Below are 288,358 nucleotides of genomic sequence, written 5' to 3'. Positions count from 1 at the left end.
CATCGCCAACTTGGCGCAATCACGCAAATTAGGCGAGATAGCCATTTACCTCAATGTTAAATTGAGTCATTGCGGTTTTTTATGGGAGAAACGTGAAAAATGAGCATTGCGCGGCCGGCACTCGAACCTGGGCCTCTCGAATACGCGACGAGTATGCTTTCAATTAGACCACGAAGGCATGTGGAAAGGAGGGAGAAAAATACCTTGTAAATTGTACCATGTATTGGTATCCAGTAACACCGTTCGTCGTAAATATGGCCCCCCACAATACCGAGACATTGCAGCTAACTATTTCACATCAACGGTTTCATCAACAGCGACACTAAAGGAAGAAACTTTTGTAAACACTTTATTTATTTTTCAGCAACATTTTCTGGCATTTCATTTCTGATTGGTATTTCCGGAATACGAGACAAGATTTTTTGTTTGGTATTTTATTAAACAAATGTTCACCTACAGCTTGTCAGAGTTTTTTTTAACAAATTCCACTTATGTAAACCGTTTCCCCTTTAATGCCAAGCAGTAAGTAGTTTTATTGCTACATTCAGTGGCTTTGTTTTTCGTACCAGCTCCTCGAATAAATGCATTAATCTGTTTCTGATGCCCAGATATAACACTGTTGAGCTTCATTTGTTTCCTCGCAATTGTATATGACGTTTCATGTTTGTTTTGGAAGTGTCTTTGTATGCTTAATGTTCGAATCAACACACTTTCATAACTAAGACCACAAACAAGGCGATCTTTTAGTTCCATAAATCTGTACTTTACTCGTCCAGAAAGCTTTAAAAAAACGACCGTCTAATTTGAGGATTTTAGACGACATTTGGGGCACACTTAAATCGATACAAGGACAAAGCATATGGAAATAGACGACTGAATGTTCACTAGGCGACTGAAAATTAGACCTCCCACCGTCATTGTTACCAAGGAATGATTCGTTTTGTTTGCGGAGTACATTTGTAATAAAATTACAATTACTTCCACCTCATCCAAATATAATTGAAACAATTAAGACAAAGCATTAGCTCAAGAGTATGTAAAACACCTTTATGGCATGCGTGAAACTCTGCGATTCCTTAAAAACAACCGCATCCAAATAAGAGCCTGTGTAATAACTTGCGTCGTTTGAAATTTAAAGCTGTGTAGTCATTAATCTCACACATTTCGCCTTGGAAAGATGTATTTATCACTCTATGATGTATTTCCTACATTATTTATCACTCTATGATGTATACTCTAGATGTATTTCCACATTTCTTCAAATTAATAAACATTCTATATTCTTTGAAGATTTTGTTTTCTTTTTTAAATTGTTCTACGTGCTACTAAAGATCGTCACTAGTGCCACGTTTGGTACGCATGCTTGAGTTTGCCGACCTCTGGTGTAAACTATCAAATAAAAAAAGGATGCCTCTAAGCAAAAGCATTACTACCAAGTTAACTAGTTTATTCGTGAGGCAATCTGTATCTTAGTCGTTTGACCATATATATATTAGATCTTTAATCCAAGTTCTCAGTCAACGTAGGCTGTAAGTTTTAGGCTGAAGAAGCATAATAAAGGGAGAAAACACTAAAGTTCAGTTGATTAAATTTATTATGAAGATAAAGAAGAAATGTTTGCAGCTCAGATTTCATTTCCAGTTCGCAGCTTATTAGATTCTTACCCCATCCATAACAAATCACGCATCTTTTTCGATTAAAACATCACGAAAGCCATTATAATCCTATTCTAAACTAAAATCGCTGAAAAAAACTAGTGCCTCTAATTGTTTACTTAGGATCTTTTAATACGCTTTGATGTCTTTTTCGTATTTAATTGCATTTTAGCTGCGCCATTAAACAATTAGTGCCACGGCGACGTTGTGGGGTTTAGATGTTAGAATAAATGGAATACTTCTCTTATACTACCTCTCAAAAACTGAAAAAAATTCCCTAAATATTCCGAAAAAAATGTACAGAGCTTACTGTTTTAGAAACTACCATAAAAGTGTTATATACAATAAAAATCGTTTAAATATCATTTTGAGAAAAAATGTTTTAAAAAATCTGTTGTGGACATCAGACTTCCTTGTCTGGCTTATTAAATTATTCACATTTTTGGCTGCACTTCTTTTAACTTAATTAACCGATTCCTCTAGGAGAATTGAGAGTTGAAAAGGACATCAAGAACTGCAGATTTTTCAAATTAAATATCCCGGTAAGTTTTTGTCGTACGGGAGTTTAAATTCTTCTAATTTTATTGCTTCATAACGAGTATAAAACTTTGCCAGATATAAGTATAGGAACAGGAAGATGATATTAAAATTTAGATTTCGTTATTTGTCTTGTCCTGAGTAGCATTAATATTTTCGTCATTTAAAAGACTTCTGTAACTGGAAGTATATTCGTACGAACAACAACTGCGAAAATAAAGAGGGCGGGTGAGGACTTTTAGGACGCGTAAAGTGATGGATATATATATATATATAAAGGAGTAGGGTTATGTATAAATATATATATATACCTCCATTCCTTTATGTGAAACGTATGTATATGTATATATATATATATATGTATATACATATATACCCCCACTCCTTTATGTGAAACGTATGTATATGTATATATATATATATGTATTATACATATATATATATATATGTATGTATATATAATATTATAAGCTAGTTTGTAATATATATATGTATATATATATATATATATATGTATTAAATTATATTTTTATGTTCATTATATATATATCTCCACTCCTGTATGCGAAACATATGTATATATATATATATATACATATATATATATATATATATAAGTTTAGTTCTGGCGATTGCAATAAAAAAGGGACGTGCCCAACTATATATTATAACAGTTCCACATAGAAAATGTCAATGTCCTACGGCTAATCGCTTTTGAGCTATGCGAGATACATTCATACATAAGTATATACATACAGGTATTACGAAAAAAATCCCCTTCGAATCCATTTTAAAATACCTTTTGTAAAAAACAGTCCTTTATTCTGGTCGTATGTACAGACGTCAAGCATCAAGCAAAAAAAAAAAAAAAAAAAAAATCCGAATTTATTCGAAAATGGTTGAAATGCATATTTCTGTTGAACCCAAAATAATTCCCGAAATATTGCGTGCTTACAGTATTTCTTTTACTTAGTACAAGGAAGTAAAAACATGTTACTATTACAAGGAAAAGAAGAAATACTTATTTCCACATAAAATTTGGTTTCTTAAAACTTTGATAAAGAAAGTCCGATGCTTCATTTAATTTAAAATAATTAATTAATTAATATGGCACAAAAAATCGTATATTTTGTGATAATATTGTAGAATTACTGTCTAGGAATATGATGTTTGTAAACTTACTTCCGATGTGGCTGTCTAGGGGCTAATAAACTAGTCCGATTTATGTAAAACTTGAATATTTAATGAAACATGAATAGTTGCTACAAACTACAAAGTAATTACATACGTAGAAGGAAATAGGTGAGATTATTTACAAATGAAGAGAAGGAATCGTCTTTTTAGATGCAAACATCTTTCAGTCGCGTCATCTCTTAATGGCGGAATCGTCTGATTCTATCATCGGAAAAGGTAAAAGATTTATTTTCACAGCTTGTGCGTCATCCGATTATAATGAACGATGCCATCCCACAACTGCTCGTCCATCCTGATGGAATGTGGCCTCGCATTCTCGTAACACCACCATCTACATCTAGGGATCTGAAAAATAAAATTTAAAAAAAAAAAAAAAAAAAGTTTTTAGTTACTATTGAGGGAAAAGTCGTCTTAAAAGGTTTATTTCAGCCATCTTCCCTTATCATCTTAACATCCTCAGAAATAACGGCTTTATCTCTTCTTCAATGCTCTTTCAGTGTTCGTTCATCTTTAACTTGGAGAGTCAGCGATACGCCGACGTTCAGTGATCACAGGCTGATTCTCTTTGAACTGAAATTGCCGAGCATATATTACACACAGTATCGCTTAAAGACGAAATATGGAGGACATTCCAAGTTCATGCAACAGTGCAGGCTGATTTTGCCCCAGTACCTCAAAGGACTAGACAACTGTACATCTGGTATCGATTTGGACAGGATCTACGATAAATTAATACATGATCTAATGGCAGTTGCTCGGATGTCATACAAAAGGAAGAGATTGAAAATATCTGACTCTTTATCCTGGTGGAACGGCAAACTTACGGAGCAGAGGAGTAGAGTTAGGGCTTTACGCAGAAGAGCGCAGGCGGAAATAGACCCTGCCGCCAGGCAAAGCAGAATGCAACTTTACAGAATGGAACACGCCAGTTACAAAAAACTAATCATTAATAGCAAACTGGAAGCGTGGCAAAACCATTGCAGCAGAGTCATAGAGCATTATGGCAAGGTACAGAAAGTAGCCTGTGCGAAAGTATTTCGTCCACTACAGTTAGCAGCTTCGCAACTTGGCACTACTAGCGAAGAAATTTTGGGCAACATACTTGAAGATATCTTTCGCAATGACACACAGGATACAGACACAGCACGACAGGCGGACATCAGAAAACACTATGATAACTGTAACTGGACTACCACTGAAAGTGACTCGAAGCTGCCAGCGCCAAAAGAATTGCACAGAATAGTCAAGGCCCTAGTCAATAACAAGGCACCGGGTCCAGACGGCCTTGACAACATCTTAATCAAGGTTGTGCATCAAGCATGCCCAAAGCTCTTGGTTAAATTATGCGGCACATGTTGGAGACTGGGTCATTTCCCAACAACTATGAAAATAGCCGAGATAGTTCTCTTTCTGAAGGTCGGGAGGGGCCCCGATGATCCAAGATCCTACAGGCCTGTCAGTCTGCTACCAGCCATTAGTAAAGTAGTTGAACGAGTAATACTGAGCAGACTCAATCATTTCTTAAGCAAAAGAAATATAATACACCAAGCTCAGTTTGGTTTTAAACAGGGTACTTCAACAGAGCATGCTCTGACCAGTCTGTTGGACACAATCAAGGATAACCGAAATAACGATCTGCACACAGCAGTCGTGTCAGTCGACATCCAAGGGGCATTCGATTCACTCTGGTGGCCAGATGTGATCGAATGTCTAGACCGAATTCAGTGCCCGATTGAAATCCTCAGGATTATTCGCAGCTATTTGTCTGATCGGCAAATACAGATAACAATGCCAAATGGCCAACTTCAACGACGACTGGTGCGTGGCTGTCCCCAGGGTTCATGCCTGGGCCCAGTCTTATGGAACCTGGTTGCCAACACGATATTTGATTATTACAATGGTGATGAGACTGTCAAAGTCCAGGCATTTGCCGACGACTTTCTGCTTTTGGTCACTGGAAGACACAGACTGCAGGAGAATGTACAGCGAGCACTGAACCTCTTTGCACAATGGGCAGCCGATCACAAACTGGAAATTTCAGCGTCCAAAACTAACATTTTACTCATAGGGCGTAAAGGTCCACTGAGGCGGAATCCAACTATAAGATTATTAGGTCATCCAGTTAGGACTGTTTCCCAGTTGAAATATCTAGGAGTCATCATAGACAACCGCCTCAACTGGATTCCCCATTTGCATCATATACACCAGAAAGTAGTATCTCTTACCAATAACATGAGACGAACTACTGGCATGTATTGGGGCATTAGACCAGACATGTTGAAGATCTGGTATCGTACAATAACAGCGAGGGTGATTTTGTACGGGTCTTCAGCATGGGGTATTCATCTCAATGGAAACCTGAGAAGGAAACTCAATTCTATTCAGCGTCTCCAACTCCTCATGATTACTAAAGCTTATAGGACCACTTCTACAGATTCATTGCAGGTGCTCGCTGGGTTACCACCATTGGATCTTGTCGTGGAGAGGGAGGCTGGACAAGCACGGATCCTACGCATAAAGGAAGATTTTATCTTGTGGGGTACCAATTACCGCGCTCATGATTACGAGGATCATTCCCCTCGTTCTCTAGGACATCCGGCGGACATAAATTATGATGACAAAGTCACCATAGAGCCCTTAATTCCGGCTAAGCACGAAATTTGTCTTTATACGGATGGTTCCAAAACGGAGCTTGGCACAGGTAGCGGCTTCTGCGTCATGCGAGGCAATACTATCTGCTACACTTGGTCACAGAGACTGTCAGATTACAATAGTGTATATCAGGCGGAACTTGTAGCAATAAAGGCAGCATTAGATTATATTAAGTAAAATCTAACAGGACCAGTCAGAATACTGAGTGATTCAGCATCGAGCCTACTGGCCATTAAAGAACTCAACAGCAAAGCGGATTCTGTCCACATTATTAGGGATGCTCTACTTCAGATTCCCGAGTCCCAACGACCGTACTTGAGCTGGGTTCCAGCGCATGTAGGCATTGCTGGAAACGAAGAGGCCGATAGGCTTGCTAAGCTAGCAGCTAACGACTTGAATATGCCTGTAACACCCCTAAAAGCACCAGTTTCCTATTTAAAAAAGATTACCGAACTTAAAATGTTAGAAATTTGGCAACAGAGATGGAACAACTCCACCACAGGCCGCAGAACCTTTCGTTTCTTCCCCAAAGTCGGTCTGAATCTGGTCACTAGTAGTGCTCATCTTACACATTTCTTTACTGGACACGGACCATTTCCAAGCTATTTACGGCGCTTCAGATTAGCTACTTCAGACAGTTGTAGATGTGGAACACTAGGTGATCCGGATCACTTCGCTTTCGAATGCTCTCTCACGAAACCATTTCATTTAAAAAAACCCTCTGAAGCACACTGGTCCGGGTGGTCAGACACCCTCAAGAGAAGTAAGCTCGCATTTAATCGGATTCATCGAGTAATGGACATTTGTGCTCGTGAATTCTGTTGAACAGAAGCGGTGTCAACAGCAGCTACAGCAGGCAATTCTATACCAACAACTTTCATAATTCTTACCTTACAAATTTGGTATCTTATTATATACGATAATATTCAACTACTGAATTTAGGACATTTTCAGAGACTAATGGCATGCCATTGTACTTATGTTACGTACATGCATGACAGCGATGTTTAGTGCAGTACATGAATAACTTTGCTGGAACATGTTACCTCCTAGATGCAGATTACCACAATCAATGTCTGTCTATTTGTACTTCAGTGTCGCTTCTATCCATTATTAATCTTTAAATTTTATTGTGTTTACTTAATTTTTGTATTGTATTCTGTGTATTTCAATTTACATATTGTCTTAGTGTATTGATGTATTGACCTGTTAAGTAGTAAGTGCGTTGTGTTATGTTTTCAATTAAGTTTGCGGTATAATAGTAAATACATATATAGAGCTCTCGGCTAGTACCATGAAATATTGTGTGCAAATGTTTTGTAACAGTTTCTAGTACTGTGCAAAATGCAACAGTTTATAACAAATATTCGTGGCCGCAGAACCAACTTTCTGATAAGCACATTGTATATTGATTGTTATTTTGTAGTATTCGCCATTTTATTTCAATGTATGTACAGTATTCCATTAAGTATCCTGAATAATTTTTCTATTAATGTGGAATATAATAGTTTAGGGTCGTATAATGATAAGTAAGTGTGATGTATAATAGTAGTATTGAATCAGACTTTCTTGGTTGTAGAACTTTGTAAATATGTATTGAAATATTTTGCTGGATTTTATGTTTTGAAATGACTCGTATTCTAACTCTGCTAGAAAATATTATATTCCTAATTTCACTGTGACTGTTTCCAAAGGTTATTGTCTAGTGTTCTTTAGTTTTAGCGTTACAGTACAACATGTACAGAATTGTCTACTTTTCTGATACGAGCAGTGTATATGTTGTGTTTTATTTGTAGTATCAGCTTTACTATGTCAGTGTGTACTTTTCTGATACGAACAGTGTATATAGTGTGTTTTATTTGTAGTATCAGTTTTACTATGTTAGTGTGTTTTTCAGTATTATAGTAATATATTGCATAATATGTTGTAATGTGCGGAATTATAGTAAGTGTATAATAGTAAGTCAGTGTGATGTATAACTGCAGGCTTGAAATTCCAATGTTAGTCTTAAATTTTACTGTTTTTGTTTTACCTTTACCAGTTTTGTATCAATGCAGCTTTGTACTTCTAAGTTTTTTTTTTTTTTTTTTTTTTTGTAACCTATACTATCAGGAATGTCATATGTATTCAAGGTAGTCCTTTGTATTCCCTATCTAGATGTGACTCTGTACTCTTTTTTTTTTTTTTTTTTTTTTTTAAATTTAGACTTAATAAATGTCTGCAGGGCGGATATCATACTGCAAGGGCTTGTTCCCGGTCAGTAGTCCTCCTTAGCAGTGTAAAAGTAAAAAAAGTCTATCTGAATACATACATTTCACAAACACGTCTTTCTTTGATGTTGTCTGGAACAATTCGTCTGGATTCGTCTTCGTATTTACGTCTTCTTAAACATCGTCTGAATACGTCTTCTTAGATACCGTCTGGTCTTCTGAATGCGTCTTCTTAGATACCGTCTGGATAAGTCTTCTGAATGCGTCTTAGGTATCTTCAAGATCCGTCATTCGAATGCGTCTTCTCAAAATCATCTTCCTTAAGCCGTCTTCCTTCACACATTTCATCCTTAGACATCATCTTCAGTTATCTTAAATTAGTTCACGTCTTTAAAATAATAGTCCATTAGTCAAATCGTGAGAAATTTGTCAACTTGGGAAAAAGTCTATAATCAGAAATCATCAAAATCGGTATTTCATTGTCAAAGCCTTTCGGGTTTCTTCCTATATCTTCTGAATCTGTTTTTTCGCTTCTTTTTTCTCACCTTCTTTAATTTCTTTTGTTCCGTCTTTGCTTTCCGTATCAGCGTCGTTGTGATCAGGTTTTCTGACAGACTTTTGCTTTTCAATCTTTTCTTCTTCGGTGGTCTCTGTAGTTTCCTTGTCTCCAGTGCTTTCTTTTGCTTGTCTGTTATCAGATATGTTGCTGAAGTTTTTTTTAGTAGAATTAGCAATTAATTCATCATAAACTCTAACAGGAGACTCTTCTTTAGGAACATGCTTCTTTTGAGAATCTCCTTTTTCAGTGGCGTTTCTCTGCTTTGACATCAAAGCTAATTGTATTGTGCTTGAGTTTCCTTTTTGCACTAATTCATCTTTAATAGCATCATTTTCATTTACAGCAGGATCTGCATCACTCGGGACGTCATCAGAATTCAAAATCAAGGAAGCATTGCCACTTGCTTTGATTGTGGGTGAGATATCCAGTTTGATCACATTCTGTACTGTAACAGGAACTATACTAACAGGATCAGTTTCTGGCTTTGGAAGTAAAAAGTCATAATTAACATTTTCAAATCCTTCTTCAGAAGCATTTCCACTGCAATAAGCATTTCTTTGCTCTTCAGAATCATTCTCAGATTTCTTGTTTTCTGCGATAAAACAAATATTTGATCTAAATGAAGAACCATCAATTTCGAATTCACCTTCAAATCTCTCTATAGGTTTGTTGCCAAATTCCGTTAACTGTAGATCTGCCGACTTAAGTTCAGGAGAACCTATCTTCTTATGTATATCTTCTCGGATTAGCGTTACTTGACTACCAGTATCTATTAAAGCATCAATTTGCAAATTACACAAATTAACAGTTTTATGCATTTCTTTCTGACAAGTCTGAGTTATTGGAGTAACAGCTTTGGCCTCTTGGATATTTTTAGATGATGCTTTGGAACAATCTGCGGCTTTGTGTCCAAACAAATCGCATTTAAAACACTTAAATCCTTTACTCTTATTGTTACAAAAATTAGATTTATGACCTAAACTTCCACAATTATAACACCTCTGTTCTTTACTCTTATTGGGTATAGAGCGTGCTTTATTTTGTGTGTTATTACTTGAATAACCTTTATTCTTCGTATCTGGAACGCGAATTTTCTCATAAATTTTTAATTTCTCTTTGAATTCAGAAATAGTTTTACAACCGTACAAAACAATTTTGTTACTACTCTGATCTGGTATCCCATTGATTACGTAATCAAGAATTGATGAATCATCAACAGAACCGCGACTGGCTATTTCACGCATGGCAATTAAATATTCGGAGAGTGATTCACCAGGTTTTAAGTGTCGTTTCTGTAACAAATTATGAAGTTGTGCACTGTTTATTTTAGAACCAAATTCAGATAAAAGATTTTCTTTTAATTTGTCCCATGATATTATACGCTTCAAAGACCTAATAAATACTTTAGCAGAACCAGTAAGCAATTTTTTAGCAAACACAATTTTCTGTAATTCCGATAACTTAAATAATTTAAAAGATTCTTCTAAATCACCAATGAAGGATTCAACTGGATATGTATCAGTGCCATTAAATTCAGAAACAGTTTCTAGGATATCACGTGTAGGGAAATATTGCTAGGCATTATAATGTTTTCATTCACTGAGTTATTTATGGGAGATGATTCTGACCGAACAGAATTAATATCATCATTTTTATCAGAATCATAAACACTTTCGTTTTCAGATAACTCGTCTTCGTCATCACTTTCGGATTTTAAAATCTTAAAATCACAAAGACTATTTAATATTAAATCACAGTTTTTATCAGGATTTGAATCATAATTAAGATGTAACAAATTACACACAGAAATAAAATCATTTGCAGTTTTAATTAATTTCTGTTTTGTTTCTTCAATATTAAAATCAGATGGAAAACCACAAAAGTTACGTAATCTAGCTCTATTTTTTCGATCACCCAAAGTGCCAAACACAAGTTGATGTAAAAGTTTAATTGATTTAGTAGGCCCAGTCTTTAAAGAATTTGAAATTCTAGGAATAGAATTTAAGGGAGTCATCTTAATTCACAGTATCATAGAACACTATTCTTAGAAGTAACAATGTGAAAATAATCGAAACAAAACTTACTTCTCTTATTTTGTAATATTCATAATGCTTCTTCCTAGGCTCATACCGGCCTGAGCGCCCAAATCTGTAGAATCGGTACTTACTGTCTAGGGATGTTTGTAAACTTACTTCCGATGTGGCTGTCTAGGGGCTAATAAACTAGTCCAATTTATGTAATACTTGAATATTTAATGAAACATGAATAGTTGCTACAAACTACAAAGTAATTACATACGTAGAAGGAAATAGATGAGATTATTTACAAATGAAGAGAAGGAATCGTCTTTTTAGATGCAAACATCTTTCAGTCGCGTCATCGTCTCAATGGCGGAATCGTCTGCCTTCTATCATCGGAAAAGGTAAAAGATTTATTTTCACAGCTTGTCGCGCCATCCGATTATAATGAACGATGCCATCCCACAATATATAATGCTTTATAATAAGTAATACAAAATTACTTAATGATAATAAGTAATACAAAAACTTACGAATTTTCGCTTATTTTCAGTAAACTCTTTTAGTTTTAAATTCCAGAGAATAATTTCTGATGAGGTAAAATGTCTCATAGCTATCAAAATATCGACTGATAACGCGTAGTTATTACCGATCAAAACTGGAATATTAGATTAATTAGAATATTTCTACTTAAAACAGTTAGACTTCGTAATGATAAAAATGCCTATAAAGTTTTAAATTATCGTGATTTAATTCTATACATAATTACAAAATATCAGTTTTGAAACAATATTCAGAAAATTTATTCATTCATTTTACGGCATTCTCAAATATATCTCCCGCCAAGTTATATATACATAGGTTCGGGAGGTAATGTTTTTGGTCCAAAATTTCGATAGTGAGCTCTCAGTCAATAAACACGAATCAGGGTGCTCATAACACGTTTTTGCTATTTTTATAATGATGTCTTTGTGTGTGTGTGTGTGTGTATGACAATTTTTTGGTTCACGATAATTTTTATATTTAGTTTCATAAATTTTTATTTTCCGTATTTAAGCTTTCTGCGTTTTTCGTACTCAAGCAAGTCAAAATCTATAACTGTGTTAAACTATATTCCAGTTTTAGTACATAAGGCTTTTATATCAATAAGTACAACAAATTAAATTTTCGGTAAATTTGATAAAAGGGAAGTGATATTTTACATGAAGTGCTGAACAGATTTTTCTTGAAAAATATATTATGATGTAATTCAAAACTTATTAGAATTAGAATTAGAAGCTCGTATATGCTTGAGAACAACATATTAGATTTTCACTAAATATAATAAACCCAAAGTGATATTTTACTTGTAACACTCAACAGATTTTCGCAGAAAAATACAGAACCATTACAATAAGAATTTAGCTGACAGTTTTTCCAAATTATACCGCCAGGTAATTGGTTCATTTATTTCTTACACTGTGTCATTTTTTTTTAAAATTAAATTACTCTTATTACCCCACTAGCGGAAGTACCCGATGAAGCAGACTGAGAGTAATGCATCTAACAACAGAGAGAACGGTACCGTTGTAATCTTTTTCTAATAACGATGCAAAAAAAAAAAAAAAAAAAAAAATACGATTCATAATCATACGTTTTTCAGTCTGATGCGATATAGAACCCACATAAAAAATTTCAATAGAAAAATAAGCAAATATTCTCTCTCATTATATCAGCAACAATTGTACTCAGTTTTTAATGATTTTCGTCTCTTTAATCAAATGATCGTAAAAGCTCAGGTTACATCCAGTATTCGACCTATACTCAATTTTAGTCGATTAAATATGTCAAAACATTTATCACAATTGATCAGAAATCAATAACGCGAACGAGCAAACAAACACACATTCAAACAGACAAAACAAACATACATTCTTCTTTATATGTATAGATTTTGTAAAACTTACAAATTTTTAATTAATAAACTCTACGATTTGAAAGCTAGCAGTAGCAACACTTTTCGAAATAAGGCATTTTTATCTCCAACGCGCGAGACTGTTGCAACTCGGAAAAAGGAGTTCGAAAATTGTGCTTTCAGAGTTTTTAATTAATATTTAGGTTGATTAAAGTCGTAGTAGGATGGGAATAGTCGAAATGGCTTCCCACGAATTTTTGGAATCGGGAATAAGGTATTTAATGTTTGGCAATGCTATATTATTTCATCGCAAAACTTTATTAACATTCTCTAGTACTTGAAAGCGAGCAGTGGCAACAACTTTCGAAATACAGCAGATTTTCATCTCCAGTTTGCGAGACTGTTGCCACTCGGAAAAATGAGGGCGAAAAGTATCGTTTTTCCGAGTTTTTAATTAATATCTTTGATTTTAGATAACCTTGTTTGGAAAAACGTGAACGTCGACCATTTCCAAGACCCAGAAAAGAGACGATATCTATAGTAGTAGTGAGTGAGTTATCAGAGGACAAACACACAGACTTTCTTCTATATATCTATATATAAGCGGCGTAAGTGTTTGTCGCCGATAGTTTATTGGTTGCTTGCGTAACTGTAAATTCTTTTATTCCCTGTGCAGTGCAGCGCGTGACGAATATTATGAGAAAGCTAGACCGGAAAAAATAAAAATACAAGAGCACGTGCATTTATCATTTAATAAATAAATTTAACATCTATATATAATATAAATCAGAAATATGCAACCGGCAACGGTGAAAAAACAAATAAAATGAAATAAATTAATATTTTCATTTTATGCGGCTTAAGTGTCTGTTTGTCGCCGATAGTTTATTGGTTGCTTACGTAACTATACTAGCCAATGGGGTGAAGTTGCCACGGTACAGAGTTGCCGTTTCAGTTGAGACGTAGACAATTTCCTGTAAAACCTGCCTTTGCTATGACCATCAGTAAGTCTGAGTGCCAAATGCTTAAGAGTGTTGGCATTTTTTTACCTGAGCCTGCATTTAGACACGGTCAACTTTATGTTGCCTGTTCGAGAGCTCGTGAAAGAACGGAAGTAAAATTAAAAATAATGGATAGTCCTCTGCAAGGCGAGCTTAAAAATTATGGAAAGATCTACACAAGAAATATTGTGTACAAAGAGATCTTTGACATGTGAATTAAAATTTTATTATTTAAATCACTTTTATTTATTGAACTAGCGGTGGCTCTTAAGAAATGCACCGCCAGTGGTTTTCTTCATTGCACTCTATTTTAAGCAATTAAGCAAGTAGAAGGGGGAAACCCCGTGGGGCAGTAAACAAAGGGGCGTCCTCGCCGCCTGCTCTGTGTAATTTCAGTTTGAATTGGTAGACACTTTTGCACAAATCATTTTAATTACAATTTATAATATCTAGAACATCGGTCATGTCGTATGACTGCCGGGCTTTCTAGTATATATATATAGATAGATAACGGCTATAAATCTCCGAAACACGATTTTGCATTGTTTCATTTTTCTGTTGCCAATCGGAGAAACATGAGGTATTAAACTTTCAAATTTAATCTATTTGTTATTGATCAATAAACTATTTAACAGCAATAGATGCAGTTCTTAAGGTTATTATTTTTTTACTTTTTAGTTTGATTGGTTTAAATAAAAATGCACTTAATTCGGGATGAATCTAATTAAAAACATTTAATATTTTGTAGAATTGCACTACATATTTTTTCACTTTTTAAATATACAGAAGATATATAACTTTACTATATTGCATAACTTTATCATAAATGCATATTCATGTAATATCCTATAAAATGTTTCGCTTTTCCTCTTGGGCTATCTGTATCGATAATTTCTATATTAAACTTTAAAATAGCCCTTTTCGGCGATCGTAAAAATCTGAAACCTTTCAGACATTTTAGATTTTTGTAGTAATTTTTAATTTTTTAATAAAATTACTTTTATAGTATTTTATTTTAATCATTTATATTTGATACTACCAGGAAATTTTTATTTTACATTTTATAATATAAGACTTGATTTTCTTTAATTAAAGAATTAAATTACGTTATTAAATTGCTACGTTATTAAATTGCCCAATAAAATGCAGTTTTATATAAAAAGAAATAAGGAAACAAACATTTGATTCTATTAGTATAAATTTAGAATTTTTTAAATTTTTTACACGAGCCCAAATATGCCTAATATAATATAATGGATTCTTTTGGGTTACAGACCTTTCTATTTATTGGAGTAACAAATTAGATTTTGTTTCTAGATGATCAACCAGGAGTAATTACTTAGTTAAAGCTCGTTGTTGTTAGTTAAAACATGAAAATAGCGGGATAACATGCGGTGACCACAACAGAATTTTTTCCCCATCAGATTAGGTATTACTGCGTTTAGGCGCCTGTGAAATTCAGGACTGTTTATAATTCCATGGCATTTACTCAGTTTCATACAATTTCTGATTGAATAATCCGTGTTTCGGATATTTATAAGCAGCTCTTAGCATATCGAAACTCTACGCAATCCTCAAGTGTTTCAAAATAGAGAGGGATAGGATTGCGTTGCATTACGAGAATTATGCAAAGTCTCATTATTATGAGAACGGTGTTTCTGTCCCAGTTTTAAAACAATTTTGAAACTGCTAATATTTTCGAGTTTTTTGATTAGTAAGACACTGAAATCTATTTTTACACGAAAGGTAGGTAGGCTGTCGAAAATTTGAAAAAACCGCAAAAATTCCGTTTAAAAATATATAGAAAGTTAAATGTATCAAGTAAAAGTAAGGTGTATTCTCAAATGTTTGAGCCACTGTACAATAACACTGACAACTTGTGGTAGAACTTAAGAATCGTTTCGCAATAAATTCAAAGATACAGGTTAGTTCTGGACTAACAATTAAAGTTAAGGCTAACTAGGCTGACTCAACAACTTACCCGACGTTATACTTATTAAATGGCCGAAACGGTGTATTAGCAACTCCGCGTAACAGTGAAAGTAGATTCACCTGTATAAATACTCACTTAACTTTAAATTTTCATCCTGGCGTGGAAATGAGGGGTTCAGGAAAGGTATCAAACTTAAAATAATTAGTTACGCAAAATTAAGCGAAACCCTACAAACTTTATATATAAATCCGTAACTTGCAACTAGAAAATAAGAAAAAGTCAGAAAAATCTCTGAAACTGATAGCTTAAAGCATTTAACAGCTTTTGATATAATAGAACTTTTTCAAATCGCAACAGAATTCAAAGTGATGAAAACCTGGGAGACAACCAATAACAAAATATCAACTCTATTCTATATTAAATAATGAAGAATATGTGTATATGTATGATTTTGAGTTTCTTGTGTTGGGTAAAACATCTTTATTTATATCATATTTTGTACGAATTTAATCAATATTTGATTAACTATTTCTGGGCTTTAAAAATCAGCTGTGGCAACACTATTCGATATAAAATGTTTTTATCTCCGCTGCTGTCATTCCGCAAAATATAGGATGGTTTCAAATGTAAGAAAATGTAAGACCTTTCACTTTTAATCGACAAGCACGGCTATTTAAAAGCAGTGTGTTGCCAGTACTTGAACGAAAATACTTACAAGCGCCACCTTGTGGTCATTCATTAGAGAGTAAGATATTTAAAGTAATAAATTAAACTGTCTAAAACAACAACAAATTTTAGAGAGTAATAAATTTATGTTATTGTTTAATAAACGAAGGGATTTAAAAGCAATTAAACGCATACTTAATAATATTTTTTCTGCTAGTTTTTCCGCTTTTTAATCTGATTGAGTTAAATAGAAATGCATTTAATTCCATAAGATTTTTAATTTTAAAAATTAAATATATTTATGAAATTGCATTATTTGTATTCGTTAAAGTCATTGCCTACCGTTTTCTTTTTTATTTTTATGATACCTATTTTAGGTAACAGGTCGCACAAGTGACTAATGAATACTGAAATAAATGGAAACTGGTTTTTCCAAATTTTCGTAATCTCACTTCTACTCGATATAATAGTTGGTAGGCAAGGAGCAAAGAATAAAAATTGACGTTCGACGGAAGAATAAAAAAAGTCAGATTTCTCTTTCAAAATCTATGAGAAATAAGAATTTTAATACTAAAATGTGGTAATATTTACTAATAGGAATTAATTGATTAGAATTGGTTAATAGAGCATGCATGTTATGCAGAAAAGTTCCAAAGAAGAATTTCGCAAGCTGCGTTTACAGTATCGAAAGAAGGATTGAATTTATCGACGATTTGAAATTAAACCGTTGAAATCGAAAGTTTAAACTTATTGAAAGTGGATGTTTTGAGTATAAACGTAATTCTATTTCAAAATAGAATTTGAAGTCATCATCACAAAATGTAACTTACAAAATAATTCGGAAATCTACTAAAATATTAATTCTAAGCATTTGGCTTTAAATGTAAGATTCGTATTTAATAGCCTTGAAATAATTTAAACACACATAAAGTATTCAAATTTAAACCCTAACTTACAGGTTTGGATAAAAAAAAAGAGTACAAAATTTAAATATTTCTTTAAAGGAACAATTGAAATTAGTAATATTAGATGAGTGAAGTAAAATACCTTGCCAGAAATAATAAAACGTCTAGTTTAATTCGTATCAAAATGATGAATATACATTTTAAAAATCAATAACAATACTAAATTAGAAGAATACATCTTTACTTATTTTTATTTAAAAAATAGTAAATTACTTATTTCCATTGTAACGTGAATTTCTTGTTCAAAAGATAAGATGTTAAATTTTAAGTTCAGTATTTTATTTTTGGAAAGATTCTCGGCGTAAGAAAATTCTTAATGGCTTATTGCATTTTACCCTGGGTGTTATCGTGTTGCTAGTTGATTAGTATGTCAAGAGCTTATTCACAAAGCCTACAGACCGTTTCTTCTGATGTTTGCTCCGATTGGTTAAAAGAGGTAGGGTTACAGAATCTACTGCTTAGCGACTTTTGGTTCATCGCCTTTACAATTTGTATCTGAGCGTCGTGTACCAAAAAGTGAGCATAACCCACCGGAGAAACCGCAGCCCAGTGGTAACGAGCGTGAGAGTAATTATCAGACTTCTAGGTTGTCGGTTCTATCCCCGCTCGTAACTTTCATAAATTCTACTTTATACGGATTTATTTTTATTTTAACTTTATTCAATGACTTTGCCATTATTTGTCTTTTCGCCTTCGGGTACGGTGTTAAAAATTAAACGCCTTTATTTTCTCTATTTTTTGTTAATGTTAATTTTTCTTATTTTTATTTACTGGTTTGTACTCTTTGTAGTAGGTACCAGTAAGCAAGATTACGATCCAAGATCCCGAAAAGCGTTTCAATAGATATAGCGCATAATGGAATAAAATATAATTTTAGTTATACTTACTCGTAAAAAGAATAGGTATCCGACACCCTTAAATGTTTACTGAATGTTTTCATTAGGTTAATTTTTTAATATTCCTTTATTTGTATAAATTAATGCGCTATGAAAATTTACACAATAGACTCTTCCTAAGTGAAATAACGAAAAAGTGCATATGCTGTCTCGATATAAACACCTTTTCTTGTAAAACAATTACGTACTTTTAAAAGTTTAAATTCAAATACAAATAAACTATTAATAAGATCAGTAGGTTATTTAAGATATATTCCCCACAATTCCTCTAAGCTTTCATTCATAAACTAAAAAAATATTGAATGAAATAAACGCTGTTTCCGTTTGTTTGCTGTTAATTACCACTCCTACAGGGCGATAACTCGCCATTCCAAATATGACCGCCAAGCAGATGTTTCCTCCAATGAGAGCAGCCCGTAGCGAAATTGTCTGTAGGCTTTGTGAATATGCATGTCAAGACAGCATTGGAAAATCCGTGGTTCGAATCCAGACCAGGGAACAGCTGATTTTCATGCATTCCGGTCCGAAACGTCTTTTATATGTTAATTTGATGCATCATGTTTCAGAATGAAGCACGATTTGTTGATTGAGCGTAATGCACTTATTAAATGTTTTGACGTTATTTTCGAAAATTAAATCAGATCGATCAGTTTTGCTACACATTGAAAAGAATTTCTTACCTTTTTCGAATTCAGTACTTTATCACCCGTTTCGATTCTTATATGAATGACCATTCTGATAATTTTCTTTGTATTGCTCCTTGCCACCACCTAAGGAAATATCGTGAGAGATATAAAATGCAATTATGAAAATTATTGATCCTAACTCTCTTTCATTCTATCAATATTTTCCAGTGACTAGAAATGAACACGATATATATAGGCTCAGTTCCTAAGCTCTACGGAGAAGTACTGGAGTAAATCATAGTATTATCATTTTCTATAATACTCCATTTTTTATATTTATCCTTCGTTTTCACCGTCACTTTAAATTTCTAAACGCTATCCCAAATATTTGTTATGCAACTTCTAATTTATATTACATTCTGTAATTCCAATTCCAATTCGTTATATATATAATAGTTTAAAATCCCCTCCCCTTCGCAGCAAGACGTAGAACAAAGGTTTTTTTCCCCCTTTGATTCTGTTATGATAATTTTTCTTACGAGACTGGACTGCCAGTGGTCAAGAGATAAAGCCCCTCTGCTCTAGTTGTTTGATCTCGGTTAAAATCCGGGCTTACGTGCTTGTGTGTATGAGAGCTTTCGTGATTTTCTCCATGCAGTAACGTTGTTTTCTTAAGCAGATAGTCCTGTAGTATTTTACTACACCTGAATAATCCAGCCCAGCCCAATGCGTTTCCTTCTTGGGCTCACCAACGGTGAATCGCTGATAATTGACAGCTCCGACATGAGTTCGATTCTAGGAGAACTGCGTGAGCGTTTACGTATTTTTCCCATGTGTAACGTGTATAGGAACAAGTTTCCCTTAGAACGTCCTCCATGAAAGCATCCTTCCCCTTAGGCAGATAGTGTTCTGCCATAATAAACTTAAACTAGGGTTCACCAGTAGCCGGATAGTAAAGTAGCTCAATACTATTTTCTACACATTATTAAATACTATAGCTCAATACTATTCTCTATACTATTTCTACGTATGTTCCGCCCAGTTGGTATAGTGTTTAGGGAAGCTGACTGTGATACCTAACGGCCTGGGTTCGAATCCCGGAGTAGGCATGGTTGTAACTGTCCGTCCTTTCTTAGGAGGCGATGGTGGCCCACCTATTAGGTGTCTCCATAATAAAGAGATCACCACATCTGGCCTTGTATAGGTTAATGGACTGGGTTACACTGTAACTGTTCTCAATTTGCCATTGGAAAAAAAATTCTACGTTTGTCGACCTGAGCTCGATTTTAGGCGAAAGGGCTGGCTGCATGGATGTTTTCGTGGTTTTCCCGGTGTGCAGCGTGGATAGTTTCCCCTAAAACATCTTCCACGAAGACTCCTATTTTCTTAGGCAGATAGCTCTCGCGTTCTTTGCCATGATCAAATAAACCAAACCATTTTCTCCCAGGTTTCGTATCCTTATCCCTTCCATAAAAGCTTGAAGGTGCACTATACGACATAATTTTCCATTATAGGCTACAATATGTCTTGAATTATTCCAGATTTTTCACGGGAAACGCAGTATTTTATAAAGAAGAAAGGAAACATAGTCTTCTCCAGCTTGTGTTCGTTAAAAATTAATTATGAAAGCAAACTTCATTCATTTTCCTTGAAAAGAATGTAACAGCAGGCACCGGCAATCCGCTGGCTACGCCTCTGCATCAGTGCTTAAGACATAAATATTTTTATTTAAAACTTGAATCATAACGCAAAATGTTCGTTCTTTGTAAACAGTCTCTATATAGCCTGGAAAATTTCTTATAAGTGATGAAGGATTTCTCTTTCTGTTGTTGTGGACTGAGTCGATAGCATTGGACTCCTCATTAACGAAATCGCTTCGTCCCCAGACGGCTTATCTTTTCTTCTTCTTATCTTCGTCACGTGGTAAACACTCACAAAAGAATGGGAAAAGATCGTGCCCTCGAAGGTGAGAGGCATCTGGAAAGGAGATTTAGAGAAGAAGTATAGTACATCTCAAAGTACCTGTATGAAATTTCAAGCTTCACTTAACTTTAAGTATATCGAAGATTTCCAAATTACATCAGCAGAAATTAATTTTCGATACAAAATTTTTTGATGCATTTTAAAATACATTGTTACTTAAATTGTCAAAAGTATTGTAGTTTATTATCTTAGGGTCAGGTAAATTTTGGCCACAAATGTGAATTGGATTAAAAATGAATACTGAATCTTGCTCGGCTGCCAATCTCCTGGTCATTACGGATTTCACATTTCAGCATTCTAAAGTCAGAATTCTTCCTCTTCAGTATGGATTTACGTTTTCAACATCAACATTGCTACGTCTGTTTCTCTTTTTTATTCGTACTGACATTTGTGACTAAAAGTTGCTTGGCACTCTAATCGTGCCAATTCGGGAACATTTACATTTTTGATACTGTTACGATAGGAAGAGAGCATAGTATATAACGTCCAAATATAACAGAGGTTGAAGCTAAAGTGCACAATTTATCCAATATGGAAGCTTACCAAGAGAAGGTTTTGGTTGAAAGGTTTCAGTTATCAAAACTTTTAGTTCAAGTTTCGAAGGAGCTATGTCATCAGCGTTACGCAAGTCAGGACACACAGATTAATCTATAAATGACGCAGTCTAGAATTACCCAAATTAAAAATGAGGAAATAAGAGGCTTTTACTAAATTAAATTATACAGCTGATTTATATATTTTTTATCTTACACATACATTGTATACATATCCGGATTTAAAGAAAGTTTTCCGCCATCGCAAATATCGTCTGCGCAAACAGTTCGCGTTGGCATGTTTAATCATATTTTGTTAAATGATTTTTGGCATTTGAAAAAATGAGACTCAATATGTGAGATTTATAAAAACATATTGTTATCATTAAGTGAACTGAAATGTCTGAAATGAACTATCACGCTACCAGATTAGAACCATCATTTACTTCCAGTTCTGTTGCAAAATGTCAGCTACAGAATATCAACAGATTATGTATACAGCTTTAGGAACTGATTTTGTATCATACGACACTGTAAAGATTTAATACCGAAAGTTCGAAAACAAGAGCTATGCCATTCAAGAAGCAGAGCGCTCTGGCCGCCCTACTGATGTCGATGAGGCCCGCCTGCGAGAACTTGTGGAAGAAGATCAGTGTGCAACCACCCGAGAGCCTGCTAAGAAGTTAGACGTTAGTGCCATATCCATTAGTCGCGCTATGCATGGCATAAACGTGACGTAACAAGTTCCATCGCTGGGTGCCGCATGAGCTAACTCAAGCAGTTTAGGACAGACGGGTTCGGCCTGCACTAATCTGCTCGAATGTCAACGAAAGGACAAAATTCTGGTCCAGATTGTCACTTGCGATGAAACGTGATTCAACAACACTTGAAAAGGGGGTTGGTCTGCGAACGGTGTGTCGTCGGCAGCCTCTGAAAGTGCAATTTTACTAATAAAACGATCATGCTTTGTATCTGGTGGGATTGCCGTGGTATTATCCATAAAGAGTATTTGGAAAAAGGTAAAGCCCTCTATAGTAAGGTTTACAGCTAATCCGTGTTGACGCTGCTATCAAGGAAAAAAGTCGAATTGTGTTTTGACGCAAAAGGTTAATATTACATCAAGATAATGCAAGACTGCATGTGCTTGCATTCACCGTCTGGACTCTGTGCGGACCCGAATAGGATCTTTTGACACACCCACCATATAGCCTTTACATCGCTCTTTCAGAGTTCTACATTTTTTTCATACCTACAGCTACATCTTGCTGGTGGTATCTTCCATTCTTCATGGAACATCCGAAATGAGATTGATCTGTTTTTGGACTCGCGGCCACCAAGTTTCTGGGGCTTTGAAAATCTACCAAAACGGTGGCATAAAGTCATATATTTGGGTTGTGATTACTACCCGCACTAAAAGACTGCTTTCATGTTTTTTTCCTAACTTTATTAAAAACGTTTTTTGACTGAACATCTTTCGTTACAAGCAGATGTGTACCAGCTCCCCTTACCCGGCTTAAAGGTCCTTACTCGACCTTTATTTTCACAATCCTTGGTCTTAGGCAACAGCTCCCTACACACGAGCACTTTGTTTTCCTAGGCCACTTGCTAAGGCTTGAAGAGCAGAACTTAAGTCCAATAAAATTGTAGCCTTGTCAAGAGGAGAGAGACGGGCAGAAAGCTGTTGAAGAGCTAAATGAGAAGCCACTCACCAGAAGGATAGCAAGTATATTAATGTTTTCCAAAGCGATGACACGAAGAGTAATTGCCTATAAGTCGTTTTTCCTCACATTCAAAGTCCAATCTGACATCGAGATCCATAAAATCCTGTGGATTTACATGATTTAACATTTTATAGGCCTTGTCGTTAATGGCATTATATTGAGCGTTCTCCTGTACCCGTTGAATAAAGCCCTTCTGAGTCTTTAGATTACGTACTCTGTTACAATCGTAATTACGCCAAATAGAAATATTTGGGAGTCTAGTAAGTCTATTATAAATGATATTTGCATTCCTTCCACTTTACTCAAATGAACCATTTATGATATTTGCGTTTTGATCATATGTAACACTTGTATCATAGCAGAGACTAGTGTTCTTAACAGACACCGTATCACGAGTGCACTTGCTCACTAATGGTAAACTGTTGGTGTCAGGTGCTTAATCATGCCCTATCCAATCTCTCCTCTCTTCATTTGAGAAACATGACATTATACGGTCGACTACACTTAGCCGACAGGATGTCCAGCCGACAGCTGATTCCGACAGTTAGCTGAAAAAGAATCTAACGTACATGAGACTTAGTTCACATGGCGAATATTTAGCTATCAGGATATTTAGATGACAGTACACTGAGCCAATAAGACATTTAGGCAACAGGACATTTAGCTGACAGTACACTTAGCCAATAAAGCATTTAGGCAACAGGACATTTAACGGACAGAACGTTCAATTGACAATATGATTAGGCGACAGCATGTTCCGCAATGCGTTCATGTATACAAAAACATGCGACAATGTTTTAGAAAAATTTTGCAATTTCAGTAGTCCGTGTCGACTAAATACCCAATATTATATGCTTTTTTATATAACTTTTATAAAAACATATATAGTATATGAATATATTTAGTATATGAAACATATATTTAGTATATGAATGTTAAAGGCCTTGAAACCGAAAAAGATTCGATATTGGAAAATTCTAATTTTTGTCCATCTTTCGAATCCTAGCTAAATTAGAATCCTTAACCATTTTAACTCAGCTTTGTAAATCATTAGTTTATATTCAGTAGAAATATTTATTAAAAAAGAAATAATCTTTACTTATTTTACACTTGGTTTAATTTTTAAACAGTTCTTAAAAGTATAAAAAAAAGTCACATTCCGCCAATTCCATGTTTTAAATAGCAACAGGTTTGAAGCTAAGTATCACTTGTGGTTGATCTTTCTAAACAGAACCTTATTTATTATTCCAATAAACAGAACAGCCAATAATATGAAATTTTAAATAGCATTTCAATAGATATAATTGGTCAAATGTAAAAACTAGTTTTTCTTTGTTTATATCAGCATTATAAAACATTTCCATAATTATTCTATTTTAGTTAATAATTATATTTTATTGGGAGTTGAATAATATATACTGTGTGCTCTCATTTATCTGGCTCTCGGTTACCCAGGTATGGCGGTGCCCACGCATGCACGCTCAACGCTATGCTCAGCCTTTCAATGATGCTTTAATGATGCGTTTATTATTTCAAACGTCACAAAGAGCAGAACAGGCAGAGAGTGATAGTGAAAATACAAACGAAGAAGATGCTGACAATTACATTAGCCACCTCACTCACAAAGGGGATTTAAATACAATGATAAAATAGCCCTTCGATAAATGCGCAGCGAAATTCTACAAATATTTAAAGGTTCTCAAAAACACTGCAAAATTACTGATTTTTGTAAAGAAATAAACTCGTACAATAGGCATGAAAATTGATTCTTTGGATTATCCGTGTTTTTCAATTTTCAGTGTCCTACATTCCTGCCATTAGCAGGTACAATCGAGAGTACACAGTAATTTAATTTCGTTAATTAAACAAAATTATGTGTTTACAGTATATTTTAAATTAATACTTCGAAACAAATACCGTTACTTAATTTTCTTCTGTCTTATTTCTATGGTATCCACGTATGCATTTTTCTGCGATATTTAGGTATCAGATAATAATTCTCTTTCAACATTAATAATATGTTATTGATTATATATGTAACAATGTGTTATGTTGATTGCTGCAAACCTCTTGTAGACTTGAAGTAAGTACCACTTCCGCTTGTTCACTACAAACTGTTACGGGTCTCAAGTACCAATCCGATTGCACACATTCACCCAAAATCTAATCAACTCTTCAGATGAATGCAGAAAGCTTAAATAAGGAAAACAAAAATTTTTGAAAGTTTGATATAAAAGTTATCTTGGACGAAAAAATCGTCACACACACAAATCACACGCACATTATTGTAAAATAATAGAAATATGTTATGGAAACCCTAATTCGTACTTATTCACTGAAAACTTCCAGTGCTTTTTGATAATGGATTATATTAAAAAAAAAGTGGAGTTATAAGGAATTAAGTCATTTCTCCTATAATCTTTATGATGTAACAGTTAGCATATCCAGTTTATTATTTGTAAATCCTATGTTTGATTCGGGGGGGGGGGACAAGGAAATAGTTGATTTTTAAGGATTTGTTTTCTCTCTGGTTTTTAACGTTTCAGTATCTGATACCCGAACTAAAAATACTTTGTAAGAACATTCATCGCATACTTAATTAAGACAACTCGGCTGCGTCTGATCTCTTCCTAGTGGATATTAGGTTAAAAAAGGAGGAGAATATAAAGAATTAAAGAATGAAAGATTTTTCTTTTTTTGTTGTTGTTATGTTTCTACAGTTAGCACGACTCTAGAGTCATTTGGGTATTCGTCGGCGCAGAACGCATGAAAAATCAGCAATGACGTTGCCGGGATTCAAATTCCAGCCCTCTCGAATGCTAGCCTGACGTGCTTGCATCTACATTATTATTATTTTTTTTTGGGGGAATTTTGCTTCTTCTATGAAGGCATAGAAGAAGCAAAATTCCCTACACACTAAGCCATTTATTAAGTCCCAGATTCAAGTCTAAAGGAAGATGCAGTTCATTTTCAAGAATTTCTTGTTTTCTGATGCCCAGCGTTCTCTTAATGTTATTACGTTCTATGTTAACGCGTTGAGCCCGGCGCCGAATTTGCTGTCCTTTCCGTTCAGCCGGTAACCGGCTGCCGCCTGGTTTCTGTTCAGCCGGTTATCTTGGTAACAAAATCGGCTTAATCCAGATCAGTAACAAAATGTTACCAAAAAAGTTGTTATGTATTGTAATATGTGTAAAGCTAAGCCGTATTTTTGTTTAGAATGTTTCAATAAATTTCATTGAAGTTACATTTAATCACATTTCATTGACCATATTTATTTTTTAACACCGTTGTTTTATCACAATGCGAGAAACATAACATACATTTACGCAGATTCTTCATTATTTAATTTCTTTAAATATAAGCAGGGCGATAATATATGGTGGCAACCATTCGAAAAGTGATACAGCCTTTTAAAGTTTTCAACGCAAAATGCCAAAACGAAATTAATAGTCCTTCAGGGCAAATTGCCCCTTTGGAAAGCCAGTTTCCCTTAGAAAAGTTTCCAAGTAGGTATTGCTCACCTTAGGCAGATAGCTGTCGCACACTTCGTAGTTATCAAGTAAAGCAAACCAAATCAGCCATCGAACCTTGTGTAGTTAACAGCAAAATAAACAGCGACAGAATTCCTTTTTTAGCATTAGAAAAACATAATCATATTCATATCTGCAAATGACATAGATTATCACTGTTTCGCAGACTTTTTAAGAGACCGGAACAATAAAGAATGCAAATCATTTTTCCGATACTATAATTACCCCATCACTAGACAAACAAATTCATTGTGAAGTTCACGCATACTGAGACTGTATTTTTTTCAAGTGTTTGTCTAATTACAAACTTAGTTACCTCTCTGAGTAATTCTGAGCATTCTAAACTCCTCGTCGCATGTCTTATTTCTGACTTCTCGAGGAATAAAAATGCGGTGCATCGGAAACTAGAAAAATCCAGTTTCAGATCTAGTGCAAAAGAAGAAATACTTCACGAATTATCCAAAATGAAATTTCTGTTAGACTTTGAAACAGCGTTATAGAATTTCTTTATTTTCTCAAGTGGAGACTGATTAGCCTCGAAAAACAAAATTATTCATTAACTGAGATTAGGAGCGTTACTTTTTACTTGGTTTCAAATATTAATATTCAAAAACCTAAACTATTAACTTCATTCGCATATAGAATTTAAATTAGTTAATTACTACAATATAAAAAATTATTTTATAGAGTTTATAAATTTGTGAAGAGTGAAAATTACTTCTAGAGTTCTACGTAAACATATATGCGTCATCTAATTCACTATTTTGGAGTAGCAGATGTTTCAATCATAATCATACTGGAGTTTCAATCAGTACTGGAGTTCAATAAATCATGACAACATATTGTTGTTCATTTATTTACCAAATTTTTGTTTGATGCATATAGGTAAAATACTGTATGTAAATAATATAAACTTCTTCATTTCATACTAATACAACTTTACATCAAAAATCATTCTCTGAATTTTTATATATCTGTTCACTTCAGCATTCATCGTTTTACTACTGTATTTGATTTTATAAGTTGGCTGTTTTTTAAACTTATGTTTAGCAACAACTTGTGTTAATATGTAAATTTTTAGACATATCTAACATCTTATCTGGTGTATATAGTCTTTCAGGTTATACACCAAGAAATCCACTGCCACCACGATCTTAATACAACTTTCAGCTACAACATGGCGTTTCGATTTTGGTGAAGTTTGTAACCTTGGAAAAAAATTGCTAGAAACTATCGTTATCACTAATCATAAATGCTAATCGATCAGTCTGGTTTTTTTATTAGACTTATCGATTTTCAACTGAGGAAAAATCCCAAATAAAGCGATTATTCTTTTGAAAAAATTCATAACTTGGGAGAAGGGAGGTGTAATTTATTTACGACAAGTAGGAAAAAATGAATCAAATCTGTATCTTCAAATCTTTGAATGAGATTTATATCACAGTCTATAAATTAATTACTTCCATTTGCAGATATTCTAGGGCGTTCTTCACGCTCGTTCCTAACGTAATGTAAAGTTGGACTAAAAATTATTCAAATCTTAAACCTTTCTTCAAATTTTGGCCATGATAATTAATGTCATAATAACGCTGATTAATTTATTTGAAGGCTCGAAGAATGACTACAAAGACAGCATGTGGCCCTTGGACCGTTAATTTGCGATCATTGATTCGAACGAAGAAAAGGAAAGTAATTATTCTAACACAGTTTGTTGAACAAAATAATTTGTTTTGTAATTCAATTCATTGGTTACTTTTCCTTTTACGTTTATCTTAGATTAATTTTCCTTTTACGTTTTCCTTTTTACGATATGTTTGTCGCTTCCCACATACTGTTTGGCTTTTAATGCTTGCAGGTTTTTGAAATAAAATATAATAAACTCCAGTAAGAGATTGAATGCAATATACTGAAAAGACAAATCATTATACATACTGTTCAGTACTGCGTCGCTCCACATTTTGCACTGATAACAACAGCGTTACACCATGGAAGGGATTCCAGTAAGTCCTGAAAGAGGCGTAGTGCTTTTCTCTCCCGTTGTTGCGCAATGAAGTAAATCGAAGCTGAAGTACAGTGACGTCAACTTCTAAATGGCATCAAAATAAGAGTTAGTCTTTAGTTTGAAACGTGGGTAAGCGTGGTTGGAAAGGTTGGTTCTCATCGTATAAGATTTGTTAAAACGTACTTTAGGTAAATCTGAATTAATTCAAGAGAAATCTCAGATATCCTCTGGATTTAAGACTAGTTTGTTTCCTGATGGTGTAATAATGGAAAAATATACCTCTTTGTTAAATAATAATATAGCTCTCTGTTATAAGAATATACCTCTGTGTTATAGGTTTGAAACTCTCCCCAAGTCTCTATGGGGATGGGAAAGAAAGTTAAAAATTGAAGTGACTTGAAGGTAAAGTGACGTCAGAATTAGTCTTTAATTTGAAATATTAAATAACGTTTTGGTTTTGTGCCTATCCTTATATGAGTTACAAGTGCTCCAATAAAGTGTTTCCATGCTTTTCAAAATGACTGTTTTTTTTTTTTTTTTTTTTTTTTGTTGTTGTTGTTGTTTTTGTTGTTCCTGGACTTTACGAAGCAACGCCGTGCATCGAGTAGATGCGAGTGCATGAACTTTCGGTCCATGAAGTCGAATTTTGGGTTTTCAATACACATAATACTGCAATTTCCGTTGTAAATCCTTCACAGAGCATGATGGTGAGTCTAGAAAGAGAACACACCGTTACAATTCCATTCTACAGATGCTCGAGAGAATTCATAACTAGGGACCTTAAGCCAGATGAATAGGTCAACCTCACTGCTATGTTCATTCAACCAGTTATCTGCAACGACCAATCGGATTGTCTACATGGGTGTTTTCGTGGTTTCCCCAATTGTAACGTGTATGCGAGTCAATTTCCGTTAGAAAAATCCTCCACGGAAGCATCGCTTCCGGCAGATAGCTCTCCAGTGCTTTGCCATAATCAAATTGTAGAGATATTAGGTATTTAAAGCAGGAGAGATGAAAAATGAGGAATGTCCTCGCCGGTACTCGAACCACAGACCTCTCGAGATCGCGTCGTTTATACTGACCACTACACCACGAAGGCATGCTAAGAAGGCTGGATAAATACCTTATATACACCCCCTTTTTAAAAAGCTACTGGAGTTTTAGGGGTTCCCATCGCCAAATCCTAGTGGTCGAATTACAAAGAAATAATTTGTAGTTGTAACTTGTGATCGTAAATAACAATTAGTATTAGACGCCCAAACTAAAAGGTGGTGAAGAATCATCATTCACCACCTTTTAATTAGGGCGCCACTGCAGAGACATTAGGTACTTTTTTGGAAGCAGGAGAGATATGGTCACTTTACTTAACCTGTTTCGCCAAACTAAGTTAATGGCACTAAATGGTTAGGAAGTCATCCTAGTCATTGCTAGCAATCTGACGGTTAGGCCGCCTTTCTACGTTTTACATTAATCTGTAGTTTCTTGGATATAATTATTTTCATTCACTTGCTTCATTATCCCTAAGATGCCCTTGTTGCAGTAACAGTCCGTGAACAGTCTATTCACAGGATATGTGATGTAGTCGGAAGGAAAGAACTGCTGTCGAAGGGGCTCTGTCAGAGGGCAGGAGAGCAGGTAATGAAGTGCGTCCACGTCTTCCCCGCGAAAACCGCAAGAACAGTTGACGTCCCGTCTGAGGAATCGTCTGTAATACGCTGGAAATTTCCCGTGTTTGGTACAGGCTTGGAGGAAGAGTCGGTTGCATTTCAGCCTCTTGAGAGAAGGATGATGTTGTAAGAAGGAAGATGTAAGTAAATCTTCCTGTCTCTTCTTCCTGCCATCACGATGACCATGTCTCTTGAAATGCTGTCTTGAAAAGCCTTTTTGCAACTTCTGCGGAAAGCGGAACTTCCTTGTCAATTTCTGGTTTGAGAGCTGCAGTCTTAGCTTGTTCTCCGCTCGTTCGTTGCTTTTCAGCTCGGTATGTCCTTTTATCCAGTTGATCTTTAAAGGTATGGAAGAGCCTAACGTCAAGAAGATCTCTCTAAGTGCTGCCGTGTGCGGATGTTTTGGAGGAAAGGAATTCAGCGCATTCAGAACGCTCATGCTATATGTGAAGAATGAAGTGTGAGCTGCTGGTTGCGTATCTAACCATAGTGATGCTTCTTTGAGTGCTAGGGACTCGTCTTGGAAGACTGAAGCATGATTGCTTAGACGGAATTGTGCTTGATAAATTTCTTCATTGTTCGAAAAGACCGCGAACGCTGCCCCTACTCGTCCTGAAATTTTTGAACCGTCAGAAAATATCTCTCTTTGTTGTCCTGAGGGTGGCGATTTGCACCAGAGAAGGATGGGTAGATCTCCTGGGTGTAAGTCAAACCTGGCACGCTCCCACTCGACCTAAAAGCAGAATTAGAAAGATCAATCTATCGACTTCTACATTACAAAGAGGACCTTCACACTAAAGCAGATTTACATCTATCCTATGTCAGCATAGAAAGCTTCCAAGATCCCCCTGACTTACACCCAAGAGATCTACCCATCCTTTCCTGGTGCAAATCGCCACCCTCAGGACAACAAGCAGGAGAGATGAAAAATGAGCAATGCCCTCGCCGGGACTCAAACCACGGACTTCTGGAATTCGCGCCGAGCGTGCTGATTACTATACCACGAAGGCATGCTAAGAAGGCGGGAGAAATACCTTATAAAATAAACCAAAGCAAATCGTAAAAGTCCAACAAAGAGATGTGATCAAATTTTTTCTTAAGTTGAATGTCAGATTGCAATTTTATGCATTCTATTTGAAAATTTCCTAACATATCTATAATAGATATGTCTTGGTTATGTAGATATCTAATATCTACATACTTATGACAACAAATCTAAAATAACTGTAATTGGAGTTGCAATACTAAAATTTTGGTTATTTTTCCAAAATCTTAAAATCTATTTTAAAATTCCTGTATGAAATCGAAAATAAGGCTGCCTATTTTTAGGGTAATTTGTCCAACATGTTGAAATGCAAATAATTGTTTGCCTTCATTTGAGCTTGCCATAATTTCAATTTCATTTGGAACGTGCTTATGGTTTGAAGCATTGTACTAATAACTTTGTTTTTACTCTGAGGACAAAGTCATTTTAAGTGAGCAGCCAAATCTACCGAAATGCTAAATTTGCTTCCCTTCCCGTCAGCAGATAGTCCTCTTATGCTTTGCCATAATTAAATAAGCCAAACCAAATCTCTGCAACGTATAACCGGTGGGATGGCACCTTACCTGTTTGAAACAGCGCAGCTTTCGGTAGAAACAAAAGTATATGAAGGGGCTTAGACAATCAGCTAGCAGTTCAATATAACCGGAGCTCGTCAGGGTTCCATTCGGCATGATGAAAGGACCCACTGAGGACTATATAATAATGCTCTAGGCAAATGGTTGTCAACCTTTTTACCCTATGCACCCCTTTCACCCTTACTAGATGAACATTCCTCCCCTCCTTTCCAAAGACTCGAAAAATAAATATACATTTATTTAAAATTACATTATTTAATGTGTTTTATAAATTAAAAAAGAAAAATTACATAACATGTTCATAAATATTAAAATGTGAATAAAAGTATTTTTTAATGTTCGTAAGCTAAATTTAAGTACGTAAAAGTTAAATGAAAGGCCGATCGCATTCCCCTGGAACTATGACATTTTCCCCCAGCGGGGTGTAATTCCTCCTGATTGAGAACCCCTGCTTTAGATAGTTACACTGCCATCATCGGCCTGCACAGCCCCTGTCTGATACAGTGCTTCGCACGATTTACACCACACGCGATCTCTGCCATCCATCTGCAAGAGATGGAATCTCGATTCATTGTACCAAACAATATTTTCCGGTCTTTCTATCGTCCAGCAGCTGTGCAGTTTGGTAAATTTCACCAGCAGCAATCGATAACTTCCCATTAAGTGTGAAACCAGTTTCCGACAGTCTTTGTGCAAATGCTAGATAAAGCACCTGCATTAAAATTTGTGCAATCTAACATAAGGTTACGCTTCTTGCCGTCAATACAATATATGGCTGAATCTCCGAGCATCCTGCGCATCAGTCGCTGGTTTACGATCACATTTTGTGTGATTGACACCGATTTTGTCTCTTTTGAGCAAGTGTTAGTACAATGCCGCACAGTACTGTGCAAAATGCCCAACAATCCCTGATAACTAACATCGGATACTTGCGATAGCCAAAAAATTTGTCTACGATCAAATTCTCATAGATCGCTACATTTATCTCAGTAATGAAAATCTTTGACTTGCCTATCGAAGCACAGATATATGTAGCCACAATGCTGGAAAGAATGTCTCCACACCATCAGTGACAAATATTCCATCCTAGCTGAATTTCAGCAAAGAAGTGGCAAACTTCGTTCCTTCATATCATTGTGAAATGACAGTCCGTCAGAATTACTCAATGTGCATGTGTTTCATGAATATTATTTCGTAACATTTGATTATTTCATGTATTTTTTTGCTTAGAAGTTATGCTACCGACAAGATAAGAAGTTATTTTTGTATTACCTCTTCTTTGCATTATTTGTTTTAACATTTCTTGCCAAATATTGCTTCATATTTAGCGCTCCCTACGTTTCTTGAGTTACTGCATTTCGATTTATCTCTAATTTTAAAAAAATCTCGTTTTTAAAATCCCATATCTGAACAGTAACGATCTCCAATTTCTTTGTAATTATCCAGCGAAAAACTCAAAATTCTAGCGAATTCGCCTCGTCTTCGATAACTAGCCAAAGGAGGGCTAGCTGCCCTTCGGGTTCATTCTTATGCCAGTATGTAACGTCAATGTCAACCAAGTCATTTATTTCAATAACCTAGTCGAGGGTTTCTTGTACAAAAGGATGCATTGATGCAGGAATTCTTGAAGCAAAGTCATGTAAGGTGCACATGCTTGGAAGAAAGATTTAGGTAGTTAAAATAACCTATTCTTAACAGTACTTTTTTACGAATTATTTAGCGAACACTGCAGATATGAATTATGGAATGGTTCACTGCTCAGTTTTAGTTTTAAAATCAGTTTTATAATATTTAGACGCAAAGACTGTGCCTCAATTCTTATAATTCCAGGATAGGATATCCCTTAGGATGAAACCACCACAACAGCAATAAAATGCCAACTATCAGTAGCTTTGTTTACCTTCGATGTTGTGTCATTATGGGAACCCTTCAGCATGATACTATTGTATTACGAGAGGTGAGTTAAATTTGAAATTTTTTTTTACGAGAGTGTTCGAGTATTAGACGTGGATTCTGGTGAATTAGAAAATAATTTTTTTTCTTGTATTATTTAGTAAAACAAAATGATCACGAATTTTGAATTAATATATACTTTTTTGGATTCTTTTCTTTGAAGTTGGGTTTGAAGAAGCCAACCTCAAACCTTTTTTCTGTGTTATCGGATAAAATAAAATCGCGAGAAATTTGGAATGAAAATTTAATTTTTTAGCAATTTTGTTGTTGTAGTAGTTGTGACGTTTGAAGAAGGTGGAATTTGCATTAAGCTGAATTTGAGAATATTTTATGTAGTTTTCTTTTGCTTTGATTTCTACTTCAACGAATTTATGTAATGTCAGAAATATAAAGATAACCCAGAAAATCCTTTTCCTGCACATATATCTAAAGTATAAATGTATCTAAATTATATGCAAATCGTGGATTGTTGATTCAGAAAAATGAATAATAAATAATTGTAAGATATTACTTACGTTTTTTTATTCTTTTTTATGTTTCCTGCTTTTTAAGTTTTATTTTGATTGATTGTTTTCATGGAATTCATAGTGCGCTGCCATTTTGAAAACGGCTTTTTTCTTAATGCGTACGCTTGGCAAAAAGTTCTGAAAATCTAGTATACCTCCGCCCTCGCCTATGAGGCTTGTAAAATTAAAAGTACTTCTGCCACTTGAAAGTCTTTAATATAAACGTTTTTCCATTAATTGTATTGAATGCTAAAAATGGTAAAAAAACTTATGTTGAAAGAAAAAACATGGTACTTTCTGATTATCCGCGTCTGCAGGAATAATTGCCAAGTAAATAGTGTCTCTGTGAATTGGTAAGAAATATTTGTTTGGCTGTCTTTACGGATCACGAGTATTGTTTTGATCGTAAATAACAATTAGTAGAAGCATTTTATGAGAAAGAAGAATATTACAAGGAAGCGAAAAATCTGTATAATCGATATTTATTTTACAGCAGTTGGGTACTGATCAACCAATGACAGTTAAAAATAAAGCGTGTAAATCCACATGCAATGAACCATATGTGTTATACGTACGTGCATAAATTAGCCATTGTCCCTATTGTGTCATAATAAGTTAGGTATTATGATACCCGTATCCATAAGCTAATACAAAAATATACCCAAAAGACAGTAGTTTTACTCACTGTTGGAAAGAAGATGCGGATATTCAGAAGGAACCAAAAAATTATCGATTACTTAAAGTTTAGCAGTAATTAGACTCCATCATATAGTATTCCCCGAACCTTACGTAATCAGCTTGATCGGCCATTGAGTAGCAGTGATGAAATGCCGGTATTTAGCTACCTCATCCATAATCTTCTTTTTCTGAAGGACAATAATTATTAAAACTTGTATCAATTTATTCTAAAGTGTGCCTCAGTTTAAAAGCAGGAATTAAGAATTTCATATAAAGAATTAAAGAAAAGTTCATATTTACTTTTTATTCTTAAATTCCGCTTCACCGACAACTGAGTGGTAAAATTCTTGAGTACTGGTCGTTCATCTCAAGTTCAGATTTTGGCGAATAAGCTAGATGCATGATTTTCCACACGTATGATGCGGACATGAGTTAGTTTTTCTTAAAAATTCCTCTGCCTCAAGATCTCCTCTTCCCTTAGATAGGCAGTCCTCACAACTTATATAATTGTAACCCCAATAATCAAAATCTTAAATTACATATACCGTATATACCCGCGTATAAGTCGAGATATTTTGGGCAAAAAAAAAAAAGACTTCAAAGTGGGGGGGGGTCGACTTATACGCGGGGCCATAAAAAATTAAAAGAATCGGAAGTTCAAAAATTTCTTTGTATAATGCAGTTGTTTTCTTCCCGCACTCGAATTGGACGACTTATCAAATAAGTCACTTACTTGAAGAAATTTCATGACTTAAATTATGTTACGAACTACAGTGGTGGCCAAAATTGTGGACACTTTTGGAAATTTTTATGTTTTTGCCCCTGAAAAATGCGAATGCCTGCGAAATACCGTTTGAATGATTATAAAATCATTTAAAAATGTTGTATTAGCAACGAACTAGACGGCACGGAAGATGATGCTGTTTTTGAAAGTGAAAATGACGACGAAGGCTGTAGTAGTGATTGTAACAATGCAGAGTTCGAGACTGAAAATATGTATGATGACGAGCCAATGACGACAGAAGAGTTCTATGAAATGTTTGGCGAATCTGACCATGAATCGGACGTTGAAGGATTTTGATTTTGTTTATTTACCAAGGTATTTTTTATCGTTTATTTACTTTTTTTCTCAGATGATTTTTGAATAAATGTAGTACTTAAAAAATTTTTTTCGAAGTTTCTCGATCGATTTTGGAAGTGGAGGGTCGACTTATACGCGGGTTTCTTATTTTCTACGAATTTTTTATATCGAAGTAGGGAGGTCGACTTATACGCGGTATTGACTTATACGCGAGTATATACGCGAGTAAATGAAAATTTTAGACCCTGGTAATGTTCTAAGGGATGGAAAACGATGAGTTGATTTTCATCTTCCATTCTTCAAAGTTCCAAAATTTCGCTCTTTATATCCTCGTAAAATATTTTCTTAGTAAAAGTAAAACTCATTGTTTATGCATCTTGATACCCACCCCACAACGCCAGCAATTATGTAAAAAAAAATTTAACCCAAAATAAGCAGTATTTACACTGACTTACGTCAACAGCTTTGTTACTGGAATAGGTCCGACAACTGCAATGGCCTTAAGCTTTGTTCTTAATGGCATCTCATGAACGTAAAACAAAGTTTAACATTACGATATTGAGGTCCATTTGGGAATACTTCAAGCAGATGTTTAGCACGTATATGCCAGTGCCCTAAAAAAACCATTAAATTCATGGTTTGAGTGAACATATTTAGGTACTAGCTTGTAATGATTAATTGTAATAAAATATTTTTTAAATGCAAACTATACCGTTTTTATTTATTTGAAAAATAAGTTAATGAGAATTATTTACTCGATTAACAATTGTTGGCGCTTGTGTGCATGATATCGTCTGCAACACTAAAAAAGGTGTAATTCTAAAGATGTAACAGAAGTTCTTTTGGAGTTTTCTGTATGTTGATATTACGTCTTTTACAACTAACTTATAATTCTATATACTCCAAATGATTTTGAATATTTAAAAAAGAATAAAAGGCTGCTATAGAAAGAACCACAGCTTTAAAAAGTCCACTGCCCATATCGTACAATACCAATTATATTAATAGGTGCACAGAAGGTCTCGTGATATCACTCAGCAAGAATAAACCTCATCTGAAGCATAGAATACTTCATGGTTAAACAAAATCAAAGCAGTTCAAATGTCTAGTAGATTGAAGAAAGCGGATCTCATTGCATTTTGCAGTATTTTCATTGCATTGTACGTTTCTTGGAATCTTCAGAAAGAGTTTGGTATAAATTGCGACACAAAATGGATCTTCATCTTCCAAAAGAGCTTCAAAGATTAACCAAAACTTTAGATTCGTTCAGATATCTGATTTGTGAGAAACTGAAAACCCAAAATATATCTATAAACCGAGGAAAACCCAAAATATATCTATGAACCTCTATGAACCGAGGAGGAAAATGGTGAAATGTAACTGATGTCGAGAAAAATTTGAAGTCGTTGTAAAATATTCAGCTTTAGTCAAATCTAAATCATCCTTCCTCAATGACGGACGATGGCATTTTCGCATCACTGACCAAGAATATTTCTGTTGCTCTTTTATACAGTGTGATTCCAGATTTCTCAAACTCTCGTTATAAAACACTATTATTAAATTTAAACAAGGAGAATCATTTATGATTACTCTAATTGGAGTAGAAGTGTTTTATCTTCGATGAAGTATTCATAATAGGAAAGAATACCGCAGTGATAGAAAAGACAGTGCAATGAGGCTTGTGCAAGAACAGACATTTACTCTGTTATAAACACCTTAGAAACGTGCTTCTAACAGAAGTAAGCAGTTAATTAGTGAAAACTTTACATTCAACTCAGCACTTCGAACAAAAATGCAAAAACATATGATGTCGCGTGAGCATCCGCTGAAAATATAAGTAGGGAGTTAACAAGTTTTGATTGTTTGAATGGATTACGGGAAGAATGCAAGAGATGTCTTCGAAAAAATGCCTTCGTAAAATTAATTTCAAAAGGGAAAGTGGCTGATATTCACGGTGTGCGTGGAAAAAAGGAAGATTCAATGCATTCACTTCATTAGGTGGTAACGAACTCGGGAGGCCTAACCAGTGTTCAGAAGTCTTAATTACTTACCTACTGGTGGGCTTATAATATTCTGAAACTTTATTTGGATGCTAAATATGGTCATCAAAATTTTCAGTCGCTGTCTTCCAATTTAATTAGCATTTCTAATGCTATAAAAAGCTCCTTCTCACAAAACTGGACAATACGAAAGAAGAAATAAGAATTTAAGATCTTTTACTCCAATTAAAAGAGAAATTAATATAATTAAGTATAAGTTACAAGAACGAACTTTTCTCATTCTGTTACCACAGCAGTTTTGATTACATATACTTTCGCAAATCTTCAGAATTATAATTAATGAACATGTTTTACTATTCTCTTAGATTTTACCACACCAGAATTAGTAAATTTTGCACTTATTTCTTATATGTTACTTTCGACTGTTATTCAAAATAATTCAGAATCTATTTTTAAGAACGCCTTGTGTCTTTTATCTACTTTTAGCTGAAATTCAGCAACGCTTCGAATAAAATTGATTCCAAATCGAGCGTGAAATAGAAACAACAAACACAGCTCCTTTCGAGAAGCCACACATTCTGGGAAATACTCGAGAGCAAAGAGGCACAGGTCGTTCGAAGCATGTAATCAAATTGTGGAACACTCCCGTCGTTTCCTTATATATAGGTCGAATTTATTAAGTAACCTTTTCGGGAAGTTTGATGTGGGAGGAATTGTTTAAAAAAAAGTAGATAAATAATACCTCAAATTCTTTTCTGTGGAAGTCCTTTTATACTGTCGAAGGAGTTTTACCATTGCTTAAACCAGACTCTCAAATACTCAAAAGATATAGTTTCTTCTTACAGAAAATGTGTGTTTTATAACAGTACCAAATACATAACCAGAGAAAGATTTTAAATATTGAAAAACTGTGATGTATTTCATTCCATTTATAACGGCTCAGTTTTCTTGAGATTTGCTTGTCTATAAGAATTAACTCACATCCTGTTTAAGAGACGCATATTTATATGGCCTTAACTAAAACTCTAAGTAAGTTATTATTCTTTTAATCAGCAATTATTTATTATAGGTGTAATATCGTTCACTCGCTGAAGTACTGGCACAACTCGAAAAATATGACACTTTGAATTAGCCATTCCTAGCATTGTAACATAGTCTTCTCTGCTGCAGCAGCAATAGCAGATATTTTAATATAGTACCGAATTAATGAATTCCAATAGAATCTTTGTTGCATTCTTTGGTTTCTCACATACATAGGCTGCAATACTGACATATCTCATTTCGCTCCAGTTTCCTTATTACTTGCATATTCTGCATACTTACGGTTTAAGGCCGTAACACATATGAAGGATGTTTTTCAAAATTTTAAAACGATTTCAAAGCTATTCGACCAATGTTTAAAATGTAAAGAATATTTTCGATAGTTTCGACATCTTAGCTATGTTTCTGGCCTACGTTTGCATCGTGATATGCATGCTAGAAGACTTTTTGCAAAGTACTCTAGGCTATTGATTTCCATTGCGTTTCCACTACATTCCAGACTCCATCAAGAGTGGCGGTTTTGCGTTTAGAAAGAGCTTTTACCAAGAAACCAAAGAAGCAGTAGTCAATAGAAGAAACGTCAGGGAAATTTACAGGAATACTTTTAAAAGGTATATATGCAATACCTATATCAGTCTTCATTTTTTCAAGGAAAACTGTCTTATTTTTCAAAGTATGACTTCTTGCTTTGTCTTAATGAAGTTTCACTTTTTGAATGTCATCAGTATAAAGAAATGGAGCTTCTTTTCTTGATAGTACGTTGAGTTGATTTTAACATTTTTTCTAGACTTCTTGTGCTTAATTTCCCATTATAATCCTGTGACAGTTACAAAACCCTTACTAAAATTTTTTTGCAATGTCGGAATCAGGTGAGAGCATTTCTTCTTCTTCGTTTTCGATAATAAATAGATCTTTTCTTGAAGTCATTTAGGTAAACTCATGTTTCATCAAGAGTCACAATGTGTTTCTACTTATCTTCTAAATGATTTTCATAAATATTGTTTTGCGTTGAGCCACACGCCTCAACAAAAGCTGGTGAGTATTTACTATGTCTTTTAGCTTTTCTAAAATTTTAAATCTTGGTTTATTATTTTATTTATTGTTGTTGCAGATGGATTTAATGACTTTGCAATTGATTTCCTCATCGGAGGATTTCTTTATGTTAACAACGATTTAACTTGCAAACACACTTTAGGAACATTGCAAAAAATACGGAATAAATAAAAATCATATTCGAAGTTTAAAATTCGAGTTTCGAGATGCACAGGTTTGGGTGGAGGGCTCTGTTCAAATTTTGGTGGTTCTAGGTGTCGTTGTTTTTCCACAGTGTGAGGAACATGCATACATGCAGATTCTTCGTTATTTAATAAACAGCTATAATTATTTTAGGCTGGTCACGCGTGCGAGTATTAATCAGGAAAACAAACTTAATATGCAGAGAGTACAGAGTTTATTCTTCAATCAGGAAGAAATAATATCAATTATTTTTAAATGGTGTCACAATTAGTACATGTTTGTATGAATTTAAAGTTCATTTCTGAATTACAATCGTTAAAACCTAACGAATTTGGTTAGTATAGAAAATGCATCGCTTTCATTTCGACTAGCAGCTTCCCCCAGAACCAATTTTCAGATTCGACTCTGTATTTCAAAAGTGAGATACCAATAGACCTTCATCTTAAATTTGCCAAAGAATTTTTAATTTGCTGTTTGTGATCTAGAAACAAATTTTAAATTCTGAAAAGTGTTAGTTTTGTGAGAATTATTTTTTTTTAGTTCCAAACTTCTAAACTTTTCAAGTGGATACATAAATACCATTATAAGCGTTGCCGTTTTCATAGAAACATTTCTCACATGGGTATCCATCATTCCTGCTTACGCCTCATCTATTCCGTACACTTCTCCTAAATATTACCTCTTCAGAGGTAAAGTGTATTTAGTCGTTTTTATACATTTCGCTAAAATCTGTAACACTTACGGGATATCAAATACAACTTGTTGATACGAGTGCATTTTAAACGTCGTGTGCGCTATTTAAGCCACAGCAGACGGGTTATTTAGCTGATCGATAGATGGCGCTGTCTGTCCTTTTACTACGCAGTAGCCTCAATGCGTTTTGCCGTGGTAAAATTAAATAATTTTTTACTACTCCCCCCTCGTCAATACATAACAGCGACATGCCAGAATTTTTATTGAAAGATTTAAATATTTTTAGTAAACGTTTACTAATTATTTTTCATTTACAACAATGAAAATAAATTAATTAATTAATTAATAAAAAAAAGACTCGCAAGCAAACCAAGTAGGCATCAAAAATAAAAAACTTTTTTAATTAGATTTCGCAGGGTCTAAAAGAAATCTATAACTAGGGGCCTATAACTGTTCAAATCCAGCTGTGATCGTATAACCTAAAATCCTCGTGTAAAATTTATAACCAAAAAAACAGACATTCGGTAAATTTTGAGAGCTATAACGTATAAACTTTATAAAAATAAGCAATATACCGCAAAAGCGTAAATGATTTATAAGTGTTACTTGAAAAATGATTTGATGCAAAAAAAGAGGACAAGTTATAAGCGTTGTATACGTTATAAGCAATATACGTTATTGTCTAAAAATCTAACGTTCGACGTTATTGAATTTTTAAGCTTATGAAGGTTTTAAAAATAAGTTAGAAGATTGATAAGGTATTTTCTTCCTCTTTCCAGCTTGAGTTCCAGGTGTAACGGTAGAACACTCGACGCATATTCAAGAGGTCCAGGTTCGAGTCCCAAAGAGAGCACTGCACATTTTTCACATCTCCTGAGTTAAAAATAACCTAATGACTCTACTGTGGCGCTGGAACAAAAAGATGGTGGACAATAATTCCTCAACACCAAGATTTAGTTATTGCGTCCCTTAATCCCCAATCTTCTTTTAAAAGGAGTAGTATATAAGGTATTTTCTCTCTCCTTCCAGCATGCCTGCGTGGTGTAACTGTAGCACACTCGACGCGTATTTGAAAAGTCCAGGTTCGAGTCCCGGTGAAGGCATTGCATCTTCCGCCAACTTATATACACTGACGAAAAAAAAAAAATCCTTACATCAAGAAAAATTGCTGTAGGTATGAAATTTCGGCAATACATTTGTCTAGGTAACATATTTAATTGATTAAATTTTCAAGATCACAGGTTAATATAAACGCGAGAAGAGGCATTTCAAATCTGAAAAGCTGGTGTATTAATAATCGATGTAACCACCTGAGAATTTTGATTGCAAGCATACAACGTGCATGTACTGTGTCGTACAGGTGCCAGAGTATATAGACATCTTTCTATTTATTGGAACAACAAATTAGATAAACTTCTGGTTCGAACTATTCGAACTTCTGGTTCATTGTTTGCAAACAATGAACCAGAAGTTATACTTCACTAAAAGTTTGTTGCTGTTTAAAATATAAGACTGGCGGGAGGTCATGTTATAAGGTATTTCTCCCACTTCCACTTCGTCCTTCGTAGCGTCCTTCGTGGTGTAGTGGTTCTGCACGCGGGGCCGGTATCCAGAGGTACGTGGTTCGATTCCCAGCGAAGACGTTTGCTATTTTTCATCTTGCCTGCTTCTAAAAAATACCTTATATCTCTACAGTGGCGCCCGAACTAAAAGGGTTGTGGATGAGGATTCTCCGCACCCAGGATTTGGCTACGAGGTCCCCTAAAACCCTAGTCGCCCTTTAAAAAGGGGAGTATATAAGGTATTCCTCCCACTTTCCTAGCGTCCTTCGTGGTATAGTGGTTCTGCACGCTGGGCCGGTATCCAGAGGTCCGTGTTCGATTCCCGGGAAAGGCGTTTGCTATTTTTCATCTTGCCTGCTTCTAAAAAATACCTAATATCTCTACAATGTTCTGGTCACTTCAGATTTATTTTTATTATTTTATTATGTGTGTGCTTTAGAGCACCTGAGTTATTTAATTATTTAGGGGTTTTTTTTAAATCGTCAGCTATATACACGTAAGTCGCAAAGCTGGAAAGTCTGAATACCAATGATTCACTGTATTTCGAATAAACCCGATTTGAATTCGAAAACGAGAGAAAAAGAAATAAGTAAATTCTGCCGCTTTAAAGCTATACGAAATATTGTTCTTTTAGAGAAATAAGGTACGTAAAGAAGCATTTTGTTGAAATTGCGTTTATATTTTCTTGAATATTTTGTACTTTTGATACATACTTTCGACAAAATAGAGTTCAAACTTATACCATGTTACCTTTTACAATCTTTTATATGTGGAAGAAAAGTGTTCTCTCTGGGTTACGGAACATTTTATCTGCTTGCTTGTATCTTTCGAAAAAGTATCATCGATAAGACCACAATTGAACGTAGGTAGCATTTTGAAAATAAATAAACAAAAATTCGCGATGTACATTTAGTTGTCATTCAAAACTCCATTTGATGAATCGGTCGCTACTGTTAAGTAACGGATCTCTTTCAAAAAATTCTCTTGAAGCTTTAGTACAAGGTTGAATTTGGAAGTGATACAAATTCCAGCTACCGATGAAGGCTCAAAAGCTTTACGGAATGGGAAGGGGTCTTCACGTGGAACATTATTGCGAAATATTGTTTGGAAAAAAGGAAATCAATGTATAATTTTTAAATCTGTAGTCTTTAATAATATATATTTTTGCGGCCGTCCGCCTAAAATGGTTCTTATGAAAAGAATATATATATATATATAGTGATTTTAAATGAATGCAGATAATGCAATTTCACGGTTTCAGCTAGTAAATAATAATAATTGCAACAAATTTGCGTTTATTTCTTTTAAATCTAGTTTGCTACTTGATAACAGAATAAATCTGAAAGGAAAATTAAATATCTTACGCTTTTTGAACGACCAAATTCCACACCGCCGCTTGGATGATGAAAATATTTTAATCTGGACAGTGGTTAACACATTTCTTTTATATCCCCGAGTTTATTGATTAAATTCGAAAGACTATTACGTTTTATCCAGTGGCAACACACTTATTTTATATCAAAATTTTCTGATTCCGTTTGAAACACTTATTCTTTGCCAAATGGTGACACAAAACTTTCATATCGCAGAATTTTTAATCAAAAGTTCCAAAAAGAGGCACCAAATGTGTTTGGGCTTCAATGTGAGCATGTTCGGGTGGAAAACTATATGTGTTCAAAATGTAGTGACTTTAGTAGTTCAAAATGTAGTGTCGCCGTTTTTTCACAGTACGACTAAGTTTGAAAATGAAATATATTGCTCTTTGCAGAGTGGCAGCACAGTTCTTTTACTTCGTGGAGTTCCCTGAATTAAATTTGAAACATAAATATCTTACGCTTCGCAATGTGGCAACACTGGACTTTTAAACTGCTGAGTATTTACTCAAAAGTTCATTAAATTCGTACAAAATACGAAATAAATCAAAATAGAAATCAGAAATTCAAAATTCGTGCACTGCTATGCATTTGCTTTACGTTACTATACTGTATATTCTACTCATTTTCAATGCTTACATTTCCATCTTGCTTTTTCAGTAAAAATTTATTAATTCATTCCAAAATATAGAGGTAAAAATATTTCTTATTTCTCCCTGTACTCTCAAATCATTATGGGAATATGCATTTACAACTATGCCTGCAATGCTATTAGTGATGATTTTTAGGTGCTTTATTTTTTACCACGATATTTTGTACGACGTTATTCTAAAACTGAAAAGTTACTTAACAACTTCAATTTCAACAACGATGTTTTAGAACTGAGATGTTTTCTCCTTGTTTTCTTTTCTTCCATTATGCCTTTGTGAATGATATTCTTGTTCTTTTCTTCCACAATACCACGTAACTTCACCAAAGTTTTCGTTGGCGATATTTCCGCCTGTACCCTTCGACTGGACACTAAAGTGGTTTGATATTACTATGTTCAATGCTAAATACTGAAAACTATTTTTGTAACTCGTCTTATACCTCTGCTCGTTGAAGAGTTGAATGAAAACTTTTTTTTTTTGCAGAACGATGATTTCCAATTGTTTAGAGACTATTTTTACTTGATGTTGAGGCATTTACAGTTTTTGATCAAAGGCTTGTTTCGTAACATTTCAAATGAAATTACTGATCTTTCTATTATGATTGGCTTATTTTCATCGCAGTTCAGCAGAAAATTCTCAAGAGGCTTGTCAGAAACGTTATTTATTCGCTGTATCTTCTTGACCAGTCTTCAGGTACTAAAGGATAGTTGAGGTTGTCGGCAAGGAAACAGCTGAAGATGCGTCTCGCTGAAACGTATAGGGCATAAGAGCAAAATTAATCTTTCTCAACTTCGCTTCACTGGATGATGAGGAGTTTAGATGGATAAATTAATGATACAAGTGGATTATTTTAGATAAAAAACGAAATTCATAACTAATCTATTCTCGTTCATATGCACATGACAAAAATTTCATATACAAAATAAAAGCTTTTGCTATTGACGGGCTACTTGCCATGAATACACTGAGTTCATAAAAAACATTACCTAGCCTTTATTTTCACCTCGCTCTGTCCTAGACATAAATTTGCAGCTACAAAAATACTTTAAATAACGTAAAGATTCATGTTTTTAAATTTTTGAATTGAAATAAGTCAATTTTTAATAAATTATGAAATCTAACTTTTTACGCGTTCTTCCGGTCCCTGTTCCGACATTTTAGGAACACTTTATACTCTTTAAAAGAAACTAAAACACAAAGAGTTTGCCACAAAAGCTAACCCAGATATTTGATATGAAATCTGAACATCCTATTCAACTACCGTACACTAATTGAAGAGCGAAATACAAGTATCAGTTTAGAAAAAGGTTTCTGACGTTAAGATATCAAGTGACGAGAATTTTGTGCAGATTCTGTACATTATTGTGAAACATTGCGTGAAATATTAATCTATATATAATAAAATAAGGCTTTGCAATATTGATAATGTAGAACATAGAAGATTGAAACCGTAATGAAGAGCAAAAATTTTGAATGACGCAGAATGCTGAAATGCCTATCAGTGATGAATAGCAAATTGGCAGCCAAAGTAGATTAAATCTTCATTTTATTTCAGTAAACATGTTGCGGCCACAAACAACTTGGCACATTATTTGTGCCTATTTCAAAATGTTTACATTTTTGATAACTTTGGAATAAGAAGGAAGCAGTAGACTGCAATCTAGCTAGGCCCGAACAGTAGTAAGCGAGTGCGTCATGTACAGGATGAAATCGTAATTCAGACTGAGTTAGTTCTGATTCTCAATGCATTTTGATTGGATAATTAACACTGCTGTAAAATTATTATTGGCTGTTTTAGGTCCACTTACATCATCTGAATTATGTAAGAGTCATATGACAGGGATTATCTCGAAATGACGCAGTGCAACAAGAGATTACCATTTTTAGAATGGAGAAGGGAAACTAATTTAAGATGCCAATTTAAATTATAATTCATCTTTTACGTATTCTTTATTTTTCTCATATATATTTCAAAATGTCGATTTTCTTCACAGAATCTTATAGAATTCGTATTCCAGAAAACACTGATAGGCTTCAACACTGGCACGTGGCCAACTCGTAACATTATTTACAGCAATTAAAAATATCTGCAACTTGACGAATTTTTGTATATGTTTGTACATGTTTTGTTAGATTACGATTTTAAAGTAACAAAACTTCATGAGAATATTAACAAAATATTTTTAAACTTTGAAAACTAATTAATTAATTGTGTAAAAAATTCTTTCGACGTATCCTATTCAACAAAACTGCAAATTAAGAACACTAGTAAATCACAAACTAATATCATTGAATTGAGTTTAAGGGGAAAATAATTTCGAATTATTCTAATTTATTAATTAACCACACTGTCAGTGGGAAAATGACGTCAGAAAATGCAAATTCAAAATTAAATAGTAGTAGTACTATTTGCCCCCACCCATACAGTTCCTTTCTAAATAAAAATTTTAATTCCTAAACAGTCAGTATCATACCGTCTACAATTAATAATAATTTACGCTTTTCACTTAAGAATGCAATGATCGCATCTTATTGTTCAAATGATCGGGAATGTGATAACATTTTTAATTCACTTTATGCCCTGCACTTAAGTTAATAATTTTTCTGTTAGTTTCATTGTACCTTTCATAGTTTTACGACGTATAAATTTTAATGTTTCTAAAATATTTGTGTCATTATGACAGCTTAGGTTGTGGTTAACTTTCTTTATATTAATTATTTCAGTTCGCTGCAAAGATTTTATTCTTTTCACTCAAGATTTGCTTTTCTTTGAAGAATTACTTTGCTTATTTATTTATACAAGTTCAAAAATGCCTTCTCATGTTTATTTTTTATCATATTTGAATATACAAGGTGTCCCAATTAAAAAAGATTAATTTTGTGGAAAATACAAAATCTAACTTTTTACGCATTTTTCCATATTTATATATAGGAAATTTTACTTATTATAAAAAATTAAACACACGACAAAAATGGACCGATATATTTTACTTCAAAATTTGTGATATTCGACGTCATTTTGAATTAGCATTGAGAGTTCTATTAATAAATAAATTAGAATAATTCTAGGTTGAATTTTCCCCTTAAATGCTGTTCTTTCAAGGTTTGCTAGTGGCTTTTCTTTATAATTCTTTTACACTTGGAACGCGGAAAGAATTTTCACAAAAGTAACTCAAAGTTTATAAATACTTTTATATTTCATCTATTATATAATTCTCATGAAGTATTATTATTTTAAAATCATAATCTGGTAATCGTAAAAAATTCATCAAAATACAAATATCTTTTACTTTCAACTAATCCAAACAACATTACGAGTTAGCTGTGCATCAATACTAAGTTCTACCAATGTTTTCTAGAATAGAAATTCTATAACATTCTGTGAATAAGATCTTCTTTTTGAAAAATGGATAAGAAATATATAAAGCAAAAATTTTTTAAAAAAATCTAAAAGCTTTCAGATTTTATATTACGCCCAAAAGGACGTTTTGCTCAAAAGTACTTTTCCAGAATATAACTAATCCAATCTCATCCATTAAATATCTTTTTTATATTTGAGTAACATTCCCAACTATTTGCGCAAAAATTTCATATTGTTAGGCCATGTAATATAATTGTTACTTTTGATAGAAGTTTGAGAAATGTTTAGCTGAATATTTTTAATCCTTTGGCAGTCGTGAGATTAAGCAATTGTTTCTTTCCAAATACGCGTGTTGTCTATCAGTCGTAAATTTGTAATGTGAGCATTGCTGGTGCAAACGGTTTTGGTAGTTTTATTTTAATAACTTTTAATTTTTCGTTATTTTAATAAATCAATACTTGAATTAATCTTAAACGTTATACTCCATAGTTTAATTATTTATTCGTTCGTGTTTTATCCCACATATATTATCTGATACATACAATGTTATGTATATAATCGTATATAATCTGTTATATTCATTTCTTGTATTAATTCACATATATATTCTACTTTTAATATCAGTAGAAAAAAACTAAAAATATAAATTTGTATTACAAAACAAAGGCAACACACAAAATATTTAAAAAAATTAAAAAAAAAAAAAAAAAACGCCTTCTTGGGCGGTTTTTTTTTTTTTTTAACTGTTTTTTTTTTTTTTTTTTTTTTTTTTTTTTTTTTTTTTTTACTGAAAAGATTTTTGTCAACATGAAAAATCAGCAAAATCAAGAACAATAAGCACATTAAAAACAAAAATGCACCCTTAAAAAAAGTCATTAAAATTCCCTCAAATAAATTTAATTAAAGATTATTTTATATAAATCATTTATGTTTCAGAATCAGTTTCCTAATAATTCAGTGATTTTAATAAGCATGATTTCCTTTCCGAATTAAGGTTATTTGTCTCTATTTATAACTATTCAGTAAGCATAGAACTTTTAACTGATTTAAAATAATCATGATAAGTAGGTTCCTCCTTTAATTTCATTAAAAGGTACGCCTTGTTTTTCTCCATGTTTAAGATAAATACAAGGCAGTTTCCCTCTGAGGTGTTGCCTGAATGGCAATTTCTCTTTGCCATTCAGGCAGGTATCACTTATGTGCTGGTATTAACTATTTAAATATGCGTTATATAATATACAAATTTTGTTTGGGCTAATTACTTTAAGAAAATATAGAAAATAAATGTTTAATTAAAAACACTGAACGAAATTCGAAGATAATTTAACGAAGATTTAAAAACTTTTAAAAACTTTAAATTTATTACTTTTGCCATCTTCCCTTTTAATTTCTATTATTTTATCACGTATGTCTCGTATTTCTTAACAAACTTGTTATAAGGACTGTACATAGTTTTCAATAGCTGTTTTCGTTTCGTTTAAAATTAGAATCCTATTCTTCCGTGGCGGATAAATTACCTATTCAGGAGTACTAAAAGGCAAAATGCAAATTTTGAGGGGTCATTTATGGGGAGTGGGAACATATAATCATGTTTGGGGAATCAGTTTCCTTTATTCCCACTAGATGGCAGCACTTACTACGAATTATTCATTTAATTCAGAGTTGGAAAAAAGGTGTATTTCTGGGATTTTGAGTGTTTTGTTGTCACGAAATCGCTTTTTTTCATTACGCTTTTGTAGACCAGCATGTAATCTAGTTTACTATAGCTACAACGAACAATAGTTAATTAAAGTTTTGTAGATGTTGGTGATTTTATTTTTTATGATGTTAGTAACGTGTAACTTTTATTAGTTACACCAGAACCGCGTGTAACCCACCTAAATTCAAAAAATATATTAAACTTCTAACCACCCAATGGTTCCACATTTCTTTTTAACGCAATTCATCTGTCAGCTTTTTAGTGATTTTCATGTTTCCAAGATATAAACTACTTGTCATTAAATACATTAAACAAGATCATACAGAATTTAATGAATACAATAAAAGTTGATCCATTAAAATTATAGATCTCTACAATTTCATATCAACCTCACTCATTAAAAAGATTTAGTCCATAAGCATTAGTGAAAAAAACAGTTCAATGCGGTTTCTGAATGATGGTTTCTCAAAAGGTATGTTTTCTACATGTTCTGCCTAATAAGAAGCACTACACGGATTGAACCCTGCTCTCCTTAGCAGGCGGAAGGTGGGTTGCTGGAAGTGATTCTAATTGAATAGTTCCCACAACCTTTCATGAACACTTCCAAATGATAATTTTCAAAAATATATAGTTTGTAATTTAGACTTTCATAAGTAAGAGCAGAATCATAATAGGAATTCCTTTATGAAGGATATAACAAAACTATGTCACAATTGTAAGGGGTGATAGAACTTTCCAAAACAAACAACTTTTACTATACAATGTAGGATCGGAAAGCAAACAGTGAGCCGTGAGGTGCGCTTTCTCTGGAATGGATGAAACCCGTTATTCAGCAGCTATTTGTAACCAGAGATGCAACAATATTCCAATGTGGAGAAGGCTCATATGCACTTTATACAAGGGGCTGAAAACGGCAGTACTACAGAAGAACTAAGACTTTATCAGGAGCTATTTCTAGCTCCGCGAAATAGCGCTGCCCGATCGCACAACATTTCGACGATTGCACATTAAACTCTTGATACGATCGTTCCGCAGCCAAAGACATGATGTAGGTGGATCAAAGAATGAGAATGATAAATCAAATTGACTCGTTGTCAAATTATACTGTGACGTTGTGCCAGCGTTACAGAAAGAAGACTAAAAATCGGAACTTCACATATGATACTTTTCCAAGCATATCTACTGCAAAAAAGGAAATAATTTCAATAACAAAAATTCAAGAATATGTTACATACGATCTATACATTCCGATGATTATATGCCCGATATACTGGTGAGAAGACATGAGATGTAACAGCCGAATTATTTGGATTAACTTTAAAACGGCATTGAAAGCTAACTCTGTTTCCACTTTACATTTTCCATCACCATTCTCTTAAAGTAATTTCCAAAAGGGATAGTTAAAACACCAAAAAACAGAAGGCAATAATATAGACAGAAACATTTTCAGCAATTTTGGTGATTTATCAAACTCTATGCTGAAGAGGAAGCAGGTGTCACGTTCGGGAAATAAACAGATGAGCTTTGCTAAATTTAGCTTCACTTTTCAAAAAAAAAAAAAAAAAAAAAAAAAAGCTTCATGATCCAGATAAGATAGACTGTACAAATTTGTATATGTCCAATGATATACGCATCCAATGACACATAGGAATTAGCTCAACATGTCCAATGACACGTATGAAAACAAAGTATGCATCCATTGACACATGAATTAACTCATCATGACCAATGATACACGTGAAAACAAAGTATATGTCCAATGACACATATGAATTAGCTTAACATGTCCAATGGCACACATGAACAGAAAGTGTACTACTAACGACACATATAAATTAGCTCAACATGCCCAATGACACATATGAAAACAAAATATATGTCCAATGAGACATATTAATCAGCTTAACATATGAAAGTTATAAAAGAAAATAAGAAGTTAAATATGTTGTACTGTCAACTAAAAATGAATATATATATTATACTGAACTTCATGCTTTTTAAAAAATTACATAATTTTCAGAAATGAGCAGAAAAATAGCAAAGAAATAAGTGCATAATGAAGTTAAAAAATTTGAGGAACAATTTTTACAGAAATTCAAATGCGTTAACTGAGAGAAGATGTTACAACTCCGATAGACAAAAATTATTGAAAACAAGTATTTAAACACTGAACACTCTTTCAAGGTTCAACAAAAGTATTTTTACGAAGCAAATTTCGAATTAATTAATTAATCGATTTGTGTTGTATACATAGCTAATGTGAGAGTTCAATTTTTCGTATAAATAAAGAAGAACAGGGTCTAAACATTGAAGGTCTAAACATTTTTTACTGTAATAAATAATCATGCTGGGGATAAACATTTATATAAAAATTCTAGCAGTATCAGGGATTATAAGAGTACTCTCAATAATAATATAAACTTATGCACTTTTGCTAAAGTCTGAAGTGAATAAATAACTGTAGCACATCAAAAATAATGCATCATAAATAAATTCATGCATTTAAAAATAATGCATAAAATGTCTAACATAATCTGTAAAAAAAAAAAGAAAAAAGAGTATTAAAGTGTATGGAGTATCACCGTTAACACGCCATTAACGATTTGGTAGAATTTTATATTAATTAAATATAAATTTGATAATTCAAATCTTTTGATGTATATTTTCCTTGAACTGCTTAATTTAAAATGGAAGTTATGATCGTGTATTTCTCACGAAATGTCAAAATTCGTTTATTAAAACAATGCATTTGCAATGAAAAAAATGGAAAATACTTTTTAATTATGTTATTACCACAGTTTTACAGTTCTGTTTCCCAGCAATTTGTTGTTACGAATTTTGTATTTACTAGTTAGATATTTTTAACAGAAAATTAATTAAAACTGTTTTATTTCCCCGTACAATGCAGCGAGTAACAGATTTTAAGAGAAAGTTACGCCGGAAAAGTAAAATTACAAGAGCACGTGCATTTAACATTGAATAAAAGTTTATCTCGGTAATTTATATTTAATTCCAATAAAGGTAATTGGCTACTATGTTAGCCGTAACCGTAATTCTGTTCTTTTTGCTGGCCAGAAATTGCTAGAACTACTTCGGACGGTAGATTTAAAAAGCTATCAAAGTCAGAGAGAGAACATCTCAACTCAACCAGTTGTTTAGTGAGTTTTTGTTTACTTATTTGCTGTAATTTTGTTGATCGGATTAGCTTTTCCTGCGCTTTGGATTGCGTTCTATTCCAACGTTTTTAGTACTCTAAAGGCGGGCAACTGTTTATTTTGCGTGATATTGTGATACTCTACTAATATCTCTGAGGAAAAATTCCAGGACTTTGTTATATTTCTTGCGATAAGAATAAATTTTACTAACCTTTTATCGCACTTGTGCATTCAATCTATTACGAACCCGTAAGAACGCAACATTTTTTGGTATCAGAAGTGGAATTTGAATGCCAATAACAAGAGCGATGGAAGAACAATTAAGGCAGTTGATAGCAGCCTTTGCAGCGTTTAAAGCACAGATGAAAGACAGCCAAGAATCCGTTAAAGAGGTGATGAAGCGGTTCAAGCAAAAATGAAAGCTGCTCAAGGAAAGATAAAAGATGATCAATAAAAGATTGAAGCAGGGCACGAAGAAATGAAAAGAGAAATTATCTGCAAAAAAAAAAAAAAAGGGAAAAAATTGAGGTTATGGAAGGCAGAATAGACGCGGTTGAAAATAAAGTTGGACAAATTGAAGGAAAATTTTCTTCTGTCAAAGAACATATAGAAGAGAGAGTTTCGGCCGTAGAACAACAAATCGATTACAGAGTTTCTTCTGTCAAATATAAGAGACTTCTGTTGTGGAACAACGAACCGAAGGAAGAGTTCCTGTCGTCCAACAACAAATCGAACAACAAACTGATGACAGAGTTTCTGCGGTCGCAAAGATATTGATACCTTGAAGAAATTCGTAGCGACCGCTGGAAGCAATACAGATGGCTTTAAATTTTTACCCATGCCTGCCTGCCCCTCTCTGAAACTACTCACATATGATGGGAAGACCTCCTAGCAAGTGTATAAGACGCAATTTTCTATAGTAGCGGATGCGAATGGATGGGTTTCAAAAGCTAAAGCATGTCATCTCGCCGCTTCACTGAGAGCAGACGCTGCGGTTATCCTTAAGGCTGCGTTCAGACGGGGGCATAAACGGCATAAGGGGTTAAAGCCGAGTTCCGTTGCCAAGCAACCAGTCTCTGCTACCTCACAAAATGAGGTTTAGGGCTCGCGGCATAAGGTTCCAAGTTTTTAACTGTACGCCGAGTTTAGAATAGGCGTTGACCAATCAGAGGGAAGTTAAAACGAAGCGGCTTTCTGAGGACGATTTCGCTGTCACGTCGAAGGCGATTTTTTTTTAATATGGAGCACATTGTAACCGAACGACTTGTAATTGTATCAGAACGAAATAATGAGTTGATCTCGCAAGAAATCTACGATGGTGACATGCATTTTATTAATAAGTTTGCACAATAAATTGAAAAATATGGATGAAATTCGTAAAGCGAGTCAAGCTCAGGATCATGCACGCTGTGTATGATCTTATAGATGATTGATCCCATCCATTATTTTTCATTTTATTATGAAAATTCTTTAAAAAATGCATGCTTGCAAAATATTTTCATTTCTTCTGTGTAAATTATTATTATTATTACTTTCTTTCTGTTTATTATTTTTGTATAAATTATTACTATCATTTTCTTCCTGTTAATTATTTTTGTATTTAAGTATTTATTTATTTACTTTAATTTATTGAAAATATTGTATTGCTATTTGCTTCAAATGCTCATTTTCTTTCCAAACAAACTTCATGAATTAATTTTACTAAAACATCAAATCAATGTCAAGAATCTGCTGTTTTTTTAACAGTAAAAATATTACTTTAAAAAAAAGAAAAAATTATTTTCACTTATTTAAGAATAGTCACAATAATCAAGTGAATGGTATAAGCTTTGTAATAAAAAAATAATCTTTTGATAAAATGCTCTTATGAAGGCTAAAAAGGAAAAAATGTAGTGAAATATTCTAAAACCAACAGTCAACAGTCTAGACAGTTTTGTCTCCTGTTGATCTCTGTTTTTTAATCACGTTCTCCATGAAAGGAATTTACTTTTAATGAAACTGAATAGCACACATAATTCATAACATGGATTATAATTTGATGAATAGTATTTGTTATTATTGTCGACACTTCACCAATATCATTTGAATGGAAATTTGATCATTAAATTCATGCTATTTCTCTGGTAGAAATTCTTGGATAAGATATGAATGTTTATAATTTTGTTGTATTTGAAGACTTGGGTACCTAAAATTTGTCAACGGGAAATTACTTTTGAGATATTGGTCGTAAAAAGAAATAACAGAATATGTTAAAATTAAACTCTTTTTGGTGGTTTAATACGCATGTCCGCCAGTGAGTGAAGAATTGTCATAATCTGTCAGCAAATGAAAAATAATTAAAAGTAATTACTTCTGACACTAGAACTTACATCTATGACATGTCAAAGCAGAGCAAAGTTTAATTTGAATTACTCACGTGATATAAACATATCAGTTTGCAGAATTATCCACGAAAATTCCTGAAAGTAGTGTTTACTTTGCACTGTATTCTGTCGAGTGGAAACCCCTTTTTTTCATAAAAAGCATACGAAATTCGGGGGTGCGGCTTCGGGGGGCAAATGATTAGAAAGATGCATACGAATAGCTGGCAACACAGCAAAATGTATTTAATGATTGATCATAAAATACATTGTTAGGTGAACGTTTCATAATATTATACAGGTTTAGTTGCTGGTCATGGTAACCAGTTGTAGGATGCTAGTACCAATAATAATTGTTACTGGTAGTGCAGCCAACTACTGTAGTGATCGACAGTGACAATGAGTAAGGAGTGCTAAGCACAGAAACATGCTCCTTTTGATTAAAAATTTTTTTTTAATTAATATATGGTAATTACTGCTTTCCGCTTAACTGCTTTCACACCTGCAAAATGGAAAAATGTTATATACAGGCTATCTGTCTCTTATCCTCAAGATTTTTTTTAATTAGACATATTTAGAATATCGTAGTTCTCCTAAGAGAAATTACATATAAAAATTGAAGAAGGTTTTATTTCTTTATTATATGCGGCTTAAATGTCTGTTTGTCGCCGATAGTTTATTGGTTGCTTGCGTAACTGTACCAGCCAATGGGGTGAAGTTGCCACGGCATTCAAATAGTCCCATATACACTGATACCATACATGCAATTATCATTGTTTTAATTGAATTATCATGGCATTTAAGAACATTTAAATATTTTTAATTCATACAATTGTTGCTTATTATGCATTTAACTATATTTACACACGAATTACACAGAAACTTGCAAACGTTGTAAGGATCTTAAGTTTTACTAACGTTTATTTTATTTTAAATCTTTACTATCACTTCTTATTTTCTACTTCCGGCCAGAATTATAAGCGTTAACGTATTTATGCAAAATTTGTCTGGCGAACGCCAAGTACTTAAGTTGTGGCTTTTTGCCAAGCGAGAGAGAGGAAGGAGTAGCCGAAGCAGGCCGCTTACCTTATAAGTTTTACTCAGTTGCTGGTTGCCTTCCAGGCCAGAGGTTTAATCCTCTTGATAATTTTAAACGTATTGTAGTGTTCACAGTTCTCTGTACTACATATGGCTTCCTGTTAATATAAGGCCAATCTTCCACGTTTTTATTTTAAAGTTAAAGTAGAGTTTAGTTATATTTTTATATTCTTACGTTTAGACCACGAGTAGTGGGTCTTTGTATTCCGAAGTACGGAAATTATTGTAAATAGAGAAAAATAAAGGGTTTTGTATACCTTTCTTGTGTATCCTGTCTACTTCCCACAGTTATTGAACATAGCTTTAGTAAGCTCTCTGTTCCGAGTCAGGTCCTTGCATGTTCCCGAAGAAAGTAAGACGGAACATTGAACCTGATAGTGGCGCCCGACGAAGAAGAATAACCATGGCCGAGTTTCAAGAAGAACCTGTGCTGCCTGCAGAAGCGGCTCAGAATCCAGAAATGCCAGCTGCCGCCCTGGAAGGATTTGGTTACATCGTCCAGACCATGCGCGCTTCGATGAAACCAGAAGCAACATTTAATGGAAACTCACCGGTAACCAGTTTTTTGGAAAAATTGGATGACCACTTCATGCTCTACCCCGTGCACGAATTTCAAAAAGTAAACTTAGCTACCAGCGCTTTGAGGGGCCAAGCGCTTAACTGGTTCAAATGTATAGGCAGAAGTCTCTTGGGTCAAGCAGGAAGTCCCACCTATACTTACGAGAATTTCAAGACTGCCCTAGTAAAAGCCTTCCTTGTCGTAAGGGATCGTGCGAAATTAGAAACGGAACTTTTCAGCATATATCAACAAAGAATCGAAAATCTCTCAAGCTTTATTTTAAGAAAAATTCACGTCTTCAAACTCTTGTATGGAAACCGTCCGGATCCTGAGATAATTCAAGTGATTTTGCCGAGGTTACTGCCCAAGTGCAAGACTTTATTGAATTAAGAAATCCGACTACACTGGAAAAGTTATTTGAGCTAGCAATCCAGTTTGAAAGTAGAAGAACGGCGGACATTGAAAGAAGACGCCAATATCAACAGCGAAACCAATTTGGTGCGCCAAGACTACACCAAACTCAAGCACACGGCTACGGAAGCAAAGCGAATCAGTGGGCAAGGAAACCCGAGCATTCAAAAACAGCCGGCGACCGTCGACAGTTCAATAGCAATCCAGGAAAAAAGTCTCAAGGCCAGTGGAAAAAGAAGGAAAGCACGGAAATGAAAAATAATTTAAACTAAAACGGATTTCTGCTGACGGGAGGGTGCGGAAATCCGAAGGCCAAGAAAACCCCTCTTCCTTCAAGTTAAATACAGTAATGGTGAAAAATTTGACTCTTCCGAAGATTGAAGTGTTGGTGAATAATATCCCAGCCACCGCACTCCTGGATACAGGCGCGCAGTGTTCCTGTGTGGCAGAAGATTTTTTTAGGAAGTATTTTCGGAAATACCGCATATATAATTCGGATAATACGACAGTGTTAGCGGCGCAAGGAGAAAAATGTAAGTGTATAGGTAAATTACCGCTGTATGTCCGTATCAAGGACGAACAAGTAAAGGTTATGTTTTTTATAGTAAAGAATCTGCAAGCACATATAATCTTAGGAATAGATTTTCTTTCAGAGGCACAAGCAACGCTGGATTTTAATGAAACGTACCTTAAGCTGACAATGAAACTAGTTCGTGAAGAAAAGGCTGAACCGCCGATGTTAAACCTTGACCACCTGCCTAATGAAGAGCAACGAAAAATCCGACAAGTGGTAAGTGAATTTGCTTCGTTATTTAGTGATATTCCAGGATTTACTCAGGTTACTAACCATAGTATTGACACCGGAGATTCAATGCCAGTTCGCCACAAAGCATACCGGTATGATAAGAATAAGGAAAAAATTATAGAATGGCATATCACCGATATGCTATGTAAAAAGATCATAACGCCCATCTCAAGTAGTTATGCTAGCCCGGTGGTTTTATGTAAGAAAAATAATGACTATCCTTTGACACATCCAAAAAGGTGGAGATTCGCAATTGACTACCGTAAATTAAACTCCATAACTAAATATCCGGCATATCCGTTACCTATTATTGAAGAAATTCTAAGGAACATAACATCCACCAAATATATGACGACTTTAGCTTTAACGACTGGTTATTTTCAAATAGGGGTTAGGCCTGAGGACGTGGCTAAGACTGCTTTTATAACCAAGTCTGGCACTTATGCATTTCTACGTATGCCGTTTGGCCTTTCAGGGGCCCGGCAACATTTCAGCCATGTATGGACATTGTGTTAAGGCCTGTTCTTGGAAAGTCCACATTTATCTATTTAGACGATATCATTATTACTAGTGATAATCTCGACCAACATGTACAGGATTTAAGACAGGTGTTTTCTTTATTAAATGAGGCCGGTCTAAAAGTTAATGTCGAAAAGTGCAAATTTGCAGCCCCTGAATTAAAATATTTAGGTTACAAAATATCTCAGAAAGGAATCGAGACAGACGAATCAAAAATAATCGCTGTACAAAAGTATCCGTCTCCAAACACGGCGAAGAAGCTCTCTTCTTTTCTAGGACTTTGTTAATATTATAGGTCCTTTATAAAAGATTTTGCAGCTATTGCTGAACCATTGTTAAAATTAAAAAGGAAAAAGGCAAGATTCTCGTGGACGGCCGAAGCCAATAGTGCTTTCGAAAAATTAAAACAAGCATTAACGCAAGCCCCTGTGTTGAAATTTCCTGAAAAGGATGAGAATTTAGAAATTTCAGCAGATGCTTCGGATTATGCGGTAGGAGCGGTACTTTCGCAAAATCAGCAGCCCGTGGCATATTTTAGCCGAACTTTAAATCAAACACAAAGAAACTATTCCGCGACCGAGAGAGAGGCACTTGCAGTTCTGTTAGCAGTGCAAAAGTTCCGATTCTATTTTGGAAAGGCGCCAATAACAGTGTACTCTGATCACGCGGCGGTAACTAGATTGTACTCAGGGAAAAACTTATACCCAAGGTTAATAAGACGGGCACTCAAGCTACAAGAATATAATCTGGTAATCAAGCATACCCCCGGAAAGGAAAATATCGTAGCAGATGCCCTATCCAAAATTAAAATAGATGAAGAAGGTAATACTGTAAAGGTGGCAATGCTCACAGCATGTACAATAAATTCCCGAGAAACTGTAATAACCGAACTGGGTAAGGATCCTGAGTTTGGAAGCATTTATGAGTATTTAAAGGATCCTGAAAATTTTAGCCACCAAGATATTGTGGCGATAAGATATAGGGCGGCCCATTACGAACTAATAGATGGTCTATTATTTTATACAAAAACTACGAATTCCAACAACGAATTTCGACCTGTTATCCCAGCTAGTCTTAGATTAAATATCCTGCAGGAGCTCCATGGTATTCGAAAAACTATCCAACGCGTACGCGAGGCAGTCTATTTTCCTGAACTGCAAAAGTTAACAAGGGCGTATGTCCAGTCCTGCCCAACATGTCAAGCAGTTAATTATATTAATTTCCGCCCGGCCGGGTTTCTAAATAGTATTAAATCCGAATTTCCAAATGAAATAATTGGCATCGATTTATTGGGCCCTTTCCCAAAAAGTCAGTTAAATAAAAGTCGCTATCTCCTTGTTATGGTTGATCATTTTAGTAAGTGGACCGAAATTGTTCCCTTAAAACGAGCCTCCGCGAAATTAGTTACTGATTCTATTTTAAATAAATATATTTTAAAATACGGGGCGCCCCTAAAAGTTATATCGGATAATGGTCCTCAATTTGTAAGTAATGTATTTGTAGACATGTGCCAAAAACTGGGCATACGTCATTTAAAAATGGTCCCGTATCGGCCGCAATCAAATATAGCGGAACGGGTCAATAGAAATATAGTGAAAATTATCCGTAGTTATGTTAACAATTTTCATAAAAGCTGGGATAACTATGTCAATGAATTTGCTTTCGCCCTTAGGACCGCAAAATATGATAGAACGGGCAAAACTCCTGCTGAGTTATTTTTAGGCAGAAAGATTATAACGCCGTTAGATAAATTATTTTATGTGCAACAAAGAGCCCCAGAATTTAAAATGGGTGATATAGAAAAACTAATTAAAGAAGCAAAAAAGAATACTGAAGTAGCACAGAGAAAACAAAAGCTGTATTATGACTTGAAACGACGGGGAGTAACTTATAAAGTAGGGGATGAAGTATTAAAAATTAAGCATTCACTTTCTTCAGCACCAGAAGATAAAACTGCCAAATTTTTTCCACGATTTGAAGGACCATATGTCATAGAAAAAATAACTCACGCTGTAGTAGTGTTAAAAGCCAAGAATGGTGAAACCTGCTCCGCAAACATTGATCAAATCTAACCCTACTATGATCGTAATAAAATGCAAATATTTACAGATCTTTTGCAGGATCCGGCACGGCAAACACGGCAGGAACAAGCTCCAGAGGTGGAACAACGACAAGTACAAGGGCAAGCCATTAAGAGGCAGGAGCAAGTGAAAAGAAAGTTTTCCCGCGGGAAAATTAAAGGTAACAAGAAAAAGAAGCCGTTCCACCGTCCAGAAAAGAGAGCTCACGAACACCCCAGAATGAAGAAGGGAGAAGGACGACGAATGCAAAGAGAGCCAGGAGAAATGACGGCAACTATAACCCGGCTGTAAAACGGAAGATCTACTCATCCGACAGGACTCTCCGCAGCAAATGTCGCCGAACTGCGGAAGGGCCACCAGCGGCGGAGGAAAAGTTACAAGGAAAATTTGAACGGCCAGCAACGAGGTCCAAGCAGGAACGCAAAAGAAGTTTCCCGGTTCCGCCAAGACCAGCTGCCAGCAAACGGCCAAGACCACAGGCAGAGGCGAAAAGAAGGTATTCAAGGGTGACCGAACTGGAAAAAAAAAGAAAGCCTCTAGAGGAAGGCACTGAAGGGCGAGCCCGTACACGAAGGAGGATAAATCAAACAAGAATCTACGCTACCTTCCAGGACTGGGCTCAGAAAAGAATGTCCGAATATCACAAAGATAAGTAAAATTTTATGTTACTTTGCAAACTTAATCTTTCATTCTTACTGCAAGTGGCAGATTTCAAGAAGTTTTACCTCATGCGAGGTCTACCGTTATCGCCAAAAGGGCGAGAAATGAGTTGTTACCGATTTTGGTATTATGTTTTTCAATTACTCGCGCGTAAAACTAAAGTTGATGTATAATAGCGATGTGTAAATACTTAAATATTGTAAAAGTTATTGTATAAATTTTATTTAAAACATTCTGGCAAGAAAGAAGTTTTAGTCTGAAAGACTTTTTGAAATGTAGTATTTCAATGTAGAAAAATTGGCACTTGTTTTGAAAAGAATAGAAGTTAACAATGTACTACAAATGTATGTTGTGAAATGCGTAAAATTAACGGCATGTTAATATGTTCTTATATACAATGTGAACTGTTATTTCAAACGTTAAGAAATACCGTGATATGGTAAAAGTGAAAGTAATGTTAAAATTTTTTTTTATTCGTGTGACTGTAAAAAGACTAAATCATGGTGAATATGTGTTAGAGGTTGAATAAATGTAATTAGGCTCTCTGACGCTACACTTCAGAGTTAGCCACTTTCATCAGAATAGTACCTCAGGGTTTAGAGTTGAAGTTAGGGTATGTTACGAGGTCTTGGTATGTTGAATTTTTAACACGTTAGTGTTTTGATTGTAGGAGGAAGTGTTGAACACGTATACATAAACACATTCGTGTTTGATGTTCTTTTACAACACATGTCAGAGAGCACGGGGAGAGATAATTAAAATAGTCATGAATGAAATAAGAATGTTAAGAGAAATATAAATATGCATGTTACTTGCCATTTCATTGTGTAACATTTCATTAAACTAGTTTTCCTTCCAGATCTGTGGAAGGAACCAGATTTCAACTAAAAGCTCCTGTTTAGATGCAGTACAGATGAAAAGTAATTGTCCATGGAGCTGATAATGTAAAAACAAATTTTTTTTTTTTCAAATTTCTAGTTTCTAGTGAGAAATGTTTGTAAAAGATTGGCCTCGCGTTAGATTCTAGAGCTAAAAGTTTTCAACAAGGTCGTTTTAGACCTCAGTTTCAAACTAATTAACTCTGGCGGGAAGTATGTAAGGATGTTAAGTTTTACTAACGTTTATTTTATTTTAAATCTTTACTATCACTTCTTATTTTCTACTTCCGGCCAGAATTATAAGCGTTAACGTATTTATGCAAAATTTGTCTGGCGAACGCCAAGTACTTAAGTTGTGGCTTTTTGCCAAGCGAGAGAGAGGAAGGAGTAGCCGAAGCAGGCCGCTTACCTTATAAGTTTTACTCAGTTGCTGGTTGCCTTCCAGGCCAGAGGTTTAATCCTATTGATAATTTCAAACGTATTGTAGTGTTCACAATTCTCTGTACTACATACGGCTTCCTGTTAATATAAGGCCAATCTTCCACGTTTATTATTTTAAAGTTAAAAGTAGAGTTTAGTTATATTTTTATATTCTTACGTTTAGACCACGAGTAGTGGGTCTTTGTATTCCGAAGTACGGAAATTATTGTAAATAGAGAAAAATAAAGGGTTTTGTATACCCTTCTTGTGTATCCTGTCTACTTCCCACAGTTATTGAACATATCTTTAGTAAGCTCTCTGTTCCGAGTCAGGTCCTTGCATGTTCCCGAAGAAAGTAAGACGGAACATTGAACCTGATAACGTTAGGAAATTAAAGGAGACGAAACCAACTAACGAGTTGTGCGTAGTACATCTCATCAGGTAGGTTTATCCAAACTCTTATGCGAAATATCCTTTCGCGTAAAGAGTTTAAAATTTTAGCCCGATTTTATTCCGACATTGTATTTTAAACTGAATTTTCAGCTGAACGCAAACTGAGCGTGTCAGGAGGAACGTGAACATTTGTTTGCATTAGCAATCATCTGCTTTTGAAATGGTTTACAACTGAACTGTAATTTACAAAAATACTTCAACTTACCTGTAGTTTTATTTGATTTTCAGTTACTTCACACAGCTTAGGAACATGAGAGGGAGTAGTTGAGAGGGAAATCCTTCAACAACTGGCCACGCCTCTAAAAGGTGTTCACAGACTTCTTTGCGTCCAAGACTCCTGCGTTTTACCACGATCCCAACACACAGCTGTGACTTTAGACAATGTCTATCAGTATTGTCTCATGGTCCACAAGCCGCAATAATACAAAATAGCATAAAATTTGCAAATCATGGGATTTATTTAAGAAACACCCACTGACAATGAACATAAGGACAAATGACCCCGAATATAGTGAATGGCTTTTAAAATTTGGAAATGGAACTCTTTCTGATGATAATGGATTGAATGAAGACGTTTTCGAGATTCCTTTGTCAATTATATGCAAATATAGTTTAGTAGATTGAGTTTTTGGTAATAAAATCCAGCCTGGAAACATCAGTGAAATTAGTGAAAGGGCAATATTGTGTGTTAAAATTTTTGATGTAGACAAACTAAATTATGATGTCTTAAATATCATAGAAGGGAACGCGACACGACATATTTAAGTGTTGATTCCGTTGTAGCTGATAATAAAGCGAGTGCCAACAACTTTCCAACGGAATTTTTAAATAGCCTGTCGCCTTCTGGCCTGCCACCTCACAAACTGAGGTTAAAGAATGGAGCAATTATTATGCTAAGAAATCTGAACACCGGAAGGGGTCTTTGTAATGGTACAAGACTAGAGGTTCTCCAATTGAAAAATTATGCCATAATAGCCAAGTCTTTGACTGGCTCCTCTAAAGGTGAAATACATGTCATTCCAAGAATTGATTTGGCTCCATCTCAAACAGGATTGCCGTTTCAATTGAGACGTAGACAATTTCCTGTAAAACTTGCCTTTGATCATCAATAAATCTCAGGGCCAAACGCTTAAGCGTGTTGGCATTTTTTTACCTGAGCCTACATTTGGACACGGTCAATTTTATGTTGCCTGTTCAAGAGTTCGTGAAAGAACTGACGTAAAATTAAAAATAATGGATGGTCCTCTGCAAGTCGAGCTTAAAATGATGGAAAGATCTAGACAAGAAATGTTGTGTACAAAGAGATCTTTACATGTGAATTAACATTTTATTACTTAAATCCCCTTTATTTATTGAGATAGCGGTGGCTCTTAAGAAATGTACCGCCAGTGGTTTCCTTCACTGCACTCTACTTTAAGCAATTAAGCAAGTAGAAGGGGGAAACTCCGTGGGGCAGTAAGCAAAGGGGCCTCCTCGCCGCCTGCTCTGGGTAATTCAGTTTGAATTAGCAGCCACGTTTGCACAAATCATTTTAACTACAATTTATAATATGTAGAACAGCGGCCATTTCGTATGACCGCCAGGCTTTCTGGTATATAAATCTGCATGTGCATGTTTATAGTATAGAGAGTACTACAGTGCAATGCAGAAATATTCCATACGGTTTTTGCACATAAATGTATGCCAAGCAAGTATTGGTCTTTCAAAAAAAAAAATATCTCTAGACCATTTCGTTCTTTTTCTTTTCTTACCTTCTTCCGTTGCCTCTTGGCTAGTAAGAAGTGCAGATAAAGCAGCATTCTGTTGAGCCCGTAAAACTTTGTGTTGAGCCGAAAAAGCCATGACACAAAATAACGAAAATAAGCAGCGCGAACGCGGGAAATCAATCGAGCGGGAAAAGAGCACCCGAAAGGTGTAGACACATCCACGCATGCGCAAATTCAGCTTCTCTCATTGGCCACAGCTTAGACCCGTCTCGCAGGTGTGAACGGAACTCCCGTATTTTATAACTTTATGACTATGCCTCTGTGCCCTTTGTGCCGCCATCTGAACGCAGCCTAAAACTCTTCCGAAAACCCAAAGGCTAGATTTCGAAGCTACTCTTTGGCGAGAAACGTGTGAAAGATTCCAGCATGCTACAATTTAAATCCCCTCAACAGAAGCCCACAGAAACACTCCAGAAATTTGTCTCGGAAGTTCAAAAGCTATCTCATCTCGCCTTTTCGGAGTGACCGACAGAAACAAGGGAAATTCTGTTCCTGCAATACTTCATCGAAGGCATCCGAGATCCTGAAATACAGAAAGCTCTGCGAATGGTGGATGTTAAGGACCTAAAAAGCGCTCTAGTGCACACCATGAAATTCGAAGCAGCCCAGCAAGCAACTCGTAGAGACCGCCACCCAATCAAAGCTGCTCTAGTCCAAATGCCAGAAGATCAAATGATCAAAATAAGATTTAACCAGACAACTCAATGCCTTGAGACGAAATAGTGACAAGAAACTGACCCTAAAATTTTGGAACTGTGGAGCTGAAGGAAACATACGATATAACTACACAACATCTCAGGGCACGGAAAATAAGACCGCTGCCACCAAGAAGTAAGAAAACTAATTAGTGGTCATCTCAAACGGCGCGGAGGTTGCCATATAATGAAAAGCCCAGTTTAAGGCTCTTCAGATTTCTGCTGTGACTGGCGGCAGGTAAGGACTTTTCATCAGGGGACATATCAATGGCGTTCCTTGCAATATGACCACCGATACAGGAGCCAATGTTACTATCATTCGAAAAGATGTGGCTCAACAATTGAAAGGCAAACTCATCTGTATGCCGTCCTGCGTTACGTTCCAGACTGTATCCGTCGAAAAAATCGACATTGATTGAAAATTAAACGTTAACATCTCGTCTGGAACCGCCGCCTACCATCATACGGCATATGTGGCAGAGATTACAGATCCTTGCATACTCGGATTGGACCTTCTAAGAAAATACTATTTTTTCTTGTACTTGAAAAATAACGAACTGCATTCCGCCTCTGAGGACGTAGCCCTATTCGGAATTAATGATGAACGGGTTAAATCTGTCCACAAAATCATAGCTCAAGACGATCACAGTACCAGCAAGAATAGAATTTTTAATTCCTGGACCCATAGCCGAAAACAGAAATTCCCGAGACGGCATCATAGAAAATCACAAGAACTGTAACAGCTCGAAAGGAGTATTAGCAGCCGCAGCACTTGTTGACCTATCCTGACTGTTATTCTTGTGAGAGTTGTAAATGTAACTGATAATGCAAGAGTTATTAAGAAAGGTGCATTAGTTCGAGGCATGTACTCCTGTAACCAGCGTTGAAAGAAACAGCAATATTCCAAAAATCTGTCCTCGGAGAGTGTCATTCCGGAGTTATTGCAGAATGCGGTATTAAACGATGAAGCGAGGAATCCTTCCGAACGTGTCATTCAAGATCTTTAAGATGTTTTCTTCCGCTCGTCTTCTGATGTGGGTCGAACCAGTTTGACGCAATATAGAATCGATACTGGCGATCATCCGCCAATCAAGCAACATCCAAAACGTCTACGATTGCTAAACAGGAAGAAAGAAGAACACTTTAAAAGGACATGCAAGAAAGCGATGTTGTCGAGCAAATCTTTGGGCATCTCCCATCGTCCTCATCAGGAAGAAAGATTGTTTAACTCGATTTTGCGTTGACTATCGCCGGCTGAAAGAGGTTACGAAGAAAGACAGTTACCCTTTTCCTAGAATTGACGACATTCTGGACACTCTTTCTGGAAGCAAATGGTTTCCGACCCTTGATTTAAAGAGTGGATATTAGCAAGTAGGGATACATCATGATGATCGAGAAAAGACGGCATTTACTACGGGTGAAGGACTTTCATAGTTCAAGGTGATGCCCCTTAGACTCTGCAATGCGCTCAGATACATTCAAATGCCTAAGGGAAACTGTTTTGAAGGTCTTTCCTACGAAGTCTGTCTGATATACGTGGATGGCATCATCATGGTTGGAAAGAGTGAATGAACAAACATCCAGAAAAACATCCAGAAAATTCGAATCGGATGATGGAACGACATTCCGATGGCATCTGATACTCCCAAGATCTCGGATCGCGGATGTTCTTAAAAAACTACATAGCAGCCTTACAGGAAGCCACTTAGGAATGATGAAGACATTGCAAAGAGGTAGTAAGCACTTCTACTGGAGTAATGCAAAGGAAGACGTGCATAAGTGGTGCCGATCTTGCGATGCCTGGTGCGGGTCGGAAAGGATCGAAGAAACGCAGCCGAGGCAAGCTGCAACGTTACCACGTAGGAGCGCCTTTTAAACGTATTGCCTTTGACATCTTGAGACCTCTGCCACGAAGTTACGATATTGCAATAACTTAAAGGGATTTTCATAACTTCTTGTTGTTTCTGCAGTTTCAAGTTGCATAACTTGTTTTCATAACTTATTGTCATTTTTGTTTTACTCTTCTATATTATCAAATAAATTTAAAAGGTGGACTTCTAATCAAATATTCTTGGTTTCATAGCAATGTTATATACCATGATAGGATGCATGTTGGCATTTATTATATAGTTATGATCATTATTTATTATAGAGATTTATATTTAATTTGTATCATCATGTACCATATAGTTTTGCTTTTAGAATATATCACAATATATATATTTTAAGTTGCTAATGGAACTACAGTGAACATTTTTCTTTTGCTTTAAAACATCTTTTGAATCACTTTTTTCCCCAGTATGGTTATGAAACTTACCTGAGCTATATTTTTCACATGTTAATGTGATTTATGTGTCTTTTAGGTTAATTATTTTCATAAAGGAATTAAAATAAAATGATACTATTTGAAAACTTTTCATAGATAAAACTTTGAAATACTTGATAAGTAGAAAATAAACAGTGTAATGTAGTTCACATTTTACCATAAAAAAAAAAGAATTTTTGCAAGTTACATTTTGATAACAATATAAAAAATGCGGAGAGAAACTTTAAAATTATTCTTATTTTATTGGCAAGTATTAAATATTCTTCATAAAAGTCCATTTCTCAGCACACCATCACAATTAATTTATTCAATTTCCAAATACAAATAAAATTCAGTATGTCACAGAATAAATACCAAAAATGGACACATGAAACACAAAAGAACATATCCATATTTAACCAATCACTATTTGCTTTTAACCGTTACTAATTTAATAAAAGAAAATACAAATATAATTTCCTATGGGGAAAAGAGCAATTACATTAAAAAAAATTAAATATACAGTACATCTTGATTCTATATAATTATTATTTTGTTTCCAATAAAAAATGGAAGCATATAAGCGAAATAAACATCTGTCAGCTTTTTAGACATATCAGTTACAAATTTTAAATCGAATAGGATCAAAAGACTGATATATGATTGATCAAATGTGGCAAATAAATTAGTTCACATTGAGTAGCTCCAAGCACTACTACATTTAAGTGCACTTGTTCAAAAGATTTATGCTTTGGCCACAGCTTTAATTGCCATTTTCGTCAGTATATATAAAATTTTAATTTTTACAATATCTCTTACTGGTGCAAACTGTCCATATACAGGGCATTTTATCTCTAAATGGTGGGTTTTGCCATTTATCATGATAATCCCGTCAGGGCTGAATCCAACCCAAGGAGCTGCTGGATTCACTATCAACCCCTGATTGCAAAACAATATACCCTGTCTTATCTTTGATACACATTTCTAGCAAAGCCATCTGCATTTGCCCCATGCTCAGTTGCTTTATTGCCATGAAATGTGCTGTTGTAGATATTATCTATTTTTTTCTCCCAGAAGGGTAATTTGTTCTTAGAGTATGTGAATAAGTCATAACAGATGCTTCATGTGAATTGTTTTCTCTTCTCTCTCATCCATAATATTGTTCTTCTGACAAAGTGTTTCTTGGGCCAGTGATATAGCTTTATCTATATCAGTTTTAATTTCAGCCATGTAATACGCTGCTAAATCATTTTCAAGCTCCAGTGATAAACAAATAGCATTTGAAAATTTTTTCCAACAAAGGAGCTCTTCAGCAAATCATCCAAAGATATGAAATTTTTAAGAATCTTCTTTGGTGGCCTGGCGGGGATAAAGAATAGTTTATACATATTAAAAGGTATCCAACAGTATATATAGCAATTAATTATGCAGCAGATTATGCACACATTTATTTTGATTTATGATACTGTGGAGTAAAACATATCCTGCTAATTCAGATTTCATTTTCAATACATAATTTTAAGGTATTTTTTCAGATTTTTAGTCTGTTCAAGACATTTTAAGCAATGTTTATTTCATTTAGAATTACCATAATGTATTTTAAGAAGAAAATGAGTAAATTACTTACTAAATGTTGTATACATTAAAAAATAAAAAATATCTGCAGTTTTTTAAAAACCCAGTTTTTCCCCTTTTGCACAAACTTTACAAGTGTATACATATTCATACTTACACAACAGTATCATTTGTTTTCCTCTTATTACATCGAAGCACCTGATAATTAGGAGCTGCTCCTGGACAGACTACAAGAAGTTCTTCGCGATACAGTTTAATTTTTGTATCAGGAACATGAGAGTAAGCGTAATCGTCATCACGTAAACTTTACATGACAAAAGTCTTGTGGAGGGAACCACCTGATATTCCAACTGTGACACACTTCTGCTTTTCCATTGGCACATCAGTTGAAGACAATTATTGATTCAAGTCAGAAATATTGTTCCTTATAAAAAAAATACACACATAAATTTTGTTTTATACAGAGAAAAATTCTGCCACAATTATTAAATGAATAGTTTAAGGTAGAATGTGTTTGGTTTATTTGATAATAGCAAAGCCCTTTAAAGGCTATCTACCTAACAGCAGATACTGATGATGCCTTTTTATAGCACTTTCGATTGAAAACCATCACATATTCATATTACATATGCATAATAAGTTATGAAATGTGCATCAAGAAACTAAATTGTCAACAGTAATTCAATGCACTTTATTCTGGTGTTACATACGAATAGCACATTGTTTTTGGATAAAACTGTATGAAGCATACACAATCAACCTCATTCAAATACTAAATATTTAAGTATTTTCTGATTATCCAACCCCTAGTTTCAACATTTTATAAAAGTGTTAGGTTTTTCTGGTGCATTTTCTGGTACATATGTGACAAAAGACTGCCCACACAAATGAATTAATATTTTATAGTTAATCGTCATTTCAGTGAAAAATACATTTTTCTTTTTTTGTCATAACGAATTGCAATAGAATTCTGAACTCTATATGATGATAAGAAAAAAAGCATTGGATTTCTTTAGAAATGCAGTGCTTTTCCTAAGAGAAAATTTGCGTTCTATGATGTTGTACCTTTTAAATGACAAAATTTTAAAATCTATAATCGGAATATTAGTATATAATTGGAAAACGGGCCATAAAATTTTTTATTTCTACCAAAATGCTTTTAGTAATCTGAGATGGAACGGGGTAACTCTTTTGAAAATTGTATTGTTTGCAATGGCTTCTTGTTTGCTTAAAAATTTATAACCAGATAACTAAGCTCTTATGACGAACTTTATCTGATTAATATAATTTACGGCTTTTTTTAATGAAGTGGCTGTTATATATAATGATTGTAGTTGTTGATCTGAGAAGCGTGTTACATTTTCCCATGAATCCATTATGGCATAATAAAATTCATTTTATAATTTATTTTTGGTTGCTGGGTGTTATGCTTCCGAAGCAAAGATATTATGTTATATTGGTGATGATCTTCCAACTCCTAATATTTTTATTCTCATTTTAATCATTTTTCGCAAACAAAAACTGACAGCAATGTACATTATCCCCAATAATGGATGAGCATGACATCAAAAGACACTCATAAATTCTCCTTGGTTTCATATAACACTGAGAAATCTTTAATAAACCACTTTTATCTGATGATTGTCTATTTTATCTGATGAACTCCATCAATCAAGGCTACCATACATCTTTCAGATAATGGATATAATTATTGATTCTAGTAAGATGTTCCTCCTACTCAACTATATTTAGTACAATCTGCCACCACCTACATAGCGACTCTTCAATATCGTTGAACACTCACTTTCTGTTCACTTACTCTTTCTTTACCAGACTCTGCTTTCTTCTACCAGACTTACTCTCATCCATCTAAATAGTCATACCAAGAATATTAAGTTGCATTTATCATATCCTTTATCAGATACCCACAAATAAGTAAAAAATAAAATCTCAGTCCTACTCATATAACTTTCGTAAAACTACGTACTCTCCTTCTACAGACATTTGGACATGAACAAGGGACATGATAAACGAAATATCGAAGGTTTAACTTCGGAAAGTTAAGGCTACAGGTATAAGTGTTCTTGCCGTGCAGGAAAAAATGTCATTGCCTAGCAGAAAACTAAACTGCAATCCTCGCTCATCTTCACCTTATTATATCACGAAAAATAAGAAGATTGATAAGCCTACTGCTAGTACATTTATTAGACACACATCGAATGTAAATGAATCATCAACATGAATCTTTATTTTTAAATAAATGTATATTTGCAGAAAAAAAACTTAAATGCACCTACTAAACACACACTAGATAGCAATCATACTTGATGCAATTTTGTAAAGACTAAACTTGATGACAGGAAAAACAACGGATAGACATTTAGTTGGGATATCGCGAACGTAAACACATCATCACACTGGACACCTAATTGCAATTATTTCGGGCTTTCAGCTCAAAAGAAAAAAAAAACGAACGCATGCGGATACTTGATCTAATAATCAGTCATACTTGAAGGCATTTTGTAAAGCGTCAACTTAATGATAGAAAAGATAATAGACACATATACTTAAGGAAAACTTCGGATTTTTTCCTTATACAACGTACAAATAAATTTCAGCATTGCGTCTTCTTGCAGCCGCCAAGTCTTTTTGCCTGCAAATTGAGGTATTTTTCATGCTGCGATAGAAAGGAAAGCTAGAAAAAAGCAATATTTTGCTGAGAGGACGAAACCTTAACACTCAGGTGTAAAACGAAAAACCCAAGCGAAGAAAATAGGGAAAAAATTACAGGTAGAAAGGCTCAAGTTTGAAAAATATCATTTTGACTTACATAGAGAAAAGGAAATGTAAAAAGAAAAATACAAATACTTACTAATGTGCTTTAGGATTGGTCAGTATGGTGCAGCTATGGAGTTCGTGTTGTCTGGGAAACGATCTCTGTCAAAGACTTGTAAGTTTAAGTGCATTAATCACCAAGTGGAGGATATTTCGTCAGAGATATGTGTTGTCTTTCGAATAACTATACGGTATTCTTTACAAACAACTGCGCAAAAACCAAAATGCAATAAAAGCCAAGTTCTTAAACTACGAGTAGTAAACAAATCATGGATGTTCGCAGGCATTATAAACTGATTAGAGATTAAGGTAAGCATGAAGGCACAAAAAAGAATTATACAAAAGAATGAAAAACTACGAAAAATAAAACATTTCAATAGAAATATACAAAAAGCATCAAATATTGCACATACAAAAGGCATCAAATATATATCAAGTAGGGAAAAAATAATCTAAAAATTAGAAGAACGGACATGAACAAAAATATATATAAATTACACAGAATGAATTATTATGATGAACGCTGCTGTTTCTACTGAAGCTTCTTTGAGCGTAACATATTCCAAAACCTTATCAAGAGGTGTCTTAGCGTCCCTAACCAAAGGCATTCTGCCACCCATAATACATAAAATATCAAAGATTGAAAATCAATAAATGTACCGTTTATTTTAAAAAATAATTTTAAAGAAAATAGCACAGGTCTCTGAAATGTTTCCATAATTTTTAGTTTGAGATCTAGCAATCTCTGAATTTCGTTTCAGGGATTTTATGATATGAGTTGCTCTTTCAATTAACATTAAACAAGTAGCATTAAGATAACATTTCCAGTAAGAAATATACTATCATACAATATTAATACTCTTAGCATTCTAACTTAACGAATAATTGTAAAGGTCTCTTTATAATGCCTTTTTCAGTCTTTATTTCACAACTGCGAAGTAGTCCATCTCTATCACTAAATATTTTGAGAACCTATTAATTTTATCAGAAAAATGTTCATATTGAACTTCTTTTATCAAATATAATTCTGCGGTAAAGAGGAGTTCTGCTGTCAAGGGTCCTGTTTTCTTGTCAGTTTTATTTTTCAGATTGTGAATAAATCTAAATATCCATGCAGTCACTCTAATAGCTCTAATTAATTTACTATAATTTTCAAAATTCAACAGGGAATTAGAGTTTTCTGCAATAGACGGTAGTATTGTGGTATCATTTATACACTTTTTCAGCTCTAATTCAGCATCAGAAAACTCCGTTGTCGCAATAAATTTACTAGGTCAAGCACTCACTGATTCAACTAACCAGTCTGGCCCAGACTGCCATAATCTTGAAGACAACAAATATTCGGCTGAACATCCTCGAGATAAAATGTCTGCTGGATGGGACTTCCCATTACAATGTCTCCTGTTATTTGGGCAAGTTAATGATTGTATTTCAGATACTCGATTTTTTACAAACATTTTCCATCGCTCAGGAGTACTGTGAATCCAGTGAACCACTATCATACTGTCAGTCCATAGATAAATATTTTCTTCATGAACTGAAAACAGCTCTTTTAAATTTTTAGCAAGTCTTGCCGATATTAATGCTCCTAGCAGCTCTAACCTTGGAAGTGTGAGCTTTATTTTATTGGTGCAATTCTAGAATGACTGCTATCTGCTCTTCTTCAACCGATCTAAAATATGCAATTGAACCGTACGCTTTAATAGATGCATCATAAAATAAATGCAGTTCGATGTCTTTATTTTGATTCAATTTGCCGTGGAAATATTCTCGAGAAATTTCAAATTTCCTTAATTTTTCGATTTCACCGCTCTACTCGGACCACAACTGCTTACAATCAGTTGGAACTTAGTCATCAAATTCTAAACCCAACTGCCAAAGGTTTTGCATTATCAATTTTGCACGTAATACAAATGGCGCCAAGAAACTTACTGGATCGAAAGTAGTAGCAATCGCCTTTAATATATTTCTTTTTGTAATGTTTCTACAACTATTTAATGTTTCGCACAAGTTATCTATGTTCAAGGAAGTTACATGTTTACTCGCACATTAGTTAAGCCCAAATATTTTTAAGGAGCTATTTAGTTCATTTTCTGATTTAATTATTCCACAATCATCCCAAATTTTTTTGAGTTTCTCTGAATTTGTATTAAACTGACGCAAATTCATTCCGGCATCTTTAAGCACGCAATATGCTCCAGTACTTAACTTAAAGGCCTGTTCTACGCAATCTGCCCCATAGAAAACATCATCCACTTAGATCGAACAGTTCAAAATCTCAAAAATATCTGGATTTTCTAATTCCATTTTCTTTATATGCTTTTTTATAGTGCACGCCAGAATGAAAGGGTTCCATGACACACCGAAAGGAACACGAGTCATTCTATAATGTTTCAAACTGTAATTATTAACAAAGTATAAAAACCGTAATACATCTCTATCAATTTCAGAGATTCCAATCTGGAAAAAGGTCTTTTCAATGTCTTCTGAGAACGCATGTTTGTATTATCTGAACCGCAACACTAAATCCAAAACACAATGATTTAAATTTGGAATAGGCATCAAACAATTGTTTAGAGATACCCCATTACACTTCGAGGATGCGTCAAACACGATACGGACTTTAGTTTTTGATACATGTTTTCTTACCACTGGAGAATGTGGCATATAATACATTTTACTACTGTCACAACTTTCAGTTTCGCACTTTTCAATTATTTCATTTTTTAACTGTTCGTTTATTATGCTATCATCATTCGCTCTAAGCCATTCATCATTTTTTAATTCATTAACCAGAGATACTAGACATCGCTTGGCATTTTCTAAATTATTACCAAAGTTTTCATGATGTGATTTCCATAACAAGCGAGCTACATATCTACCATTAGTAAAATGCAATTTTTTTTTTCAAATTTCTCAATGACTGATCTATCATCAGGATCCTCCTTCTCCTCTAAACCCAAGTGGTCCAAAGTCCAAAACCTTCGCAAACAGTCATTAACTGAATTATTATCTTCCTTCAAATAGTGAGAAGCACCAGTTATAAAAGTACAGGCACTAGACTGATCACTTCCAAAGATCCAACAAAGGACCAACCAAATCTAGAAGACACCGCAAATAATTTATTACTTACTCTTTTCTTTTCTCCTGTTTGCACTTCCCAACATGAATCAAATCCTAACAATATTTTTATTTCAGATGCTTCACTATTATCGGCTAATTTTAGATTTCCTGATTTTAATATTTCTAAAATGTTTTGAGGAAATTTTTATGATCGTCCAGAATTTGTATCTGTAACAAGAGCTTCAACAGTGATTGAGTCATTAGGGCAATGTATACTTTTCAGGGTAATTTGAACAACATTATATTCCATTAGTCTAACTTGAATATACCCAAATGAATAAATATATAACCTTTCTTTCCTTAAAGTCCTTAATTTTAATTCTTTAGCCAAATCAGATCTAATAAATGACCTTTGTGATCCACCATCAATTACACTATTTGGCTTCTAGTATTTTCTGTATCTGAAGCGTAAAGAATGCAAGTTTGTAAATATATACCTTTATCACCAGTTTCAGAAACATCTTAGAGTTAAACGACAAGGATGCAACTACATTCTGCTTAAAATCTGATACTGTTACTACTTTCTGTTTAAGATCTGAAACTGCTTCCACTTCAGGATCAATATTTTTACAAAATAGCTTATTATGATTTAAACCATTACACAACTCACAAGGCTGAAGTTTCATTTTACATCTGGAGGATACATGACCTTAAAACATCTGTAACAACGTCCATGGTTTCTTAATATCGCTCTTTTTTTCTCATTTGTTTTCTCACATTTTCCTACTTCATGTGCATTTTGATTGCAATAGAAACAATATGGCTTAGTCACTGTGGCTAACGCCGAAGCAGTAGGAACGCTTGCCCCTTTTAAGTAATTATTTTTATTCTGCTTAACTCCATAATTTGTGTCCCGTTTCTTTGAGTTTATTATTAAATTAGAAGCTTTCCGACTCTCAACTTCCAATCTTATTAATTCGAGAAGTTCTGTTAGGTTATATTGCTGTTTAGAGTTTCTTTTTCTATTAAACTCCAGATTCATACAGTCTGATAAAAGCTTTAAAATAACAGGTCCTAAAAGGGTCCTGTAAGCTTCCGACACAATACCTAATGAATTTAAACTTCTTATATTGATTTCACAGGAATCGTAAAGTGTTCTTAGTACTTTCACATTGGACGAACTTCTAACCGGTTCAAGATTCAAGAGTTTATTCATGTGCGAAGATATTACCAAATCTGTTCGTCCAAATCTTTCTTTAATTCAACTTATAGAAGCGACATAATTTTCATTAGATAGTGCAAACCCAGATACTGCAATTAAAGCAGGTCCTGCGAGTAAGGATTTAAGATAGGTAAACTTCTCGACCTTTGTTAACTCATTATTATTACCAATAGCATTTTCAAAAGAATTATAAAATTCCAAAAATAAACTAGGATCACCATAATATTTAGGAATTGAAATTTTAGGTAACCGAATGTTAGTTTTGTTTTCGACCTTTAAAGCAGTAGTATGGTTACCAGGCGATTCATTTTCAAAGTTCACTATCTGAGAATTTAAATTAAGTTTCTTTTTAGCCCTAAAAATACATAAACTCATTTTTTCATCATACTCTAACACAGTATTACATTCTTTCGCAATTTCAGCCTCATCCCCTTCAAAACAATCCAGTATTTTTTCAATAATTTCTTTCAACGCAGATTGTTTAGAAGTAAGTAAAAACACATTTTCTTCTACCATATTCTTATCCAAAATGTCTTTTTTAATTTCAGGTTCTACAAAATTTATTATTTTAGAAATAGCTTGTCTCATAGTTTTTCTAGTAGCTTTCAATTTAACAATATCATCTGCCATAATAACTACAAAAATATTTTTTTCGCTTACTGTGCAATCTTCAAATGGTTTAATCCTAATTTAGCAACTCACTTTACTGGTGAAAGGCATTCACAAGTATTCTGAAAGTTTATCCTGCCACGTTCAGTGCCGAGGAATAATTTTTCAATAACACGAAAAAACACTGCATTCTAAATCAAAAAACTGTTCGTGCGCAGCAGTTGGGCGCCAAAAGTATAAAATATTATATTAACCGTCAAGATTTCAAGATATCCTGGTTCAAGAAACATTAATTCTATTCAAATAACACAAATCACTAAGGTAAATGAACATTACGAATCAGGTTTCAAAAGTCATCTCACACAAAAATTTCGCTGTTTCAACGATTTCATCTTCAACCTTGTAGCATTCTATAATCAAGATTTATTGCTAAAAGTAGAATTAGCTTTTATAGTTGTAAAACTTATTTTAGCAGCTCTTTTGACATAATGATTGGGGATCTGGCTGTCGTAGCCTTGAGCCGGCATTCAAATCTTCAAGAAGGAACGGATTTCTGTTAGAGTGTTAACAACATTTGAGTATTATCGAGCAGAATAACAAGTGAAATAAACCAAAATACCACCCAACTTATTTTAGACTTCTCCTTTTCAGACTATACACTGGAAAGAAATTTCATAACAGAAAATATGGTTTCAGTAGAATAATTCGTTTTGGACGGCAAAGGAATCTAATAATAATAATAAAATTTACAATAAAGTTCCTGAACGACCAGTCGTCTTTCGCTTACTTCAGAAAAAAATACATATCGATCTATCCAACACAGGAATGTGCGTTTTATTAAACGCATTAAATTACTCCTCATTTGAGACTTCTTGAGGGTCCAATGATCGAACGTTTGAGTTTTTTCTTTCCGGCAAATGTAATTAGTCCTCAGTCAAAATGTACAGCACTTGTTTCCATTCCACTATAACATTCAGTCACTACAAACACTCTTGAATGAACTACTCGTTGTTTCTTAAAAATATAAGGTAATATATTTTAAGCTTTTTTTCATCTAAATCATCACCTACTCTATAAAAATTATCTTCATTCATCTCTGCTGAATCGACTACATTTATAGTTGTTTCTGACAACAGTAGCAACAAACATTTCACTTTTTCTGGTCTCTAAATTCTTAAGTTCACTTCTGTAGCTGAAAGATTGTTCTTTCGCATTAAGAAAATATATTTTAAAAGTGGACATTTCATCTTTTGCAAATGACAGCCACGGTTTCTAGCAAAAGTTACTATAGTTTTTCATAACTTAGCAGGGCATTCGTTCTTTGAGACCCGGTAAAGTCGAAACGTAAAACAACCGAAGCCCATCAAACACGTTTCTGATGGCTGTTTATGATGATGATTTTGAAGAATAATTTATAACTAACTAATAAACAAGCATATTTATCGTTAAACTGATACAAAACTGGTCTATTTATCAAAATAATGAAACGGCCAGAAAGTTTGTTTTAAGTACATATAGTCAGTCAGCTTCCTGGCTTACCTGGCTTTGTCACAATAAAATGCTTTTTGTCCACAAGTAGTTTTGACATACTACGGACTTGCCCATGGATAGTTCTTTCCGTCTTATTCTTGTGGATGTCTACTGCACTATTTTGAAATAAAAAGGACTAAAGACAGAAGACTAAATTTCCCATTTTGTATTCGTTATATCAATGACACTGGCAATGAAAAAAATATTCTTATAAGTTCGATCAATTATGAATTCTATAGATTCTGTAGTTCAATTCGCTTCTTAACTTGAAACTCCCAATGCTTTATATTTTCTTTATATTTTAGACTCACGAGACAATTCTAATTTTCATACCTCAGTGTATTAAAAACCTTTTTTAGTTTGTTTCCCGTCAAATGCTTGATCCTGCGAGATTCTACTAAATAAAAATTAGCCTCTTTCTACACATTTGTTTCCCATGTTTTAAAGTTAGTTCTCTAATTTCTCCCTTGCAGGGCCGGATTTAGACTTGATAAGGGCCTAAGCTATTTGAGATATGGGGCCCTTTATGAATCCAGATATTATATGTTAGTGCCAAATATGATTTTTGGATATCTTGAGGGTTTATTTGGGGGCCTCCAAGAAATTAGGGACCCTAAGCTATATTACATAAATTTTGCATTGCTCTCTTGATCAGAAAATGAACTGTTTGAGAGCCGTTGGAATAGATAGTCTTTTCGTTTCATCAGATGAATGAATTCCATTTCTGATAATAAAAACAGTTTTCTACCTCCAATGAATAATAATAATAATTTACATGACAGAGCCATATCGGCTATCATAACCAGACTTAGGACAAATCACTTAAAAGTGATGAGGATTTCTGCAGATGGACAGCGTAGGTACACCAACGTTTGTCCTTATTGCCCAGATGACATCCCACTGTCTCGCCATCACATCTTCAGCTGCCCAGCAATCCAGGCCAGACTTTTTAACAACGGCATTGAAGACCCAGTGGACCTACTTTATACTGTTAGAGCTGCCGAGGTTGCAAAAGCTGTCTTTGACAGCTTCGGAGATATATAATTGCACTTTGTCATAGACACGACATCATCGTCAATAATTTAGATGTTGGGCTTTCTATGCCGTATCAGTTGCAAAATTAAGCTTATTTTATTAATTCAACCTTCGTGTTATATTTCTCCTGTTAAACAAGTACTTAAATCTCACGTGAATTTCTTCTGTAATTCTGTTTTTAAACATCCTATGTCTAACATTCTTCTGGCGGACTTCGGACTCTAATCCTGGCATTCCTGGGTATTTCAGTAAGCATATATTTCAAAATTTGTAATTTTATGATGCAAGGTTATTAAAATTTTGAATAATCAGTTATTTTAGGATTTAATCCTTTACTTTCAATTCCCTTTTCGTTTCCCTACCAGAATGCAAATTAGTTCGAGAGTATATAAGGTGATATTTTCGGATGTAAGACTGAATATGTTTCAGCATCTCGAAGCTACGTTACTAGGTTTAGTAGGCCCAGATAAGATTGTATTCTTTGGCTTTGTGTTACAAGTATGACATTTAAATTGTTACGCCGGTGAGAGATTTGAGAGAACTTCGCGTTAAATCATTTATGCAGCCCTTGGCGACTAAGATTTTAAATATGAATTTGACTCTTACTTTAAGCTACATCGTCACAAACAGTTGGCAGACTTGTAAGCACGAGTCGTGCATTTATGCTCTAGTTCTGATTTAAAAAAAAAGGTTTGTTTTAAAACCTTTTTAAGACTTTGTAGTTGTTTCGAGAAGAAGCAACATTTTGCTCCAAGTCTGTTAGAAGTTTGGACTTTATGCTAGCAAAGAAGACTAAATTCTATAATGTTATTTTTAATGTATGATGTGATCAATTTATAAGGTATCTCTCCCGCCTTCTTAGCATGCCTTCGTGGGGAAATGGTCAGCACACTCGGCGCGTATTCGAGAGGTCCGAGGTTCGAGTCTCGGCGAGGTCATTGTTCATTTTTCATGTCTCCTACTTCGAAATAACCTAATGTCTCTAAAAATTGTCCATTAAACTGCGTTGAAATGTATAAGTAAATAAAATAAAACCTTGGAATTTTTCAACAGTTACACTTCTTAAAGTAATTTGTTTAATTTTTTTTAAATGCTGAAAAATGAACATTGAGATTTTATTGTAAAGTCTGGAACCTTCTTCCCCTTTTATTGCGTGAAGTTGAGAAAAGGAGACATATACGTATGTTTAGTTGCAGTCATAGGTAAAGACAAACATTGCTGTATCTACTCCAGTAAAAGTGCATGGTATTATTTTTGTTAAAGAACTTTAAAGGAAACAGTTGGAAAATTTTGCTTTATTTACACAGCATGTAATTGACATATTAAACAGACATAGCTTAGAAAACGGTTAAAAAATTTAATGAAATACTTTAAAACATAGTAGGCAGTAAGAAGTTGTTAAAGACATTAAGCAACATTCTAGGATGAAAAGAAAAGTATTTGAAGTAGTTGTTTTAGGAGAGAATAAATAGCATTTAAGTTAGATAATAGAAAAAGTATGTATAAACATAAGATAATAGTTTTTAAATAACTTGCAGAACAGGGACTGAAAATAACGAAAATAAGCTAAATGTATTGACAGACACGTGCACATGATCCTCAACCGCTCCATGACTCAGGTAAGAATAACACTAACTAAAAGTCACCCCTCAGTAATTCTCTGCCCAACCTCCTCACGCATTTTTGAAAGGGAACGGAATGGAAAGAAAGTTGCAAAAGGCTTACATATATCTGAGCGCATAGTGGATTCCAAGACGTAAATATGCAAAACATCCATGACAATCCAAACAAGGTACTCACAATTACTCAAAAACAAAACATTTAAGCCCCGAAATTGTTTCTCAGTTATGCAATGATTTCTTAACTCGGTTTTCTGCAATTTATTTTCCTAAAATAAATTAATTTAGGAGAAAAAAAACAAACTATATCATAATATTTATGACTGCTCCAGAAATAATATCAGAAATTTTTTATCAACTTACCAAGATACATTAGTAATGTTTTAGCTAATTTTTTTCTCCAACTTTTGTCAAGAGTTTTAATCAATCACTCAATTGGAATCGGCATAAATATTTTCAGTGTTAGTTCATATAGTGCTTTTAATTTAAGTGTCACTTTTTTGTTCCACTGTAAGAGGCTGACCTTTTTATAGGACTCCATAAATGAACTTTTTTTTTCATTTAATTCTTTTCATCTACACGCAAATGCAACTACTTATGCCATTTCCCTTCGTCGGGAATTCTTGCTTTTTGATTATGCTGAAAAATAATAGAAAGTTCATATAATGCTATCAGGGAATATTTTAATTAATATTTACCGTGAGAATATTTTAATTTCTGGGAATAAAAAGACGTATGACAATTCTAGTTAGTAAAAAATCATGCTAGTAAGTATGTATGCTTGAATTCGACTGAAGCTGGACAAAAATATTTTTTGAGAATAAAATAGACTATTTTATGTATTATTCCTCTAGTAATTGCATATACGTGTCTCCATGAAAAGAAAAAGATATATGTTAGCGTAATACCAAAGTATTCGTAAAACATTTGTGGTTTGGAAATGACAAATATTTGTATATGATGCCACTACCTCACTAGCTCGACGCAGTCTCCGTCTGCATGCTTAGTGGCGAGTACAAATTGTCTACTCTAATCATATATAAAATACAGAACAGTCAACAAGACATATGTCATGAAGATGAGTTGGCAATTATTCACAACCCATTAGAAATCTAAAAAAGGAAAACAACCATATGGCAAGGAAAGACCAGAACGAGATCTTTCTCATCGAGGGTCATTCTCCGTCTTTTTCCATCGGCGACCTAGTAAAGCTCAGATATCACATTCACTTTGTTCCTTGTGTCAGTAATAATATGCCTAGCAATTATCCAGAGGTACCATTGGCAATATATTGCAAAGTCATCTGGTCCAACAAGGACTGCATGATTCTTCCGAAATCTAAGATACACGACAGCAGAAGCACACTGAAGAACAAGTACTTAAAACAAGGAAACAAAGAAATTATTTTCACTTTCGTTCTAAGTACATTTTGTTGCTAACCTATCGCTGTTGGTAAAAACTTTAGCACCGTAGTTTAACTAACTTAGTAAATCTATAGTCGCCAGTTTAACATATTTTATAAATTTCTTTTACTTAACGCCCTGTTGACTGACATTACACACCAAATCGTCGGATTATCGATGGGTAAGTCTATCAAGTACAACACAGTTTAACAGGAAACAGAGTAATATCATTTTACCACAACCTGGAAATTTATTAAAGCTTAATAGGAAAGATGAAATGATCAACTCAAAAGTTTTAGTTCAACCGAATGAACTTATTAAAAGAAGCGATTGGATTAAAGCTACACTTGCCTGATAGGTAAAACTACTAAAATTTCACTAAATAAAATCTCTCCTACAAACTACTAAAATTTCACTAACTACTAAAAGTACTGCTTGTCATTCGAAGACTTCATTGAAATCTCTAGTTATAAGTAATTAGCGTCAGGTAGTACCTACGATAATGGATGGAGAAAAATTTATATCAATGAAAATCAATTTAATCAGTTATCAAATATAATAAATATCCATTATATTACCCTTTTTCTTCCATTTAACTAATTCAAATCACATTCTGTAATGAGTTTTCAAATGGAATGTATATAGAAATAAAGAAAAAAAAGACGAGAAGAATTATTATCTCTGTTTAAGAATTCTGAACGAGAGAGATATGAACAAATGATATAAGAAACAAACCTTCAAGACCTCGATATGTACGTAAAAGAAATATTTATTCCATGAAACTTAAAGCTCATTTACATGATTTAAAAATTTAAATTGAATGATAAAATTAAGTTTATATTTAAGCCATGGAATGGTTGTACTAGAAATGCGAATTTGGACTAAAGTACATAACGAAAATTTCTGTCGTACTTATTTATTTGTTCGCAAGTTATATGGCATATTTTTAAAACTTTTCTTTCCTAAATAATGCACACATTATTCGTACATTTACGTTTAGTTGAGAAATCTCAATTAAATATTGCTCTAAAGTATCTTAAAATAAAAATTATCCTTAAAGAAGAAACCTAAAATGCTTTTTATTTTGGGTTTGGAAATTCAAAATAAAAAGCATATGAAAAAGAACAGAAATAAAACTTTCATTATAAATTAAAACAGCAGTCCCTGCTGCATACATCAATCTAAAAAAGAATAATTTTAATATTTTAAGAGAGAAATCCAGCTTAAATTTCTGATAAATATACTGTATTAGCCCGAATTTGAGGCGGTATAACCTAAGAAAAAGACGATGAAGTTTTGATGGTTTTAAAAGGAAAGCACTTAGTTTGCATATAATATAACTTCACGTATATCATGTTTATAGAGTTATATTAAGTATTCCGTTATACGAAAATGTCTTCATAATGATTCCCGTCATAAGGATGGCGCGGGGGAAAGTTTATGAAATTCCAATGGCGTGCCGTGGTTTTTATCAAAGGGACTAGCAGATATGAAGAATCATTATAATCCTGTCTAAGACGACCGCTCACGGAAAATGGAAGTGATCATCTTTTTATAGGGATAAAATTCAATACTAGTATTTATTCAAGTTCTCAGAAATATTGGTCACTTTCAGAAGCGATCATCTTAGGGAGTGATCTTCATAACAATGTTTAGTATACCTAGAATGCGAAGATAATAAGTACAGTAATGGTTAATATGCTTTAATAAATTTATGAAAAATCTGGTAAAGAGAGGAGATCAAAGCGAACCTACCACATTATAATAAATAACTTTTTTAATTCAGTAGATGCCACAAAAAATAAATAATAAATTAAAAACATTTTATCTCAAAAAGAACATGAGGCCAGCTTTTGTGGCTTTTGCAAACATACTACTCTCAAAGGAATCTTGGTAGTCAAGTGCTCAAGACCATAGGATTATGATACTGAGATCTGATCAGCACATTATCATAAAACGTATTTGGAAGCTGTTCGCGCATTGCTTTGTAATGGTATCTTGTGTAGGACTAGTTCTTCGTATGGCTTTTCTCATCATAGCTTAAACATGGAATTATTACTTAATACATTTTATTTCGGAACTTCTATGGGCCACAAGAGCGCTTTTATGAAAAAGAACAAATAACACTAAATTTTAAATCAATTTCTCTTATAGAGATAACGAGAAAATAAAATTTCTTACAAAGTTACAGTCAATAATTCACTGCATGACTACGGTGGCTACAGAAACACGTGAATAGCTAGACTTTCTTGGAGTAAAGCCGACATAGCTCCAGCTCATCCCGTTAGCTCAAAGGCCAATTATACTCAATGACATTCGGTTTCAAAAGAGGCAATATGGAGTTCTTTTTACTCCTTTTGAATGTTGCTTAAAAATAAATTTGAAAGTGTTAATGTAATAAATATTAGGGAAGTAGCCCAGTACCTCTAGTCTATTGACAGCATGACACTGGACAAATTGACCATTATTAACCCAAACAGAGACTTTCACAAGAGTGCGCTGCCGCTTCTTTCCTGTAAAGATCAGATTTCAGCTTAAATAAACTAATTTTCATAGTTTTTCAAAGTTTCGCCACTATATTGCGCGGGTGCAGCCGTTCAATTATGATTTTCCTCTGCTGTACTAATTAAAGTAGCATAATAAAAGCTTATTTGGGTAATAACAGTGTCTAGGATAAAAGTTGCGGGCACATTTAGGAAGCTTTTGTCAAATTAAAAGCAGGTTGTACTGAAGGTTCTACCACTTTTAAGCTTGGCATCATTGTAAAGGATTTTGTCTTAGCGAAACATGATCAACTGATATCTGTATGCAGATGCATCTTGGTCCGTTGGGTCTCATAAATACAACACTTTAAGTTAAAATTAAGAAAATGTATTTTTAACGTAACAAATGATTGGATAATTAGATAATTAATGCTAAATTATCTTAAATAGTTTTGAATGTTATTTTACTAAAATACAGAGAGAATTTCAGAGGCACTCTGAGGATAAAGCATCGTCTTTTATCCGGGGCAATACAGAAATATTAACAAATAAATACAGGAAAACATAACTGCATGTTTGGAAATGATGGGAATGGGAATTGTAAATATAAGTAATATAGTTACCTTTAAAATTTAAACCTTGAGCTGATTTTGTGTAACAATGCAAAATGAAGACAGTGACACAGTCACATGCTTCAACAGGGCTGATAACAATTGAAAGTTTAAAACCAAATGTCTGTACATTGAGTAATGAATACAAACATGCATATATACAATGACAATGAGAAAAAGCTTCAATGGAAGTCAGATTTATAATAAAAAAGAGGCACTTCTGGTGTCATTTGATGGAATGGAAGCTAAAGGAATTTGGCTGCCAGATGGACACTTTGAACCGTTCAAAACACAGTTCTCTCGTTGAAACAACGGAACAAAGGAATCACAGTTCAATGCAAATCATCAGAGTAATGAATTAAAAAGCGAAGCGACTGATTTCAAGGTCTTAGCTTCATTCAAAGTTCTCTGTTGGAGGTAAAAAATTTAGAACGGAGCTAACGTAAACGGCAATATTTTCATCAATTTTAAATCTATCTAAACAATTTAAAATTATGGCTTTTTTCTTCAAAGTAATGTGCTCAACGCTTCAGTAATTTATATAGGAATCTATTTATAAAGAAATTCAGTATATCTGAAATAATTTAGTTTCAGATTTGCGTTTCTCAGTCCAGTATTTGCATGAAAGAATGTGAATGAAAAAGAATTTGATGAACCTATCTATAAAAATAACTTAAAAATTCTTAAAGCAAGTTAAAAGGATGTATAAAGCAAATTTCGCATGGCATTCAAAATTACGGAAAAGAGGAATTATTTCCAGATAGGTGAGATAAGCCTTATTATGTTACTTTCTTCAACGAAGTTTTCAGTGGTACCGATTTCAGTCTTTAAATACTGTAAGGGGGCATTCCTTACTTCATAAGAGTCAAATGTGATTACAATCTTTCTTAACGCTTTTGAAACTATTCAGATAAGGTACAAAAACACAGGAGAATTTTTTAAGGACACATATTGATGTTTTATGTGTGGACATCACTCACTTGAATTTAGAAAATTTAGCATCCTATCCTCTGACAAAATACAGGTGTTCTGTCTAAATATAACATTGAAAATTATTTTTGGATTGCTAAATCTTTGACACAACTAAACAAATGCAGTTGTAATAATTTTATGTAGGGATTAATTAAGAGCTGGAAATAATTTTAAAGATTCATCAGCTGCAAAAATGTTGAGAAACGCTGTTTAAATTAAATTGAAAAAAATTATTTTGGACAAAATTATGCTTAATGAAAAATTTTATACGAGAAACAAGCTTTAAAAAAAGATATCTGAAATCCTTTCATTTTCAGCATTATGTAAAATGGACTTTAAAAGCATGAATATTCGACTGCTTCGCTTTTTAAGTTCAAAGCTCTGGCAACATGTATGTTATGTATTTGAGCATGGAAGGTATTTTGAGTCCAGAAAGTCACTGATCTGAACTCTAAAAACTACACTTGTTTTGAGCAGAGTCTCCTACAATCATGTCATACAATTTGTCTATGAATATCATGACTTGTCCTGCAGTTCCCTGTCGTAGTTTGTTCCACTCCATTCCAACGGGCCTGAGTGTCCCTTGGATTCCTAGAGCTTGATGTGTGAGCGAGGCCACAAGACGCCGCAAGAGATCAGTTCTGATGGCTGTAGATTTGGGCTGCAGTTTAGCTATGAATCGAACAAGGTATTCTGTTGTGTACCGTGTGCCCTAGAAAAATATTTTGTGAGAGTCAATAAATATACATCAAACCAGACAATTATGGAGCTTTAAAGGTAAAAAATTAAATTTATTATGCTTTAATAATAAATAGAAAATTAGCATGCTGTCTTATTATGGAGGTCTGTTTTGTTTATAGAGTGCGTACTGTCTTGCTTTACAAAATTAATCAAACACATCATAAAATGTTTTATAATAGAATCAGAAACATGTTATCAACATATGCTGTAATACAAGGTACATGAAACAATAATTTTATATATAGATCAAATTTGGTTGATATGTTCTATTGAACACAGTGGTGCATGTGATATTCTGATTATCGGAGAGTAATTCACTGAAACATATTTAATAAAACATGAGTTTCAACATTTTCATCGATTTCTTTGGCAAATCACAGTTTATGGGTTTATGAATTTCTTTTATGTTTCTCAAATACCCTTGTTTATCAAGTACATTTTCTTAAACAGAAAATAATGGGCTTTGTGACGAATGTGCTTGTTCTACATACTTTTGTCGCTGTAAGGAGGGTATAGAGAATATTAATTTTGAAAACGCAAAAGGTTCCGCGAGATATAATAGGTAAAAAGGTCAGTCAAAATGAGACTCACATTATCAAGTTTTTGCAAGATCTCCATAGGCTTATCAGCACGGATAACGATAATTGATAAATCGTTCTTATTTAGAACTGGCTCCTAAAAGAAAGTACAGTTTTAAAATTATTATTAGTTTATAAAAAATTATGAAACTCAAGGCAATGATACAAACATAAGAGGAAAATGATAGCTGCAATAAAAGGTATTAATAATGAAGGCTAACAGATTAAAAATTAGTTTGAAACTTCTCAAAATCCAAGATATAAACCTACCATGTACTTTATTTTTACCTGAAAACTTCTTTAATACAATACAAATATTTTTCATGTTAAAAATAAATGCGACTGAAAATTTCACTTTCAACCCAAGCTGCAACTAGAAGTTGTCTGCCGAGAAGGGAGGTAGTAATTCTTTACAGCTTTTGTCCTAATCGCTATACATATTTGCCCTAATTAAAAATACTCGAAAAGGTTTAAAAGATAATTTAATTTTTCTGAAAGAATTTAGATACCCATACCATTCTTTTTCCTTAGTTTAATTATTAACATAATATCTGGTAATCTGGACATGCTTTTTCAAATGATGTAGCCACTACCTGCAACACATTTTTTGCAGGTATCTGATTAAGATGAGATCATCTGTATTCAACTTTAAAAAGTTTGATATTTCGGGAAAAGTCAGAAATCAGTTAGTTTCAGATGAGGTGTTAACTTGTAGAATGGAGTTTCAATTTAACTGAAGACTTCCATTGCCGAAGATCTCAGAGTCTTAAGAAAGAATCTACGTCACAAATTGTCATGTTGAACAATTTTTGAATAATTGAGATTTTTATCACTTGGACATACACATAATATGACAACAGTGTAATTAACAAAACAAACTATTTAAATGATTTCACCTTAACAACTGAATAAATTAAGGATATAAAATAACTTTATTTTCATTATTATTATAATTATTATTATTTGCCTTTTACAAATACTAAACTTGTAAAAAGATCATTCTCAACTTAAGGTGAAATGTGTATTAAAAAATAAGAAAATGTTTACCCGTAATTGATCTAACCAGCTCCAGAGCAGACCGGACAGCATTATTGGATCAGTTTCTTTCGCCACTTTCTCCCATGTTGATGAACGGTTATTCAGAGCTCTCTGCAAAGAATGCTTTCAATGTTATTACATTACGATGTTATTACAATGTTATTAAAATAACAACCTAAGACAATAAACTAAAAATAATTATTCAGTACGTATTTAATGAAAACTTTCATATCTGATATATTTTACACATAGATTTAGAAGTCTCTTACAACAACGATGGTTTAGCTTATCATTTCCTACATTACGGTAACTTTCCTAAAGAATTCTTAAACATTTAATTCACAAATTTATAGTTTAATTCGAAAACACTATAAAGCGGCGTTCTGTAATGAATTTAAAAACTGTGACTCAGGTCTTTTCATATTAAAACCTGAATTAAGTCTTATTAGTTAATTAAGTGTGGTAATAAAAGAAAACTATGTTCATGAGTTGATTCAAAAATCCAATTGGATTCGTTTTTCCATATTTTAAGTTATTTCTTGAATCCCTAAAAACAGTTCACAAAAATAACATGCGTTGCATTTGTCAAATTTTTTGATCAAATTAATAAGCAAATGGAAAAGGGTAAGCAATAGTTAACATGAACTTTGAAAGCTTATTTAGAAAAATTCATAATTTAAGAGTTTTTTATTGTTATATTAAAAATTAGAGAACTTTATTCTGCTTCTGCTTGTCTCATTTAAGACATTTAAGAAAATACACTGAAAAATATCTCTTTACATTGCTTATTTCTCAAAAAACTTCATTAGTATTTCCTTTTAGAACTTTAATTTTTAATTGCTAATTTCTAAAAGTACCACTTTATTGGCATTTCTTTTTGGACATTCTTCACTCTTTACTTTTGGTTTTGACTTTTACCCTTGCCTGCATGAATGATGAAACACTAATTGACTGATTGAAGAGTTAGGATTGGAGGCAACTTCCCCTTGATAAGTCTGTCTCCTGTCTGCTCAACAGTCACTCACTTATGTATTTTTTTTAAAAAAAAATTTTAAAAAAAAATTTAGATTAATTTTAATTTGCTAAATTGGTGAATTTATTTTCATGGTTTGGTTTTGCACTTGATTTACTTATGCTACCTGAATTTAAATGATATTCTAGATTAGTTCGAAAATTAAATCTTTTATGTTTGCACAATTTGTAATTATTTTAACTTTAAATTTTACTTTTTTACTTATATACATGTTTGTTAAAATTTAAGTTTGCTTAAATTTAAATTTCATTCCTTGCAGCAATGGTGCAAAGAATTAATTAAATTTGTATTTAAATTAAATTTATTTTTAAGTTCAATTTATTCTTTTGAAACAATCAAGTAAAGAAAGCATATTTAAAATAAAATCTGGACATAAGATCAACTTTAACCTTAAAAGGTAAGTAAAACTCAATTTTAGAATGATGTTAGTGTTTAAAAAATGTTTTATTAATTTCGAAGGAAAATGGATTAAGATCGGATTATTTAAATTATGGCAAAGGCCGCGAAAGCTGCATGTCTAAGGGAAGAAATCGTTTGTGAACAAATGTCTAAGAGAAAAGCACACGTAGCTATATTACAGGCGAGGAAAATCGTGAAAATTCCCATGCAGGAAGCTCATTCTCGTGATTTGAGTGTCCGGATCAAATTACGAGTCTTCACAGACTTTATGGTTTGTCTGACGGTCGGTTATTTGATTATGACAAAGTATTATTACTTAAGTGAAGGACTGCCCCTGTGGAAGATTTTCTAAGAGAAACTAGCTCTTATTCATGTTACACTTTGGAAAAACCCAAACAGACCGTCATTCACAAAACTTCGAACCGACCAGCGTACTGTCTTGATAGGTGTGATATTTAGCGGTATCGGCCGCTCCATCATTGGAACCAGATTCTAATTATGGAGAAGATACGATGTCTAAAAGCTTACAATGTTATTCTGGTACAGGAGCACCTAAAATATCTTCTAAACAAAACTCTGGAGAGGTTAGTGGTTAGGAAAGAGAGATAGGATATCTTTGAATCTATCTTCTGTTGATGTTTTCCATTAAAACTAGGCAGACCTACGATTAGGATTTTTCATCACATTTGGGAATTCTACTGCTTTGTATAAGTATGCAAATCTGGACTTTAGGACTTTAGGACAGGAGCACCTAAAATATCTTCTAAACAAAACTCTTCTGGAGATGTTAGTGGTTAGGAAAGAGAGATAGGATATCTTTGAATCTATCTTCTGTTGATGTTTTCCATTAAAACTAGGCAGACCTATGATTAGGATTTTTCATCACATTTGGGAATTCTACTGCTTTGTTTAAGTATGCAAATCTTTAGTTAATACCAGGTGTTTCCTTCTTCTTCACCATGATACATTCATGAACTTTTTTTTGAGTTTTAGAGGGATTACTAGGATAAGTAACAAAAACCAGCGTTCAGCGATTATTATCTAATCGGTCATTTATAGGCTTCAATGAAATTGACTCAAATCATTCATGTTTGAAAAAAAAATGAAACAACAGGGTTAATGTCATAGTATCTTTAAATGAAAGCAACTTTCATATCAACATACCACAAGTATGGTTAAGAACTGTTTACGTTTACGAATCTAGAGATATAAATAAGCAAGGAGAAGTATTTTGAACAGAAATAAATAGCAATTATTTCAGTTCTTCTCAATTATGATAATAATGCATAAATTATTTGCATGCATTAAAAATCAGGAATGAATTGCATCAGTACCTGGTACTTTCTAAGTTTTCCAGCAAATTCCGAGTCAAGAGTGTAGTGGTCGGCTAATAAGGCATCGATAATATTTGTATTTGTTAGCGGTTTTTTGAAGTCTTCCTCGAAAGATAAGGATGGGCAGCCTAGGAGGAGAAAAAAAATTAAACACGTTTTTTAAAGTAGTATTAGTATAAATTTATTTGGAATAGATAAAGCTTTCCCGAAAAAATAACTTTTTGAAATACTGGTAAACAAGATAAATGCGTAAAATTAAATTATTACCGCAGCAAGAATCTGCTTAATTTACGAATGTAGTCAATATCTGCTTTATGCAAATGACACTTTTTTAAAAAATTTTAGTATGGAAGTATTGGATTAATCAGCAATAACGCTCAAATAATTGATCGAATTTTCTAAGTACTTATGCTGCTTTAAAAGATAAAAATGTTCCTTTCTTTTAATTTAATATTAAGCAAGATGAAATTTCACAAAAGACATAAGAAATGGCATCACTCATTTTGGAAGCAGAGATTACAAATTTCATATAAACAGATATATTTTTTCGATCTTTTATTGCAGCAAGACAAATATTCAAACTAAAAATCAGTAGAATAAGTCATACAATTGAATACAGAATGTTAGTTATCTGAAACATACTCTGGTAGAGCACATGAAGTCTACTTACTTAAGTGAAACATGATTTCAAGTATGGCATTCTAAGGGAAATTGGATCATATTCTTGTTACACATACGAAAAAAATTACGATAACCCTATACAGAAAGTCTGTTTCGATTAGAAAACAGGTCAAATTACAAGCGTCTAATAAGGCTTCTACAGAAACGAGGATTTTAAGTTATTCGATCGGAATTTTCCTTACTAAAACCTAAATTTCATTTGATCGCCAGTTACCATCAATGCAGTAAGGATGTTTGTGAAGGTAGTATCTGTTTGAATCTAGCATTGTGCATGGTTCGGCACGTTTCTAATTTGCTACCCTTAGGTTGCGGATCTGCCAGTGCGTGTTAGTGGCACTCGACTCAAAATGCTCTTAAAACCACAGTCGTATTAATTCCTTATGTTAATTGTATTAAAAACTTCAGAATGTATATTAACAAACAAAAATGATTCAAAATAGTCTGCTAATACTAATAAGTATAAATCATTATCTATGCTTGACAAGTTGGAGCTTCCATATAAATTTGATAAATGCGCGTCTGTTGTAATGTATTTTGTAGTAATTTACAAAACAGACAATCTTCTTAGTAGAACATAAAATTTATTTCTAGTTCACGGTGATAGACAAATTTTATACAATTCTTAAGTGGAAAAATGTTCATCCTACTCCTAGCTGTAAAATCTTCAGAATACTCAATCTTTTTAAAAACAATATCTCTCGTTGCTGAGTAAAGGTTTGATATAAATATGGCGTTGCCACTTCAACAATAATTATATTTATTTATTAAATAACAAGATATTACAACCTCTCCCCGCTCCAGATAAACTTTAATTTATATTTATAAACTTTAATTTATATTTTTATAAATTAAAGTTTACAGTTTTTAAAACAATAATATCAGCACAACACAGAATTAAAATACAAGCATTTAAAGGAGAATTAAACAAGAAATGACATAATAACATACAGTGAAGAAGAGAGTAAGGAACAAAATACTTTTTTTTATCTATATAGAGAAACAAATTATTTAATCAGGCCAGGGAGTACGACTTAACGTGTCTACATTTTTATGGTTTTTACCACTTCGATGAACGATCGTGTAATTGTATCTATATAGATCGTGTAATTTTATCTATATAGAGAAACAAATTATTTAATCAGGCCAGGGAGTACGACTTAACGTGTCTACATTTTTATGGTTTTTACCACTTCGATGAACGATCGTGTATTTGTATCTATATAGATCGTGTAATTTTATCTATATAGAGAAACAAATTATTTAATCAGGCCAGGGAGTACGACTTAACGTGTCTACATTTTTATGGTTTTTACCACTTCGATGAACGATCGTGTAATTGTAAGGTTGTAGTACTAGTGCCCATCTCATAAGTCGTGGATTTAGACTCACATTATTTTTGAGCCAAACTAAGGGATTATGATCGGTCATGATGAGGAATTTAGTATGCCCGTCTAAATAACATTGAAGTTTCTTTACAGCAAATATTATGGCGGCGCATTCCTTTTCTGTGGTAGAGTACTTTTTTTCAGTTTCTGTAAACTTCTTACTAAGGTATAATATTGGATGTTCATTGTCTCGTTCACCTTTTTGAGCTACAATGACACCCATACCAGAGTCTGAAACATCAGTTTGCAAAATAAACTCCTTATTGAAATCAGGTGAGCGTGACAGAGGCTTTTGTGGCAGTTTTTCTTCTTCAACAACTTGCTCTTGTCTGTTTAGTTTCTTTAAAAACTTCTCCTTGACTTGCATCTCAACTCCAGAACTTGACAATTCATCTGGATCGTTTAACTGAGATTTTAACTGAGAATCGTTTAATTTTGTCAGTTCTTTCTTTTCAGATAGTTTTTGCTTGTTGCGAGATGAACTTTTGTTCTTATCTGTTACTTGCATTCTCATTGAATGTGGCAACTTTGAGTATCCTCTATCATGTTTATGCCTCTTTGCTAAGTTTTCTGACGCGTGCATAGATCCTGATCGTATTTTTAATTTCTTAGCCTTAGAAGGACCTTCATGAGTTCTTTTATAAGAATTTCTTTGATCTGCTGCTAACGAACTGTCAAACACATCTTTCCTTTTTGGAGAAGAAGGAACTGGGGAACTTGTAGAGGAATAATCATACACAGGATCCATAGAAGATGAATCACCAGGTAAATAAGGTGAGTCAACTTCCATATAAATAAACTTCCGTTTTCTCATCAAGAGATGAACGCTTAGATTGTTTGTCAGATTTCTGTGAAGCATTGACAGTAGCTTGACTTTTAGGAGGGTGAGTATTGACCAAATTACCCTGAGTCTTAGCACTATTATTTGTTTGGTTCTGAATCAAAGTTGTGTAGTTTTGCATTTGATCTCTATATTTTTCAAGAATAACAATTAATTCCCTTTCATTTCCATTTTTATCTAATTTCTTTTTCTCCTTTATTTTGAAATAATTTCTGAAATTTTCACTTTTAGCTTCGCTAAGCATTGAGATTAGATCTCTGCTTTGATGCTGAGATTCAATTAATTCCTTTGAATTAGCATTAATTATTTTCTTAATTTCCTTGTCTTTCTCATCAGCTTGCGGTAAAATATCTTCGTCAGACTCAATAACAGACAGTTCTTCTTTTTTCCCCATTTCGGTGTCTCTACTTCGATCTCCTTCTCGAGATCGTTTTACTTGAGATCGTGTCAAAACTGCATTTATCCTTTCTAAATTTAAGAACTGTTTATCTTTGAACAACTGAGCAGTTTTGTTACCCAATACATATCTGCCTGGATCATTTGTAACAACAGCTGCCTTTGTCTTTATATGACCAAGTTCGCAATTAATTTCAACTTCCGCTAACGGTAGACACACTAAATGGTCATTTAAAAGATATTGTACCCAGACATGTTCTCCAGTCATTTTTGCGTTATCTATGTATTTCCGAGAAATAACATCAACAGTGGCTCCTGTGTCTCGAAGAATAGGCATTTCATACCCATTAACTAAACCGTTAATTGTATACGTCTTTAATAAATCATCATTCGAAAATACGCAATTTATCTTTTCATTTGGTTTTAAGCGAGGACACTGAGGCTTAAAACGTTTTCTCGGACGCAAGTTATAGAAGCACAGAAGATAACCTTAATGATCCGCTTCAAATCTGGCTTTAAAACAGCAGACTTCTTACATCCATTTCTCCTTGAAATAAACAAACTCGGCAATTGGTATTAGCAAACTTGTTCTAAAAAAATTCAGCAAATTTCTGGGATTAGGAGACCAGCACCATCAAAATTGATAATTGCACTCCTAATTTCCAGTATCTCGGTGGAACCTCCAATTTATTAAGACTGTAATGTATTTTGTAGTAATTTACAAAACAGACAATCTTCTTAGTAGAACATAAAATTTATTTCTAGTTCACGGTGATAGACAAATTTTATACAATTCTTAAGTGGCAAAATGTTCATCCTACTCCTAGCTGTAAAATCTTCAGAATACTCAATCTTTTTAAAAACAATATCTCTCTTTGCTGAGTAACGGTTTGATATAAATATGGCGTTGCCACTTCAACAATAATTATATTTATTTATTAAATAACAAGATATTACACTGTAAACACATTATGTCGGTATTAGAGTACCGATTCATCAAACATATATGGCTTACAGAAAAACAAATTGGAGAATTTTAAAATATTCCTCTGCAAATTAAAGCCAAAAATATTTATGGAATGTATTTAGAAGCTTTATGTAAAGCGTAAATAGTGTCAAGCAACATGTATCAGAATAAGCCTCAGGCTTAGGTGTCAGATATATGCTGACTGATATATATTTCTAGTGTTGGTTTCGTCTTTTCGTCTATTTCTGTGGTTCGAATATTGGCAGGTCTTGTGGCTGCTGGATTTAATATAATCTGTATTTACTAAATTTATAGGTACTTATGTATTTATGTATTTTTCCTTTGACTATTCTTGATAAACGAAACCCTGTCACCAAAGAGTGCAATTTAGCTCCAAAAGCGGGATATAGCAACACATTCATAAGATGTTTACTTTGGTTTTATGTAACCGCAATCCTCGCGATCCCTCAGTTTAGTTTTTGCAAGGAGGGATACATTAAAACTTTAGATTGCTAGTATTTTGAAAGACGAACGAAACTTCGCATTACATTTTAACTTGGTTCTTGAGAAATGCCTTGCAATATAAGTAGTATGCATACTCTTTGCTTATTCAGCGTCAATAAACTTGTCAGTTTTTTCAAAACTGTGTCTTTGCAGGACGTCTATGGGAATGAAGTTGAATGAGGAAGCCATTCAACAGCTGATGATGGAATACGACCAGGGCCTAACCAAAAATGAATTAATGAATCTGCATAGGAAGCAACAGCAACAGGGTTCACTTGAGAAATGAGAGAAAGATGGGGGAATCTTTCACATCAAACGAGATCAGGGAGATGTGTAAAATGTAGAAAATAATGCAAACTTTTTAAGAACAGTACATGTATAAGTGTTTATTAATGTTAGCATTAAATCTGTGTAAGAAGAATGGAAGAACAATCTGTTCCGTCAAACCTTCGCCGGAATGGTTGACTTAAATGTAGCGTTCTCTCCACCAACTTTTGCGGCAGATGGCAAAATGTTCAAACAGCAATTTATGTTAAATGCACCTGTCTTTATGACAGCAAAGTTAAATAAAACGCTTCTGTTTTACCTTTGTTGGCTTTGTTGGCAAATATGTCTCTTCTGTTCTGCACTCCGTTGATGAAAGGCGTATTTTGTTCAGAAGGACTTTCTTCCAGGACAGAATCAATAATAGCATTGCATTCCTCCGAATTCAGATCCTCTAAAGGATCGTCGTCTTCTTCGTTGCCTTCTCCTTCCTCTTCCTGCAGAATATCTTCTTCGTTACCAACTTTATTGGGAGAATCTAATATTGAAGAAATAAATAAATTAGGCTGTGAAAAGCTATCCAATACTTGAACATAAATTACATTTACAGAGCTATTAACCATTTTGATAATACAATTCAACGCTACAAGGGAAATCTCAGGTCATAGGAACAAATTTTACAATTATTCTATTTGAAAAATTTTAATTTTGATTGCAATCTCAATAACATTAAGTAATTTTTTTCATTGTTGCACATCACTGGTATTATCACATTTTATTTCTTACACAATTGTTTTTGAACGTACACGTTTCATCTCGGCCGCATCCTATTTGAATCAAAACATAATAGGAATTGTTTCGAATTCATATTGAAGATGGTCGTATCTACCAATTATGGAATATTTCAAAGCCAGAATAATGGTCTATATAATATATTTTATCGTTAAGCAAAAGGACAAATATACGATTCTCTAGGAATTCTTAGAAATATCCTTTAACATAAAGAATAGAACAAAGCTTATTTTTTTATAAATTAAAAAAATGACTTCTTATACTATTATTAGTATTATGAAGACTCGAATCCGATCAAATCAATCTGAGACTCGAGACACAATGTTCCTTCAGGGTTTTCACACTCCTATCTGCCTATGAGGTAAAAACATAGAAATAGGAGGATTGGAATCACGTATCTAAACGGCGCAATTCTAGGCTTTTTCTGCGAATATCAGGACCTATCAGGCGGTATGAACCTTGATGGGTTTCTGAGCGCAATGTTATAAAGTAAGCGCCCTGATTATAGACCGCGAGAGCGGAGGGAGTGTTCAAAATATTACGTAGATGGTGACTTTCCTCTTCTTTTGAAGGATAGACCGGAATAAAACTGCAGATCTATATGAATTAGACACAAACGGACATTTTTTTTATATATGTAGAGGTTAATAAACACAGGTAATGTAATTTCACATGTGCAGCTAGTAATTGATAATAACTAAAATGAATCTGCGTTTATTGCTTTTAAATCGCGTAGTTTGTTAATTAATAACATAAAAATTTGAAAGAAAAATTAAATATCATACGCTTTGAAAGTGACAACACGCTGTCGCTGAGAATGCAAAAACATTTTAATTCGGGCAATAGCAATAATTTTTTTTTTAATTACTGAGCTTGTTTATTAAATTCGAAAGACAAATATATACGGAGTTTTGCTTAGTGGCAACATACTTCTTCTACATCGTTGAGTTTTCTGATTAAATCTCAAACATAAATATCATAAACTTTGAAAAGAGTCAACACAAAGCTTTCAAATTGCTGAGTTTTTATTCAAAGGTACCTTAAATTCGCACAAAATTATTATAAATAAAAGGTGTGAACTCTGTTAAGTAATTTTCTGAAATCTTCTGTAGACAGTGATTTTCCTCGTTTTGAATGTCAAGTGTATAAGTTTTCATCAAAATCGGAATAAAAGTGTAAATTTGTATGAATTACACACAAACAAAAGAACACTCTTCTTTATATACATTATTAGTTATTATATCCTTCCTTTCCGCATGCATTCGCAGTGTAATTGGAAGCGTGCTCCAGGTGTATTCGAGAGTTCCAGCGTTCGAGTCCCGGCAAGGCGATTGCACATTTTTTAGGTCTCCGGTTTTAAAATAACATAATGACTCTACAAGTGGCGCCCGAACTAAAAGATGGTAGACGATTACTCGTCACCGCCAGAATTTGGAATTTGGCAAATGGGTCCTTAAATCCCTTGTCGCTTTTAAAAGGAGGAGTATATAATGTATTTTATCCCTCCTTTGCGCATGCTTTCGTAGTGTAATCGGAAGCATGCTCGACGCGTATTCGAGAGGTACAGTGTTTAAGTCCCGGCGAGGCCATTGAACATTTTTTGCATCTCCACTTTCAAACAAACTTAATGACTCTACAACATACATAGATGTACGGATATCTAACGACAGGAAATTAATTATTATTATTAATACTTGCGACAAAGACAATATTTCTGTTTCTACATTATTATTCAATTCAAAACGAAACAAATCAAAACGTATTGCAGTGATTTCAGCTGAAAAATTTCGTGCCTTACCTTCTTGGATTATATCTTCTTCATTCATTGGAGCAGTGGGGCTGGTGACCCCTTTGGCAGTTTCTTCCTTTTCACCGCTGTCTTTGGAAGACTCCGTATTGCTGAGAGATTTGTTGTTGTATTCGAGTACCGGTTCTCGCCCCGTCTCTTCATCTTCCGATAGCTGGTAATCTAAAATACCATCATCTGGTGGCCTACAGCCACCAATGAGATTGAAATATGGATGCTCTCCATTTTCTTCGGGAGATGACAAACTATAGAGGAAAGCTCTAATAATTGAATGTATAAGTATTAGAATACTCGACCTCTTTTAATTGCATGAGTACAAGAAAAATAGTTATCCATCATGTCAAAAACCCAAAAATTCTAGACAATGATATCCTTATTAGAAAATTATTATTCAAGCTTGATTATCTGGGTATGCTTAATATTAGATCTCTGCTTTGCTCTGATATGATGTTTACAGTGTGGTATAAATCTTAAACAAGGATTTTATTAATTTCTATTCATATTTGCCAAAAAATAAATAAGCTCCGTTACAAATTTTGGTAATAACAATAATCACCTCGTTTGGGGTTACGCTTACATAAGAAAAGCGTTTTTTCTCAAATCGAAATTAATAAAAAAAGAACCCGATTGACCGATGAGCATCTACAATCCGTATTGAAGATTTTAGGAGTTTCACTTCAAGACTAAATACCATCAAGTATCAAGATATAGTAAGAAATAAAGGAGTTAACATTTATTTACATACAAATAAATGCATTTTTATCTATGAATCGAAAAAAAGTTAAGTAAATAAGAGAAGGAGACTTTTGGTTGTTATTTATTATACAGTATTGTTCTACTTGGTAAATTTTTCGTAATTGTTTTATTTTTAGTTTAAATTAAAATAAATTATTTAATTAATACTAAACACGTTAAAATTGTTTGAAAGAAATACCAGCCTAAGAAAATTAATATTTAGATAGCAATATAGTATTCGGTAACCAGTAAAAATGTCTCTATATTTGGTAACCAGTAAACGTGTAACCAGTAAAAATGTCTTACTGGAACCAAACTTTAGATCTCAGATTATAAAATTCAATATAAATTTGAACATTCTTCCTTTGCGATATCATTAGTATTATAACTTTTGTATGCTTTTATAAATATTTGGTATACGAATTCAAAAGATTTTTATTTTGTTAATAAAATTTTTGATTTTAATATAAATAAATAAATAAGTAAATAAATTCTGGCCCATCAGATCATGCCTTTGGCCAGCATAAAATTTGAAATTGACCACTGTCATATGAGATGATGCAGTTTATTTGGCTGTTCAACTCGTTATCCCATTTTGAGCAGCAGCCCTTAAGCAAAGAACTTTGAATTTCTTTAAGCGAAAGAAAATTCCTTTCATGCCACAACCGCCTTCCAAATTCCTTACACTTTGCCTTATTCTCTCTAAGCTCTATGGGTTTAATGTTTTCAGAGAGCTTAAGCTAATAACGCAACGGCCAGTCCAAGGCAGATACCAAAAGAGATATTCTACGCATGTTTAGAAGAACGTTAAAGGTACTGACGCAATTAAATTGGAAGGGTGAAAAGTTTTGATCCTCACAGGGTAGAAATCGTGTTAGATAGTTCAAATTTTGCAGGATCATAGGTTGTAGTTTTGTGACATAGTGTGCGAAATATCAAAAAATCGACATTCTTCCTTCACTGCTTTGTTCAAGTGAAAAAAGAGTAAAGTGTCGGAGAAGAGAGTGGATGGCAGGGCCACGATTCAATGTCTCTGCCGGAGAGACGCACAGCATCATTCACTCAGAAATTCTCCAAAGCTCACTGTAGATGCTACCGTGTGTCGTTAACTTGATACGTGGACGTGAAAGCATTTGGATGAACCACGTGACGTCCGATCACGGCAACAACGCAGAGATACATCAGCCTTGTACTAGATATGATTAAGAAGACTCGTCAAATGACTGTGAAAAGAATGTTTGAATGTTTTGAGATCTCTACCAACACGCGGAACGCATTCATCAAGAAGTGACCATGAAAAAAATATCGGCTCGACAGGTCCCTGAAGCTTTACCCTTGAATAAAAAGGAAGGTGAAAAGAATAATCAATTTTAGCTGATTTTGCGGCTCTATTATAAACGCTATCAACAAGGAATATCATACGAATCTGATACATACACTGCGAGGTGGCAAGAAGTAGAAGATCTGAAAAAAGAATCATCCTGCATCAAGACAATGAACCTTATCAACATGCCGCGATTACACATGTCGCTTCGCACTGCAGCTTTGTACCATTTACCTTATTCCACTTACCTGGTTCCGTCGTATTTTCATGCGTTCAGTCATCCTTCATTTTCATAAAGGTTCATTTTCATGCTTTACAGTCATCTTCTAGGAAGAACTAAGTTCGAGGACATCAATTCACCATGAACAATAATGTCATTGAATGGTTCGTTTATTAGTGTGAGGCTCAAAATAAATAATTCTATAAGATGACTGTAAAGCAATTGCTGCACAGAATGTTTAAGTGCAGAATGTCTAATGCATTCTTATAGAGGGGTGATTAACAAAGAGATCATACCAAGGTACTGCATCTCAAATTACCACTTCACTATAAGGCTCAAACCTTTACACCCTTCCCTCGTACGTATGTCTCGAACGAGTTCTGAGTGTGTAATAAATATAGAAAACCGTGTAATAAATATAGAAAACCGTGTAAGTGATATAATAAATATAATATGCAATCAGTCACGGATTTATAAAGTGGCAGGAGCACTTTACCTGGAAGTTCCTCATCTTAAAATACAGCGTACTTTTCCTATTTTTAAGCTATTTGTTGTGAACACCACGACTTGTTTGTACTTCCCATTAAATTACACACGTTTCTTGCTACACTTTATTTAAATTTATTTTTCTCGGATTTCATTAGAGATATATTTCTAACTCAATTAATTCAGTTTCCATTCCGCGGCAAGGCCAAACTACATAAAAACTCTATCTTCATTAAAAATTGTAAAATACGGAAAAACCATTAAGATTAAATACTGTTAAAAAACAGTTTTAACAATCAAAATTAGAGTTTCTAAGCAGAAACAAGCAATTTGTCCAGAAAGCAGGAAGACAAAATTTTCGGTGCACATAACTGAAAGTTAACTTTCTTTCACACTGGGCAAACAGACACTGAAATTGGAACTCCAACTGACTTAATTCACTATGCTACTAAGAGTGTCAAATATAAACAAATGGCTGCCTCGTTAGGTGTAGCGGCACTTAAAATTTTAAATGTTGATAACTCTACAACTATTGCATGAAGATTAACAAAAGGCATAAAAACCTTAACCGCTTCATAATAACAAGACAATTCAATTATTTTTTAAGCAAAAAATTCACAATTTACCAACAGGAACAGTAATATCGAGAATGAAGAAACTGGTCTCACCGAGCCGGATAAGAGAATGACAGTATATTTTTATATATATTTGGCTCGGATGATTGCAACGAAAATCGAAGGTGCATAGCTAGATGTTATAGCAGTCTCATATACCAAATTTCAACTTTCTACGTCTACTCGTTTTTGAGTTATGCGAGATAAATATGCACGATAGAACACCAGTTTTATAGAAGAAACACCAATTTACATAAGCATGAAGTTTTTATTTCCTTGTTTGCTATTGTTGCTCACATATCTAGCATAAATCTAAAATAGCAGGGTCGAGATGGTTAAAAACTTTGTTTTTAAGCTAAAACCATTCGATTTGTTATCACACGATAAAGGTCTAATTATTAATTGTTTTTAAATTTTAAATACTTCCATTTTAGGTAAGCAGAAAGAGTAAACTGCGGATTTTTTCTCATATTAAGCTTAAATTAAAATGCATTAATATCGTGTGAAGAAATAGGTAATATATTTTGTGGAAAGAAGTTTAGAATGATATATAACACTTATTTAAATCCGGTACACCAAAACGGAAATATTTAATTTAAAACTAATCGAATTTTATTAAAAAATATTGTTTACTTGTGTATTAAATTGCTTGAAAATCGAGGGATTCAAAAGGTAAGAAACAAACAAAGAACTCATGCGTTTTTCCTACGAAATATTAGTTACAAACAATATAATACACATTCTAAGTCTGCAGAATAGTAAAAATTCTGTTTAAAATATTTGATAGCTTTAGAAAATACTTCTGATCGAAGAAAAAAAAAGACTAGAATTTTAAAGAGGATCTTGAAATAAAAGTGCAGCAAACCACAATTACACGCAGCTGCAGCCTGAGTGGTAAAATCCACTCACTGCTCCGTGGTTTCTACTACTTGATTGATGTAGTATTTAATAAGGCAGAATTAAAGTGTATCAACCTATGAGAAAAAGAGAAACTACAGAGATCCTGTATCATAAAATCTGTAAGATATATAATTAAAAGCTAGTGTGGTTATAAGGTTATAAAACCGAAATGAATATTTTGGTGTGGACATATTTCATACATCTATTCTGAAGAGGCATAATTAAAAGCTCTTTGAATTAATAAATTTCTTTCTTGAAAATGAAATACAGAATAAGTACAGTTCCAGTTACACAAAATTTCTGCAAACCTACTGGGTGTCACGAGAAAAAAATTAAACGTATCTGAGCTTTTCATTTTTGATTAATTTTGCAATATTAATTATAGCCAGTTATCTTAAATTTCACTTCGTTCGCTTCACATCTGTTTTCTTCTGATTTATGGGTCATCCAAAAGAAGATATAAATAAGTTGACGGGAAGGAAAAAATTAAGGATTAATACAAATAAGAGAGCATATAAATACTGACTCAGTTTCAGTAAAGCAGTGCTATGTCTTTCATCTACGTGGACCTAACTGATTTCTGAATATGACAAACTGGAATTCTAGACTTATTACAAAAATTCGTAGCTGGGCATATATACGTTCCGAATGCATACGATAACTTAAGTTGTATTTGGAAGGACTAGCAACTTTATGTTCAGTTATTTATAACATACCATCAAAACTTACTGTGTCTTTTCGCTGAGCTGGAGAGACCGGATCTGACCGAATTCTTCACTTGACAAGTAAAATTCTGAACTTACTGTGATAAATAACAACTAGACGTACATGAGATTGAGTCAATTTGCATTACTCAAACGATATTACTAGAATTTAAAATATTATTATGTAATTCAAGTTGTATCTGCGTATGTTAAAAATCTTATATTCAGTTTTCTGTAATCTACCAGAAGTAACTGCTATACTTTATTATCCTGCAAAGCAAAGCTGTGTACAAATAAATTTCAATTTGCTGACTATTCATTCGCTTATTCAATTATTTTACTCAGAAGATAATAACTCGCCACTTTATGATTTAGCCTTCATAATAGAGTTACTAAACATCGGTAGTATTACTTAAAAATATATAATTTAAAATTAAATGCATTGTTTAGAAACAACAAATAATATACACTAATTCATACTGCATTGAAAGTTTTATATCAAAAACAAAAGTTAACAAATTAAAAGTTTTTATGCATGTTAATTTATCCTCTTCTTAATTATTCCATCGCATTTTACATAAATTTACAAAACGCGCTTCGCTCTTGTATAAGAATGCATCATTCTTCGTTTTCTAAGAAAACAGTCTCATTAGAATTACCAATATGAATAATTTTAAGTTGATAGAACTCTGTAGAAATTCCTATAGAACTTTATATATAACTTCTATAGAAATGCTTCTCTATATAGTTCTGAAGAAATTTTATGAAGCTTTCAAAACAAAATTTCCTTGAAATGGTCTTTGCAAAATTATACAGAAATACTATAAAATTTTACAGAATGGTGTCCTACAGAAATCTGAAAGTTTTCTGAGCTTAATCAAAGGAAATATTGGATCCTGATGTACTATATCGGATATAGCAAAGGAAAAATAAACACGTCAAAAAATAATAAAGTATAAATATAACAAAAATCTATATAAAATAATTAACTAAATGGAAATTTTTGCTTTCTTTCCTCCCCCTTAACATTTAGCTTTTAAAGTTATATAACATTTTGTGCAAAGTTTTATAAAATATTGCTTATAGAATACAAAAATTAATTCATGCGAAAGCATAAGGTCAATTTAAATCACATAGTTAAAAGATTAAATTTAAATTCTCGAGAAATGGTTTCTTAATTTTAATTAAATATAAATATTATTTAAAAAATATGTATTTTTGTTTAAATGTCTTTTGAAATAAAACAATACTAAAATTTTTATTAAGAAAACAAAATTCACACCTATTACGAATATTTTCATCTTCTCACTCTCCATACCATAGACCACTTCTAAATTTAGTTAAAAAAATTTCCTTCAAAAATGAAAAATGAATACATTCTTTTTAATAACATTTTTAATTAATTTCTTTTTACATTTTGATGATTTTTATGATGCTATTAAAACTCTTGAAATCTTCTATAAAATGTTTTGTAGGAAATTTGTCTAGAATGCTTTAGAATTATATCCCCATTCTCTATAAACTGCATATAATACTTTCAATAGAATTTTATCAGTTGAACTACGTAGGATTCTATTTGTGGGACTTGTAGAAAATGTACGAAATTTTATAAAATTTCTGCACGACTCTCTACAGAATACCTCCACATATCTTTATAAAATCTGTATATATATGTCAACTGCAGCCATACCTAAGACGTTTTATAGAACTGTAAAGAATTCTAAAAAGGTTTAATACCGAATTTTCTTACAGAATTCCATACGACATTTCGCAAGACGTTTTCCCTAGTTTATCTAATTTACAATTATTATTTGAAAAGCAGAGCAACATTTTACCTATCTGGGGAGTCCCAGAAGGCTCGATCTTCGTCTCCGCGTTCCATATCGCCCGTTATACCATTAGGTGGAGACGGTGGAGCGCAGTGTCTCGGCTCTTCCAAGATTCCATTCATATAAGCCGTCTTGGGCAATTGCAGAGTCCACTTAGTGCTTTCCGCTAGTTTCTGAGATGGAAATTGGATTTTCAGCAACCGGCAGCGGGAAGAAAAAAAGCCAAGGAATCTGTTGGGATCATTGAAGAGTGCATCCATGTCGAGCGGCTTGGGCTGTGTTTCGTCCATCAAAGACAACAGACGCTCACAAAACAGGAATACGGGCTGGAGAGAAATCAGTAAGATGGGTAATGCATTTATTAATTATAATTATCTGACATTATTCATTTAAATATCACTGTAAATCTCGTAGTCGCTGTGGCTTCATTTACTAAGATAAAATACAGAGCAACCTAAGTTCATGAACTTAATTCGTTTCTGAAGGCCATCCCTCATCGGAAATATTTATGAACTGAAACTAGTTTCCTCATTCGAGTTAATGCAAAATGGATTAATCCGTTACTGGACAGTTGATGATTACGTATTTAAACTTTACAACAATACGTGGTGTCAAAACGAAAAATAACGGAAGCTGTTCAATTCAAAACAGAAATAAAGATAAAAATAATATTAAACAGATAAAATAGGAAAATATTTTATCGTATCTGTATGAAAAAGAGCGAAATGCACAAATGAAAAGGGCCAAGGAAGAGAGAAAAGAGATATGTTATTGTTTGGATGAGAAGTTCCTTTCCTTAAAAAAAACATCAAGTAACTGTCATTTTAGATCACGTATTCTGTGTTGTCTTCACTTTAAAATATTTAGAAAGTGGTACATGGGTCTGTCATTTAAAATATTTTTCTGCAGTTTGCTAGCTGATTTATCTAGGTGAATTCATTTAATGTAACTTGTACTGTATTTCAATGTGCACAGGTTTTGTGGATCGAAGAACTCGGTTAGCTTTCTTTTCGTTCCTTTTCCTCCAATGAAATTCCCTCGACATGTCTTAAGTACTTTGTTGTTGTTTCTGACGGTGTTTTGGTCCTATACTGTTGAACTGATTTTTTATTTTGGTTTTCTAGTATCTCCTCCACGTCTTCATTGTTAATTTCCAAGCGAATTGTTTTGCCTAGAAACACAATATCATGGATAATCTAAAACTTCTCTGTATAAAAGACCTCAAGATCTCTGTCTGTAACACAATCGGGTCATAATTTCCCCCAGGGAGAATTCTTAGACTTGTAAATGCCATGTTCTGTTAATGAAACTTAAGCACGCGAGCAAAATTAAGAAAATCTGCATATTATGTCGACTTTCTAAAGCAATGAACAATACTGAAATTTGGTATGAATATGCATTTATAACAGAGAAACAGACGTTCCATTCAGACGTTCCATTCTCAAGTCATTTTATGTATCCATGATTATTAGTAAAGCTTATATTGCAAGGATTTCCGAAATTCACATCGTGATATCGAATTGGAAAAAATCGTAATATAGAGTATGCTCCCCTCTCACAGTCAGAGAGGTCGCGCAGAGTGATGGCATATAGGATAGAAAAGAATTGAGGAGTCCATGTAGCAGTAGATTCCACTTCTGCAGCAAGGTAGTTTTCAATTCTGGAATGGTTCTCGGAGAGGGACAGCGAGATGAAATTGCCGTTCCAAAATCGTCTCTAACATGATATATAGGGTTAAGGTTAAAAGATCCGTCTTGTCAATACATGCGGAAAATATCCTCACTTTCCAGTTAATACGCCACCAGCTGTGCTCTATGTGAATTGGCGTTATCGTCCATTAATAGGAATCTTGGACCCTTGAAAAGCGGAAAAACAGGACTCAAACACCTCCTTTTTACACCTCATAGCAATCAAGGAGCTTTTCTCAAACACATGAAGGGTTGTGCAGCCGTCCATATAATCAAACTATTACACCTCTATCACCGTAATGATCCTTTTACCTGATGAGGGAGGAATGGTATCGTGTTCCAGGCACTCTCCAGATACAGATACACACAGAATCAGTGCCCAAACTGAATTTTGACTCATCTGGTAAAATGCACGGAGTTCCACTGAAGTCTGGTCTAGCACGGATGTTGTCTGCACGTGCAAAACTTGTTCTCTTGTGTGCTTCAGGGAGCGAGACGCAAACAGTAGGTCTGTTGGCATACGCCCTAATTAATAAAGCCTACGAGCAACTCTATACCGTGACATTCGGGTTCCAGTAGCGGAATACAGCTTATCTGAGAGCTGTGAAGCTATAGCAGTCGTGCGACGCCGCTCTGAAAGTTCCAAATAATTATCCTCATTTGAAGTAGTGGATCTTGTTCGACCTTGCCCAGGTCTTCTCGATATGGATCCAGTGTCCTGAAAATGTTTTCATAAATTTCAGACGACAATGGGCATTGCATTCAGCTTGTAGCCGCATGCGCTTGTGATTGGCCTGCCTTCAGCCTACCAACAATTCACCGTTTCATTCCGCAATTCATACGTTCGTGTCTACTCATTTTACCTGACACCTAAAACATTTACCCAACTTTTGTGAGAAATGGGGCCAATGCCGTGAAGGAATATGAACTTATAAATTACCAAACGCCCTACTGCGCTTATATCCCATCCACAGTTATGGCTCTGCAGGCACCCAAGTCTAAGCTTACGTATTTGACTCTGAATATCTGCTTAATTCTTCTGCAGCATAATTAATGCCTTTGCTTCAATATTTTTCATGAAAGTAAACATAAGCTGCAAATTCTCTTAATTTTGCACACGAGTGTTTTAAGGTAATATGTTTTAAGGTGATATATGAAGTTCTTAGGGGTTACTTCTGTAGAGGTTACACTAAAACACATCTGAAAATCATTTGTTGTCGACTTGAGTGTTCATAACTCGAGACACAATTTGTCATCTCAGACGTATTTTGTTCAGATAATTTATTCGTAATACGAGGCGTTCGTGAACCGAGGTTTTACTGTATAAATAGATTCAGTTTTGAATTATATTATACATCAATTTGTGGATTCAGTTTGCTAACATAACATAAAGCAGTGCACGACATCAAGAGGTACAAAACTCAAATCATAAAATGATATCGAACAGAAGCGAATTTTAATGTCAAAAGGCAAAAGACTACTTTTCTTCGCTCAAAAGAAGGCTCAAAATCATTTTTGAATTATTACTGCTACTCGAGTGGCGGTAATAAAATTTCTTTCCCTGTTTTTTCATTACTGGACCGTGGATCATGGTTTGACAGTTCATTATAATCCAAGAAATAGATAAATTCCATTCGCAGTAAAACCTTGCTATGAATAAATCGCTTTTGGTTGCTGGATTTTGAGAAAAAATAGTACAATTCGATTAAGACAGTCCCAAAAGACAGAACTTTTTCAGGATCCCCCCCAATGACCAGTTTCCTTGCTTTATTAGTGAAAACTGGATTTTGTGAAAAAATACTACAATTTTGAAGCTCCCTAAAATCTGGTACCTTACGTATGAGCGTTGGTTTCTTGCTTTATCGACAATTTACATACACTTTTTTCTGTTTTAGCAATGTAATCAGCTTTTATCTGACTAAAAAAACTTGAACGTATGAGGTAGAATGATAATTTTTACTTTGTGGTTTTTTTAACTGTAATAATAAAACAGAATTGGCTATTAAACATATTCCTGCAGGTTGTCTTAACATTTTAAGACAGCCTCCAAATGTTTAGCCATAACTAACGAACGTTGGCTACAAAATAGTGACAACATGTTCATTTGTAACATAATATGCATTCATAGAAGATAATAATTTACAATTCCTTCAAAGTATAGAATTATCATTTCAAAAATAAGTTACTGTTTCTTCTCCCATACTTGTATACTACTATGATACTTCCATCGCACAGTTAGAATATGCTTAATACAAACAGCAAAGTTTTTTCTAATGACGTCGGTAAATGGGCTTTCTCAATCCAACGGGTTGCCTTTCTTGAGTAAAAAATACTTTCTGTTTATTGATTGTTTTCAATTTTTCAAAGAGGATAAAGTATTTTTCGGAATTCTTTTTGTGAATGGAAGCACATTCGTGGCCAAAAATACCATGCAAGTACACTAGAATCCAAAAGAATATTGAAGAAAAGTCAGTTCTTCATGTTGTGAGATCTAAGGAATATTTTATGGTACCGCAGACTATTATTTTCTGCATGTTCATGATCTTCCTGCTTTTGGAGGAAAAAAGTAAAGAACACATCATAATGTATGATGCTGACTGTTCCCACCTGTTACCATCCTTCACGAAAATTTTTAACACAATGGGAATTATTCGGGCGTTGATTTCCCAAGGCATGGGACTTTAAGCTCTTCCTGAAACCAACTAATTATCCAGAAGGAAGCGTTTTCAAGAGACAGAAAATACCTTGCCAGGCAATACGATGCTTACATGTTGACATGTTGACATCACTCGAAACAGCTCTAATGATGGCATCCCATATATCTTGAACAAGTGACAGAAGGTTACAATTACAGGAGAAAATTGCACTGAAGGGATAAACTCTTATTTATACTCTGTAAAAGAATATTTTCTTGAGTAGGAAAATATTCCTGCTTTAGATTATTTTGCTTTGCCTAAATTCGGTATTTTAAAACCTTCCATATGGGCCCCGATCAGCAATGAAAGAGGTCCTTCGATATGGAGGCAAACTAACCGTAAAAGTTTAGATATTTGTGAATTTCTGCCTGACACCTTTAGACAAGATCAAGACGATCCTTCATCCTTCTCACATACGCCAGATTTGCAACACCTTCTAAAAACGCAGATTCCCTGGGGTTCAGCAAAACATACCATGCATGTACACGAGAATCCAAAAGAATATTGAAGAAAAGTCAGTTCTTCATGTTGTGAGATCTAAGGAATATTTTATGGTACCGCAGACTATTATTTTCTGCATGTTCATGATCTTCCTGCTTTTGGAGGAAAAAAGTAAAGAACACATCATAATGTATGATGCTGACTGTTCCCACCTGTTACCATCCTTCACGAAAATTTTTAACACAATGGGAATTATTCGGGTGTTGATTTCCCAAGGCATGGGACTTTAAGCTCTTCCTGAAACCAACTAATTATCCAGAAGGAAGCGTTTTCAAGAGACAGAAAATACCTTGCCAGGCAATACGATGCTTACATGTTGACATCACTCAAAACAGCTCTAATGATGGCATCCCATATATCTTGAACAAGTGACAGAAGGTTACAGTTACAGGAGAAAATTGCACTGAAGGGATAAACTCTTATTTATACTCTGTAAAAGAATATTTTCTTGAGTAGGAAAATATTCCTGCTTTAGATTATTTTGCTTTGCCTAAATTCGGTATTTTAAAACCTTCCATATGGGCCCCGATCAGCAATGAAAGAGGTCCTTCGATATGGAGGCAAACTAACCGTAAAAGTTTAGATATTTGTGAATTTCTGCCTGACACCTTTAGACAAGATCAAGACGATCCTTCATCCTTCTCACATACGCCAGATTTGCAACACCTTCTAAAAACGCAGATTCCCTGGGGTTCAGCAAAACATACCATGCATGTACACGAGAATCCAAAAGAATATTGAAGAAAAGTCAGTTCTTCATGTTGTGAGATCTAAGGAATATTTTATGGTACCGCAGACTATTATTTTCTGCATGTTCATGATCTTCCTGCTTTTGGAGGAAAAAAGTAAAGAACACATCATAATGTATGATGCTGACTGTTCCCACCTGTTACCATCCTTCACGAAAATTTTTAACACAATGGGAATTATTCGGGCGTTGATTTCCCAAGGCATGGGACTTTAAGCTCTTCCTGAAACCAACTAATTATCCAGAAGGAAGCGTTTTCAAGAGACAGAAAATACCTTGCCAGGCAATACGATGCTTACATGTTGACATCACTCAAAACAGCTCTAATGATGGCATCCCATATATCTTGAACAAATGACAGAAGGTTACAGTTACAGGAGAAAATTGCACTGAAGGGATAAACTCTTATTTATACTCTGTAAAAGAATATTTTCTTGAGTAGGAAAATATTCCTGCTTTAGATTATTTTGCTTTGCCTAAATTCGGTATTTTAAAACCTTCCATATGGGCCCCGATGAGCAATGAAAGAGGTCCTTCGATATGGAGGCAAACTAACCGTAAAAGTTTAGATATTTGTGAATTTCTGCCTGACACCTTTAGACAAGATCAAGACGATCCTTCATCCTTCTCACATACGCCAGATCTGCAACACCTTCTAAAAACGCAGATTCCCTGGGATTCAGCAAAACATACTGTTGTCATCAACAAGCATCCCGAAGTTTTCTAACGAGTCTAGTAATTTTTTAGCTTTGATTAAGATAAACTTTATACATCCTATTCACAAAAGTCTTTACTCATAAAAGCCTTTGGTTTTGTAACCGTTGGTCCTAGACATATACTACCAATGATAAATAGTTTCAAATGACACAAATATTCAAGTTTGGACATTCTGAAATTAAAAAAATTAATTTTGTAAAAATTACAAAATTTAACTTAATTAATTAATAATCACCTGGCTCTGATAGTTCTATTTAGGAAAATTTTATATTTATTATAAAAAGTAAAATACTAAATTTATCTCTCTAGTCTCACTTCTATTAAACAAAAAGTGATCGAAATATTTAAAGCTTAAGATCACAAGCAGAGGCCGTACACATAATAAAGAGCGAAATATTTGGAATTGTTTTCAGTTAAAAATAAAATATCAATTTCGACGAAAGGTTTGTGATATTGATAGATTAAACGCAGAAATGATAATTTCTGCGCAGAATTTCACGACATTTCACGACGTACATTTCACGACAGTTTCACGTACATTTCACGACAGTTTGCGCAGAAATTATCATTTCTGCGCAAACTGTCGTGAAATGTACTGACTAATATTCAAAAACATTTATTAAAAATAAATAAATCTTAGTCACAGAATCTTATAGAATTCATAGCAATTTTCTATATACTTCGTAGCAGTTTGGCGCATAGACAACACGTACGATTATTTACATAAATTAAAAATGAATGATATTTATTAATTTAATGGAGTTTTTACATGATTTTTACGTTATAATTCTAAAATAAAGAAACCTCAAGCGAGCGTTAATAATGTATTTTTAGCGTTTGAAAATTTGCAAATTCTTTCGGTGTACAACAACTTTTGTAACCAAGTTATAAATTAAATGTTATTTATTAGTAAATTATAAACGGATATCACTGAATTGTATTTAAGGAAAAAACAATCACCCTCGAATTATTGTGATTTATGTATTAACCGACTCCTCAAGGCAAGTCGAAAATGGTGTAAGAAAGGGCATATTCTGAAGATCTTGGACATTTTTTGTCATATATTTTCGTCAATATTTTTCGTGTTTATATATTTACTATATATAATGAGGGTAAAAAAAGTCTTTAAATATAAGGATCATAAGTCAATTGGATTTCGTAATTTTTACAAAATTATATTTTGTAAATAAAAAATTGCCAAAACATGAGTGTTTGCGTCATTTAAGAAATTTTTATGATTTGAAGTACAGGTCTACGACCAACGATGTCGTAAATAAAGGCCAAACAAAGGCTCCTTTACCCGGTGTACAAGCTGCTTATTTATCGTACTGATCCCGCTTTTGCTACATTATTTTTGAATATATTTTTTTCAATATTAGCCGCCTAAAATAGTTATCATGAAAAAGAAAAAAAAATTATATAATGATTTTAATGTATCCAGCTAGTGTCATTTCATAAAATATTTAATATTTCTAATTAGGCACCTCGCGATTTAAATGCATTCTTACTTAAATCAATCAGGTTAAAAAGTTTTAAAAAATGCATTAAGAATTACATTTATAGCTTTAAGTTTACCTGATTTGTTAATCAAAAAGAGACGGATTAAATTCAAAAGTTAAATATCTTACATTTTGCTGAATGGTGGTACACTCACGCATGGAAGATAAAAGTATTTTATTTGAGGCAGTGGCAACCGTTCAGTTGGTTAATTAAAAATTCATTCAATTTCCACCAAAAATGCAAAATAAATTTTAAAAAGCAAATTAAAAAATCTGATTTCTAGGTGTACATGTAAGGGTAAAGGATTACGGGTGGTAACTCTAGATACTAAAACGGTTTCTCCACAGCACCCCCCCCGAGGAACATGCCTACATACATACACACAGATTCCTCATATTTATTAATACAGATAGCAGGTAAAATATATTTTGTGAGTCTTAGAACACTCAAAATACTTTATAAACACGTTAATGATTCTTAATATGTTCTTCTTGCTCGAAATGTCTCTCAGGAAAGCTCCACTTTCGGAAACGTGGGAAGAACTTTTATTCTATGCGTACTCTTATATAAAACAGAAATTTGACTCTCATAATAACTTCATTGAAGAAGCCTGAGAGTGTTTCGTATGTTAGTCACTCGCATTTCGTTTTCTTCTGAACGTTCACGCATTTTGCTTATAATTTTAAAAGCTAAAAAACATATTTTTTAATTTTGGAGAATAGTAAGAAATTCTAACTATATAATTCAAGAAGAATAGACTTTAATGCGTATTTTTAACACTAAATATTCTCTGTTATACCTTAGGCACGTGTTTCAGAAGTCTTCCTTCAAATCCATGCAACATATACCTTTGTCGTCTCAAGTAGACATTCAAACTCATTCTGTAATTATCCCTTGTGATACTAGAAAAAAATAATGAATAACATGAATGCTTCGGAGGTAATACTAAATGAACAAATGATTTAGCAATCGAAGCTATAAATCAGCCTTACACATTAGCAAATACGATGAACATGGGAACAACGAACTGAGCAAATCCTTGGACACTTTCTACTTGACTTTTGGTCTGTACCGAACCTGGCCTGAAAAACAAAGAAATTTTTGTCATTATCGTGCACAGTTCAACGGAAGAGTCTCGGTATTGTTTTCACATTAAAATTTAATTTAATCCAAGATTATTTTCAACTTCAAGAAGTCATTGTTATTAATGAAATACGAAAAAAAAACTTGATTTTTATCCGGGTTAACACAGAATAAGAAAAGGAAAATCTGGATATATGATTCACAGATTCATGGTCAGTAATCTTTTAACTATTCTATAATAAAATTACCAGTAGTTCGGGGATTATTTAGCTTATAAACTGCAGGCTTTAAGCATTATCCTGATTATCTGCTTTAAATTCTGATCATTTAAAAGATAAATATTACTACTTACACATTGGGCTACTACTTACACTATGAGAGCACGTAAGGGGAAAGGCAATAATTCCTTTCAGTTAAATATATTGATTTTCTTAATGAATATTTGAATTGCAACATATTAACTTCTTTTATAATTCCATGAGCTGTTTTAAAATTTATAACCTAAATAAGGTTGTACTGGACGAAGCAATTTGTACTCTTGTCCCTCTGTAAAAATAATTTTTTGTATTAATCAAAAGCGTGATTAATAACCTGAAAAGGAATGATTGCGTTAAGACTCTTGAATTACCCAACCAAGTTTTAACTCTCAGATTTCAGTATTTTCTAACGGTAAGGGATGCATATTGATACCATCGTATCCGCAGTTCGTAACCGAGAAAAAGATCTTTTGAAATTTCAAAACGTTCGCCAGGTAATACTTACATAGCCAATGGGTAAATGTAAAAGACGGACTCTGAAACAAAATATTCAGTATTATGGAAGTATTTTCTCTTTTCTTACCATTTGCCTTCATGGTGTAACTGAAAGCACTTTCGATGAGCAATCCGAACGTCAAGAATGGATATCTTATTCGAATGCATAGCATTCAAAGGCAATCGAAGACATAGCTTATTTTTCTTCTTTCAGCTTCAAACAAACCTATGACTCAAACTCAATTCGCGCCGAAACTAAAGTGTGACGTATGTGTTTCGTTACCAGCAGGATATGATGGTTGGATCCCCCACTTCAATCGCTCTTTAAGTGGAGGACATTGCAATGAAATTTCTCACTACTTACAGCATGCCTTCGCGTTGTAACTGGAAGCATGTCCGGATAGCAGTCGGGAGGTCCGGAGTTCAAGTCTTGGTGACGTTATCACTGATATTTTCTGTTTCAAAAAACCTAACAGGTTCTGCAAAGAAAGCTCAGATTCTGTCAAAGTCTCCATTTACAAGGATTAAATTCAGATGGAATATTTCGACATACTAATATGTTTACACAACTGCTATTGTAACTGGAATCTAGAGTTAAATTTCTGCAGACCTAACAGACAAATAGCGAATTATCGCTACGTCTTAAACAACTTCCAAATACAGAAGAAGGTTTAAATGACCTTCTTTATTTCAGTCTGAAAGTGAACTTAAAGGCACAACTTGTGCTACAGATGAAATTTCCACCACTTGTGGACATTTTAAATTAACAGAAGAGATAATAAAATTCAAACGTCTATAACGTATTCTAAAATTACTAAAATTACACATTAAATAGAATAAGCTGGCTCAGATATTTTAATGGCGCGTGTTTAAAGCATCGGCTACCGAGAATGTCAAAGCCAGAATATAACTTTTAAACAGTGCTGTCGAAAATACTAACAGCAAGAAGTGATTGCCAGAAGCTCTTTGACCTTAAGATTCAGAATACTCACCTTAAATATACGCAAAGCTAATTTGTATTCTAGTGACGAATACGAAAAAGCGAATTTATAGTGAAAACTTAAATCATAATAATTGGTTAATTAACATAAGATGCTTTACATGGTTTCGTTACAATAGTTACCATAGTCTATTTTAAATATGATAATTAAGCTTCTTTTGACCATGATATATCTCATTGTAGTTTTTAAATCAGAAAAATATTTTTAAATTATCTATCTTCCATCGAATTAGTGTAAAATATCAAAAATAGCCAACCCAGCAGGGTATTTCTTCTAGAAATTCCCTTTCGATTCTGTTCCTATTTTTTCCAGGCCTCCTTACCAAATTCTGATTCGCTCCTTATGAACATCGGGAACATTTTTCTCTACTGGGATTCAAAGAGAGTGATCTCTGCCGGAACGAAACCAGAATTCATCATGAAGACCAGAGAAGAAAAACCTCCCAAGCTGAGTTCATATGGTTCTAAAGTTCAACATGCGAACTCAGCAACGAATGGGATAACCACTGTAATCCTAAAACTTTCAAATGTCATACACATCACTCGTAATGTAGACTATGTCAACCGCCCTTGTATGGCCATGTAACTTTTAAGATTCAAATATACTCCCGAGGCAGCCTGATGAGGCTCCAGGGAGTTATTACCACTAGATAGTGGAGGACGCGGGGCATATGCCTGTTTACCTATGTTAAACATCAGGCGCCCTCGTCCTCCGTCACCTGTATCAGCTTGGCGACAAAGATTTTAAACTCATAAGAAAGAATACAAATACAATTTTATCCTTTTCTGTTATCCTGTTTTTTATGTCTGGTTACTATTAATTCACTGACCTTTCACTTGCTTTATGATTTCATTTAATATTTATGATGCATTATTTTAAGTTAATAGATAATTCATCTATTTTCATTAATTTAACTTGATATGTTAATTTTACTATTTGTAGTATTGCATTTCGCCTAATTTTAACCACTCATTATTTATTATTTTACTTATTTACTTTGGATCACCGTTTCTGACATCGGCCTTCCATTTGGTTTAAGATCGTCTGATTTAAAAAATTAAGCTCTGGACGTATCTAGTAAAATTAGTTAAGTCCTGCGTTTCTAATATTTATTACTTTCTAGTTTTAACTGGGTTCCGACAAGATGCAGATTAATCTCGTTAATGGAGAACCGCCTGTAAATTCAATGTTTTCTTAGATATTGTATAATATTTTAATAAGTTTTATAAAAATAACATATAGTAAAATTTTACGAATTTGTACTAGAAAATGAACAACAAATAAACATTTTACAAATTTATTCAACAAACAAACACAACATTTGAACAAAATTTCTCACCTTTTACTCCTGACATAGGCAACCGCATCGGTGGGTTTGCATCGCATCGTGTAAACCAAGTAACAAGCCACGAGGACCCCTGCTCGGCCAAGACCCGCATGGCTGTGAATGGCGACTTTGCCTTCGGTTAAAGCAAAAGTCAATACTTTAACCATGTCCAGTAAGACTGTTTTTGGCACTGATCCGTAATCCTTCCTGGTAGAAGAAGAATTTTTTTAAAGATACTAATTTAAAAAGTATGTAGTTTAGAATTATTCGTTCTTGCTGTAGGCTTGCATATTTATTTCTAAAGAGTATGCATTAAGGTCCTATGAAGTAGTTTTTCAAGAGCTAGAAGGTTAAGTACTTCTTAAGATTGTGAAAGACAGATTATTAAAAGCAATAGGAAACTATCAAGAACATCAAAAAGGATAATTCATACATTTTAAAATGTTCTTTAACAGACCTATTTAAGTGTCTCTTTTGGTACAAGTAAATTACTGAAAACCTAAAACTTTTCTGGGATGCAGTGCTTGGAAATCGGCAGATACATCGGCATATTGTATCCAGATTAATGCTTATTACTTGATTCATTATTTTGGTTAATTAGCTTAGATGATCAGTTCATTATTGTCTAGGACAATGGTTTCAGTTCAGACTGCTTGTGAGACGAATGTAGGAATCGAAAACAAATGAAACATAACGGGCCCTATTTTGTTTTAACAAAGTAAAAAGTTTTTTTAACAGAATAAATTATAAATTTTATTTACTAAATATTTATCAAAACGTACATAATTAGTAATAATACTGATGCAAAGGACAAAATTCAAATTTACATGTTTTTTCTATCTAAAATTTAAAGGTTGGTTTCTACAAAAATTTCTGTTGGTTTTACTTTGCAATTCCCAGCTAAATTTTCAATCTGACATTTATTTCAAATCATTCTAAAAATTTACCCTAATTTATTTACTTTTAACTTAAAGTAAAATATTACGAAACCTTTTTACATGAAACAAAATATGAGAATAAACAGCGAGATCTTAGTGTTTTTCTTTTATTAAATATTTCTTCAACACATGCAGAAAAATACTTATATTTTGTAAGTAAATAATTATTAACTTCTTACTTCAAGTTTCACTTACAGCATCTAACAGCGTCTCAATTTTTACGAAGTGCGTAACCTTGCAGAAAAATTAGTCGCACATGAATGTACTATCAACAAGGCGCTTATTTTTATTGAAAACAAAAATCGTTTCTTAGAATATTTATTTTTAAACAGGTGAGAATAAAATCAATCAAATTTGTATCTTCAAATCTGTGAATAAGATTTACATCAGAGTGTAAATTAATACGCTCCATTTGTAATTTTTCTGGGACGATATTCATTAATGATAATGAAAATGATGTAAGATTGGAGTCCATATCATTGAAAGCTTAAACACTTTCTTCAAATCCTGATAATAATGTTGATTCATTTACAGGAAATTCATTTACGGCTGTGTAAAATTGCTTTGGTGACCAGATGCGGTGTTCAAAATTATCATAAATTATATCTCAGATTCTCAACTGAAGGATTTTCTCCGCATCACCAAGAAGAGTAGAATGTCAAAAATCTCAGTTTCAGAGATAATTTCAAAACTCTGAAACTGAAACCATTCAGATTAGTAATTTCAAACTTTAAAAAAAGGAATTTCAAACTTCACAGGAAGTTCTGTTTATTAATTAAAGTACACTGGGCTATCTGCCCAAGGGGAAGGATGCATTTGTGGAGGTTTGTTTTAAGGGAAACTGTTTCGTTTACACGTTGCACATGGGGAAAACGCCCATGCAGCTAGCCCGCTAGCCGGGATTCGAACCCTGGTCCGAAGTACCAGTGTTTAGCGGCTTTACAGCTCGATCGTTAGTGGATAGGCATCATAGGTAAAGCTGGCTAATGAGTGCTGTACTCGCCGATCAAAAATCGCTGAAAACTTTATTATAGCTTTCACGTAAAATGCATCGAAACCACTGGAAAATTTATTTATTAAATGTAATAATGCATATTTTTTACATTAATTAATTTATAAAAATATATATAGTTTTTAATAAACACTTAATTTATATCTACATTTATAATACCATTAGTCAGCATATTTTTCAACTATTCAGTATATAATATTTTCAACTGTTGAGTGTAAAATATTTTAAGCTATTAGCATACTACAATTTTAAGCTATTAGAGTACTACGTTTTAAACTATTAGCGGACCCTCAACAGTCTACCTGGCCTTTACTTTTGCAACACAAGCTGTGGATATATACTTCCAAATACAAAAAATGTTTTAAATCACACAAATATTCATGTTTTGCATTTTTAAATTTAAAATAATTAATTTTATAAAATTTCAGACTGTCTTTTGATTTTACTTGCATTTAGAAACATTTTATGCTCCTTATAGAAAATAAAATGCAAAAAAGTGAGACTCCAGTATAAGATTAGATTCATTGGCATAATTTTTAACATAAATTTAATTTTTATTCGCATAAATTTAAAATGAAAAATACTTCAAATTTAATTATTTTTATATAGCTAGATTGATAATATAACTAAATTATGATTCTTAAGTAATAAAAATTCGTGCAAATATTAATAACGCCTTTTTAACGTTCGAAAACTTATAGTTTTAATTTAGAAGTCAAACAACAAAAATCAGCGTTATATTTTCAAATTTTCAAAAAATAAAAAAAAAAAAAAAAAATTACGCTCTTGTAGCTGAGGATGATGGTTTGGTAAAACCATCAAAACTAGCCCTGTGAAAATTTGAAAATATAACGCTGATTTTTGTTGTTTGATTTCTAATTTAATATTCGTTCGGCGCGTTACTATATTTTAACTTATAGCTTAATTGTGCGAAAATTCTTTTGGTATATTAATTGCAACAAAACTACAAATTTAAGAAATGTTACACACTAGTGTATCACAAAAGAATATCATCGAATGGCATTTAAGGGAAAAAATGAACTTCCCATTTTTCTAGTTATTTTATTAACTGATTCCTCAAAGCAAATTTGAAACAACGTCAAATATCTCGAATTTTTAATTTTAAATTAAATATCGCAGTGAGGGTAATTAAATATCTCGGTAAATCTTGCCGTGCAACAGTCAAATATTTTGTGTTTTAACTTCTAGAATGAGTAAAAGTTTTTTTAAATATGAGAAAGGAGAGAATGTTTAAATAATTATTTTCGTAATTTTTATAAAACGGACATTTTCGAATTTAAAAATACCAAATCATGAATATTTGCATCTTTTAAAACAATATTGTATCTGGATGCATCTTTCTATTGTCAATGGTTGCAACAATAACGGCGGGTTTTAACTTAACACAAAGTATATTTTTCAATTATTTAGTGTAAAGTATTTTCAGTTTTTCTGCTTCAAAAAATATAACTTACTTTGAATGTCTAATGCCCATAACTTTATTTGATTTGAATTTATTGATTTCTAAAAAGTCATAGTTATTGTTTAAATTTTGTGTATGGATGGATAAAAATAAACTCTCATAGACTAAAACGGCTAAATCTTTCTAAGTTTTATCTACAGTGGATGTATGGATCACTGCATATATGCTTTCTCGAATTGCGTTAAAAATCTGTCTGCTCATTAAATTACGTCACATGATCATTTTCTGCTCTTACTAGAATAAAAAATCTGATGTATACACCACATGACTTCCTTGTACGGAATATTAAATTATACGCAATTTTTCTTGCATTTCCTTTAAACATATTGGATTTAATTAAATATACTTCGCCCACAGCGCATAAACCACAAGAGAATAAACACATTAATTAAAATTCACTCTATTTGTTTACCATAGCGACACTCTGGCGCTAGGTTCACTTAATAGTATTATATTTCGTTCGTATTATAACTCAGAATGCACAAAATTTATATCATTTCAATAATTATCTAATCGTTGCTACATGTTCTATTCAAATACTATAATAAAGCTAGAACGATGTATAAAAGAAATTAAGAAAACAAAACAAAAAAGAAAGTTTTTCACAGACGATTCAGTATTTCTCATTCAATTAATTCAGTTCTCACTTCGCCACAAGATAAAAATACATAAAAACTCAAAATATCCGTATTAAAAATTAAATTACTAATTATTAAAAATTAAAGTATTAAAATTTAAGTAAATCTTAAACATTTATTTCCTCGAAAAAATTCCAGAAAGGTTTAAGCATGATTTAATTCGCAATAATAAATGAAGGCGTTATTTTTGTTGTTGCGTAAGCTTAGTCTCTCTAGATTGACAACAAATCTACTATTATGCTGTTTCAAATGTAAACATGTTATTTAAAACTTAACCGCACTTAAACAGCTTTTAAATTGTTGATAATTGTACAAATATTGTTTGCAGATTTACTAAAGGCATAAAAACCTTAACCGGAAGATAAGAACAACATAATTCAATCATTTTTAAAGCAAAAAATGCACAATTCACAATTTATCTGTAAGCATATAAGAGTAAAGAAACTGAGATCACTGAGCCGGATAGGAGAATGAATATATATATAAATATATTTATATACGTTTGGTGCGGCCGATTGCAACCAAATACGAGGTGCACATCTACATATTATAGCAGTTCTATATACAAAAGTCCAACGTTCTGAGGCTAATCGTTTTTGAGTTATGTGAGATACGTACATACGTTCGTACAGACGCCACGAAAATTTCTCTTCAGAATTCATTTTAAAGCAGTTTTATAATTTTTTTGGAGGAAAAGTCTTCTATTCTGTCCTTACGTACAGATATCACGCAAAAACATCGTTAAATTGCATTCGATAGCAATTAAAATGGATATTTTCGTTAAAATATGCTGCCTGAAACTTTTCGAGATTACAATACTTCCTTTTTACTTCGTACAAGGAAGTAAAAATCTGATGTGGATACCACTTGACTTCCTTGTAGGGCCTATTAAATAATAAACATTTTTGCTTCACTTGATTCAAACTTATTTCCTCTAATTACTCTTAACACATCTCTCGAGGCAAGTTGAAATGACACAAAAAGTTCAAAGTTTGAAATTAAATATCCCAGTAAATTTTTGTCGTACGGGAGTCAAACTTCTAATGATTTTATTTATTCATAACAAGGATAAAACTTTCCCAAATGTGAGTATAGGAATCGGAAACTTCATTAAAAGTTAGATTTCATTATTTGTCCAACACTAATTTTTGTTTTTTAAGTTTGACAGTGCCCAAACGTGAATATCGTCTCCATTTAAAAGACTTCTGTAACTGAATATATGACTACAACGAACCATTGCGAAAATAAAGGCCGGATAAAAACTTTTAAGCCGGGTAAAGAGAGTGGGTATATTACGTATATAACTTTTGGTACTGCGGGATTGCGCAACTACATGTTATAGCAGTTATATATACAAAGTTTCAACGTTCATGAAAAACATTGATCTTGAACTTATTTTAAATCCATTTCACAATCCTTTTAAAAAGAATGCTTACATTCTTCCGTATGTGCAGACGTCACACAAGAAGATATTTAAGCTGAATTCAGGAACTTTCAAAATGGATATTTTTGTTGAAATATGATATCTGAATGTTTTCGCGTTTACTATACTTCATGCAAGGAAGTATGAAAAATACTGTTTAGTTTTAGCCCATTGTCGTCATGGGCAGGAGAACATGCCACGTAGAGTATAATACAGAGAAGCTCAATATTGATAACGGGTAGGTACAGAATATATTTTACAGAACTGAATTACTCCGTGGTATAATCTAAAGGGAGGGAAGAACGCAACGTGTACTGTCACAGGAATGGCTTCGGAGGGTGTAATGACTGTAGAAACTTTTATGTATTTCAGACAGATTTCTGGCTACATTAGCTTATCAGGATGAAGACCCTAATAAGTATATAACAACAAGGACTAATATTCAGCGGGTAACAGTCAATGATTGACAGTCATTCATTAGTAACCACTGCATCATTAGTGTCTGATAATATAACGTCAGAGTGGAGAAGAAGCTTAAAGATGTTTTCATATTAAAATTTACTCTCGCAGTTATTTTCAACAACTTTTTGTTGTAAACTGTATAGCTTTTCAGAAAGAGTTTAATTTTTCAAAAATACAAAATGCACAAAATAACGTAAAATACGATAAATTATTGCATTTTTTATTCCAGGCTGAATTTCAAGATGCAGTCTTCCTTAGAAACAAAAAACTTAATTTTATTAAATTTTTTATGAGTGATACTATTACGATTACATTAAATTAATTAATAGCGATTCTCTTTTTTTTTCTAAATTTTAAACTGAAAACTAAAATTTGATTAACAGCTATCTTGACATTCATTTCTAATCTTGATAAGTGGTTATTTCGTAGATAAGTAGTTACTGCAATGTATATATAATCGGTAAATACTGAAAAATGAAAAAGTATAATTCTATAAGCATATTTTATTATGTTCTACACTTATACAATGTAATATAGAAACCATAAACTTACCAATCAAAATTATAGTAAAAGACTGCATGTAAAATAAAAAAGAAATATACTATAAAAATTATTAAAGCGGCTTTATTTATAACAACAACACAAGCACTGAATAGAATGATTAACACGATTAATAAAGAAAAAAGCTCGTACTTTTATTTTCCATGAAAACTTGAGGATCATACGTGAACCCCGATCGATCGAGCGGCACACCACAAGAATTGTGCTCCCCTCGTTGCTGTAAGTTGATCAGGGACTTGATACCGATGCTATAAAATTCATTTATCTCGTTAGAATGCAAAGAAGTGTATTCTAGTTTCATTATAAGCTAAACAAAAAGGAATATAATTCATTACATTTATATTATTTCATGCCCAGAATGTTAAAAATATACTTATAGGATATGTTCAATGAAATATTGATCTTAAACTAGAAGTTTTATTTTAATTAATATTTCTTATACTAAATCTCTCATGCTTTTCTACATTCTTATAACTCCCTCAAAAATGAAAATTAATAAAGTTTAATTAACGAAGGAGAAGTATGACTCGCCAAGTACTATTATAATGAGCGAGGATGTGGTCAAACGAGTTATATTTATATATTGGCAACTGAACTAGTGATTCTGTAGCTTTCATATTTCACCTACCGTTCTAGCTATCCTGGCTTTCGGTAAGTTCTGATTTTTGCTACAGTTTGTATTTTTTAAATAAGCACTTCAAGGCCGTTGCCATCCTCCACCATTTGAGATCATAATGCATGTCGCCATTACCTCACAGCATTTATTTCTCCATCTCATGTGAGGCTATGGTTCAAGTCAATCTTCATTCATACTCTTTTCATGAAGCGAAACACGTTAAATTCAAATGGACTGCAGCATAAAATTCAACGTCATTCAGACCATCTGCCACAGTTGTCGTTCCCATGGGTACGAGACAAGTCGGGAGATGAAAATGACAATGAAGTTTTTATTTAAAAGTACCAGACCATAGTACGGTAGATGAGTTTGAAATATCCAGCACGTAAGTGAAAACATAAAATTGGGTTGTTTTTATCTTCAGACAGTGCAATATAACAAAAAGTGTTTCTAACATAGATATTTCCAAATGCTTTAGCCTGAGGGCCGCAGTAACTCCTCCACTAAGTCTAAAGGGCCGCTCCCACTGGAGTTTATCTGAGCTAACGAACACCATTGTCGTATCCGACTTATCTCCTATCGCACACATGCATTTTTGAAATCCCATACTGACATATTATGTAACTGACTTTCATCATAACTAGCAGATAGACATCCAAAAAATTGATTGCACGCTATACATGAAAATGTTAACAACTGTTTAAGAATAAATGGAAGCAATACAATATATAATTTTCACTAAAACAATATCAGACTAACAAATGTGAAAAAAAGTAATTTGATCATTAACTAAGTAGTTTTTATAGAGGTAACCTCATGCAGTTAACTTATCTTTCTTTTTCTAAGCATTTGTAGACTGTATTATTCCTAAAGAATTATATGTAAAATATTATAAAAATGGTTAGCTTATTAACGGCCTTTGTTAATTAACTACGCAAATTTAAAATTATATTTACTCCTATAAGCATTAATTTTCTACTCATTTTCGATTTTTAAATGCTTAAATTTAGAAGTAAAGGAATTCCTCTTTCCTTCTTGCTCTCCCAATCATTGTATGAACATGCATTTACAACTTTTAAAACCTGAAAATTCACGTGTGCGATGTTATCGTCATGCGATGATTTCTAGGTACTTTATTTTTTACCAAGATATTTTCGAAGATGATGCTTTTAAACTGCTAAGATTTTGAACCGCTGTTTTTTCGACCACGATATTTTGTACCACGATGTTTTAGAGCTACGATGTTTCCCCCCATGATGTTTTATACCATGAAGCTTTCGCCTTGCGTTGTTTTCTTTGCGACGTTTTCTTCCGCAGTGTTTTTGCCGCGCTGTTTTCGGCGAACAATGAATTATTAGCTTTACATTTCTAAGCGGCCAAACCGTATATATAGGTTCAAAAATATTGTCATGATATCGTTAAGTACGCAGACATTCACCTCGAAATTTGCCCTCACAGTTAAGGTAGTATGCATATAATATATATAGGGAAAACAAAGAACCAAGAGGAAGCTTTATTTTGGAATATTTCGGCCAAGAATACTTCGGTTAAGGAAATGCCGTATACACACGTTGCTTTTTGGGGGGAAGGAGAGTGAGTTCAGGATTTCGAGGTCAAACCCCAAGATGCTTAGAGGGTTTTAAGAGGCTTTAGTTACTCATCAGTTAACGAATCTACATATTGCATGAATGTGAGTCCAAATACCATACTTAAAATATTTAGAGCAAGAATTATCACTTTGTCACACCTTAAAGTACTTTAATATAAATAAACATAAAAAATACTATTTATGATAAAACAAATATTAACAAGACATAATGTAAAATAGATTTATTTTACTTACTCACGAAACTGTTTGATGATTTTGTACTTCTCGATGATTTCAGTGGAAGGTCGAGCCATCGTCACAATATCGTCTGTGATCCTGCATAAAGGAATGTTCAATAAAGAGTTATTAGATGTTAACTACCATATCTGCTGAAGAAACTGAAACGTAAATAGCAATTGCATTTACCTCTTTGCATTCATTTTCATTTGAAGAAAAGGAAGCTAATATCAATGACGGTGTTCTAATCCGTGTACTGATACGTACACAAGAGTGTGTGGTTATTTTTAATACGCTCTTATATATTTTAGATAGAGAGATAGGTATGCAATATTCTAAGGATGATTCTCAACTGGGATCTGGCATTTTATATGAAGTACCTGTTGCTTATTAAAATCACTTCCGTTTCAAATCTATTTTGAGTTAATTAATTGGCTGAGTTTAATAGACGGCGATTTTTGTACTGCAAACAGTGATATTAGTTTTAAACTTTTCAAGTAAAATAATAATTAACAATAAATTCTAAAATTAAATTATATACCTAATTTGAAATTAATTTTTTTAATTTTTATAAAAATATTTTTATAGTTAGGTTCTTAATAAAATTTTATCTTTTACGAATAACTATTCTATTTTGTTTTTCATGCTGCTTGTAAGGTATTTCCTCCTTCCTTTCTGCATGCCTTCGTGGTGTAACGGTGACACACTCGACACGTATTCGACGGGTCTAGTTTCGAGTCCCGGCGAGAATATTGCTTATTTTTCAGGGATCCTGCTTCGAAACATCCTAATGATTCTACATGCTCGCCAACAGTTCTTCAGTTGTATTCCCAGTTTCGTAAAGCAGCTTATTGCTCTTTTCATCAGCACTCTTCAGTTCAATAATTTTTCTCAGATTTTGTAGTGCTTTTCTAGATTCACTTGATGATGACATGTTATCACTTTCGCTGTCAATTTTTGCAGTTCTTTTAATACTTTGTGCACCTTGTCTCAATATTGCTGTCAAGTCACGAATATTCCAAAACTGAACCCCCGAAACTTCCATCATTGATAACAAGAAACATTAACTATAGGTTGAAAATACTATGAGGTTTCTTTCATGTAAAAGACACATTTTCGAAAACAGTTTTTAAACAATTTTCAGTTATTGCACTGACTGTTGACTGTAATGCGAATAGCCTCTAGCAGAGATATCGACTTACTTACCTAATTCGAAGTACTTGCATTTTCAGAAAATTAAATTCTATTCATCACTTATTAAACATCTTTTTTGGAATCACATTTGGAAACTTTTAGAGTAGTGTAAAACTAATGGCTGAATATTAGATGTTGCAGGAAGAGACACTAAGGTTTTTTAGAAAGAGATGTGTGTGTTGCATAGCTGCTTTTTTTTTTTTTTTTTTTTTTCGTTTTTCATTTCGCTGTTCCATTTAAAAAGAAAATCATTAAAAATACTAATTTTGATTCATGAGCTCTTGTTGTCATGGAAAGTTAGAAGAAAATTTCATACTCCTTTCAAACATAGAGGTTTCCTGTTTTTGCCAGTAACTAGAGTTGTCTTCTTAATTGTTCAGTCATACTTCACGTTAATAAAACTTATCCTTCAATTTCTTCATATACCAAACTGGAAGTATACCAAAGGAACTTTTCTAGTAGGAAATAAAGGGGGAATAATTGATCTGTTTTTATAATAAAAATTGCATTTTTATTTCTATAACACTGTTTATGACTAAAATACAAATGGGGTGGGTAAAATATACACTTTACATAAATCAAGAACTGCATAAAATAATGTACATAAATGATTTTCAGCTATCCATATCGAAATCAATTTTTCATCCTACTCTCTGATCTCTCTGATGTCTCTGATCTGTTTTTTGGAATCGATTTCACCTTTTTCCTTTTTTACAGCATTAGCTGATTTAATTTTGGTTTTCATAATTGTAGAATACATCTATGCCCTCGAGTACAGAGGTACCACAGCATTGTATTTCTGAATAATAATCATTCTTTCCAAATAAAGAAATTAGGAAACTGCATGGAAAAGAAGAGCTAATTGTGGACACTGTCATAGAACGGTTTACTGCAGTACTGTTGGTTTTGAACTGTTCCGTATATAATAAATTTGTGCGGTAAGCGTGAGTATAACTACATTTCAATGCTTAGCTGTGACTTCAAATGAAATTTTTTAAGTTTTTCTTAGGATGAACGCATATTGCGGGATTTAATGAAGACAAATGTAATGATGTATTTTTTACTTAAACAGATACTTTCTGTTTTTTCCGCAATGTTCAAGTAAAAATCTCTGTTTAATTAATATTTTACCCCATATCACCAAATACAAGATTACAAAAATGCCCTTTGCTTTGCTTTCTTACACATTTATTTATCATCGAAATGTATAGTTAACTCTCAGAGCATGAAAAAGGAGTTTAGCGTAAAATGTGTTCACTGTATCCAGAATTTTGTTTCACAACCTTTTGCAAACGAACCTTTGCTTCTGTCACAACTCTCCGGCATATGTTTTCCGAAATTACACTGTACAACTGCACGATAAGAGCCTTGACCTACGTTTGGAGACTTTGTTGCAAGTACCTTAAAAAGAAATCACATGGTTTAATATCTGGGCTCTATTAAGGCCATTGTCTCCCACTTCCACAACGTTTAGCAAAGCGATGTGATATCACATGCATATTAAACGTTTCATGTACGAAATCAAGAACAACATTTGCAGTGCGTGGGTAGGCTCCATCTTGTATGAACATCTGAGTGTGTAAAGCAATTGTTAACTTTTTCATTGTGTGCGGACAATTGATGGGCACCGTCGATTCTTATCCAGCACAAAGCCATTGGCTTCCCGTTGCTGGCACAATTTGTGAATGGTATTGTTACAAGTATATTGTGTGCAAGAAGTCCTTTTTGTGTCACCACCGCTTCGTTTCTTCAAAAAATATAATAACTTTCACTACTGTTCAACGCTCAGCCGCCATGATTCGCCATCTTGCAAGCTGCTATTTCGCAGCAAATTAAGCGTCCGATACGGAATTCTCTTAACATTCACTGGATGTTGCATGATCAAAAGTCCCTAAAACAAGCTGGACATTCAATATATAATTCGAAAATTTTATGGAAGTAACAATGATATGTCATTTCGTACTTATAAAATCACCGCGTACTTACAAAATTCAAGTTTGTCTGAAAGATTGAATCAAATTAGTACGAATCAATTGCCCACGAGCTTTCTTCACATGCAAATAAGAATTATTTCCTTTCATATAACTTGGGAAAACTGTCTTCCCCCACGACTTAACTATGCAAGTGAATATATGTGAATATATGTGAAATAAATATATGTGAATAGTTCAACAATTAAAACAAAATTGAAAATAATGAGTCAGATCAATATTGAAGATTTTCGGAACGAAATCTGAACTTTGACATTAAAACTCAAAAGTCTCTTGTATTATAAATTTGGTTAGATATTTATTGAACGAAATTATAGCAAGTGCTACTAATAATTAATTTTAAAGAGCTAGATTTTAATCGAATTTTAATCATATGTGATCTACGCACTTTCAGAGCGAAGTGTGAAAAACACAATGTGGAAGAATGAAACGAAATTTTTCACACCTGCCAATTTTCGGATTATGTGGCTACTGTTATTGATTTATGCACTTCTAGAAATAACGTGATGATTACCCTGTATCTCTTTGCGGTCAGCAATCAGCTTCCTCCTCATTGTCAGGGAAGAGCAAACAGGTGAAACGGATAGTTAATTAAAGATTTGGTGTGATTATGGTGTTCCCACTTGTGTTTAGTTTTCAGCCGATATGACTGGTTAATTTTGTAATTGAGTTAATACTCGAGTTACGAAACGTATAAATCTACAGCTGTGTCTTTAAATTATATTGGAATAAACAAAAGAATATTATAACAAAAGAAACAATTATAACAAAAGAATAAATGCACTCTTTAAAATTCACTATATTTGTTTACCATAGCGACACTCTGACGCCAGGTTCACTTAACAGCGTTACCTTTCGTTCATATTATAACTTAGAATGCACAAAATTTATATATATTGTATTAATCTTTGTAAATATTCCTTTACGTATAAGTCATGCAAACAGGCAATAAAGTGTTAAAATGGATCTATCAAGAGTGTTCTATCCCTTGTTATCCAGCCATACAATGACAAAGAAACCAAACAGTATTTTTTATGTTTTAATATCGGAAAGAAACAGTAAATCGTGTTCGTTGTTGCGGCTCTAAAGGTTATCAGAAACTAAATTTCTTATGGAATATGAAATTGAAGACCTACACGTTACATATTTCAAAAAATTATTAAGATATCTGCAAATTCTCCAGAATAAATGTAGACTTCAAAACTTATTGCAAGATAACATTTAAAGATATATTTTATAACTTCAGCGTCATACTTTGAATTATTTGTGTACGGCCTAAAGATTGGGTTATGCCGTATTCAAGTCATTTTAATTATTTGAACTCGGCAAAACTAAGAAGATGGATACCTTTGATGAGTATTTTCTAATTGAAAGTGATTCATATGCACACGAGAAGAACTAGAAAAACCAACCACACTATCAGCCCTTTCGCCTGGAATCGAGCCCAGATAATTAGCAGTCGCAACCACTCCAGTGGTTCTTTGAGTATAAAATAATCTTTCCTTAATTCAATTTTCTGAGCTCCTTTTTAGCTGATATGAGGATACAAATTTATACTTTACTGCACAATGTGTATAAAATCCTCTCTATTGCAATGTTTTCCACTTTAATGAATAATCTCGATTTAACGGATTTTAACGATTTTTCGCCAATTCAGGACAGATCTTGAAATTTCAATTTGGCTATGGGCACTGTGATATTGAAAATCATAACTTGATTTCGCTAGCTTTCTGTTTATAATAATAAGCCGCTTACTACTTTAAGTGGGCTAAAAATCTAAAACTGACATTTTAAATCCCTTTACATAACTTCAAAATCAACACACATTAACTGAGAATGTAAAAAGACAGTATCAGTTCAATCATTATATATTAAAGAAAATGATGAAAGTTGGAAAGATTTTGAATTCACTCACCATGTGGAGAAAATGCCCATGATCGGCATGTCCTCCTTCTGCCAGTAACCAGCGCCCTCGTAGCGACATTTCTTCCCGGGGCAGAACACGGTACACTGGAAGTTCTTCGAAGAACTCTGTCGCAGCTTCTCGGAGATGATTCCATATCTGTAAAAGGTATTCGATTGATTTTAATAGCTTATTTCTTTACAGAACAAAACGCTAAACAATATTTTTTTTTCTTTTGAAAAAGCCAACTTCGAAATTCTAAGAAAAAAACTTTTATATTAAAGAAAAGAACAAGTTTTAGTGAGAGTTATTTTTACGTTCCTCTAACAGTTAAGTCGCAACTTTTCTTGGTGTTTGTCATAATTCACTCAGTCCAGAAGGTTGAAGTTGTTTAAAAGCGAGATAAGTGCTGGCAGTTCTTAAATGCAACTCAGACTTCTGTAGAATTAGATCAATGCTATTCGTAGCCAGAGACTTCAGTTACGAAGATGGAAATACAAAGAATTAAATGGAGCGGCCACCTGAAGCCCTTGTGTAGGGAAACTGCTTCATAACAGTGCCCCGGCATAACGGCACAAGCTGGCCTTATGCAAGCTGACCGATCTTCTAAAAGACAAGAAATCTTCACAAAGCTGTCGCCGTCTTAAAGGAATGTTCACAAATTGAAAATTATATTCTCATTTCAAACAGATCGTTGGCTCCTCATGTCCATCCCGCGTTTTTCATAAAGGTGCATATCTACGTTCCTTGATAGAAATAGCTGACCCTTTTCCATGGAAAGGCATATTTTAAACACTGCTTAAATTTGAACAGTGGTTTGACATATATGGGCTGTGCCGTGAAACAATTTTTGCTGACGAGTGAAACAATAAGCGGACATTTTTTTGTTTTGTTTTACAATTATGCATATTTATTTGAATTGAAAATTAATTTGCAACTTTAAATTTTCTGGAGAGCTCGTAGATGTCAATGCTAAAAAATGAGAAAACACTAGAAAAAAGAAAACATTAAATGAAGGGAGTGGAATCGAAACAATTCATTACCAACTGTAAAAATTCTGTTTTATATTTGAAATCGATATGCTATTTGATAGCCAAAAGAATGTTGAATAGGATATTTAAAGTATTAAACAAAACATATTAAAAATATAGTTGACAGAATACTGAAGATTTAATGATTAAAGATAAAATAATTTACTTATGGTGCATATTCATTCAAAATAAAAAAATCTGATATGTACATGACATAACTTCCTTGTACGGAATATTAAATTATATGCATTTTTTCTTGCATTTCATTTAAACATATTGGATACTTCGTCGACAACGCATAAACAACAAAAGAATAAATGCACTCTTTAAAATTCACTATATTTGTTTACCATAGCGACACTCTGACGCCAGGTTCACTTAACAGCGTTACATTTCGTTCATATTATAATTCTGAATGCACAAAATTTATATCATCTGAAGAATTATCTAATCGTTATCACATGTTCTATTCAAATATTATAATAAATCTAAAACGATGTATAAAAGAAATTAAGAAAACAAAGCAAAAATGAAACAGTTTTTCACAGATGATTCAGTATTTTTCATTCAATTAGTTTAGTTCTCACTTCCCGACAAGGCAAAAATAGATAAAAACTCAAAATATCTATTTTAAAAATCTTAAACACTTATTCCCTCGAATAAATTCCAGAATGGATTAAGCATGATTTAATTCGCAATAATAAAAGAAGGCGTTATCTTTGTTGTTGGGAAGCTCAGTTTCTCTGGATAGGCAACAAATCCGTTATTAGTTTCAAATGTAAGTAAACATGGCCGCCATCGCAAAAATAATTAAGCTTAGCCGCACTTAAACAACTTTTAAATTGTTGATAACTCTAAAAATATTGCATGCAGATTTACTAAAGACATAAAAACCTTAACCGGAAGATAAGAACAACATAATTCAATCATTTTTAAAGCAAAAAATGTACAATTTACAAACATATAAGAGTAAAGAAATTGAGATCACAGAGCCGGGTAACAGAGTGGATAGATATATACGTACATTTATATACATTTCATGCGGCCAATAGCAACCAAATACGAGGTGCACATCTACATGTTATAGCGGTCCTATATACAAAATTTCAACCTTCTGAGGCTACTCGGTTTTGAGTTATGCGAGATACGTACGTACAGAGGCCACGAAAAATTCTCTTCAGAATTCATTTTAAATCAGTTTTATAATTTTTTTGGAGAAGAAGAATCTTTTATTCTGTCCTTACGTACAGATATCACGCAAAAACATCGTTAAATTGCATTCGATAGCAATCAAAATGGATATTTTCGTTGAGATATGATGCCTGAAACTTTTCGCGATTGCCATGCTTCCTTTTTACTTCATACAAGGAAGTACAAAGGATTAGGTTAATATATATATTCTTTTTACTCCTTATCTATATAGCTGTTTGTCTTTTCGGTGAAAATAAATTTTGTTTATAAAATTGCGGACAGCTTTATAAAAATTGAGCATTTTTCATTAACATGCTGAAGATTTACTTCATTGCCTACTCAAATAATTAATCAGTAACGGAAACGAAAATCGGAGCTGTATAAAGTAACGCGCAACTTTTTGAAAAATGCCGGATTGGCATAAGGGTGCCGACGATCTATTTCAGGCAAGAAACTGGTGTCCAGCTTGTGACGTTCGCTAACGATGCGGCACCGAAATAAAGATTTCTGTTCTTTTTTCTTTTTTTTAAATAGCGGTTGATTTGTACAAAGATAAGGGACCATTATGAAAATGTCCCCTGTATAGTCTATTTGAAGCCTCTTCGCTGAAAATCTTTCCTGTTTTTTTGCTTCTGTTTTTATCGGCCCAGCCAGACTGCCATTTGCATGTAACTCGGCGTGTTCACGTGGTTTTAAACAAGTTAATAGAAACACAGCTTTATTAAAATTTCTTGTTACTCGGTTAAAATGCTTTTTAAACTTATTATTGCGAAATTTGTGAAGAATTAGCATTTGCAATGAATATTAAATACGCTATTAATAAATGCGTTTATATAAACAATACGAGGCATGGGAATGTAATTTCAAAACAATTTGCTCCTCAGTGCTATTTAAATTTGGATAGATAATTTAAGAGATAATAGTAAAACCGCAATCGTAAGCAGATAAAACATCGATAAATAATATTTTTATATTAAAAAATAATATGTAATGTGAATTTATTTTCAATTTAAAAATTCTACAGCTGTTAAATAACATGAAACAAAAATCGTAGAAAATAATAGATAAACTTCCGGATAAAATAGTAAGACTTAAAAAGTTATTATCTTATTAAAAAAAACCTATAAATTATTCCACGAAACATTAATAAGGTTAATATAAAACGGGAAGAGAAATTTATTCGAAAATTCAAAATTTATATTTCATGAAAACAATTTCAGTTACATAGTATATTAATCCTCTTGTATTTAAATACCTACCTCGCAACACCTCAGTGATATTATCAAAAACGTGAGAAGAATTATGGAGTACATTAAGCAAATAATACATTTTTTCTATCAATGGCATTTCTATCAATGTTTTTCTATCAATGGCAGAATTTTTTAAGTTATATCCTAGAACTTTATATTGGAAATAAACCTCTATGGAAGTCATATCTCTACTATTAAATAATAAAGAATAGTTATGTAGATATGTACTTTCCTCCACTGCGGAGAAACGACGGCGCCTAAAGCCACCAAATTTTGAATACACTTGCCCACCCCAACCTGTGCACCTAAATTTGAATATCCAGTTAGTTTTTGTTTTTAACGAATTTATTTTATCTTTTTTTCTAAGACTACCGAATTTTTGTTTTATTCAATATTCTGTACGAATTTAATGCATTTTTATTAATAATTTTGAAATCGTGATTTCAAAGCGAACAGTGTCAACACTGTTCGATATAAAGCATTTTTATGTTCAGTACGCAGGTTATTGCCATTCAGCAAAGTATAAGATAATCAATCAATCAATCAATCTTAATCAACAAAGTCGGTTGGTTAAATGCAGTGTGTGGCCAGTGCCTGAAATAAAATACTTTTATCTTCCACGCGCCAACATATTGCCATTCATTTGAGCGTAAGATATTTAATTTTCAAAAACAAACTAAGCAATTGAAAAGCTGTTAACGCACTTCTTAAGAATATTTTTCTGCTTTTTATTTTAATTGATTTAAATAAAAATGCATTTAAATCGTAAAATATCTAATTAAAAGTACTAAATATGCTTTTGAAATTGCAGAAGCTGACATTAAAATCATTGTATACGCTTTCTTTTTTATGATAACTATTTTATGTGGTTGGCCGCTCGAGCAGCTAAAACAACAAATACAGTGGATGGACAAAAATATGGAAACACCTTGTGAAATGCATGTTTGAAAAGAAAGATTGATTTTAATGAAATATGTAGGTGGCGCTGGCGTTTTTAACTACTGACGCCACCTATACAACTTCGTAAATGTGCTAAACAGTTCAGTTGTTGTCGGAGTACTGTTATGTGAGGTTGTCATTGCATTATGTCAGAGTTAACAGACTTCGAACGTGGGCAAATTGTTGGAGCACGTATGGTAGGTGCTTCCGTAAGCAAGGTAGCCGAGGTTTTTAGTGTTTCAAGAGGTACTGTATCGAAGATTTATTCCGCATATTTGAAAAGCGGAAAAACATCATCTGCTAAATCACAGCGCGGACGAAAGTGTGTCCTGAGTGATCGTGACAGACGATCATTAAGGGCAATTGTGACGAAAAATAAGAAGACCACAGCTGCAAAAGTTATTGCCGAAATGAATGTTGTGTTACCGAACCCTGTGAATACCAAAACAATTAGAAGGGAGCTTCATAAACAGGGAATTGCTGGCCGTGCTGAAATTGAGAAGCCACTCATCAGTGATGCTAATGCCCGTAACAGGAAAAGGTAGTGTTTAAGTCATAAAGCCTGGACTATAGAGCAGTGGAAGCGAGTAATATGGTCTGACGAGTCTTCTTTCACATTGTTTCCCACTTCTGGCCGAGTTTACGTCTGGAGAACGCCATCTCATGCCTATAATACAGACTGCTTGTTGCCAAGAGTGAAACATGGCGGGGGTTCTGTTATGGTTTGGGCAGCCATATCGTGGTTCTCTGCTAGCCCCATAATAACTGTGTCAGGGCACATGACTGCCAAGACTTATGTGAACAAGTTCATCCCATGGTACAAACTTTGTTCCCCGATAATGATGGTGTCTTCCAAGACGACAAAGCCTCTGTTCACACAGCTCACATTGTCCAGGACTGGTTTTCTGAGCACGAGGAGGAGTTGTCCCATCTCCCCTGGCCACCACAGTCACCAGACCTGAATATTATCGAACCTTTGTGGTCTACATTAGAACGGAAAGTGCGTTCTCGTTATCCACCGCCAACATCGTTATCTGAACTTGCCACCGTTTTGCAGAAAGAATGGTATAATATTCCCTTGGCAAACATACAGGAACTGTATTTATCCATTCCGAGAAGACTGCAAGCTGTTTTGGATGCCAATGGGTTTTCTACACCATATTAAGCAAAGAAACATGTTTTTTTAAAGGTGTTTCCATATTTTTGTCCAACCCCTGTAAATACAACAATACAAATAACTTCTTTTGTTATCTTCTTTGTGATATGCACAATTTTTACCATAATTATCAGGATGAAAGTATCTTTCCTATTGCTGCATTTAAGCTTTCAAATAACTATGTTGCACCATCAATCACATTAAAGTGTTCAAAATTAATATTAACAATTCAAAGTTATATTTTGGCTTTGGGGATATCTGCGTTATAATAATTTAAAACAGCGGCATTGAGTAGAATCCCTCAGAGAAATTTATGACTTTAAATTGTGTTATTTTGAATTATACATGATTTCCTACAGAAACATGACGTTTTACATACGGTTTAGTATCTTCATTAGAAACAGAAATGTAAAAATGAAATTTAAAAAAAATTCTTTATAGTTGCTTTATTTTTTACCATGATATTTTCTAGGAGGATGTTTCAAAGTTGCGAAGTTTTTTTAATCGCTTTGTTACCACGATGTTTTAAAACTGCGATATTTTCTAATTGTTTCTGTTTCTCTCACAGTGTTTTGTATGACTTTATTTTCTCCTTGCATTGTTTTCCTTGCATTGTTTTCCTTGCGTCGTTTCCCCCTGTAATGAAATTTACAACAATATCTAATGTTATCTATATTGAGTGTATTGTTACAAACGGTATAAATAACATTAGATATTGATTATAATGACACTCTGAGTACAAGGCCAAGAACTAAGGTAAGCTATTAAGATATCGTATTAAGGTAATAATCCCTAATAAGGGTGCTGTTGTTATTGTATTCAATTAGAAATTATGCTGAAATGATGTCATGCAAGCAAACAGAAGAAATGCATTTGGGCGTTAATAGAACGAAACCATTGGGTGATATACACGAAAACTGATTTTTGGAGACTTTTAAGATAATATTAAGCTTCTAACTAAGAGGCTCTGTTTGTTTCATGCTTGCAGATGTGTCAAAAAGGTAAGTGCCAATGAATGCGTCGAAAGTCGAATACGTTTAATAGGAGCCAAATACTTACTGGACAGGTGGCAAAGTACCTAGAGCTAATGTCTGCGATCCGGAGAACTTTACTGGTTTCAAATCCGGCAAGTTACACTTTGAATCGGAGCTCATACTTCATCCTGAAATAGAAAACAACAGTTTTTAATTTCCATGTATAACATTTGAATAAAAGTCTATTTCCTGAAATTCTTTGATTATGCCATGAATGAGAATGCTTTTAGATGTAATTCTTATGTTCCAAATGTATACCATTTACGCTATAATGCCTGGAAGTTCTGACTTATGGATACAAATATCTCATACTTAATTCAAAAATAATAAAATTTAGCAACAGAAATGGTGCAGTGCTATTAAAATATGAAATAGTCCGAGTTTCCATTTGGGCTATATGAAGCCACTCACAGTCCATTTTACTTGTATTGCACCAAGTTCTGTCTCTAAATTTTAGTTTTGTATCTAAAATAATATTCCCTCTGTATCGAAATTATAGTACTCTTTGAATAACTTGTATCGAAATGACTGTTCTATTTTTAAAAAAATAAAATATTTCCCCTATTCTATCACTAATTTCTATCACTATTAAATATGTATAATTTATTAAGTATGATAGAATTATATGAGTATAATTAATATTTATTTGACTTTTATTTTGCATTTATTACGTGTTATTTAATTTTTAAAGTTGTTTATTGCTTCATGAGTGGCATTAATGATTCTCTGGCACAATTCATGAATTTTTGGATAGTAATTTGAGATCTTTTTCACAATCATTTCAGCTTCTAATTTTTCCTCCACTGCATACTGCATTTTATCGCTTTCTGCAAAGTAAAAAAAAAAAAAGTTGTTTAATGTTTCGATATTTAATGTATTGAATGAAGTATAAACAACCTGAAAATGTTGGTAGGCGCAATTTTTTATTGTACTGCTTGTATGGCATTAAAGAGTTCTAAAACAAGATGGTAAAATCAAGGCTGAAGTTGACAACACAACTGGATAATACATCCATCTTCATTTCAGTCATAGTGGCTTGTTATTATATTCCACTAACAGTTTTTCACGACACACCGTGTTTTTTACCAGTAGTCACTATAATACAACGCTTATGTTTGCTTAAGTTACAATGCTTTCATTTTTAAAGTTTCTCAATAGCTCTTGTAGTTTCGAATTTCTTTTTTCAGACCTTAAAATGCGTTTCTCCCCCCATAACTCCATACATGCATATAAATCGACGTACATAGTACCAAAATCTTATTTTATAAAAATAGAAGGCAATATATTCAAAACCACTTTTCATGCCTCTACCTCCTTAATTCGCTATTAATTTATCAATCGGGCAGTTATTTCGATATAAAGGGAGTAAATTTTTAATGGGTCAAGGACAACATGAATTAAATTAAACGTATCTAAATTATTATCTAATTAAACGGATCTTTATTTAACTAAACGGACGTAAATTATTGGCATAGTCGACCTTTCATATTCATATCAATTTATTGACTCATAAAAAAATCTATTCTGACAAACTTCTTTTTAATTTGATTGGATTAATTATATAATTATATACAACGGAGTTTCTTTAGATGAGGCAGGACAAGAATAAGCATATGAAACACTAGGACTTTATCTTGTGATCCCCTACAAAAATGTCTTACAGAATTTTGTAAAAGAATCAAGTTTTAAGGGCTGTTGGAACCCTAAAATCTTCAAAAAATTGTGATTTCGGATTTTTGCATTTTCAAATTCTCTACGCTTTTATCTTTCTAAAAATACCATTCTTTAATCTCTATGAAAATTAGAACTGTAAAAAATCTAGTTTTAATTTGTCATCTACTGCTTTAATCAATGAGGAATGTTACATAAAAACGCGTTTTTCTCCAAATGTGATGTTTTTATACTCGATGTACCTTTTCTCAGGAACCACTGCTCACAGGTATCTAAACTTTTTATGGCTTATTTATTAGGTTCCCTAATATTTACTGAAATGAGCGTTTCGTAATAAAGTTATAAAAAAAATTATTTAATTTTTTTGTGTGAGAAAAGTGCTAAATTTTACTATGCCTAACAAAATATTCTGTAATTTGCTCTAAAATTCAAAATGTTTCAAAAGCTTACTTCAGTATAATCAGATAGGTATACTTTAATTACACAAATTTAAAGCTTGTATCTACAGCAGGTTCTGAGAAAAGGTACATCGAAAATGGCAAATTTAACATTGTCGGTATAGGGGTTTCTGATACCCCTTTTAAACTTCTTTAAAATTATGACCCAATTTTCTATAACCTAGGTTAGAGATCATCTACAGAATTTTACAAACATTTAGATACACTGTTTACAGAGTTTTGTAAAGAGATTCTATAAAGATAATGTGTAGATATTCAATACAGATTTGTGAAGAGATTGCATGAAACGTTATACAGTTTCCATAAATCCCACGTGCAGAATCTTATGATTGTCTCAACTAATATAATTATACGGAAAATGTAGATCCATTTTATTGAAAACTAAATTCTAAAGGATTCTAAAAAATCCCGTTTTTAATTTTCCATAAGGGATCCTAAAAGGCTTTTGAGTATTTGAAAGCTTTATAAAATCCCCAAAGTTTTCATTACGGATTACTAAGAATGAGATATTTTTTCATTTTCTAATAGCATTTCTTAAACTAAAATTTGAAATGTACTGTAATATAGAAAAAGTGAGAGAATAAAATCTTTCGGAAGAGATAGAGACCTTTTTCTGATAAAAAATTTGAATAGCATTATCATTAGAAAACATTTTAAATAAAATAAATATATTTTAAATCATAGCTGCTTAAATTTAAGAGACCACTTCTCTTATCTGGAAAACATATACAGTAATTAAAAGCATTCATTCCAGGAATTAAAACTATCCTGTCGAAAATTCTGAAGATTTTTAACGAATACGATTCTATAAAGGCTTTATAAAATTTCTATATAATTTTGCAAAGCAAAATTCCTATAGCTCTGTCAAAGTTTTATCAAATGTCCTTAAAATATTATAGAGAAACATTTTGATAGAAAATTACCTATGAAGTTCCATAAGAACTTCTAGAGAGTTCTACTAGCCAGTACTAAAAATTTTCATAAGAGTTGATAGAGGAGTCAAATACGAGCTTTAGATCATAGAATCTCACGATGCCACTGATCTGGTAAAGCATCCTGCTGGGTTTTCATACTATCTCTTCAAAACATTTCACGAATTATTATTTAATACACTAAACTAAAGACTTATGTCTTAACAGATATCGTTCACAATACCTTGGTTTTATCCTGAAAGGTACTTCACAATATTTCTGATTTTACTGTTTGGAGTGTTTATAAAATATCTTTGAAATTAAAGTTCTCTCGCAGCTGGTCTAACACTGTGATGTGTTCGTGTTGTATTTTCTCCCTCCTTCCAGTGTGCCTTCGTAGTGTAACGGGTAGCATACTCGGCGCGTATTCAAGAGCTCCAGGTTCGAGTCCCAGCGAGGGCATTACATATTTTTCACGTCTTCTGCCTCAAAAATCCTAATGACTCTACAGTGACACCCGAACTAAAAGGCGGTGGATGATGATTCTTCACTACCAAGATTTGACGATTGGGTCCCCTAATCCCTAGTCACCCTTTAAAAGGGTGACTATATAAGGTATTTTAACCCTCATTCCAGCATGCCTTCGTGGTGTGACGGTTAACATCTCGGCGATCAAAGGTCGAGTCCCGGCAAAGGCAGTTCTCATTTTTCATGTACTTTTGTTTCAAAATAACCTAATGGTTCTAAAGTGTTAATGGTTTGGGTCTGATTTATTTGATTATGGCATAACATTAATATGGCATAAAAACAGCATAAAATTAATTTAATATAAAAATAATTTTAAAATTATAATATAAATTTTAAAAAAATTCAAAATTTACAGTTTCAAACGACATTTGCATATTTGTTAAATCATATAAAATCTCTTAAAATTTGCTAAAACAATCCAAAATTCCCGTCGTGTTTATGTTAGTGCCCGAGTTATGGTAAGCCTTAGCTTCGTAACCAAGTAATTTTAAGAAAATTGTTTTCAGAATTTAAACGAAAACTACATAGCAAATTAAACCTACTCCAAAAATCTAAACAAGAAGTCTTGAAAATTGATCAGCTACTTCTGAAATTTCTCTTTTGTATTCACTCAGCGCAAAAATGCACATGCGAGCTTCCTCAGAAGTTTACTGTTCTCGCTCTAGGATTGTTCATTAATTTTGAAAATAAGCCGAGTGAGGATAGTTTATTTGATTATGGCAAAGCATTTGATGGATCTCTGACTAAGGAAAGGGATGGAAGAGGACTTTCTAAGGAAAACTCTCTCGTATTCGCGTTACATATCGAGCAAATCACGAAAACGCCCATGCAGTCACCCGTTTCCCTAGAATCGAGCCTAGGTCAAACTACTAGTATTCAGCGACTCCGCTCAACCGCTGTTGCGTGCTTGTGTTAATGACATGAGAAAGGTACAGCTGTGATGTGTCTGCTTTGCCGCAAACACACCTGTCTTAGAAAGAAATTTTTCTCTCAGAGGTAGGGTAGGTTACATGAATTGATTTCGAAAGACATCTTTTCCCGTTTATAACATTAATGAATTCTCTTGCCTTTAATGCAACCCTTTATAAATAGTGCCAATATTTTTGAAAATATATAATGTTAGAGAGTTTTAAAGATTTCAGATCTATTGAATGCGTGTAGCTCTCTCTAGGAAAGCTTACTGGAATTCAAACTTCCACTCCAGAAGATGAGCAGGATTTGAAATTAAATTTTCAAGCAGAATAATGTTGCCCTAAAATTCCTAAATGAATATGCGTTAAATCAACAACCCCCTCCCGAATATTATCAAAGCTATATCGCGAATTAGAATAAATTAAGGAATTAAGTTTGAATGAAAAGCAGCAAAAATTATGTATAATTTATTAGGTGGTCCAAAGAAACCATGCGGTGTCCACATCAAGATTTTCTTTAATTTGAAAATGGCAAAAGTAGTTGCGTCATTTGAATTCCTGATTTTGTACAAACTACGGTTGCAAAAATAAATGTCGGGTAAACACTTTTGTTGGGAGGGTTGTTTTATTATTTACGATAGAATAAAAATACTGGTATTTCCAGATATGGCTTCGTTCAGTGAACTGTTTGTCCACATACATGCATGACTATTTTAGTGCTTATCTTCAGATATTTTGAAGACCAGTGGGATTCAAGAAGTGAAATATAAATTTAAGTAATTAAGTTTCATTTTTCCTCCTCGACCTTTTAATATCAGCGTTTTTCTTGAATCTTTTATTCACATTAAATCCCCCCCCCCAAAAAAAAGCCAAAACACTTGCTATGAATTTTTATTTGTACATTTTTCATCTGTCCTCTTTACCTTTTACTTTTTTTTTATTTTCAAGTTCCAGATACCTTATCAGAGAATTTTAACTCCAATTATCTTCAGAGGCAAAATTTGGAGACTCAGAGAAAGAAGCCGTACGTGTGCTGATTTGTTCGCAAAATGGATATGTGGCAGATAATAACTGTTGTAAGGAAGTATTATCGGAGCTGAAGGTTCTTTAGCTGAGAATGTTTTGACGCATATATTTAAGGTTTCCCAAGAAGCCTTAGTTAATAATTCCTCAATCAGCTTAGTTATAAATATTCCTCCACCCCCCCTATCAAAAAAAATTACTGAACATTCCTTCATTCCAGTAAGCATTATCCTGTTATCTTTCACGGTAATAATATTGTAATTGCATAATTGTAATAATTATCTATGTTTCAAATAGCTTTGTGAATACCTTTTCTCGGACTGTCTTTATACTAAAATTAATGTTTTAATATAACTTTTTGTTTAAAGACATGCAAATATTCTAATCAACTGTTTACGTCATTGAATTCCACAAAACATTTCACTCTTGTATTATTATAAGAGATTAAAATGCTTAAAATTGTTTTAGGTATCGTGAAACATTCGATGAACAATCATGTCAAGTAAACCACGGTGATGTTGAAACATATCGCAAAATATCTTCATTGGCCACCCTTTCAAGTGAATGTCTCTTAACCAGAATTCAATCAAGTAAAAGGTAAAGAAAATTAGGTAAAATCAAACTATCTCTCAAAGAAAAATCCTTGTCCAATTGGGACCCATCCATGGAATCAACAGGGCGTTCTGCGACTTGCTCGGTCGACTCCTTTATTGATTCCATTAACCTAATGGAAATCCTGCAAATATTCTGCACTCAAAAGTTTCGAGAGCAGCGGTTATTCCCAGCGGGGTTCGTAACTGTCTAATAGTTAGGAAATTGAACAGAGACGAGACACCGAATCAACAGCCGGACCTTGGAAGATGCATGTCGGTTTTAAAACCAAGAAATGAAGTTTTTAAATCGTAAATGTGGAAGAAAGTAAGAAGTGCAAGAAGACAATTAATTTATTCTCTACATGTAAGTATAATACTGTAGAGTTTTATTTAAATTCAACACAGATTTTGATATCAATTAATCAGAATTTAATTGCTCTCAGAAGTTTTGGCATCAACCCTTACAGTAACGCCAGTGAATAAATAAAAGAAAAATAAAAAAATCTGAAGAGATTCAGGTTTCAATCTAGCAATAAATGATTTTTTCATGCTCTCGTTGACCTTGAAATTGTTGACACTACTTTTTTGTCTTTTTACTTTATTATTAAACATAATTTTCTTAGCACTTACGCTACATAAAATTCAACATCAAACTCATACAATTTTTAGAAATGGCATATATTTAGAGTTCCCGATACAGTGCTAAGCGATATCACACTTTTACAGCCCAAGCACAAGGGCTACTATTCACGAACCTCACTTTTGAGTCCAATCACTTCTGTTGTACGGTTCACTTTTCAAATAACTAGCCTCTCGCACAACAAGCTGCTTAAAATAATTAATATAAAGCTTTTAATAAAGTCGGCTAGTGTCATTTTACAGGCCCAGTCGGTAATTAGTAAAAGAAATGGAGAGCACAGCTAGAGTGATTTCATAAAAATATTTAATATTTCTAGTTAAATATCCCCTGATTTAAATGCATTTTTATTTCTACCACTCAGATTAAAAAATATAAAAAATATTAAAAACCACGTTTGTTCCTTGTAAATCTCTTAGTTAGTGAATTTACAGTAGACAGATTATATTTGAAAGTTAAATATGTTAATAAATAATTCTTTACTAAATGGCATTTGGAAGATAAAAGTATGTTGTTTCGGGCACTGGCAATACATTGCTTTTAAATAGCAATAGCCGAGTTTGTTGATTACAACTTAATATTTTGTCGAATGGCAACAGTCTAGCGTATTGCAAAAAAAAAATTAATTTTTTCGAGCAATATCACCACTGCTCGCTTTTAATTCTTTGAGTTTCTTAATCAATATCGTCGAATTTGTACGAAATATGGAATGAATAAAAAGTAAATTTGAAATTCAAAGTTCTGGCTTCGAGGTGCACATATTCTTTTGGAGAACTACATGCATGCAAAATTTGGTAGATCTAGACGTCGCCACGTTTTCGTATTGCGAGGAACATACATACATACTTGCAGATTTTTCATTATTTAATAGTAGATATTATCAAAAATATCAAGAATAAGATATGTCTCTGACTTACGTCTGAAATAATTTAGGTTGGGGCTTCTGGAACGGCAATTCGTTGTAAGTGGAGGACTTTATATAAATGTTTTAATTAAACTTGAAAAGTAAAACAGAAGGGGCTACTTTCAGGATCCTAAAAATACTATATATTCTTATAAAGTAAAACTTACGGGGGATACATAAACATTTCAAATGAACTAGAAGTAATTGTATTCAGAAAAAAAATATAAAACTCTCGTCTCGATAAAATAAGTGAATGAGTTAGACTAAACAAATTAGTTTTATAGAGACATTTTAAGTATGTCGCTTCGATGAAATGCGTTTTGCTCATAACCAACTTTTTTGATAAAAACGTAAGTTGTTTTTTGTTAACAAACTAAAAGTTCCAGATTAGAAGATAGTGCATAATAATCTAAATTTGGTCGAAAATTATAATTAAATGTTTATTTAATTTTTAAGACTATTGCTTAGATTTAATACCAAAATGAGTTATGTGAAACACTAACTACTGGAATTTCAGCTTGAAAATTAAGTTTACAGTTAATAGCAAAATTTCAAAATTATCCTTTTAAAATTCTGATGCATTCTTTCCGCAAATTAAAATATTGCGTAACAAAATGCATAAATCTCAGCTGGTACAGCATGAAAATAAAGCAGCTCAGAAGAAGTTTTGATTTTATTTAAATTTTAAATTTTCTTGCATAATCCCTCTATTATTATTATGATAACCTCTATAAAAATAGCTATATGAAATTCATATTAAATGTGTAATGACTGCAAAATTTGTTTGATACTCTACAGAAGAAAAATGTTTATTTGATTTTGCACAATGTTATATAAAATCTATATTAATAGGGAATGGGAAAATATTCATAGATATACCAAAACGTAAATTTAACAGACTCGTTCTTTATCTACACTATTGATATATATGGTTGTAACGAACATTTTCCGCCACAAAATCTACTTCATAAAGTTAAAAAAAAACGTAATTGAAGTACCTTTAGTGGGGGATAGTAATCACTACCCAAATCTATGATTTCCTGCCAATATTTTGGTAGTTTGGTTTCAAAGCCTTCGGCCCAGAAACGTGGTGGCCGCGTGCCCCAAAACATATTAACCTCATTTTGAATCAAAGAATCGAAATTCAAATGAAAATGCATTCAAGAGAAAAATACATTGAGGAGAAGGACAGAAAGAAGAATCTCCTGATTGTTGGGGATTGTCTTCCAATAGTTGAAAAATCAAGACGACGCTGAGCTCGCTGTACACAAATGAACATAGAGAAAAGGACGAATTTGAGTTGCCCAATGTGTAAGGTTGGGTTATACAAAGAGGGCCCTGTACTATACGATGTAAATCTATTTCATATAATAACGTTTTCCAGAATAATAAGTGTGCTCTTAGTAAGTCGATCGCTACGTGTAGGACATATGTATTACACCATTACTACGGCTCGGACACATGTGTCCCGGCCTTTGTCTTGAAACCGTTTCTCGAAAAAATCCCAAAGGCTAAACTTAACTTATTTATGACAGATTTTGTTCACTTGGATAGAAAACGGGTAATTTTTTAAATTCCTTGTCAAAGGGTTAATTATTAGAGAAAATTTGCAGATGAGAAGTGTTTGCGTCTGAGAAATTGCACTTCTCTCGAAGAGACAAGTGGATTAGCATCAGACGTAAGTGAATAATTCTAAGATACAAGTAATGTTTAGCTGTCTGTGAAGTCTAAGTGCTTGTGGACTTTTGTTCGTGTGGTCTTTATAGATCTTCCAGGCGCAATTTTGGGAACTTCTGAAAGAAATGTACCCTGATTGGGAATTTTGTGTCGCAAGAAGACTTTTTTTATTTAAGTTTTAATTCTTGTATTAAGCTATGATTTAATAAATTTTGCATTGATTTAAATTTGTGTATTTAAACTTGCAAACATTTAAATTTCAAATATACATATATTTAAAGTCATTTAGTCGTTAAGTATTAGAACCTAACGACTAAATGAAAAATAATTATAGAATAAGTTCAGTGTAGATTAGTTTTCCTTCTGAAGATAAAGAAACATTTAAAACTAAGAGTAAATTTTAAAATACTCAAATGTAAGAAAGAAAACAACAAGCATGTAGAAAACGAAATTAGCATATGGAAAAATTATCTCTAATGAAGATCTCTTTTGCTAAGGTAACAGGAATCCAAAATGGTTCCCTTTAAAGACACTCCTCTTGCTAAAGATAATACCTAAATTAAACGAAAATGAAATAGAGAAAAAATTCATGCATAAAAATTACTATGAATTTAATGCATTATCGACATATTTGTTTAAACAAGGAACAATAAAATATATTCCAATTTTGAGAATCGTCTAAATGTAACCCAAAATTAAACAGATAGTTACTTTAAATTAAAATAAAAAGTTAAAAAAAAAGAAAAGTAAATCTTCAAAACTTTTTTATTTTAACGGTCACCGAAAAGAGTTTGTTAATATTTTTTACGTCTCACTGAGACCAGACGGCACTCACTCCTGCCGCCAAACCCCCCTTCTTTTGTCTTTTAAGCTTTTTTATAAAGCATCGTTTACTTCGCATTTTTATGCCATAGGCAGTTTAACAACAAAATCACGAAAATTTTAGAAGTTGCATAGCACCAAATGTGTAGAATTCTTGATGCAGTGTTAAGTGTTAGCGTAATATATGCATATGTGTTAGCATTTACATTTTTCTAGTCTTTTCTCATTTCATCATATCAATACTCAATGTTTTCAGTAAGATATCTAACAAAAAATTTTTTACCTTTTTATTATGGACTTTTATGAGTTAATTTTATTTATTAAATATCCCGTTCTTGGCACTAAACGCTACATAAAATTCAATTCAACGGCAAAATCACAAAATGTTTAAAAACACTATATCTCTAAAATTTCCAATACAGCATTAAAGGTTTCCATGCATATTTTTGTATTCACTACATTATTTCTTTAAAACCAAGCTCAGGCGGCCAGGTGCCTGAAGTAGATTTCATAAAAAAGAAAAAAGTATGCAATGATCTTAATAAATCCAACTAGTGTAACTTCATAAAAACATTAAATGCTTCTAATTAAGCTAAAAATACTCTTAAGATGTGTGTTTATTGCTTTTAAATCGCTTAGTTTGTTTGCTCAATAAAATTTCATATTAAATTTGAAAGGATCTTAGGCTTTACCTAGTAGCAACACGCTGGCGAGTGGAAGATAAAGGTATTTTATTTCCGGCCACGGGAACACATTGCTTTTCATTGAGTCGAGTTCTTTAATTCAAACTGAAATATAAATATCTTACATTCCGAATGGTAACAGTTTCGCACCCTTGAGATCAAAATCTTTTATTTAGAAGAGTTCAGTCAATTTTCAACGATTCGAAAGCTTCGCTCGCTTTCAAATCGTTGAGTTGTTAATCAAATATTCATTAAATTTTGAAAAATATGAAAACATAATGAAACAGATTAAAAACTAAAAATTCGGGCTTCTATGAGCACATGCTTCGGTGGAAGACTACCTTATTCAAAACTTAATGGCTCCAGATATCGTCGTGTTTTTCACAATGCGAGGAACATAAATACATACATGCAGATACTTCATCGCTTAATTTCTGTAAAAATAATGCAAAGTGATAAAGTTTGTTGACGGCAGTTTGAAAAGTGATACGCCGTCTATAGTGAACCAAAGCAAAATCCAATTTCGAGACTAATAGCCCCCCTTTTTTTTCCTATTAAATGCTGTATCAAGCACTTACTGTAGGTTTAAGAAAAATCTTTAACTATAGGGACAAATATTCTTAATTATAATTAGGGTTATGAATCAGAAGTGCTTTTAATTTTAGCATTTAGATGCATCATTGAGAAATGAAGTAATGGTTTAAATCACTAAGAAGGGTATTTAGTAACTTTAAATCGTCTAGCTGGTAAACAGTTAAAATGTGAAAAAGGAATTACAGTTTTTTTTTTGCAAGGACGAGTGGCAGCACTTTAGGATCCCACTGCTTGCGAGACTAAGAGGAGGCTCCTTCCACTTTATTACCGGCTACTGAAATTTCTACACCAGGAAGAAAAGCAAACAACAAAAATTTTATTTACTGCATACCTTTGGTTTCGCAGTAGAGGAGCCGACTGCGAAACCAAAGGGCTAGAGTTCGAATCCCAGAGAAGGCTTGATTTTATTTGTCGTTCCCCTAATAGGAGCCAAAGGTGGTCCAGATATTAGGTGCCTACATAATAAAGAGACCACCCCTTCTGGCCTTAGTAGTGGCCAATGTATGTGGATGAATTGGGTCCGCAATTTGAATTAAAAATATTTATGTGTATATAATATAATAGGAGGAAGACATGACTGAATTTTCTTAGAAGGGTCGTATCTCTGACAGTAAAAGTACTGTATAGATCGAACCTAGGCAGCGTCTGAATTTTTTGTCAAATTTAAAAAAAAAACATTTTAAATTTATACCTAAAAACTTTACATCTTTGCGTGACAACAGTGACATTCTTTTACTATTTAATCAGCGGACAAATAATTTTGTTGTTACACCTGGAATTTACTTAGGAAGACACTATTTTATACTTGTTTATCTTTTATTTATAACTAATCTCACCTTGCAGATTTAACCAGTATGATTTTTCAAATGCTTTAAACATCGCAATGCAAAATGCAAACGGCATACACGGCGTTTGGAAAGGGTACAATAGCGGAATGGCAAAAAGTTTAATGCAGATATGCAAACTCTTTGCGCCACGCCCTTATTTTAAAATTCATGAGACTCAACGATAATAGAACGCCATCCTTTCCTTTTCAAGCCTAGAAATGCAAATGATAGGATTTAAATAAGGTCTTTATTCATAGCCCTTAACTCATTTCAACTTCTGGAAATATGCAGTTTCAAAACGACCTTGTAGACTTCAAGCAGTGTGGAATGGTAATTATATAACCAATTTTTAAAACATCTATCATTGAGGGCTTTAGTTATTAATACAGTCGAATCCTACTATTACGATATGTAAGGAAATGTAAGTTTGGTTCTCTAATATCCCATTCCATAAGAAAAGTAGATTATCTTACAAAAAGAGAAAAACAATGATTCTATAGCTGTATGAAAAAGAATAACTTATAATACTGACAAATTTACCTTACTTTAATTTACCTTACTAGTTAGCTTTTACTTAAAATATGTATGGTTACAAAAGGAAAGTTTAAGAACACTATGTCTTTCAAAAGACCTAAAGAATCCAAAACAACCATTCGAAGACAGAACTTGGATAGCATTTATACTCAAGCAAAACAAAAAATAACGACATAAATTTTCTCTCCTTAAACGATAAATGAACTGTATAACTCAAACTCATAAAATCCATTAATTCCTCTTTCCTCGAATAGCGAAAATTTCAAAATTTCTGTCATAGCATCAGCCTTGAAAGTAGTTCTGTCTGGCAACTCAGGCAAAGAATTTGAGTTTTACAGAAACCCAATTACGTTTTTTTTAATGATCACATACAAAATTAACAAAGAACGTCACATGGCGTCCTAAAATATGCTTATTGTGTTCTCATTCTCCTAGACTGGACGTTACACCTGTTTCGTACAGTCGTTGTTAAGAACTCTGAGAACAGAGGGGTTGAACATAAAGGAAAAGCAACTTTTTTTTTTCTTAATTAACTTAATTTCTTGAACCCTACACCCTTGTCAAACGAGTTATTTCCCCCCGTGAAAAGAAGTACAAATTCAAAAGAAGGTTTAAAAAATTTAATTAAAAACAAATTGTTTATTTAACCTTTTTAAAGTTAACAGATTACCAGTTTGTGCTTACAATTTAAATCTAGGCAGCTACCGGAATTTCAACTGATATAAAATGTGAATCAAAGTAATTTGATAGTGGATTTTTAGTTCAAGAGACTAACAAGCCTTGGCTCAGATTTAACTAAATGCAAAAATATTAATGCTGAATTATCAGAGCTAGACTAGAAAATAGTACTGCAGTCAGCGTTGCTGCCAAAGCTCTCTCTCTTTGTCTAGCTTCCAAGAACTCTATTCTGAAATACATGTATCTGAATTTCACCCTGATGAGCTAACGAAAAGTAGAATATTAATAGTACAATGTTTGTAAGGAATCTAGTTCAGTTAACCCATTACATCCTGATTCCATCTATACTTTTGTTACCACTTTTCGTTAGCTCTCACCAAGATGTAAATGAGATAGGTGTACATAAGAAAAGTATTCTTGTGAAACAAAGAGAACTTCGGCAGCGACACTGACTTTAGTGTTTTTCCGTCACCATCTCTGAAATCTTAAGTTAACAAGCGTTAAATTTTCGTCAACCGAGTTACTGGCGCATTCAGTTTGAATTGAGTTACCGCTTGCTAGGCTTTTGCTGTGTGAGTCTACAACATTAAATCGCTTTGAATTATTAATTTACACTTTATGTTAGCTAAATTACGGAAGCTATGGAAATAACTTCTGTACTGCATTGTTAAGCTTAAAAAAAAGATTTGTTTAAATCTCATTCCGATTCAGTTGTTATTTACATAGACAGAACGATAAGTGCTCTAGAAATCTCAGTTCAAGGTTTAAGTTATCTAAGGGACAGCCTCTGTAACTAGCTGTTTAAAGATTTCCACAGAAGGCACACTTAATTCTTCCACTTAAACCTTAAAACAAGTGTAATGATAGTAGATGCCAAGTTATCCAAGGATTGGAACCCTACACCTTTAAGCGCTATACTGACAGCCTTAGGGGAAAAGACTGACAAAAACAGGAACAAGACTACGTATGCAAATATTTAGGCTTATGATTTTATTCTAAAAGTGCTTGAGCTACCCCTAGCCTTTTTTCAGGGTAACTAAGTATTAAAATAAAGAATTAATCTTTTCTGGTTAATTTATTTTGTAAACTTTAAAAGCAAGTTTTTTTAATATAAATTTGATTGCTTTATTAAAATATGTGTCTTTGCAGACATGTTTTTTGAAGTTGCTTGACGTGTAAAAAGGCGAAACGAAGTGGAAATCAGGTATGGTGTAAGGGACATGATTTGAAATTTATTTTTCTCACACTTTGTGTACAGTATGCAATAAAGACCGTAGATAAGAAAGGTAACAGTGAAAGCTTTCTTAGAGCACACCGAGGATGTTGCAGAAAGATTGAAGTAACCAAATTCACTTTAAAAGGTATGCAAATATTATCCCCTTCTTTCAGAATCAGTTTCAAAGCTTTTTATGTGTGTGTATATGGAAAGGATAGAAAACGATGACGATAAACGTATGGAAAGGGTACAAAACCTCTCCACATTGGTAATCAGAAGCTCATACTATCTTTCTTGCGACGTCGGAAGAAATTTCGTTTTGAAAATAGTTTCAGAGAGTTCCCCTCACTGTCAGTAGATGGTTACATCAAAATACACTTGACGGTCGGAATTTTTTTTATTACTATACTCGTAAACACACTCTATCCCAGTCTGTGATGAAAACTCATTCAAACGATGATGAATTTTTAAATTTTTCAGTTGATTTTTGAATTTTTATTTCACACACTTCTTCAGTTGCGGCGAATCAAAAGGCAACCATTTTCAATTTATAAAATGTTTCCACTGCCGAAAAAAATGAGAATATTTCTACTAGCAGAATGATTTTGCCATCTCCCTCTTTCGAACTATACGAATTTTCACTTTTTAAACCAGCTCTTGCATTTCTACATGATTCCGTATCCGAGAAAATTTAGAAGGCCTTATAACTTTAATGTGCTTCGTACCTTTGGGATGCAATGATGAACATCAAAATCTCCTTATGTACTTTAACAGAACAAGCGTGTTCTAGCTCTTCGCATTTTGGAGGAAAAAATTAGTGAAAGTTCAGTGAACTATTGGACGCGTTTCCGTTAACAAATAACATGCCATGCTGAAACAAGCAGCCAAGTCATCACCACTTACCCCTTCAGTTAATATCAACAAATACTTCTATACCAATCTGCACACATTTATATTTAAACCAAAAATCACCAGCTAAGGAAAATATAACACAGCTAGAGTACTCAAACATTTGCATGAAAGCTTAAAATTCAAATTATGAGCTGACCTCTTTGCTTGAAATTTAGCATTTTTAACGGAATAAAAGAACGCACAGGAAAATAAAATTTCGGCATTTGTCTTTTTTCTTTTTCTGCTGGTTGCAACTGCTGTTTTTCCTGTTGCCATGGGAGTCAGTTTATCACGCAACAACACAATAGGTGGAGTCTAGGGCATTTTACAGCAACCAGTTGTCGGTCGCCTTTACACATATATTGATTAAATCTACTTTGAAAGAGTCTGAATTCGAGCAGATGCTGCGGAATTTCACCATGATGGGTCATTTCGCAGCAGACCTCAATACATTTGTGTGTCTCTTTTCAAAAAAATGGAACACATAATACTTCCAGTCCTTAAAATGAGATGACAGACTCGCAAAAAACCATCTAGCTGTTTTTGAAAGATAAGCCTCATTAGATTGAAGAAGTCAAGGTCCAACTTACAATACATACATTCATTTAGGTGTACTATTTATTGTTAAATATGCATGCACTGAAAACGTTTCCATTCGGTATTTAAGTGAATATTAAACAATTCACTTCATACTTCCCTCGCTTGATTTATTTTCCTATAATGGAAACTGAAGAAGTTTGGTTGATTGATTAGGATAAAATACGGGGTGGATATCTGAGTGAAACGTAGGATGCTTTCGTGTAAACTTTGTGTAGGAAACTGGCTGGTTTCCGTTACACCGGAGGGAAATTGGTAACTAAAGGTGTAAGTAAAGACTTTTAAACATTTGCGTTCACGTGAAAGCGTTAGTTAAAAGTGTAGATTTGATTAGAAAAGATTTTTTCACTATGGTAACACATATTAGGACTATTTGCTTACACAGATATATGTTCGTTGAAGACTTTCTAATAGTCCTTTTCCCACTTTTCACATTGAACACGAAAACAATACAGCCAGCTAAATCAAATTCCGGGAATACAGGAAAAATTGGAAATACAGGATGACAGGGGGGGATATTACTCTTTTTAAACGAATGTCACGCATTTAACATAGCATCGAACTGCACTGTTATTATTGTTAAACGTGTGCGAATTAATGTCACTTATTTTATATCCATTAAAGTTAGAACGGAGTCGTGATAGGTGGAACAGCGTGTGTTCACATACGATGACTATGCTAGAAATTGCAAGTCAATAACTGCAAATCAGAGGTTATTCCGCCAAAATTTGTACGTAGAATGGCGTGGAATAGTTTCAGCGCATAAAAACCATCTTAAAATTTCTCGAACATTTTCGAGCCACATTCTTTGTAACTCCAGAAACACCACCAAGTACTGATTGTACGGTGAGAACACTACAGAATGTAGTGAGAGAGAGAGCAGCATTTCTTCGTAGAAACCAACATTCATTTCGGTGCCACGTATGTTGTGAGCCGAAAGCGTCGCGGCAAAGATATCACGGAAAAAAACATCGCGAAAATAATAACGCAAGGGGAAAACATCATCGCAGAATCGTAGGAGAAAAGAAAGCAAGAAGAAACATCGCAATTCTAAAACATCATCGTAGAAAATAAAGTGTTTCAAAAGTCATAGAAAATATCGTGGTAAAAAAAATAAAGCTCCTATATTTGCAGGATTACAACGTCGTAGACACGTGTTTTCAGACTTTAAAAATTTTAAATGCATATTTGCATTAGTAATCTAACTTTATTAAAGAGATTATTAAAACCCTAACTTTATAAGGTATATTAACTAAACAATGGCTTTTACTAGTAGACTGCGTAAGTTTAAATTAACTGCTATACGTTGCATTAATTGTCTATTCATTTTTAATTTTTGACTGCTTAAGTTTTCTTCTTGATTTCTCAATAAAAATGTATTAGTTATTTCAAAAATATGGAATAGAGCGATAAAAATATTCGTCATTCCACCTTGCACTCGGAAATCATCATGCGAACATACGTATAATTTTTACCACTATATTTTCTACAAGAGGAGGTTGCTTTTGTGTCAGGTGAACTTTAAGTCCTAAAACATATAATTTCGTAAGTCCTAAAGCATATGTCTGCGATGTTATCATTATTCAATAATTTGTAGATACTTTATTTTTTACAATGACATTTTAAAACCGAGAAAGTTTTCAACCGGGTTCGTTTTCTACAACTATGTTTTATAGCATGATAATTTAGAGCTGGGATGTTTTCACCTAGCTTTTTCTCCCACGATGTTTAGAAGCGGTATTTTTCCTAAGTCTATATTCTATTTTCGTCTGAGTTTCTATTTTCCTCTGTGACTCATTGGGATTAAGTTAATAGATGAAAATATCTTAATTTTCAATAATTCTAGGCAATCAAAGTTTGCATAATCTTTATCTTATCAGCTGAAAGCTAAATAAATGTCACATTAATGAGGCAGATGGGCCTGCCTATTCTTGCTTAGCTGTTCTAAGTTTGCATGTATACCGGCAAGAAACACCACAGTCATAGTGCTTTAAAATTCCTATTTTGTTGCTAGGACCAGAAAAGGAAATCAATGGATAGGATAATCGGTTATAAATTTCACGAAATACCAATTTTAGAAGGAAAAGTTATAGACGATTGTCATGTATAATTTCCAAACTTTTAAATTTTTCAGCTATAGTGTTAGTAATTATGTAGTTAATTTAACTAACATGTAGTCAATCTGAATTTTATTTTATGTATTGTTTTGAAATTTAGGAAAACCGCAAAGGCAGACTTCGAGGACCACAGATTGAGAAACGATGGATTGAGAGAATTTTTAAAAGCAGTCTTAAACATGTTCACTCTAGCGCGTCAAAATGCCGCCACCAGTATTAAATTTCCTTACCTTTGTTAACTTCTGACGATGTTAATCAAATTGTATGTCAATAACGTTGTCAAATATATCTAAATAACAATATTATTGAATTTCATAACTGATTAAACGTAAATACCACAGTGATATTTTTGCTGAGGTAATAAATTTAATGTTTATAAGGAAAAATATATGTTACTAAATTATAAAATTTTAAGAGTGCTTTCAACAATGAAAATGTACTGTCATACGTATCTTAAGTACAAAAATATCTTAATCTGATTTGTAATTCTTTTTACATAAGAAAAGTTTTTAATAAAATAATAAAAATTTTGAGTATTTCTAAAAGTGCAAGATAAAAAAATAATTACTATGATTCAATTCAGTAAAGAAATGAAGGAAGGAAATGAGTTACGTAAGAAGAATAAAGCAAAATTCTTATCAGTGGCAACACTGCCAGAAATAAAACATTCTTAGATCCAGCACGTCATTCGGCCAAGTGTAAAATATTTAACGTTCACTTTTAATCAACAAACTCGAATATTTAAAACAATGTGTTGCTACTGTCTAAAATATTTTTTTTATCTTTACATGCCAGTGTGTAACCATTCAGCAAAACTTAAGGTATTTCTAAGAACATACTGTTCCGGGTATCTTTTTGCTACTCCGTTGCAATGAGGTATTTAACTTTACAAATTTAATCGCTCTGTTACTAATTAACAAACAAAGCGGTTAAAAAGCAACAAATTCATACTTTTTTTATCTGATTAATTTCAAAAAAAAAAATTTATCTGGACACTAGAAATTTTCTTGTACGGCCTATCAAATTATACCCAATTATAAGTGCACTTAATTTAAACTTACCTCCTCGAATTATTTTAGCTTATCTAACCCTCCAAACAAATTAAAAATGACATAAAAATTGCAAATTTTGAAATTAAATACCAAGATCCATTTCTAAAAAACGGGAATCTAACTTCTTCTTATTGTATTGTTTCATAACGAGTATAAAACTGTCCCAAATATAAGTACAAGAATCGGGAAACAGCATTAAAAGCTAGATTTCGCTTTTTGTCCAAAATTAATTTCTTTTAAAAATTTGACATTGCCAAAGCATGAATATTTTCGTCATTTAAAACACTTCTGTTACTGGAAGTTTATGACACCAACCAAAGACTGAGAAAATAAAAGGCCGGGTAAGGAGTATACACTGGTGTGCAAAAATTAAGGACGAGACGGTTTTTTCAATATAACTTTGTACAAAAGCTTTCCAAATCAACACATTTACTACCGTAAGATCCCCAATACGTAAGGACATGAGTAATGTAAGCAACACTTACTAAAAGAGAAATCAGAAGGATAAAAAGAAGCTTTATTGAAAAAGTAGCATGGAGCGCAATGCGACTGAAGGCCGAAACATCCCTGTGATGGGTGTCCAGCAAGAAACATCCGGTCTTTAATAGGGGATATGATCTTCCCTGACTGCTAGGCAGGTTTCACAGCGTCTGCCCATGCTGAGAATGAGAGTGTCAATGAGTTGTTGAGGCATTAATGCCCATTCGTCTTGCAGCGCCAATCGAAGCTCCGGAATCGTTGGTTTAGTAACTGGTGGTAAGGTACGAGCTGCTAAGCGTCTGCCTAGAAAATCCCATACATGCTCGATGGGATTGAGATCCGGAGATCGTGCCGGAAAAATCCATACCTTCAATATCCTCACTCTCTAAGAGCTGTTCGGCAGCTACTGTGCGATGACATGGTGCATTGTCGTCCATAAAAAGGAACTGCGGACCCATAGCGCCTCTAAAAAGACGCACATATGGAAGAAGAATCTCGTTACAATAACGGGTCCCGTTGACTGAACCTGCGTCGAAGATGTGAAGGTCTGTACGACTACCAAGCATGATGGCTCCCCAAACGAGAACACCGCCACCTCCATACCTGTCTCTTTCAATGATGTTTGAGGGATGATTGCGGCTTCCCCGCTCTCTCCAGATGAGTATGCGATGAGAATCGCTACTCAGACTGAATCTGCTCTCATCTGTAAAGAGTACTCGTCCCCATTCATTGTCTCTCCAATTCCGGTGTTCCCGGCACCACAGAGAACGCCTTCTCCGATGGGCAGGCGCTAGAGGTACACACCGTACAGGGCGTCGTGCAAACAGACCACCACCGTGCAGTCTTCTGGCCAAGGTAAAACGCGATATCGGTCGTCCAGTCGCCTGTGTCGTGTGTCCTGCGATTTCTCCCGCTGTCTGCCGCCTGTTTCTTCTGGCCTGTAAGGCAATATACCGGTCATCTGCGGGTGTGGTTCCTCGTGGTCGACCACTATTAAACCCTCGGATAGCTGTTCCTGCAGTTTGAAATTGTCTCCAAAGTCGTGAAACGATGCAGTGAGCAATTCCGAACTCTGCAGCCACACTTGTCACACTGCGGCCTTCCTCCAACTTCCCAATGATTCGACCTCGGGTAAAAGCATCCAGATGTCGTCCAACAGATTGATTATTCGCCATTTCTTGCTGAGGCAGCAACTCGGTGTGATTTTAACTGCTATACGGCGTGCAATCTCTTTGCCTGAAATACTGATCTTACACCGACAACATGCTTTATACAACTCAGACACTCCCCCATTACGTCTACCTGCATATCTGCGCATGTGCTACCGTACATCACCTTACTTAATCTCCTGATTGGTCTTTCTGTCCACTCTGCCTCTTCGTTCAGCTGATATGCTAAGTTTTCGACTTCGTCCTTAATTTTTGCACACCAGTGTATATACACACTCAACTCCCTTACCCTGATATATGTACTTTTATCTCTGCCGATTAAACAGTCTCGTATATAAAATTTCAACGTTCTATACGCCTAATAGTTTTTTTAATTATGCGAGATGCATACGTATGAACTTACGTAAGACGTAATGAAAGAATCTGTTTTGAATCCGTTCTACAAAAGTTTAGGAATAAAGAATCCTTTCTCTGTCCGTACGTAAAACAAAATAGTTAAAATGGATTATTGAGCGGTCAAAATGGATATTTCCGTTGAAATCTGATACCCTAAAAGTTTCGTAATTACAAGACATCCTTTACTTAGGAAGTGAAAATACATTTAAATCATGAAATGTCTAGTTAGTAACATTAAATATTATTATGAAATAACGCAGGCTGGACTCAATAAAAATCATTATATATATTTTTTTTCCTTTTTAATAATTACTATTTCAAATGTCTAATAACTAAAATAATCAAATTTAAGAATGTTTTTAAGAATGAAAAGATCATACTAAGTTAATAAAGTTTCTAAGGTATTTTAGAAAGAATTTATTTTTTTGTTAAAATTATTCTAATACTTTATTTAAATTCAGCAGCTGTGAATTATTTTAGCAACACTAATATGATTAAATAGAGCTTCCATAATGCAATAAAGATTCCTTGTCGTATTTGCGGCTAGGACAAGTCCACTTGTATAGTTATGTATATCCAGGACTAATAAAACGGAAGATCTAGACTGTCTGTTAAATCCTATCATCATTGAGTGAATCAAACCATTTATTCTTTCTCAGCCGAACAAATCAAAAATTGTAATTAACTTTACTCACATGTTAGGTACGCTTAGTTTTTATCTCATGCATTTGTTGTTTCCATTGGTTATTCAAAAGCCCAGTAGGGCTAACTATATCATAAATTATTATACAGGGTAGTCAAAAAATACTTTCCCCGTATATGAACCCCAAGCAGGCAATCCGCTCAACCAATCAAAATGAAGTTTTAGATATTCTCATTTGAAGATGTACGCTCGAGACTTTGCTGATTTAAAACAATACAGCTCTCATGGTTACGGTTATAGCGAAAACATTTCGGAAGTTTTGAATGGCAACACCCTTCCTTTCTTGCGCATTGAAAAACCATACATGACGTTGCAACGATACACTTATGACAAAAATTGACGGCTTTAAACATTTGCAAAGAAGAGCATTGTAGAGGAACAATGGCAACACAAGAGAGGAAAGGGAAGAGAATTTTTATTGCAAGTTTTCAACGTGCCCCACCTTTCCAGACGATAACGCTCTGCATACGGGAGAGTGTTGATAATAATGACGAAGGTAACATCGCAGAAGGAATCTGCGTATTACTTCATATTCTGTAGCATCTTTCAATTCTAACGAATCTCGCGAATTTGATGTGTACGGCTTAGATTTCAGATAACCCCAGACCCAGAAAACCGATCGGAGTGAGGTCGAGGAAAGAGGGGGTACGCGGTGGCCACAAAATAGCAGAGTTACGGAAAATGATCTTTTTTGAAACGTCCCATACGTTGAAAACTTGCAATTCTAATAAAAAAAAAATTTCCGCCTTTTAACTTGTGTTGTCATTGCTGGTCCTTTACTGTGCTGTTCTTCACAAAAGTTTTATATCGGTAATTTTCTTTATACATATACCTTCCAACGCCAGTTATGGTTTTTTCAATGGGCTGGTCAATTTAAGAAGAAATAAAGTAGATGTTGCCATACGAAAATTTCGAAATTTTTTCCTGGTCACCGTAACCGTGAGAGTTCTGCTATTTTAAATCTTCACATCTCGAGTGCATACCTTCAAGGAACAATATCTCAAATTTCGTTGGTTGAGCAGATCGGCCGCTAGGGGTTCATATATCGAGAAAGCGTTTTATGACCGCCCTGTACGTCGGTTCAAAGAAAAATTCTATTTTTCCAAAGACTTTTGCACGTCTTTGTGACCAAATGAATTTACACAGCTTCATCCCGATTCTAAAGGGGAAAACTACAAGGAAGTGGAAAAGAATCTAAATGTTACATACTCATTTTCCCTGTCAATAATTTCTAGAGAGGATGTTTAACGTAAATGCCGTCATGTTTCAATACAAGACACTATGCAGTATAATTCTCCATACCTTCTCCGAGATTCGAACCCGAGCTCAATGATACGTAAACCGGCTTTGTCAACCAACAAACCGTCCATGGCTATCTTCTTTAGATATTTATGTGTAATAAGCATTTATTATTGGCACTTTTGAATGATGCAAAGATTCCTGTTTTGGCATTTTTAAATTTTAAAACTCAATTTTATAAAAATTACCTCTCTATATTGTCTTTAATATAAGTTTTTTGTATTTATTTTTTATAATGAGTATAAACGTTACTAGACATAAGACTCAGAGGACTCGTAAAAGCATTATATTTTGTAATTTTTATAAAATGGAATTTTTTCAATTTAAAATGCCGAAATATGACACTTTATGTTTTAAAACACGATTGTATTTGAAAACATATGTCAACAACTAACGGTTGGGAAAATTAAAACCGGGTATGGGCATTTGTGGACAAGGTGCATAAATTCATTTAATAAAATGTACATTCCTTTGATAAAAATGAATTTTTGAATGATATATGTTTCAATCCATTGAAATGGATAATACTGAGCTCCCATTCATCTAATTAAGTGTCGGTCATTCGGTAGAACTTCGTTGTCCAAAGAATGATCTATCGAATAGTGCAAATATCGTATGATCTTTCAATTGAATAGCCTATTTTAGGTGAAAATTTATTTTCCCAAAATACCTTTTGTAAAATTTAATATAACTCTTTACCCTGAAAAAAATATATGTTCTTTCCTTATTCCATGAGAGGTACTTAACAAGAATGTGATTCACGGTAAAAATCTGAGAATTGCTTAGTGACCGTAATGATAGTCAGAGCCGTTTCAATGTTTTTTTGCCCTAAAATAAAATTCTCAAAATTCCTAAAATGGAGAAAAAATATGTATAACTGCACTTGCATTTCTTCTTTACGCATGCAGATATACCTTTTTCAAACACAGATTGATGTATCGTTTCGATTTTGGACATCGTATTCTCCTAATAGCATGTTTATTCAACAACATAGTTGTTTTGTTTTGCTGTTTAATCGATAAGGAAAAACAACACTGCGAAAATTCAGAGGCGTACCTTTAATTTTATTATAAACTAGGAAACACAGCGGCAAGAAATACATCAAATACTTCAAGCAGGCTTGTAGCAGAAAGTACTTTTCGCTAATTGTTAATTTATAAATGATTTGCCAGCTCAAAACCGGCTGGATCTGAATTTTATATTTCGTAAACAATGTGCAGCTACTCATATGTCTTTTACTGCGCATGCGCCAAATTTTGTCGGTCAAAAACATGGAGTTCACCTTCAATCCCTTTTATTTCTCAGACTTAGCTATTAATGATTATCTTTTTTCTAAAATTAAAAAGGAAACGAAGAAGAAAACAATTTGGCACCGTAAATGGAGTCACGAAAATCGCATTACACAATTTTCTTAACGATGTGATTTATTCAAGCGTTTTTAACTTGGAAATAACATTAGATGATTAATAATTAATTTGGAAAAAATAATATTACATTTAGAAGGGAGAAAGTAATATTTGTCATTGAAGAGGATTTCCTCAACTGGGTCATCTTTAGTTTTCTTATCTGTGTAGCAGATTTCGTCTTCAGAGGGTATGACTAAATAATTATTCAAAGGAACATTTTATGTTGATTTCAGCAGTTTCAAGTAGTTTATAAAAGACTACCTGTATTTTTCCTTCAACAGAATTTTGTCACACAGCAATCAGCTATAATGATGCTGGTCCATATAGAAATGCCCAACACTTCCGATCACTTCCCAATGAGACGTTCATAAGCCATGTCGATTAGTACTTCTATTACATATACGCCTGCCGATTACTGGCTGTGCAGAACTACTGGGTGCCAGTTTGTGGACTTCTATAACATTCGTGACACTCATTCTTAAAAATAATATATGACGAAAACGTACATAAGCTAGTGCTTGAGATTTATTTCCAGATTTCCATTTCTGTTTAAACATAATACATGACGATAACATGCATAAGCTAGTGCTTGAGATTTGTTTCAATATTTCCATTTCTGTTCTTTGTTCCAAGGGTATTGGATGTAATGCAAAATATGCAAATTTTTGTTAAAATTTCAATTAATTCCGGACCGGTAGAACATACCAGCCAGGTAGAACATACTCTTAAGGTTATCGATATGTTTTGCTGCTGCAAGAATAAAATGACCAACTGGCATCTAGAAGACAAACTGAATATTTTATCTATGAGAAATCCTAGTATAATCCTAGCAGTGTATAACTATTAAAAGTAGTTAGGTTAAGTTTTTATTTGAATATGGCAAAGCTCACTAGGACTATCTGCGTAAGGGAAGAGCTATATTTAATTATGGCAAAGCACTGAAGAGTTATCTGCCTAAAGAGAGGGGTGCCTTCGTGAAAGACTTTCTAAGGGTATACTCGTTACGTATGGAGAATACCATGGAAACGATCATGCAGCCAGCCCGTTCTCTGGGATTCGAAACTCCGGCAAACTACCAGTGTTCAGTGATTTTACCGATCGGCCTTTGGTGGGGTGGGTAAAGGAAAAACGACGGACGTGTAAGACATTTTAAGGGAAAATGGTTCATATTACCGTGAGGAAAACCATGAAAAACATCCATACAAGCAGCCGTTTGCCTAGATTCCAACCCAGAAGAGCAATTCAGCGAAACGAGTATTCAGGGGTCTTAAGTATTCAGCATCTAGTGGAGCATTAGTAAAAGTGATTCTGAAAATTATAATTCACTCTTTTATTCAACAGATCCACCAGTTCATGCAAGAGTCATTTAATTTGTAAAAGTAATTTATAAGAAGAAAGTTACGCAGCTGTAACTAATCCTTCCTCGATAAAAGAAGAACTATGGATTGCAATTCCGTTGTTCAAACTTTAGGGCTATAGTGATGTCATAGTTTAAAGACTGTTGGTGATCTTTCTAATTTGCTATCTTCAGTGAGAACACAGCTGATAAATTTAAACAGCTGATTGGCTACTTACCACTGAAGATTGAATAAGACAAAAATGTTGATTTTAATCGCCATTTTCTTTAATATCATTTTTAATTTAGGAAAATGACCCCACGATAATAAAGATCTTCATTGGCAAATAGGACTTATTTATAATTCGAATCCTCACGCCGGAATCTGACAACAACTTTAAACTCTGTATCATTTATTTCTTTATTTCATACTATCCAGTGCTAGTACTTTTTCCCGAATTATTTTAATCTTTATTAAATTTTTTTAAATTTGCAAAAAGCAGTGAGAAGTTATGAATTTATAAATCGTAAATACGGTTATAGGAAGTTAATGAATATTTTGTCGGAAATCTTTAATCATGGTATTGTCTATTCTGCACTCCTGGGCAGCTCAAACTTGTGCAAATATAATGTAAATACAACCGTTTCTTTTTCAAGAGCCAATTAGGAATTTTTTCAGTAAAATATCCAAAATACTCCCTCCCATACAAATAAGGACTTTTTCCGTAAAATAATCAAAAAGTTTGAAGCTATGCCGTTATTTTAAATGAAAATGGTTGTCAGCAACAAATGCGAGCTAGTAAATAAGAAATCTTTGAAAAGTATAATGAAAATATGTATTTAATTGATTTCGGACACAATATCAGGTTTTCTAGAGAAAAATACGAATCTGCTGCATTTACGTGAACTAAATTCAAGGTTCTATAGACCAGATCATTGTCTTCAGACTTATTTTAGTGCTCAGCATGTTAAATGGTAATTTAATATAATCTGCACGCATCTAATTATGCTTTGAGTAAAAATTAAAGCCACAAATAGTCCTGAAATGCTATTATTTGATAAAAGAATAAAAGTAAGTATGTATAAATATTTGTTAATGATAAAAATAATCTGACATACTTAAAGGCATAATTTGAAAATAACGAATATAGGAAAAAAGCTCTTGGAAGTAATTTTTATGTAATAATAAATTTTGCAGAGTTTCTTTATACATTTTTAGACACCATTTCAATGAAGCATTAAGAAAGATTTTTTTTTTTAAATGTTTTCGAGTAAATTTTATCTGTGGATTGAAGGATATGATTTTCGCCTTTGAAAGAGAAATATTCCTATTTCATAATTCAAAACCATTGTGAAGTGCATAGCATTAAAATTTCTCAATGAAAATTAAGCATCATTATTAATCGGAAAAGTAAAACCCGCCTGTCATCACTTCTACATGGAAGAAAGACTCCAAACAAATAAATGAAAAAGGTATGTACTGTTTCTAATGTTTCTAAAATTAAATCTTTTGTTACAAGAGAAAAATCCCCCGACGCAGAAAACAAAGTCTTTAAACATATCTATAATAACAATAAATAAAATAATAAATCAAGATTTATAAAACGAATATTAAAACAATATAATGTTCACCAGCTTTTTCAGAGGCATGATGCTTAACGCAGAACAAAATGTAGAATCCTGTATGAAAGCAATTTAACAGGAGATAACTGAAAATACACTGGGAACCTTGGTGAAGCTTGGGTTTACCTAAATAACTGCAACAAAAAACGTTATTGTAGCAACTATTTATTACCCAAAACGAACAGAAAAAACTTCACAAGCCTGGTTCCATCAATGCAAGGAAAGTTTCGGTGTGGGGTATATGATTGCCGCAGGATTCTCCTAAGAAGGAAATTGAAAATAAGAGGAGTGGGAAAAAATGCTAAAATCAACTCAACGTACTATAACGAAAACGTTTTATGTCCAATATTTACAGAAGTTAGATTTATTTAACCTGATGACCTTCAAAGAGTGAGGCTTCATCAATACAAAGCAACAAGTCATACTTCCAGAAGTACCACTGCATTCCTCGGAACAGTGAAGACTGACACATTTATTGCATATACACCTTTTTTTTTTTTTCAACGTATTCCTACAAAGACTTTTCATGTTTTACCTAAGCATTATTGTGCTTTTTGTCTCAAAAGCATTCTAACCGCACACTCAACCACGATCGATTTAACTCTGGGAAGTGGTGGAAAAAGAATGAAAATCAATACCCCTAGAAATTTTACGAACAGCTTTTTTTTTTTTTTTTTTTTTTTTTTCATTGAAATCACGCTGCGGTCTGAGACTGGGGAAAGGCTATCAGATCGAAAATTTAGAAAAACAGTCTTTACGTTTTAAATATTAATTAAATGGTTCTGGAGTCGTTCGAAAATTTTTAACTAACTTTCAAGTAAGTCTCAGACCTGAAAGAGGGTCTGAGCACTACGGTAAGTGTAGCTGGCCAAAGTTTTTAACTAACTTTCAAGAATTCTATTCTTACTTTATTTTCTTATATTAACTTTCAAGAATTCTATACATATTTCATTTATAGCCCAGATATCTAACGAAACGCAGAAGTGATAGTACAGTTCAAATAAAAGATAATAAGTTAATTACCAAAACACCTTATTGAATACAGCTTTGAGACTGAACCTGGACGGCGTATTCCTGGACGACTCAAGAGGTACAGCGGAGATTACACAAGCTCGCATAAGGCCCTTGTACTGTGCTGGGCTAGAAGCCAAATGATCAGAGATAGGTGGATAAATCCTTATAACCCTGATGTGCTGAGATTTAATTTGGATGGCCCATACTAACCTCAGGTGGTTCAGCAATGCCTATATAAACTATCAAATGGCCTTTGTAAGATTGTAGTCCAGACAACTACAACAGGTGATCTATATATTCCAAGCTACCACTCTCAAATGCTATCATAATCTATATCCAGGTGACAATGGAGGATAAATGGAGAACCATTCTTGTTAGCAATGTGTATCGTTTCTATATCGAAAGTAATGAAGGTCAGAAAAGCAAATACTATCAACAAGCCTTCATAATAAAACATGAAAATACCATCAACAAGCCTTCATAATAAAACATCATAAGGACTTTGCTCAGGAAATAATGTATGGGGGCGGCATAACGTACGATAGGTAAACACCTCAAGTCTTCTTTGCCAATATCTGATAGTTCAGTATTTTATTTACTTTTTTAGTATAGCCAGTAGTACGATTGTTCCTAGGAGATGCCCTAGGAGCCATTTCGTAGTAAGACACTAGGCCACATATTATTTGTGCTGCAGCGAACAGTTTGCTACCGTTGCCTGCCTCATCAATGGATTTATAACCTGTAAAGCATATCAGGGCCACCATTGGACAGCTACTGAAATGAAAAATTTAGCTGCCAATTTTATTATTTTACATATTCAAATACTTTCAGAATGATGCAATATTTCCCAGATAAGGATTAATGGCATCATTGATTGAACGCTAAAGAATTTAAGTGTGTGTATTTCTGTGCTTGACCGTCAAATTCGATACCGAATAAATTGAGATGCTACAAAGATTTAATTTTTAATTATTTATAGGTTATTATTTAATTATTTATAGGTTAATATTATTTATAGGTTATCTATAGGTAATTAACATATGTATCGGATCCTTGAATTTCTTATTTCTGCTATCTTTCCTTCCTAGTTAAAGCTTCAATGTTTATATCTAAATGTATTGCATTAGTGACTACTAGTGATCATTAGTGACCGCCAACATGCAGATAATTGATGTCAATAGCCTTGATGAGCACTGATGTTCTTTGATTTAAATTTAGCATTAGAAATGTGTTTAACTTAGTTATTCTATAATTTTTGTGCTTCAGGTCTTATTTAGAGTTTCCAAAATTTCAGACTAACATGCTAAATTTCGTTGCCTTTTCAAGTGTTGCCATTGCTCGAAGCTCACGTTTGAAGGGTTTTATATTTATTATGCATTTTTTTAACATTTTAATTTTACTGTCACTTCTATTTTTATCACCTTCCACCAGCAGGCAAATTAGTTAACGTATTTAAATACAAAGATTGACAGTCTCTCTTCTATTTCTTCCATTGTTTGAATTACTTTAATAGGTTTTTATCTTTGCTATCCATAATCTCTGGAGGGGGTTGAAGGTTTGAGCCAAAACCAGTAGACACTCAGATTTAATGCTGAATTTTATTTCAACCTTTGTTTCTGTTTTCCCGCAAGCTGCGAGGATTGTGTTGTGTTATTATACAAGTTTTATAACCATCTGGTTAACAATCCAATAAAAAAGGTTCATTTTAAACTTTTTCTGAGTTCGAGTCAACTTATTTTTAAGTTCAAGACGAAGACCATAAGTCATCTGAATTCTTCACAAATTCAGGAATTAATGTTTAAAGTAGTTAGGATCCAGATAAATTGATTAATTTATATTCCACAGGCCTCGTACAAAATCAATTCTCTAAACGGTCCTATTCAACAAGCCTTAAAATCGTAAACTTTTCATTTTTTTTTAATCTTTAGTTGTTTATCACTATAAATTGTTTAATTTATATTCCACACACCTCATACAAAATTCTCCCATTGTCGCTTTTCGACAAGCCTTAGAATTTTGAGCCTGTAACTTTTTAACAAATTAAGGCCTTTAAAAGCAATAAAAGTACATTTCTTAAATAGTTTAAATTTTTGTTCTATTCTTAATAATACCGTACTTACTATAGTATTCCCCCCTTTTTTCATTATCTTTATCGTACGAAAACCGAGAGGGAAAAATTACGCGAATAATTTAATATCTGAATATCGCGGTTACAGTAAGACTGTAACAAATTAAATAAATTTATGAATAAATTACCAGTAAATATCACAGTATTATTTTTTATAAAACCTATATTCCAGTAATAATAGGTAGCAGTATTAACATTATAATGTCTAATAAGATATCTTCATTTCTACTTCCCTGTAACTTCATTCTCGCCCACTGTTATCGTTGTCCACTGCTATTCGTTAGGCCTCGAATCATTCAAATCACAGTATTGTTTTTTTTAAAAACCTATATTCCAGTAATAATATGCAGCAGTATTAACATTATAATGTCTAATAAGATATCTTCATTTCTACTTCCCTGTAACTTCATTCTCACCCACTGTTATCGTTGTCCACTGCTATTCCTTAGGCCTCCAATCATTCAATGATGCTGCAGCTGATGTCTTCATCGTCTTGCTGTAGCTTGCAAATCGCCGAAAACAAAGCTTGGTTTATGCTACTGTCACTTATGCCACTCGCTAATGCCGTTCGCAAAGCCGTCGCGTCAACGCATCATTATACTTAATATGTTGTTATTGTTAGTGAGTGGAAATAAGGAGGTTCAGGGTGATTTCACTGGCAGTTTCCGGAAAAGGGGTGTCTTTGTTGGTAAAACGAATACAGTCTATGTGGTCATTTTTAAACTTATTTTAAAATATAGTGGAGCTTGCATTCTGAACACCTTCACCTTGAAGAATGAGAAAATTACTGAATATTTTTAAAATTGTCAGAAAATTTTGCCAAAGGACTAGGGAGGTATACACGAGTAAATACCGTACATCTAAAAATTAATATAAATTAAAATACATGAAACTATGTTATTGTTGCCAATAAAAGATATTTTTAACGTCATATATTACATACTTACTTCGCACAGAATTTTCTTTATGTTCTCGATTGATACCATTCTGGAAGATCAGCTGAAATGGTGTTCTTTCATTACTAAACCCCAGAAAATTAATTTACTTTTTCAGTCACATTATTAGGCGCAAAGAATCAATAGAATAGCAGCTAGAAGAAATTCTTAGTCAGTTAATTTATAAAATAATTCCACCAGGGCGGCTAGTGAAGAATAAAATTTGTGCACTTGCCCTTCTCGCTTACACCACTTTCTTCTACAAATGACGTCACGTAGATATTCGCGTGACAGTTCAGAGATCGTTAACGTTTAGGTATTCAAAGAGCAACATTTTGAAAAAGGGAAAACAAAAGCTTGACGGTAGCATATTTATTTCCCTAAGCCGGTTAATTTACGCAAGTTACAGGGCTCCGCAGTAACGAAATGTCAAATTGGATGGAGTGGCTGTATATATTTAGACCACTTTCAAGGTCAAATGCTTATTTCCCTAAAAAAGAGGTCACAAATTAAAGCGCACATTTTAAGCAATTATAACTTACTTTACGCATTTCGCTATTCTTCGTATTCCGAGGTCGTCTAGTCATTTATAATCAAGGCTGCGAAAGTGAGAATTTACTAATTATAACAAATGGGGGAAAAACATGAAAACCTTATCTTTGATCAACATTAGCTTTGTAGAGAAGTTTTTGAGCTTTGTGAGGTTTTGACATTTGTCCTTCTTCTTCGAGAAGAAAAAAAATATTATATTTTAAAACATTCAGCCAGAGCATGCTTCTCTACAGTAGGCTCCATCAGTGGCGCAGCAGTTAAAAATGCCCCTGAATACAAGTTGTTCGACCGGTTCAACTCAGGCAAGCAGGCTGACTGCAAACTCGTTTATCGCGGTTCACCTTAGAAAGCCCTCCATAAAGGCATCCCCTTTAGACTAGTAGTCCTAGCGCTCTCAGCTGCATTTAAATAATTTAAGCTTTAGAATTTGATACTATAATGCTAATTCTATTTATATCGTGCTAATTATTAGCCCAAAGAAGCGTTAGCCGGAACGGCTATTAGTCTCAAAACGGAATTTTGCGTTGAATCACTTCATATTGCTGCCACCAAATATTATCACCCTGTATTACATTTAACGGAATTAAATAATGAAACATTTGTATGAATCAAGGCACGTTTTTCGCACTGTGAAAAAACAACGGTATCTAGATCCATCAAATTTTGAGTAACATAATCTTCCACCGAATATAAACACCTGGAATTCGAATTTTGAATTCTGAATTTTTTATATTGTGTATTTCATATTTTATAAAACTTTAATTTCTGATTAACAAACTCAATGATTTCAAAGACAGTAGTGGCAACACTGTACGGGAGAAAACATTTTTTTTTTTTTTTTCCATTACGCGAGAATTCTTAAGATAGGCTATTTTTAAATATTTTCCGTTAGGCACCACAGCCTTAGGTGGGATATCACCTTAACGATGAGAAGTAAAGGGAAGAAATTCGTCAAAAGGGTTTCTCTACTCAGTAGTTCACATTTTTATCAATGTTTTTGCTTATCTATTTGAATTTTTGTTATACGTCGTTTTCTTTTTAATTCATATAATTTACTTATTTATCTTGCGCATAATATTATTCTAAATTTCTGTTTATTCATATTGTGCGTTATTCTCTTTGTATGTTTTAACTCAATTGAATGCTTTAACAATCTGTACTATTTATGATACTGCATTACTAAATATTGAGATTATAAAAATACCTTAAGGAAAACGGGATATGTAAGACTCTGAAATCTGTTGTACCTTAACGATGAATCTTATCGCTAAGTTCGGAACATTTGCCAATTTCTCGCCAACTTGGTGATATTTTTCAAATTTCAATGTAACGCATTTCCGAAATCATAGGATAAAATTCTCAAGATTTTTCAAGTTGTGTGTTCCCCTTTTCTCTCTAGTGTATAAAACTTGTCGTCACGGGTTCAAACAGCAAGTTAGGAGAGAGTCTAACCTATCTGCAAACAGAAGATCTGTTTACACTAACGGAACTCTGAACCAAAGAAACGCTCCAAGAGCTTGACATCTCTTCGATGAAATTAGTTTCATGTACTTAGGGAATTATTTCATTCTTGAAATCTTTTAATAATACGCCATCCATACGCTAAGCTCCTATCAAATTTCAAGGTTGTACTGGTCGCTCTTACTTTGATACTTTCATCGGTCTATTGGCTTAGAGTAGAAGATAATTTTTCTGCTCTTATCAATGCCTTGGATAAGCCTGTTTAGGACCTGACCTTTCTGAAATCTGCAATAAATTTTTCCTTTAAATGAGGTACATTTGACTGGGAACACATCTGAAGCACTTTGCCTCTTGAAAGCAGACAATCAGGCTTGAAGGCTTGAGAGCTGGTCACGAGGGTTTCGTCGAAGAATCTTGAGATGTGAGAGGAGGGGGAGCTTGCTTACTAATTCACAATATAGAAACAAATATGCAATATACAGTCATAAACAGGATTAAATGAACTTATATACATTATTTACATCGAAAACTGTTCAGGTGAAGCAATATACATAAAAATATATATACTTGACCATATAACATAGCTTGTCCATTTAGCTTGCTGGTGCCAAATTCGAACGCACAGATGCAAAAATTATAATAAGATCCCAAAAGTAAAAAGATTGTTTGCAAACTATGTACAACGACCACTGAAAATGCTGACTTAACTTAGACTCTATATTATTACGAGCCATTCCAAGATGCAACGTTGCCGATTCATGAAGTGATATGCCCGAAGGCACATGACATAATGAGCACTGGACGAAGAGAGAATCTCGGAGGAGAAATCGAAGACAAGGGAAAGAAAACGGAGGATAACCTAAAAGGACCAAAGCCAAACAGAGAATCTGACAAATATCTCATAACCTGACGAGAAGTGGAAGGAAAAACCAAACGTTATGCAATGATCAAGTATAGAATACAAAGTACAAATACGAATAACAGTCAAAATACTAGATACAAAATACAATCAATAAGAATACATACAAAACACGATACTAACGATAAAAAAAGAAAATACAAACAATAGAGTTACAAATGTAGAAAGTAATTCCATACAATTTCAAGTTTACAAAGTTGAAATCAGATAATTGAAAAAGTGTAGTTAACCACCGACCGAGGAGCTACGTAACAAACTTTTGGCCGCCATCGACGATCGTGTGTGCAGCAAGAGGTCTAATATTTCTGTCTTCGTAAAGTATCTCGTAATTAAAAACTTGTGCACAATTGACGAAGTTACATTGGATGGCCTTAGTAAAGAATTTCTCAATAGTCCTTTTGATGTATTTAGAGATAGTGTTAATTTTTAAATCCCTATAAAGGAGTTAATTCCTGACTAGGTAATCAGCATCTTTAATAATACGCAGGAACTTGTTTTGAATCACTTGCAGTTGGTAAAGTTGGTTCTTCGTTGCAGTGTTCCATGCAGGAGCAGCGTAACATAAAATGGGTCTGATGCACGTAATGTAGATGTGTTTTTTTGGTGCGAAGGCTAAGATTAGAGTACTTCCCTATAAAGGGGAGAAATCTGCTTATGATACCAATGGCTTTACTTTTGATACTTTTGCCCATGTAAGTCTTTAGTTCAGAATGATGCCTAATTATTTGCCTTGTTTGACGATAGGAACTGGCTCTTGAAACAAGAGAAGCTCTTTAAATTTGTAACCTTTACGAATCTTGCTGAGAATTCGCAACTGAGATTTGCTTACATTGGATTTTGACACGCCAGTTGATACACCAATCTTCCACAGAATAAACATACTTTTGCATCTTGGTGATAGCTTGATTGGTTTTAATAGATTTGATGACTATCGCAGTATCATCGGCTTAGCAAGCAAGTAGAGAGTAATTGTCCACTCCGGGATGCGGGAAATCGGATATATAAAAAGATAGAGTATAAGACATAATATACTTCCTTGTGTCACACTTGATCTCTAATAGGCCTTGAAGCAGATGTTTCGTTGAATTGGACAACGAAAGAAGTACGACGTTGAAGGAAAGAGTAGATGAGGAGAATCAATTCTCTTTGAATGCCCAAGTTGAGGAGTTTGAAGATGAGCCCCTCATGCCAGACGCGATCGAAGGCTTTCGCCGCGTCTAGCATAAGGAGCGCTACACTTTGCTTGTTATGGAAAGCGGATCCGATAAACTCAACAATTCTCACTAATTATCTGGTGGTAACGGAAGCTATATTGATCATTCGGAAGATGATGGAAGTATGGTTCCAGTCTTTTTAGTTTAAGACGTTCGTAGATCTTTCTATAACTAGAAAGGAGTCTAATTGGACGATATTTTGGCTTTTTTCCAGAAATCCGGGAAATAGTTTAAGTTCAAGCAAACATTAAGAATGTTAGTGCATTTACTAATGACGTTCTGGGCACGTTCTTAAGCATCTTATTAGTAATTTCATCGCTTTCAGGAGCCTTTTTGGCTTTAAGATATCTAATGATATTGGTAACTTCCAAAGGAATAGTCTTTTGAAGCTCTATTTATATTCACCATGAACGCCATCTGTTGGCAGCAGTTGTGACTATTATTTGGAAACTCTTACATAACAATCTTATTGTTTTCACAACAAATATACCGCTTGTTGTATTTCTCTATCGATCTTTGTTTTTGAGGTTTTTAATTTTGAAACAAGGTATTCCTTTGCTGGAAACCCTGTATAAAACTATAGATAAATTCTTGTAAAGAAAATTATTTAATCTCTTCTTCCTGTGAAAGTAAAAATGTGATAAATTATTTTTCTCTCTTTGTTTCATTAATTACTTTATGAATCTTAAATAAAAATTTATTCAAACTTCTTAAAAATTTTATTTTCCCTTTATCAGAGCCATCAAGTTTGCAAATGTTTCTTAGGCTCAAATTTCCGACATGTCCCTTACCTGTGCTAATGAATTTCTTCAGTGAATGAATTTGTAACTGCCATATTATTCCGATGCTAAACACAAACGATATCTGCTTGTTTAGATAATTTTAACACGCCTCCCTCTTTTTACTTCTTTGCACGAAGTAAAGGAAGTATTGTAATCGCGAAAAATTTCGGGTACCATACTTCAACAAAATGTCCATTTTGACCGCTTTCGAATCAATTTAAACGATGTTTTTACGTGAAATCTATATGTACGGACAGAACAAAGGACTTGGAATCTATGTACGGACAGAACAAAACGGATTGTAAAATGGATTCAGAAGAGATTATTTTTGTAACATTTGTACGTACGAATGCATGTATCTCGCATAACTCATAAACGAGTAGCCTCAGAACGTTAAAATTTTGTATATGAGACTCCTATAATATATAGTTGATCATCTCCCTTTTTGGTTGCAACCGGCCGCACCAAAAGTATCTATATCTTTAGCTGTATTTGGTTTTTTGTGTTTTTCTGTATTTTACAATTTTTAATGAAGATGTTGCGAGTTTTCATGTATTTTTGCTTTGCCGCTACGTGAAAACTGAATATGAGAAATATATCTCTAATGAAATTCAAGGAAAGAAGTTTTAATAAAAGGCAGCAAAAAATGTGTATAATTTAATAGGCGGTACAAGGAAATCATGTGGCGTCCACATCAGATTTTTTTTTAATTTGTGAAAGTTGTTATCGCGTGGTGATTGAACAAAGTTTCAAGTGTTACTCTTCATATGGCCAGTTTACTTACAAATTCACTTTACCAATTTACTTCAGACTTAAATGAATCATTAATACTTCATAATGGTTAATTTTAGAAATCTGTTGTATTATTTCATTTTTTAGTTCATCGCTAAAGGTTTGCTTTCGTTATTGGTTGCTGATACCTTAAGGCATTTTTGTTCAGATTTTCTTTTTGCCTCCTGATTTCAGTCCTTTTCGCTAAATTTCTCGTTAGATCTCAACAACTGATCCTGAAAAGAGCTCAAGGTGAAATTTTTATGATTTATCTAATTAATATAACTTTATTCAATGAAAGGAAGTCTACGTAGCATCGATATGATGGATGCAAATTAGTTATTCCCCTGTTATACTTTAATCATATCTAATGTTGAATTTCAAAGTAGCGCCTAGCTATTGTCTTCATCTTTTTTCATTTCAAACGTAGTTTCTTATGCTAATGATCTGTAACATCATTCGCAATGTAATTTTTCAAGTGACTGATCATTTCACTGCTTTTTCGGGAGATAAAAGAGGATACTTGAAGCAAGAACACTTTCAAAAAATCTTCTCAAGAGACTTGTAAAATTATCAATGTTCTTCCGACTGCTGAATCCACAGACAGTTTAGTTTGGGTGATCACACAAAGCACGCTAGGGATATCTGCTTAAGAACAACGATGCCTTCCTGGAAGGAGTTTTAACGGAATTTCTGCAGCATCTGCATTACACATGAGAATAACCATGAAAAGACCCATGCAGTCAGCCCATTAAAGCCTGGATCAAGTATTTAGTGATGCCTAAGGGGAGCTGGCGTTAACCGTTGGCGAGCCTGTGACACAGACGCAAACGACGAGAAGTAGCAACACATTAACATGTATAAACCATGCACAGTTTAGAATAAAGTAAATATTATTTATTTTAAATGAACGCTTGCTTAGTTGTAGCTTTTGGAATTTGTTTTGCTTAGTGGTAACTTTTGCAACTGTTTGCTTGTCTTGTTAATAACCACCATACACTGTAAAAAAAAACCTCGAAGTTTACAGACAAAAGTCTTGTATAGTTACAGAAATGCGAACAATTACGAAGGAAATACCTGTAACGAACACAGAACCAAACGAAACTGTAAACTCTACAGGAGTTTTTCAAGAAGTTTTGCTTGGATTTTGTCCGTAGCGTGTGATCACGTGGCTTAAAACGGCTGAGAGAGAAGAACCAATCAGGAAGAAGGTGGAAAAACAGCGTCTTAGCGGGAGAGTTCAACGATAGTCGCCATGTTAGCCATTATTTTTGCTATGGTCGAGGTAAGTTCGAAATAGTGTTTGACGTGTATTTTACTAATTTTATGCAAAGTATTTGTTATGTTCTTTACACTATCTATAATTAAATTCTTTTAATGTTTAGCTTATAATTCTAATGCTCCTAAATAAACCTGTGTTGAATTATTGTTAGGGTTCAAATCATAGAGCTTGTGTTCCATTTAGTAAAATAACAACTTTTATTCGTTACATCTGCAGGTGTCTGCAGTTAAACTGCTCATATTTATAAACAGAAACAAATTTGTTAATATGTTAGTTTAAAAACAAATAAGCTTAATATTAATGTTCTATCTATAGTCTAATAATTCTCATGTTAACTATTTATGTATCTTTTAAAACATATCGCGTTAGAATATTTATATTTTTCATTTTGTTGACAGATGTAACATTATTATTCCATACATGTTATCATTAATCCCAGCGTGAACTGCTTTAGAATATTTTTCAGAGCATTATTACACTATGTATGTTATTATTAATCTCAACGAAAAAGAAAAAATAAATGTAATATATTTAAAAAATTCGACAAAATAACTTAACATACATTAAAAATGGAATATCATTTCATTAATACATGCGATAAGTTCGCCTTAAAAGATTATATAGTCGGATAGCAATTACATATTTGTAAAAGTATTCAATGTATATTATTTTTTGTGTTAAAGATAGTTTTAATCCAGGACAGTCTTTACCAACTTATAAAGCATCTGTTAAGTTACATTATAACCAACATTTACAAAAGGCAATCGAAATGCCGTGACTTTGACATATTTTTAACTATGATGTAACATACTAGGAACATTAAAGAAAAAAAATTCTATTTTTTCCTTTATGCTTGTTGAAAGTAAAATATTAATAAAATGGTACAACATTCATTCTAGTACTTACAATGTAAATTTACATATAAATTTACTATAAATTTTGGTGCAAAGTTCATTATAAAATGCATTTGCTAATATTTAATAGTTATAGCATTCAATATCAAATCATGGAAATATTAGTAATGATACGTCAGTTGCATATATTAATTTCAATACTCAGCTCAATGCCAAATTTCTTCTATATCTGAGATAACATGTATTTTTTGAAAATAATTATTTTGTGTCATCTTTTCATTTAAAAATCTCTTTCAGATATATTTTAATGTGAATTATTTTCAAAATTATCCTCATTAGAATGAATGTTGTTCTCTTTATTATGTTTGAAACTGCCGTTACGCTAAAAAATATGTTCAGAAAACTATTTATTGCTGAATGTTTAAAATAAGTTCTACTGCTCCTTTTTGACAAAGAGTATCCATTTGAATTGCAGTTGGTTTTAATTAATCGTTGGTTGTATTTTTAAGAACTACTTGATAAAATTCAACAAATTAGTTCAATCTATGAGTTCATCTGAAAAACCTAAAATTTTTATTCCAATTCTGTCATGTGTATATATTTCAAGAATGAAAAAGAATTACAAATTCACTATCCAACAATATTGAGTAATATGTTGTTTATATAGCCAAACTTAAAATGACCCATTTTAAAACCAGATTAAATAAATCATCGCGTATTTTCGGTCATCGAATTTCTTTGGCGTTAAAAGTGTCATAGATTTAGTAAATCCAAGGGTCAAGGTAAGCTCAAATACTTTTTTTCATAGTTCATATTTGCTAAGTTATAAATTTTGCTGATGCAAAAGTTATGTAACTTATGCAAACATATGCTTAGAGTATTTGAACTAGTGTTGAAAAATCACTGGAATTTAAAATGTAATTGACAGTATGCCTTAAAGCTTGTTTTGGTAAAAGCATATTTATGGGTGCCCCTTGGCAAAATTTGGCGATTTTTGGCAGTACATGGATACCGAGTTTGTGCAATTCTTTGACCATGTTATTTTGGCTTGTGTAGCGACGATTTGTGTGCCAAAAACCGCCCCTACACGAAGACAGATTGCACATACTCGGTATCCATGTACACATCGACCTATTTTCACTTTAAAAAAATCTGTGAATTGTACAAACTTGGCATCGCGCACTCCCCTGACTTTATCCATGTACACATCGACCTATTTTCACTTAAGAAAACATCAGAGAATTGCACAAACTTGCGCTCCCTTGATAATACAGGGAGCACCCTTCAATATATTCTAACTGCTGTTTTTCATAAATTAAAACATTTTAGGCATTTAAGATATCTTCCTGTAAGTTACAACTAAATGAATGACTCTTAAGCATAAAATTTCAAATTTTTATGCTTAAGAGTAGAAGGAGTTATACACTTTTTAAATAACAGTGTCAGAAAAATATACTTTTTAAAATATGTAAACCATTGTTTGAAGTATAGAAAAACCTTCCTTAGCAACTATACCTCTTTAAGTGATTATGTCAAGTATTCTGGTGATACAAACATTGATATTAATTATCACTGAGAATCATGCTTTGTGAAGTAACCACCTCCATTAAATATCAAAATTGTACAAAATTATGGAGAGTTATAGAGTTATAGAGTTAGAGAGTTAAATTATGGAGAGTTATAAAGTTATAGAGTGGTTTTACTGTATACTTAAAGTATATCATATCACTGTTAGATATTGATGATGTAAAAGATATTATCTAATCATAAATATTTCAAGCATTAAATAGCTTAGTGTAAGTCAATAAGTTTTCAGATTCTGACTTTGTACCCCGTCTTTCACTATGTAATATATTTCTAGCAACTGTGTTAAGTACCAGTAAATAAGTTTGTCTTAAATACCACTTAATGTAATCAGGTATCATCTGTTCTGTCTGTAAAACTTAATCGTAATAAGTGAACAAATGAATATCTGTAAAACTAAAGATGACACTCTATGTAAAAAATACAAGTATTAAAATGTCTATGAGAGGAACATTTAAAATATTAAATCCACGATCAATTTTTGCGACATCTAAGATAGAAAATACCCAAACTGACTAGTTAATTCAGAGGATGAATGCATGTAACATCATTGTTCATGTGTTTGTTAATTGTGTAAGTATTGAAGTTCATGCATTAATTGTTGATAACTATATTATTGGCCTTATATATAAATACTTGCATTTCAAAATTTTGTATATTTTGCCAGTGAGCTAAGTATTAAATGCTGTTACGTATAAGTTCATATTATGTGGAAAAGTAGTTTTTTTTTAGTAGTAACACTTTCTGAGAATTTTTTAATGTTGATCATCAAGCTTAAAGCATATGGCTGAAATTACCAGTATTAACCATAATTTAATTATTCTGCTGTTTCAGTGTTTCTTAAACTTTTTTCGAATAGAGATTATGTGAATTATCATAATTTGTGAATCACCTTGCTGCTGTTCCCTTCGAAAGCAATTTTTTAGCATATATTACTACTAGTACACTTATATTTTAATATATAATTAAAATCCGTTATATTTCATAATTAAGTCCATTGAAGAAAAGTTATATTTCTAATATTTCAAGATTATTAATGAGAAGGATGGTTTGTAATTCTTGCATGGCTCTTCTATATTTGGATATATGATGGTAAGACCACAGTCTTAGTGGATATATGATAGTATATTTGGATATATGGTGGTAAGTACCACAGTTATAGTGCTTTAAATCCATCTTTTACTGCTAAGACTGAGTGGGAAGTCTGTAAGTAGGGTAACCAATAATAAATTTCATAAAATGTCTATCTTACGAGAAAAGGTGGTAGATGATTGTCATATGTAACTTTTTAAACTCTGAGATTTTTCAACTAAATTTTTTTGTCTCCTTTGGAAACTTCGGAGGACCATGAGGGCAAGCTGTATGATCCACAGATTGAGAAGTGCTACCTTAATACATTTCAATTTCTAGAGAAATTAATCTTAAAAAAAATCTGATCATTATTAAAACTACTTTACAGATTTATTTTATATTACAAATAAATATAGTAAATATCTAATAAACCTCAAATTATTTTCTGCAAAATGAATTATTTAAATTTGTACTGTTTTTGCTTCAAAAATGGTTGATACATGCAATTTATGATTTTGTACTGTTTTTGCTTCAAAAATGGTTGATACATGCAATTTATGATTTCATGAAAGGACCAAAAGGAATCTTGTTTGCAATTTAATTATTTAATTTAAAAAAAGATTTAAATCATTTGGAATATGTGCAAGTGCATGCAATTATTATGAAGAGATTCTAAATTAAAATGTCACATAACAAATTTAGAATATGTTATGTACTTCTAACGAATGCGATTTTTTCTTTATTTAGGAGCCATGCTTTGAATCCTAAGAAGAAGAGGACTGCACCTTCACAACTAGTTAATTAAAAATAACAATAATATAAATTTTACCTATTTTTTATTTTATTTTCCTTTTGGATAGTTTTCAAATAAAAATAAACCTATTTTTGTTTCTATATTCTGTGTATTGGAATAAAGAGTCGAAATCCATTGCAATATCCAATATTTTCAAAATATGATATTTTTTGAAATAAAATATATGATTATGGAATATTACGTTAAAATGAAATGGTTCCTTATGTAACCTGTATGTTACACTAAAAGGCTTCATCGAATACTTGTAAAGTAATGAGCAAATACTAAGTTAATATCTTGTGTGAATGAATATTATCTTACAGAATTTTTTATTCCATAAAAATCTATCTAAAAATATAATTTTGTTGAATGAAGATTTAAACATTTTTCCCGAAGATTTAAAAAGTCGTTTGAAATAATGATAACAAAAACATTAATCTGAACCATTTAATAAATGAATAGAAAATTTTGAGAACAATTAAATCATCCACAGGAATTTTGAAATAATCATCGTATTTTTGACATCAGTTAAAGAAAGAAAATCTGAGTCATTTTGATTATAGTGATAAATTAGTTCCATTAATAGTAGGATAGAAAATTAAAATTTTAAGGAGCCATTATGCATTATCAATTTTTCATTAAAAAATTTTTAGTTTATTACTACTATCATATCAATTATTAATGCTGAATTCTTTATCTTCAGTTTTTACATTCTTTTCTTAATTTTCTAGGCATAGCAGAGAAAAATATAATTATAGGATCAAGGCATTTCCAAATACATTATATTTTCTTCCTTAAATTTTTAAGATCATTCTATATTCATCATGTATTATAGACACAGTATCAGGGGATTCTGTTCAATTTTTCAGTTAGAATTTGGGACGAAGTTGTGAAGTCATACCTACATTAAATGCTTGAATTGATTATTTGAAATATGACAAAGCAAGAGAGGGCCATCTGTCCAAGGAAAGGAATATTTTAAGGAAAACTTAATGTTACACAAACATTTACACAGGCAGCCCATTCTCTAGGATTTAAATCTAGAGCCAAATGCTAGTGTTCAGCTTACTGTCTGGCTGCCTGTAGGCAATAAATGTTTTAGTAGAAGGAATACTTGAAAAATTAAATTTAGGACTAACTAATTCTTCAATTTTGTATTCAATGAGAAGAATGTAATTTATTAATAAAGTTTTAAATCTGGGAAAATACCTGTACAACTGTCCGATTAATTAATCTATTATTTCAATTAATGGTCAGTAGCAGAAGAGATTAAAAAGCATTTATGCCTAAAATAATTATATGTTGTAATTAAAATGAATAATGCAATTAAGCATGAAAATAATTTTGGATAACTTGTGATAACTGAATTTAAGTTCATTGTTGAGTTACATAAGTAATTTTTTTTAGAATTTGAAAAAATATTTAGAATTGTTTATTGAAACAATTTCATTAAAATATTTTTTTACTGTAATCATATCCAATTGCAGTCTCTTTAGATTACACTGTTGGGTATAAGGAGAATGATTTGGTTTAGTTTACTTAAGTATGGCAAAACACACTAGGACTATCTGCCTAAGTGGAGAAATGCCTTTGTGGAGGACTTTCGAAGAGAAACTGACTTATATACATGTTACACATGGAGAAAACCATGAAAATACCCATACAACAAGCCCATTCGCGGGATTTGAACCTCGGACCGAACTACCAGTGTTCAGCGGGGGAATTCTAGAACATTACTAATTTATTGCCAAAAAACCATTAAGTCTAATACACAAGTATTTTTTCCAGCTATTTCGTGATGCATATGTAACTTTGAGATGTCTTAAAATTCAATAAAGGAAAGTAATGCAGATGTAAGAAAAACATAAAATTTGAGCTTCTTTTTAACATTGGAAATATTTTGAAAGAAAATGTTGTATATCTTTTAGAAAATCTAAGGTATTTTTCCTTAAAAAAAAAACTTAATATTTAAAGTTACATAACTTCCCTTTCCCCACAAATAAATAAATGCAGCATATTTTGTTACAAGCAGTAGCTGTAGACATTTCACATAAAACATATGTTCTACATGTGTAATTATTTATAGTAATATTACAATCAAAATATTTAATATTTAGGAATACATCATTTTTGTATTTTGTATAAGACAAATATGTTCTATATGCATAATTATTTGGAAGAACTTTTAAGTAAATTATCTGCAACTTTTACATATATATCCTTTAAAATTTCACATGAAAATACATGTTCTTACATAATCACTTGCAATAACCTTACAAGCAGAACACTAGTAATCTACAAATATTCCCTTTAGTAATTCACATTCAAAAATTACGATCTACTTACACTATTATTTCCTGTAATCTTTACAGATGTTTACATTGGTAAATCACATATGAAAAACATGTTATACTTACACGATAATTTCCTGTAACATTACAGATCAAAGATCTGTAACCTTTACAGGCATATGCTTCGGTAATCAACATACAAAAACTTTGTTATGCCTACAGAATAACTTCCTGTAACATTACATGTCAAACATCTGTAACCATTACAGGTATAATCTCTGTAAAGTTACTAAGAAAATTCTTGTTTTGATTACTCAAATAATCCATGGCATCCCAGTTTCCACGACTTTTCTTAGTAACTTTACAGATTTTTTTTTTTACAGTGTAAAATATTTAGTTTGTGATTAATAATATTTCATGACTGATTTCGAAAATGTCATAAGTCATCAACAATTCATCAAACATGGCTTCATCAATACACAAATATAATTTTAATTTGTAAACATAATAGATTAGTACAATAAGTTTTAAAATTTTTTATAGATTTTAATGTAAATAATTAATTTAGTAAGAAGTGTTAGCACGTTTGATAAGGGATAACACATCAATATTCCATTTAACCTGTTCTAAGCAATATAAAAAATAACTTTAAATGTACGAGCGAAATTGATTATCGAACAGATTAGCATTTTGAATATTTACGATTTTAAATACGTCAGTAGATGGTCTAATAAATTCGTTTTTTGCTATTTACTGAAAATGTTTATTTTTAGATGTCCGACCTTTCCGAAAAACAGCGATTAACTTTTATTAGACTTGTTTTGTATCTCATTATGTATAATTTGTTTTGTATTTTATTATATTTTCGTTACAATGCAACCAAGTATCGACATTTGTATTCCTGTAAATTCTATTTTTATTTAATGCAGATTATCATATAAGATTACCACATTACTAATGAAGGCAAGCTGCATCTATGATTTTGTAAATGTTTTGTTATTTTGCAACTCTAGTTTTGTAATTTGCTATTTGCATAATTTAAATTCTGATAAGCAGCATACTTAGTAAAACACATACGAGAAAAAGTTATTTATTATTCAAAGTATCTAATTTATACGAGGGTTGGAACTTTAATAGTGGCAACACAGCTGAAAAAACACTACGCAACAAAACCAAAGAATATCGCGTATACCACACGTAAACTACATACCTACCTTACCTCTCAGCAAAAAGACTCGTCCTGCCTACGTGACGCGCATGCGGAGTGACGCGAAGAACGGATCCTTGTATTATCTCGCGGTCTAAAGTAAGTGTTGTCAGGATGTTTTGAAAACAAGAACAACGATGTTGGATAAAAATTGAATGTGCCAGAGGTCGTACAGCACGACAGTGTCATCAAGGGCTTCAAGAGGCTTGCGGGGAATCTGCATTGTCTTACAGAACCGTAGCAAGATGGGTGAAAGCTTTCAATGAAGGACGCCAAAACGTCGCAGACATGCTGCGGCCAGGTCGTCCGAGTGTCAGCGATGCAGACGTGCAAGCTGTTGCCGCACTAATGGACAGTGATAGCCGCCAAACGATTTGTCAGCTGGCCGGACAAACAGGATTAGCGCATACGACTGTGCTGCACATTCTGAAGGAACGCCTGTCCATGAGAAAAATTGCTTCACGATGAGTTCCACATCAATTGACGGAAATGCAGAAATGGCTACGATACGATGCTGCCCGAACCCACCTGGAGCGCTATGAGCGCGAAGAAGATGCTCTATAACGCCGTATCATTACGCTGGATGAGACTTGGGTCCGATCGTACCAGCCAGAACTGAAACGCCAATCAAACGAATGGCGTCATCACGGGCCACCACGACGTTCGAAATTTCGTCAGAACCCCAGCAATGTGAAAGTTATGGTGATTCTCGTGTACGACTGGGATGGTGTCATACTAACGCATACCGTTCCCCCACAGCATACCGTCACTGCGCAGTATTACTGCTCATTTTTGGAGCACAATCTCCGACAAGCTTTGAGGAAAAAACGGCGACACTTTCTACAGAACGCTGCTCTCATTTTGCATGACAATGCTCGGCCGCATGCAGCGCAAGCTGTGATTGATTTGTTCAAGCGATGGGGCTAGGAAGTGCTTTACCATCCACCATACTCCCCAGATCTAAGCCCTTGTGACTATGACTTAATTCCTAAGATGTAAGAACCACTTCGTGGCACTCAATTCCAAACTGTTCCTGAGATTCTTGTGGCAGTAGACCGGTCCATTCAAACTATCAACAAAACAGGCGCTGCTGCAGGTATTCTGCGACTTCCACATCGTTGGAAACGGGTTGTACACAATGCTGGCGACTATATTGAAGGACTGTAAAACATGGTGGCATGAATCACTTTTGTATTCCTTGTAAATAAGTAGTTGCCACTATTAAAGTTCCAACCCTCGTATATATGATTTAGCCGATTTTATCTAAGATGAGTTACAATGAATTTTGTACAGTATAGATTGAAAATTCTGTTAGAATGGATGGGAAAACTCTTTTGCCCATTAAAGGATGCATTTATTCTCTGAGTTAAAAGAATCCGGTACTGTGGTATCGATAATTTTTTTTAAAGATAACATTCTAAACGTCATCTTCAACGATTTGACCTATTAACACAAATACTACTTTGACACTATTATCATAGATGCGCCTTCTCAACCTCCCCCATTCTATTTATTGTCGAATGTACTTTTGGACAACGTCAAAAACAGTATATCAAGTATTATCATTTAGAGGTTCTTATTTGAGTCGGGACAAAGTATAACAGCATGTGTTCCAACTGCATTTTGAACACATAACGTATTTGTCTTCCCCACATATGCGACACAATGGCCGAAAACTAGCTTGAATATTGTCAGATGACGAACAAAAAATTACCAGTACTTAAACGCTGTGCTTTTCCCTCAAAGATTATTAAATTAGGTTATATGAATGCAGTAATGCACGCGAGAGTTATATGCCTAACGAGAGAGATGCCTTCGTGAAAGGTTTAAGGTTCGCATTCATGTTATGCATGCGAAAAACCACGAAAGCCATCTATGCATCCAGCCTATCTACCTGGGATCAAACCTAGGTCAAATTTCTAATACTAAAAGTTCTTAAATAATCAGGTCACTGGTGAAGCGTTTTCTGCCAAAAGTAGTTTTTATTATTAATATTAAATTTTTGGGTACTTTTGTAAACTTCAATTGCTGGTAAAATTTCTGTGATCATCAACTCTGTTTTCGACCTCTGCGTTAAATATATTTATATACCTTTATAATAAATATTTTAGAAAGGTGAGGAAATTAACTTTCCTTCAAAATATTCATATTACACAACTAAACCTCTACAATACTAACAATATTTAAAACTGCTCAGCATCTACAAACTCAATGTATAGTAGCGCAATATTGCTGATAATGCACCACATTATAAATGTTCGGCTTACCATGCTAAATTGTCCTGCTAAATTACCGTGCTAAATTGTCGAAAATATGTATTTAATTCAAAGCGTTTATAATATAGTTTTTAAATTAAGCTTGCATTTGTTAGTGTGATAAACTGAATTTAGGTAATGAAATACAAAGTTAAAATTATTTAATCTCGAGTTCATTTTCTTAATATAATTTTTTTAAATATATTTGAATATCGGTTCAAAAATGTAACATTTTTGCTGAATTTTTTTTTATTAAAACATATGCATAGTAAGAGGATTATTTCAAGTGTTAATGTAGATAAACATTAACACTTGAAAAAATAGAATACAACAGAGAATAATAAATTCTTTTCAGAATATTAATAATATGATATTCATCAGGAAGACGTGAAGTCTAGTCAAAAATTGTCAGAACAGTTCACTGCAACCGAAAAAAATTGCTTTCTATTCATTCTATTTTTGATGAAAGTGTTTATTGGACATCAATTAAAACTAACCTTACAAAGTTTTGAGTGACGAACATTTAACATATTTTTATTGTGGGAATTTTAAAATTCGAAAGATGAAAAAAGCAATAAGAGTCAAGTTTTCGAATCTCGAATCGCCTCTAAAGGTTTGGATGCGTTCGAGGATTTGAATATCCCATCTCAAAAAATAACAGTTTAGTTTATGAAAGCAATCCCTTCTTTTCTTTGACATAAATTTTAAATCCACACAAAGCACACATAATGAACTCTTAAAAGAACACTCTAGAAAACTCAAAGAGCTTTATGTCCTTTGCCACTATAAAATATTTTAATCCAGTCCTTATAATCCAGTCCTTTAATCCAGTCCTAGTTCCTGCCTACCAGCGGCCGAGTGGTAAAGTTGCTGAACACTGGTAGTTTATTTCAAGGCTCAGATTCCAGATAACGAACTGGCTGCAGGGACATTTTCGTGGTCTTCCCCATAGGTAATATCTATACGAGCCAGTTCTCTTAGGATGTCATCCACGAAGGCATCCCTCCCCTTAGGCAGATAGCCCTCGAGTGCTTTGCCGTAAATGAAAATAAACCAAACCAAACCCACCAGCTCCTGCTATATACTCAGTAATAATAAAATGATATTACAATGATACTGAATGATGCTATTTTCCAGAAGTTAAAGCAGGAAGTGATAACATACAAGGTCAAGCCTCAAGTGCAAAAGGAAGTTGTAATAAATCCTAAACTGATGAAACGATTAAATGATGTCTCATATAAACTCATGATAAGATTTCTAAATTTCTAATTTTTTTTTCAGCATCTTATACATCTTAAAATCGATGTCTTTGCAGAGAATATTTTCAACTTAAAAAGCAATTCACTGTTTTAATTAGATTAGAAATTAAAGCAATTTTCAACTAATTCCTTAAAGCAAAGAATAGGGCTGATTTTTGCACATGTACAACTGGATACAAATAAAATTTATGCCTTTCAATTAATTGCACTGTATCCGATAAACTTCCAAGACCTCGCGGAGTTTTGTAAAACCCACATTCAGAAACCTTGAGCTAAAGTGATAAAATCAATCCTTCGAAAAATTTTTATAAAGCAGTTATGGAGGAAATGAAGAATTACCCCTACTTATTGAGCTACGGATTTTTTATCTAGAAACTTTGTAAAGATTTTGACTCTGATAAGGCACATTGTTACACTATCCTAAGTCAACATACCGAGATTTTTCTGGTGAAAGTTATACAACTGTTAAATCTAAAGGTTAAATCAAGCAAACTTGAATTTTAAGTACAACTCGATTATACGGTGATTTGATTTGCTCCGAAAATTTTTGAAATCGAATGCTTATTCCGGAATGTTTGTTTTGTACAAAACCAAAAGTAGATCACTGTGAAATGTAGTCACTATCTGTTTCTATGACTTTCTGAAGTCTTTCAGGCACATTTCACAGGATTGGTTTTAAAATGAAGTAATTGGCGAACTATTCAGGCGCCGCTCTGATCAGTATGCTACTTAGTGTTGCTGGCTGACCTTTCGTTGAACCTGGACTCGAATCCTCAACAATGCTTGGATGCTTGTAAGTATATAGCATCTATGCATCGTGTGAGAACTTAACATACTGGAGAGGCAAAAGTCCTCTCTCGTGGTTGGGTGATAGGACGAGACAGATGGGAAAACCCTCGGATTGGTCCCTCGGAGATATTCTCTGTCAAGCTTGGGAAAAAATATTCCCGTATAAATCGGTCGCGACGTGTGGTGCACCTTAGATAACTTTGTCGGTGATAATAAAGACTAAATGAGAGTTGGATAGCCCGCTTTCCAAATGAATGCACGTGTCCGTCCACTGAAACAACAACCAATCATTCAGTTAGCTTGGTTTGGTTGATGGAAGCTGCCCCTTACAAGCATAGCCTAGAGAATTGGGAAAAGTTCTGCAGTGTGTTCCTCAAGGTTTGAACGATGTAACGACAGGCAAAGCATCAGAATATAGTGACTGTAAATCCAGTACCAGTGAATTTTAATCAATGTTTCAAATCACATGTGAAACTGCATTCTCATAACAGGACAACATAGTGCCGGACAAATGTCAGAGACAAATATCAAAGAATTTGCCAGCAAGATGCTGTGTTGCTAACAGCGTAAACACTTTAATAATAACTTTAATAAACACTTTAATAGAGGATAAAAAGGCGGGAGTGAGAACTATTGCATTCATTGCAAACGCCACAGAGATAACTTTAAGCTTATCCTCCGCGCCTATTAAGATATTTAATAATAATGTATGTAACTTTGAATGATTTCCCGTTACATTTTATTTTAAATAATGTACGTAATACATAATTTTTATCATCACTTACATTATTAATCTGCTTAATGAAAGGAAAATGTTCCTGCCGCAATGAATTACTACAGAATAATTATTTTATGCCGCTTTGCTACAGAATAATTATTTTATGCCGCTTTGCTACAGAATAATTATTTTATTTACTTGTCAGTGTAAAATCGAGGTCGCTTCATAGTTTTTTTAATGCTGCCTTTCAGTGTTGCTTATATATACATAAGAATATTGAAATAAATGTTAACACATTTTTGTGGTATATTTTTAAAGAATGTTATTTACGGAAAATGAAAAAATGTAAAAACGTATAATAAAAAGTAAAAGATGTAGTATAGTTAGAAATAAATAGTTAGAAGTTTAAGTATAGGTTAGAAGTTAAAGTGTAATATAGTTAGAAGAGACGGTAACGTTTGCAACACAGTGCATTTGTAATTCTTTCTGAAGGTTTTAAAAACGAAAGAAAAATTTCATTTCCAAAATTATATTTTCTCAGTTAAATATCAGTATAGATTACTCACTAAATTTTGAAACTTTTAATATTAATTTCAAGGGATGAAATGCAGCGTTCAAGCAAAACCAAAGATCTTTAGTTGATATTGGAAGCAGACGTTATTTTTATATTTTTGCAGAGTTCTTTACATTCTTAATATTACTTTTTTATTCTTTATGTGACATAATTTATGTTTCTTAGAAAACAGAACATAAAAGAATTAAGGAGGGATGGAAAGCTTAACTGAAGTACTAACTATTCTTAAAGTAAAAATAACCCTACCTCTGAATTATGTCAAGAACAAACTTCTTTTTAATGTGAAAGGAAATTTCTTATTCTAACTCTTCTTAATATAGTATTCGAAGTTTACTTTATAGCCGTGCATATTTTTCATAGTGTCAAAGGTTAACCAAAACAATCTCCTTTTCAAATCTTTTTTCCAACAGTCATTTTCTTTCAAAATGCTGTATTTGGAATCATGGTCAGTAACATATTTTAGGCTATCTGAAATACATAATGAATGTGTTGAAATTATTATGTTCACGACGTTTCCATAGAGCTTCCTATATTTTGCTGTGTCGATCAATGTCATTTTTTCTCTTTACTGCACGTCTAGTGATAAAAAGAAATAAATCATTGGCAAATTTACCTTTTTCCTTTCCATTGGTAGTCGAAAATGTTATTTCATGTAGAATGTAGATTAACGCAATTATAAAGGGAATCTCTACAATGCCAGTGCAGCCAATTAAGCTATGTTATTACATTTGTCCTCCTATCCGTTGATTCTATATCCGCGGTTTTAGTTATCAACAAACAACAGATGACAAGGATAAAAAGGTATGTGGGAAAAGGGTCTGTCATTTCCACGAGCTGAGGAATTCTAATCCTCTCAATATTGGTCTCTCATAGTAGTTGTAACCATGAGCACGTCTGTCTTGTATTCGCGCTTTGGACTCATATAACCAAATATGTCTAGAGGAAAGCGGATGGGTATCAGCTAGTTTATTATAATTTTGTAGATATAAAAATTGGCATAAGAAACGTTTTTCAGTCTTTGCGTTGACAAAAATGACACATAATACTATTTAACAGAAATTAATAATATTAAACAGTTAAAACATTCTTTTTGTTTTTAATAATTTCGACGTGTTTCTGAAAACCAAAAACAATTCGAATTTTATTTTTTTAAATAATCTGTACTCATATCTGTCGAATTATCTGCCATCGTGTAAACCTTTCCAATCCAAGAATTGATCAAGCCTTGAAAATATTGTAATATTTCATTGCAAACTTTACTATCTACTTCTAAACTTCATTCGTTTAAAAAGTCATCTAAGGTGGGAAAATAGTCAAATTTTCTCTCTTATAACGAAGTATCCGAATTCAACTTTCGTTTGTTATCAGACTTCAGTGACTCAAACACAACAAAAATACTAACAGAATATCAAATTTTGTTTGATAATAAAATTGATGAATTTTCCTTTGATATCAAAATTCAATGATTGAGAGGAAATAGAAACACAAACAGAAATGTATTCTGCACTTATTTCCTTAGCAACGTATAAGCCATAAGGTATAATACTATATTACTAAATTTTTTGCGTGCGTGATTTAAATCACTTTACTTTTTGTCCGTAAATTTCCTTTTAGAGTTGTTTTAAACGATGTTAAATATATAAAAGCAAACAATGTTTCATTGTTCTCTAACCTCATGGTGTTCTCCGGAACGCAATATGAGAAACACTGCACTAAAGAAAGAAACTCCGAGAAAGCATCAAGTGACTTGTTCCAAAGAAATAAAGTTAAATTTATAGAGGAGGGGTAGTATTCTTCCATTATTGCAGAAGATTGCAAAACGAAGTGCGAAATGATGAGAAGAGAGATATACAGAAGGTGTTTACACACATTTCTAGAATTATTTCTTAAAAATCAAATGTTTTAGAATAAAACTTTCTGACAATGCTTATTATTTTAAACACTAAATATCATCTGCTACTTTTAAATTTATTCCTCAATATGTGTTACGCAATCCACTGCCCGCCGTAAGAGGGCACTGTTTAATCTTGCTAGTTTTTATGTATCATAGTATATGTTAGTAGTAGGAATAAATGTGTTGTCCAATAAGATAACTTCGATCTTTTGATGAGTGTGGAGTTCAATTTCTGCCCAGGTGAACATTTTTTGGTGTCAGGAGTGGGGTTAGGGGAGAATGTGATGGTAATAATATGTATCATCGAATTTTGTGTGAAAAAATAGTGTGGCGATATGGGAATATGTGTTGCGCGAAAATCGAAAGTGAAAGGTGTTCCATTGTGTAGATTGTGGTGAGTAATTTTGGTTTGTTGTAATAATGTTTAGTGTTAAATTCTGTTTATTAGTGTTGTGTATTGAGGTGTTCCTACTTGATAATTTGAGTTGATAGTGTCTGTGTTGAGTTTGATTGTGTTCGTTTTTGTACTTATTGTGTTCTAGTTGTCAATTCAATGTTGTATTTTTCTTTGAATTAAGATGAGTCTGAAGTCGCTTAAGTCATTAAAAAAAGACGAGTTGACGCTCGTCGCAGAGGAATTAGGATTAGTAATTCCGAGCGGGGCAAAAATTGTTACTTTGAAAACTTTAATAGAAAGTTCAGAAGTTTGTGCAAATGATACTGAATTTGTGCAAAATGTTATTGATAATATTCTAGAGGAAAAGAAAATACAAATTGAGAAACAAAAATCGGAAAACGAAATTAGATTAGAGTTAGAGAAAATAAAACTTTCTCAGTTAGAGGCGAAATTAGCTTTAGCTAACACTAGAAAAGACATGCTACAAAAATCAAATGTTGAGACGGACAACTCAAATCGAAATATGGAAAATTTAATTAAAAGTATAAAAACATTAAGAATTTCTGTACCTACTAAAGCAGAATCCTATAATCTCTTTTTTCAATCAATTGAAAGGGCTTTTAGGACAAAACAAGTACCTGAAGATTTAAAAGCAGAAATCCTATTAAATATTTTGGGGGAGAAGGTTACTAATTTAATGGTATATGTGAAGGAAGAAGATATTAATAATTACGATAAACCGAAGTCCATGATTTTAAAGGAATTTCAACCAACCCCTCAAGGGTGCTTAAATCATTTTCGTTCTACGCAAAAATTGTCATCTGAGAACTTTGTACAGTTTGCATCAAGGTTAAGTGCAAATTTTGAATATTATCAGTTGAGAAATGTAAAAGATTTTAAATCGTTATGTGATCTTATGGTTTCGGATAAAATATTCAGTGAACTTGATCGTGAATTAAAAACCCATATAGTAGTTAAACAGGGAGAGACATGGTTCGAACCCCAAAGTTTAGGTCGTGAATGCGATATTTATTTGTCATCAAAAGGTAAACAAAAACCAGAATCCCTTTTTTCAAAATCATTTATAGGGAACGATAATAAAAGAGGCGATGGAAATAATGTTAATTATAATTACAAAAATATTTCTAATGTATATGTATCTGGAGCAAAAGATCAAACATGTATTTTGTGTAAAATTAATCAAAATCATTCGTTACAAAATTGTCCTAATTTTAAAAGGCTTTCAGTAAATGAGCGTGTTGAAATTATTAAGCAAAATAATTTTTGTTTGAAATGTTTTTCTCTTCAGCGTAATGCGAAAACGTGTAGAGCCAGAAATTGTTTCTGTGGGAAAGCTCATCATTCTATGATTCATTTTTATAAACAAAATAAACCTCTTTCCAAAGTAGAGAACGGTGGCGCCGAACAAACTCAGTGCAATGCTTCAGTATCAAGGTCAAGCCGAATACATAAATCATCTGTCTCTTACTCACGTGCAGTGTATACGTTAGCTCTGTTGATTCTCAAACAAAATTGAATAAAATGACTATGCGATAATGGCTCTGAAAGAAGCTGGTGTACGAAGGCGCTTGCCAATTGCTTAAAATTAAAATCAGTTAGAAAGCAAAGGTTGTCAGTTTTTTCCTTTGGCTCAGCAAAGCCTACTGAGAAATTATACAAAGTAGTAGAATTAAAATTATCTAGTAGATACAACCCTAATCAGTGTATTCAAATTGAAGTGCTAGTGTCCGATACTATTACAGCGGCATTTGTTTCTGTTCCAAATGAAGAAGTACAAAATATCATGCAGTCCCGCGGATTAGTCTTAGCCGACTGCTGTGACAGTGATATAACCATTGAGATATTAACTGTGGCAGATGTGTTTTGGCAGATTATTGAAGCTTCAGCTTTCGAAAAAATAAACCAGGAAATTACTTGCGTGTCAAACGATTTTCGGGTTTGCTTTACAGGGAAGTCAAGATGTTTACAATCCAAATGTTAAGACTGCAGTTTCAGCGAATTTTTGTCTAACCGCTTCAGATGTTCAGATATTATGGGAGCTTGATGCTTTAGGAATTAAAGAAAAGGAAGAGTTAAATGTAGTTGATAAAGCGCCGATAGATGAATTTGAGAAAAATTTAAAATTCGTGAATGAGAGATATGAAACTGATTTATTATGGAAGTTTAGTTACGATGAATTAGGAAATAATTATTTTTTAGCTAAAAAGAGGTTTGATGAGTTAGTAAAGGATTTTTCTAAAAATGATTGGGTTGCTAATGAATATAGGGATATAATAAATGACCAAAAACAAAATGGAGTTATTGAGGAATGTGGTAGAGATGAGCATGAGTATTTTATGCCTTATAGAGCAGTTATTAAAGAAACAACTTAAGTTCGTATAGTCTTTAACTGCAGTTCAAAATCTAAAGGTAATCTTTCTTTAAACGATTGTTTTGAAACTGGTCCAAATTTAAATCCAAATATTCTTGATGTGATTCTAAAATTTCGTAATTACAAAATAGCGTTTAAGGGTGATATAGAGAAGGCTTTCTTAATGATAAAAATTTCTGAAAGAGAGAGAAAATTCTTAAAATTTCTTTGGTGTTCAGATAACCCTAGTGAAGAATATAAAATTATGAGAATGAAAAGACTACCCTTTGGATGTAAAAGTTCCCCTTTCATTTTGAGTGCTACGATAAAGCATTATATAAAAAAATATAAGGAAAGTAAACCGAAGTCATTTGAAGTGTTAAATTCATCACTTTACGTAGACGATTTATATTATGGTGGAGACAGTGTGAAAGAATCATTTGAGTTGTCGTCGGATGCTGTATCAATATTAAAGAGTGTTGGATTTAATTTAAGGAAACTGAGGTCGAACAGTAGGGTGGAATTGGCATCCTGATAAAGATGAGTTGTCATTGGAGGTGAAGGGTTTGGTGGATTCGTGGAAAACGCTGCGACGCACTAAAAGATATGTTTTACAGACAGCTGCAAAAATCTTTGATCCTATTGGTTTGATTGCGCCGTTTGTGATATGTATAAAGTTATTGTTACAGGAAATTTGGGATATTACATGTGATTGGGACGAAGAATTGCCGGAGGACTTGCAGCAAAAGTGGATAACGTGGTGTAAAGAAATTGAAAAATTGATAGACGTTACTATCCTGAGATATTGTTTTCTGGATTGTGAGAATGAGCAATCCGAAGTACATGTGTTTTGCGATGCTTCACCAAGTGCTTACGGAACTGTTGCTTATTTTAGATATTGTGAGAATAATGGGCATTACAGAGTATATTATGTAATATCGAAAAATAGAGGGTCACCGTTAAAGAAACTAACGCTGCCACGGTTGGAGCTGATGGCCTTGTAATAGGTGCTAGAGTGGGAAATAACCTTAAGAGTGTTTTTAAGGATAAAATTAGAAGAATAGTGTTTTGGAGTGATTCTTGTATTGCGTTGCATTGGGTGAAGGGAAGTGCGAAGAGATGGAAACAGTTCGTTGCAACCGGTTTGTGGAAATTCAGGAAAGATCGAGTCGAAGTGATTGGTATTATTCTCCGTCTGACGATAATCCCGCAGATTTGCTTACTAGAGGAATCTCGGCTGAGAAGTTGGTACTTAATGAAAAATGGTGGTCAGGTCCAATTTGGCTTCGAAAACGTTTTGAGAGTTGGCCCAAAACATTGGGTTAGAGGGTTACCAAATGTAGACAGTGCGGAAATACTAAGAGAGAAAAAAAAATTCTGTCAAATGTTTTGTAGTTCAGTTGGAATTAGTTGAGCAGCTTTGGAACAAATTTTCAGTTTGGAGTAAGTTGCAGAGAGTTGTTGCTTGATGTTTAAGGTTTATAAGAAATGTGAGGGGGAATAGGATTTTGGCTTCTTTTTTAGAAACAAGTGAACTAAAAGAAGCGCATGATATTCTAATCAAACTAGTCCAAAGAACTGAGTATAAAAAGGAAATAGCTACTTTAGAGAAAGCGAGAGTGTTAAAGAAAAGTTCTTTAATTTCTCTAAATCCGTTCTTAGACAACAGTGGCATACTACGTGTAGGAGGACGTTTAAGAAATGCCAGCTTACCAGACTCTGTGAAACATCAAATAATATTGCCTAAGAATCATCCTGTTACAAAATTTGTTAGTGACATTTTATCACCTCAATTATATGCACGGAGAAGTACAATTAGTTAACTCTGCGATGAAACAAAAGTATTGGATTATAGGAGCAAAAACTGCCATACGCAGAGAAATAAGAAAGTGCGTTATCTGCACCAGATTTTGCTCTGAGTTTTCGAAACAAATGATGGCTGATTTACCTTTTGCGAGAGTGAATCCCGGAAGACCATTTCTTAAATGTGGAACTGACATTTCAAGACCATTCTTGATCAGCCCTAGACGTGGTAGAGGAGTTAAACCACTGAAAATGTACGTATGTGTGTTTGTATGCTTTGCAACGAAAGCCGTCCATTTAGAACTTGCCAGTGACCTTAGTGCTCAGGCATGCATTGCAGCTCTGAAACGATTCATAGGACGACGAGGAAAGCCCGCTGAAATATTCAGTGATTGTGGAACGAACTTTATCGGTGCAAAGAATTACTTAAAAGCGTGTACGATGGAGGTACTTGGTACTTACTTGACCAACGAAGGCGTTAAATGGACAATGAATGTTCCATCAGCCCCTCATTTTTGAGGCCTATGGGAGGCTGCCGTTAAATCCATGAAGTTTCACATGAGACGTGTTATAGGATCGCAGAACGTGTCTAGTGGAGATTGAAGCCATACTTAACTCCCGTCCTTTAGTGGCTGCTTCTGAGGACCCAAATGATTTTTCAGTCATTACACTGGGTCACTTTATTATTGGTTCTGAGTTAAAAAGTGTTCCTGAGCCTGATGTAAAAAATGAGAAAATTCCCATCCGTGAACGGTGGAAATTAGTCACACAGATTTCCCAATCGCTTTGGAAATCGTGGTCAAAAGACTACTTAACTCAGTTGCAAGTGCGCAACAAGTGGAAACTTCCCAATGTCGATTTACGTGTGAATGACTTGGTGCTAATCAAGGATGAGAATTTGCCGCCGCTTAAGTGGAAGATGACAAAAATAATTTGCACTTATAAGGGAACTGACCAAAGAGTAAGGTCAGTCAACTTAAAAACTGTGTCGGGTGAAATGAAAAGACCAATACATAAACTGGTCAGACTTCCTATAAATGACTGATTGAATTATTTCTTTCCATGTTTTATAATTATATTTACAGTTTGTTTAATTTTTATGTGTTGCATTAGATTTCAGTTTATATTTCTAGCTGAGCTGATGACGGGGTCATGGGGGCCCAGTGTGTTACGCCATCCATTGCCCGCCGTAAGAGGGCGCTGTTTAACCTTGCTAGTTTTTATGTATCATAATATATGTTAGTGAGTAGGAATAAATGTGTTGTCAAAAAAGGTAGCGTCAATCTTTTGATGAGTGTGGAGTTCAATTTCTGCCCCCCTTCACATAAGAGATGAACAATATGTTTTATGTAAACAAGCTGTGGATTGAAGGATGTGTGTTTCTGCTTTCTGAAGAGAAATATTCCTATTCCATAATTTAAAAACGCTGTGAAATGCATAGTATTCAAATTTCGAAGCGAAAAATAAGCAGCATTATTAGTCACAAAAGGAAAACCCATCGACGATTACTTCTAAATAGAAAGAAGGCTCCAAGCGAATAGCCGAAAAAAAAAACGTAATTTTTTAATGTTTCGAAAGTTTAATCGTTGGTAACAAGAAAAACCCCCCCCACTGCAAAAATCAATAAATAAAACAACAAACCAAGATTTACAAATTAAAAACACCACTCTGTAGCTTTTGTCGAGACATGTGGCTCAAAGTAGAACAATTTGCAGAGCCCTGTATGAAAATTATTTAGCAGAACATAAATGGATAGAGTAAACTGTGACCCTGGATGGAACATGGATTTTCCTACATAAATGCAATATAAAAAGTCCATTTATTACCGAAAAAGAACAGAAAAAATTTAAAACCTAGTTCCATGGATGCAAAAAAAAGTTTGAATAAGGAGTTTATGATTGTCGCAGCCTTGCAGTGAGAAATTAAATTTACGAAGAGTGACAAATAATGTTAAAAATCAACTCAATACTATCGAGAAAGTTTTGCATCTCATATTTACAGACGAAATTCCATTTCTTTTTCGAAACGACATTAAAAGAATGAAATTTCATTAAGTCAAAGCAGCAAGTCATGCTTAAAAATGTACCACTATATTCCTTAAAGAATTGAAGATCGTTGTAGATATTGTATATGTACCTTTTCAACGTATTCTTCGAAGTCCTCTGATATTTCATTTACGGACTATTGTGCTTCTGGTCTTCCGAAAAGAGCTCTTTCTAAGCCACAAGCACCACGATTAAGGAATTCTGGAGAGTAGTGGATGAGGAAGGGAAATAAGTACCTTTGATAATTTTAAGAAAAGCGCTTGTGTCATGGAAATCACAATGCAAACTTATAGTGGAGAAAAACAGTTATTAGACAGAACATTTCAAACAAAATTACTCTTTGCATTTTAAACATCAATTTAATGGCCCTTAAGTCGTTCTAAAAATGTGTAAACATCCTCTGTATATCGCAGTTTACAGCGAATAATAAAAAGTTACTCCTTCTCCTTCTCAATAAATTATTTAACCTCAGATATTCAAGAGTGTTTAGAAGAGAGAGTATGATTTTTAGTTTAAACTTAATTAACAATTAGTTTTATGTTGGTTTCTTTCTTATATGCCTTGTTTCGTCACATACTCGCTATGTCTTTAGATGTGTATAATTTTCTATAGCAAGCGGCATAGGTTAAAGATAAAAGGAAATCGTGCCCGAAGGTTCTCTGAGTAGAGTTCGGTCGGTTGTACTGCTATTTGCCTAAGAATCGATCTTCAGATCAAAACTTAAGGCCGCCCAACCGGTATAGTGATTAGCATCGCTCACTGCTATGCCGAAGGGCCCGGGTTCGAATCCCAGAGAAGGTACGGCTGTTTCTAAATGTACAGTGTCCATGCGGCATGGGGGGGCACTCTAAATATGCGGCGAATCGAAAGTCCTCCCGTGTGAATTGGTGGAAGGGGAGAGGGTGGGACACCCCTTTAGCTCCCCTCCGGGGTGCTCTCCATCAAAATTGGGAGCGGAAATGAGCTAAACTGCACTGTCACATGTATGGTGTTCAAGACTGTTGCCAACGACAGGCTTAAATTTGCGCTCCTCGCCATGAGGAATCGTGGGCATTGGTTGAATATAGGTCAGTGAAGTGAGTGTTAGCAACAAGAACAACAAACTTAAAAGGCTAACATTTGGTAAGTAGTGAAAGTAAAAGTTGTAACTTCGCAGAATTTTTTTTTTTTTTTTTTTTTTTTTTAGAATTTGTAAGACTACCAGAATATTATTGATTAATAGCAATGCACTGTTAGCGAGAAGTTGAATTATTCGTTTTGTATTATTTCAATTGTAAATTCCTGAGGAATAAAGTTTTATGTTAACCTTTAGCTTTTGAGTTGCGCCTTGTGTCTATAAATGTCTTACTACTGATACTTTTCAACGTTCCTGCTCCAATGCTGCATTATTTACAACAGAACTTAATAGTATGCAAAAATATTGTATTTCTGATGATGATCTTGCTCTCATCGGCACTACGTACTAGAAACTTTTCAATATTTTTTTCTCTTCAACTTTAAGTCACATAACTGGAAACGCTTTTATTCCTCTCAGTTTATTTTCTCACTTCAATCCCATCCATTTGCAATTTTTCAATCAGTATATTATTTCTATGCTTTAAACCTAAAAAAATGAAATTCTCATTTGGAAAATATGAAACGTCTGACCTCATTTGAAGTTTATAAAATTTCGAATACACATTTAGATATATAGGATAAACATGCATATCCTTAAAATCCAGGATAAGTGAATATTTCAATACATCATACAGGATGAAGTACAAGTATTCTACATTTGGAATGAAATCACAACATGCGCGAACCAACATTTAGGTATTTATTCTTAAATTTTTATAAGTTAAAAATATTCTGCAAATAATACTTCAAGAAATACTACTACGATTTATAATACCAAACAAGAAAAGTATCTCTTGATAAAATTATGACTTTATTATTGTTGTCATCAAATACATTACCGGTATTGCAAGATCATTTAATGTTAAATAGTTTATCACCATGCTAGAAATATGCATATGTTTATGCAAATTTTTCATTATTTAATTTCTTCAAATATAATGCAGGACTCTCACATTTGGTGGGAACAGTTTGAAAAGTGAAACGGACATTTATGGTGAACCAACGCAAAATCGCAAAACGAAAACAATAGTCCTTCAGGGACAGAGCCCCTTTGGACTAATAAATCGATCTATTACTTTATATGGGCAAATCTTATAAGTAGCGGTAATTGTCCAAACTTTTGATGCATTAATCACAATCCTTCCACATGTGCACCCTTTATCACACGACATACATCTACACGTTAATCAAATTCTTCCCATACGCATGTGGCCCGTCCGCCATGACGGTCTGCAGTGGTTGCTTTATCCAACCACAAACTTCCTCAAGCGACACGGGCATTGAGGGTACATAACCTCGGTCTTTAACAAACCGTCAAGAGAAAGAAATCGAATGGTGTTAAATCCGACGAACTGGATGGCCAGAGGAGAAGGTTTTCTATTGTTGCAGCACGTTCAATCTAGCGTTGGTGAACAACATGATTAAGAAGTTCTCTTACATTCCTGTGAAAATGGAGCGGAGCCTTATCTAGTTGAAAAATGTAATCATCATAATTGGTGCTCAGTTAAGGTAACAACCAGGTTTCCAGCGTGTTTAGGAATGAGTCATCGATTACAGTTTCTTGTTCGAAGAAAAATGAGCTGTGCACTTTCTCATGGAACACCTCCCAGAAAAACGTGTTCAAAACTCACGCTGTACTGAAACCACAAATTTGGACATCTCAAAACAGAGAACACAGAAAGCCTTTTCTTTTTGCGACGCGATCTTGGAAGCTGACGCTGAGGCTGCGCAGCAAGCAAGACAAGCAAACACCAGGGAGCACGTGAGAAACTTGGATAATTGTCAATGCTTATGGTGTAGGTTTTATACGGGTAAAGTAATATAATCGATTTATTATTAGTCCAAAGGGATTTGAATCCCGAAGGACTATTAGTTTCGTTTTGGCATTTTGCGTCGGACGGATAAATGTCGGTTCACTTTTCAAACTGTTGCCACAAAATGTTAGAGTCCTGCATTATATTTGAAGAAATTAAATAATGAAAATCTGCGTAAATGTATGTATATTTCTCACATTGTCATAAAATAACGGTACATAGAGTCATCGAATTTTGAATAACGTAATCCTCCAACGAATATGAGCATGTGGAAGACCAAATTTGAAATTTGAAATTTGTTTTATGATCGATTTCCTATTTTTTAAAACTGTGACGAATTTTTGATTAACAAACTCAAGGATTTCAAAGCGAGCAATGGCAACGTTGTGCAGAAAAAACATTTTTATCTCCAGCGCGTGAGTCTCTGTATCGGAAATTCTAAAGATATGCTCGTTTTAAAACTATTTTGCGATATTGCTGTTGCACTGGATCTTATGGTTTAAGTGCGAGGAACATGATATTTAATAAAGAAAGGTAACACACAAAATGTTAAAAAACGCCCCTTTAGACGTAATTTAAAATCTGAAACATTTGAAACATTTCGTTTTTTTTTTTTTTTAAACACTTCATTTATTTATAAACATCCTGTATAAAGATATGGAATATTACCCCATTCTGGTCTCCTGTGTATTAGCTATGATATTATTGGGATCTGAGATGGACCTCCCGGTGCTCACACTTTTTTAAGGGGGCTCATACACATTAAACCCCTTAACACACTTCGAATATGTGACTGTTGCAAGATTTGGGATATTTTATTTATTTTAAAATCAATTACTTCCAACTTTTTACAGCCTATTACATAATATAGCTGCTTTGGAAACTAGTAACCAGAAAGTTTGTGTTGCCACAAATATTTTTGCAATTTAATCCGCTTTGTGACAAAATTTTTTCGTCACGTTTTCACTTTGCGTGCACGATATTTTAAAATGGCTAATGGTGCACACTTGAAAATTTGATGGAATTCTTTATACAGGCACTATCTTCTAACTAAACCAAAAATCTGATGAATATTTTAATATTAAAAACTTTTATGCACGAAACCATTACAGATTTTATTAATAAAATACATTTTATAAACTCAATTCCAAATAAAATACAAATTTAACATGAAATTCTTAGAATTTTTGGTTCACAGTAGTTTCCAAATGTTATGAAAGGCTATATATTAAATACGGAATTAAGTTATGCTACAGAATGTTTTAAACTGTACGCGCAAGGTGGAAACATGACGAAAAATTTTGTCAAAAAGTGGATTAAATTATAAAAATATTTGTGGCAACACAAACTTTCTGATTACTATTTCAGAATACAGCTATATTATGTAGTCAGCTGTAAAACGTTGTAAGTAATTGCTTTTAAAATAAATAAGGTATCCCAATTATTGCAACAGTCACATATTCGAAGATCTTATGGGTTTTAGGTGTACGAGTCCCCTTAAAAGAAGATGTAAGTGAAATAAATTCATAGTTTAAATTAAGCTCTGTTAGCGTATAAAAGAAAACCATTATTATACAAACGAGATCAAAAATGTGTGTCATGTCTAGAGTAAGGGTGAATAGCTCAGTCATTATTTTTATGTCTTCTGAACGTAGACACACGTCATCTATCACAGAAGAAAGTTAGGTTCGGCTGGTCTATTTCGATATGACAGAACACAAGAGGGCTGTTCGTCTAAAAGAATGGATACCTTACTGGAGGACGCTCTAAGGGAAACTTGTTCGTATTCTTGTTAAGCATGCATTAAACGCAGAAATCCAACCACGCAGCCAGTCCGTTCATGAATAGAACCCAAGTCAAACTTCCAATATTAAGCAGTCTCGCCTACTCGTTCACTAATGCAGCCTATCACAGAAAAAAGGAGAATGACATTTTTCCATTTTTGCGCAGAAGAGCCAGGATGAAAATGTAAGAATCGAAAGAAGTGCAGGGGATGCCCATATATTCCTTAGTTTGGTCCGTATCCTTGCAGCAATATGTGAAACTTCAAAATGCATAAGACCACAAATTTCCGAAACAGTATGAAAATACGGTAGAGTCTCAGACGTGTTATGAGATAACCGTTTTCCATAAAAATCAGAAAAATTGGTGCTAAATTTTTGGAATTAATTGAGAATAGCTTAAAGCTTTTATGGATATAGGGTAAAGGATTGTGGACCAAGGGCAAGATAGGTTTGCATCAATTTCAAGAACTCAAAACAACGTGGTTCGTAGATATGCAAGTATTTTTAGGCATTTGAATGTTTCAGAAAATCAATTGCATGCGACATTTGAGAAATTGCAATGTTTCCTACCCTCAGACACTGCACCGGTTCACACATCAATGTTTATGAGGGAATGTTTGGCTCGCAAACTGTAGCAAAACTTTATCTGCTATGTAATATGCTCTTGTTGTGCCTCCATCTTATTTCTTTTATTCTGCAAGTTCCCAAATCAGCCTCAAAGGACAGCATTTTAGAATTGGCTGATAACGTACAGGTAGCCTAGCTATGAGGAGGGATTTGAACAAAATCTCAAACGAAGGCGTCATCCAAATGTCATAAAGCGTGGCAATAATACTAAAAATTCCGTATTTGAAATCTCAAGGCTCCTGTTTTGAAAGTGATAAATTTTAATTTCATGTATATTTAACGAATCAATTTTAAAATCCTTCTCATTACTTTTATGGCAGAGCTTATAATATATGGCATACATGCGAACAAACGGCAACTATTTCATCATCTCTTATATATGACAAGAAATGGTACCCAAAATTTTTCTTAAAGGTTAAGATTTTAATCAAAAACGAAATGATTTATAAATAACTGCTTTCCGTATCGCAGCAGACCTTATCACCTCTTTATATATAGAATAGGTAGATAGAAATACTTCATGAAAAAGAAGGAGTTATCAATCACTGTAATCGCTTTGAACTGTCAATGTGTACCACACACAGGGGAACATTTTCTGATGTAGTTATGAAAAGCTTTTTGCTCAGGTTTTAACATTTCCCGTCATTCATGTTTCCTTCTACTTTCAACTTTACCTGGAATTTAATAACTTAAGTAATCAGAAATTAAGAATGAGAAACATTATTATAAACATAGATTATTGATTCGGTCGTAAAAATTAAAAATTAACACTGCTCTAAAAAATTAAACGCATATTTCAAGGACGCATGGGAATGAGTTCTTGCGATATAGTAGTCAGCAAATCATTTGGAAACTGTTCGATCAATGATATGCTCAATAAGGATACCTTTCGTTTTGTACATTTTCCGTTCTGAAACGAAGAACATGATTTGGTGACCTTAGTACAAGAACTAAACTTTCGTGAGTGGTACTTGCTACGCGTTCAAACCTACCCTCTTTAAACCGACACTACCACCTTGATTTGCCTAACCGAGTCCTTCTTTCCGTCAAGTTGCTACTTCCTCCTCCACTTAAATGAGGGAATAGTTCTTAGGAGTCAAAAGCATTATTCCATTCCTCTAGCAACAAGCAACTAGTACAATTACTCCATTATCCGTTTCTATTAACAATATTACAAATATTAATAGTACAAATATTATGTTCTTAAATGAGTGATCCGCGATGCCATTTCGGTGAAAGCACATGTGATTAGCAGTGTGCAAGGTTATTTAATTTTATGTTGATTATATTCTCTGAAACTCTATTCATTAATTTAAAAAGGTTAGTCGCAGTGAGATTGTGGCTAAATTTCAAAATATGTATTATATTGTTATGTGAGTATAGGTTCGTAACGGATTGAATGTAGGTTTCTTTCAAATAAATAATATTCTGATAGTTAGCTGTAGTTTATGCGAAAATACTTTCATTCGTTATGTTCTTACTGCAACTGCATCCTGAAGAAATTAAATTATTCGCACAATTTTCTCCTCTCAATCTTCGTACGATAAAATTAGTAGAAAAAGGGGAATACGTAAGTAAATAAATTATTTGCTTAGATTTCATGTTTTTAGCAAAATACGTACTTCAGCATAAAACAAAGAAAGAAAATCAAACTCTTATCACCAAAGAAAGACAGGATTTTAATTCTGAGAAGCATTCACGCCGATTTCCAAACATAAAAAATGGGAGACTGATATCTTTAGCAAAAAAAAATTTCACTGAAAAAAATAATAAATCAAGAATTTCTCTATCAGATCTACAAAAGGATAACAAATCCAGAGTTTATTCAAAATCTTCATTCTCATATGCGACCACATGAAAAATTTGATAAGAAATTTGGTTAACATATAGAAGGAGATAAGTAGGAAAATCAGAGTATAGACGTGAAAAAACGCATCTGTGAAAATAAATAAAAATAAATACAGTTAAAATAAAATGAAAGAAATGAAGGTATCCATGAAAACAAGACGTGATTCTACTTTCTAAAAGCATTCAATTCTTTTCACCTGACTTTTACCAAAGATTATCTCAAAAAGAAAATAAGTCCGTGTTCTTCCTTTTACTATCTATTATAGAACTTTGTCAAAACATTTACATTTCTCGCCCTAGAAAGGTTCACTAAAATTAATTTTTAAGCAGTTTTTTTAACTCCTTTATTGAATTATGTTTTATATGAAATTTTAACTCCTTTTGGCTTTGTAAAAACAAATAACGAGATAAATCGAATGAAATAAATTTCATGAATTTTGAAATTCATTTCTTTTTTTAGCTTTCTTTTTTTCCCTAAGAATTCTTATTGTAATAATCATTCACATTTTTACTCGTTTAGTTGTAACGTTTAAATACTTGCTCAATGTAATAGTCATAGCCCCTGTGCTTTTAACTAAATTAGAACTGTATCATTCAGATTGCAGTAAAACTTTACTACGGAAGGCAAAATTTCTTCTGTCAGTTTTTTAATTTTCTGAATTTCTTATAAAAGGATGAATAATATCAGTCCTTCCGCTTGTAAATGCGTCAGTCGAATTCTTGCTTTCGACATTGCTGGTCGCAATGAAGTCAAAAGTATGTATCTTTTCTGGATAACGAAACTGAAAACTACACGCTTCTGAACATACCGTTAAGAACATATGTCAAGAAGCATGACTGCATGGGTGTTTTCATGATTTACTCTTGTGTACGTGAATACAAGACAATTTCTGTTAAAAGTTTCTCCACGAAAGCACTCCTCTTCTTATGTTGATAGACATAATACTTCCTCTTATGTTGATAGACATGTTTCTTTTACTCCAAATAATCTTATTTTGAAAGAGTGGTTATGGATTTCTTCTTTGAGGAAGATTGACTTCATTTTAAGGTTTTATAGGACATTCGTATCGTATTCCTTTAAGACACAAGAAGCTTTTTGTTTTCAAAAAGTTAGCTCCAGCCAGAAGATTAATTATAGCAATTAATCAGCAGCCATATATTTTTCGTGTGTTAAATATTAAGTTTTTATTTTAAATCATTTTTCTGCTGCCAGTATTGTTTCTTTGTGAATATTTGATAGAATAATAGAATTTGACTGAAAATCTAACGTTTTATATGAGAGTATAACTGCGCAGACAAACGACATTCACAAACACACGCAGCCTTGTTACAAGATAGATTTTTCAAACTTATTTGCAAATTCTTCACAAACAAACCTGCGTGCCTCCCTCTGATTATCTGGAAAAAATAATGTTTTCTCCTTGCTGTGTCGACATCACGCGAATACCTGGAAACGTTCTTAAATGCGTGACCTCCGGTTGTTTCGACGCCGACTTCGGTATGCATCTATATGTGTACATTGATTTGTTCCAGCTCTGAGGCAATAAAGGATGGTTCAAGATCTACAAGGTCGTGCAGGCATGATCCAAATTTACTGCCAAAATGAGACGTTTAACACTCCAGGTCCCCTCCTGTATCCAGATAAAATTGTTAGCGCAGTTTTTGTGATAGGTTACTCTTCACATTAGCCCGATGGACAATGATTTCAAATAGCGCCCTTACGAAGTCCTACAAGAGAACTGAATTTGTAGACATCATCATTCATCATTACAACATTCCGCACTTTCTCTTAACATTCCACACTTGCTCGGAATCGAACATGGGATTTTTCCCTAACTGGTCATGTACAATAACTGTTGAACCTATGACAAAATTCATTTAATTTCCTGTATTCTTATCGTGCACATCTAAAAACGACTGGGAGAAGACCAGATGAAACAAGTCAACCACTACAGGTCTAGTGAAAAATTATCATGTATATTAGGAATTTAGAGGCCAATGAATAGTAAGAATAAATTAGGCCTTTCCAGTAGTGGAGCTTGGGATCACACAATAGCTAGCTTGGCGCACTGAACTTTGCTTTTAATCTTTAACTTTCCTTCCAAAACCTAAAAGTGACTGTGGGAAAGAGAAAACAAACTTATCTCGACAATTCTCCAGATCTGTTGAAAATATTTGACCTTCAGATATTGAACTATTCGTGTTCATAAGCTCAAAGTATGGAAATATTATGAATTTGGAACACTTGTGATTAAACTTTATTCTGGCTTTGAACTGGATGTCGAATTCCTTAATAACTGGCTTAACCATTATTAACCATCATATGATAAGAACGCATAGGAATTCATCCTGGCGTACATATGTAAATGTGACTCAAGAGCCAACCACTGTAAGTCTGATCACAAGTTACCATTCCATTCCATTGACGGAAGACGCGAGCACTGTACCTTTGATCACAAGTTACCACCTACCATTATAATACAAGACACAATATAAGGTATTTTCTCTCTCCTTTTTGTATGCCTTCGCGGTGTTACGGCAGCACACTCGGCGGGTATTCGAGAGCTCCAGGTTCGTGTCCCGATGAGGGCATTGCTCATTTTTCTTGCTTCCTACTTCAAAAATCCTAGTGACTCCACAACAGATATAACAGTCCTAGAAGCCAGGAATAGTTGAAAATAAACACTGCTTAAGTTGAAACGTGAATTATACAAACAACCGGCTCAGAACAATAACTGATATATTCTATTAACAGCATACGAGAAGAAATACCTTTCTGAATATAAAGCAGCTACAATAATATTTATGTATTTAATTCTTACAAAAAGCTATATTAAATTTAAAAAACAAAATATATTTTTAACTTAAATCAAACCTTTCTTTCTATTCGAAATCCACCTCATTGTTTTAAAAATGATATGAATATGCATCATATCCACAAAAGTCCTTACTCAGCCTTTATTTTCGTATCCGTTGGTCGTAGACTTATACTTGCAATTACAAAAATGTTTTAAATTGCGCATGATTTGGTATTTTTAAATTTAAAGAAATCAATTCTGTAAAAACTACATAATATAGCTTTTTACATGCTCCTCCGGTCCTTATGCTTATAAATAAGAAAATTTTATTATCATTAAAAACTGAAACACATACCGCCAGATAGAAAATTCGAATATTTTATATCATTTTCAATTCACCTTGAGGGGTCAGTTAAAAAATAGATTAAAATAATTCGAGGTTGAATTTTTCCTTTTTTGAATTATATATTTTTGTTATTTAGTAGTTTCTAAGATTTTTAGTTCAAAGAGGCAATTTGCCCTGAAGGACTATTAATTTCATTTTGGCATTTTGCTTTGAAAACTATAAACGGCGAATCACTTTTCAAATTGTTGCCATCAGATATTATCGCCTTGTATTATATTTGAATAAATTAAATAACGAATAATCTGCATGAATGTATGCATAATTCTCGCATTGTCATAAAACAACGGTACCTAGAGCCATCAAAATTTGAATAACCATAGAATATGGGCATATGGAAGCCCAAATTTGAATTTGAAATTTGTTTTATTATCGATATCATATTATGTAACGCTTCAACGAATTTTTGATTAAAAAACTAATCTATTTCAAGGCGAGCAATGGCAACACTGTACGAAAATAAAAATTTATCTCCAGCGAGCGAGACTCTGTATCGGAAATTCTAAAGATATGCTCATTTTAAAATTATTTTGCGATATTGCTGTTGAACTGAATTTTATGGTTTGAGTACGTAGATTATGATATTTTATAAATAAAGGTAACACACAAAAACGTTAAAAAAGCGCTCCTTTAAACGTAATTTAAAATCTGAAACCTTTGAGTTTTTATTTATTTATTTATTTATAATTTTGTTACAAATGGTATATCGAAAGAACGTTTATATATGCAATTTATAAGTTTCTGACGCTGACAATGCGTTATTAATATGTTCATGAAGTTTTTTAGCACTTCAGAATCATAATATAGCAATCATACAAAAAATTCATTATAAATATTTTTTATTTTTTTAATTTAAGCAGATACTCTTATGAGTTGGCTGCGTGCCAATATGGAAGCTAGACAGTGTTTTTTATAAGAAGAATTCTATAAGATTCTATGAATAAAGTCTTTTTTTTTAGAAATAAAAAATATATCAATCAATGCGATAATCTAAGTATAAATAGTTGTCGCTTGATCTATTAACATCAGAAACGTTTTCTTAAACTACTATTTTATTTTTAGTTATGTAGAAATGCAAACATTTCGCTTCTGAAATTGCGTACTTCTCCTGAATATGAGTTGGTACTTTCAAATAAAATATCTCGAGTAATTTTTGTCGTGCGAGAGCCATACTTTTTATATTTTATTTTTTATGGTAGGTATAAAATCTTCTTCAGTATACGCATAGGGACCGGGAGAACGCAAAAACGATTTCGTAATTAGATAATATTACATTTCGTAAATTCTTCGAAATGATTATTTTAAATCTTAAAATAGCAAAATGTGAATACTTGTGTCATTTGAAATGGAGCTATATATCTACGAGCAAGGGTTCTGAAAATAATGCCCGCATAAGGACTTTGGCAGACATGATTTATGGTCGCGTCTCTTGAATATTTCTGAATTTTAAATTCGGTGTTATAGTCAGATGGATTTCAGACCCTTGTTAAGCATTCAGTTGTGTTAATTTAATTATAAAGATTGCTATAACATTCCTTAGTAGTCCGTTGATATTGATTTGGGTCAAATAAACAATTCCGGAATTCACATAGAATTAACTTGAGTTTCTTTCAAAGTATTCTCATCATATTATTTTGAAAATGAAATACCATATCTTTTCTAAATACTTTTGCATACATAGGAACAAAGATTATTAGCGTTCGTAGCTTCCTTTACCACACCAGCTCGATAAGACAACGTGTCAGAATTAACAATGGTCGAGATTCTGCCTAAAAAAGCTTCAACAAAGAAGATAACGCTAGGTTAGATAAATGAAAACAGTAGCAGCAATATCAAGTACGAGGTAAGCCCCCAACATCAAAGATTAATGTCTTGTCTTTATAAAAAATGTAAATAAAGTTTTTATAAAAAAATAGGCAAATGTATTAAAAATTTAATAAATGAAAGTCTGAAAGTATAAAGATTTTAATGTCGCAACCAAAGGGTTTAGTAGTTTTTTTATGCTCTCTCCTTGAGCTCGCAGTTTATCTATCTACTCTCGAACTCACTCCTACTGATACAACTTTGTCTTTTTAACTTTATTATTAAATATTATTTTCTTTGTCTCTTACGCCACGCAAAAATAAAAAAACAAAATGACAAAATGTTTAAAAGTCAGCATATCTCTAGAATTTCTGATACAATGTTAAGTGTTTTCATACGTATTTTTAGCCCAAAAGAGCTGTTATTCTCGAACCTGACTTTCTCATCGAATCATCTAAAATAACCACTGGAGCAGTCAGACGCTCATAATAGTTACTATAAAAACTAAAATCATAAAATGCTTTTAATAAATCCAGCAGTGTCATTTCACGGGTCTGGTGATAACCAATAAAAGAACTTCGTTCATTGCTGTTAAACCGCCTGGTTTATTAATGAATAATAGGCGGATTAAATTTAAGCAAAACGTCAAATATCTTACGCTTCGCCAAATGGCTTAACATAGGCGCATAAAAAAATTTAAAATATTTTATATTGAACATTTTTAGAATTTCGGATGAAGCGAAATATTGCCATAAACTTTTTTCTATTCACTATATTATTTCTTCAAAAATAACATATGGCGAAAATGTTTGGTGGTAACATTGGAAAATTGAAACTGACACAAAAATAAGGCGAACAAAAATTTGATGTTTGAGATTATTACCATATCTGGAGCTAATACTTGTATGAATAAGAAAGCCTCACCTAAATCTTCTCAAACTCCCATAATATTCATTCGTTAGAGCTTCACTGCGAAACCAAATTATCCCCCGCTTTATGGAAACTAATACATTGTTAACAATAAAAAAATGAATAGAATGTTAATAATAATTCATATTATTGCAGTGTATACGCAATGTATTGTACATTTTTATTATTGTGTATATGCATATGCATGCATGTATATACATGCATACGCATGTACACATGCATTGAATTATCACAAAATATCTAGTCGTACAGTATTAGATGTTTTAAACTTGTAATACATCTTAAACTTCTAATTAAGTATGAATATGCATATATACATGCATATGCATATATATGCATATGCATGCATGATACGTGATCATTATATATTATACTATGCGGGATATGTGTGCATTCATGCAATGCAATGCATTCCATGTATTTATTATAATTGTGTATATGTATTGCAATGTAAAATAATTATATTATAAATGTTAAGAATAATTTATATTATTGCGAGTGTAACCACTGCAAGAATATTAACAATAATTCATTTGATTGAAGTTGTTATTCCTTTTTAGAACTTTTGTTATACTATGCATTACAGTTAATACTACCGCTATTCAGTTTCGTTCATTTACTACAGACGTTTATTTAGTCTCTTTGAGCAACGTGTGACAACAGATATCTGTGACTATGATTCGAGCTTAAAATGAAATGTCTTCCCTTGATCGAATGATCGAAAACTATTTAATCGTACAGGATTTAATATGTTTTAAACTTGTAATACATTTTAAACTTGTAATATATTTTAAATTTTTCATTAAATATCTTAAAATGTATCTTAATCCTGCATCTTAAAATTCGATGCGGTTTAAATTTGCATTAATGTACAGCACATCTGTACCGGTTAAATCATAATACTAATGTTTTCACTTCAGAGATTGCAAAATATTTATTTATTTAACATAAAATAACTATGAAGCGATCTTTTAAGAGCAGAAGCTAAAATGATAAAAAATCAAAGCAAAAGAGAGAAGCTTTTAAGAGCAAAAGAACTAAAATGATTAAAAAAAAAAAAAAATTTCAAATACGGAAAGGCTCGAATTTTAACGATAGCCCGAAAGGATTCTTAAAAGTTTAATACGATTTATTAGCAGAGTTTATCCACAGAGACGGCCCGACGTTTTAAGGATACTAGAAGAATATAAATTTAGACTATCATTAGAAAATTATATACCTTCTGTGGATATTAAATGGATGGTGGTGTATTTAATTATGGCAAAGCACACTAAGGCTATCTGCCTAAGGGGAGGGATGCATTCGTGGAGGACTTTCTAAGGGAAACTGGCTCGTATACACGTTACATGGGGAAAACCACGAAAACACCCATGCAGCCTGCCTGTTGGCGGGATTCGAACCTCGGAGCGAACTACCAGTGTTCAGCGACTTTACCGCTCGGCCGCTGGTGGGCCGCCCCATATCAAATGGAAAAAATACATAGCGTAATTCTATAAAAATATTTAATGGTCTTATTTAAATATAAAATGAATTAAATGTATTTTTATTTGAATCAACCAAAATTAAAAGTAAAAAAATTAATATTCTTAAAAACCGCATCCGTTTCTTTTAAACAAATTATTATCGAGTGATATCTAGAAAGTAAAATATCTTACATTTTACCGAATGGCAACATACTCGAAAGAAAGCGAAACACTGCATTTATAGCTGACGATGCCAAATCGCGTTTCGAGACTGGTAACACTTTGGAGCTGATACAATGGATAACAACAAAAAGAATCATAAAATTTAAGAATGAATATATATTATATTGATACCATCTTAAATTTCATTAAAATATGCAAAGCTACTTTGAATTAAAATGTGCAGTTTGTATCTGCGACCTAATTTTGGACGCTAGTGGGGTTCCAAAGCGGTATTACTCTCAAGCAATTCATTTTTCACGCTCTCGAGTAATCAATAAATTTATCGATAAAAGGGAGTGAAAAGCAGCAAACAACAGTATGTGTTATAAATAGTTTTCATTGACATGCTTCTCGAGCACTGTTAAAATGGAAACCAAGCTATTTCGTTCAGGATGCTTTTATCAGAGTCAGTTAAGTTCGAAAGGAATTCTATTGTTGTTAGCAACTATAAATTTTCAAGAGAACTTTCATTAGGATAAATCACTACATATTATTGTAACAAAAGAACTACTTTACAAAGTAAAAATAACTAATAAATTATTTTATCAAAAGTATTTAAATTACTCTTACGCAATAAAAATTTTGCAAGAGGAATTAGACGAAGCGGAACCTGACACACAGACCCAAATTCTAAACCAACAAAACACCTTAACTAAGGATAGGAACAATAACTGGAATTTACAAATACTAAACCAATAAATTTTGGATCCGATTTTCTTCTTTAAAGTATTTTATCACATACTGCACCATAGAATTAGATACATTTACTAATTTAGCGATGTCCCGAATCGAATTTCCATCCTTATGATAAAAAATTATCAATTTTCGAATGTTGTTTCCTTAAAACTAGGAGCCATTTTTAAACATTAAGTTGTAGAGTCATTAGGTTGATTTGGAAGCAAGGAAGATGAAAAATGAGCAACTGCCTTCGCCGGGAATCGAACCACGGACCTCTGGATACCGGCCCAGCGTGCAGAACCACTACACCACGAAGGCACGCTAGAGAAGTGGGAGAAATACTTTATAAAGTAAAATATAACGAAGCAAGCAAACAAACATTAATGCCAAACAAATTTTTAAGTATCACCAAAATGCAAAAATAAAAAGGTTGTAACCGATCATTTTATTTATGAAAATGTTTCGGTGTACGATCACTTTTGTGGTGTGTTTTATCTATGCCTCCTTACATCCTCAATTTTAGAAAAAGAAACTGAGTATTAAAAAATAAAATGTTTGCTTTTTTTTTTCAAACTCACAGGGAGATGATTCGAAACAATATTGGGTTTATATTCGAATTCAATTGCGGGATACGTCGTGTGCTACTTGTTAACAAATCATACTTCGAGAAATTCATTCCTTGAGAAAATGAAGATATATATTGCATATATGCCTATTGAATGCATTCCTGCGAAGTTTGCTGAAGTTTTACTTATGAATTAGTGTCTTTGCTCTTTTGAAAAGAGCTCTTTCTAAGCGCAAACCCACCACAACTGATGGGTTCTGGAAAATAGTGGAAGCGGAATGAAAATCAATACCCCGAAAATTTTACGAAAAGTTTTTCTATCGTGGAAATCACGATGCAGACTTATAGCTGAAAAAATATGAAAAAGTCTATCAGATCAAATATTTAAAAACATACTCTTTACGTTAATTAAACGGCCCTGAAATCTGTGTTAAAATGTGTAAACACCCTTTACACCGTAGTATTTCTCAAACGTTCCTCGTCGTGGAACAATTTTTAAGTTCTAAAACTTCATAGAACATTCGGGTAAATTTGAGGTTCTGCTTATAATAAATTAGAACAAAGTATATGTAGATAAATGAAATAAACGCTTATTCCAATTTGTAGATCATATATATAAAAGAAATATTTTCAGATTTTTCATATTAGAAATGGCGCATAAAATTGTTTTTTAATAATAAAAAATGCTAAAAGTTTTAGTTTTCAGTGACTTATATCTTTAAATTAAAAGCTTTTTACAAATATAAAAGTTAAATTTGATTTTTCCGGTATACCTTCGTCACAGCAGGAGATTGTAGTAATCACTTTTTAAGACAAAAGATGTTAACAATTTTGCTTTTATTACTTAGTGAAAATTTTTATTTAGTTTTTTAAAAATAAAATAAAGAAAATGAATAAAATATTCAAAGAAATCTAATAAAATGATACTGATATATTTCTTTACCTTTGAGCACGCAAAAAAGAACATTACCAAAATTATATTCTGCATGTATTTTATTGATAATGTAAACCATCTGGTGTCGTGTTACTAAATTTATTAAATTTAAAAAGCAAAGAATTAGTTTTAAATAAATAATGAAATTCTTAATTTAGTCCCCCAGTTCTTGTACTTATACTTGAGAAAGTTTCATACTCGTTACGAATAAAATTTAACACCCGTACAACACAAATTTACTGGGATATTTAATTCCAAAATCTGCAACTTATGATATCATTTTCCACTTGCTTAAAGAGATATATTAATTCAGTTAGAATAATTCGAGGTAATAGCTTTAAATGAAGTGCACCCAAAAATTTCATTAATTTAGTATACCATACAAAGAAGTCCTGTAATGTCCTCATCAGATTTTTTAATTTTGCATACTTGCAACTCTAATTGTATTTTTTAAAACGATCTGATTCATAACACTTCATTTAAAATAGCGAAACATATAAGGCCTATTAATGCTCAGTATTAAGGAACTCTAAGAAAAAGCAGTATTTTCAGAACGACAGCTACATTTCATTTTTAAAAAAGATACTCCGGGGAAGGAAACAGTAGAATTCAGGTTCTGGTGCTGTTTCGAATCAGTGCAGTAAAAATTTTCGGAAATGACGGGGATTTGCTAGAAAAGAAAATGGTAGTAAAAGTATAAGTTTAAACTGATGTAATAAGTGAAGCTATGCCTCCCACACCCATCCGAAAGAAAAGGAAAAGCAATTAATCCTTTAGATACTTCAGCATTCCTCAAGGAATGACGAGATATGCAAAGCGACATGTCATCCATGTGTTGATTTAAAGAGATCTGATTGTGTGTTTTAAAGCTACACGCAGACATTTTATCCCTCGCGTTTTACTGCAAAATTACTCGCATTCCGAATAATCGTCTTATCCACCTCCTTTTGTGATATATCTTGTAAACCGAACCTCCAACTCTGTATAGGCATTGTTCAATGAGTAGATACATAAATTAGTAATGAGTTCTATATTCTTCAAGATTTAAGAAATTTAGGATATTTTCTTTATGATCACCGAAACCTAAGCTTTCTGGACAAAACTTTAACTAGCGTTTTGGCCCTCAGCTTATTTAAGTAATATGAATTGAATTACATTTTAAAGATACAGTGTATTTCTATGAATTCAGTTACGTTTTAAAGATACAGTGTATTATTATCATGTGGAGATCCAAAGCTATTAACGTTTAAATTTCCATAAGCACGCAGCTTGTCATGTAAACCCTTTTCAGCAGGTTTCAGTATATTGCTTATACCTTGATTTATAGAGCAAGATGTTTTAAGGTATTGCATGTTTTAAAATAGAAGGTTTTCTTTACGATATAAGTGATCTGGAGTGCATCATGAGGAAAAATTCGCTTTCAAACTTTATAGTACTACTAAGCACTTGGTATTGCAAACAGTTGCGTATTTTGTGATACTTGTAAATGCATTTTCAATAACCTAAAATGTTATATAATTATACATCGATCTCTCTAAGATGCACGAGCACTAAACCTTCACCTTCCTTTGAAAGCCATGAAGAAGTGTAAAAATTAGAAAGCTCTAGAACGCCATCACTATTCTATGTCCTATGTCCATACCATTTAAGACTCTTCTTTAATTTTATGAACGAGCTGGCTGCATAGGTGTTCACGTGGTTTTTCTCCGTGTATAACGTGTGTACGAGACAGTTTGCCTCAGAAAGTAGTCCATAAATGCATTTATCTTCTTAGGCAGATAGCCATAGTGTGCTTTGCCATATAATCAACTAAACCAAACCAAAAATTAAATTTTATATTCCATAAATATTTCTCCAGATTAAAATCTGGGAACCTCGCCTAAAGCGTCAAACTGAGACGTTTAATAACTTCGATTCCATTACAATCACTTATACGCAGAAATACTAAAATTTTCGTTACTTTCTGGGGAAAAAAAGGAAATTTTATTAAATTCAAAATAAAACAAATCCAAAGATTCATAAGAACGTGCGTGAACCTTCGAATAAACTTCCACTTTGAAACCTTTCTTCTTGACGCACGGTCTTTCATTTTGTATTTCAGCAGTAACAAAATACGATGCGCTGTTTTCGGAAGAATTCTTTCATTGTAGATCGTAACTATCAAAGAATCGCAACTGCTCATCGGTTCCCACATTTATGGCTTTAGCGCAGAGTTTTCTATTGTCGCGCCGTTAATCAGAAAGTACGAATATTTTTATTGTTTTTAATATTTAAGTGATCAATCAAATTCATAGCCTTTTCGACAACTTTAGAAAAGTGCAATTAAGAGAGCACCGGGTCCCAGATGCCACCTGCTGCCTAATACGGAGTAAAGAGGATAAAGCAATTAATTCCTTTATGTTGCGAGTTGGTGTCCCCAATCCCGGGATTCAATGAACCATATCGCTGAGACGGCGCTCCGGGGGGTGGGGCTCGCTAAACCTCGGGTGCAAGTTAGACCACAACGAAGGAGGCAACGGTGACTATGATACTGTGCTCTTGTCAGTGACGCTACATATTCGGATGGCCAAAGCCACTAGCGTCCTGAATAGCAAAGGCTACCTTTTCTGGCAGTAGGAACCGGGTTCATTTATTGTGTCCCAGAATCGTTACCATCATATTATGATACTAAGCCAGCATAGGTAACTCCAGGGTGTTATGTTATAGTAAGACAAAACACTGGGAATAATGTAACAGCGTAGCGAAGAACGAACTTGTGCACTATGTAATATTTTATTAGCATAACAGTGTAATGCTTGAAGTTGCTTCAAAAATGCGTGTATGCTGATCGTTTTTTTCTTCGTCCGAATGATAATAATCCGTTAGGCAACCCTGCCTAAAATCGTATGTCATCTCGACGACGAGAAGTAATGAAACGTAAGGCAATACAGTTATAAAACAATTAGTTACAAATATTTACGTAAATTTGTGAAGTCATATGCAATTTAGGAATATGCAAATAAAGACTTAAAATCCCATGAACTAAATTAGGAATATCATAAATATTTCAGGTACTGAATGCATTAATACTGTGAAGTTCGGAAACAATAGAGTTAGTGGACGTACTGCCAGAACGACGTGTCCAGTTGGGGGACTATGAAAAATGTTCCCTGTCGCGATTACAGCTACCTATCATCGGTAATTCAAACCGACCCAGAAGAATTCCTTCCATCTCGCTCATGCGTAAAAAATCAGTGAAGCTGAGCTCTCTCTCAGTCATCTGTCCTTGGAACTATTGCCCGTGAAACGGACCTGACAGAAATCGTGTTATGACTTTTTCGAACTCTTTGTTTTTCATACGTGGATTCTTTTTATGGAATTCGCTATCGAATGCTGAAAAAACAAAACTACCGTTCTAAATTTGGCTTCTATTATCGAAATGTCGAATTATAACACTGTTTGGCCTGATTGAGCATTAAAAGCGAATCCTGATCAAGTCAGTGTATTGGACTAGAGGTTTGAAATACAAAATATTAATGCAAGTTTACATAATACAGAGTCAAAATCCAGTGATACAGAAAAAGCCTTTAGATAATAGTCATAAATTCACTATAAGCAATCGGTCATAAATTCACTATAAGCAATCGGTCATAAATTCACTATAGTCATAAATTCACTATGAGCAATATTGTATAATTTTAAAAAGATATATAGTCGTTAGATATTGCTTAGTTCAGTTCAATAAATCGATAACAGTTTCATAACAAAACAAATCTTGTAGTGAAGCTATGGAGTTTTAATTATCTCATTCATGTAGGAACTCTTATCACTTTGCGGCTGTCCGCATAGACACAGACGCAGAGAATAACTTTCGTCAAATGAAATGAAAAACAAACGAATTATGACATGTGTTAAAGTGACATAAGTAGCCGCTATGGAATACCCATTTATTGTAACTTAATAATTGGAGCTCTTCGACCATCCTCCCAATCGCTCTCTCAATCTTATTGTCAAGCATTCACAATAAAATAATATGTGATATAAGCATAATTCGTCCTACGGAACTTGAACTAATCGGGCATTCTCATAAATATTAGGTAGGTTACGTTAATTGATTAAGACAAAGTTACTTGAAGACTATCTGCCTATGGGGAAGAATGTCTCCATATGACACCTTTTTAAGGGAAAATGCGATCCACATTACATTCGGGGAATTTGTACCCACATTACAGATGGGAAAAATCCTCATGAGTTCTTTGTTTTTAAAAAAACTCATTTGTTTCATTCTCCTTTTAGCCAACATGAGCTTTAATTCTAGTAAATTCAGTGTCAAGTTCTGGATTTGATTTTAAGAAACTGGTGTTTTTAATACTTAGCGAAAAGACATCTCATAGCTATACAAGGTATTTCTCCCGTCTTCTTAACATGCCTTCGTGGTGTAATGGTCAGCACGTTATTCGCGTATGCTAGAAGTCCGAGGTTCGAGTCCTCGATTTGAGTGGTCCGAGTATCGAGTCACAGCGAGGTTGTTGCTCATTTTTCATGTCTTCTTCTTCACAAAATACCTAATGTCTCTACAGTTGAAGCATCCTACATTACAATATGTTGCCAAGCCATTTATTCTATACCGTTTTGGGGGAAATATTGTCATTGCCTGAGTCATCAGATCACTAGTTTTTTTCGATGCGACCTAAAGCATTGCAAGTTTCAAATCGCTTCCATTCAACGAATTCTAAAGCATAATACAGAACTACTAAGCTGACTTATTTCTATTTTACATATTTTAAATTGGTTACCATTCACAAATTTTAAAATTCTAAATTTTAAATATTATGCATTGACAAATTTGAATTCGCTAAAGTCGTGTGAAATATTATTATACTGATCCTAGACCAAAAATAAATTTATGTAGCCAATTTTATTGATTACTGAATTATTGTCACTTCTATAAACTGCAACAATAAATCGATGTCGGTCGGTTTTTAATCAAGCTATTTTTCTTTGAAACAAAGATTCGAAATGGGAGAATAAATCAGATACATAAGCAAGAAGCTATGTTTTAAAAGTATTAGTAAATAAAGAAAAAAAGAAAAATTGTTATGCTTCATTTTCTAGCCAATAAACCCACAAGTGAACATGTGTTTGAAAAGTTCACAACCGGTCCGAAAGGAAGAATGTTTTAAATTATTATGCCTTCATTAGAAACATTACAAAGGTATCCTCAAATAAAGACTGCTTATTAACCATCGAAACTTATTTATGTATAAACAAAAAATTCTAAATCCTGCTACAGAACTGCTAAGTTGACTTACTTTTGTTTTTACATATTTTAAATCGATTGCCTTTCACATGTTACAAAATTCTAAACTATAAATGTTACACGAGTCAAGGAAAAAGAAGCAGAAAACAGACTACTTTTCTCACATTAAAATAAAGTAATAAACTGATCGATATATTTCTTGGCACCGCCTTATAATCATTTGCTAAAGATTAGAAGTGCCATTATCACTTGAAGAAGCGGTAAATAAAACTTTTACAGTAACGATGAAAGGTTTTTATTTATAAATCTTTGAGCTATTACTGCCAATATCTATTTTTAAAAGTTAGTTTTTACTAGACCTGAGAAATGTCAAGTCTTCAGGCGTTTGCTCAGTGTGACAAATATTCCAGTTATAAGTCATGTTGTCCCAAATAAAGAAAATCATTTGGTCAAATACTTTTATAATTTGGGATTTGTTATTTGTGTTCACTACACAACTTCGTCCATTAATCTGCAGTTCTTTTAATCCTAATTTGTTGTTTTTTTCACCAAACGTACAATTTTTTTAACAGTTCTTCCTACGAAAACTGCAACAGAACTTGAAAAGCAGTTATGCATTATTTTTAACTCTAAAATTTCTTTTTCATTTTTGGTAATATTTGTTTCAAGTATATTCAGTACCTCCACCAAACAAATCAGTAGCGTCCATTCACAATAACGCCTGCGTAACTTTAAAAATAAAACAAAATGTAATACTTTTCGTGAGTTGAGAGAAATTGATTTGCCTTTCAAAAATGTTTTAGATTTGGGTTTAAAAAAACATTATGCATGTATATTTAAATAAAACTGATTGAATTAGTTCTAAGAAACTAAAATAAACCAGCAAGAAGTTCGCAGACTCGATAAAAGTGACAAAAGGAATTTTGACATGCAATTCTTTTATTTGAAGAAATAAAAATTTGCAATAAAAATCTCCTATGATTACAAACGATGTTTAATTAGCAGTTTTTCAAGCTTATAAAAACAGTTCCTTAATCATATATCTAAATTAAGAGTTCATCGTATTTTAGTTGAAGTAAGATAATCTTATGAAAACAATTTTAAGGCCTGCATTGTTATATGTAGCTCTTGCATGCAGACGTGAGAAATAATCCTATTTTCAAAAGGCTCAGATAATTTATACTAAAACTCTTTTAGAGATTAACAGATGCATTTTATTACATTAAAAACAATATAATATATCAGTTAAGTCTTAAAAGTCTATATAATCATAAAATTTATCAAACGTACAACTGTTAAATTCTATGAAAATATTAAAGAATAAGAGAATATTTTTATCAAAATACAAAGGCGTAAACCATTTCTCTCGGACAAACATCCATATACTGCCAATACTTTATTTCTATAAAAATTTCTTGATTTTCTATAAAATACATTTAAGACTCAGTAAACTGAATTCTTAAATTACAAATATCCACATAAAGAGGTGGCTATGTTGACCAGTAAAACGTGGGTGAAGCGAACAACTCAAAATCCGTAGGCGAAGCTGACAGTTACCTCCCCTTACAAACCACTCCCTTTCCTTTCTTGTAAACTGCAAAAAACGTGAAAAGATGAGAGATCATAAACCAACTTTCCTTATTAAAATCCTTCCAGTTTATTTTCAAGTACTAGTCAGCTTAGATTCTGAACCCAAGTTTACCAATGTAAATTGAACAATTATTTATTTTATGATCTGAAAGTGATTTGAAGAAAAGTTAGGATTTGATTTCTAAAATTAAAAGTCGCGGAGCACTATGGAATGTCATAACGAAAAATGGGACTTCATTGTCCCGAAATATGAACATAAATAAATAAATAAGTAAAAGGAACTCTGAGAGGATTCAGATTTTACCGCAGTGCTAGAGGGTTTTGTTAGGGTCTTTTATGCGCTCGCTGAGCTCGACGTTGACCAGTCTACTCTTGGATTCACTCCTGCTAACACAATTTTTTTTTTATCTTTTTAACTTGCACATCAAATATAGCTTTTTCGCACTTAATCACAAGCACTTAGCCACACAGCATTTGAAAGTAAAATCACAAGAACTTTAAAAGCAACATATATTTAGAATTCCTGATAGAGTGTTAACTATTGCCATTTATTTTGTTCAGTCTTTTCTCAGTTCATCATATCAGTGATCCCTTTTCCTAGTAAGATGAATCACAAATTTTTTTTGTCTTTTTATTACAACCTTTCAGTATTTTGAACTTTACTTTTGAGACATCGTTTTCTTAGCACTTACGTCACATAAAACTGAACAGCAAAATCAGAAAATATTTAAAAACAGCATAGCTTTTGTATTCAAAATAAAGTGTTCAGGATTTCTATATACTTTTTTGTATTTGCTACATTATTTCTTTAAAAATAATGCATGATGATAACATTTAGTGGTAACATCGTTTTATTTGAAAAATGATACGGTTAAGAAGAGAAGATAGAGATTAACAGCAACTATGGAACTAACAATAGAGTGAATAAATGTTTAAAAGTAAATCAAATATAAAGAGAAAACAAATCAATACACCTAATCTCATCTTATTCGGGGCTCAGGCTAGAAATACAATTTCAGTCATAATCTGAAACGTACCGACCGACTCTGATAGAATGTAAGAATCATTTCGCTGACCTCTTAAAACACGAGTTTATAAAGGGTGTCCCAAAATTAACGCAAGATATGGATTCAATATAAAAGAGAGTTTTTAGTCTTTAGATATTTATTTTTTAAGTGAATTATAAAGTACATAGGATAGGGTTATTTATGAAATAACACATCGGGCAAATGGCCTCCACGCCTTTGCTGGCACATACGCACCCTTTCGTCGAAATTTTTCGTGACCTTTCTGCATAATTGTGGCTGAATTTCGTTGATGCAGAGTTTAATTTCCTCTTGTAATGCACGTGTGGTTGTGGGATTGTTGACATAGACCTTTGACTTCAAATAACCCCATGAGAAGGTGGTAATAATCTAATGGTGTTAAATCACATGATCTAGGGGGCCAATTCTAATCACCGAAACGAGAGATTACACGATCAATAAATGTCTCATGCAGTAATTGAATTGTTACATTGGCTGTATGGCATGTGGCACAGTCTTATTGAAATCACATATTGGCCACATCAATATCATCAAATTTCGGCAGAAAGAACTGTGTTATCATGTCGCGATATCGAAACTCAAAATATCTATATTAAAAATTACGAAGTAAATCTTAAACACTTATTTCCTCGAAAAGATTCCAGAAAGAATTAAGCATTATTTAATTGGCAATAATAAATGAATGCGTTATCTTTGTTGTTGCGAAGCTAAGTTTCTCTAGATTGGCAACAAATCCACTAGTCTCCTGTTTCAAATGTAAACATCAATGGCCGCCATTAAATAAAGGCTTAGCGGCACTTAGTCAACTATAAAATTGTTGATAATTCTAAAAATATTGCATACAGATTTACTAAAGGCATAAAAACCGTAACCGGAAGATATAAACAACATGGAACTCATGGAACAAACAACTCATGGAAGAAGCGCCCACTAAAGTAAACACATAACATTTTTCAATTATTTTGTCGAACCGAGGTTGGATAAAGAGCAAATCATCCGTTTAAAGAATTTAAAGCGAAATGAAACAAAATTGTCGAGAAAAGCGAACAATAATCAACTTTTAATAAAAAAAAATTTAAAGGAGCGAACAGAATACTTGTAATTTTTGTTCAAATCTTCAGAAGATGTAAACTGTTAGAAAAATACAAAAATGTATATCAAGTTAGATAAAAGAATCCACAACAGTATCAGTATATACAGAAAGTTTTCCACTGCGACATTATTAGCACTAAAGGTACTATTAGTCTCGAAACTCACTTTTTGTCCGTACCACTTTTGTGTCCGAATCCCTTTTTAATTGTTGCCAGCAATTGTCATCGCCAGTTTATTATTTTCTAAAACAAAATGTATTATTTTTTTAATTAAGTAATAAAGAATTTGTATGTATGTACCTATGTTCCTCGCAATGTGGAAAAACAACGGCACATAGAGCAGCAGATTTTAATACGCGTAACCACCCAAACACGGGCACCTTGAAGTTCGAATTTCGATTTTTTTTTTTTTCCCATATTATACAAACTGAATGAACTTTCGCTTAAGACATCACCGGTTTAAAAGCAAAAAGTGGCAACGTTGTTCCGAAATAAAACATTTTTATGTCCAGCGCGCTAGTCTGTTGCCATTCAACAAAATGTAACATGTTTATCTTTCAGTTTTAATGCACAAATTCAGCTGTTTTAAAGCAATGCCATTTTGTAAAGCATAATATAATCAACTTGAAGATGTAATCTTTCTGATCTGAGTATGAAATCAAGTGCTTGAAAAGCAATAGATGCAGTTCTTAAAAATATTTCTTTCTTCTTTTAAATCGGACTGATTTAAATGATTAAAACCGGGAGAACCGGGAACACTCAGGGAATTCGAAAATTGACCAAAATATTCAGGGAAAAGTCAGGGAATTTAAGTATTTTTGTCAAAATCTGGAAAAGTCAGGGAAGTTCATACAACGATCCCGCCAAAAAAAGCGATTTTTGCGCCGACGTCGGAAGAGATAACTTTTTTGGCGAATTATGTATCACGTGAGTGTCATTCGGGTAGCTGGCATAGAGCCAATTTTCGCAGCTCCAATTTGATTGTCTTTTAGAAAGGCAAAGCAAGTTTCCCGCAACTTTTGGTTTCCAGTATTCTCGAGAATCGCATGTGCAGTGCATGAACTAAAGAAAGTACCTGTTCTCGTATAAAACAAAATGGGTTTAATCCTAGTATACGGTACCATGGAGATTAGAATCAAAGAATATGTATTGTAAAGAAGGAAAACCTCTCTGCAACAGACGTGGCTCCGTTCCATCATAGAGGGAAACAGCTGTGCATGTCTGATATATCTGTTGCCAAAGCTCGAAACCGGTGTCGAAGTTCGAAGGTCACGTTATCAAGAGTTCATAAAATGAATATCGTTTAAAATTTCTTTAACGACTTGCGCTAAAATGACGTGCTACGCACGTCGAGATGCTTTTGTCTCAAACCGTGAGCGACGTGAACACCACGTCGATAAGCATTTATCGCAAAAATGAAAATAACGTGGTGCACACGTCGCCTAACAACGAGATTGTTTATTTCTCGAGTTACAGCTCTGGATTGCACTCGCAGATGCGGAGCGGCGTAAATGAGACAATTTACCGCTTGTTATATTGTAGCGCACGCACCGCAACCGTGAAGTTTAGTCTTAGCGCAAGTGGTTAAACTCTAAAAGGAAAAGAAAATATTTTTTGGCGCAAGTAAATTAATTCATGGATTAGTTATTTTCAGGGGGGAAAAAAACTACGAAAATCCATTTTAAAATTATTGCGTGGATTTTTCGCAATAATTTTAAAAACGGATTTTCGTAGTTTTCTTTTTGTCAAAGAGCGTTTCTTCTTAACACGTGTTTCTCAATTTCCTGTACACATCGCGGAGAGGGAAATTCTGGCCGCCAGGTTCCGTCGCCAAATCCCTTGGCAAATTTTTCCTCCGCATTCTAACGGCGTAATAGCATTTTACTTGTATGGAACCTTTTCTTCTTTACATAGACGTTCTTTGGTTAGAATAATAATGAGATTTGGCGACATCATGATGCGCAGTAAACGGGTCATTTTGGTCTTGACGAGAATTTTCTTCAAAATCGTGCCAAAGCCTTACCGTATACTAGAATTTTACCGCAAAATCTTTTTAAACCTTTTTTTTTTTTCTTTTTAATAAATACCTTGCCATTTTGCAGTAAAATAAAAAAATAGTAATCAGTCATCTAGGCTAGCCATGTAATATAACTATATTCGCTAAAATATCGTTGATTATTCTAATTCAATTTTTAAGTAATTATTTTTATGTTATTCATATAATTTAATGTTGCATCTTCCCTCTAAATTTATTTATTATTAGTAAATAATATTTCCAAATTTCAGGAAATTTTCTCCGGCATAATCCTGAAATTAATTATAGCAGTCTGATGACATACCATCACGAAATTTAATGCACATATTTTTTCCTTATGTATGCTGCGAAATAAATATAAAATACCTCAATTTATTAAAATAGATTTCTTTCTTCTGTTTAGCTGCAGAATGTCTGCAAAAAAAAAAAAAAAAAAAAAAAAAAAAAAGCCTTATTTTGTTCCAGATTGGGAAGATTCTAATCTCAATCTTCAGTGGAGAAAACAACAACTATTATAATTATATTTGTGTTTTCAAGTGTTAAGGTGCCTTTTAAGAACATACCTCCCGCAAATTAAATTTACCTAAAATCTAAGCTAACTATTTAGCATTGCGTTGTGATTTATAAGGACCGGATTAGCCTCGTGTTGAACTGGTGATGATCATGAGTAATAATTAAATAAAACATACATTTGTTATCCAATGTATATATCTTAAATTTTATTAAGTGGAAAACTAAACAAAATTATCAAACAAAGTATACCAAGAATAATTAAGAATAAATGTCCTCTGGGATTTATTGAATAATTAAGTGAATTTGTTACACAATACAAGTAATACCATAATTAATTTACCTCTTAGCACAGCCAACGTACATTACGCAGATAGACTGGAATTTTCTTGAAACACACCTGGAAAACCTGGAAAAGTCAGGGAATTTCATTCTCCTGTTTGAGTGGCAACCCTGTTTAAAACATTTTGTGGTTTAGCTTTTGAATTTTATGTTGCATAAATAATAAAGCTAAAAAGACAAAAAAAAAAAAAAAAAATGTGAAAGCCGGAATGAGTCTAAAAGCACATTGGTAACCTGCGATGCTCAGCAAGACCATAAAAAACTTAACAAATCATCTGGTGCGATGTTAAAATCTGAATTTTTTCAGATTTTTTTTCTTTCTTTCTTATTATTTTAATAATTTTTCAAAATTTTCTCCGTTATATATTATACACTTCATGTTTTGTCTGAGATCTGGGCGGCCATTATCCCCCGTAAAACGCTCCTTTTCAATCTGTTCATCAATTTGTAGAACCACGCGATGCTACAGACAGTATTTTAAGGAGGGTACTTTAACAATTTTTTTGCAGTGCTGGCGAAATACTCTGAGACAATTCTGGAGGGGAGTGCTGTAAAGTTATAGTGGTGAAAAAAACCATGTATTCATCCTTGAGTATGGGCGCAACTTCTTGAGAGCTTGGACAACTTTAGACATTTCTCGGTTTTCTACAGGGGTTTCTCGGGTTCTTCTTGTGACAGTATATTTAGAGAGCCCCATGCCGCATAGACGCCATACATTTACAAACATCCATGTCATCTCCAGGATTCGAACTTGGTGCCATCGGTACTAATAACATTTTAATAATTTAAATAATAAAGATATTTCTGACACTTTATGAAACACATCGCTGCTGTTAAACTTTTAGATGTACTAAGGCTTAAATGTATATACAAAAACAAGAACACATCCTGATTACAATGTTTCAAAGGTTTCCAGTGATTATTGTTCTTATAAAACAAATCAAAAGCTTCATTTCTGTTATTCGATTATGTGGCTTTATGAGTTGTGACTCTCTTGCTAACGTTGCGATAATAGAACAAAAGAACACAGAAATAGAAGGCAAAATCAATAAAAAATCAAATGGTATCGACTGAGGTAGTTTACTTTTGTGCCTGAAATTGTTAGATTAGGTCGATATGACGTAATGCTCAAGCACACGACAAAAAAATTCAGTCATTATGTTTTGGGGCTTCGCAACGTCGAAGCTTTTGTAAATTTCACAATCGATATTACTTCTGTTTAAATTGTACAAAGAATTATCGAATATTTTTTCTGAAGGCCACTTTCTTAGAAATACAAGTAATAATTATAGATTAAAATGGATCAATACCTTTCAGCTAAATTACGTTTGCGAAGAAATTATTGCAAAGTTATTAACAGTTACTCAATCATTGTGGAACTTCAGACAAAGGAATAACAGATAATATTAATGAGCTTGCATTGGTTTACTCAATGGTCAAATGGCAGTAAGCCGCAAATTCTTGAAAAATCCAACAAACTTTACTAACAATTAAATCTTACATTTAAATTACATGCGAGACTTTTCAATGAAATATTCAAATTTCCTTCGAAAACGGTAGAACGGTAAGTTATGTCACTTTGCTTTAACTACGTATTTGTAAAGATTTGAGTACGAGATCTTGTCTGCAAAGAGCTTTTCGGGGAAAGATCGTTTGTTTGGTTATGACTAAGTTAGGTTATCTGAATATGGCAAAGCACACGAGGGCTATCTGCTTAAGGGGATGAATGCCTTCGTGAAAGACTTCCCTAGCACTAGAAACTAGCTCGTATCCACGTTACACATGAGGAAAACCATGAGAACATCCATGCAGCCAGCCCGTTCGCGGAATAGAATCTAGGTAGAACTGGCAGTGTTCAGCGACCGCTTAGCTTCTGGTGGGCTGTCTGCCTAAAGGAAGAGATGCCTTCGTGGAGGGTTTTGTAAGGGAAAATGGCTCCTATTTACGTTACACATGGGTAAAACTACATAAACCAACCATAACGCTAACCCATTTGCCTGAAGCCTGGGTCAACTACAAGTATTCATTAGTTTTCATTAGTAGCAATTGCTCATTTGAAAACTGTCATATAAATTACATACCCATGTGGATATTAATAATCTTAGTATCGTATACAGTTTCAATAGATTATAATTCTCTTGGTATTAAATATTCAATAAACGTAAATGAAATTTATTTTGTGGAAATCAATCTGTTTCGTGTGATTCCAAGCTTAATATTTTGTCAAAGAAAACACTTGTTATGTCGCTTAGAGTTCAGTCGTCTCTGCAATAACGTATGGTAGTTATGTACTGTTAGCGCATTCACCTTAGTAGAAGTCACCAAACTTTCAGATTGCGCGAAACTCTGGCAAAGATGCGCATAACGACTGCTCATACGAGTTTTAAGTATCAAATATGAGAAATTTCGGATTATATCATAATTTATTTTTTCACGAATAACCATTCCGATCTTCTAGTATCACTATCAGTTTATCCATTTTAATCAAAATTTATACATGATCATATAGATTTTCTGTAAATACTCTCATATAGATTTATATGAGAGTTTATGGGGGATGAAATCTCGTCACACGCATACACACAGATAGACAGACGTCATTATAAAAACAGTAAAACCGTGTTATGGGAACCCTAATTCGTGTTTATTCACGAAAACGCACTTTCGAAGACTAAAAACATTACATTCCATACCGGTGTATGTAGGTTGGCTGCAGATTAAAAAATGCGAAAGGATTTAAAGACTTCTGGAGGATTTAAAGACTAAATCCTTTATTACTTTAAAAGTATTAAGTTATAAGCATTACATGCATTAATAATGTTATAGGCTTCATTGATAGCATTTAAATATTTACAGAAATTCAGAACAATATCCATTCTGTGATACAGGAATAGCCAATTAGGTTATCAAACCCGGATATTTGTGTAAATAAACGTGTGTGAAAAATCTGTTGTAAACTTATTTAAGGCCAAAACTATTAAACTTTTAAGTTAAGTACAGTTGAATTTATTAGTAACATTACATCTTTCTAAATATATATAGAGAGAATGTTTGTTAAATTCAATATATATATATATATTAACTGGAGGGTAATGGAAGATTTTGAAGAGTTAAGGGATTAATCTTGTAAATATTTATTGTAAGAAATAATTTGTAAATATGTATATTTAATTAATACTGCGGATTCTTTCCTTTTACTAATGAAGGGCTAACTCTTTTCAGAAGTCTCAATTATAGCCAATATTGAGTGAAGATTTTTATCTTTTTCTAATTTTTCTTACTTTTGGCCAGTATTTAGTAAAGTTTTGATTAAACCAGTTAAAATTCAATTTTAATAAATTTAGGATATTACAATAAATTTCTTTCTTTAAATATAACATTTTTAAAAAAATTTGAAAATTTAATTAAAATTAAATTTTACTTCAAAAATTTTATTTGTAATTTTTTTTCAAAAACATTTTCAATTTTTACATCCTTAATATTTTACATTCCTTATTAGTTTGCAACATTTTTTCACATAACTTTACAGTTTGCATTTTACAATTTTTTTACACATTTTTACAACAGAACACACATTTTAGATTACTTAAAAGTTTACAGAATAGTTTTTTTTAAATTTATCACCTATAGCAGCTTTACAGTCAACTTAACCTTGCATTAGCGCCCTCTATTTAAGGTTTGCAGAACACACTACTTAACATCACTTAGTTTGGTAATGCTTCCCCACTCCCCAAAAACAAATATAGTTGGTAAGTTAAATTGAAACTTACTATTTACTTGCCTTTTTAGTATTATTTAAGTATAATTTATGCATTATTTTATAGATAATGTCTAGTTTCTTTTTGATTTATATGCATAATTCGTGTAGGGGAAGTCTCTGTAGGCAAGAGTTTCTAAATTACGTTGGTTTTTGGTTTTCTAAAAATTTGATTTTCTACTCTAATTTATTAATTTTTTAATTTTAATTCTAGTATTTTAATTTCTCAAATTTCCACTTCTTTAAATTATTTCTCAAAATTCCATTTGTTTAAATTTCTTTTTAGTAATTCACCCCATTTGGTATTACTTTTGGTTTTGACTTTAACCCTTGTCTAAATGGATGACGAAACACGAATTCAATGATTGAAGAGTAAGGTTTGGAGGCAACTTCTCCTTGATAAGTCTTTCTTCTGCCTGCTCAACAATCATTCACTTATGCATTTTTATAAATAAATTTTTTAGTATTAAATAATTTTGGAATTTTATAGTCATTCATGGATTTTGATACTTGCACTTGATTTACATATACTCTTAGAATTTAAATGATATTGTAGATTAGTTCGCAACAATAATTAATCATTTATTTGTTTGCATTAAATTTCATTTAAATTTATTAACTTTAAATTTGCTTCTTACGAATAGAGAATGTTTGTTAAATTATTTAAAATTAAATTTTAATTTATTTTTACTTTATTCGTTTGAAGCAATATATATATATATATATAGTATATATAATCCAAAAATGCAAAGAAGGACAATATTTAGAATCCTGCTCCTTGGCTGCATAGATTTAATTTATAAATAATTAAAAGAATTTAGATATGAATATAACTCCTATTAAAGTATGCATATTTAGCCAAAAAGTTAAGAATTTAAATGTGAGGTCAGAAGTTAAAAGTTGAACTGAAAATCTTAAAAGTGAAATTTTAATACTTTTTAAAAGTCTATATTCCTTCAAGCTATATAAATTTTTCATATCAAAAAGGCATACATTAATTTCAGAATTTAATATTTTAGTTTAGACGATATGAAGGCTTTATCCGAAACCTGTATAAGAAGAGTAAAGTTGATTGGCTTAGTCTAGAAGATTTGTAAAAATGTATAAATGTAAAATATTTTCAACAATTTCTTTCGACTTCTGGCTGCTATACTTTTATTAACAAAGAACCAAATATTTTCTGAAGTCGTAATTACAGCTCAATCTGAGTGAAACATTTTATCTGTTTCTCTGGTTTTTCTTTTTTTCTGTTTCAAGACATTTCCAGAAATTTTAAAAACAGATTATTACTTGCTCACGAACTGAAAGCGACTAGTAGAGCTATTTAGCCATTCCATAGCTCACAACTAGTTTTTCGCCTTCCTAATAACTTTCTCGCCAATATTTAACCTGGCAACTGCGGAAATACGCTTGGCCTTGGGCTTAAAAAAGAGAACCCCAAATTAAATTCTTTTATTAGTTGCAACAAAAAGTTCATAGGAACATTTAAAATGTTTTATGGCCTTATTTTAATAATTTTACAGAAGACTCTATTCATTAAATGGAATATTTTTGTAATTAAGAAATAAGTTGATTAGTTTTGCAAACTTTTCTTGTAATTATTTGTAAATATTTTATTTACTATTTGATACTAGCGTTATTGTTACATGTAACTCTTAGAAGTATCATTCCCGCGATATTTCCATTTAGTAAATTTGACTGAATTAGAATAGATGACGACGTATCGTGTATAGAAATTCTTAACATTCGTATAGCTTTACTAATTTTTGGAAGAATTGTTAATATTAAAAATAATAGAATTTTTAGTATTACATATGCATGGGAAGCACGAAACACGATGTCTGAACAATTGAGGGTAAACTGAGATAAGCTGATTTCCACTGAAGAGTCGGCATTACGTTCTGCATCTGCCTGACGTTTCAGTCGTTCCTTTTTCTAAAATTAACTAAAACTTTTACTCATTTTAAATTGTATATGCTTTAATTGCTAGGTCTTGCTTGACAGATAGGAGATTTCCTTTACCTAATTTACTTCATTTTTCATTATTTTTTAATTTTAATTATTTTAATTTTTTCTAATTATCAATAATATAAAACTTTATTAATTTTTTTATCTTTTGACCTTTATTGAAGTTGGTGCATAAAATTGCACTGCTTATCATATTTAACTTTTGACTTCACATTGAAATTCTTAACGTTTTGTCCAAATACGCACACTTTAGTAGAAGTTCAGTTTATTTTTAAATTCATTATATTGTTTATATATATACCTATATATATATATATACAGATATAGGTATATATGAAATAGATTTTTGATGAGAAAAGCAATGTACCGCAAAAATTAAGATCGAGATTAATAGCGCTGGTGTTAATAAATATTTTTACGGATTTTGTATTTAATTTGCTATTTTTAGTAGAATTATAATTAAAAAAATGTTACATCTCCGTGCAATGCAGCACGAGACTTATTTTGAGAGAAAGCTACGCAAAAGTAAACGCCGGAAAAGTCGCTTTAATCGATAACAAGGTTTCTGCTGCCATTCCCAAAGAAGTTGATACCTTGAAGAAATTCGTAGTGACAGCAGGGAGCAATACAGATGGTTTTTAATTTTTACCGATGCCTGCTCGTACCTCTCTGAACCTATCTACTTATAATGGCAAGTATATAAGACACAATTTTCTATAGTGGCTCATGCGAAAGAATGGGATTCCCAAGCTAAGACATATTATCTCGTCGCCTGTTTGACAGCAGACTCAACGCATATCCCTCAGACCCTCCCAGAAAACTAAAGGCTAAATTTCAAAGCTGTATCTGGTGCATTGCAGCTGCGCTTTGGGAAGAAATGTTTGAAATTCTACAGCAGCCTTTAATTAAAATCCCGTCAACAGAAGCCCACCGAAACACACCAAAACTCTCCACGGATGTTGAAAGGCTGTCTCATCTCGCCTTTACTGAGTGACCGAAAGAAACGAGGGAAATCCTGTCCCTGCAGTACTTTATCGATGGCATCCGAGATTCCTAAATACAGAAAGCTTTGAGAATGGCGGATATGAAGGACCTAAAAGTGCTCTAGTGTACGGCATGAAATTCGAGGCAGCCCATCAAGCAACCAGCAGAGACAGCCACCCAATCAGAGCTGCTCAAGTCTAGGAGCCAGTGGATCACATCACAGCTTAGAAGTTTTAACCAGACAACTAAATGTCTTGAGATGGAATATTGGTGACAAGAAACCAACCGTAAAATGCTGAATTTGCAGTGCTGAAGGGCACATACGAAGAAACTGCAGAACATCCCAGGGCATGGATGTTAAAGACCTCTCTATCAATAAGGAGGGAAACTAATTAGTGGCCATCTCCCGGGGGGGAGGTTTGCAGATAATGAAAAGCCCCGGTTTTAAACGCTTCAACTTTCTGCTGTGAGTGGCGGCAGTAATGGACTTTTCATCATGGGACACATAAATGGAGTTCCTTGTAATATAACTATCAATACAGGAGTCAATGTTACCATCATTCGAAAAGATGTGGCTTAACAACTGAAAAGCAAACTCATCATCTGGACGCCGCCCTGCATTACCCTCCAGACTGTCAGGTGACAAAATCGACACCAACGGAAAAGTAAACGTTACATCACGTTTGTAAGTACCGCCTACCATCACACGGCATATGTAGCAGAGATTACCAGAACCTTGCATACTCGGATTGGATTTTCTAAGGGAATACAATTTTCCCTTGGACTTTAAAGATAAAGAACTAGATAGCAGCCCTACAGGAGGTCACTTCGGAATAATGAAAATTTTGCAGAGAGTTCGAGAGCGCTAAATTGGAGTGCTAAGAATAAATTGGAGTAACGCAAAGTATGACGCGCAAGAGTGGTACCGATCTTGCGATGCCTGTGCGGATCGGAAAGGATTGAAGAAACGCAGCCGAGGCAAGTTGTAACGTTACAAGTAGGAGCGCCTTTTGAAAGTATCTCCTTTGACGTCTTGGGACCTCTGCCACCAACTGCTAATGGCAACAAATACATCCTCCTGTCATTGATTACTTCACCAAATGGCCTGAAGCATACCCTATCCCTGATCAAGAGGCTGTCACAGTAGTAGAGGTAATGATACAGCACTGGATTTCCAAGTTCGGAGTGCCTCTTCAGTTACATTCTGATCAGAGAAGGAATTTTACCTCCGCTGTAATCAAAGAACTTTGCACGCTACTCGGCATTGACAAAACGCAAACGACGCCTTTACATCCCCAGTCGGACAGCATGGTAGAGAGATTTAATCGAACAATCCTTAATAACCTCTCATTACTGGTTTCCAGAAACCAACAGGACTGGGACAAGAAATTACCATTATTTTTACTGGCTTACTTAATTGCGTTCTATGTGATGTTTTAGTAGTTTAAAATACAGTACCTGATTATATTTCGTGATACTGCGATATTGTACGAATATCATTGAGGAAAACTCCAGCGTTTTATTATATTTTTCTTGTGCTAAGAATAAATTTTATTAACTTTTTATCAGACTTGTGCATTCAATCTATTACGAACTCGTACGCACGCGACAATATATTTTTGCAATAATAAGCCATCATTCTGTAAAAAATCGCCAACTTGCGCGAATACTTAAATACCGAATATATTACTACATAACATTCTGTTACAGGTGTATTATTAAAGTAATTTAAGTTTAAAAATTAATATTTTGTCAGTTTAAATAAACAATATATTTTCGCGGGAAAAAAAAACTATTTGCTTAAGATAGTCATTTTCACTCGCAAAAATCGATTAATCGAATCTGCCATACAAACTGCTTATTCATTCCCACACAATACTGGTAATCGAAGATCTTCAAAACTGAAATCGCAATGATCGTTTTCATCGAAAAATGCTGAGAGTTTTTTGAACGATTAGCCTGTTAAAAACAACATGAATATTTTTCTAATAATTTATAATTAGGAAAAAATTTTACACGTAACGTAATTTGAACCATCGGAGTATATTAAATATTTCAGCATAACATTAAAACCAGTTTAGCAAATATGGTGTCTCAACGGTCGCTATTTATGACGTACTTTAGCTGATATATCACGCAATATTTGTCGGCTTTTAGATTTAAATGTCGACGTTCATCGATTTGTTACAACGTGTCGACGAAACTAAAATTTTACTGCAACAATGTAGCAACATTTTTATCATGGATAAACAGATAAGTAAATATTATTAGTCGGGAATAGAAATTATATCACAATGCAAATTTTGAGATGCAATAAAACCAAATTTTACTTATAAAAAATAACACAGTAACTAAAAAGAAACAGTGGCCCCTCACTAAAACTGGTAGCACATATAAATGCACTTTTAGATAATTTTTCCGATTCAATCTTATTTCAGTTCCAAATTAGTGTTTATTTTGATTAGCCACATAACCGGAATAGTGGATATTGACGATGATTGCCGTACAAATGGTCCTGGGCTCGAATCTCAAAGAAGGCATGGATATTTGTAAGCTTGTCGTGTCTGTGAGGCAAGGAGGCACACGAAATATACGAAAGCCGAAAGTCCTCTCGAGAGGTAGCTAGTAAGAGAAGATGGATGGGAGACCCTCGGACCACCTTCCGGGGTGTTGTCTTTCAAAAGTGAGGAGGAAGCTTAATTCCTTAATAGTTTCAGCAGTACCTCAATGACCTGTGGTACTATGCAAGTGTTAGCCTACCTTCTACCTTTATATTACTACAGGTGTATACTATAATATGGAAGCTAGACCAACATTTGTTCTAAATATAATCTTTAGCTTCTTAATAGTACTTTTTGATTAAATTTTATTAGTGTTTACACTATAAATATAATTAATAGAAGATTTTCCTAACGACGCATATTATGCACTTTGCTTACAGTATTTCTCTACACTTCTTCTAAGTGTGCTGTATTACTTATATTGAAATAAAACCCCAGATAATGCTACAATTTTAGCACCATGTAGATTAAAATCGCATGCAAATAATTTTGATTTTTTTTAATGTTGCGATTTGTTATGCATCTATATATAAAACATTTTAATACTATTCAATTTGTATCTTTTTGTGTTCAACAATATACAAAAACAGTGTACCTTTTAACGTTGAAATACTTTTTGAGTTGAATTCATTACTGAAATACCTAGAACAACATTAGCATTCTACGAACCAAATATATGAATATTTTGTACTGTTTCTATTTTTTTAATATTTTAATTTTTACGACCTGAAACTTGTCCTTAGATGATAAGAAACAAATAAAATGCACAGTAAAACCATACACATGGAAATTCAATAGCAGAACCAGAATTTAGACATTTAAAGACAAACAATTAAAAGACGGTGCTAACTCGATAGACATTATTAATCTGCTCCAGATACTTGGACATGTAACAAACGAACTTTCAGAATAATAAATAAAGAGAAAATTATTAATCCATCCTTATAAAAGAAATCCAATGCTAATACTGCTTATGACACTGCTTAATACTAAAATGCATAATAGTGAAACAGTATATACTGAACATAAATGAGACACTACACATAATACGATGTATAAATGTTTTTCTGATATCCAGAGCAAAAGAAAATTTTGAAATGTTCTGATGCTTTGATCTTTGTTTAGTAATCGATGCACCCCTTCGCAACGTTAGTTGATTTAATAGCGTCTCTGCTTTTGACAGTCATAGACTTTAAAGTACTCGACATACGGAACGCATTAGCCAAATCCCGGATACGCATGCCACTTTCATACTTTTCAACAATCTCTTTTTTTTTCACCTCCGTAGTGATATTAAAACTTTTCTCCGTCTTCTCATTAACTTTAATTAACATTTTCTCATTGCTGATGAATTCACAAAACATTTACGAAAAAAAAAAAAATAAATAAAAAAAAAAAAAATAAAAAAAAAAAATAAATAAAACCACTTGAAAATTCAGAATTATAGAGCTGGTGTTTTACTGAATAGTAGCATTAGGCCCCCTGATACACAGGGGGAGTCGCAGCATTGTCTCGAAAGACGTCAACAAGTGCATCGCGGTCGTGATTTATCAAATTAAATTGGCATTCCAAGCAAAGGTCGTATACCAAACAAATATTTTCACTTCCAAACAGGATGTATACCAAGGTAAACGTATTTCAAAGCGGATGTTTAACAAGGTACCACTGTACTATAATAGTCTCGTGAGATCTACAGCCTCTTGAACGGAGAACTCTCTATTACAGCACGATCACCATCTATGAAGTCAGAAATGCGGAAAGGACAACGTAAGTCTATCGCAAATTCCCGTTTATATGAGCCAGGCTGCCATGTCCAATTACCATTCATAATGTAGTTATTGTACTCTCTCGAAAGGCTATTCAGTAAATAGCCAAATCAGAATCATTTTACGTTAGTTTGGCATCTTTTTTCCTGGATCATTCGCCGCTTTCTTCCCAAGTATGCCACAATGAAGTGGTGTCCATTGCAGAACGATTTCTTTCTGGGAAGTTGAACAAAGTGCGGTGGTTTAATGAGTGTGGTGGTCATTTTGATAGTTAACCTTCCAGTTAACTATTAAAATGACTAAATATTAAAATAACTTTCAATAGTTAACTATTAAAATGACATTTGATAATTAACTGCATCGTTTATAATAACTATTACACGTAGCAATAAATTCTACATATTTTCAAAATTTTGAATTGTTTTTCTTCTTACTTTTCAAATAAACGTTTAACAGTTGATTCAAAAATATGAAATATTGAGGTAATATTTCTGCAGTGTAATCATCAAGTGATGATTTTTATTTTTTACTGCTATGTTTTGTATAACGATACTTTAAATCTGCGAAGGTTTTTGACCGCTTTATTTTCTCCTACGATATTTTATACTACGATTTTATAGAACTTCGATTCTCTCGTTACTTTCTTTTCTCCCACAATGTTTTATAAAACAATGCTTCTTTCTTGCGTTGCTTTCTTCACGACGTTTTCGTACGCGATGATTTAACAGCGATATTTTCGGCAGACATATTGAATATAAAATGGCAAAATGCTTTGCCAAATTTTCTTACAGAATCGTAAATATAGAATAGGAAACTAAATCTTTCTAAGTTAGTCATTTTGGAACCATCTGTTGAATATTCACAATAAAAAGTAGAAAACACTTACCTGTATCCGTTATTCCGGGTGGCTCATCGATAACACACATAAGAGTCTCGAATAAGATGTATTCTGTACTTGTCTTCGTGTGAACTGAGTTGAATTTTTGGTTCAAAACTGAGAAGCACTGTAGCACACATTGAGTTTGTAAGATACACAGAATTCGCAGTGAAAAGCTTACTTCACGAAATTCTTGGATGGTCGTTTCATCATGCGAAAATCCATAAGCCTGCAAAAATTTTAAAATATAAGTATTCGATCGAGGAAAATACTTTTCGTAAAAGACTACGCGAAAAATATTAAAAAACTTAATATGTAAATAGTAAGCATTTAGTTTGAACTTAAGAAAGGATACGGAGCTTACAGAATGTTTAATAAATTCATTGCAAAATGTCACACAAATTATCATTTTGCGGTTGACTGCATAAAATATGATATATTTTGTTGATCATAGTAATGCTGGGAATTTTTATAAAAACTAGTATAAACACTTACGCCTCCAGCCACTAAAATATATTTATTGTTATCATGTGCTTGTTAAGTATTTCTTATTTTAATATAAGCCCGTTACATTTACGCAAATATAAACTATATTTAATTAATCGACCAGATATCTCTCTCACGTAATGCAATATTTAACTTGTTGCATTGGTGATGAATTACCTTGTAGAATACGTAAGATTACGTAATGGAACGGTCCAAAAACTTTGAAAAGACTCAGATGAATGGAATTTCAAATATAAAAATTATTAAGCGTATATTGTGCTTTAATAACCTTTTGAATTTTATATTAATTTTTATAATTTAAAAGATAAGATCTATATCCTTGAGAGTGATAACAGCAATCGGAATTGGTAATTTTCCAAGCCACTATGATAGCAAAATCATCATTCATAATACGATATGACCGGAAAACTAGGAAAACAGAACAAAGTTTCTACTGTTAAAATATAATCATTACTTAAATACATCATTTACTATATAAAGTCAAAAGAACATTGACCGGAACATAACAACAACATAATTCAACCACATTCAAAGCAAAAAATGCACAATTTACCCACACACGAAAAAAATACTGACCTCACAGAGCCGGATAAAAGGCTGGGAATATATATATATATTTGTTGTGACCGATTGCAAGTGAAAAGAGAGGTGAACAACCACACGTTACGACAGTCCCATGCACAAAATTTCAACGTTCTCCTCGTTTTTGAGTTATGAGAGATACATACACGTATGTACAGACGTCTCGAAAAATATCTTCTGAATCCATATAACCCACCAATCGGTTCTAGAAAAAAAAGAGTCATTTATTATGTCACTATATACACTGCGCAAAACAAAAAATGGGACACTTCTATATCTCCCATTCTACTGGGCCGATTGACGAAATTCAATTTGCGTTCTTTATGTCTTGAAAGCGCGACTTAGGATATGTATTAGATTTATATACAGCATTATTCTTATATAGGTATTTTGACACAAAATCGGACTTTTTCTGAAATAATATAACATTTTTTTTTTTTTTTTCATATTTCCATTCTACGACTCACATTACGCTAAACTACTAAGTTTTGTAATAATCGCAAGAGTAGTTTTTAAAAAGTTAGCTCTCAAAATTTTAACTCCTCAATGTTAATTGAGTTTGGTATATATTTATTAATCTATCTTTTTTATTAAACTCATTTGATTCTTTCTTTCATATTTCGAAATTCAGGTTCATTCCAAATAAAATTTACCCATTTCTTATGATTTATTTTTCAAATTTGTATTTTGAAATCATTTTCGTAAATTTAAAAAAAAGCATTCTTGGCGCAAGCTGAAAAAAAAAAAGCGACAAGATAAATGAATTTCTCTGTAAAGTTCGCACCAAATTTTACAAAATTTAATATTTAGGCATAATTTGAGTAGTTGAATCGAAATATGGAAAAAACCTGGCATGTCATCTTAGAAAAAGTCCGATTTTGTGTCAAAACACCAATGTTAGAGAAATGCTAGATATAAATCTAATACATAGACTAAGTCGCGCTTTTCAGACATGCAAAACGCAATTTTAATTTCGTCAATCGGCCTAGTAGAACGAGAGATATAGAACTGTTAAATTTTTTTTTTCGCCGTGTACATTAACATGCAAAAATCATTGAAATTGATTCGAGAGCGCTCAAAATGACTATTTTTTGGGATAAATGAAATTTTTTCGCAATTGCAATGCATCCTTTACTTCGCTCAAGGAAGTAAAATTAGGTTATTGGAATATGGCAAAATATATAACTGCTTATCTGCCTAAGTAGTAGGATGCCTTCGAGAAGGACTTTCTAACGGTAAACCAGTTCCTATTCAGGTTACACATGAAGAAAAAGCACAAAAACTAGTCTTGCAGCTAGCTAGTTCGCCTAGGCTCGAACCCCCAGCTTTCAGCGTTCTGAACCACTCGAGATTTCTCTACTAAGTTTCTTTCTCCGCCCTCCCCCGCAATTTATCTCCCAAAGTCACTCATTTTAGCTCGTATTAAGCAAATAAAATAAACCTTTTGCTACTGAAGCGCGTTCTAAAATTAATTATAATAACAAAAGTCGAAAAATTATTTAATATCGTAATTCTTTTGTTAATATATAGAGTAATTTTCACATTAGTTTTTGAATTTTCAGATTGTGTATTACTTAAAATATTTCAAATCCGGAATGAGATATAATCTATAAATGAATTTCATTTCTTTTCTATCTATCATACGATGCTTAGAAGCATATGATGCAGCATTTCTTTAATTGAAAAAATAAAAATGTTGTTGTTTTGTCAAATTTATTTGGTATTTTTCCGTGATATACGTGCCAAGCATTTTGGAATTTTTTTAAATTGTAAACAGTTAGTAGTTATAAGAATAGTTTATATATGTGAACAATATTTATAAATTCCTGTATGTCTCTTTCGAACAAAAAAACTAAAAAAGAGCCATAAATCTAGAATATTAAAAATAGGAGTACAATAGTGTGAAAGTGCGTAAAAACAATAATTTAAATATTGTGGAGTTTTGCCCATATCAGAAATCTGATTCTGCTGATCACTTTAAACAGGATATAATACTCATATTCTGAATACATAGTAAACCCACTGCAGTTTCAGAAATAATGCGCTTCTCTGCACCACTGAAAATTCATAAAATTAGTCATACAAATATCACAATATACAATATCCATGTTAAATTAATTTTATGACTGAAGTCAACTTAAAACCCTGAAAATTGGAGACTTTTACGCAATTAATTCCAACAAACTTAAGGTCAATTTTTTATCCTAATATGAACAAATCCTTTCTATTTCTCTAAACTATTAGCAATCAATAGGTAAGATCTCTGAGCACTGGTAGTTCGACCGAGGTTCAAATCCCCATGAACGGGCATTGGAATTTTCGTGGCTTTCACAATGTGTAACGTGGATACGAGCAAAATACTAATAAAATGTACCTTAGAAGATAATTAGCGTAATTTCAGTACTGATCTAAATAACGTGGCATTACTGACGTTCGCTGCCACTAGTTTTTATCACATATTTTTTACGCAAGTGTAATAATTCTTGACCAAGTAATAATTACTTTATTTTAAAAAACAATGGCTCTGCCGGAAATAAACTGTTCTTATTAAGAATGATACAGCACGGGATGTATTCAGCACCTACCAGTTTTTACATATAATTGTTTTTATGGAAAAATGATACGTTTGAATACGGAAAAGTAGAACGACAGAAAAGATAATTAATATAAGATAACTGGTTAGATAAAATAAATAAATACCTTGCAAATTAAAAAGAAATAGTTTAATAAGTGCAAGCAAAGTTTTTGTTATCATGAGTAAAGGATGAATCCATTCTTATCACCATATTCTATCTTATTCACTTGCAAATAGGCGGCTGAAGAAGATGGTGTATTTAAACCATCAAAACTAGTCCTGCAAAACTTTGTAAGCATTAGGCTGATTCTTGTTGTTTAACTTCTCCAATAATCGTTATTTGGCATGTTATTTTAACCCAAATTAAAGAATGGATGATTGCACAGTCGTGAATAAATGATGGATTAGATTTAAAAATTAAGTGGAAAATGTTCAACAAGACAGTCAGTCTGCCACCAATGAATTTCCTTCTATTCTTGTAGCTTAGGCTACGAAATTAAAGACAACTGACAGGATTAGCATTTGAAAATTTACTCTCTAAGCAACACTTGCGCTTATCTAAAGCTTTATGATATTAATGATATTTCCTAGTGGTCAGGGCCCACCAGCGGCCGAACGGTAAAGTCGCTGAACACTGGTAGTTCGGTTCGAGGTTCGAATCCCGCGAACGGGCTGGCTGCATGGGCGTTTTCGTGGTTTTCCCCATGTGAAACGTGTATACGAGCAAGTTTCCGTTAGAAAGTCCTCCACGAAAGGCATTCCTCCCCTTAGGCAGATAGCCCTCGTGTGCTTTGCCATAATGCCATAATTAAATACACCAACACCAACACCTAGTGGTCAGGTTTAATCAATTATTATTTTTCGCTTCATGCAAATAGCAAGCAACTACGATTGCATAAAAAAAAGTGTGAAACATACAGCATAGAGGGCAATTCTGGCTAATTGAAAGATTTATTTATTATAGACCCGTGTTCACAAAAGTCTTACCTTTATGTTCTCAAATGTTAGTCATAGACATATAACTGCGATATTGCTATTACAAAAAGGATTTAAATGACGTTTATACTTATGCTTTGCCCCGTTTATGTTTAAAAATATCACTTCCGTAAATTTACGAAAAAATAACTTTTTATATGTCCTGCCGATTCCTATACTTATAATCAGGAAAATTTTATATTCATTATAAAATACACAAAACTATTGACTCCCTTACAACAAAAATGAACCAAGATATTTCATTTTAAATGATACATTTTCAGAAGCCTTACACGAGTAGAAAAGGCAAATATCTACTTTTCTACGTAACTAAAAATAAAATATCAGTTTAAATAGAAGTTTAATAGATTGAGTGACGAGCATTTCTAACAGATTTTCGTGGAAAGTTCCGAACAATACTTTTTTCTAAAAAAAGGACATCTTTACAGAATCTTAACGAATTTGTGTTTTGAGAAAAGCTGTCAGGCTTCACTATTGGCACATAGCCAACCCGTAACATTATTTGCATAAACGTATTTCTAGTTTAATGCATTTTTGTAGTATTATTGGGTTATGATTCTAAAGCAATAAAACTTAAAGAGAATATCAATAAGGTATCTTCACGTCTGAAAAGTTATTAGTCACAAAATAATATCATTATATGCCCTTTAACCGGAGAAATCGAATTATTCTAGTCTATTTAATTAACTGCCTCTTAAAGCAAGTCGAAAATGAAGTCAAATGTTCTAAATTTTGAAGTTAAAATTTCTTTGCCGTCGTTTCGGTGGCAAACTTCTCTTTTATTTTTATAGCGAGTATAAAATTTACCTAAATGTAAGTATAGAAACCGGGAGACAGTATAAAAAGTTAGATTTCATATTTTCTAAAACCCATTTTTAATATAAAAATGCAAGAAGTTGAATCTCTGCGTCTTATAAAAGATTGGTGTAGCTGGAAATATACGTCTACCACCAACGGTTAAGGAGCTAAAGACCAGATAAAGAATTCTTTAAACACGGTGTATATCTTAATTTGGGTCTCATAAAATTATTTGTTAAAAATTATCAATAAAAGGATGGATTTAATTTCCTGGTTCTTTTAAAACTGATAGATATTTGAGGAAAACCGCTTATCATTAGATATAATAGGACACATCCAAAAAGGTTTCGCGGCAGAAAGAAATTTTTAAATGCAAGACAGGGAGATATAATTTAATAAATAGCAACTGTAAGTTATCAACTGTGTTCATGGCAAATCTCCTAACGAGAGATGGGAATATGAATAAACGCATTAGCACACACGAGATCAGTGACCGCGAACATAATGAGAATAAATCGCTGCTTCGCGTCACATGCGAGTGACCAAATACGCATTTCGTATTGCTGTGGCAACGGAATGCTGAACTCCAGCAGCCGGTGCTTCTTCCACTACCGTCCGAATCCTAGAATTCCTACATTCTACTTCCAGAATCAAAGTAACAGTTTTATTCTGCGAAGAACGTGAAACGTTCGCCAGACATTTACGGGATAAATCTTTAAACTTCTTAACAATAGAAGATATTAACATTATTAACTAGTAATACTGGTAGTTCGGTCTGAATAACATACGATAAACATTATGAACTGGAAACCCTGCAAAGGAGTTAACTGTGTAACTCGCTTATTCTTTACACTTACTTTCCTCACTCTTTCAGGAAAGGGCCCACTAGCGGCCGAGCGGTAAAGTCGCTGAACATTGGTAGTTCGGTCCGAGGTTCGAATCCCGCGAACGGGCTGGCTGCATGGGCGTCTTCGTGGTTTTCTCCACGTGTAATGTGTATACGAGCCAGTTACCTTAGAAAGTCCTCCACGAAGGCATCCCTCCCCTTAGGCAGATAGCCCTAGAGTGCTTTGCCATAATTAAAATAAACCAGACCATTTTAAGAGTATGTTAGATTTTCCGTATTGTTTAAGTATTTTGTATTATTTTTATTTATTTCATTTACTTTTAATGTTTAGAATGGTAAATTTATGCCTCTTTTTTTCCTTGTTAATCAAGTTTTAGGTCATATATTTTGCACTAAAGCGTTTGTTTGCTGCATCAAATTATGGATCTTTCAAGTCTGAGTGCAGTGGTTTGGAATTGTAAAAATAGCTCAGTTAGAACTTGAGATATAGACAGTTTCGTTCTAAGAGGCCTTGGTGGCAATTTCTCGCCAACTTGGCGACTTTCTTGACGATTCGCCAAAACGCATTTTCGAAGCCCTACGACCAATTCTTCCAGACGTTTCCAGAGTCCTTGCTGCAGAATACATGTCGAAGAGGTAGCCAGTTCAGTTGTGAATAAGGTACGAATCAGCTGTAAGATTCAGTGGTTAGATGAACTACGAGTTTAGTTTACTCTGAGAGTGATATAAGGAACTTAACAATTTATTTCGTGTGTTAAGGAGGAATTTCTAAACTTTCGCGTTCTTTGTGACTTATTTTAAGTCATTATTGTACTGGGTGCACTATTTTTTTTTTCTTAATAGGTGTGGTGTATTTAATTATGGCAAAGCATACTAGGGCTATCTGCCTAATGGGAAGGATGCCTTCGTGGAGGACTTTCTAAGGGAAACTGGTTCGTATACACGTTACACATGGGGAAAACCACGAAAACACCCATGCAGCCAGCCCGTTCGCAGGATTCGAACCTCGGACCGAACTACCAGTGTTCAGCGACTTTACCGCTCGGCCGCTGGTGGGCCTTTTTCTTAATAAATTGTTCGTTTCTTTCAATATATCTGGACTCGTGCTTTTAAATTTAAATACTTAGAAAAATGTAGTACATAAATATATGATATGGAAAAGATACTAAAAACGATGGGGTAGATTTCATTGCAAATTGCGCTGTTTTTAGACAAAATAAAAGAAAGATAAGAAAAGCGACAAGAATCATGAGGCGTACTGATATCATAAGCTTGAAAGTAAAAATAAATATGTCTGCAAAAAGAACCGATTGCCCCTTAAGCTTGAGGACTGTTTAAATAAATATAGAAAATCTCCTAATATAAATGAAAGTGGTTTCTTCTAGAAACAAATGCAGATGAATAGTGGTATGGATACAAAATTCAATACAGTACGGATACAAAATTTGAACTCGAGAACTTAAGTATGGTTAAAAATCGTTGACAAAATTCTGATCCTGGTAAAACCAATGAGTTAACTAAATTAAAGATTACGAAAACGAATCTTTTAGATATTTAAGACACTAAAGATATGTCTTCACCATTTTAGAATGTTAACACACGAAATATTCAATAAAAATTTGATTTCTAATTCTCTTGAGACAAAAGAACCTGCTTCATATTACCCACCTATCTTTATTTCTAGCTAAGTCGTAGGCACACAGGCACGGAAGCATGCATTTCGCCATCATGCAAATGAAAGAAAATTGTCGGGATATATCAGATCCATGCAATCCGCTACTCGGTTCTGTTATAGGAGATAGCGAACTTTTCATGCAATGATTTCAGTGCAATGTTTTAAAAATAGCTTTCAACCTAAGAAATTAATTATCCTTCATGCTTTTTTATGTACCAGCAATTAAGCTTTTATATCAATGAACTACTTCTCCCAGAGCTTTAGTAGAAGCATTTTATATAACTGAAATAAAAGCTAAAAATTCTTAATCTATGAAACATTGTAACCCTGGTCTTACTGGACAACATTTATGCTTTCTGACTTAAGAATTTAACTAAAATAGAGTGGTGTTTTTTTTTTTTTTTTTTTTAATAAAAAAGTGATTACATTTTGAAATGGTCTTTCTTCGGTCAAAATTATGTTTTATAGTATGGTAACTCTTATTATCTTGACTAAATGCGTTTACTAAAATGTATGTAATTTCTACATGTGTGTTATTTGACAGGACTTAAAGCTTTTCGATTTTCATCCTAATATAAAGCATCTGTTACTGACCAATATATCTTCATTTCTGTCGGTTAATTTATTAATTATGGTAAAATAAGCGAGAGATAAATTGCTTTAGGAGAAAGATACTCGGAAGAACTTTTTAAAAACGATTGGCTTATATTCGCGTTATCCATAAGAAAAGCTACAAAAATCTTATACAGCCAGCCATTTCACAGAAAATGAAATCTCAGTCGAATAATTAGTTTTCCGCAGTCGTATTTACTCAGCCATAGATAGGTTGTCTTTGCTTCTAAAGAGAATAACTAAATTAATACTATAGTATTTTTTAAATATAACACAGTATACTATAGTATTGTTGAATTATAATTTAAAAACAAAAAATGAACTTTTGGCAATTAAGCGACTCAGTATTATGAACGCCTTTTCCAATTGCAATTTTAAGGTTTTATTTTAATTAATCCACTTATAATTAAGACACAATAACACGCCGAATAAATACTAATTCAGAAGTCAAACAACAAAAATCAGCGTTATATTTACCAAATTTTCACAGGAGTAGTTTCGATGGTTTTACCGAACCACCATCTTCAGCTGCAAAACCGCAAATGAACCAGATAGGAAATAATGATTAGATAAGATAAGAAAGCCTGGACAAGAATAAGCAAGTGGCGCCATCTGTTGGTGAAACCAGAACTAAAACATAATTTCTTTAAAGGCCGAAGGAAAATTTGGATTGGAATTAGGATCGTTAACTAGAACAGAAAGATTTTTATGAATGTGAAATGCCTCTAGAAAATCCAGTTCTCCAATGGAAGATGTTCTTTGAATAATTTTGGCAGCAGAAAAACTGAAAGTGTGGTTTTCGGACCAACAATGTTGAGCAACAGAAGACTTCTGTGTTTCCTTTTTTCTAACATATGCCTCATGTTCCTTGACGCGAAATTTTAAGGCTCTCTTAGTTTGGCCAATGTAAATTAAACCACACTGGCAAGGAATCCTGTAAATACCCCAGGAATTCATATCCGGAATGGGATCCTTGATTATGGAACTCGGAACTATTCTTCCATCAATAAAATTCCGAGTTCCATAATCAAGGATCCCATTCCGGATATGAATTCCTGGGGTATTTACAGGATTCCTTGCCAGTGTGGTTTATTTTACATTGGCCAAACTAAAAGAGCCTTAAAATTTCGCGTCAAGGAACATGAGGCATATGTTAGAAAAAAGGAAACACAGAAGTCTTCTGTTGCTCAACATTGTTGGTCCGAAAACCACACTTTCAGTTTTTCTGCTGCCAAAATTATTCAAAGAACATCTTCCATTGGAGAACTGGATTTTCTAGAGGCATTTCACATTCATAAAAATCTTTCTGTTCTAGTTAACGATCCTAATTCCAATCCAAATTTTCCTTCGGCCTTTAAAGAAATTATGTTTTAGTTCTGGTTTCACCAACAGATGGCGCCACTTGCTTATTCTTGTCCAGGCTTTCTTATCTTATCTAATCATTATTTCCTATCTGGTTCATTTGCGGTTTTGCAGCTGAAGATGGTGGTTCGGTAAAACCATCGAAACTACTCCTGTGAAAATTTGGTAAATATAACGCTGATTTTTGTTGTTTGACTTCTGAATTAATCCACTTATTTAAACTTTTACTTTAATCAGCTGCCATTAAATGCAAATAAGTTTACAAACATATTTAAGTTGGAGCTTTTAATTAATGCTAAATTGATGAACAACCGGAATACATCAAAAACATGAGACACATTAAAATTCAATTACACAATTTCAAAACTAATCAAATTAAATAGTAAAGACTCATATCTTTCAGATATTGAAAAAACAATTGTATTAATCTCTTTACCAATTAAACGATCAAGAAGAAAGTCACACTCAATAAAATGCTTCAAATGCAATCTGTTAAAATAAGGCTTACTAAAAAATGACGTACAGACAGAACGCTATCGTAATAGGACACACTAGCTCACTCTCTGCTTTTAGAAGGTAACTATGAGTGATTCGGGAGTGGCTGCACACTATACTACCCGGTATAAACCACAAACATTCTCGAGAAATTAAAGGAATTGCTAAAGAAGTAACTATGTAATTTTCCGATGGAAATTGAACCAAATGAAGAAAGAAGAGGCAGTTTACGAGAAGCATTGATAAACACTAAACTCCTAAACACGGAATTTCTAGAGTTGCATCTGTGATAGCCCCAAACAAAAATAACCAACATTTTTAAAATAAAACTGTGTCGCATACGTATGAAGCAGTAATAAAACTCCTTTTTAAACTAGCATTTGTTTCCGTTCTTTTCCTTTCATTTACAACAACAATATTTAGGGTCTATTTAAATTATAACTACCTTCTTAATCTCAGTTATATCCAACACATTTTTCCACAGCAAATTAACTTTGCAAAACGGATTTTGCCATATTCGCAAGTGACGTAAATCCCGCGTTTGGCAAGAGTTTCCTGTGAATTAAATTTTTAACTGGAAATATTAAAATGTGTAAAATGTTTATCATATTCTGTACTAAGCTAGTTTCCGTCTAGGAAAGCTGGAAGGAAGGGCTGGCTAAAGAAGAAATTATTTTTACTTCATGAGATAACTATTGAATTAAAGCAATATCTTAATTCCAGATTAAATATAACTTAAAATTGTCCATCAAGGTCAATAAGACCTTTTTCTCATTTAAATTCTGGCAAGGATTTATTTTAATTAACTCATTTGTGTTCTACTGTGACTTCTACTTTCGCACATTTTTAGGAGAACGCAATTTATTTTCATAAACATTTTCAAGATTTATAAAAGAACATTGACTCTCGCTCATTGTTAGCTTTCCAGCAGTTTCAATTTCACGTCCTAGAGTAAGCTTCTGCTAGCCGTTACGTTTTCGCAAATACTTGGTCAGCAGACAGACAAGGTTTAGTTAGGAGTGCTAATTTTGTACTCTGCATTTAAAAGGTTTATTTTATGTTGATTAACCCATTTTCTTATTATTTATATCGACACTGTCACTTCTACTTTTATTAGCCCTCACCGGAATGCAAATGAGGTACAACTCTTTAAGATGAGAGTTTTGAAAGTTTCAGTTAGATATCTTTTGGCTACGACATTCGCAGTTTGTACTTCCCTTCCCTAGCTCTGATAAATTAGAATTCCGGCATTGGCTGTTTTGGTGGTCGACGGTAGTTCGTGCGTTTAAAAGTTGGAGCCGAACTTCTTAGGCTAAACTGTGTAGTCTCAGACTAAGAATCCGTTTTAGATTTGTAAATTTAATTTTCTTTTATCTAAGACCTGAGAGTACTGCAGTGATATTTTTGTACGTTTGTTAAGTTCCAGTCTTAATAATAGATACATTTTAAACCTTTACAGCACTTTTCAGTACTTTTCGCAGATGCAGGGGTAACTCTTAGTCTAAGCCGGATATGAAAAAGTTTTAAATTATTATTCCACAGGTTAGAACCCTATTTGTTTTAATCCAGTTTTAACGTCTATTTTTCCTACCCGAAAGGCAGTGGGGTTTTATTCCTGTTAAATGTTTACTTTGTGTAACAGCTAAGTCATCGTAATAACAAAAGATTTTATTTTAAACTTTTGCTTCAGGAGTGATCTTTTAATTATAAGGTAGACGTGACGATAAGTCAACCGACAGTCTCTATGTTTAATTTGAGTGATTGTTAATTTAAAATAGTATTAGAATAATTGCATAAATTAGTATTAACTATTTTAAGGGAAACTGCTTCATATTTTCTAATACAAATATTTAATATGAAAGATAAGAGTGAATAAAATTTATAGTCCAAGTGAAAACATGAGTATCTTTGATAAATATAAATTACCATTGAATGAAACGTAAAAGACTTTGCTGCATTTAAGTTTCATCAAAGACTATTTAATAGTCAAATTCATTTTAAAAAGTTTCGAAATGGAAACCATCTAGCTCTTAGTTTCCGAAGTAAACTTACAGCATTCTTACTAAAAAGCAGTTAAAGGTATTGCTTATAAAACCAACGGTCAAATGAAAGTATGAAAGAATAAAAATGAAGTAAATATAGCGTTAAATTCTAAAATCAACTAAACGAAAACACAAAAGCAATAACATATGGAAGTGAAGTTATTTATGCAAACAGAAACAGATATTCTTTGATTATAATTTCATCTCTATTAATAGTTATAGTGCAAAAATTATGAAGCGATTCAGAATTATTTTTAACATTTAGAAAAGATTAATATTAACTTTAGATTAACAGTGCTGAATATAAGAATACGGAGGATGACAAAAAAAAATCATACTATCATATTTGCAGCTGTATTTATTTGATTGTATTGATATTATTCAAAGATGTTTTTAGTGATATTTTAGAATTTTCTTCTAAAATTCTAGAGAAGGTTTAATATTTGCAAATCAATTGTCTTTAAAACGTGCCTCGTCATTAATCATTGAATCTCACAATTTAAATCACTTCTAGATTAGGCAAGCTGATGCTAAAGTACGTTTCCAATATTTTTAAACCTGACAGCTTTCTTAAGTTTGCAGCACTAGAATTTTTAGTTATCTTTTCTAAAATATCTGGAAAAACTGAATTTATTGTTTTTTGTTTGAGCTTTTCAAAAAATTAAGTTTCTGTCTTGGGTTAGCTTTTCTCCAAGTCTTTTATTATTACGCTTACTATTATTATTATTATTAATATTACTTCAAGAACAAGGCAGGAGTTAATTTATAGCTTTATATTATGTAAAACACTAGTTAATAAAATTTTTCGAAATCTCATAATATGACAGCCATCTTGTATTCGCCCATTTTGAAATTTATCACCTTTTTTTTAATATTGTAGGAGTAAAACTGTAGATTAAATTGCTCTTTAAATAAATATTAAAGGGAAAATTATTTTGAATTAAACGTTTTTATGTTATAATAAAAAGCATTAAATAATTTTCTAACACACCATAAATTCTCATATTAATTGTATTATAAGGTATTTCTCCCGCCTTCCTAGCGTGCCTTCGTGATGTAGCGGTTCTGCACGCTGGGCCGGTACTTCAGAGGTCTGTGGTGCGATTCCCGGCGAAGGCATTGCTAATTTTTCATCTTGCCTGCTTCCAATTAACCTAAAGTCGTCTCTACAGTATAAACTTCCGTTATCTATGTCACATATATGTAAACAGCAGAAATGGCAAATTCTTATTAGTTATCTTAAAATTGCTTCTCTTTCTATGTTTCATATTATGTGATCAATTATTCAATTCAATTTTGTGCAACTTCATAAAGCACGAAACTTTATAAAACTGTGAGAATATACACAATGGTTTTATTTAATAATCAATGCAAAACGTACGGATAATCTTGCGATAACTCTGAAGAATTAAATATGTTCGTCATTAGCCTACAGCTGATGTAAGTAAGGAATATTCATATGTCCAATATAAGCACTTACTGACTATTGATAATTACTTGATATGCTTTAAGAACAATAATGCTGTAAATTTCTGTGAATGTCCTTTTGATTGTGTTGTTTTTGGAATATTGTGTATTGGTTCATTCAATATTTCTTGCTTTGATTCTAAGAGTTTTAGGGTTTAATTTGTGCATAATGGAATCTGTGGCTACATGTTTTGTATATATGTATATATCCTGAATTAAAATTGCAGATTTTTCAAGTGAGTCCAATGACTTTTACTATAACACGGATAAAAGCAAAAATGTTCTTGACAAATTTTGCCGAGAATTTTTTCTTTGGCTAAGTCGGGGACATATTGCGATTTTTCACCAACGTGATGACTTTTGAAAGATTATAAAAAGTGCATTTTTGAATCTCTGAGATTGATTTCTCAGAAGTGGCCCTACTCCTTAAGCTAGTAAAGAATCCTGCAGATCCATCTTCTCATAGAAAAGTTTGAAAACTCATATAACCACTTATTTTCCATATTAATGCTCTAATTTTTCTGGCCGATAAAATTATTTTTTCCGATGGAAGTCAGTTTATTTTGATAAAACTACCTACTTCCGTTGTATTAAGCTTCTAATTTTTCTGCCAGATAAAATTTAATTCGTAATGTTATAGTAACTACTTATTTAACTACAAATGTTTACTTTTTAAGTCTCGTGTTGTACATTTGTGGTGAATGGAAAGTTCTTAACTGTTCAAATTTTAAAAAAAAAGTACTTAAAATTGCTTCAACTCAACAACCCAAGGGATTAGCTCTTCTCGAAATCTTCTTACTTAACAAACATTCTAACATTGCAGGAAAGCAACTGCAATACAATATTGTGAGCAATCATTAACGAAGCAAAGTTTCCTATAATTAAGTTTTATTAATTTTTTGGAAGGTATTAGTTTTAATTTCTTAATATTCGCGGTCAAGGGAGTTGAAAGCCTTTTATTATAACAAGCTTTCGTCTAAATGGAATGGAAAATATACTACAATACTGGGCAAAAATTTTTTTTCTTCTATTAAATACTGACTACATTCAGAATCTTTATTCTCTACACATCTTAAAGTATCTCAGTTTTTATCTGGTCATGGTAAGTTTGCATATTACCTGCTTCATTTCAATCTAAAATTAAATAACATCTGTGAGTGTTCTAAAAACGTACCTTAAGATGTGAAACATTTAATTTTCTCTCTTTCTATTTTTATGGCCCTAGATCAGTGTTTCATAACATTTTTTGGTTGACGGCCCACTAAAATTATCTGGAGTTATTTTCTGCACAACTAAATATAAAAAATTTAAAAGCTGTATGATACAAAAAAAAACTTTTTATTTACAAAATTAATTCTATCAGAGGTCTGAGCCTGTTTTTTTTAAGCAAAATAAATCAAAACGAGATTTTAAAATCGCCAGAGAAGCTTGCATTTCATTGTCAACTTTTAAGTCTTTCTCGCTGTTTCAGCTTGATTTCTGTCAGTACTGAAAATCTAAATTTACAGAGCGATGAAGATGCAAAAGGCAGAAGAATGAATTTTAATAGCTTTTATACTGTTTGCAGGGTACAAAATTTTCTGGAAGATGCTGAATGGCAAAATTCAACATCTACAATCAATCACATTTCTCAAATCCAATGAGCAGTTTTTTTTCTGTTATTGTAAAATTTGGTGTCTTGAAAATTACAAATGGGTTGCTTAACTATCCCTATTCGTCAACTGAAATCAAAGGAAAGTATGATCTGAAGTTCAACAATGGTGCTTATAATTTATCTGCAATTTTTGTTTTCGATTAAAATTCACTGATGCCTAGAAAACCGGCAAACGTTTCGTTTGATATTTCAGGTTTTCATAGCGTTAACGTTTCTTCAAATGACTTCAGTTTTGGTATTTATGTGACAGCATTCTCAGATGGACCTTGAAGATTTTGAGAGCTTAGCGTTTCAAAGAAGTCCAATAAAATTTAACTTGAATCTGCCAAATCTCATGACGAAGAGAAAATTCAAAAGATGCTTTTTCGTTCTCCAAGAACAAATTCACCTGAGCTTTCAAGTCTGTGAGCTGTTTGAAAACATTTCCCTTCGAAACCTAACGCATTTCGAGGTGACAAATTTTCGCGGATTGCGTCACACAGCTGAAAGAAAATCGAGTGTTAAACTGCCAGCCGTTGACGAAAGTTCCCATTTGAACGACTTAATTCATAACAATCAAGATACTTAAAGGTAATGGTTCTGAAATGAGAGATTTACTGTAAATCATGCATTGCTCATGATTCGCAGTAAAAAACGTTTTGTTTCCTAACATTCATGAACATTCGTCTGTCCAAACACAAATGCAGTTTTCCACAACAAACCAAAGCTTGAAATATTTTCTTTTACAAGCACAAATGTGTCTTTTCCTGCCTTCGTACTCTTCAAATCTTAGCAGGAAATACACCCATTCAAAACTTTTTCATGTTTAACAAATCGAAAGAAAAGCAGCTGTGCGTTTCCACTGATAGCTGTCAGTTCATCATTCTGAACTGAGAAGATTTCACTGTAGTGCGATTCGAAATGCTCGACACTTTGTTTTTTTTTTTTTTTTTTTTTTTTTTTAAGTATGAAGACAAATGTTCGATTCTGTGTTGTATTGTGCCACACAAAATTGAGTAATGGTATTCTCTTGACCTTCTATGTCTCTTTCATTCCCAGAATTGTTTCAGCAATGACAGCTAATGCTATTTCAGTGATGGACTCGAAATCGAAGCGTGCTTTTTTGCATTGTGCTATTAATTGTACAACATTCTACCTGGCAATCAATTTTCTAGCATCTTTATATAGTTTAAATAATCTTTAACTGTTTTATTTTGCTGCTGTGCCAAGTTTTCAAAATATTCTCTTGCTTATTATATATTATTTTTTACCGCTGGGTGTGAAGTTTCTAAATGTCTTTTCAGTTTACTACGAACGAGAGCTTCATTTGCAAGTTTCATTTCGGTATTTATTTTCATTTTCACAGAATGGTATTTAAGGGGCTTTTCTAACTGTGATGAATTTGAATTCGAGGTAGTCATTTTTATACTTCTGTTTGTTCTTAGTTTATCTTTGCAAACACCAGATTTTATTAAATATTTATGTATTATGGCTAAATGAATAAAACAATTTTTAATTAGTTTACAGCAATGCAGTCATATTAAAGAACTTTAAAAACTGCTAATAATGCCTCATAGATAAAACATAGCTTCTCTTTCCACTGATGGGAGGCCCAGCAGCGGTCAAGTATAAAATTTCTAAACACTGGCAGTTGCAACCCAGATTCGATTCCAGGTAAATGAGGTGGCTGCATGGGCGTTTTCGTGGTTTTCTCCATAAGTAACGTATATACTAGCCAGTTTTCCTAAAACGTTCTCCACGAAGGATAACCTCCCCTTAGGCAGACAGCCCTAGTGTGCTTTGAACTAGACTTAAAAATCTCCATTTATGGAATGTGGAATATACTGAACATATTGAGTATTTTACAGTAAAAACCTCTGTACTGATAAAATGCAATTACGAAAAACAAGCTAGATCGTTAACCGTTTGTTTCTTGCCATTCCAGAAACGCACCAAATAAACTTTCTCGCCAAACACGCTACAAAAGACAAGTACCCAATAATGCGGTGGTCTGTTTACTGATGTTTATTTGTTATGGGCTGAAATTCATTGTAACTGAAAACTATAATTAAAAAAATCTAATAACACTCAAAATAATCTGAAAGCTTCAGATTTCTCCTTCAAATTCAGCAAAATAATAAAAAAGAGGTAAATAAAAGATATTCGCAGTGGGATTTGATACAAATACTCGATCAAAACTAAATTTCAAACGCGCTACAAACACATTACTGAATTAAAATGCTGCTGAAGAAGCTATCTGAATTTCTTTTTTTCCTGTTATTCTTACTGTAGACTGAATTGCGCCGGTTGCTCTTAACTACTCAGCCGCACAACCAAACATTATCACTATGACAACTAACTAGAGTGTAATGCAATTAAAAAATGTTTGTGATCACTATCTCGTAGTCTTCCCTAAACGTAAGTGCTACACAAGGCAGATTTCAGTATTGGTAGAAACCGCCTCTAACTTCGAAACATCCAAGACTATCCATTTTATACTTTTCTAATGAAATGACTGAAGAAGTGTAAAATAAAAATAGATTCTTGGGGCATTTGAAACATCTTTTGCTTTTCCAGCATGTCTACATTAATGACAAAAATGTTTACTGTCAAGTTGTGTGACATAAAAGCTCTTTTTCTTTTAATTATAGCTGTACAGTGCTTTTTGTTTTAAAAATTACCAGCCATCTGAAAACATATTCTTAATACGTATGCAAATTGAAACAAGGTTTAATAATAGAACATTTAATGTTTAAACAGTAGGTTTTATTTGAGTATTAATTGCACTGCATGATATATTCCTGAATGATCATTTATTTGTTTTTTTTAATCGAATAGGCGCTTGCTCATCCACCCGGCTAAATTCGTTACCTCTATTACTAAATAATGAAGAATTCCTATGTATATATATGTATGTATGTATTTATGTTCCTCGCACAATGAAAAATCGGCAACATCTAGAGCTAACACATTTTGAACGCAGATAGTCCTCCACCAGAACATTTGCACGTCTAAATTTTGAATTCCATATTTGTTTTTTTCTTTACACAGCCAATAAATTTCAAACGCATATAGTCTTCTACCCGAACATTTCATGTCAAAGTAAAAATTCTGAACTTTGAATTTTTTTATTTATTTCATATTTTTTTACAGATTTAATAAATTTTTTATTAATAAATTCAACGATTAAAAGCAAGAAGCGAAACAATTATTCCAAATAAAACATTTTTTATCTCCGGCGCACCAGACTGTTGCCATTCAGCAAAACAGAAGATAATTATCGGCAACCGAATGTTTCTTGCCAGTGCAAAATGGGTCAAATTCATTTCCTTGCCAAAGCAGCTGCAGATAAAAAGAACCTACCTTTTTTTTTTTTTTTTTTTTTTTTTTTACCTTCTATTTTTAGGTTTTGTTTGTTACAAAACAAATATCATGAAATATTCTTTGCAATAAAATAATTTATTCGAAACGTGCCAAGCAGTAACTCACATAATAATTCGGATCAAGCGTCAGTACATTGCATTCAGGTGCCCGCGCGTTGGGCGCTACCCTAGATTATCATTCTGGACGATTTTCGAACACATAAAGGAGCAGGTACGAATAAATGCATGAAGTGGATATGAAGTTCATGGTGATAATCCGATGCGATCCTAAGAGACTGAGCCACCGCAGTGGCTAACACGCCCCATCGGGCGAGGGCAAGTGCGGAGTAGAAAAAGAAATGCCAGCTGCAACCGAGTCCAAAAGAGACCAGTGTAACACACATAGATATTGATATACATATGGTAACACACAAATATACAAGCAGTAATAGGAATTTGAGTAAATCAATGCAGAAATGAAAATTAATATAGTATATTATATATGGATGATAAATTGTGAGTTTACATAACAACAATTGCAAACAGAGACTTTACATATAATAAGAAAATATATAAACAAGTTAATTGAGATGTCTGAGCACAGCCCGAGGCCTTTTTTGAATGCCTGGCTATTGTAATCGTAATCTAGTACAGGAATAGTAGGATTGCAGACTTTGGGAATTTTTTTGCAGAATCTGAGGGCCAGAGTGGCCATATATTCTTTCAGATATGGTATATTAAATTCACGGTGGATTGCCGCGTTTCTAATAAACCACGAACAACCCGCCGCTTGCCTTAGCACAATATTTTGCAAAACTTGCAGTTTTTGTACATGGGTATCATAGGTATACCCCCAGACAGGGCATGCATAAGTGATGATGGAACGTAACATGGCTTTATAAATGAGTAATTTGTTATCAATAGAAAGAACGCTGTTCCGGGCAATTAAGGGGGCAAGTGTAGCTTTAATATTAGATCGTCAGTTTAAATCAAGTAAGATAGCATGTAGAAATTATAAAATTAAAAATATGAAATCGTGATTTATGAAATAATGAAGTATTTATGATCTAAAGAGTATCAAAATTTACGAAAAAAGAAAAAAGGCTTAATATTTATTTGTTTACCTTATTAAACATTTCTTTCAATGTAAGTTAAGTTGCTTCGTTTCTTGTGCTAATACTTTCTCTTTAATTCTGTAGACAGACATAATCACTTGCTCAGTTACATTGTTGAAGTCATGTAACTGCTGTTTCGAGAATTCCAACTAATTATTCAATCGAAATTTTCTCGTTTTCAGTAACTTCTCTGTCACTTTCTCCCCCTATCGGTAGCAGTATTTTCTGGATCTAGAATCATACTACAGATTTCTTCATTCATTAATTGATAGATGTTTGAGAAGCATTGTCATCACAATGGAAAACTTCTTTTATATCATCTTCAAGTATTACCGCTTCTCCACATTTCTTTACAAAATCCATTAATTGAAAATTTCACCTTTAATTTGCGATATCCGAAAACCTATAAAATTAGCGGCTGTCATCATCAAATTTAGCTATCCTTGTATCATGAGCTTGGTGACTAACGACGAGATGTTCTGTTAAAATTTTATCTTGCTTCTATGGCGCACTAATGACATTCGAAAGTTTTGTTGAGATGTTTCGGTAGGCGATATTTTTTGCCACAGTTTTTTTTTCTTCCCCTTCATGAAAATACATCACAAGAATTGAATTTGGAAGTTGTTACTTGTTTAGAAAACTATTTTTAATAGTAATATCAGAAGATAGTATGGCAAGACTCTGTTAGAAATTTAATGGAAACAAGACTAAATTGATCTTCCAAAAATCAATTTTTCTGTTTTCAGTTTAAAAAATGAAGTGAACATTTCCGATTCCAAAAATATATAAGAAAAGTTCTCAACCGCGAGGAATTTCATAGTTTCAGAGGGAAATGGGGTCAGCCATTTATTTACCTGTTAAATATTCAGCTTTAGTTTATGAATATTAAAAACTACATTACTCAGGTTTTGGTATTTATCAATATTTTCTACGCTTTTTCTTGTTTAATTTATAAAACACATTAAAAATAGTCTAAAATAAATGCATATGTAATTTTTTTTTATTTTGAGAAAGGAGGAAAAGAATGATCGTCTAGCTACGGTGATTGCGGCAAAAAAAAACTGAGAACCACAACTAATATAATATGTTTAGGTTTCAAGTATCAAATGCTAGTAAATTAAGATAAAAAAAATGTGTAAACCAAGAGAGTCAGGCCCCATTGTTTAAAGTAAGGGATTTTATGTGAAGTCCCTTAAATAACTTTTAATTGAGATTAAATGGTACTTTGTTTCTAATTATTATGCTTTGTTTATGTCAATAGTGATATGCATAAGCATTTCTTTTCAAAATTACGTAAGTTTAAAAAAAACTTTTCTGAGACCTGAGTTCGAAAGATCATTTACTTGAGTGTATCCATTGATGGACCAATATTTCTAAAAATGTTTGCTGACGTAAAACCGTTGAGAAGAAGAGAATGGGTATAGTCGCACATTTTAAAGAGGTTATGCTTTGTTGAATTTAATTGTTAAATGTTTCAGATTAATGCAGGTGTACAGCAGGATACATACGGCGCTTTAGAAGATTGACAAAATCAGTTCTCCAGAGTTGATGTATTGTGAATCAATACATCAGTTGAGTTGAGTATTGGAAGCAAGGATCGACAAAATGAAATTGGATGTAACGATACAGAGACGTTATCATAACATGATTATGGCAAAGTTAAATATATATATATATATATATATATATATATATATATATATATATACTAGCTGAAGTACCCGATGCCAGTTAAGTTAGATTGACAGTAATGTATCTAACAACAGAGAGAACGATACCGCTGTAATCCTTCTCTAACAACAATGCAACAAATACGATTCATAGTCATACATTTTTCAGGCTGATGCTTTATGGAACCCACATAAAAAATTTCAATAGAAAAATAAACTAATTCTCTCTCATTATATCAGCAACAATGGCACGCAGTCTTTAATGATTTTCGTCTTTCGAATCAAATGGTCGTAAAAGCTCAAGTTCCATTCAATATTTCACCTATATTCAATTTTAGTAGATTAATTGTGACAAAAGAATTGATCATAATTGATCGGAAATCAATAACACGAACAAACACACAAACAGGCATTTTTTTTATAGATATAGATTTTGTGAAACTTACAAATTTTTGATTAACAAACTCTACGATTTGGAAGCGAGCAGTAGCAACACGTTTCGAAATAAAACATTTTTTATCGCCAAAGTGCCACTCGGAAAAATGAGTGCGAAAATGAGTGTTTTCAGAGTTTTTAATTAATATCTGGGTTGATTAAAATCGTACAAAGACGGTAATAGTCGAAATGGCTTCACGACTTTTTGGAATCCGGAATAATGTATTTAGTGTTTGACAATGCTATTTTTATTTCATTGCAAAACTTAGAAATGTCTTATTAACATACTCTACGATTTGAAAGCGAACAGTGGCAACACTTCTCGAAATAAAGCAGATTTTTATCTCTTACCGTGCGAGACTGTTGCTACTCGGAAAAATGAGAGCGAAATTAGCCATTTAAGCTTTTTTAGTTAATATCTCTGATTTTAGCTATTTTTGTTTTTTTGGAAAAAAAAAAAGTAGACGTCGGCCTTTTCCAGGAGCTAAAAAAAGAGTTGTAGAAAGTTTGGTGACGATATCTATAGTGGCTGAGTTATTAGCGAACAAACAAACACACAGACTTTCTTCTTTATATATAGAGATAGATATAATATAGTTAGTCGAGCGATTTTCTTCGCTTTACATGTTTTTCTCAAAACAAGTATTTTTCAATAAACAGGTAAATTTTAATAAAATTCTAATCATCGGACAAACCTTAATTTTTTATAATATTACTTAAATATATTGAGAAAATCTATTTAATTTTTTCTCTCAGAAGAAATAAATTATTGTGGCACTGATTTAGCTTAAAAACATGTTACAATTTTTATGGATTTAAATTTTCTTGAATTAAAAACCTTTTACAAATTTATAGCTTTAAATGTTAGAATAAAAATAGGTTCAATTAAATTTCTTAATATATTTTAACTATGAATGTAAATTAGTAGTGATTCCTAAAATAAAGAAAATTTTTACGTGTACCTAAGTGTGATCATGTATTTAAAATGTGTTATTTCAAAGACGTTTTCTTTCTAGGACTTCTACATTGTTTCCCAAAAATTTATAATATTGGTGATAAAAATTTAATTTTTACTTTACATAATAATAATAATGTACAGTTTCTATAAATAAAATATTTTAACTGTACAATAAATTTTCTTAAAAAATTGTTGGATTAATAATAGTGGAAATTTTCATGTTTTTCTTGGTCGAAAGGGTCTGACTTTCCTTAATTATTCGCCATTTTAAGATAGTTAAAGCATTCAAAATATTCAAAACAACCTTTTAAGTAAAGTGTTTAACTATATTTGATATATTAAAATGATGCAAATTACGCAGAATTGTTCAAAATGCATCCTGAAATCTGAACCGCATTCGACGCTAACACGAAGGAATCAAAATTTGTCCTTAGAAAAATCAAACAAAACCCGAGCATTACTGCTGCTGAAACTGTAGCATATTTAAAAGAAGACTTGAAAAAAAAAACCCTAAAATTATCAAAAGAATTAATACAATGCATAGATAGAATGGGCCATGAGGAAGAAATTCTTGGGCAATAAGAAAACAAATAAAATACGCCTGACGGTCGCTAAAATCCATCGTAAGAAGAGGTTTATCATATTGGAGCATTGTTATATTTGCAGAAAATTTAAAATTCAGTATGCTTAACTCCGATAGACAAACTGCTGTGAGTAAAAAGCTGAACGAAGAATTGAATTCGAGAAACTTATCGCCTATTATTAAACACGGGAGTAGACGTTTAACTGTTTGGGAACATTTAAGTGATTGTGGAATGTAAAATATAGCTGCTGTACAAAATAATATGTACGCTATAAATATTCTTAATAAAACTTGCAAGCATATGCAGGAAAACTTGGAATGCAAGATAATTCAAGTTCTATAAAGATAACGATCTTAAACATACATTCCTAAATCTTCGCTTGTGGTTATTATATAACTATCTTGAAGTTAATAGAACTCTTGCATGTTCTTTGGAATTAAATCGTATCGAAAATGTATGAAGTGAATTCGAGAAAAGAATGCGAAAATGCATTTCTTCGAATGTTTTAGTACAATAAAAGCAATACTACGGAGAGCCTAGAATAAAGTGTCACATTCTTACATGAAAACAGTAGTTAATCCATGCCAAAGCGCATGAAAAATATCATATTAGCTGAAGGATATCTGATGAAGTATTTAATGTCCCATTATTTTCATGTTTTTATTAAATATAAACTGTTTGTTCAAAGGTCAACAGAAAACTTCAGTTTTAAATAACTTTTTTCAAAACAAGCAAGCTTTTAAAAACCTGTTCAATAATGGACGTGGAAAAAAATAGTCATTTTATAGCATTAAGTTACTGATATTTATTTGCAAATAAAACTGAAAAATACAAGTGTTCGAAAATAAATATGAGCCACTGTATGCCCCTGAAAAAAATACATTTACGAGAGAACTGTAGCAACGTTATTGAGTTTCAACTCTCCCAAAATCATTTGTTATAATGTTTCATTTTTCGGCAGAATTCATTTGATAGACATTCTCTGATGTACTTATCTCAGTACTTATTCTGTTACATACTTTTTTCCAATTTTTCATTTTCTGTGGGCAAGTATGTTTTTCGCTCATTGTTTGTGGTAACAACGTTCCACCAAGAGGCAAACTTAACTTTTTCTTTTTGAAGATCCTCTGGCTAATTCACAACCCACAACACGGTTGAAACGCTTCTGATTAATCTGAAGTTCTGTATCTTCTCGGCTTTCGACTTTGGGGCTTTCGACTTTCGACTTTTCGACTGTTGGGACCTTCATATTGATCAAATCAACAACAATATACCGTTATGTATTTCACCAAGATGCATATTTAACGAAAGCAAAATTTCATAAATAAAAGTTTTGACTATTATTATTTAAAACGCAATATTATTTCATGAATCACTGGCTAAGCATTCAGATGATATTGTAAAAACTATCGAGCTATTCCAAACAGAAAATGTTAAAAATCAGTAATGCCTTTTTTGTCGAGATTTGAACCCCGAACCTTCGATTACTAGCCGAGAGTATTTTATTCACGAAGGCAACCGATAGGGAAGGAGGAAATTCCTTGTAATATTTACTCTTCATTTTATACTGCGTTGAGCTCAAATAAAGCGTTTACGACGCTGTTTTCGTTTGAACTGAAATGAAATGAATCTGTTTTATTATTTACTGAAAGATATACCTGCATACATTTCAACATCGTTCCATATCTTTCCACAGATCGGTATTGATCTAAAAATTCATATTCATACCCACTTAAAAATAAATTTCTAGCTAATCTTATTACCAGTTTAAAAAATTAATGTCTTCTAGACGGGAAAGAGATTAATGACTGCCGTACCGAAGGACTCGGATTTCAATCCCGGAGAAGGCATGGATGTTTATAAATGTATAGTGTTTTATGGCATGGGAGCACTCAAAATATGCGACGAGCCGAAAGTTATTGGTAGAGAAAGAGGGGTGAGATACACACGGATCTATCCTCCGGGATGCCCGTCTTCCATATTGTTGCGGACCTGAGCAAAGTCAGACTGTCCCCTGCATGGTGCTCAAGGCTCTTGCAACAGAGACTCAATCTTGTACTCCTTGCTACGATAAAATTCATGGGCTTATCCTGATTAGATCACACATATGAGTCACAGCAACAATATATATATATATATATAACCATTTATAACTATACGTTCTAAACATCTAAGATTTCCTTTAGAATTAGCTGAAAACATTTGCCACATAATAAATACGGTACTAAATAAATATGGTTCGCAGAGACAAGAGCAGGTTTAAAGCAGAAATGTTTTATAAAAAGTTAAACAATAGACAAGAATCGGCCTACTAACGGCCGAGCAGAAAGATCGCTGAACACCCGAAGTTTGACCTGGTTTCGATTCCAGGCGAACAGGCTGGCTGCATGGGTGTCTTTGCGATTTCCTCCACATAAATACGAGCCAGTTTGCCTTAGAATGTCCTCAACGAAAGTACCCTTCCTCTTAGGCAGACAGCCGTCGAGTGTTTTGCCACAATCAAATCAACTAAACCAAACCTAGGCAAAAGTCGAACACAAGATCTCCAAATGGCGAATTAAGTACAGGCATTCCGATACATTTTGATTATCCGTACCAGTGATATGATGGTTAAATATAAACCCTTATGTACCACATTTACTCAAACAACTGCGTGGTAAGTACATGTGTTTATGGGTTATTACTGGGTGTATACTCTAAAGTACGCCAAAAACATAACAATTCTAGTAAAGTTTAACTCGTGGATGCAAACAATTATAAAGTACCGACATTCTTTTCATGCAGTCTAGTGATGTACAATTATTATCACATGCACTTAGCATCTGGAGATGTCAGATTTGATAACTGATGAGAAGTTATATTTGATTTGGATTTCCTGCTCTTATTCCTCCGGAGAAGGCGGAGGGAATTTGAAAAGATTCAGATTTTAACGTCGTGCCGAATGTTTTGTTGAGGTATTCTATGCTCACCGCTGAGCTCTCAGTTTACCTATCTGACTCATCCCTAACACAACTTTTTTATTTTTTTAACTTTATTATATTGTAAGGATTATGCTAATTTTATTAACAGTTAAATTTTGAGTTAAACTTCTTTCCTGTCAAATTCTTAACTTCAACTTACTACTCTTCCGGCCAGAACGTAGTTTTAGAATCACATCTGAATACATAATGAGGAGGAGTGGTATTTAAACCACGAAGTTCTTCGGTCTTAGCGAGAGAGTTACCAGGTATTCTGTCTGCACGTGTCCGTAAGGTATTATTACGCTCGGCCGTACTTAGGCCTTTGATAGCTTCGCAGTCAATTAGCGTTAAGGGGCCAACTTGGTTGGAATCTTGATAGCTTCGGCTATATCTCTTTAATTTAGATTAGTTTTAGTTTACTTATTAGCCTCTTAAGTTCAAACCCAAGTATCGGCTTTTATTGTACACTCCAAGACGGAGTTCTGTTAAATCTTATCTGAATAATAAAGGGTTATTTACCCTTCCATCTTGTTGTTACTTGTCACACGAACTCAAGCGATTATTCACTTATCAGTTCTTAAGATTCTTCACGTTCAACTGTTATGTAGCATTTACAAGTGAGGAACTCTACAATATAAATATTGTTTCCTTCACCCTCACGCCCCATAAAATTCAACAGTATTTTTTTTAATTAAAGTTTAAAAACAGCACATTTTTAGAATATCAAGTGTTATCATAAATGTTTGTTTTTTTCCCACTCTTTCCTCAGGTCAACCTATCAATATTAGTTTTCTTAACAAGATGACCGATACAACTTATCATTTTCTCTTTTTAACTTTTTTATAAAGCATTTCTTTCTTCACTCCACGTGAAATGCAATAGCAAAACCAAAACCAGAAATGTTTGAAAATAAACGTATGTTTACAATTTCCAATATAATGTTAAGTGCCGCTATTAACTTTTTTAGTCTTTCGAAGTTCTACAATTTCTGATACAGTGTTAAGTTCTGCTATTAATTTTTTAGTCTTTCTCAGTTCCTCAATGTTCAGTTTTCTTAGTAACATGACTTTTTTAGTAACTTTTTTTTTAACATGACTTCTTAGTAACATGACTTTAGTTTTTGAAATTTTATTACTAACTTTTTCTTTTTAAAATTACCTTTAAATATCAGCTTTCGTTGCATCTACACCACTTACGCCAAATAAAATTCATCAGGAAAATAACAGAGTATTTAAAAATAATATATTTTCAGAATTTCTGATAGAGAGTTATGTGTTGTGTTGTTACACGTTTTTCATATTCGTTACATTATTTCTTTAAAAATAATACATGACGATAGCATTATAAATTTGATGACAACATCCTTCTATTTAAAAAGTGTGCGGACAAAAAATGAGAATTGACACTAATAACACCTCTGGTGCTAAAAACCTAACAATCTCTACAAGCGGCTCTCGACTTTCGTACAATTCACTATTTGGCGCATTTTTAAAAATTCATTTTTTTAAAGAGTTTCATTGAGAATGAAAACATTTGCTCGCACGTCAAATGCTTTTGGTTCGCTCGTTCTGTCTGTCCCCTCCCCTTTCACTCGTCAGTAGGAGGCAGTAACCTACATGACAAACATACATTCATGGACTTTCTTATAATGTCCATGCACACGTTACTTTCTACCAAGGAGGTTAGAATAGGAGGAGGGAGGGTCCGCAGTTTCCTCCTCTGTCTGAAAATGAAACCCTGCCAAATATGCGGCGGCCATGTTTGTAAATTCAAAACGTTGCTTTACGGCAGTAAAACGTACTTGTTTCTACGACGTTCCGTGCATATATTTTCCAGTAAAAATATGTTAAATTTATAATGAAATGCCTCGCTATCGTTAGATTTTTGTGTTAAAGTAATAAAGGTGATATCTATAATTTATTATGCACAGGAAATTATTAAGAATTGGTTCGAAATCTAAACACATGTATATAACACTAAAGTCTTTAAAAATGGTGTTTCTGTATATTTCAAGGATTTGTTTAGGTTTTATTAGATACCCGTTCGGTGTACTTGTTATTTTTCCTTTTAAAAAGAGTCAACAATGAAGATTTTAATGAGTTGATTAAATATCGCTCAGTACCTCTGTCAGATGAATACTTAATTGAGCAACAATGGAAAAACGCAATGAAAGGGAGGTAGAAGAAGCTGATAAAAACGTTCAGACTTTGACAATTAAACATATGAATGAAGGCTTATACATCTTGACAAAATTTTGACCATCATGGAGAATGTAAATTCCAGTGGCGAATATATATCTCAAGTACGTAGGGCGATTGACAAAGACAGAGCGTGTTATAGAAATCTTTATCAAGAAATGAAAAAAGTTGGTATTCAACTATCTTCTGCCAAGTTTATAAAGTAAATACATGCAGCACTTAAACCTGCCTTATTAACTTCATCATGTATACATATTGATCAATAAATATTTCAAAACACAGTTTTAGGCGCATAATTTTTTATATCCTCCTTTTGAAAATTCAACATTCGCACACATTTTCAGGAGCCAATCCTTTGCGAAAGTCGATGGCCACCTGTATAAGCTAATTGTTATACCTTACCCGCATATCGGCAGAAAGAAGATCTAACGTAAATATATATATAATCGTGCCTCTGTTGAAAATCAAGCGATCTGGAGAAAGAGATAAAGCACAGCTGAGTCTGATTTTAATCCTAAAAATTTCACAAACTGTATAATAATAAGCAAACTAGTTCGTAAATGACATTAGAAGATTTATACTTCATTCACGTTTTATTTTTACAAAACCCTTTTCTTACTAACTAAATAAATATTTAGTTCCTAATTGACACGTTTTAGAACAAATCCGAAACTTAATTAATTAAGAAACCTTGAGATTTACATCTTATAATAATGATCGTTTCCAAATAGATACATTACATTTCATTTGTACGACAGCGTAATTTTTCCGATTCTAACTGATAGAATTTTTATTCTTTAATTTTGCAGTTTATAAAATACTATTAATGTCTATCATATTAACGGATGAATCATAACACTTCAAAACGCTCTTTGGTGACTCTCTGCTAAAACAAATAACTGAAAAACCTCTTAATTGCAAAAACTGACATTCAAAGACTTATCAAGAATCTAATAAGAAAACTACAAAAAAAGTGCAGTTGGTCAAGGAAGAAGTTGACTCTAAAAGGTTGAAAACCTCTGCCTCGAGTGACTAATTCTTAGTACTTTAACCAAGGAGCTCGAAAAGTACAATCGAATTTCATATTAGTTATGTGTTAGCAAACACTGCTCTAATATATTCCTATTTCGGATAACATTCTAATATAGATTGGAAAACGAAATCTATTATTATCGGTCTTTTTTTTCAGCCCATCATTAATAACAAAACTAAAAACATGCCATAGTCAGCATTGCATTTCTGGCGTTTTAAGGCTCGTGGCTGTGCCCTATCTTCGAGGTTTGCATCATATCCTCTTTCAAAAACATAATATAGGACTTGCATGTTATCCGTGCTGTCTTGACATTCCTCCGCGCAAACGGTGTTCCGACTCTTGCCCTGGCCACCACGTTCTCCAGATCTCTTCCCCAATGAGAATATCTGGTGATAGGTTTCCGAGAGACTGGCAAGCCAGCACTCACTAGCTTCTGCGAATGAAGTACTATAGCATACACTTGAAGCTGCATGGAGTAAAACACCTCTGTCTGCCATCCAAGCTCAATTCGTTTCAATGCCCAACGAATTCAGCCGTTGCTACTACCGGAAGTGGACGTTGTGTAGTGAATTCTGCCCGCTGTTTACCCCAAACCATCTGCAAATTTGATCACGTTTGCTTTGTACATGAATCCTACATATTTTCAGGTATTTGCTTTTCTTCCTGGTGTAGCAATTTATGTCAGCCCTGGCCAACAGTGTATATAGTTATATCATAAGTCATAAAATATCAATAAAATACTAAACGTTTGTTCCAGTTACCTGAGATAGTATGATGACACTGTAACACAAATTTATAAAAGATAAGAAAAGCTTCTGAAGTACCCAGCACAAAACATAAAAATTAAAAACTAAATAAAGGGTACTTACGTATTATTCCGCTGACCACGAAACTGTTGAAAACAGTGCGCTTTAACTCCAGTTATGGATAAACGTGATGCAACAACACTCTGATAACTTCGTTTTCATTTCATGAACTCTCATTGATTCTCAATAAGGCACACTTTTTTTTATGAACAAAGATACATGTTTATTTGTCATTGCTGTATTTTTCTTGCATTTAAAAAAAAAAAAAAAAAAAACATGATTAGAACTTGGAACATGTCTTCTATAGAACGGTAAGTAGTGGATTATTTTTAAAGTTATAGAAATCTAACATAAAAAAATATGTGTATTAACGATATGGTCAGCTGAATATGGCCGAGAAAATACTAATAGATTCGAACAATTACCTACGGGAAGTTTGTGTTCATAGTGTCCTAAACGAAACTTCTGGTAAAATCAGAGGGTTTAATCCTAGTATCCGGTGCACACGGGATTTGACTACTTTTGGCGACTTTATGATGAGCAGTGAAAACGGGACATATACGATGAGTAGTTAACGGGTCATTCAAAGAAAATATATAGTTAAACATAGTATATACTATGTATATAGTATATATACTATGTGTGTATATACATATACTATGTGTGTATAGTATATATATAGACGTTCTTTGGGTCATTTTTGGTGTTGGCGATAATTTTCAAAGTCGCGCCAAGGCTGCACCGTATACTAGGATTTTACCAATCAGAGCATCTACCAAAATAATAGAAATCAACGAAAGGCTTTTGACGAACCACAAAAGCGAAATAGATAGAATCCTGATTGTTTATTAAATAAAGAGGAACTGAGAATTCCGCAGAAATGATTGGCGCAACTTTGAGGAAATTTCAGCCAACTTTCACGGTCGACGGTTAATACTTGAGTATCAAATAAGCTTTTTGAGACATAGGCGTTTAAATTTTTTCTCACTATAAAATTTATCGTTATTATAGTTTGATTTTGTTTGATTTATACAATTACGGCAAAGCACGCAAGTAATTGAAGGAAATTCTCAGGAAAGCTGCATCGTATAGACGTTACACCGGTAAAACCACGAAAACGCCCATGCAGCTATAGCCCGTTTGCCTGGAATCGAAGTCAGGTCAGACCTACGAGTGTTCAATGCCTTCACCACTCGGCTATTGGTGGTATACTATCGCCATTATGACATTATGAAATTAACTCATATTATTTACCATTTACATCGTAGTTGTTTCTATTTTTCCGTATACTCTGAAGCTATTGAAAGACAGTGCTTATTTATAAATATAAAATTTTAAACTTTCTTCAATGTGTGTGTTTGAATGTTGACTCAAAATGGTATCACATTGTACTTAATATTCATATATGCAAATTAAAACTCATCTGAGACTTTTATGTTTGTATAGTGTTTTCTAAACTACATGGAATATTTCCATTCTTTTTTTTAGCTCCGTAAAATCTTAAAACTGTAACATACTTTCCTCAGAAATGGATATTTTAAGTTTTAAAGATCACAAGATCTCTTAAATTAATATAAAAAAATGTTCTTCCATCACACAGTTCACATTAATTCTTGTGGATATAAATAAATTTCTTTCAAAAAAGAGTTCTACATAATTATGATTCCTGAAAACTCATGTTTACAATGTTCTAAATTTTTTTTTCACACGGTTGTAATGGGTGTTTGTTATCAAAGCAGTAAGTTGCTTTTCATAATGCTATTTTTCTTCAATAAAAAATATATCGATAATAGGAAACAAAACTTTTACAGTTTTCTTTTGAAATATATATTGATTCATGGAACTCTAGGGTTTAACTCACGGGAACCCAGGATTCCGTGGAAGACAGTTTGAAGATCCCTGCCTTATGTTTTGTAGAATTACAACACACTGCAACATAGAAGATGAAAATATTTTAATACGGGCAGTGGCAAATTTTTTTAAAAACGCTGATTTTTTTTATTAAATTAAGAAGACAAATATATTTGGTTTTGCGGATAGGAAACACATTTCTTTTATACTGCTGAGCATTTTTATAAAATTTAAAACACGAATACAATACGCTATGATGAGTGATGAATTTTTATTCAAAAGTTAAATTGATACAAATTATAAATAAATAAAAAAATTCGAATTTTAAAATTTGTGCTTAGAACTGCATATTTTCGGTAGAAGACTATGTGTGCTAAGAATCTGATGGTTCTAATGTACAGCCATTTTTACACAGCGGGAGGAACATACATAAATAAAGATACTTCATTATTTCATAATATATAAAGGTAAAGATAAAATTTTGTATTCCATATCTAATTTCTGAGTGACTAATTCTTAAAACTAGTAGACCTGTTTTAACTGCTTGCTTAAAATGTATCGGGCATTAAATTAAAATCTGTATACTAAGAACTAACTGAAACGTCCTTTTAACCTTACTATTTTTATATTTTTTGAATCTTTTTTGAAATTTTAACTTTAATTCCTTCAAAATCTTCCTTTCAATGATTATATTCTGACGTCATCAATTAGCGATTTTCCGATGCAAGTCAGTCATCACATTTTTTGAGATATTTTTTGAAATCTAAATTTTGAAAATTCTCTCGTCAGGTACGAAGAACATTTCTGACTGTAAAATATTTCCTTACTTGATGCCGACATATGTCCTGTAATAATAATCAGTCTCACATTTAGTAGGCTTCAATTTTAAAGTATGACAAGTATAACAATGCATTTTCTAAATTCAAATGTTCAAAAACAAATATCCTAGGGAAAATAAATACGTTGCAAAAAACTCAGAATAGTATATTTATGTGTTTCTCGTTGAAAAAAATCATGAAAATTACTCTATTTTTGTCTTTTCGAAAGAGTATACCCCTTAGTATAATTATTAATTGTAAGTAATGCAAATAATAATGCTATGTGTATCAGTGGTGTCAAACTGCAGTCCACTGACCGCATACGGTCTCCGAAGCAATTTTATGTGGACCGTGAATGCATTTCAATTACGCATTTGTTACAATGATTTCAGTTATTTGAAGTTAGAATTTACATTATCGTAATTACTATTAAAAAATGAGTAACACATTAAAACTGGAGCTAATTACTACACATTGTGATGTAAAACCTTATTCAAAGATTTTGCAGTTACAGGTTTTATTAACTTTTACTCGAACTTATCAAAACAAAAATAAGCTGTGTTAGGAATTTTGCAATAAGAATAATTGCTTTGTTTGGGAATATATTTATATGTGTAGAGCTTTTTTACACATTTTAAAATTAATAAGTAATGAACCCGATTGAGCGATGAACACCTACAAGCCGTAAGGAAGATAATTTTTAATAATTTCTCGTCAAGCCTGCCTACTTTATCAAAATAGAGACACGATCAAATGTCAAACTGTCATGAGAGAGGAAAAATTTTTAATAATTTATATACAAACATGCATCTTTATTTATGCGTCGGAAAAAAATTAATATATAAGAGAAACTGACTAGTTGTCATTATTTATCCTTATTTTTTTCCATTTTGAAAATCTAGAGTTTTCAGAACTTGTTTATTTTTATTTTTAATTTAAGTAAATTATTTAATTATTAATTTATTTTTAGAATAATGTTAAAATTATTTGAAATAAATGTCAGTCTGAAAATTAATTTCATTTCAGTTAAATTAAATGTCAATCTGAAAATTTAATTCTGGCTATAAGTTTATTTGAATTACAAAGCGTAACCAATAAAAATGTCTTGCAGGTACAAAATTTTAGATTTCAGGTAGGAAGTAAGCGTAAATTTGTATATTTTTCCTTTGCAATATTATTATTATTGTATGTTTTGATAAATATTTGGTAAGTGAAATTTCATATTCATTTAAATTATTTTTTTATTTTGTTAATAAAAAGTTTTCATTTTGTGTAAAAAACAAATCTGGCCCATCAGCTGTTTTCAGATCGTGCATTCGGCCTTTATGCAATCTGAGTTTGAAACATTGATGTATAGTATACAGTTACCGTGTTAGAGAAACATTTGATTATTAAATTAAAGCATTAGAACGTATTTCTGCCTAGATACTGGAAATAATATATATATATATAGGACAAGAAATCTACAGTAATACTGGATTTAGTTGAACAGTATCAAGATGATTAGTTTTCCCACACGCAGCTTATGATTACTTTTCAATATATATGAAGACTGTTTCACTTTTTTATATAAATTCTAGAGCTATCTAAAGAAACTTTTAAAGATCTCTAATATTTTCTTCCTCAGATAATACGATTTACAAAATCCGAAGTAAACTAAAATGCTAATGTATAAATAAATATAAATTGAACTAACCCTCTCGCTGTGGCAAGTGATCAGTATTTCTGACAACAAAAATTAGCATCGATATTGAACTCCGTCTTTCTAAGACGACTATCTCCCCAGTTTATAATCTTGAGTGGCCGTCTTATAGAAAATTTAATACATGCATTAATATTGCTTGCCACAGTATAACAGCAAAGTTAAAAGTATTATTTCAAACATATAACAGCAAAGTTAAAAGTATTCAGTCTGAAAAAATGGAATTTTCTTGAAATATTTTATCACTATATTAACATAAAATACTTAAATATCACCTTCGATTTTAATTAACCGTTTTTAATTTTCCTTCCATGTTACATTACATTCATAAATACTTTAAACAAAAAGCTTCTGTTACAATCAATATTATATTATTATGAAGATTTCAAAACGATCACATAATTCATTTAATAAAGTCGCAGAGAACAAATACATCAGACTTTCTGAAGAATAAAAAACTCTACTCACTTTGGCATTTTCATCCAAATTAGTCGTTTAAATAAGAATGCTCGAAAGTCCACAAGAGAGAAGAATAATTCCAGTAATTAATTAATTCCGTGAGTAAAATAAAATTTTCAATCCTTAATTCGATCCTCGATTATGAAAACGTCCTGACTGCGATCAAAACTTAATCCCTTACCAATCAAGAACGGCTGAAGCAACAAGAGCAAGAAAACAATTCGTCCTGCCGAAGAAAGTTCGCTTCTCCGCTCCTCTCGATGAGAAAGCCGTTGCCAGATTGCATGTCACTAATATACTTAATATTCATAGCCTCACGAAGAGACACGTACACAAGGAACCGAGTAAGTTACTATGGTGACGAAATTGTGTACGTTAAGGCACGAGAGGGGAACAGAACTTTTACTAAGGGGCACACAGTGCATTGAAATGCCGCTCTCGAGGTATCTGGGAAACTATGACTTCCAATATCGGGAAGATTTTTCTCCCTTCCAGTGACTTACGGTATTTTTTATCTTATTAAATAGTAGTTTGAAAGAATACTGGAGTGAAATATTCATCTGAAGAAATATTTCTGCTTCTTTTCTCACGCGCCAGCATGTAGCCGTTCAGTAAAGTATACGATATTTAAGTTTCAAATAGATTAACAAACCAAGTGATTTAAAAGCAATAAACACAGTTCTTAAGACTATTTTCTTTTACATTTTAATATGATTGATTTAAATAAAAATGCATTGAAATAACGAGGCGTGCTTTTAGAAATATTAAATATTTTTATGAAATTTCGCTAGCTTAATTGATTAAAAGCATTTCATATTTTTTTCTCTCTCATAATAACTATTCTAGGTGGCAGATCGCAGAATCGGGTAATAAATAAAATAGCTGCGGAGGACAGCAAATGAATTTCCAACACAAAATCGTTAAGGAAATATTTAATATTTAAAAAAACAATTAAAAAATATAGAAAATTTATTACTAAATAGAGGTAGTGAACTAAAGTGAACGTAGTAATTCTGCAAAAGTATGTAATATAATGAACCTTATATGGCGACCCTTTCTGAAAGTCATCAATATTTCTGAGACATAAATGAAATTCGATATTAAACATTACCTTTCTCAGACAACCATCTGCACAGAAGACAAAACCCATGTGGAAGCTGTGTGGCCATCTTAATGAGAGTTCTATTAGAAATGTCTTTTATTGCAGAAATGTTGCACCGGTTAATAAAATTATCCATGGCATATATTTTTAATAATCTAAAATAGATAAATAATTCAAAACTAAAACTTATTAACTAAAAAATATACTTTTTAAATTTCTGAATTTGTTTACCTGATATATATAGTGCATTGTTACAGATTTAAAGGTAAATTAAAGAACTCCTCTTACAAGACTGGTAACAGATTGGCAGGTTTATTAAATGATGTGGTAGCATAAAGAGTCAAGAATTCGAAAACAATGTTAATTTAAATTTCTTCTTAATTTTTTCTACCTTCTAAATTTCAGAGCTTGTAATCAACGATAAATTTGCTCTTCTGAATTTTTTAATTTTATTAATTTTGTTATAAAAGATTCATGTATCATATGTAAGTTTACAATTTCAAAAAGTATAAAAATGATTGTTCAAAAACTGAATTGTCAATCGACTTAATAATTAACAAAATTGAAAAAAAAATCGAACTTAATAATTAACATATCTCAGTGACTCAAATATAAGACCACGCACTAGAACATTTTACTCGAACTTCAATAAGGTTTTGCAATAATTTCCAATACGTCAAAATGTAGAATTTGAAATAAATTAACATATTACACATGAATCTGTGACATCAAACATCGAAAAAATATTTAAAAAATAAAAAAGAAAGAAAGAAAATCTGAAAGGTTTCAGATTTTAAATTATGTCCAAAGGGGAGCTTTTTTAACATTTTGTCTGTTACCTTTATTTATTAAATATCAGTTCAAGAGCAATATGGCAAAATAGTTTTAAATTGATCATATCTTTAGAATTTCCGATACAGAGTCTCGCGCGCTGGAGATAAAAATGTTTTTTCTGTACAACCTTGCCATTGCTCGCTTTAAAATCCTTAAGTTTTTTATCAAAAATTCGTTAAAGTTTTACAAAATATGAAATCGATAAGAAAAAAATTCCAGATTTCAAATTCGGGCTTCCATATGCCCATATTCATAGAAGGATTACGTCATTCTAAATTCGATGGCTCTATGTACCGTTATTTTATCACAATGCGAGAAATTTACATACATTTATGCAGATTCTTCATTATTTAATTTCTTCAAATATAATTCAGGACTCTAACATTTGGGGGCAACAGTTTGAAAAGTGAAACGGACATTTATAGTAAACCAACGCAAAATCGCAAAACGAAAATAATAGTCCTTCAAGGACTAAGCCCCTTTAGACTAATCATAAACAAATTTTGTAGCTGTAATAAAAAATACACAATTTAAAAAATATACAGGGAAAAAACGAATTATTTTAAATGTAACATAAGATAATGACCAGATGAGAGAAAAAGCAGTCGAACTTCAATTTTTAAGTCGAAATTTTTATTTCAAAATTAGTTCAATTATTGAGTCGAACTGAATATCGAAATAAAAAATTGAAATTGATATTTATTATTCACTTATATACAAAATATCGAATCAATAAATCGACTGGGTGTGATTTAATGGAAAGATTACTGTATAGGAGTAGTTTGATCCGAGTTCAAATCTCAGCGAGCGAACTGCTTGCGCAACCACTTTCGTGGTTCTCGTGTGTCACAAGAATAAAATCCAGTTTTTTTTTAGAAAGACTTTTAAGGAGGCATATCTTCCGGTAAACAGGAAGTTAGGTAGCGCTCTTATAATTTTCGGTATGCATACAAACTAAAGATATAGTTTTTAGGCTGTTATTAAAATTTTGGAACATCTGCATGGTCGCATGTCCAATAAAGTCGTGTCAAAGTTATGCTAAAGTCACATGCAATATAGTATACAATCTTACATCACCACAAAATTTTAAAATATTTAAAGTGATAAAATTACACCTACTTTATGAAAGACATTATTAGAAATATAATATGAAGGGAAAATTTTTATGGTACTTAGGTATTATCCCGTCGACCATGAAACTCTTCAAACAGCGCAATTTAGCGCCAGTTATGGATAAACATGACGTAACATAACATCTGAGCTTTCGTTTCATGTAAAAGATTGATTATCAATGAGCCACATTTTGTTTTTATGAACAAGGATATAAATTACCTGCCTTCAACAGAATGGCAAGCAGGGATTATTTTCAAAGTTATGGCATCCTACCATCAAAACGTGTGTATTAATGAAAACACGACATGGTCAGCTCAATATGGCTGACAAAACAGTAATAAATTGTAATAATTACCTGGCGAAATTTGTACCTCATAGCGTTCTAAACAGAACTTTCAGTAAAATCAGAGGATCTAACAAAATAATAGAAATCGACGAAAGGCTTTTTACGAAGCACAAAAACGAAATGGTGTACTATTGATCGTTTATTAAATACAGAGGCGTTAGTTCCTTCAGAATTCTTCAAGAACGAATGGCGCAGATCTGGGAGATTTCCTACTATGGGATAATACCGTAAGTACCAATTTTAATGTGGACTAGCGGGCAATATTTATTATATTTATTCCATTCAATATTTATTCCATGTATCCAAGCTTTATATCAAATCAGAATGGTTATCATGCACTTGTGAAAAACGTTTTAAAGCTATTTTAGAAGTCATTGCCAAAATCTTTTAACCCAAATAAATAAAATCTAGTTGTTTCAAATTACCATTAAATTTAGCCAATCCAATTTTTAAGCTTTCTGCATTCATATAAAGCGTTGATTAGATTTGGGGTAAAATTGGTCAAGCGGAAATGCTATTTTAGTAGAATTCAGAAAAAGATTTTCAGCAATTAAAATAACATACCGTTGCATATATAAACCATAAAATACTGGTTGTAGTCGAACGAGCACTGTTTACTGATACTTTATACCCCGTCAATATACCTACAGGTCAAAATGAATTTAAATTTGTTGATACTATAAAAATAATGTAAAAGGAATTTATATCGGGATATTCGTTTCAAATTACCTTTTTTAAATGGATTATAAATACTTTATTTTCATTAATTAAAAACTGTTTAAAATATATATAATTCAACCTCTTAATAAAATACAATTTTTAATAAAACAAACAGCAAGCATTAGGTTACGTTGGTACAAATTTAGAAGTCCACTTTTTACACATGACCAATTACACCTAGTAAAATACAATTCAAAATTTCATATTATAGACCTTTCTATTTATTGGAACAATAAATCAGATTTTCTTAACGAACGATCAATCAGAAGTGATATTTTACTTACAAAAGTATGAAAATCGGATATAACGAACCATATGGATACCTTCGACTGAAATGTTTCGTATTTTTTCCAAAGTTTCTGCACGTGTTAACAAAAAAAAATGACTAATACTTAAAATCGTCTATGTTTAGGACGTTGGGATCGGAGCTTAAAATGCGCCGGAGCCAACCGGAGCTAAGCTTTTTGGGATAATTCATAATTCTAGCTTGAGAGCCCTAAATAAGCTCCGGTGCTTCTCTAGTGTAACCGAACAACAATTTCAGCAGGAATCTGATCTCGAAAATTGCATTTTTATTAATAAAATTGTATTAAAAATCGATTCTAGCTTCTGAACGCACGCTTCTCTTTCCTTCAGAAACAAACGCTTGGATGGAAGTCGAGACTTTTAAGGAAAGAGAAGCCCTCACCCACATGTCAAATGCCTTATTCTCCAGAAAGTACCAGGAATTTATGACAGGGGGTAAATTTTTCATTCCAGTGCTAGTGTCTTCCCGCGGAAAAAAACACCTGCGGACTTTTTGGAACGATGTAATCAAAGACGGGTGGATGAAATTTGTCACTTGTTACTACTTTTTTTCAGCTAATTCTCGGATTCAGTAAAAATTTGTTCCCCTGTCATATTCTGCTTCACAACTAGAATTATATTGAGGGAAGAACATGGTAAGAAAATGCTGGACTCTTTTTTTTTTTTTTTTTTTTCCATAACTGCCTCTCATTGGTTAAAATTTTTCTCCATATTCTCTTACTGTTTATAAGGCCCACCAGCGGCCGAGCGGTAAAGTCGCCGAACACTGGTAGTTTGGTCCGAGTTTCGAATCCCGCGAACGGGGCTGGCTGCATGGGCATTTTTGTGGTTTTCACCATGTGTAACGTGTATACGAGTCAGTTTCCCTTAAAAAGTCCTCCACGAAGGCATCCCTCCCCTTAGGCAGATAGCCCTAGTGTGCTTGCCATAATTAAATAAACCAAACCTTATTGTTTATAGCATTCTCTGTATTTTCATTAGTGACGCTTTAACCTTGTTAACGTTTTTTATTGATGTGCTGGAAAAATAATGTTCTTCATTTCTATCACCCCTTGAAGTATTGCATTATATTCAGATTAATTCAGTTAATTAAATTAAACTGAAGACCGGTTGATCTATTTCTTATTTTTTGAGTGAAATTGTAATTCCAGTCGAAACACCAAATAAGTCAAGGTCCAGTACTTTACTATTGAATTATTTACCATTTATTTAATAACTTAATATATTTCTATTTATAGCTTTACATTTTATTAAATTTTAATATTAATTATTTAATTGTTATAACTATTAATTATTTAATTTTAATAACTAATTATTTTACTAGCAATTTTATTTATTTTTGTTCGTCTTTCCTGACGGTCTTCCATATCTTCCATAGGACTCCGGCACTTCTAATTTTAGCAATTAAGCCCTGGTTAGGATCCACATTCCACGTTTCATCTTTAAAGGAAAACATCTTTACATTGTTTTTCTTCTATGTTCAACTCTACTTTTCTCTGGGTCCTAAACAAAGACCTTGCAAAATAAATACAACACCTAATATAAGAAAACTCGGAAACAATAGGCAGATCTTAGGACACCTTATTGGGGTTCTTTGCGTATGGCGTATGTGACCATTAAGCCAAAGAACATAAATAGATATTTTTATATCATTTTAGTTATTTGACTAAGTTGTCAGACAGAACTCTATTCAAGGCTGATGTTATGACAGAAATGTTCGCTATTCAGGGAAAGGGGAAGGAGTGAAACTTATAAGTGTGTGTTATACAGTTGATTCATCATTTTAGAGAATAAATATATTGATGTTTCACATTCTGTTCTCTAAATAGGCATTGTTCATTCTTTAGATCTTATGGAAAACACAGGATATTCTTTGTATAAAGTACTGAATCTTTCTTTTGGAAACCATTTGTGAGATAATCTACTTTCTTATTGAATCGGATATAGCGAACCAAACTTCCGGTCCTCTTGAAGTTCATTATAACGAACTCGACTGTATTATCATCATTGTAGCATAGGTATTGTCTATAATTTTAGTTCTAGCCATAAAAGCAAAATCCATTGAGTGTAAATCACTATAGTCTTTATACTTTTATAATAATGAATTGTCTTGTATGACCCTCCCTTCCTCTTAGGCGGTAACCCTTGCATGCTTTACTTTAATCAGTTTTACCTAACCCAGAATAACCTGTCTATTTTAATACTGTGTGAATGAAATCTGTCTCGACTTCCACCATTTTTCCTAGAACAGATTACTATGTAACTTCCAAAAATTAATACGTGAATTACAATATTTTTAGTGTATAGCAAGCATTAAAATGAAAAACGTAAACAAAACCTCACTTGTATTTATGTAAATACATTGCTATTAAAAGAAAATGTTTCAGCCCGAAGGAATGCTCAAAAGAAGACCAAACTTTCGCTATTGATTTTAATCTCTATTCAGAAGTTGCAACGCTATTAAGATTTTCCACGCGTAACATGCTTAACGCTGCTTTAATATTTATTAAAATTTTTATATAAATGTTTAATAGGCTTTTTTATTGCCTTCTACTTCTAGTAATCCTAAGAAAGGCATATACATCCATGCTATTTTGCGGAAGCGTGATTGTATTCCTTTTTTTCATGACTAATAAAAGATTATAGTTAGGAAATAGCGTGAGTAGATTTTTAAGCTTTGTGCCACGACTTTCAGCCGTATATTATTAAACCTAAGAGGTACTGCATATCTTATGAACCGTTCCTGTATATAACATTCTAAAATGCGTAACAGCGAAAATTCTTCCCGGTTTTTTTTAATGTAAGCAAAAAGAATGAAGAAAAGACGTCAACTTTGCAGTGAATAGGTTTTTACAACGAGGAAAAAAAAAAGAGATTTTTAAATTCAGAAGGAAAATGCAATTAGTAAAACCAATCAGTAATATAATGCATCTTTTTTTAAGCCCCCCCAAAAAGGTCTTAGTCTTAGAATGTGATTTTGAGTAATTCACTATAAATGTGACGTTTCATCTATCATTCAAACTGACATATGGAAAAACGTAGGATATCATTCTCTCATATATAATCTGTCTGATTTTGATTAACAACTAAACTATTTAAAAAGCGATAGATGCATATCTTAAAAATATTATTTTTTTACTTTTAATCTGATTAATTTAAATAAAAATTAATTTAATTCATGATATATCTAAATTAAAACATTAAATATTTTTATAGAATTACATATTTTATAGAAGTATTTCACTTCTCATTCGAATTTGTTGCCATTCGAAAAACATAAGATATTACTCTTTCATATTTCATCTGTCTGTTGTTAATTAACAGACAAACTATTTAAAGGCAATAGATGCAGTTCTTAAGAATAATTTTTAGCTTTTGAATCAGATTTAATTCATGATATATCTAATTAAAAACATTTAATAATTTTATAGAATTACATCACATTTTTTTCGCTTTTTAACTATACAGAAGACACATGACGTTTCCATGTAAGTTTAAATGCGTATTCATCCAATACCCTCTAAAATGTTTCACTATTCTACCTGGATCATCTCTATCGATAATTTTTATTGATAAGCCATATTAAACTTTAAAAGAGCCTTTTGGGTGATAGTTAAAAATTTGAACCCTTGCTGATTTTTTCCTCCCTCTTTTTCTTTTCGATCTTTATGTTGATAAAGATATATTACGACACCGAAGTTAAAAATTAAGAGAGAGTTTCCACATTTGCGGATTATTTCCAAAGCTGATGGACGGACATTAACGAATTTTTATATGAACATACGTTGATATAATACAAGCAGATACGCCGTAAAACAGTCACGGTATACAATATGATCGTAAGCAAGACGCATCGGCGAGCGAAAGCCTAAAACAAGAGTTGCAAAATGGAGAAAAAAAAAAGGGGGCAGCTAACACAGGGCATATTCCTCTGGAACAATCATACAGCTCTCACAACAGGACTTCATACTGAAAGTGAAACAGTTTCTGTGTCCCTGTAGCAGTCGTTCTCTCTGTCTTGGAGCAACGCTGTTTTCAAATTCTGGGGGGTTCTGGGAGGTAAAAGCAAACTGTAGTTCTCCTCCTAAGAGCATCCCAGACATAGGACTTAGGCCTGGAAAATCTGATTAACAAACTTATTCGGTGAATATCCACTTTTCAGAAAATCAGTCACTAGATTAGCCATATGTGGACGTGCGTTATCATCCATAAAAATAAACTGAGAACTTATAAGCCGCACCAAAAAGTAAATAAATGTATATATATATATGTAACCACTCTGTTCAGTGGCGTAGCGAGGGGGGGCAAGGGGGTGTATGATGCCTCGGGCGCCTCTCGCAGAGGGGCGCCAAATGGTCTCCAAACGAGATTTTCATCATATCACTGTGTCTTTTTCGGGAGAGGGAGGCCGCCAAAATGGTATTTTGCCCCGGGCGCCAGTTATGCTCGCTACGCCACTGACTCTGTTGCTCGGTTCCGTGATCTCAGTTTTTTTATTCTTATGTGTTGGTAAATTGTACATTTTTTGCTTTAAAAATGATTAAATTATGTTCTTATCTTCCGGTTAAGGTTTTTATGCCTTTAGTTAATCTGCATATAATAGTTAAATGTAGAATTATGAACAATTGTTAAGTGTTGTAAGTCAACAATTTTTCTAGACCTCAATTGCTTAAGTGCGGCTAAGCCTAATTTTTTTACCATAACACCCGTGTTTGTTTACATTTGACACTTAGCAGAATAGTAAATTAAGTCATTTTCTGCACCTTTAGTGTCTTTCTGCCCAATGGGACCAAAAGAATATTTTCAGTTTTTTGCCCCGAAAAATCTTCCTTCTTGCACTCTGGCCGAATTGCTTGTTTTTGCGTAGGAACTCTAATTTTAATTATAAAAATATTTCAACTGTATTTGGTGTTTATATTTTTCAAATTTTAATAAAGATATTTCGAGGTTTTTGTATTTTTGCCTGGTTGCGAAAGGGAAATGAGACAACCTTCCAACATTCGTGGCGAGCTCGTGGAGTGTTTCGTTGGGCTTCTGTTGGCAAGATTTTATCTGTAGCCTGCTATAGTCTTTTAAACATTTCTCACCAAAACGCAGCCCCAACGCGCCGAATAGCGCTTCGAAGTCCAGCCTCTAGTTTCGAGCATAGTTTGAAGGATATTTGTTGCTTTTGCTGTCAGAGATGCGGTGAGGTGGCAGGCCTTAGTTTCGAAATCCCATCCACTAGCATTTGCCGCTATAAACAGGTAAGTCTTCCACGCTTCCCAGGAGGCCTTTCAATCATACTTGATAAATTTAGAGAGTGTCTGGATGACATAGGAATTTCAAGCAGACTGAAATGTTCCCTGCTATTATTCTGGATTTCTTTAACTGTTAACTTATTTAGTAAGAGCAGCAGAAAATCTGTCTTCTGTTTGCTGTTCCACAGGAGAAACCCTTTCTCCGATTTGTTGTTCAAAAGCAGAAATTCTTTCTCCCATTTTTTGTTACTCAGTAGAAACTCTTTCTTCAGTTTCTGGAACTTTATTTTAGACGGTGTTTATTCTGCCTTCCATAGCCTCGAATTTGTTCTCTATTATGGCTTTAATTTCTCTTTTCATTTTCTTTTGAATTGCTTCAGGCTTTTCTTGAAAGTACTTGAAAGCCCCTTCCATCTTTTCTTGGAATGCAAGAAAGGCTGTCAATACTCTCTTAATTCCTCTTCCATCGCTCTTGTCACCGGCATTCAGTCCCATTTCAGACACCAAATATTGTTACAAGCGTACAGGTTCGCAATTGACTGAACGCATACAGAACCGATGGTAGCTTGAGCTTGATGAAATGTAGTTTTCCAAAACAAACACTTCACATTTCTGAAACTTTTCACAAAAGTACAGCTCTTCTCAGTATGACAGAGCACAATAAGTAGTTTCCACTTCAAATACTAAGAACGTTAGAGGACAAAGCGATACATAAAGCCTCCAAATGCTCACTTTTATCTTTCATTTTGTCGAATAGCAACAGTCTGGAGGGCCGCAGATAAAATTATTTCGAATATTGTTTCCACTGCTCACTTTCAAACTGCTGATTGTAACCAAAAGTTAATGAAATTCGAACAAGATATGAAATAATTTTTTTTTAATTCGAAACTCAAAATATGGGTTTCGAGGTGCACATATTCAGGTGGAGAACTACATGCATTCAAAATTCCATGTAGCCGTCGTTTTTCCGACTTTTGAATACGTTGTTTTCAATGCGAGGAATATGCATACAGCTTCTTCATTATTTAACTCTGACAATGGCTTATACTCTAATTGATGGTTTATACTCTGACAATTCAATTAATAGATTTCGTAATATAGGCTTTGTAAAGGTAATTATTTAATCTTTTGTTCTCGTTAAATTATTTGATAAATCATTTTCTTCTTTTAGCTCATTAATGATTTAGTGAGTCATATATAAATGCTTATCTTATAAACATTTTTTTAATTTTCATCGTTTTACTTCCAATGGCCGTTTTTAATAAATTATTCACTTAAAAATCGCTTTTCAGCAACGAGTAATCACTCTTTTATTTCCAATTCTATTGCGCCAAAGGATTGGAAAAATTCTATCACTTGACGCAGATCATGATTTTGCCTAAAAATCAAAAATTCCATTAAAATATTATAGGAGCTTTATTAAAAAGATTTTTCCACTGTATGTGATGGCCCCAACTCTAAAATTCTCATAACTTTATTTTATCCACGAAAAACGAGGTGTGAGAAAACCGATTCATCATTAAATTGTATAAATTCTGAATCAAATTTTGAAAGTAATCGCTTCATAATACTTCTTTTTCATTGTTCTATCTATTGTACTATTTACGTCTGAACAAAATTTGAGCTTCAGAGCTTATCAGGAAATACTTTTACAAATCGACATCAAAGCTTTGACCAGAGGGACAAACACCACGATAAATAGGGAAGCAAGAAAAACAATGTGATGTATTACAACATCGTACCTTCAAATTCAAGGTAATTACGTGATGCCACTCAAGAGTTGCAACGTCCCGTCTGCTTTTAGCCTACAGTATATTTTTTTAATTTAGAAAAATTGTACAATAAATGTCTTTTTATCATTCTTGTTTTACACGAAGGCGAAGAATTCGTTTCATAATCTGTAAAGATTTCAAAATTTTAGAGCAAACACATCTTGAAACCATGAGAGAACAGAAACTCACCAAAGTAAATCATAGAATTAGACAAAGCAACAATCCTGTGTTTGGTCAGTCTACGTCAACAAAGCGTTGTTGATTTGCCTAACTGTATATTTTTAGATGGTGAAAATTTAAAATTATGGACGTAAATTGTCAGAAAAAAAAAATCGAATGATTTTCAAAAATTCGTCCGAAAATCAGAAAGTGTGTAAAAACTAAAAATTTTATGCATCAGATTTCTCCCATTCTATCCAACGGAACAAACATTAAAATTCTGAAATGTTCAGTAGGTTTGTTAAAGGAAGGTATAATGGTGTATTGCTCTATCGGTGCCTATTGGTTGAAGCACTATCAGTTTGGGAATATTATGCCGGCCATTGCTCTAAAATTCTTTTTTCAGAGGTTAGGCCGCCTTTCTCTGTCTCCCACTACTTTTCTTTTTTGCTGGACATTTGTCCATTCAAACAAAATTTCAAGAATCTTTATTAACAAAGTGTTGTTAGCAATTATTTTATCATATGTTAGTAAACACTGTACATATAATATATACAAGTTCATAGAACGCGAGCAACGTAGTTTTTTCCAGGTTTGTGGCCTGTTACATTAATCTTCGTCCACTGACTGTCACGGAACATATCAATCACATTCGACTCGATGAGTCAGATGTGATTGATATGTTCCGTGATGGCTTTGATCCCTTTTAAGTAGTAGAAGTCGGT

The 288,358-nt window shown here is 33.1% G+C and overlaps 1 protein-coding gene across 1 annotated transcript; it reads right to left on the bottom strand.

The window, feature by feature from the left end:
• Window positions 1–81,012: 81,012 nt before the first annotated feature.
• Window positions 81,013–276,285, bottom strand: LOC118200108 (protein tyrosine phosphatase domain-containing protein 1-like). The gene is made up of 17 exons (XM_085824076.1): window positions 276,051–276,285; window positions 240,509–240,728; window positions 139,075–139,177; window positions 132,461–132,607; window positions 127,379–127,459; window positions 125,052–125,167; window positions 124,911–124,932; window positions 118,415–118,609; window positions 115,232–115,321; window positions 115,039–115,141; window positions 106,396–106,715; window positions 99,569–99,822; window positions 97,301–97,516; window positions 91,941–92,068; window positions 89,184–89,285; window positions 88,150–88,233; window positions 81,013–87,529 (listed from the first exon to the last, which is right to left on the bottom strand). The coding sequence occupies exons 3-17, from the start codon at window positions 139,167–139,169 to the stop codon at window positions 87,269–87,271; spliced, it is 2,214 nt and encodes a 737-aa protein (XP_085680202.1). The 5' UTR covers window positions 139,170–139,177; window positions 240,509–240,728; window positions 276,051–276,285; the 3' UTR covers window positions 81,013–87,268.
• Between the last annotated feature and the right edge of the window lie 12,073 nt (window positions 276,286–288,358).

The sequence above is a fragment of the Stegodyphus dumicola genome, chromosome 9, assembly GCF_044657685.1.
Source record: "Stegodyphus dumicola isolate Sdum_Otavi_A_Nest chromosome 9, ASM4465768v1".
Classification (NCBI taxonomy): Eukaryota; Metazoa; Arthropoda; class Arachnida; order Araneae; family Eresidae; genus Stegodyphus; species Stegodyphus dumicola.
The sequence above is the reverse complement of the archived record's forward strand: the minus strand, read 5'-3'. Positions and strand labels throughout refer to the sequence as shown.

Coding starts and splice junctions, on each gene's coding strand:
- LOC118200108 (XM_085824076.1), bottom strand. CDS start 139,169: ATGAGCTCCGATTCAAAGTGTAACTTGCCGGATTTGAAACCAGTAAAG. Junction 106,716..115,038: donor TTCTGAAACACGTGCCTAAG/GTATAACAGAGA, acceptor ATTTCTCTCCAG/CCCGTATTCCTGTTTTGTGA. Junction 87,530..88,149: donor TCTTGCAAAAACTTGATAAT/GTGAGTCTCATT, acceptor ATATTTTTCTAG/GGCACACGGTACACAACAGA.